The sequence below is a fragment of the Mytilus galloprovincialis genome, chromosome 13 (assembly GCF_965363235.1).
Source record: "Mytilus galloprovincialis chromosome 13, xbMytGall1.hap1.1, whole genome shotgun sequence".
NCBI classification, from domain to species: Eukaryota; Metazoa; Mollusca; class Bivalvia; order Mytilida; family Mytilidae; genus Mytilus; species Mytilus galloprovincialis.
This window is the reverse complement of record NC_134850.1, coordinates 11,055,949-11,344,306: the sequence shown is the minus strand read 5'-3', so window position 1 is coordinate 11,344,306 and position 288,358 is coordinate 11,055,949. Positions and strand designations below refer to the sequence as shown.

The following is a 288,358-nucleotide window of genomic DNA, read 5'->3' as shown; positions in this document are numbered from 1 at the left end:
TCTTCCACCCATTATACTGAGTGGCATGACATATCTAGGTGGATTTAACCCAAATCACTCACAAATGTTACTAATTTAAAGAATACAAACCGCAGGTTGTATACATGTGTACGTCATTGGGATACACACAAAAAAACAACAACAAAACCAACAATAACAAAAAACAAAAATAGACTGGACAACACGAACCGTACCAAAAATCAGCGTGATTTCCCAATGATGTTTACATCGTATATCAACATTATAATTAAACTAAAGTATTACTTGTTAAACCCCACTTTATTTTGTATGTGTGTGCGTGTCCCAAGTCAGGAGCCTGTAACAATTCAGTGGTTGCCTTTTTGTGATGTGTTACATATTTTTTTCCGTTTAATTTTGTACCTAAGTACCCCAATAATACCACCAGAGACATATAATACAATTATATATCTCTGATACCAGTCCTCGCAACATGGGTATTCCTGTTCATTTATGACTGGACTCGAACGCACCTGCATATTTATGATTTATGGGATTTAATTCCCTCTGGTATCTTTGGACTCTTTTTTTTTTAAGGAGGGAGGAAAATTTCACGCATAAGTTAGGATCAAACAAAAACGAATACCTATAATGTTAGGGTGCCCTGTTTCGAAAAATTATTGTTGGAAAATTATAATTATATTTTCCAATTATGAATGTCGTCGTAAGGTACCGTGGTCACGTTTTTCAAAATTTTGTGGTTTCTCAGGGTACCCAACGATACCGCACCAAACAGGTCATCTTCAATACGAAAAATAAAATTATTGCTCTCTGTGCGTTCTTTGTTAAAATGATACTTAGCATTCAGCTTAAAAATTAAATTAATCATATAACGAAAGATGAAAATATTCATATAAATTAAGTATTAGTATTTCATGATTTTAGTAGGACTATTTTTTATCTGAAATTTACCATATTTTGAACAAAAGAATATTCATTACGTGTTTCTTTCACGGCATTTTTACTCTGATTAAAGCAGTAAGACATGGTTCATGTGTGCAAAATATCTTTCGTGTAATGTTAATCGATGCGAAGAAAAAAGCAATCTAAAACATAAATTAATGCAAAATTTTGCCTCGATTCAAACACGCCTTATCTCGTGCCGTTTATCGTTTTGTGGCTTACACTATCAGGGGCCGGTAACAAGAAATTTTATTAAAAGAGGTCGTAAGTATTGAATTAAGGGGAAGATAAGATCATTCTAAGATCATTCAAAGAGTGTAAATCAAAGCTCCCTCGGGTTGTTCGTAGATCGGTCTTATTTCCCACTTAAGTTGCATCGTTATAGGTTTTCAAGTTACGAGTTCTTAATAATTTTCTGGTGTCTCCGTTTTTGGTTCCTCCTCGCAAAGAAATTAGAATCACCTTAAATGAATCATAAATACGTTTTAATGAACGATAAAATGCGCATAAAAATCAACTAGATATTGGAAGATGTGGTGTGAGTGCCAATGAGACAACTCTCCATACAAATAACAATTTAAAAAGTACTACCCATTTAACCTAAGGAAAACAATTCTGGCCTCAGACCACCATTATTCTTTCCCTTTGCTACAATGCTTTGTTTTATAAAACACAAATTAAAAGATTTGCACCGTTTCAAACATGAATTTAAATTAACTGCTTATAGACCATATTATTTTAATAAAAATATGCTTGTCTCGGGACAATCCATCAGTGCTTTTTCTTTTGAGTGCCCTATTTTTCACCAGGCCAATGGAAGAATTTGAATCTTGTATAAATGACGTTAGCTTATTTTTCTATCCTACTTTCTTTTCGGTCAAATCACTACTATAATGGTTTACTTTTATAAATTGTTATTTTGATGGAGAGCTGTTTCATTGGCACTCATACCACATCTTCCTATATCTTTTCACTTTAAACAATATTTTTTTCACATTTTGAAAGCCTTCTCACAAAAAATAAAATCACAAAAATACTAAACTTCGAGGAAAATTCAAAACGGAAAGTCCCTAACCAAATGGCAAAATCAAATAATAAAACACATCAAACGAATGTACGACACTTGTCATATTCCTGACTTGTTACAGGCATTTTCAAAGTGTAAAACATGATGGATTGAGCCTGGTTTAAAGAGCTGAACCTCTCACTTGTATGACAGTCTTATCAAATTCTATTATATTGATAACGATGCGTGAACAAAACAGACACAATAGGCAAAAATGTCAAAAATGGGTGTATAACAGCAAAACGAAACCCACTAAAAACTGGGGATGATTTCAGATGATCTGGAAGGGTAAGCAGATCCTGCACCACGTCGCCCATCGTGTTAACGTTGCTCATTATATTATGAAGCCGGTAAATAGTCTAATTGGTTAGGTCACATTCGTGAAAAAAGAATTAATGGGACTGTAGTTACGACATAATGAACATATCCGATAGCATCTGTATAACGGATATTCCAAAACGGTTAACCAACTCATGATGGCTTCTGTGAAATTTAAGAAATGAAGATTTAAATTTCACATTTTGAACTCTTGGTTTAAAATTGAAAAAGGTCACAAATTTAATATGGATAAATCACAATAATTTTGTTGCATTTTTTCATCATTATTTTGTGATTTATCCATATTATCATACTGAACATCATCTATATCATCTACTTTATTTCTATTATTTTCAACAACATTTCTTTGAATTTCAGGAAGATTCCTATAATTTCTTGGGTCAATATACGGTTTTATTCTATTTATGTGTATACGAGACTTAATTAACTTGTGATCTGAACATCGTCTTAATTTACATGTATTATTTTGTCCAACATTAATTACATAGAATGGACCATCCCACTTTGGGTGTAATTTGGGTGATAAACCTTTTGGTACTTCATGGATTGCAACATAACATAATCTCCAACTCTAAATTTCGGTGCTTCAGCTTTCTTATCATACCTATTTTTAGTTTCCTCTTGTGAATTTTCCACCGAAGTTTTTGCTATATCTTTTACAATTTTTAATCTATCAATAAGGGTTTCGAGATGACTCTTCGCAGTTTTACTCATACCATCTTTAGGTTGAACAGAAATATCAAATGGCAAGTTCATTTCTTTACCAAACAACATTTGAAAAGGAGAATAACCAGTTGATTCAGTATTTGTAGACATACGCAAAGCCATCATATCGCTAGGGATCAACTTGTGCCAATTTGACTGATCTTTAGCTACCAATATTGAAGGTCGATCAATGTACTGTAACCCTCAGCTTACTTTTAGGTATGGGTTTTGTCTCATTATTGAAGTTCGATCAATGTACTGTCACCCTTAGCTTACTTTGAGGTATGGGTTTTGTCTCATTATTGAAGGTCAATCAATGTACTGTGACTCTCAGTTTACTTTGGAGGTATGGGTTTTATCTCATTATTGAAGGTCGATCAATGTACTGTGACCCTCAGCTTACTTTGAGGTATGGGTTTTGTCTCATTATTGTAGGTCGATCATTGTACTGTGACCCTCAGTTTACTTTGAGGTATGGGTTTTACCTCATTATTGAAGGTCGATCAATGTACCGTGACCCTCGGTTTACTTTGAGGTATGGGTTTTGCCTCATTATTGAAGGTCGATCAATGTACTGTGACCCTCAGTTTACTTTGGAGGTATGGGTTTTGTCTCATTATTGAAGGTCGATCAATGTACTGTGACCCTCAGCTTACTCTGAGGTATGAATTATATCTCATCATTGAAGTTCGATCAATGTACTGTGACCCTCAGCTTTCTTGGAGGTATGGGTTTTGTCTCATTATTGAAGGTCGATCAATGTACTGTGACTCTCAGTTTACTTTGGAGGTATAGGTTTTGCCTCATTATTGAAGGTCGATCAATGTATTGTAACCCTCAGCTTACTTTGAGGTATGGGTTTTGTCTCATTATTGAAGGTCGATCAATGAACTGTAACTCTGAGCTTACTTGGAGGTATGGGTTTTGTCTCATTATTGAAGGTCGATCAATGTAGTGTAACCCTCAGTTTCCTTTGAGGTATGGGTTTTGTCTCATCATTGAAGTTCGATCAATGTACTGTGACCCTCAGCTTTCTTGGAGGTATGGGTTTTGTCTCATTATTGAAGGTCGATCAATGTACTGTCTCTCAGTTTACTTTGGAGGTATAGGTTTTGCCTCATTATTGAAGGTCAATCAATGTATTGTAACCCTCAGCTTACTTTGAGGTATGGGTTTTGTCTCATTATTGAAGGTCGATCAATGAACTGTAACTCTGAGCTTACTTGGAGGTATGGGTTTTGTCTCATTATTGAAGGTCGATCAATGTAGTGTAACCCTCAGTTTCCTTTGAGGTATGGGTTTTGTCTCATTATTGAAGGTCGATCAATGTACTGTAACCCTCATTAAAGGTCGATCAATGAACTGTGACCCTCAGCTTACTTTGGAGGTATGGGTTTTGCCTCATTTTTGAAGGTCGATCAATGTACTGTAACCCTCATTAAAGGTCGATCAATGAACTGTAACCCTCAGTTTACTTTGAGGTATGGGTTTTGCCTCATTACTAAAGGTCGATCAATATATTGTGACCCTCAGTTTACTTTGGAGGTGTGGGTTTTGATCATTATTGAAGGTCGATCCTTGTACTGTAACCCTCAGCTTACTTTGAGGTGTTGGTTTTGTCTCATTTTTGAAGGTCGACTGATCAATGTACTGTGACCCTTAGCTTACTTTGAGGTATGTGTTTTGCCTCATTATTGGAAGTCGATCAATGTACTTTAACCATCAGCTTACTTTGAGGTATGGGTTTTGCCTCATTAGTGAAGGTCGATCAATGAACTGTGACCCTCAGCTTACTTTGGAGGTATGAGTTTTGTCTCATTATTGAAGGTCGACTGATCAATGTACTGTAACCCTTAGTTGTTAACACTTCTATATAAACAGATATAAATTACAAGTTATTTAATGTCTGGCTCCCACAACTCGACAATCTTGCGTATCCTTTGACACCGTTTATCAATTCCTGAGGATTTTAATATTGACCAAGTTAAAATTTAGCATTAATAAGGCACGATTTGTCTAAAATGAATGAAGTAATATTAGAGCATGCATAGATCCTTTGAACAAGTTTAATCTGAGTCAGTTTGGATAAAATGCACATAAATTATGCTATATCATTTTGAAACCCTAATGCCTAGTTTGGTTCCAATTGGCCCAGTGGTTTCAGAGAAACATATTTTTGTAAAAGTAAACGGACGCCGACGACTAAGAACGACGGACGCAAAGTAATGAGAAAAGCTCAATTGGAGGTACCAGTTTGGCTAAAAATTACAATCATGGATGCAAGATGATAACTGCATATAATGCAATTGGTATCGATGAGCTAAAATGTACATGAATGCATATCTAACAATATTTATTTAACAAAAACATGAACAAGTTGTGTTCCTTTACCTTTATAGTATTGTTTCCAGTTTGTTGTTAAATATGGATACCGTATTTTGCCATAATAACGATGTGCATTAAATGCTATGTATTCGCCTTCATACTTATATTCAACACCTAATGTTAGGGATCCTTTCGGTTTTGTAACACACCAAGCTCTTGCTATTGCAATAATGTCTCCCCATGGATTGAGGGCGTCGCCGTATCTACCGAGGCCAGAATGTTCAACTGAACTAAATGTAACAACCGCATCAAATTCTCCCAATGTGTTATTGAGATACCGCATGCGAAAATCAAGCGGAACGATGGTTTTTACTTTAGGATGCGTAGAAATTATTTTTCCATACTCCAAAGTCAGTATTTCACGTGCTCCTGCTTCTAACACGCATGCTTCAGCCCAAGGCCGTTCAGAACCTATAACAAGAACTCGGCCATCTTGAATTCCAGGTGCATGCTTTAACCCATCCCGCAAAGCATTTATTTCGGCAAGACCGTACGGACTGAAAAGTGTTTGCGCTTTTGCTTGTATGATGTTTTTCTCTATCATTTCTTCCGTCCAAATTGGTGTGAACGCTTTTTTGCCTAGATACTGTTCATCAAAATACCATTTCTTTATACCAACTCTACCATTCATAGTGTATTCATCCATAAGTTCTTTTGGAATTTCCTTTGGCGCATGTGCCAATCCATGTCCACTGTCTATGTATTCGTTTCTGAATAGAGCTTCACAATTAATATTTGCCGTAACATGGTCAAAGTAAGGACCTGATTCACCTCTTCTAGATGTGTTGCAAAGTTCACCACAATCATTTCGAATCAAATCTATTGGTTTCAAGGAACCACGGGTACCATCAGGATTAACTATAACAGTTGACCTTTGAATATTGTTGTTTATACACGTGGTTGATTCAGCTGTTTGTGTCATTCTGTTTATTACAAATAAGCTTAACAGCAGAATTTGTAACATGAACATTTTTGTCAGAAAACTTTTATTACATATTCTTGATAACGCTCTCAGCATGACTGCAATATCCAATGAATTAGTCAATTAGTAAACCTGCAATAAAAAATAATGACCTTTAATAAAATCATGAAGTACATGTTATGTTTATAACCTAAAACCTAGTTGTATCTTAAAATAATAAGCAAATTACTGTTTATGAAAAAACAAAAACAATCGTTTAATAATTACACTTTACACTGACGCTGTAGATGCTATAAATGACCTTTCATGCATAATACCCAATAGTAAGCCTGCAAGATACATGTATAATGATAAATGATTAGGAGGCATTGTTTATGACGTTTACACGCGAAATTCGTTGGATGTGTACTGATTGATACTTTTTAAAGTAGGTTGATATACATGATTCATTTAATAGCTATTATTAGCTCGACCTATCTTTCAGAAACTTCGAGTACTCTTGCATCGAAACTTTGTTTATATATTAGTCGGCTTGTTGTTGCCTTATGTGTAGATTTTGTTTGGTTGATCATTTTTGCTGTTTTTCTGTCTCCTATTATAATTTCGAGTTAAAAACACCATTTAAAAAAATTGTATTAGACCCTGTTCACACTAGCATTTTTTTTTATCGATCTAATTTGAATCGATCTAAATAAAACCAGTTAGCGTTCACATTATCTTAAATCATGTAACGATCTCTATCGGTCTAATATGAACCACTGCGTTCACACTACAATTAAAAACGCAATCGATCTAACCTTTTTGCCCGTAAAACTTTAAACACTGTGTAACAATAGAACTGATTTATCAAATTCATGTGCTGATACACTGATACACACACTTGGAAAAAACAATTGGATAAAGTTATTGTTTCTCTTGAATCACAATTTGAAATTTTGATACTGGTGTTATTGCAGTTTTCTTTAATTTTGAAAAAAATAACTGTAGCAACGAAGTTACAACACGACGCCGGAAATACTGCGGTTCCTGCAAAGAAAAAAAATCAACATAAGAAAAGAAGACACAGATTTCGCAAATCTATGCAATGGCAAAGATAACATGTTTTCAGTTTGTTTTAAAGGTCTTTTAACAGAGAAATATGGGTTAAACAACGAACCTCTGAGATAGTTTTGCCGCTATACATGCGCATACGTTATTTTCGATTCAATCGTACTAGTTTAAACCGATCTCTGCGTTCACATCTAAAGTAAGATCGATTTATTTTAGATCGATTCAAACTAAACTACCTCTTTTGGTGTTTTAGTTTAGACCGATTGAAGATCGATTCAATTCGTTCACATTAGCCCTTAAACCGATCTAAACTGAAAGTGAACCGGTCTAGTTTAAATCGATAAAAATGTCCTAGTGTGAACGGGGTCTTATTCATAATTCGTATTTTTTTTAACTCTTTTGCCGCTGTTAGATTTTCTCTATGTATAGCGGTTTTCTATTTTGTATCCATGTTGGCCATTTTGGTTGTTGTTTTGAAACTTGTATACAATGGCCTCATTTTAAGTTATAAATGTATATATTACACACGAAGAATTTGGGCTTCATTGCTATATAATAAATTCTCGCGTTATTGGTTATGTACAGGCACCTACATCAGTTTGACGACAGTTGTTCCTTTCATATTTATGTAATAAATTTAGACAGTCACATGAATAGAAAGTAAGTCAAGAGTATGGACAGTCATAAGAATGCACACAATAAGCGATACATTTTTTTTTCAATAATAAAATGATATACTAGTAACGTGACGGTACCCAAATTGCACCTATTTTGACAGTTTTTTCATCTACGTTTTTTTATGATAAAGACAAAAATGTTCATTTTGTGTTTATTTTGTAGCCGTATCCTTCTTTATTATAAAGGTACACCAATTTGATTTTTATTCCATATGGAATCATAGAAAAATTGGTCTATACTGACCTCCAAACCATCAATGATTCTGAAATGAGGAGTACCCAAATTGCATCCATGCTTAAATTCACATCGTCAAAAGTCTAATAACAGAGCTTTTGTTTAATTTCTTCAAATATTTTGAACAATTGGATATTAGTCCATGCTTACTCTTCATTATTTTTTAAATGGATACTTGTAACATATTGTATTTGCTCATTTTAAAAAGATGACGTTTTGATGACGTCGCATGGCGACGTTTCAGTACATTTTTCTTTTTCAGTAAATACTTCATCTGTTGATAAATACTGTGAACGTTTTGTGCATATCTAAATAGTTTTACCTATGTTTAAAGATGTGCCTAGTATCAAATCATAAAAATACAAATTGTTTAGTCTCTATGAAATCTTGTAAGATTGTCGCTGCTAGATTTGCTAAATAGGTGCAATTTGGGTACCGTTACGTTATACTTTATAGTCAAAATGAACCAGAATGACTCTATGAATTAAAAGCCAACGTCCTAACAAATATGTTAGAAACATTAAAATTTGATATAACTATGATTGCGTATATAGTCAAAGCTAGCTGCGGAACTGTAGCTTATTTTTTGACTATTTGCGGACCATGCCATCGTTTCACAAAGAATCGTACGACAATCTTAGATCGTACGTCGGTCGTAAGTCAAATCGTAAGTTTTTGACCGTTTCATAAACAATCGTAAGTAGAATTTTATCGCAAGTTTGATCGTAAACTTACGAGTATTAACAGACAGTCGTAAGTCAAATCGTAGTGATTTAACCTGTCGACAATTTGTAAAAATCAACAACATTACATTATCTTAAAGAAAAATAAGTGTCATTGGATCATTAGAATACATGTATTTATGTTATATTGTCCCAATCATAAGTAACTGAAAATTTAAATTCCTGAAATAATCGTATTTTCCAGTACATTTGACTTTTTTTCCTTTAACTTAACTTTCAATAGTCCAAATATTTGACCATAAAAACATAGAAGTGAGTACGCTAGCACAGCACTATATATGAATATGTTCTGTTCTGTTCTATGGGCGTTTTTCAATAAAAGCGTAACTTTCAGACCTAAAAAAAATGGAAAATCAACTTGTCTAAAATTTAATTTCAAAAGTTATTTTGAATACCTCTATAACAGACCTGTTTGTAAACAAAAAGTGCAATCTTAAATATTCTTTAAAATGATATTATTTTCATAATTTGTGTACTGTTTCGTAGGGGACTTTTGTTCCCTACGAAACTTCTTATAAACACACACATATTTTTTGCAATTTTAAATGTTTCCTATAGACATTCCAGTTTGTTTACTTTAAATACTAGAAAAATTTCATTTTTTTCTGAATTAGAAAATCATTTTTATCGATACAGATTAGACAGTACTTCACATATGAAGGTTCAACTCATGTTACGTAGTGGACATTTTGATGCGTTTCGTAGTGGACAAAACCGTTTCGTAGTGGACAAAAAGTTTCGTAGTTGACATCAACCCTATTATATGTTAATAAAAACATAATAAAAATTACACGAAACTAACCCTTGTTATTTGTTTTGCATGAATATAATTGAAAAAAGATTAAAAAAAGACTCCATGGTAGTGGTAGTGTCCACTACGAAACGTTTTTCTCCCATACTTGTTTCGTAGGGGACCGTTTCGTAAGGGACGTATTCGCATGCTTTATTTTTTCCCCACAATCCCTATATTGCAATAGTAACAAGACTGATTGTATTCATCAAAGCATTTATCAAGCTGTACACTGATATTTTTTTCATAATTTTAAAACCAGATACTGAAGGAGATTTGACCCGTTTCGTAGGGGACATTATCAAAAATACGGTATCACTCTGGTCCATTTGATGTGCTCAATTTTTCTTACCAACAATTTAATTGCCGTTATAAAAGCATCACTTCTTTTGTAAGACCCTAATGTTTATATCTCTTGCAAACAAAAATTACATTGATTTTATAAAACTGTTTATTGGCAAATTTTAATGACTTCATTTCGTAGTGGACAATTTGTGAGGGACACACCTTCTGAAATTAAAAAAACCTATATTGAAAGCTGTTTATTAGAATATGTTGGCTCTGAACATACTTTTGAATTATTAAAGAACTTATGTAAAGTAAAAACCCCATTAATTTCTTCATTTTTTTACGATATTTTAGACTATGAATGTTGAACAGGAGGTCTAGGGACATGCCATTTTGGTTGTTTTGGACCATTCAGGAGTCAATATCTTATCAATCCCTCTAAAAAATAAACTGTTTCTTTGCTTCAAAATGTTTAATCTAATTCAATGTACTGACTGCACAAAAAATTACTTGCAAAGATCAAACACATTTTTTTTAACGTGGCTAGGACAAGAAAATACGTTTTTATTGAAAAACGCCCCTATACGGAGCCCGGATAGGGAGAGAGAGGGATCGGTACGTCGTGTCACGGTGCTTGTACTAACTGTGTACTAAATATTCAGCAAAAAACGAAAATTATAAAAGCTTATTTGCTAGTTCTACAACATTTATCACTCATGTTTTACACGGACTTTATGAAGATAACAATAAATACATAGATATGTCAAGTCACTTAGATATTAAATTACAATCCTAGTTATGACCCCTTCCCTCACCCCCTTTTTCCCATCTATCAATGCATGTACTGCGGTTATACACTACAGCGGAGGACGATGTTCTTTATTGATAGACATTTTTGAATATATATTACAATTATTTTAAAACAAATAACAGTCCAAAAATTGAGAAAACAATCATTTATAAGTACATGAATGTATTGGTTTCAATGTAATTTACTAATTACACAGTTGTCATGCCCTCTATCAAGTTCGCGTATTTTTAGGTATAAAATGTATGCTTCAACCCCGTACTCAATACCTGCTTGGATTTTTCTAATATATGTAGGTTTGAAAACTATCTTAATTCACTTTGCCATTATGGGATTGTTTATGTCTATAGATTTACTTATCAAATTTCATTTTCAAATTAAGAAAATTGTAAGAATCCTAAATTTTCCAATCCTAAATATGTTTAATTAATTCATTTTTAATTTTATTTTTTTTAGGTGACGAGATTTTTATTGTTAAGTATTCAAGTGGATGGAAGGAAACATTAGAATTTCTATGATTTTTCAAGTTCCCACCTTGATGAAAGAAAATAAATTCAACTATCTTTCAAATACAAACAAAAAATCCTTCACTCCATTTCAGCTTCAGATAAATATACTCTCCTCGAAGTCAAGATCTTGTTGAAAGTTAGAATTTGGGATCTTAAAGTCATAATAAACGAGTGAAAAATAATGTTATTCCAACTCTTGATCTAATGCATACAAACGTCATAAACTTACTAGTCTTCTGTGCACGATTTTATCATTTTTTTCGCATAAATTTCGTATAATCGTCATTTTTTTTTCAATCGGTCAGTGTTGTTGTGAAAATATGGCAGGTAATTAAAGTTCGTGTTTTGAAGCCGAAGTTTAAATATAAACGATTGTCACCTGTTTGTCAACAATCAACAAAAAGCATGAATATTGAGCATGTATTTAACATGTACAATCAGATAATAGTTTATTTTAAGGACATTCATGCGTATTTTTTACGAGATGGGTCACACTGCATGAGGTCACTTTGCATACGGAAAATATGTCGGGGAATTGCTTCCTGGAAGGAAGCAAAGAAAATAAAGTAAACTTCTTTTAAATATGAACAAATTAAAGAATTTTCTTAAGAAAAAAGTATATGCACATAATTAAAACTATCCATTCAGTTATTAAAAAAAAAGCATATGCATTATTTTTTTTAATTTGAGGTTTCTTAAGACTTTTTAAGAAATGAGCCCGAGCGAAATTATTTTCTCTGTGTCAAAATATTACAATTTTTTATTGTATAGGCAGCGCACGGTAGGTTGTCTCTTGAGTATGCATCTCCACGTAAAAAATAGTGTGTTCATTGTATACAGAATTGCTGAAATATTTTGAAAACATTTCATTGCCCCCCCCCCCCCCCTCCCGATTACAAGTGCAAACTTTTGGGCAATCGTTTTTATATTATAATTTGAGCATTTTCGAATTATACGGATGCTAGCAGATACATGTGGTAAATATACTAAACTAGAAGAAAAATGTCAAAGATAGAGAAACGTGGCGTTAAACATCAGCAATAAATCAAAATCAATACTATATCATAAAGAATATCGACAATCTTTTGTGGAATACGAGATATATCCTTTGTTGTATTGAGAACTATTTCCTCATTATATTTGTCTCAAAATCTCATACATCTTCGCCATATATTAATTCTTTTAAAAAATGATAACTACGCATTTTGTCTCGGTCAAGGATTTTTATAGTAAGTAAATCTTTATATAAAGGTGGAGACCGTCAAAGGTTTTGTTCATACATGAAGAGTGTACTTTTTTTTACGGAGATTGAGATATATAACTTAAAAACAGATGTACAAATTAATGTTTAATATGCCTACCAAAATAATCCCCCCTCCCAAAAAAAAAAGAAAACACAACAAAAAAAAAAAAAAACAAAAAAAAAAAAACATTGCACACAGGCTGAGACATGACTCGTAAATGTTTGTTTTGTTATTTAGTTCATCCACACAAATGATGGAAGGGGGGGGCGGGATCGGAACTCCGGGATCGGGTATTTTTAAATACGGGATTTCGGAATTCATCTTTTCGGGATCCGGGAATTCTTTTTTCGAATTTCGGGATGGCGTGATTTATTTTAAATTACTTTAAATTCGGGACCTCTGGATTTCATTTTTTAAAGTCCGGGATTTCGAAATCAGGACCCCTCCTATTTTTTTAGTAGGTATATAGTAGTAGTATGACATCGAGATGATCGATATAATCTCGTTCTCGACCTTCAAGTTTTATGGGTGAAATAGAATTGAGAACAGTTCTATTCTATATTTGAGATGCTACTTTCAGGGTACAGTTTTTTTTTATTCGGTTAATTTTTACCCATATATTATATATAATTTTTATATAGAACAATTTCCTTTGAGGAGACAACCATACGAATCAATACTAGTAAGACAATTCTTTTAAGGATCCACTGAATGTTCTTTTATTAGGATAATATTCCATGTATAACTCTTTAAACCATAAACTATTTATACATGTATCTATTAAAAAGATGTGTGTTCTATTTTTAACATCGAAACTTTCAACAAAATTGCGGACGTGAAAGAAAACACCATTAGAAAAAAACAAACACGTCAGAATACAAAATGTAGCGATGGATTAATGATCGTGAAACATCATTTTTGTTTATTTTTCATTTGTTATAGTCTAAAAACTGTTGTATGAATATTAAATTATTGTTCCGACCGTAAAGAAGGTTAAAAATTTAAATGTATTATAGTTTAGTGTCATCCATATGACTGACTGACAGCAGCGGATAATTTATGACCAGTATTAATTTATGTGGTTCCTTTCCTTTTTGATACTTTGAAAATATTTTTAATTGTTCCGAATGGTGTGATAATTTTTTTAAATAGGGGATATCTAGTCTTACCGTACAAGACTAAGTTTAGTAATTAATGTCCCAAACTTGCCCCCATTCTGCTTATTTCCTGCTACACGATGTCTTTTCCCAGTGAATATAGGCTTTTTGTATGGACAGTTTTGACATACTACATATAGAATACAGGGGCGGATCCAGGAATTTGCAAAGTGGGAAGAAGTTTTTTTAATTCGCCGAGCGGAGCGAGGCGAACAAATTTTGGGACTTTTTTTGGCTAAAAAACATAAAATAAGTGTAAAATGCACATTTTAAACGGTTCTTGACGTGGGGCATGTATATTTAATAGTTGCTGTTAAGTGTAAGAGTTGGACATTTTTGATGTTGTATTCTCCCTAAACATAAATTGTCTATGATCATAAAATTATAGTATGGGTCAAAAGCTATGAACTGATATATTTGATGTGGGACTTGTCAGTAAAAAATTGACATGGACAATTCTCGCTTGTTGTATGTTAAGTTAGCATAAACTCACAGATTTCTTGTTGTAAACAAGATACACGCCGCTATTCGATGAATTTTACAATACGAGCGACACGAGTTAAAAAAGACAAACAAGCAATTTTTATACAAATGTTTGGTTGATATGTTTTACCCAACACAATTGAAAATTAACCAAAGGCTATTAATGAGTCTGAAACGACAACGAATTTGTGAATGACGGTCGACAAATGGAGACATAAAGGCCACACCAGCAGGCAGGTTGCAGTCTGATCTTGATAAAAGTATTCGATATATCAGTTCATGCAAACCCCCGTCCCGAAAAAAGTACGCCCGTTTTTTATTTATTATGTTCATTTAATGCTATATTATTCTGTTGGAAATTTTCGTTTCTATTAGCCAAAAAGTGGACAAGATTATTGTTTTCAATCTAAATACGGCCAGACTCTCAGATCTCAGACTGCCTCCTCAAACAATGGCTCGAACCTTGCACTTTAAATCTATCCAGAGCTTATACTGACTGGGGATAATTCTTCAGCTATGTTATTTTAAGATAGGCGCGGGCGTTTGGGGTTAAACATAATTTCGTAGGTAAATAATATTAATGTGGAACTTTTTTCATGAGATTATAATAGAGTATAACTTTTTTTGGTTGAATTGTGAAATAGAAGTCAATACGTTCTTGCTCACTTCTTTGTCGCTTTGAAGGTGTCATGATTTTTCATGCTCAGAATTGCAAATGTGTTCCTGTAATTTGAATTTCAAAATGACTGAGTGACGTTTTTTCGACAAACTGGTCAGCTCAACCATACCGAATCACTCTACTGTGATGCGACTGCCATATAAGTTAGAGGTTTAGCACTATAAAACCAGGTTCAATCCATCATTTTCTACATTTGAAAATGCCTGTACCAAGTCGGGAATATGACAGTTGTTGTCCATTCGTTTGATGTGTTTTATCATTTGAATTTGCCATTTGATTAGGGACTTTCTGTTTTGAACTTTCCTCGGAGTTCAGTATTTTGTAGTTTTACTTTTGAAATAATCAGTATATACTGGCGAAAAAAAAAATCTGTATATGAAAAGAAATGTCTCATAAAAATTAAATACACGGGAAATGGCAAAGTTTACGAAGTCTAGTCTAAGTCCAAGTAAAAAGGGGGGGCGTACGCCCTCATGCCCCCTCTGTATCCGCCACTACACGCAGTTACTGACAGCTTGTTCAAAGCCAATAACAAATAATAAAAAAATCAAGCATCTAAGACTAAATTCTTACCAAGATTTCTGTAAATCAGTGTTGATTGAGACCCACTGGAAAGAAATGCACCACTATTATTCTGTGTAACAGATTGTCATTGTTGCGTCAACCAGATTGATTTCTTGTTTTACTTCATTTGAATTTTAAAAGTGTAAGAAAAATTGATTTCTTGTCCAAAAATACCATGTGTTGCACTTATAAACCTTTCTTTTTGTTTTTAAAACATGCTAAATGTTTATATTTACATGATTGTGTAAATTTACATTCAAACATTAGATGAATTGCATTTATTTCAAACGTTCCAGAAAACATGCTCTTATTCGAATAAGCTGACAATAATTCAAGTGAAACAGGGATGGGGATATACAAAGTACTGTAAAAGAAAAGTTAGAGTATCTATACTAATAAACGAGAAGACCTAATTTTGTGTGTCGCTTCTCTTCCTTCTACAATGAATTAATCATCATGCCTCTGTGTTCTATATAGGTATAGTCGCATTTGTCATCTTTTCTTATGATTATTCAGTTTGTGTTATTTTGGGAGGAAAACGAAAATAAAGGTGTCAAACCACCAATTAAAAATCCCTATCTGTTCAACCGAATCTTGCAATTTTCACAGCTATCTAAATATTTTACCTTAAGTTTAACTTCAAGGAAACCAGGTATATCCTGAATTGTACATGTATCACCTTTCTACATGTCAATTTTCAACCAATGTTTAAAGTCTTATATGAAATTTCTGATCTTGAAAACACAGGTACTACCAAAATAACTCCCTGTTTTCTGGAAATCTTAAATTAGTATACTATGAACCGCATTAATCCTGAATTTTTAACGCAAACTCATAGACAAGTGAATTTTGTCTCAAAATGGTCTAAATATATTTCCCTTTCACCAGAAGTTTCATTTCTGCATATTTGTTGGTTAGTTTAAGTAAACAATGACATAAAAAGTACTATTTTGTGTCAGAGTTCAATATACTGTCGAGACCGCACTGTTTTTCCTCATCACAATTATGTAGAAATAGTGGTGAGCAACAGTGATCAACAGTTTTCACACTTGTTTTAACTGGTCGGCAGATATCCAAACTCAGACACCTGATTTTCGTTTTGAAGGTCGTCTTCATGACTGTTTTCATATTCATTTTCAAAATCCTGTAGCATTTCTTCAATTTTAGCAAACAATTTCATTCTCCTAGAAGATACATACTTTCCGTCAGATTTACCGTTGTCCCATTGAAAAGTCGCCGGTTGAAATTTTAACATTGCAAAATCTGGTCAAAGGGACGTAATTCGTACAAAACGTCGCAATATTTCGCGGAATCCGCTAGACGGCGTTCATTTACTGTTACTTGACCTTAATAAAGGAATCCAAAGAGCAAAATATATATATATAGGTCATCGTGCTTGTTTTCGAGATATGAGCCATTTCAATTTTAGCGGGAAAATATTTTCTCTTGACTTTTCATAGCTTTAAACAAGTTAAAGTTCTCAAAAACTGTTAAAAAGTAATTAAAATTTTATAAGACTTTAATTTACAGATTATCGGTTTATCATTATACATGTTAAAGAATTTCAAAAAGAAAAATGGGGGTCACCAGGCAATTTTTTTCAAGGCATTCAAATGGATAAAACCAGAGGATTCTGAAAATCTGACAAAAATCCAAAACCTGACAAGCCAGCTTCCTTAACAGCTGTATCATGATACGTGATATATCTGTAATTTTCCGAATTTTTGATCGATAGTGAACCGTTTCAGTATTTTTCTTTAATTTTTTTTTTCGTGTAGCCGTCCGTCTCAGTGTTATTCAGTTTTTGTACGAGAACACATATAACAATATTCAAATTTATGTAGGGGCTCAATTAAGCAGAGGAAGTTCCCTTTTTTTGGGGAATCTTTTATGATATCGGAAATTCGTTACCGGCTGAATCAGCTGTTGGATCGTTTTTGTTATTGTCTCCCGATCTTACGAGAGTATTATGTTCAATACGTTAGTAGATAAACACTCCCATTCGTTGTAGCAAGAACTTTCTATACTAAGTATATACTATTATAGAAAGTCCCTGGTTGTAGTTATATACAAAATTTACATGTCTGTTCAGCTTTCAATAATATTGAAATTCAAGGTCCTCGATAAAAAAAAATCTTGCGTTCTATGATCTTGCTTTACGATATTTATTTTTTAACTTACCAGTTTGATTTCTAACCAAAAAAAAATTTAAATACAGATACTAATTGTTTGCATAAAAATTGCTTCCAGGATCCAGCAATACTGATATTTCTTTAAGTAAGGAAATCGAAGGAAAACGGGTAATTTTTAGCCACTGATTTTATTGAGAAAAAAATCAGCGGTCACTTTATTAAATGTATTTAATGTTAATAATTATAGGTCAAAGTACGGCCTTCAAGACGGAGACTTGGCTCACCCCGAACAGCAATCTCAGCTTAAGTTGTTCTTGCTTAAAAATAGCTTCCAGGCTCAAATAATACTACGTCCACGTCCACTTGTATTTTAGTCCATCTGATGAATTTTAGTCCATCTGATGAGTTAAGCCTTTTTCAACTGATTTTTATAGTTCGTTCATATGTTGTTATGTTTGACACTGTCCCAGGTTAAAAAGGGGGGATCCCGCTATCATGCTTAAACCCGCCAAATGTATGTATGTGCCTGTCCCATGTCGGCCTGTAATTGTCGTTGCATATTTGTTTTTTGTTCAATTTTTACATAAATCAGATCGTTAGTTTTCTCGTTTGAAATGTTTTACATTGTCATTTTGGGGCCTTTTATAGATGACTATGCGGTATGGGCTTTGCTTATTGCTGAAGGACGTACGGTGACCTATAACTGTTAATTTCTTTGTTATTTTTGGTCTCTTATGGAGAGTTGTCTCATTGGCAATCACACCACATCTTTTATCTATTTTATGCTTTCCTAATGTCCTGATGACTATTTTTTGGATGATACAATAACAAATGCACCGCATAGCGTTATAAAATATGAAATAAAAATATGCATATACTTTTTACATTTCCATAATTGATTGTTGTTTTGCCAGTGGGTTTCTCCTTGACAAAAAAACAACCTAGACACGCACAAGTAACTTTCACAATGCTTAACACATTTTATACCTGTTCATAAATAACATTCAAAGATACTTATAATTTCTAGTAAAAAAGTCCCAATGAATGTAACTGTTTTTTTTTTGTATGACTTCATCATTCTTCAACAATAGCAAAAACAGACCGTGCATGAAAAAAACAACCTCCGCCAGTCAATTTTCTAATAAAATCAAAGCAAAAAATTTCTTAAAACTAGATTGGACACTTATCATGCTTACCTCACTAAACCTCATTACTATACTAACAAAAAAACTGATAATTATTTCAAAATACGATGGTATGAATGTTCTTCCTGGTTTTGAAAGAACGATTCTTTTTATAGACATGAACGCGGCTGTCAAAGAGAGCACCCCTTTTCCATTATTATCGTAAGTCTACGTTACGTTTACGTTACGTTTGCGATCACCTTTGTGAAACACTCGCAGGTAAAATCTTACGCTTAACGTAAGTTTAATCGTAAACGTAAGTCGTACGAATCTTTGTGAAACGATAGCCATGTCCGCAAATAGTCAAAAACTAACATAAGGACCAAAGAGCTACGGTTCCGCAGCTAAGTCTAAGCGAGATTCAAACCTTACACAATCTCTGATTAGTAAATGTAGTTCTATGCTCTAGACTATTGATGAAGCCACGACGCTTGACTATAATGTCATGTAAATATTTTGACGATCTTTGACTAGGGAACGGGCTGAAAATTGGTAAGTTGAAGTTATTTATTGAACGAATCAAGATTTTGAAAATGAAATGACGACAATTTAATTAATGACGTCAATTTCATTGCATGGTACAAAAAATGATGTCGACATTCTTATTTGGAAGAACAAACATGTTTGTATAATATCTACCGCTCTGTGCAACAAACCTACCTTTTAGAAAACTTTGATACTGTTTTTATCTTCAAGACTACCAGGATATAGATAGTATTAATGTTGATACGGTTGGCACGTTGGCACGTTGGAGTTAAAATCACATAGTAGGCTGACGTTAAAAATACACTGAACTGGAGACGATCAATAATTCCGTGTTTAGTAAACAACGTTTCTGTATTAAGTAATCTTTATTTATTTGCAAAACAAACAAAAACCAATTTTGGTTATGGCAAATACATAGACAAAACAAACAATGAAAACTCGACAAAATTACAATAGATATGATAAAAACAGTTAGAATCTACTGTACTATGGGTCTCCTTTCCTCAGTTTTAATAACTCTTTAATAAAAGAAACAACTGCCTTTACATCATTTGGTGTTGATGGATTTTGTATAATCACGAATTTATCATTAAAATAAAGTGTATTAAAATTTACATATTTTCTTATATATAACATTAATGGTGTAGTCGTGTGAAGTGTGTCTCATTGGGGTTAAAGCGTGACGCGGGATTGACGTTTTATTTAAGTTTTATAATAAAAACTGGCCATTTAGTTATAAAAAACATATGCATATTATTTTTTTAGTTTGAAGTTGCATATGACTTTTAGTTCATATAATCCTTTAATTCAGAAGCTGTTTACTCCGCTAACATGTTTAACCCCGCCACATTATGCATATATGTATGCCGCCTGTCAGGAGCCTATTCGGTGGTTGTCGTTTGTTTATATGTTACATATTTGTTTTTCGTTCATTTTTTTTATATATAAATAAGACCCGCGTTAGTTTTCTCGTTTGAATTGTTTTACATTTTCATTTCGGGGCCTTTAAATTAATAGCTGATTATGCGGTATGGGCTTTGCCCATTGTTGAAGGCCGTACACGGTGACCTATAGTTGTTAATGTCTGTGTCATTTTGGTCTCTTGTGGACAGTTGTCTCATTGGCAATCATACCACATCTTCTTTTTTATAATTAAAAAAAAACATAGAGAAAGATCTAATCGTCTTTGTTCAAATTGCTCACTTGGTAAAGTTGAAGATGAGCTTAATTTTTTTTTAAATGTCCTCTTTATGATATTCAAAGGGAAGTTTTTTTTTTCAATACATTTCTAACAATTGTGATAATTTTATAAATTTAAATAAATCTTCTAAAAGTTTGCAAGAAAATGTAACTGTTATGGAAAAACTGGGCCTGTTATATTTGTGACTGTTTTAATTAAGGAGATCAGGTATGAATATTGACACCAAGTCAAGTAAATGATTTGAGAATAAATGCATATATAATGTAATTTTATTCTTTTATTTACAATATATATGTTGTTTTTGGCTCTGATTATGACCAATGCTTATATACTAAACATATTTTTATATGTCGCTATTGTTGTTGTTACCAATTATGTAAATCAATTGTATCTGATTTTATGCCCTTTATGGACCCTGTAAACTGGGAAATAAAAATATTCTATTCTATTCTATTCCATAGTCAGATTGGCTGTTTCGATTGTGTTTTTTTTTTTTAATTTTTTTAATAAAACAAAGTATGATGCGCTCTAAGGTTTTTGATATCCACAATGATGCTGTGTAAGAATGTGACTTACTGATTTAGTCTTGTCACCGGCTTTGTACTTGTATGATCAACACAAAACGGGTTAAGTTATGACTTTTCGTTCAAAAGTATTGTTACTTTCTTTAAAAGTCCTCAGTTATGAAAAACCAGGGATTTTCCTTCCAAATATGCAAATTTCGAACCAAATTATCTCAAAAAGTAAGTCATGAAGGTACTTTTTTCTTTGCATATTTGAAAAGTACACATTGAAATTGACCTCCTATCAAAATTTTAAGAAAAAAATCAACGAGGGATCTCTACTTTATCGTATGTCCTTAAGCCAAACAAGTACAAAGTTGTAGAGCATTGAGGATCCGAAATTCAAAAAAAGTTGTGCCAAATACTTCTAAGGTAATCTATTCCTGCAAGGGATAAGAAAATCATATCACACCTTCTTATTATATATTACTATTTTTTTAAATTGTTGGCCTTCGCTGAATAGTTTCGGAAGCTGCGCATATAATACATTTTCAAGATCGTAAATGTCGAACAAAGATAGTCAATGCAGTAATCAATAATTTTCTTTGTTTTAGCATTGACTATTTACCGATGAATAACTTTGATGTTTTTTTAGCAATGTACTAGTTTATGTTTTAAATTTCGTATAAAGTTGAAGTGTTGTGTGGAATAAAGATTAATTATTACGGCCAAAAGACCGCTGATATATATTAGAATGCAAATGTAAATTGGACAGCAAATCAACGACAGACATTGTGTCTATTGTGCAAGACCGTTTATGCATGATACAGTCTGAACCTGGTTTTGCTTATTCTGTTGTTTGTTTGCGGTCTAGTTTACACCAACCAAATCTATATTCAAAAGATGAAACAACAGTCTCAAGCACTTCTTTACAAAACTAAATATTGAGTAATACGAAGGTACATGTATATGGCGCCAGTAAATAATTTTGTGCCCGCCACATATCTGTCATATTTGTTTTCTTTGTTGAATTGTTTAACATTTTTATTCTGAAATGGTACACCGAGTCATTTAGCTTTACTTCAATATTTTATTGCAAAAAATATTTATATATACAAGTAATGAACTATATATAGTATTAAATAGCACCAATATTTTCTACGTTTGTGCTAAACTTACACGCAGCGTAACACTCAACGTTATGGTATTTCAGGTTAAGACGTTTTATTTAACCAATGTTTCACTGTAGATTAAACAATGTACTTTAACACTACAAGAACAGAATAAAACAGAACAAGTAGTGTTTGAGCGCGGCTACTATTTCCACCAGCTATCTGAGGTCCATTACAAAAATCTGTTTCACACACAGTAACGCAAGCTACTCTCTTGGAAAAGGCGTCGTAGATACATGATGTGTGGTTACGTGCAGGGTCTAAATCTAAAAACTTCGGGTCATAAAATGAATAGTTGTTAGCACTGTTGTGACAATCTCGTATATATGCGTGGACTTTTCCTGAAATAGAAATGTAAATAATGTGGAAGCAGACAACAGGATTCTATAAAATAAGATAACTTAAGAACTACCAGCCATTTATAGAGGTGGCAATACCTTTTTGTGTTAACCTGTTATGGCCCTTTTCAAGGTGTTGTTAACTGTTATCTGAGATCAATTTAAGCTGTTTTCAACCCTGTTTGTTAACTGATTTTATAGTTGTAGTTACTGAGAGAAAAAAGTTTAAGAAGCTTATATTGTGCATCAATGTAAAAAGGCTTAACTGGGATCTGGTGTCATAACTGCTCGTGGTGTCAAATTATTTATTTATGCATCATTGTCATTTTGCTTAGACATAAGTGTATTTTGTTACCTTTTTCTGGAATCGGACTCGAACTTCTTATAAAAAGAGTTTTACTGTGCGTATATCTGTGTGTTTCTTTATTGTATGGGGAGGGTTGAAATCTTAAAACATGTTTAACCCGTCCCAAGTCAGGAGCCTCTAACTTTTGTACTAAGTGGGTTTTTTTTAGCTTTAGTTAATTTATATGTTTTGGAGTTATATAAGTATTATGTCAATTTGCTCTAAACTAGTACAGATTTGTTTTTAAGGATCAGATGAGGCTCACCTCCGGGTGTAAGATTTCTCGCTGCGTTGAAGACACAATGCGATTGGTATCCTTCGGCTGTTATCTGCTCTGCGGCCAGGTTGTTGTGTCTTTGAAATATTCCCCATATTCTTTCTCAATTTTATTGGTAAACTTATGATTGTAAGACTAACTGTTGCAATGCTTTAAAAATACAAAATATATTTTCGAATTTTCGTTATTGTATCTTTTTTACCAATCTCTTTTTAAATATGAACTGAGTTAATACACTATCTTGTTCTTCTATCCTCTCGATGACACACCTATCAGAGTAAATACACTACTTTGTTCTTCTATCCTCTCAATGAAACACCTTTCATAGTAAATACACTGCCTCGTTCTTTTATCCTCTCAATGACACACCTATCATAGTAAATACACTGCCTTGTTCTTCTATCCTCTCAATGACACACCTTTCATAGTAAATACATTATCTTGTTCTTCTATCCTCCCAAGGACACATCTATCATAGTAAATACACTACCTTGTTCTTCTATCCTCTCAATGACACATCTATCAGAGTAAATACACTAACTTGTTCTTCTATCCTCTCAATGACACATCTATCATAGTAAATACACTACCTTGTTCTTCTATCCTCTCAATGAAACACCTGTCATAGTAAATACACTACCTTGTTCTTCTATCCTCTCAATGACACATCTATCATAGTTTGAGTTCTGACAATTCTTAAGATATTGGTATTTTTTCGTATTTGTGTCTTTATCAGTTGTTGGCTGATCTTGTTTCTCTGTCGAGTTTGTTTTATTGAACTCAATGTACTCTGCCTCCATGGCAGCTGTGTCTGTTATACACGGACCTGTGGCAGAACTATCACCACATTGGTAGCACCATAATGTATCTACAATAACATTAGTACAATTTAAGAATTATTTATGAATACAAAAAATAAAGAGCTGTGGTATGTGAGCCTATGAGACAACTATATATATGCATTTGGCTGTTGTCTGCTATATGGTCGGGTTGGTGTCGCTTTGACACGTTCTCCGTTTCTATTCTCAATTTTATGATCTACCAATTTTCAAATGAAGTGTATGTAAGCAATAATAGACACCGTTCGGCCTTCAACAATGACACAAACCAATACCGTTTAATCGGCTGTAAGAAGTACCGACATGAAACATATGATTACTTCTACAATAATTCAAATAGCTTCAATTAAAAGTCGCCAGACTATTCCCTACATATTGTCTTCAAGTATTGCTAATAATTTTTGCTATCTATCTTTATAATTTTTAAGATATAAGGTTTTGACTCAAAAATTTTGAAAAATCGTCATTAATGGGCAGTAACTCTTATAAGGAGTCGCCTGTAAGTTTCGAAAATCCATATTTATTTGTAGAAGTTATTTCAAGTTTTCAAGATAATAGGTAGAAATGAAAATAATGATAAATTTGTATTTTAAGGGTGATAACTCCTATGAGAAGTCGTCTGACAGTATTGACGCATATTCATAGAGCTGATAATTTATAACACATGTCCATGTATTTGTAACAGATTTTGAAATGATAGACCAAACTTGCCTTTTGCTTGTATTTTCTATTGGTAGCCACATTTTAAGCTAAGAGTGGTTAAATTTGTCCTAGTAGTTTCAGAGGAGAAGAATTTTGTAAAATTTAACAAACGGCGACGGACAACAAGTAACAAAAAACTCACTCGGCCCTTTGGGTAAGGTGACCTAAAAACGAGCTGATATATATACATAGGTAAAATGTTACTTATTTATGAAAAACAAGTTTTGTTAATATAAAGAGGAATAACAACAAAAAACTGGACAGTAAAAAATACCAATATAAAAAAGAAGATGTGGTATGATTGCCAATGAGACAACTGTCCACAAGAGACCAAAATGACACAGAAACTAACAATTATAAGTCACAAGTTAGTCATAAAAATCGAATTCCTCCGAAAATAGGACAACAAAAGACAAGAAATATCATTCAACACACGAGGGTTTTGAAAAGGGTCCAAAAGGGGAGCGGGGTCCTTTATTTCTTTTTTTCATGATTCTTTATGCCTTTTTTTGTCTAAGATTCTATTTACTTTTGCTCATAAATCTCTATTTTGTTTTTCAAAACACCCCGATATTTTCTATAATTCTAAGTTTTTTAAGGCCTATATTTCCCTATTCATTATATTAAGGGGCCTATTTTTTCTCTATTCTTTATATTTTGGGGTTCTTTTTCTGTATTTTCCCCCTTTATTCTGTCCTTTTTACCTTGTTTAAGTTCTGTAGACCACATCTAGACCCTAATACATGATTCAGATAGTCCACCAAGGTGCTGCATGGTCAGAAATTGGTTGGGTAATAAATGGTTTGCACTAACCTCGTCCTTAACCTCCTGATATAAGATATCTGTACAGTACAGAAAAAAACTAGAGGACAAACTACTTAAAGAACGGCAAAAAAGTGGAACCACAAACGGTCCATATGTATAAAAAAAATGTGAAACTTATACCTCATCAGTCTTATAATATTACTTTCAAGTATCCTAGTGTCGACTAACTCCTGTCGTGTACAATGAACTTACATTCTGTATGTATGTGCCTTTCACGAGTCAGTAGCCTGTAATTGATGCCGTGTACAATGAACTTACATTATGTATGTTTGTGCCTTTCACGAGTCAGTAGTCTGTAATTCCTGTCGTGTACAATGAACTTACATTCTGTATGTATGTACCTTGACGAGCCAGTAGCCTGTAATTCCTGTCGTGTACAATGAACTTACATTTTGTATGTATGTGCCTTTCACGAGTCAGTAGTCTGTAATTCCTGTCGTGTACAATGAACTTACATTTTGTATGTTTGTGCCTTGACGAGCCAGTAGCCTGTAATTCCTGTCGTGTATAAAGAACTTACATTCTGTATGTATGTGCCTTTCACGAGTCAGTAGCCTGTAATTGATGCCGTGTACAATGAACTTACATTACGTATGTTTGTGCCTTTCACGAGTCAGTAGTCTGTAATTCCTGTCGTGTACAATGAACTTACATTTTGTATGTATGTGCCTTTCACGAGTCAGTAGCCTGTAATTGATGCCGTGTACAATGAACTTACATTACGTATGTTTGTGCCTTTCACGAGTCAGTAGTCTGTAATTCCTGTCGTGTACAATGAACTTACATTTTGTATGTATGTGCCTTGACGAGCCAGTAGCCTGTAATTCCTGTCGTGTACAAAGAACTTACATTCTGTATGTATGTGCCTTTCACGAGTCAGTAGTCTACAGTTCCTGTCGTGTACAATGAACTTACATTTAGTATACATGTATTTGCTTTTCACGAGTCAAACGTCTGTAATTTCTGTCGTGAACAATGAACTTACATTCTGTATGTATATGCCTTTCACGATTCAGTAGTCTGTATTTTTATTTCTATTGTGTACAATGAACTTACATTTTGTATGTATGTGCTTTTCACGAGTCAGTAGTCTGTATTTTTATTTTTGTCGTGTACAATGAACTTACATTCTGTATGTATGTGCCTTTCACGAGTCAGTAGTCTGTAATTCATGTCGTGTACAATGAACTTACATTCTGTATGGATGTGCCTTGACGAGCCAGTAGCCTGTAATTCCTGTCGTGTACAAAGAACTTACATTCTGTATGTATGTGCCTTGCACGAGTCAGTAGACTGTAATTCCTGTCTTGTACAATGAACTTACATTTTGTATACATATATGTGCTTTTTACGCGCCAGTAGTCTGTAATTTTTGTCGTGAACAATGAACTTACATTCTGTGTGTATGTGCCTTTCACGAGTCAGTAGTCTGTATTTTTAATTTTGTCGTGTACAATGAACTTACATTCTGTATGTATGTGCCTTTCACGAGTCAGTAGTCTGTAATTCATGTCGTGTACAATGAACTTACATTCTGTATGTATGTGCCTTAATTAGCCAGTAGCCTGTAATTCCTGTCATGTATTATGAACTTACATTCTTCTGTATGCATGTGCCTTTCACGAGTCAGTAGTCTGTAATTCATGTCGTGCCCAATGAACTTACATACTGTATGGATGTGCCTTTCATGAATCAGTAGCTTGTAATTCTAGTCGTGTATAATGAACTTACATTCTGTATGTATGTGCCTTTCACGAGTCAGTAGTCTGTAATTCAGCTGTTGTCGTTTGTTGCTGTGTTACATAATTGTGTTTTGTACATTTTTTTGTACATTAACTAGGCTGTATGTTTTCTCGTTTAAATTGTTTTACACTTGTGATTTCGGTGTCATTTATAGCTTGCTATGCTGTTTGGTCTTTGCTCATTGTGGAAGGTCATACGGTTACCTATAATCGTTAATTTCCGTTTCATTTGGTCTATTGTGAAGAGTTGTCTCATTGGCAATCATACCACATCTTCATTTCTATATTGACTTATATTTGAACAAACATTTTTAACCAGTATGGTTAATTTTTGTAAATAGTTCTAATTATAACGCTGAACATTATTAAACCTTCATGTCTTTTAAAGGGAAAAAACGACATTCTTTAAAAATACTATGCTATTTATTTCAAACTGTAAGATAAAAATCAAACCGATATATTCAATTAGATTAGGTAGATAACAATTCGTGAGACTGACATTTACGTAATTATGCTATAGTTGTATTTATAAAAAAAAAACGTTGATTCAATACTCATCATGAAGATTTTATTTATTAAAGATGTCCACCACCTCCCCCCTCCCTTTTCCCTCCAAAAAATAACACAAAATCAAAGAAAAACGAAAAATGAAAACAAACAAATAAACAAATGAACAACCGTTATTCATTAAACAGTAACAAAATGCTCAAAAGACGTCCTTCATGCTACATGTCCTTCCTTGACGACGGCGCCATTTTGTCGACTGGCCTATTCTCCATCATAGAGTTTTACATGAAATACTCCGAGAGAAATAAGTATCCCTGTTTTTTTTGTTTTTTTTAGTTTTCGCAATATTCCCATAACGTAAGCATGGCAAGACGATTTGAATCTGCTTGTCTAAGGTCAGACGTTAGGAAATGAAAATTTACCCACATTAGAATTCAACTGCAGAATACTAGTATATATCATTATCTGTTTAACAAACCTGAATGATATACCAATCCTATGAAAATAAGGGAAAAAATCCACAACCGACAAAAGACCACCATTGTTTCCCTTCCTTCTAGATTAAGGTATGGGTGATCGATTTAAACAAAAATAAATAAGAGAGATACGAATGTTTATATAAAGATATCGCCTGTTTACCTTTTATTGCACTTACAAGTTTGTTACATGTAGATATTGAATTTTCGATTGGTTAATGTTGTAATAAAAATATAAATTTCTCTCCTCATGTATGTTCATTCTTTATACGACATTGTGACGAACTTGTGATCTGACGTACCAAGATGTACATGTATATATACAATATATATGATGTATTCGGATTTTATATGTACATGTAAATACAGTTATTCGTGTATACATTATTATCTTTAACTGTCCTCAATGTGTACGCTTTAAATCTTTTTAGACGGTTTCAATTTCTTTGTATGTTTTCTACGGTGGCAGAATGCGGCCATGAAAGAAAAAAAAATATGTTGTTCCCTCAAGATACTATGTCGTTCCCTCAAGATGCTATGTCTTTCCCACAAGATAGTTATCTCGTTCCCTCAAGATACTATGTCGTTCCCTCAAGATAGTTATCTCGTTCCCTCAAGATAGTTATCTCGTTCCCTCAAGATACTATGTCGTTCCCTCAAGATATTTATCTCGTTCCCTCAAGTTATTATCTCGTTCCCTCAAGATATTATGTCGTTCCCTCAAGATGTTATGTTGTTCCCTCAAGATACTATGTCGTTCTCTCAAGATGATATTTCGTTCCCACAAGATAGTTATCTCGTTCCCTCAAGATACTATGTCGTTCCCTCAAGATAGTTATCTCGTTCCCTCAAGATACTATGTCGTTCCCTCAAGATAGTTATCTCGTTCCCTCAACATAGCAATACAATTATATTGATTTATTCTTTATTTCCAACTTCGAAACGGTGGAGTAAAGACGTGGAGTTACTTCCAATTCACTTTTTAATCAAATGCGGAACAATGCAAGAACGAGAAATTAAGAGCACCGACACGAAACACGGAAAATAAATAAGGGGAAATACGAAGCACGCACATCGAACCAAACACGAGAAAACGAGAAATAAAACACCAAATCACGAAAACACGTAAAATGAAAAGGCCAAAAACGTTGCACGAAAATAACCCTTTACCACCCTCTTAGAAAATAAAATTAAAAATGAGCCACAAAATGTTTTATCATCTCCTATTCCTGGATTTCTAATACATTAACCTAACTGTTTGTGTTGTACATGTGCATATGTATGTAATCAGTATCTTCCTTAGATTTAATTTTCAAATGTTAAAAGGGTGAAAAATAATTCCATTTCTGTGTATCCATGGCATATTCTGCATTTATTTACCATAAAATATTGCAAAAAGGGGTAAACATGCATGTCACATATCCCCCCAAAATTTGGATCAAACTAGAATTTCAATGCTTTTTAGTGATACCTTTTTAGACACTGTTTTCATAAATCTTCCTAATGATTAAATAAAAAATGGGTGTCTTTCGCCTAATTTTTTCGTAAAATCTAATCACAAAGTTCGTGCGACAAAAAGTTGGAAAAAAACATTACAAAAATTATCTATATCAATATCAATATAAAAAATAATAAGTTCAAATGAAGCGGATTTTTTTCTTGTTTTTAGATTTTTTTTTATATAAACACTAAATAGTAATTGTTGGCCTTTAAATTTTGTCAGTTTCCGAAGAAAATCATATTTTGTTATCTTTAGAACTGAGTAATATTTGATCCGTTTTCCTATTTTCTGAGATTTGAAGATAAAAATCTTAGATGAACTTATTTGGATACAACGTGTGAATGTATAGATTTTTCACAGATCGTTATGACCAAATAAGTTTATGTGTAATCGAAACGAAAGGTCATGACTTCTGTTGATTGACAGGGAGGGAGGGGCATGACCATATTTATCCGTGCCAGCGTGCCTACCTTTTTTCGGTGGGAGGGGCATGACCATATTTATCCGTGCCAGCGTGCCTACCTTTTTTCCGTGTCTAAAACTGAACACTCTCTACTACTGTTGTAACATCAAAATACTAATTTATGGTCATGATATTTTTAGTTTCCGTATTAATCATATTTGTGATCTTAGATGGTCTCAATAGGGTTAACAGAAAAGAGAATAAAAGGCAAAAAGTGCCAACCTATGGGTATAAAATAAGATAAAAAAAAATAGGTTAAACAAAAATAGGTTAAACAAAAAAATTGAAGATAAAAATAACAGGGTTCTAAAATAGACAAAACAAAGAAAAATGCCCGAAGTAAATAATAATAGAAAATAATTTCCTGAAAAATTAAAGAATTTATAAATGAGGGACCCCAATACCACAATATAAATGAGGGACCCCAATACCACAAATTGGTTTATCAATTACGAACGAATTTCAAAATTTGTTCAATATTATAAAGAAAAAAAAAATTTCAACTGTGTTTTCAAACTCGGTGTGATTTAACGACACAATTGGTGTGCATAGGTATTTTGTACAGATTTTGTAAAATGTACTGAACATATTTACCTTTAATCTAGCCAAGCTATGCATTTGAATATTATATTTGTTATAAAGATTTATGGTATGATAAATCTCAGTCGTATTTGAAAATTAATGTCCACCCCTCTATACGTCATTCTATTAAGCAGTTGTTGATTCGTGTAGTCCACGCATTATCTTTGTAAACAGTGCATTGTAAGGTTAAGCCATAAACGGCTATTATACATGCCAGAAAACAATATTTCTGCGATCAAAAACTATTAAAAAATAACAAAGATTTTATAAGACTTTTACAGATGGCTTATAATTATACATGTGAAAGATTTATAAAAAGAAAAATGGGTGTCAACGGACAAAATTTTTCAAGGCATCCAAATGGATAAAACCATAGGATTCCGAAAATATGACAAGCTAACATCCTTAATTTAAGACGAAAAACAATGTTACGAGATTTTGTCTTAAAATCACTACAACAGCACATAAAACGTTTAGCCATATTCGTATCTGCAATATCGATCCTCCGTCAATCTGAGGTCCATTACAAAAGTCTGTATCGCAGATTGTTACACACACCAATCTTTTACTAGATCCCCTTTCATAGATGCACGTTGTGTGATTGAGACTAGGGTCAAGGTAATTAAATCTCGGATCTTGAATCGAGTATCTCCTTCCGGTATAGTGACAGTCACGTAGATATGCGTGCGTTTGTCCTGTAATATTATAATGATTAAAAATATACCACATAAATATAACGAATTATTAGAGAAAAAAACATTTACTAATACATGAGAGGTATAAAATATCGTCAGTTCGGGAGGAAGAGAATCGAATAAAAAAAAAATACAACAAATGCATTTTCAGGCATGATGTACTCATTACTTATGTCTAATGCTTTGATGATTTAAAATACTTCTGATAAGTCTTATCAAATTCAATTTCTAGTACTGGCATATATTTTATGCTGTGACTTCATAAACAAACTTGTTGTGAGGGCTTTCCATGAGGTGCAATATGCAAAAAAACTTCCGTATTAAACCTAGCCAATTTCCCGTAGAAGCCATGGTTTCCAAATTGGTGCGTTTTATTATTTCATTGTTCGTCATGTTGGTAGCTGAATTGTTCTTTATAAGGCATTTTTATGTTAAACGACATACGGTCTAGGGAAAGAGAAAGGTTTGTCCGTACAGAAAAAAGTAAAATCACAAAAATACTGAACTCCGAGGAAAATTCAATCGGAAAGTCCCTAATCACATGGCAAAATTAAATGACAAAACACATCAAACGAATGGACAACAATTGTCATATTATTGACTTGGTTCAGGCATTTTCAAATGTAGTTATAGAAAATGATGGATTGAACCTGGTTGTCTAGTGCTAAACCTTTCACTTGTATGACAGTCGTATCAAATTCTAGATTTTGTACTAAGTCGGTTTATCGTCACTTTGTGTTGTTCTTTTATCTTTGTTTGGTAGGTCTGTCTTTTGTTGGTGAAGTTTGTAGTATTTTTGTTCATATTGTTTCTGCATTTGCTGTGATTTTTTAAATTTATTATCGTGCATACCCATTTTGGACATATGCCGGTATCAAAACTCCACCTATCTATCTTTTTGTGGTTTTGTTAGATTATTTGTTCGGATGTTTGTTTTGATTTTTTTAGTCAGTGATGCTGTATGTAATTGATGTATTTTTACACAGTTTTGTCCGCTAGATCCCAATCATTGTCATATGAACCTTTAGTGTCTGTTTGGGTTGCAAAGCAATTATTGTCAAAATACTCGAAAATCAACAACTGCCACACAAGGGGAAAGTGTAGCTTATAATACCCCCCTCCCAAAAAAAGTTTATCCCACTACTTTCTTCTGCAAATGCTTGTTCTAAGTTAGAAATAGGACAGGTTTTTTTTTCAAATTCTTTTCGTTTTTAACATTAGAACGTCTATCATGATATATCTCACCCTGTTCTTCAATTCTTTCTATAATACAGATATCACTGGTGTTTACACAATCCTTAAGATATTTATATGGTTCTTCGTCCTCATCCGGCTTCGGCTCTTTTAGAAAATCATTCCGTCTGATGTACTCGGCTTTCATGCCGGCTGTGTCGGTTACACATGGTCCTTCGATCGAACTATCACCGCATTGGTAACACCATAACGCATCTGGATATATATTAATAAAGAATTAAATTTTCTTTTATCATTTAGCACGTACATGAGCTTTGTTTTGTAATAGACTAGGACGTTTGTTTTCTAGTTTGAATTGAGCTATTATTTTCATATCGGAGCCTTTCAAAGCCCGACTAAATGGTATTTTTTTTATCATTGTCGAAGGCTATTATAAATGATTACATCCACTTAATTTACGTTTTCGGATATGATATTATATTGCTAAAGTGACATATAGGTCCAATGGATCGGGTGTAAATATCAAATTGCTATGTATATAACTGTATAAATGTATGTTGTGATACACATGTCACTATGATAAATAATTACTTACTTACTTAATTTAATTGTTGGTTGAAATTCGTCTCAATGCATTCACATCATATCTTCCTATTTCATATTTATAAGGGTGGCCAGTTTTGTTTTGGGTTTTTTGTTGGTTTTTTTTTGTGGCAGAAAATGGAGTTATCCGAGTACACGAAGAGAACCACTGATCTAAGGAAACAAAAACTTGCCGTTCTGGTAATTTGGGACTCGAGTCAAACGTGTTTTTTTTAGCAATTTTCCCCTGGACTTCTATAGGAAACCCCTATGTTTTATTTTAAGCCATGACAGCCATGTTGGTTTGATGGCAGGGTCATCGGATACATGTTTCAATCAATGACACCCTACTAAAAATTGTGGCTAACTTTATTTCTGTTTGGCCTAGTAGATTTAGTGGAGATTTTTTTGTAAAATACCATGTTGGCCATGTTGACTTATTTGTAGATCTTACTCTGCTGAACATGTTTGCTGTTTACGGTTTATCTCTATCTATAATAATAATCGGATAATAACGAACAATTGTAAAAATTTCCTTAAATAACCAATTTAGGGACAGCAACCCAACAACAGGTTGTCTTATTCGTCTGATTTTTCAGTGCAGATAGATCTTAAGCTTATGGACATGTTTGTCAGAGGATTTTTGGTGTAAGATGACAAAATCTTACGAAAAAATGGTAAGAACTGACTTAAAATTACTAGTTCAGGGACAGTAACCCAACAACGGGTTGTCTGTTTCATTAGGGCAGATAGATAGATAGATATATAGATAGATACGTCAAATTTCCTCTAAATGCTTTAGTTTCAGAGATATAAGCCAAAAACTTCGTTTAACCTCTATGTTCTATTTTTAGCAATGACGGTCATGTTGTTTTGCAGCCGTGATCGTCGGACACATTTTTAAAACTTGATACCCCAATGATGAGACGTGTGGCCAAGTTTGCTTAAATTTGGCTCAGTAGTTTCAGAGAAGATTTTAGTGAAAGTTAACGGACGACGACGTAGGACGACGGACGCCAAGTGATGAGAAATGATCAGGTCAAAAGACGAACATTGACGATGTTTCATACATGGGACAGGAACATAAATATCTGGTTGAGTTGAACCAACTTACTGAGATATTTATAGCCAGATAATTGGTTGTTTTTTTCAAACAAACGAGTTTCTCAGTTAAAATTTCATTGAATGGCAACATACATCTTCCGAGTTTAAAAGACCCTTGATAATCTGTTTTGAGGATGTTAATTTGACATCGGCACGTACTTTATATAACGATATTTTTTTATTGTTAAATGTTTATTGTGCATCTTTCTTTTGGTCTTTTTTTTTTTAGCTATTTTTTACATCATGTTTCTCACTAGGTATCCCCAAAGTTATAATTATGACTATATCAATGTCTTTCTGATCATTTATGTAAACACTGAAGTGCTGACTACTGGGCTGGTGAGTTTATTTGAATTCTGACTCTTATTTTGAGTAAAGATTTCGAACTTCCTGTTTTGATGCGAAACTACACAAATGCCAAAAATTTTGAAAATGAAAAGAAAATAGCCAATGTCTCATTTAACACATATTTTCAATAAAAATATCTTTGTTTTAAACAACTACAACGACTTTGGCTAGGCTGAACTATTTATTGGCCATATATAGCTATCGCTGCTTTATTTTCCCATAAACTTGATCCAATTGACAGTTGTTTTGTCTTTATACAAGTATCTCAATTTCAGAATCTGTTCAAGGACAAGTGACACCTCAATTGACATTTCTGTACTATGTTTGAATTTCGGGTGGAATTGAAAGGTTGTTTTTTTTTTACCAAAAAGCAATTTCTGTTTTGTTACCATTTTTTTATTTTGTTTTTAGATTTTCTTTTGTTAACTATAGTTTTTGTTTGTTTTCAGCAGTTATATTGTCGAAAGTGTTTCATATTTGTCAACACGATTTTATTTTTGTTTGTTTATAAACATGCACATTTTTTTTCTGGTATACAGTGATAAAGTTGAGAATTGAAATGGGGAATGTGTCAAAGAGACAACAATCCGACCATAGAACAGACAACAGCCGAATGCTACCAATGGGTCTTCAATGCAGCGAGAAACTGCTACACCCGGAGGCATCCTTCAGCTAGCCCATAAACAAATACATGTATGTACTAGTTCAGTGATAATGGACGCCATACTAAGCTCCGATTTATACACAAGAAACTCAAATGAAAAATCGTACAAGACTAACAAAGGCCAGAGGCTCCTGACTTGGAACAGGCGCAAAATTGCGGCGGGGTTAAAAATGTTTTTTGAAATTTCAACCATCCCCTTATACCTCTAGCTAATGTAGAAATAAAAAACGCACAACAATACGCACAGTAAAACTCAGTTTAAGAGAAGTCCGAGTCGGATGTAAGAATATGAAAGAAAAAAAAAAGAAAAGAAAAATATGACAATAATACATAAATAACAACAGACTACTAACAGTTACTGATATGCCAGCTCCAGACCTCAATTAAACTGATTAAAAGATAATGTCCTCATCATATGAATATCAGACACAATCCCTCCTGTTAGGGGTTTAGTATTATACCATCATAAAATATATGAGAAGAAGTGATATTTGTTTGTTAACAGAGATGATTGTTTGCCTTATTGAAACAAACTTACATAATGGTTTACTTTTATAAATTGTTATTTGGATGGAGAGTTGTCTCATTGGCACTCACACCACATCTTCCTCTATCTATTTACAAATGAGCAAAGTATAAAACGAAATGAATTAATGTTTGCTAAGCGCCCAGTGGCAAATGTGGCATGAATGTTTGAAACGAGAACAAATTAAGGGTAAGGGTCCGAGATGAATATAATGGGACATTTCCACTACCTCTGAGAAATAAAGATATATAACATAGGAACACTTTTTGTCTTGTAACAGGCTACCGACGGATGTTACAAGGATAAGTAACGTACAGGGAGCTCATCATTCTCTTCACAGGAGGCACAGGATTTCACCTCCAAATTCGGTCAAAAATGATTTGCTTAGTAAAGAAATTAATTTGGAATTTGGAAGATCATAGTGATTGTTGTTAGCTTAATGTTTGGAACTTACATAACATCAGTATTCAGTATGAAAGAGGGCTTATTATAAAGGTCAGATTGCATAATGATTAGATGTAAGGACCATTAGGTTGTCAACGAAAGTAAGACACATATCAGGTCATTACTTAAAGAATTAATGATTGGTAAACAGATATTTGAACAATATAATGTCTGACTTACTTATGTGCTGTCTGTCAAAAACTCTATCCTTCATTTTGAGAACTGATTTGCGTTTCATACGTTCTAAACCAATTTTAAGAGACATAAATAAGAAGAAAACTGTACCTACTCAGTCTTTTTTAACTTTTTAGTTATATTAATCGGACAAGTCTGTATACTTTCTGGTGATGATTCAGAATTTTATTTAAGAGTTATTAAGTTTTTGTAAAAAAAAAAAAAAGGAAGGGGGTGGTTTCACATGTCGCGCTTTATCTCAGAAACTATTTATGATTGTTGAATAAAACTTCACACAATTGACTTGTACACATCTACAAACCTGAATATAATATGAGTGCAAAACAAAACACACAAATAATCCAACTTCTGATTAAGTACATCATACATGTACTTATACTTCCTTTCAGACAATTATACTATGTGAGCGTTATCAGACACACAATTATACATTCAAGATAATATTGTTTGAATTACGATATCGATTTGCAACTTTTTTGTACTTATCATTTTTAACAATAATTTATAACGCTATGAAGTATTCTGTACCTATTCACTGAAACTGAAACTCCGAATAGAAATTTAATAAAATATCCTTTTTCTACGAAATCCTCTATCTTTCTTTTTAGAAAGATTGCATGTCAATCATTGCATGTCTATTTTTAAAAGATTTTAAGATAAATCTTATTATACTTTCACATTCCGTAATTATCTATCAACCTACATTGTTCCTGTAAATATAATTCAACCAATCATATTGCGTTGTTTGCTTCCTTGTTGGGTCTACCTCTGACCAGCCATTTTCTTGGACAAATTGATATCAGCGATCATGATGACTATTAAACTCAATTAAATCTCAATTACATTAATCCAGCGGGTTATTTAACAGTGTGCACCACATTTTTTATGTTATTTCGAATAGACAGAAAAAATAGTACAGTCATTTCTTATAATTTAATTCTAAATTCCATTTTAAACCGTAGAAAACCTTGAAAAAACGTTGATGACGTCACGGTCACATGACTAGATTATGTCTATGGTCTGATAACAAAATAACGTCAGCCAATCAGAAGACGCGTTACATCCAAAATTAAATTATTCCAGAATAATGCCTGCCACAATTTAACGAGGAGAGCACAAACCTTGAAATTTCCACCTATTTAATTTTAAATTATAATATTTACGCTCTGGAAACGTTCTTTTAAGTTTAAACATTGTTTTTACCTTATAAATCTGTCATTAAGATACTGTTTTATTCCAAACTTAAATTGTCCTTGATAATAGCTATGTTTTTTGTAGTCAGCACTTCTGTGTTGACATGAATTATCATTGATATGGTCGTATTCATAATTTAACTGTTTACAAAACTTTTGAATTTACTAAGGCTTTTCTACCTCAGGAATATATTACCTTAGTTCTATTTGGCAAAACTTTTAGGAATTTTGGTCCTCAATGCTCTTCAACTTTGTACTTTATTTGGCCCTTTTTACTTTTTTGGATTCGAGCGTCACTGATGAGTCATGTTTTTATAGACGAAACTACAAAATTTAATCCTGGTATCTATAATGAGTTTATCTATATAGATGGATGTAGAATGAATCCCCTTTATCATGTCAGTTCTTAGACGTTAAGGGAATATAACTTTCTCACCTTTAAATAAAAGACCATTCTGTCGGATCAGTTCATCTCGAATTTCGAATTATATTGATACTCCCGATGGTACATTCCATTTATTAATCGGCCATCCTTCCTGGATAACTTCTTTCAGTTCATCCTTCCTGATTAACTTCTTTCAGTTCATCCTTCCTGAATAACTTCTTTCAGTTCTTGCATTTTTGCGCAATCCTAGTATGTTTTTGAAGTTCAGAAATTCGCTCTTCAGATATCATCAGATATGCTCTAAATATTTGATATAGCATAGGTTTGTGAAATGAATGAAGTCAAAGAACTAGAAAAATTGAATTTAGACATTTACCTATTATGGTTTAATATTCAAAATCTTAATTATGCTGTAAGAATTGCATATAGTTATCAACGGAACCAGGATTATAATTAAGTACGCCACGCGCGCGTTTTGTCAACAGAGAACCCCAAGATTTTTTTTTATGAAATATACATTTCTGTTGAAACGGAAATATCTCAAAATTGATATAATAAATGATAATAATAAACAACCAGTCATGACTTAATACTAAATACAATCACTAAAATATGGTTAGAATCAGCATATCAAAGAACCCAAGAATTCAATTGTTGATCAAACAAAAGTTTACTTTAGGGGCTTTAGGACCCTTTGCATCTCAATGTGATGATATCGAATTAATAATGAAAATATATACAGGTTTAGATTCACCATTTCAAAGAACCTTATATATTTTCAATTTATGTTTAAATAAAGCACAGTTTAATTTTGGACCCCATTTGGACCAAATTGAACCCTGACTTGGCCGAATCTAAATATAGGTTTATTGATAGACAATATAAGCTTAGTTTTTAATGGAGTTCACTTCATCAAAACAAATATATAAAGCATTCAGAAAATTAGATTTGACAGAATAACAAACATAATTACCACAACAATTTTCAAACAATCTAGCCAAGAAAGAAACAAGAGGCTCCCAAGAACCTGAATCGATCACCTGTACTTTTTTGCTAAAATCTTTGAATGATTGATTTTGCTTTTCAATAAGACTACTTATATGCTTATGGTGATTGGGGCGAAGGAAATTACTCAGAGTAGAAGCAGATAACATAGAAGACTGATAATTTAAACATTCCGTAATAGTGCTAGTTTGTAGGGTAAATACTTTTTTTTTCGAAAGGTGCGAGTCAAGTTTTGTCTCTGTGTTACGGGTGCTGCAAGAACGGAAGAAATAATGAATTTACTAAGAGACGAAGAAATCAATTTTATTATAAAACACATATCTGTTGTTTCATTTGTTTATTTTAAGTGGTGTGGGTTTTATTAAGTATTGTAATTTGTAATAATCAGTGACAGTTTTTGGGTGGTGCGAGTTGTCTCCAGACCGAGATGTCGGACTGTATATTGGCTAAGCACGCGCGAAAGCGTATGACACGGATCGATTACTTTTCTATAGACTGGGATGTTTCTAAAAATAATGGCGTGGTTTTTATTGGTTTTTTTTGTTTGTTTTTTTTAGACAAATTTAGGAAGTACAAAATAAAAGCAACAGTTGTATACTGCTCTTCTGAAGTCATAAATCGATTTAAAGAAAACAAATCCGGGTTACAACTATAAGGTGAAAACAACAAAAGAATAGGAACACTGAAGTGAACAAAAAACCAACGACAGTGCAACAAACACAGGAACGAACTATAAGATACCAGCTGCCATATTTCTGACTTGGTACAGGACAGTTTTTTAAATGTGGGTTGAACCTGGTTTTTTGTCTAGCCAAACCTCGTGCTTTTATGACAATGTTAAATAAAACACTAAAATGACAACAATACGGTACAAAAAAATGCAAGAACACTCAGGACAAAGAAATACACAAATGAACAATACAATCGAATGCGAACGACAGAATAAAACAAACACGTATAACAATCTAGGATAGCACACAAAAACCGCAAAACAGAACTACAAAACACTACATTTAAACGTCATACAACAATTATTTTTCCATTTGTATGGTCACACAGGAGTTGCGGCTCAATGAAATCAGTCTCTATTAGACGTGTTAGGAAAGTCGACACTACTGCTGGCGCTCGTGTTGAATGGAAGATGCATACAATATGATGTGGTGTTCATCTCAAAAAGTAATAATACCATATGATTTTTATTACCTGTATGACCACTGAAATACTTTATCAATAGTATGCAAAACAATCATTTTTAAAGACCCAACATTAATAACTAAAATTAATGTGAATTTTATAATAAATTACGTGGGATTCTAGACAATCGTTACAATAACCCTAGGCCTGCATGTAACTGTAATTATTTGATTCAAGAATGCAAAATATTATAAAACAATTAGGCAAATCTGTGCCTTCTGTCGGGGAAAAAAAGGGGGATGTTTTTATTTTAGTTTCAAAATCAACAAGTTCTTGCAAAAAATAAAGGAACAAGAGTGTTGTCCTGCCTTAGCTCCCAATGAAAAAAAAACATCGATTTACTATCATTTTGGAACGACTTAAAGATAAATATAAAGCAATTTTGGAAACTAAACAAAATCTCCCCTTTTACACAAGATGAATTCGCGATGATTTATTCTAAAATGTAAAATTGGGATTTTGTGGTCTATTGATACAAGCATTCAGTTTCATTGATTAAATATGACGAAAAAGTTCGGCACACACTTCAGCTATTAGATTAAGTTCGTTCCTTTGATGTCTCCGAAAAGTCCAAGACGACCCTGTTTATCTTTAAACTTCTCATAGCGTGTTCAACATACACACGATACTTTGATATTCTTCTATCTATTTTTTTACATTTCTGTTTTCGCTCGTTTTGCCTTAATTGATGATAAATTACAAGTCTAACAGTAGCCTTGACCTTTGACATTATAAATTTTAATGGATTCTAGATATTCATTAGGACTAAATATAACCAAGTTTGGTCAAAATCCTGGAACAATTGAATTTAAAGTGTTAACAAAGGAGTTACGGACGAAAGTTGACAAACGGACCGACAGATGGTATCCTTAGAAGATCCCCTCCAATTTTGTTAGCAAGAGGATAAAAACCATTTGAATCGGAAATGCAGACACATGTTATTCTAAATGATGGCAATGGGAGAGGAGGGTAGTGGGAAGGAGGAACGAATGGTTAATGTATTTACATTAATGAAAGTCCGTTATAGGGTATACGATTGTAGGTCCGGAAAACAATGGCAACTAAATCGAAAGTAATTTTTCTTCTTTTTTTAATTTCTTGATAACTTTTCATTTCTTAAGTCGACTCACAGTACTTGTATATCCGGAAATGGAAGTTGTATTACGTGTATCAAATGAAAAAAGATTTAATTGTCACACATGTAGTTTATTAGTTCAGGATTACCAATCCGAGATCACAGATTAGCAATTAATGAAAACAGATTAGCAATCCATGGAACACACATTAACAATCCGAGAACACCGATTAATAATCTGACATCACGGATTTCAATGCGAAGTCATGGAATTTCAATGTGATAATTACGGGTCAATTTGATTAGTGTTCCTTTATGACATTCGTAGTTATACGACTACACCCTTTTACCATTTGTTTTCAAAACATTAAATCAAGATAAATTATTTTTCAAGATTAATTTTAATTGATCTAAAAATGTAACTTCTAAGTCTTTACTGGTTCTTAAAATAAATAATTAATTTTTAATCTTCACCTGCGTACTTTAATAACTATAATTGTTTAAGATTAATCAAACACGCCTATCCATACAGGTAACACAACTATTTAGTTTTGTACTTTTTAAGATGGTCCCAACATCATATTGTATTCATCTTCCATCCAACACGAGCGCCAGTAGTAGTTTCGACTTTCCTAACACGTCTATTAGTATAGATGTTGACTGCTGTATCCCGATTTGTGACATCTTTACCTATTCTGTTAATTGTAATGCTTTAACATTATTGTCATTACAATATAATTCTATGCAACTGTTACATGTGAGAGGATTAAGGAAGTTCGCTTGTCATGTTTTGGGATTTTTGTCAGATTTTTGGAATCCTCTGATTTTACCCATTTGAATGCCTTTAAAAAATTGCCCATTGACCCCTAATTTTCTTTTCATAGATCTTTTACATTTATAATTATAAGCCATCTGTTAAAGTCATATAAAATTTTCATTATTTTCTAATAGTTTTTGAGAACTTAAACTTGTCAATGATAAAGCTACGAAAAGTCAATATTTAACCGCCAAAATTTCAATGGCTAATATCTCAAAAACAAGCACATTGACCTATATATTTTTTTTGCTCTTTTGATTCCTTTATTAATCCTATCAATATAAACTAGTGTTTTGAAAAAGCTAATTATTTTGAAACTGAGAAGCGAACTCCCTTAAGTAGCCATGACATCAAGGTTTACTAACGTAATCATACAAACCTCTGTATTGTGTACGTGTTTACCAATGAAATTAATATGGTAGATGAGATAATTGATAAATATAAAATCATATGCACGTTGTTGTTGCGGTCTTTATATGTCTACTATATTAACAATTTGTGTATGCATGTCATTAAATGGTTCTTGCATGACAAGGGGGCAATAGAACAATCCTTCGAAACACGTTATGTACAGTGTTTTAACATTAGATATATAACTGGTGTTGGTTAGAAATATTTACTGATAAGTCGTAATGCCGAAACGCGCGTCTGACGTACTAAATTATAATCCTGGTACCTTTGATAACCATAAACAAGATTTCTAAACTATACTGTTTTTATGTGATTTTCAAAAGTTTAAACGTTTGCTTATTACTCCGAATTCTTTATCCGCAAGTCTTTAATAATGTACACAGTACCAATTTACTATACCTAATGCACATTCTCTTCATTGATGATTGAAGAGAATTTTTTGAATTACCAAAAGTATATAGTTTTGTGAAACCAAAAAAGACCTTTAATAAACCCTAATCCGGACAAGCTTTTTGCACATGTTAGCTTTAGTATTTTAATATAGTATGATGTTTAATTGTTCTTTTCTTTGTCATAATTCGATTGCGACTATTCCATATTTGGTCTTGTTTAATTTGATTCATTATTTAAGATATCGTCAGTTGTCATAACTTAATACTTAAAAAAACAAAATGACGTCTGTAGTTATTTAGAAATAATGACTGAAAGACAGATTGACTAGTGATTTAAACAATGTCCACGAGGATTCATGCATAACACTATTATAAGTTTTCACAGTGATTCAGACACAGTGAATTTTCAAAGTGCCGTATACGGTACAGGAAATGCTTTCCCTTCCGGAGCACCTGATTTCACTCCCGGTTTTTAGTGGAGTTCGTGTTGTTTCTTATTTCTTATTTATAACTTTTGATGTAAATGTCCTTTGGTTTTTTGAGTCTTTGTTTACTCCTTGGTTTTGATCGTTATTGTCTTCGACCGTGATTAAACATTAAAAGAGGGACGAAAGATACCAAAGGAACAGTCAAACTCATAAATCTAAAACAAACTGACAACGCCATGGCTAAAAATGAAAAAGACAAACAGAAAAACAATAGTACACACGACACAACATAGAAAACTAAAGAATAAAAAACACGAACCCCACCAAAACTAGGGGTGATCTCAGGTGCTCCGGAAGGGTAAGCAGATCATGTTCCACATGTGGCACCCGTCGTGTTGCTTATGTGATTACAAATCCGGTAAATAGTCTAATTCGGTAGGTCATATTCATGAAAGGGAAGGGGATTGTAGTTACGACGTAAGGAACATATCCGATATCATTTGTGAAACGGTTATTCCATAACGGTCAACCAACTCGTGATATTCCTTCCATAAATTAATTTATCCCGTTTCTTGTCAGATATATAACGAAGGATAGAAAAAGGATATGACTAGAAAGCAAATGATTTGTGGCTTATTCTAATGAGTATAACCATTTGTAAATAGTTCTGAACACACATGCAACTTCTGTTAGAATATATCTTTTTTGTTTAATTCAACATGTCCATAGGTAGAAACATTCCTATCGTTAGTTTTAGCTTCATTCCTATCGTTAGTTTTAGCTTCTCGTTTTGCGATATGAAACGTAAGAATCACCATTAAGATTGTACATAAAAACATTATCACTCCGAACGCTAACGTCTGGTGCATGAACATCTCGTATCCGTAGTGTTCATAAAGATATCCCATCAACCAACCGTAAGCCATCGCTCCAATAGAACTTCCAATCAACAAAGCTGCAGTTGCTGTTCCTGTTATAGAGATAAAGAAGTTTCCCCAACCCATACCAGATGGATACAACGGAGAGACAAAGATTCCCATTGGTACTACCAATATCCACAATGACATTTTATTATCACGTGCAAATATTTCTAACAATATTGTCGTCAACAATAAACCGGACGATTCCAACACTAATAGAATACGGATAGGAATAATGCTACCGAAAAGTAATCCAGCCAACCTGGAGGCTGTGTAACTGATTGCAAATATGGTATTTAGAATGGACCCATCATCTCCGGAATATTTTAGATTATCAATCGAGTAACTCCGGAGAAATGTTTTAAACATGACTTCTCCTCCAACTGCATTGAAGAAATAAAAGATAAGTATTCCTATAATCTCTGCTCCAAACAAACGATTTCCATTTGCGCATGTGCCTGTGTCAATCAGTTTTAACAATTTTTTAAGTTTATTTTCTGTCTTAATTGTGTTCAAAGAAAATTGTGGTATTTTGCGATAACAAAATTGGTAAAACAAAAATACAAAAGAGACAGATGCAACAGTTAGGCTAGTTATTAAATAAGCTGTTTTTATTCTTGATTCTTTTGTATATTGAGTTGAAGCATTAAAGTCAAGTTTCGGGTAAGTCAAACATGTCGTTGTTATATTCCTGGACAAACTAATGGAATCGTTTACATGAGATGGTTTTAAAACAGCCAAGAATGGATTGGCTATTAATGGAATGATGAATGCTCCAATACCATATCCACAATGAAGAACATGCATTGGACCAGTTGATTTTTCCTTCCATAAATTAAAGATAATGATTTGTCCAGCTGTGAAATTAGAAATAAAATAAATGTTTACGAAAGTGCTTACCGGTATTGTTATACACTTTCCTAGTTCAGTAGTCAATTATAAATATACAATATTAGGTCAATGTCAGGAAAACATAAACTATTTTATATGAGGCTGAGAAACTGGGAAAGAACCTCGCCCTTTCTCAGTTTTAGGCCTAGTACAAAAAAGTTCATGTTTTTATGACATTGACCTAATATTGTTTTTAAACTGCAACTTAAACATGTTAAAGTAATACATTGATAGCTTTTTAAATCGTAACATAAATGTCAAATTTCCATTCCTTAATGGACCCCTGATTATGGAGAAAGTGTTCCATGAAGAAATTGGCATTATACAAAATATAGCTATGTTTCTATATTTAGGAAATGAACACTGAAGGTGGTAGCAGTATTAAGTTCAGTCTTTTCCTGTGTCGTATGTTTGGGTTTTTTTTGGTTTAAGCTACTAATATGCTATTGGTCTTTATGGCAAGCAGTGCAGGGACTTCGTTACTGACTTTCATATTTGATCAAGTGCTCATTTCGGATCTTTGGTTATAACTGTTTGCAACTATAAATTGATTTAAAACTTGTATAGATTAAATGGTATTTAAGAGATTGTTCTTTCGTGTTCAGTTGTGGTGTCATTGATGTATACATTTTGTTTTCTATACAATTGTTTTAGTCCATTTAATATCTAAGTAGACCCTAGTCCAAATGATTATAACGTCTGGCAAGGATGTCTTCTGGGACAAATACGGAAGGCGTCCCAGAAAAAAATTAAGATAGCCTTGCCAGAAGTCATAATTATTGGAACTAAGTAGACCCTAAATATTTAATTCATATATCATATCTGTGTATAAACATAGAGGTCTATATACGTTATTACTTATGACAGACGTAACACGTGATCTGTAAAGGATAATATCTACATGTCAAAATACATTAAATTGACCAGATTAAGCAACCGGCTATCGTGAAAAATGTATTTGCCAAATGCTCATACATTCACTCCTGCCAAGTCACTCACTGAATATAAAGTCATCCTGACGAACACATTCATTGAAGAAAAGGAAAAGAGATTGCAATATAGCCCCCCTTCCGCGACCCACTCCTAAAATGAAGGTATAGTTTGTTTTTAAGCATTACCAATGATAACATACTCACCTACGTTTTGTAATCCTGCACACATACCTCGAACAAAAAACAAACCCCATAAAATTATAAAGTACGACGAATAAGGTGTAAGGAATGTTGCTAGTGCAGACACAAGCAAACACAAAGCTATCATCAAGTCATTGAAATGTTTAAACATGTCCACCAATGGCCCACCTATGACTGCTGAGACTATATAACCAACTCCAACACCCAATATTGCTCTGGAGATAACTTCATAATTAGAGTTTGTTAGAATAATTAGGTCATTTAATGTTGTATTTGTTATCTCTTGTTGCAGTCCCTACAATTATAAATATAAGTAGTATATAGAATATATAAGTTATTCAGTATGCACCACATCTTTTCTGTTATTTCGTCATAGACAGAAAACAAATGTTAAATCTCAATTAATGTGCTTTTACGTCTAAATCAACTACTAGTATTCCAAAACAACCTGGAACTAGCGTATTTGCCTAACTATATCGGGATATAGGTAGTCCGATCTTAACATGTTCTTGTGATTTGTTTGCAAACCGGTATTGATAAAAATAAACAAAACATGTCGTTCAAGACTTATTTAAATCTGTATTTGGATAAGTTGACGCAAGCGTACGATTTGTATTGCGTCTTACACTTTTAGAAGCAAATAATCTTTAACTACTTTATTAAAATATTGTGTAAACACGTTAATATGAGCTATGAAAGTCAAGTGGCTCGAGCATTTTTCTGAGTAAATTTTAAAAAAAATTCAAAGAAACATTTTTTACAGTGGTTTAGCTTTCATTAGTCTTCACTATACTATAGATTAACAACGTTTGGTTATTTATTATTTAATCAGAATATTAACTGAAGGTGGAGCACGAATGCACAGTTAATTTATTATATTGATGTGTCGTTTGTATGCAAGAGTGACATTCCTTTGTATTATGTGTCGATTCGAAAAAGTCAATCTAAGTTATGCGAGTATTGTCTCCCTTTAACAGGTTCATTATTTTATAATTAAATATAGGTTTAAAATGATTACATACCAATATAAAGAACCGTTCATCGTTTTTGAAAAAGACTACAAATTAAAGCCGCATTATTTAACTTCCCTTCATGATTGTATGATTAGGAAATTAACCAGAGTTATCTAATATCAATCACAGAGAGGGACAAGCAAGCAGTTTTTAATTGTAGCTTATTTAACGTTTAAACAATTTTCCACTATAAACGAATGTTACTTTATACAAATATAAGGACTTTGTTAGCTAAATCTACAACTTTTACTAGATATTATGAATTTTTATTACAATAGATTAACATACTGCTTGAACGACGTGTAACAGTATGTTTGCGTTCATTGGAGTGACGCATCGCAAGTACTGCACTTTTGAAATTGTCCAAGTTATTCAAAAGGGATAAACTATTCTTTATATTTGTGACGTACAAGGAATTTAAAAATATGTTATAACAAGTAAAATATGCCCTTTCACAATTGCATGTTAAGGATGCAAAAACCAGGCAGTTTTTAAAGTATATTAAACGAAACATTATTGACAGTGTTGGAAAAAATAATATTCCAGGCCTGTTCGTAATGGAAAGATCATATCGGTCCTTTACAGATTTTCTTTATTGCAAAACACATTTAGTACTGTTTATAATATTGCTATGAAGTATATGTCAATCGAAAACAGTTAACTCAAACAAATTGCTCACCATTACTTCGGGAACCTTCGGTTAGGACGGGAGTACAGTTTGTTTCCATAGAATTCCCAAAGGTCAATCTATATTTTTAAACCTTCTGATATAATGTTTTAAATTATTTTGTTCTAAACGCATCACAAACACTCATTCATTCTCAATGCTCACATTTGATTTTATTATGCCATGAGACATGCTCCGTTATGTTATAGTTGACAAAGTGTCATAATTTGAAAATAGACTTATCATTATAAATGCTCACCAGTGCAGTCCAAGATATTACCAGGAAAAACGATTTCAAAACTTTTTCTGTGATTGTATAATCCGAAGATAAAAATCTGTTTTCTGTCGATTTGCCTTCGATGTGTGACATCTGTATCATAGGAAAGGGAAGTAGTTTTAATCTCCAGTATAATTTACTATAACAAAACAGTAACCTGGCAATCATAACAGCTATAAGTCACAATAATTTTATGAAAACTCACCACAGATATTAGATTTTTAGTTTTGTATGAAACACATTTGTATCGTCTACATAAGACTCAGAAAATAATGCGTGTATCAAGCATTTAATATGCCAAATCAAGTACAACATCAAAGAATTTATAGTTATTGTGTTTCCCTTGGTTTAAGTTTGTAACCAAGATTTTGCTTTCTCTCATTTGATTTATGACTTTTAAACAGCTATATACTACTTTAATAAAAAACTGAAAAATCGTTTTGGTATTTCAGAATCAACAAATTTTTGAATGAAAAGATTTAAGAATCAATAGATGTTATAGCCTTGTACATGCACGCTTTATCGTTTCATTTAAAAGGCAATTGACATTGATGAAGTAAGCTAATAATAATGACTGATTATTCAACCAAGCAGAAAAAAAGGGGACGAAAAATGGATGACCCGAGAGCCATATCTCTTGCACGTAAAAAGCACCCTTGTAGATTTCGAAAAAGAGTAGGTAAATACGGCTACAAGGCAGCACTCGCACCTGCAAAGTGGAAAGGGATTAATATAAGTTGCAATAGCTTGTTTCCCAATCCACTATAAATAAATATGTTTAGATTAGAACCAATTTAAATCCAATGTCAACTAAATTTGCAGTAAAGTCAAGTCAGTCTAGTAAATTCACTCCAGCCTTTCTTTACATAGACATCCCCTAAATACCTATTAGGGAATAATGTAGAATTTTAATTTGAAACTACTTTTCTTGTAGATCTACCACATATCACTAACACCTTTGACATACAGAATGTGGTCGACTTCCGTTGTTTCCAGATCTTCTTCGGTTTAAAATCTTCTTTCCAGTTTCTTCCTCTCATTTTTAACAAAGCCATTTAAGGCATCGGTGGCCGTATGGACCAAGTAGTCTAGTTACTGTATCAGTAGCCTTTCTAACAAAGGCATCGGTGGCCGTGTGGACCAAGACGTCTAGTTACTGTATCAGTAGCCTTTCTAACAAAGGCATCGGTTGCGGTGTGGACCAAGTAGTGTAGTTACTGTATCAGTAGCCTTTCTAACAAAGGCATCGGTGGCCGTGTGGACCACGGAGTCTAGTTTCTGTATTAGTAGCTTTTCTAACAAAGTCATCGGTGGCCGTGTGGACCAAGGAGTCTATTTACTGTATCAGTAGTCTTTCTAACAAAGGCATCCGTAGTCGTGTTGACCAAGTAGTCTATTAACTGTATCAGCCTTTCAACACTGAAGTTGTGATCCCGCACGTGGCTGGTGCACGCGTCTCCAATCTCAAAATGCATCATTAACGTTAGCAAAAAAGGAAATCTATACAAAATTAAGAGTAATAATACACAAACAAACCTTTGAATCTTCTTATTTACAAAATGCATATGACGAATAAGATAAAAACCTATATACAATGTAGGTAAGATAAATAAAAAAAAATATATAAAGAAAATTTTATCAATTCATACACACGTATAAGGAGTTGTCGTATAAGCTTAAATCGTTTTAAAAAATAGATCAAGAAAACTTAATCAATTCATACACACGTATAAGAAGATGTCATCTTAGTTGAAATCGTTATCTGTCTGTACTGACCATATTAACTTCCACATAGATCGAAAACAGTACAAAACATTGATAACAAACACTAGTATATCACACTCCAGGGAATCACATAATCTAATGAATAAGTCGACTGGGTAGGCGTTTCCATGTTTGCATGAATCACCAACCACAAAAATCATCCGCCCTTTCTGATATTATATTGACCCGGGACCAACTCGAAACATGGTTATATTAGTATATATACTAGTATATTTTTAGTATTGCCGCGCTTTGAGTTCATGCATATCTCATGTCATTTGAATATAAATATATATCTTTTAAATAATAATAAAGAATCGCATTAACTTTCTATCGTTCTAATTTATATCTTCATATGTAAACCCAAAGATAGCGTACAAAGCTATAGCTTGTTTCAAAAGAGGGACGAAAGATACCAGAGTTTATAGTTTATAATAAGATAGGAACATGATCGAGGTCGTAATATGTTATTTGCTATTACATCCATCTCAAGTTCAAACCCTCAGTGTAGTGAGAACTCACGACGTAGGATAAATGTAGAATATATAAAATCATAGTCAAAATCATAAATCGAAAATAAACTGAAAACGCCATGGTTAAAAGTGAAAAAGATAAACAGACTAACAATAGTACACAGGACACAACATAGAAAAAAAAGAATAAACAACAAAGTAATGAAATGCCGCTGACAAACGATCAATCCCAAATCTTGCTTAATCAAATGTAGGATGTACCCCATCTAGTAATCTGTTAAACAAATATTTAAATTTCCCACTCTTATATTTATATACAGGAGAATGAAAAAAATCGCTTGACAACATGAATTGTATGATAAAATTCTGTAATAAAATTATTCACATCATGTAGAATAGAGTTAAGATCTAGCTGTATCTCATCGTATGCATTCTCATACTTCAAATTACTTGTTTTTTCAATTGACAATCTATGTAAATTCAAAAGACAGAAGCTATTATTCATGTGTTTCTTTGTCTAATATGTTCTCCTGTTTATTTGTATTGTAGTCCTGTAATGTTATGTTGTCATTTTAATGTTATATTTAACATTGCCATTACAGTGCGCGGTTTGGTATGCCACAAAACCAGGTTCAACCCATCATTTTTTTCTTTAAAAATATCCTGTACGAAGTCAGGAATAGGGCCATTGTTATATTATAGTTCGTTTCTGTGTGTGTTACATTTTATCGTTGTGTTTCCGTTGTGTCGTTTGTTTTCTCTTATATTTAAGTGTGAAAAAACTCTTCATCTGAATCTGAATCAGAGTTCTCAGATGAAGCAATGGAAACAACTTGGTCATCAGTAGTGATTTCGTTTACTGTTTTATAAGAGTATTAAACCTTATATATTTTAATACTGAAGGACAATCGTTCTACATTTATCCTACGTTGTGAGTTCTCACTACACTGAGGGTTTGAACTTGAGATGGATGTAATAGCAAATAACATATTACGACCTCGATCATGTTCCTATCTTATTATAAACTAGTAAACTGGAATATCGGAGTCGGGTTTTGAAACAATAACATGAGGTTGTTTACCCCACTTGTTTTCTAATTTATGCTGCCCTCTAAACGATACATTTTTAAGTAGCACTATATTACCAGGCCCCAGTACTGACTGTCTGACTTTCAGATCATATCGCATTTTATGACGTCTTCAAGTCCTTTCGGCTGATTTTTCATCTGTCTTTAGGCAAACTGCAGTGGGTTTTTTCAAATCACTCTCATATGCAGTATGATCTTATGTAACAGACTGGTTTGGGGTGCCTATAAAAGCGTCAATGACAAGCCACGGGTGCCAACCAAACATCAGATAATGTGGGCTGTATCAAGCTGTATCGTGTTTTTTAGCATTATAGGCATATACTAACGGCGCAACATACACTTTCCAATTAGATTTCTTTTCGTCACCATTCCCTTGTGGGTGATACGGCTTAGTGCGATATTATTTTTTATACCTGCTAGTCTACACAGTTCTTGGATAACCTTACTCTAAAAAAAATCCCCTGTTCACTGTGGACTAAAGATGGGAAAGAATAGTGCTGACTAAAATTCTCCCATAATGCTTTAGCTGTAGTTTAAGCGGATTGGTTTTTCTTTGTTTTAGCTTGAGAGTACCTCGTAAAATGATCCGTACTGACCAAAATATTCTCATATCCTCCCGTTGATTGCTGAAGAGTTAGAAAATCAATACAAATGATGTCCAAAGGGTAAGAGTAACATATATTAACCAATGATGTTGAAATCCTGCACTTCGACTTTCTGAGTATGCAATTCTGACAGTTCGAAACTTTCCTCTCTACGTCTCTATCAATACCTGGCCAATAATATCGTGATAAAGTACAATCGCTTCCCTGATGACCTAAATCGTCATGAAGAGCAGTAAGTACTAGCTCAAGGTAAATAGAAGGTAATACTAGTTGAAACATAACTTTATGATTAATGAAGCTTTTCCTATATAAAACACAGTTTGTTTCCCCATTCTAGTAGTAATTTTCGCATCCGTTTCATGAGACATCTGACGCTTAGTGAGTCTATGATCAGTTATAACTAAATCAATAACTCTACTTATGCATGGATCTTGTCTCTGCTCATACATCCGATCTATATCAGCGAATTTGGATGTATCGGTCAATATCTCCCTATCGCTGTCTATAACCTGAATATCATGAGACAAACATATAGTTTCGATAGCAGGATTTGTATCTGGTGCTAATACTATAGATTTACAAATAGTCTTAACAACGTTACTAAAAACTTCTTTACAATCGGACGGAATTCTAGAAAAAGCGTCAGCGTCAATATTTGACTTGTCTGTTATATACACAATGCTGAAATCATAGTTTGACAGAGCAGCAACCCACCTATGGTAGGTAGCCTCATACTTAGCTTTACCGAGAACGTATGTAAATGGATCATTTTCCGTTCTAACAGTAAATTTGCTACCAAAGAGATAATCATGAAACTAATCAGTTACAGCCCATATAAGCGCCAAAAAATCTCTTTTATGGCCTTGATTTAATTTCTCTGGGCCAGGTAGGCTACTATAAACGTATGTTATCACTCGTTCTCTACCCTCCTGTTCTTGGTACAAGACGGTACCTAAACCGGTACCACTTGCATCAACGTTTACTAGGAAAGGTAATGAGAAATCTGCATAAAATTATGCAAGAACTGGTGGGTTTGTCAACTTTTCTATATTAAGATCAACAGCCTTCAATTCCTCGGTACCCCATTTTCATGGACTAGGCTTTCTAGACTTATTCCGTTCAGACCCGAGATTTTTCTAGTAACTATGGTATCCAAGAAATAGGTCATTTAGAAGCTTTTCAATTTTAGTGTAGTCTCTAATGAACTTCCGGTAATAGGAAGTGAAACCTATAAACCTACGAAGATCTTTAATGTTCTTTATAACAGGACAATTTTGGACTGCTAAAACTTTCTCTGGGTCGGTTTTGATACCGTCTGTGGACACTATAACACCAAGATATCTAATCTCCTTCTTAAAAAAAATAACATTTCATACAAGAAGGTCTCTAAGTTTTAAGCCGTGGTGTATTTGACGACTACAAAAAGACTCGATCTATCAAAGTGATCATCTATGTTACGTGAAAACAACACAATGTCATCCGTAAATACCAAGCATTCGCTTAAATGCGCTTCTCCCATGCATCTTGTCATCAACCTCTGAAACGACGCTTCTGCGTTTGTCAAAGGTTAAGAATGTACGGATCCCACAATTCACTTCCATAAAGAAGGACTGGTTTAACACAGGAGTCAAAAAGTTTTAATGGCAAGTTCTATTATTATGTGTACAATGAAATTTACGTTTAATCATGAAAATTACCTTTGTGGGAAATTAACTGTAAAAGGCAATAACTACTTTTTGTAGATCTAGTTTTGCCGAAAAAGTTTGCTGTCAACAGTTTTTCTTCATGCATGGTAATATTCAGGATGATAGCCAAAAACTGCAAAATTTTCTTTCAACTGGTGCTTTCATTACAATACCTAGGTATTAATACTCTTGAACACTTGAGAAGATTTTGCTCAAAATAAAAATCACATTCTTCCAATAATTTACCTGATTTATTAAATACTGTTATTTGAGTTTGTTCTATATTTAATGATAATTGACATTTTCACAATAAAGTTCCAATGAGGATAAACAGTTTTGTAGCCCTTCTTTGGTTTGAGACATTAAAATTATGTCATCTGCATACATTAAACAATTTACGCTTGTATTCCCTATGCCTACTGGATCAAATTTCTTATCAAGATATCCTGGACAGACATCCATCATGTTCATAAATAAATTGAAAAGAAAGGGAATCAGTATACACCCTTGTTTTACACCAACATTTGAGAGTATGGAATCAGTTAGTCCAGAATCTAGTTTAACTTAATAGTTAACACATGTTAATATATCTTTGATTAAATGGTAAATCTTACCCTAATACCTTGCTCATAAAGTTTAGAAAAGGGAAAAATCCTCCGAACTGTGTCAAAGGCTTTTCTAAAATCAACAAAACAACAATATAGATATTTGTGTGCACTAAACATGTTATCCACAATAGATTTTAATGGATAAACATGATCAATTGTTCTGTTAGCTTTTCTAAAGCCTACTAAGTATTTAATTTTTACATTTTAGAATGTTGTTCTCAGTTACAAAAAAAAAATCTACTCTGTTGCATAAGATCTTTACCAACAACTTACTTAGACAACTAGATATTGCTATACCTCTCTAGTTACTTGGATCTCTAACGTCTCCTGCTTAAAACAGAGGTCTATTCATACTTTCTGTCCAACTACTAGGTAATAAAGATGATTTCAAAATATTGAAAAGTTTGTAAATACAAATCAACACATTCACACTAGAATGTTTAAGCATCTATTTACTTTATATACTATTACGGTCAAAACCTACACTTGTGTTATTCTTTAAAAAAGTTTATAGCTTTCAACACTTCCTGCATATTTATAGCATAATCAAGTAAAACATTATACTTTGAAGTAAATCCTCATGTTCATTACTACTATCTACATTTAAAGGTTTATCAAAATAATTATGCCATTCATCAGAGGGAATATTGGAACTCTGATCACTGATGTCCTTGATGATCAACTGTGGACACATTCTTGTTTTGATTATGCATTTTAAAGTGTAAGTTTTCCGTCCTCAGTTCGGTTCTTTATTTTATAACTCAAGATTTGAACTATTGTCGTACCACTCTCAGAATTAAGTGATCGTAAATTGCAATTTGAAACAAGAATTTTTTTAAGTTATAAAAGTATTGAAGCAATTTCTAGTGAAAATGAGCGAACAAAATTTACTGATTTTGAAAATAATTTTTTATCTGAAAATCAAAAAGATTTTTTTTTTTTAAATCGAAGCGACAGCAGATCTAAATTCATTGTTTTGTGATATAGCGGACGAGTAAAATGACAAGACCTGAAATGAATAAAAACATACAAGAAAAAAAGAAGTAAATCAAAAAAGGGTAATTTATGCTATTTATGAACAAAGAAAAAATTGTCAACTCACTTTCAAGCAAAGTAGGAAAAGATCCATTTGATAGTAATCTAAAACAGAGATACTTTTAAACTAAATCTTTAAAAAAAAATGTTGAACAAAAAAGTGTGTATGTATAGAAAAGTTGTATTTTAAACTTTCAAATACCCTAAAGAGCAATTCCTCAGACTTTCGGAACATTTTAGGATCAGTTCAAGATAACGATGAATACCAAAAGGGCGATATGAATGAATAACGTAAATAAATTTATAAAAACTATAAAACCTGTTCAAGATAAAAAAAAAAAAAAAAAGTGTTGATGAAATAAAAATAAAATAATATAACTATAAATCATGTAAAAGGTAAAATCACAAAAATACCGAACTCCAAGGAAAATTCAAAACGGAAAGTCCCTAATAAAATAGCAAAATCAAATGATAAAACACATCAAACGAATGGACAACACTTGTCATATACCTGACAGGCATTTACAAATGTAGAAAATGGTTGATTGAGCCTGGTTTTATAGCGTTAAACCCCTCACTTGTATGACTGTCGCATAAAATTATATCATATTTACAACGATCCGTAAATAATACAGATATAAAAGGTAAAATTTACAATAGGGGTACAGAAGTCACCACCGTGTCACAATCTCAATCAGAAAAAAAACCTAATATTTAACAAAGAAGCATATATCAAATTTAACAACCACGTTCATTTTTACTTATTTTCTATTTTAAATCAACCCATAAAGGATTGATAAATTTGAAGTCCTGTGACTGAATGGCTAGGATAACATCAACTCTACTGCAGAATCGCGTGTTTGACGTCTGAATGTAAACATCACACAGATAGAGATATAAAATAATTTTGTCGTTCAAAGTATTTTCAAGATTATAATAGAACAATAAAATAACGGCATTATAATAGAACAATAACATAATGACGGGATGTTCAAAATTACAGAACCACGTCATATGTACCAAAGAAACACAAAAGGTCACACGTACAAAGCACATCAGCAAAAATTAAAGATAATACAAACAACACATTGACGGGATGCATAAGTACCGAGCCACATTAAATGGATATCACAAAAAACAGACCAAACAGAAAAAGTAATATTAACAATAGAACAAAGATAAATAAATGATAGTTAACAAAAGAGTCCAGTCTCGTACAATTCTTCGATGGAGAAACCTATACCAATAAAGATATTTAACTTCATATTGGAAACTAAAATTCATCCAGCACAGTGGCACAAATCTTATTTAACTATTCTTCATAACTCTGGGAGTATCTCTTGTCCATCTTATTATAATGGATTAAATAAAATGTATTATAAAAAAATTTAGTACTGTCCTAAATTATTTAAAAGAGAAGCTTTAAGTTATATCTTTAATGAAAGGTAAATATTCAACGCTAAGATTGGATTCAGAATAGATCACAGAACCTTAGACAGTATATTTATTTAAAAACTGTTAGTTAGCATTCGGTGTTGACATAAATATCAATTATATGGTCAATATTTATAAACTTCCTGTTTAAAAATTATGAATTTTTCAAAAAACTAAGGATTTCTTATCCCAGGCATAGATTACCTTAGCCGTATTTGGCATAACTTTTTGGAATTGGTGGTCCTCAATGCTCTTCAACTTTGTACTTGTTTGGCTTTATAACACTTTTGAACTGAACGTCATTAATGATTCCTATGTAGACGAAACGCGCGCCTGGCGTATTTAAGACATAATTAATGCAAGCTATACTTTAGTGTGTTTATTTTTTAGTTTTCTATGTTGTGTCATGTGTACTATTGTTTGTCTGTTTGTCCTACTCATTTTTAACCATGGTGTTGTCAGTATATTTTCGATTTATGAGTTTGACTATCCCTCAGGTATCATTCGTCCCTCTTTTATTGTAGTTTTAACATGGGTATGCATTATAATCGTGATTATTTTTGCCCGAGAGATAGTGAGGTCTAAAATAACACGAATATAATACCTACTTATGTTAAAACTACAAAAAAGTATAACTTGCATCAATCATTTCGATTTTGATTAGGTCAATTAAAGTCATAAGAAACCTCAAATTAAAAAAAAATATGCACATGTTTTTTATAACTAAATGGATAGTTTTCACTATACAACGTATGTACATATACTTTTTTCTGAGGAATATTCTTCAATTTGTCCACATTTAGAAGAAGTTTACTTATTTTTAATTGCTGGCTTCCAGGAAGCAATTCGCCGACATATTTTCCGTATGCATAGTGACCTCAGCGTAAACGTCCTTTTGTTTGTAAACAAGCAAACGGCTGGCAATGTGATTTTTCAGGGGAAGTAATTTTGAACAGCCAGCAATGAACGGTTGTCGTATCTAGGTCAAATATGTCAATGTCGAATTGCAGCACATTACAGCCATAATAATTGAATTAATAACAACATGTTCATCATTTTAGAGTTTGGAAGTGTTTTAAGTCAGTGAAATATATTAAATGCATGATAATTCGATGAATTTAATTATTCTACAGAAGTCAATATACGCACTTTTGATATGCTTTATACATTTATATTATGTAGGGGAGAAATGGAATGCTTTTTTAAATTGACATAAAATTGAGTAGAGAAAATTTTCTTTAATAAAATCAAAATAATCAATTTCCTTAAACTGAAACTGATCAATCTTTGTTCAATCTTATTTTTATAACTACAAATAAAGAGTCCAATATAAGTTGGTTCAAAAAATTCCTTTCATTTGCTGTTTATTTAATTAAATACACTCAGAGAGTAAAGACGGTCTTCAAAACATTGTAAATAATCCGAGTATTTATAAAGGCAACACTGAGTAATATACCGATGTTCAAAAGTCATAAATCGATTGAGGAAAACTAATCCGGGTCACATACTAAAACCGTGGAAAACACATCAACTTCAAGAGGAAAACAAAGAAACAACAGAAACACCGAAGTGCAACAAAAACCAAAACAACAATGCAACACATACAGAAATGAACTATAAGATAATAACTGCCTTTTCCTGACTTGGCACAGGACATTTTAAGAAAAAAAATGGTGGTTTGAACCTGGTTCTGTGGCTAGCCGAACCTCGCGCTTTTATGGCAATGTCTAATATAACACTAAATGACAACTTTACATGACAGGACTACAGTATCAAAACAAAAATCAGGACAGAGATACATAAAATAAAATTGAGAAAGGAAATGGTGAATATGTCAAAGCGACAACCACCCGACCATAGAGCAAACAACAGCCGAAGGCAACCAATGGGTCTTCAATGTAGCGAGAATTCCCGCACCCGTAGGTGTCCTTCAGCTGGCCCCTAAAATATGCATAATAGTACAGTGATAATGGACGTCATACTAAACTCCGAATTATACACAAGAAACTAAAATTTAAAATCATACAAGACTAACAAAGGCCAGAGGCTCCTGACTTGGGACAGGCGCAAAATTGCGGCGGGGTTAAACATGTTTATGAGATCTCAACCCTCCCCCTATACCTCTAGCCAATGTAGAAAAGTAAAAGAATAACAAAGTCCGAGTCTGATGTCAAAAGATGTAACAAAAGAAAATAAATAAAATGACAATAATACATAAATAACAACAGACTACTAGCAGTTAACTGACATGCCAGCTCCAGACCTCAATTAAACTGATTGAAAGATTATGTCTTCATCATATGAATATCAGGTACAATCCCTCCCGTTAGGGGTTTAGTATCATACTATCATAAAATATATGAGAAGAACATAACCCGTGTCATGCCAACAACTGTTTTTTTAGAAATAAATGTGTTTAGTTCCGATGCAAAGACCCTATCAGTGAATCAATGTTAAAGCCAAAATATGCAATCTTTAATGACCTGACAACAGTATCGTAACCATATCCCCTTTTAATAAGTCTATTTAAAGGTTTTGTTAGTTTCTGAGGAGAATACTGACATTTTTGTGCTTTATAAAGAATATTTCCATAAAATTTTGGATGTGAAATACCTGAACGTATAAGATGTCTGCATGTTGAGTTATATTTACGAATTATTTCCTTATACCGGTGATGAAATTTAGTAAATGTTTTGACCAGTTTGTGATATCGAAAACCCTGGTGTAATAATTTTTCAGTAATACATAAATTTCTCTCGCTAAAATCTAATACATTGTTACATACACGAGCGAATCGTACAAGTTGAGATATATAAACACCATAAGATGGTGACAAGGGAACGTCACCATCTAAAAATGGATAATTAACAATAGGAAATGAAAAATCATCTCTTTTATCATAAATTTTTGTATTAAGCTTCCCGTTTATGATATAGATATCAAGATCGAGGAAAGGGCAGTGGTCATTGTTATCATTAGCTTTATTTAAAGTAAGTTCTACAGGATAAATTTCTTTAGTATACATACTGAAGTCGTCATTATTTAGAGCCAATATATCATCCAAATATCTAAAAGTATTGTTAAATTTTTGTATCAAATGTTGTTTTGATGGGTCTTTGCTAATTTTAGTCATAAATTGTAACTCATAACAATACAAAAACAGGTCCGCAATAAGTGGTGCACAGTTAGTCCCCATTGGAATTCCAATAACTTGACGATATACGGAATCTCCAAAGCGAACAAAAATGTTATCAAGTAAAAATTCAAGTGCATAAATAGTATACATAAATAAACATTACAATAGGACATTTCGGTATGCTAATAGTTATCAAAGGTACCAGGCTTATAATTCAATACACCATACAAAGAACGACAAACAAGTACAAAGTTGAAGAGCATTGGTGACCCAAAATTCTAAAAAGTGGTGCCAAATACGGCTAAGGTTATCTTTGCCTGGGATAAGAAAATTATTAGTATTTAGAATAATTCTTACTTTTGCAAACAGTAAATTTATAAAAATGCCATATAACCATAGAATAAAAACATACACGTAAAATAAAAAAGGGGGAAAAGCTGATAAACAGCTTAAAATAACCATGCATTGTCACTGACTGGATAACGCTACAAAATTACGTCACAGGTAAGGTGACGTCCCAGGTAAATTTCTAACAGTATGTTTGTGATAACTGGCAGTTCGCTGCTTATATTGAAAAAAAAAGTATGGTTAATCAAAATTACAGTAATAGTATTGTACGTGGAATCATTTATTAATTACAGAAAATATCTATTAGACGATCTTGCTAGAAAGGCTAGAAAAGTGGTGTTTTTTATAACCACTTTGTCGATGCCACTGCTGGTGGTGATTTATTTTCCCGAGGGTATCAAAAGCCCAGTAGTCAGCACTTTTTGTGCTGACATGAATTGTCATTGATATGGTTATATTTATAAATTTACTGTTTAATTTTTTGAAATACTAAGGCTTTTCTACCTCAGGCATAGATTACCTTAGCTGTATTTGGCAATGAAAATAAACAATGATCCTTTGATATTGTCAAAATGTAATAATTATAGAATAACGGAATTAAAAACACAATGATGGTATTTAAAAAAAGGCACCAATTGAATTACTATAAAGTAGAAAATATATCAAGAACATATTCACACCGCTTTACTATTATCAGGTTTATACACCATGATTTACATGTATCACATATCTTAGTCATAACTTATTATAGGATTAAACACATTTTTTCTAGAGGTTATTGATGTGTAAACCGGGGCGATTGACTCACAAACTGAATAAAAGTCCGAGGACTTTTATGTTGAGTTTGTGAGTAAGAGCCCCGGTTTACACATCAATAACCTCTAGAAAAAATGTGTTTAATCCTTATAATTCTTCAGCCAAACATTTTTTTGTTGATGGCTACTATATATATACTGATCAAAAGCACAATGGCAAGTCGTAACTAAGGAGTACGCCGCCATCTTGACTTTCTAAAAACCATAAATGTCCGATAAATACAACGGAATCTTAAATGAAAAAGCACCTACCTCAAAAACTTCATTTTAATTAAATTTTATCCGAATTTGAAGCGTACACGTAACGAAATAATCTTTCCCTTGAAAAATTCCATTCGTATGACGTCGTGTTTTGCCATGACGTAAATTCGCCAAATCCTTCATGAAATTTCGCGGAATTTTATTAAATTTAATTTTTGTACATTTTCGAAGCTTTAGTGCAATAAATTTATTTCTTTTTTTGTTATATATGCACTAGAATAGTCACAACTGTTATGCAATTGTTTTTTAATCTCAATTTGCTGAAAATCCCGGGATCACTGCAAGCTTGTGTATCGCGCACGAATAGATTACAAAAGTAGTTTCGGAAACATGGTTTATCGAAGTGTAAACTTAGAGAAAAATTGTAATTGACCAATCCCATTCAAGTATTTATTGATATGCAAATCATATAAGAATTATTATTATTTATCCTGCATTTGGGTGTCCTACTATACAGATACAGCCCTACAGATATCGCTATGCTGTATCTGTATACTATACAGATATCGCTTTAAGCTCCGCCCACTGCCGGACTGAGTATTGTTTGAACCTGTGTGACCTCAGAATGTGTATTCCAGTTGCATTCCAATGACGATGACAACTGTCGATTTCAAAACCTGAATGTGTATGATTGTGTTACAAAATCAACCATGTCAATTTCAGCATGCATGTTAAGTGAATGTCAAGTTTGAAGCGTAGGACAAGTCGTACACTTCTGTTTCAAATTTGACAATGTTTTGTTATTTGTTTTTACTGTTGAAATTAGTTGTTATGTTAAAATAGATAATTATTCACCTTAAGCGATGTATTATTGTTGACCATTCGAGATTCTTTTTGCGAACCCGTCTTCAGCGTAATGTGATTTTGATATTACTACGCGGGCCTCAAGGGATTACAAATCGAAAATAAATGCTAAATATGTTAGTTTTTTGTGTCTTTCAAAACACAAACCATATACAGAATTAATTGCAGGATAAATACAATAACTGTTTAGTGTCTTTAAATATCACCTGTATTTGTACTCGGCTCGAAACAGGTGTAGTAGCTCGCTAAAAGCTCGCATACACCTTGTTTCCTAGCCTCGTACAAATACAGCTGATATTTAAAGACACTAAACAGTTATTGTCTTTATCCTGCAATTAATTCTGTATATGGTTTGTGTTTTGAAAGACACAAAAAACTAACATATTTAGCATTTATTTTCGATTTGTAATCAGTAAAAAAGGACGATCATTTGATATTCGGGGGTGGGGGGTTGATCATCATCCTCTCAAGAAATGAATCTTTTGAATTCCCAACTGCATACCCATGTATTGCATACATACACAGTATTAAAGTTTGGTTGTAACTAGCATCTTTTAAAAGTAATGCCAAACATTTTCGCCAAAATTTTTTTGAAGGGTTTTGGAGCCGCTGAAGGCCCAAGAAGCTATAGAACAAATGCAAAATCATGCTTTCTGGGTGTTTCCCAGACCCTTTCTTAATATGAAAATGCAAGTTCTGATTAAATATTTTTTTGACAATATTTTTGTCTCAAAGCAAAATGTATGGATTAAGTGTCAAGTTTCTAGGGATAACAACAAGAGACCAATATGCATGATAAAGCAAAAAATGTAATTCACATAGGTAAGTCTGTGGCTTCTGGTTTTTTTTAAACTCATATGCATGATCAAGTTAATAACAAAATTACTACATTACAAAGGGAATGCAACACTAACAGAATACAGGTGGGCAATCAATGAATAAAAGACAAATAAATAAGAAACACTGATCCCGAAAAAAACAAGGTCTACGTCTTAGAAATTGCTTTTTTCAAGGCACTCGCCGTGAACACAATTTGATATGGAGACAAGCGTTTGGTTTTGAAATTTCCTACATGAGGCAATTGCCTGAATGTAGTTACGGCCCTGTTAAATAAAAGTGACTGGTAAGTGTTCCTGAGACAATATACCTCAAGTTAAATGAACCCTATTTTTAGAGTTTCAAGTATATTTAAATAATATTTATACTTTTATTAACCGGATTTTTGTGACAAAAATGTCGGTTATTGATTTGGGGATGTACGGCGGGCGGCCGGGCGGCCGGGCGGGCGGGCGGGCGGGCGGGCGGCAATCAAATGTTGTCCGTGCATTAACTCATGAACCGTTCAACCAAAGCTTTTAAAATTTTAATATGTTATTCCTGACAACTATACGAAGGTCACGTTCAATAATGGCGATTTTGACTTTTACTGTTCAGGAGTTATGGTTCTTGAAAGATTGAAAAATTGAGTTGTCCAGGCATTTACGCATGAACTGTTCTACCAAAGCTTCCCAAATTTTAATATGTTGTTACTAATGAAAGAATGGAGGTCAAGTTCAATAATGACGTATTTGACTTTTACCGTTCAGGAGTTATGGTTCTTGAAAGATTGAAAAATGGAGTTTCCAGTCGTGTCCGTGCATTTATGCATGAACTGTTCTACCAAAGCTTCCGAAATTTTAATATGCTGTTACTGATGACAAAATGGAGGTCAAGTTCAATAATGACGATTTTGACTTTTACCGTTCAGGAGTTATGGTTCTTGAAAGATTGAAAAATGGTTTTTCCCGTCGTGTCCGTGCATTTTCTCATGAACCATTCAACCAAAGCTTTTGAAATTTTAATATGTTGTTACTGATGACAAAATAGAGGTCAAGTTCAATAATGACGATTTTGACTTTTACCGTTCAGGAGTTATGGTTCTTGAAAGATCCTAAAATGGCGTTTCCATTCAGGTTGTTGCATTTACTCATGAACCATTCAATCTAAGCTTTTCAAATTTTAATATGTTGATACTGATGACAAAATGGAGGTCAAATTTGATATTGACGATTTTCACTTTCACCATTCATCAGTAATGGTTCTTGTGATATTGCCAGGACACAAATAAATGTTAATAAATCCGGTTTGCTGTCGTTGTGACAGCCTCTTGTTACTAAAAGATTTGGAAAGGGTTTCCCGATTTGTTTTGGGAATAAAAAGAATTGTATGAAGAATCTGGTGCCATCTCATACTTTCGATTAGACCTGCTCGGAGTTATTTATCTTAAATACATTGTAAGTCAGGTAATTTATTTTCAAACTACCACAGAACAACCATTTATTTTTCTGATTATCAAGGCTGAGTTATTTATTTGCAAAATCAAAAACTTCCTTTCTAGACGGCATAATTATTTGGACATGGTCATCCCCTTATTAGGACACATGGACCCGATATCTCATATAAATTTTCAAAATATATCAGGTTTGGGATAAACAAATATTATTTAATTTTAAAGTATCAGAGTTGTATTATATAAACAGTCTATACTCTCCTAAATTTAATTCATAAATTAATTATTGTCTATCTGTTAACCACAAAACTGATCTCATCCATGGAAAAAATTGAAAAGAGTGTAAATCATTTATCACTCCCATCTTATCAATCATATTTCAAACATCACTGAACTCTGGAAAGATCCCAGACGACTTGCGTCTCGCAAGTGTATGTCCAGCATTCAAAAATGGCGTCAAACAGGATCCCTTAAACTTTCGCCCAATTTCATTGACCTGTGTCTGCTGCAAACTATAAGAACATGTTAAAACATTTGACTTTTCTACACTTTATACAAGTATTCCAAATTCCAAACTAAAAGACAAATTGAAAGAGTTGGTACTGTTTTGTTTAATAAAAAAGTATGGCCAACGATGAAACAAGTATCTTGTCTTAGGAAGGGATAAATCCTACTTTGTAAAGGATCACTCAGATTCAAACAAAAAATTCTCTTAAACTGACATTATCAAGATGCTTGATTTCTTGATTGACAACATATTTGTTAGGTTCGGAGGACGTGTTTTTCAACAGACTATCGGCATTCCAATGGGAACGAATTGTGCCCTCTTCTTGCCGACTTGATTCTTTATTATTATGAGGCTGACTTCATACAGGAACTTCTTAGGAAGAAAAATAAGAAGTTAGCAATATCCTTTAACTCTACTTTCCGCTATATAGATGATGTTCTTTCACTAAATAATTCAAAATTTGGTGACTATGTCGAACGCATCAATCCCATTGAACTAGAGATAAAGGATACAACAGATACAGTTACGTCGGCCTCATATCTTGACTTACATCTAGAAATTGACAATGAGGGTCGATTGAAAACAAAACTTTACGACAAAAGAGATGATGTCAGCTTTCCAATTGTGAACTTTCCATTTCTAAGAAGCAACATTCCAGCAGCACCTGCATCTCCCAATTGATACGATATTCCCGTGCTTGCATTTCCTATCATGATTTTTTTGATAGAGGGTTGTTGCTCACAAGGAAGCTATTAAATCAAGAGTTTCAAATGGTGAAGTTGAAATCATCTCTTCGTAAATTTTACGGACGCCATCACGAGTTGGTTGACCGTTATGGAATAACCGTTTCCCAAATGATATCGGATATTTTCCTTACGTCGTAACTACAATCCCCTTCCCTTTCATAAATGTGACCTACCGAATTAGACTGTTTACCGCATGTGTTTTCTCACAAGCAACACGACGGGTGCCACATGTGAAGCAGGATCTGATTACCCTTCCGGAGCACCTGAAATCACCCCTAGTTTTTGGTGGAGTTCGTGTTGTTTATTCTTTAGTTTTCTATGTTGTGTCGTGTGTACTATTGTTTGTCTGTTTGTCCTTTTCATTTTTAGCCATGGCGTTGTCAGTTTTTTTTCAATTTATGAGTTTGACTGTCCCTCTGTTATCTTTCGTCCCTGTTTTGTAGCTAGTAGCATAATGAAACATCTGGGAAAATATTAAATACTATATGACTTACAACATGGTTTTCGATCCTCCCGCTCCTGTAAAACTCAGCTAATATCATTTATTTAAGATCTTGCAAATTCAAATAATAAAAAAAATTCAAATATAGACATCTACAATGGATTTTGCAAAAGGATTTGATAAAGTTTCCGACACCACCACCTCAGGTATAAAATTGGTTTCTACGGTATAAAATGCAATGCATATCATTGGATTCAACATTTCTTATCAAACAGGAAAAAAAACAGTAGTCCTTGAAGGTGAAACATCAAATAAAATTTCTGTAACATCTGGGGTCACATAGTACCTCAAGCCACAGTACTTGGTCCAATTTATTCTTAATCTTTGTCGATGATTTGGCAGAATATATTGAACATAGTACATTAAGCTTCTTTGCAGACGATAGTATTATTTATAGGGAAGTTAAAAAAAACAAGACGACGCATATAAATTACAGTCTGATTTAGAAGCGGCCGGTGTTGGGAGCAGGACCAGCTCATGCATTTTCATCCTGATAAGTGCAATATTCTCAGTGTAACTCAAAAACGCAAACCTTTAGACTTCACTTATAAATTACACAATCACTCTCTTGAAAAGGTCGACTACAAAATATTTAGGCCTAACTCTTCAATCAAATTTAAAATGGGACAAACATATCGATAACATGACATCAAAAGCAAATCAGTCCCTTGAATATTTTCTTAAAAACCTAAAAATAGCCTCACCAAAATTTAAAGCTCATGCATATAGAGCTCTTGTCCGACCAAAATTAGAATACTGTTCAACTATTTGTGCATTGTTGGGATCCACATCAAAAAAGGAAATCATGGCACAAATCGAAAAAGTCCAGAGAAGAGCAGCACGCTTCTCATGCAACCGCTTCCATAACACCAGCTCAGTTACTGATATGATGACAGACCTAAATTGGTACCCACTCGAAATTAGGCGTTTATGATACAGATTTGTTTTCTTTTACAAAATTGATCATGAAATTGTTGCAGTCCCTATGCCGTGACTTAACATTTTGATCCCACTAGACAATAGAACCAGACATGGCAATCCACACTCATTTAGGCAAATACAAACATCTAAAGACAGTTATAAATATCCATTTTATCCACGGAACAGTTATAAATTGGAATCACCTGCAGTGGCGTAGCTTGGTCATTTTTGACGTGTACGCCCGAACCTTGGCGAGGGATATGAGGGGTTCCAACCGCTCAATGTTAAAGCACCTGCTGGTAGTGAGTTCGAAAGGGAAAGCTATCGAGAATGAGATACCATAATGATTCCTGTCAGTAAAAAAATCATTGATAGCAACATACTTTTGAATCTAAATGGTTTATTTGTTTTGGTTACATTTTGTAATGTGTTAACTTATTCATCGTGTTTAACTGAAAGCTAGCCTAATGGTCATTGGTTTTAGAGAAAACGTCCAAACTAATATTACTTTTAAATAAGTTTAAAGGGTGCCGTGAGGCATACAATCGACAAAAGCACCTTTTAATGAACACGAAAAAAAATATTTCTAAGAGGTGCAATATAAAAAAAGTTCTGGAACACCTAGGATTTCTTCCCACAAAAAGTGAATCAATTTATCATTCCTTTAAAGGGATTAAAAAAAATCTTTTAATATTTTTTTCTTGATCTGGAATATTTCACGACAATCTATGAAGGTTTATAAATTGAGCATGTAAAACAATTAATTGCGTAAAGAAAAGTCCGGCTATCTGTCTAATATCAGAAAGAACAGAAAAATGAACGAAAACAAATGCTTCAAGTTCAAAATTTTAGCTTTAGACATTAGTCATAGAAAAAGCTTCTTCGGCATTTTCATAATATTCGATGAAGGTTCGACAAGTAGTTAATGTAATTGAGAAATAACAAAATGTAAGCCCAAACTGCGATCACTTATTAATTGCAGAAAGAAATACATTTTGTCCTTGCATTATTATATTGCTCTGAATACTCTTTTGATCATTTTTGACAGTTTCTGTCCAACTTTCGTAAAATTTCACGGAGAGTCATTCATTACAAAAGACTTCATCCATTGACGCCGCTTTGTCTCTCTTATGGGACATAAATCACAGGCTCGACAAAAATACAAACAGCATATCGTATCTGAGCAGACAGTGAATTGCTTTAAATATAAGAAAAGTACGTAGAATTCATAGTAGATTCAGACTTTTACAAAAGATTCGAACAAATACTAGTATATTAAATGATCTATTTGAGTAAATTTAGTCCCTTTTTATTCAAAATTACTATCCATTGAAAAAAGAAGCACAAGGCTGACGAGCTTTTGACCAATTTTTCTTATTCTATCTCGATTATTTGTTTTATTTGCAAAATTCAAGTGTACGCCCGGACGTTTTGACGAAACGTAGCTACGCGCATGACCTGCCACAACAAATAGTATCATGTAGTACAGTAGAGGGATTCAAGAGTATCAATGTATATTATCAGATTATTACATGGCATTTTTCATATCGCATGTATTATCAGCCCTAGGTTCAATATCAGCCCAAGAGCCGCATGGCTCGAGGGCTGATATTGACCGAGGGCTGATAATACATGCGATATGAAAAATGACATGTTATGATCTTTTTATCATATGCTTCAACAATGGAGAAAAATAACCGATTCATATAGTGAATACAGATCCGTTCATGTGGTTCCCAAATAGAAGTTAAAGAGTTAACATTCACGAACGTCGGACCTCAAATTTAGTACATTGGATATGAAATATTTCTATCATATGCATCAAAAGAGAAGAAAAACATTTTAATATGGACGAATCGACAAAAAAAAAAAATTTAACAATCTACATAATGAACACTGTTTGGAAAAGTCAAATTTTATAAAAATTACTTTCTAAATTATGTTTGAAACTTTTAAAAATGCATTTATTTTGGGTTTTTTTTACACAATATACTTTCCACTATCCAAATAATTGTTTTGTACACTACTTTGTGATGTTTTTCACTGAAAACGTAGCATTGAGGTGTATTTTCCGGAATTTGCCGAGTATCACCGGAATGCCATGCGATAACGTTACGGAAAGGCATGTGATAACATTCGAAGCATGTGATAAACTTTTCATATCAGCCCGCTAAGCACCAATTCGAAAAATATGAAATTTACGTTAATTTTATGCTATTATCATACAGTAAAAATCATATGTTATTTAGTCTAAGTATATGATAAATAGTTTTATCAAAATTTTTCAAATGTACAATCGTCATTTTGATTTCTTGATTTTTTATTTTTCTTGCTACTGTGTAAATTACAAATTTTATAGTCGACGGCTCACGCCCGGCAAATAATCTTCAATAATTGAAGCGGGATCGCTAGAAACTTCAGAAACTGGTAAACTTGCGATTGCTTTGCAATCTCAAAACACCAAAAGGAAGTGACGTCACAAGCACTTGTCGACTTCCTTTTTAGGAAAACAACAGGATTTGAAGTGATTCACTCCTTAAAACGAATTTCTGAGATTGGTGACGATTTGACCAGAAGGAAACCGCTAGATATTTTATTCACTTAATTTTTTCAGCTGTTGGTAAGTTTAAGAATGGGTAAATGATAAAGTTTGTTACGGTTTAAAAGGGGGAGGTGTGTTTACCTGTCAGTGAGTGTCTAGCCAAATTTTAAAAAATATTGATATTTTATACCGTCAAAGCACAGGCACTTTTTCATCAAAGTCTTAAATGAGCAGATTTCGGAGTAAGTGATACAGGTAGGGAGATTCTTTAATTAAGAATATACTCTAGCATGGAACCTGAGACTACTATTATAACACATAGTATACTGATTTGAGGGGGGATAGGAACTTTTATTGGGACTCAGGGATCGGGTGTTTTTAAGCTTGGGATTTCAGGATCCGGGAATTCTTTTTTTCAAATTTCGGGACCTCGGGATTTTATGAGTGCCCCGTGTGTAAGGGTTAGGGTGCAAATAAGAAGTACGCTATAGAAGCAAAGCTCCTGCTAGAGGAGGAAGATAAAGACTAGGTAACAGGTAACAGTAGTCTCAGATGGGACGAAAGTTGTAGGAATTTTTAAATATGTCTTATAGCTATAGGGATGATTTGATTATATTATATGTACATGTACATTTATGTATACCAGGGTTTCCCCTGGGTCAATTATTTTTTTCGCCACCTCTTTCGCCAAAACAATATATTTTTCGCACTTTATTTTTTTTTTCGGAAAGTAACATAAATATATTTATGTTTTAAAATTTACCTTTTTTCTACCCCTCCCCCTCCCTTAAATAAGATGATTTTGCCCCATTGTGTCTATGATTATTCCTTCAAACTTATTTTAGAGTCTACATGTTAATGAATAAACACTTAACATTTGCTTAAAAACAACAGATTTTTTTTTTTACTTAAAAGGGAAAAATATTCAATGTATCTTAACCCTTTAACCCCCAATCCCGCCTGTAGGCGTGATGGCGACAACCATTCTTTGATGGCCCGTATGACCCTCCATACTTTTTTTGAACTGCCCCAGCTGAACTGTCATGATAGCAGGGACTTCAACCAAGTAGTTCATGGTCCATCAACTCTTCTCAGATGTCTGTTCATGAAAATATGGCACTTTGAAAGCCGTTTAAGAGTTCAAAATCGGAAAAACATGAAAAGTAGCCAAAATCCGGTGGGGGTGGGCATCTTTTGATGGCCACTAAGTAACTGGAAGTGACTGTTGGCAAAAACTATTATCATATATGCATGCATAGGTGGTATAGGAACACGACGAGGTATACTATGGCCAATAGGAATCTAGTCTGTAAAATCTAGGTCACCGTTTTGTCAAAAATCCATAAAAACGGACATTTAGGCAGACCTGACTTGACAATAATAATTCCCAAGCAAGACACTGAAGTCCAATATACTCCCAGCTAGCATAAATGGACTACTGTAACTATAGGGTAATACTTGAATGACAAAAAAACACAGTCGTGTCAGTGTTCACCTCTCAAGGTCGTTTTGAAATGGGAAAATTGACGGAAAATCACCATTTTTCACTGGGGGTGGGTTCAAACCCACGAGAAAATATTGCACCTCCCACCCCACCCCCCACCCATGCCATCCGCCCCCAAATCCCAATAAGTAGTTTAATAGATGAGCATCAGTTACAGCATCAGGAGTTTGCTCATTTGCATATAATTTGCATATGTTTGCAAATTTTAGAAAATGCCTGATTTTCCAAAAATGTCTTGGGGGCGAATGAGTTAAACAACTGTTCTAAATGAGGGGGCCACTATACCTTTAACAATAAAGAAGATATAAGTCCTGGAATATAACAAAATTAATGGACATGTTTTGATCATATAATACCAGTAAAGTTCGTAGGGAAAGTTTCTTCAAAAAAATATACAGATGTGCCCTTTTGTACTAAGAAGTGGTTTTTACAACAAAACAAAAGCTTGTATCACATGAAATTGATCCCTCATTGCATGTGCAGTCATTACATTGAAGGGTTATTCTCATTCGAGGGGTTGTTCACAACCTTTTGGATAGTTTTCTTTTCCTGACCATCTAGGCTAAATGAAAAAGTTGAGACGTAAAACTATGCTTGAAACATGTGTGTCACTCAAATGACTTTAAAGTAGTCTCCCTAATCAATTACCTATATTAAAGTCAAAGGATAATTAAAGTTTTAAATCGGATATTTTTCTTTCTTTTGAACAATTTTCTTCACAACAACAGCTTTCTTTTCTAAACTATCTTTAAAAGGAGAGGAGACGTCAAAAGTTTTCTTCAAACATGTGCGTTGCAGAGTTCGCGAAATATTTTTTCCCCTGGTGGTCCTTGAAGAAAATCTGCTGGTCCTCACTATTAACTGTATTGAAAAATACTAAAATTGTGTCAGTCCTATGCAACATTTTGGTGGTGAAATCCTGAGGACTGACACTTTTCGCGAACTCTGGCGTCATAAAGTGGGAAATAAATTCTATATGTGACATTTAGCGGAAGCCATTTAACCATATCATTTTGTCAAACAATTCAATCAACACCTTTATTAATTAGTCCTTTGTTGTCGATAGCTATAAAATGCAATCAGCTGATTATTGATTTTCTGTCCAAATCTTAATGAGGTCAAGGTGAATTTCGAGTATTGTCTGATCGGGTAAAGTCCATGAAACTCGAAAAAAAAGTAAATAAAAAAGATGGAGGAAAATAAATTGTTATATTTATTTCTTTCGCCAAATTCTTTCGGAAACCCTGATGTATACTATAGACACTGAGACAGTGGTGAGTCATTAGTGTACATGTGCAAAAGAATGACATTCTTTGAAGTATGATCATGTACCAATATTTAGTGACAGAATTGGACCTTTTAAATTTTATTACATGTACCTTTGAAAGTGTTTTAACTGTTTTATATAACAGATAATACATGATGTTGTTACACTTGTTTGATTTACAAAGACATGTCATGCAGCATGATATTATGTCACTGTGAGTGAGCTACATCATGAACATACACATGATACATGTATGTATAAATTAAGAGGCTAATCTACTGAAGACAATTTCACTTGACTGCACATTACATTCATTTCATTGCAAATAAAGCACACATGTAACTCGTGATGCCTTTAACATGTTTAATATTATAGCTAATAGTTAGTTGGTCTGAATTTTCTTTTAAACTGTTGTTGTTTGCATAAAAATGTAGTAGATATATCAATACACATAATTAACATGATTAACAGCAACGGGTGATGTTTCATAGCCTGACCTTTTTCAGTCCATAACAGACCTTCATTAGACATGTTAGAGGCAGAATTGTGGATTAATTTTTGCACCCTATTTATATAGATAACCATGGTAACCGTTGGTTAGAGTTAACAGGAGATTCATTTGACCATCGGTTCAGTTATCTGGTGTATCAGACATATCCAGTGAATAAATATGTATCTTGTTGATATATCTAAATTATGGTTCAATTATCCTGCCAGTGAAAAATCCGAGTGGGGTCACAGCAATCTTTATTAAGTAATGTGCATGTAACAGTTAACAGTTTATTATTATTACTGTAACATTTTTAGGTTTGATACTTCTTCTCAGCCAGAATGTCTTTAGATGGACAGTTTATTATTATTACTTTAACATTTTTCAGGTTTGATACATTTTTTACATCTTCTCAGCCAGAATGTCTTTAGACGGCCAGTTTCGTCAGCTGATTATCTCAGACCCTCAAAAGAAGGCACCCCCAGCTGTGGCACCCAAACCAAAAGTACAAAACTCATCACCCAAGCCATTTAGACCAGGTAATATAAAAATAAGGAAATGTGGTATGATTATCCCCAATTCTGACAAGACCAAAGGATTAGGGTGCTAACAACTGTAGATAATTGTATAAGTAAAACCTTAAACAATGTGTAATATATGTGGTGGTGTTTAACGACCTTGACTGGCTATAAACAACAAATATCTCCTTTTATACAGGATTGTGTACAAATTTAGACAAAATTGCTCAATCAAAGGAGTTACGTTCGGTAAGGGCCATATTTGGCCTGATTATAAAGTTCAATGTTACAAGATAAAAAATGTGTTAAGTTGATTTAAAGACATGTGAGAAAGTTATATAAAACTATTTCTGTCATAGTTTTATTCTAAAGCGTTGATTTTACAATGTGAAATCCCAGTTAGGTCAAAATAAGCAATTATGGTGAAAGGAGTAGGTCCAGTAAGGGCTGATTTTGGCCTCAAATTTCATGTTCATCTAACGAAATATTTTTCTACACTTTTTAAACACTTGAGTGTCTATTTCAATTGATTCAATTTGTTTATGTGAAAGATTTTAACTGATTAAGTCATTAAAAACGCCCCAATTCAAGCTTAAATATGAAAAATCTATCAAATATGCAAAAAATCGTCACTTTTCAGATGGTTTTTGTCAAGAATGAAAGTCGCCGCAGCCATGTTCATCCTCAAACTTTATATATGTTATATATTATCATCAAATACAACTTACATTTCAATTTTATGAATTAACACAAATGCGGCCACTTTCATTTAAGACAGAAACCTTCTAAAATTTAACTAAAATGTTAAAATTGTGAAGATTTCAGTAATTAGCATGACTTAATGATGTTAGTACCGATATATATGTACATTGTAAAGTCATAAACAGCCCATATTTGTGTAGCAGAAGCATTCTACTTTCCAATAAATAGCTAAATTATTACATTTTCACAATTTTGTAAAACTGCTATATTTTGGGGCCAAAAAGGGGTCTTACTGAACCTACTCCTTTGACAAAATTGGAATGGATTTTAGCCAAATTTAAGACCAGGAAACATAGAACCCAGCCGTGGACATCCTAAATATTCAAGTTAGACATGTAAAATGTCATTACAAACATTATTGTTAAAGGTCTTTTTTGTTGACGTATGGGCTCTATGTTTCCTGTCCAAATATTCAATGGAAAAATAACCATTTTCATGATTTTCATTGTTTTTTTCGTGGGAAATTAAAATGAGTACTACTTGTAACGTCATGAATAAAATGCAGGAACATAAATTTTCAACAAAAAGACTTATTTCCTATCTAGTCATTGTATTAGCTATGATTCATATTGATAATGGCCAATAAATCCCAAATTGAAATTTCGGCTGAAAAAAGAGGACATTTTTTGGCCTTATTGAAACCTACTCCTTTCCTGAAAATTTTAAGTTTTCTTCAATTAATGAAGATTGACACCCACAAATATGATAAAATACAAAGTCAGTTCTGTTCTTCACTAAAAAGCTTAATCGTTATTTGTCAATCTTAATTTTGTAATTCATATACTGGAGTAATTGAGGTAAGATAAATAATTCATACTTTCACATTCATCTTGATTAACAGAAATTGTTTTGTGGTCGTACACGTACAAGTATATTGGTGAAATATCCTCTTGACATTTTCCAGGAGGCAGTTCCTACAGACAGTTCCAGAGAACTGAAGATTTTCCTCCTCCTCCACCTCAGACAGCATATGTAGAAGAACAAAACTTCCCACCTCCACCCCCTGATACTGGGCGGGGTTATGGATACCAGGAAGTACATGACGAGTTCCCTCCCCCTCCCGAAGCATCCACAGGATATAGAGGGCGAGATGTCACGTCACCAATCCACGTTGCAACCGACTACAATCAGCAGTCCACATACAACTCACAAAGTGGATCGTATGGAGGGAACCAGTATTCTCCGTCTTCTGGAGGGTACCAGTCTAAACCAAGAACAGAAGTTGTTTACAGAACAGAATCTCCTGTAATCAGTCCCTACCAAGTGGACGAAAGGCAGAGAAATTATTCAGAAAATTCCTCAACAGTCTATCAACCGAAAAGCAATTATGCTAACATAGAATCAATTCAATCTGCTTATAGCGATTCTTCTCCTGTTCCACAGGAACAACCAATTTATGCTAAACCAAATATACGAGGGTCATCATCAGATATGTACAATAGACCTTCCAGCAATTCTCCATCTTACATGACTGGTTCCCCAGATCAGTATCAGTACCAGAGCGAGCCTTCTCCACCTGTACATGGAGGTTCTCCTAATCAGTTCTACGGCAGACAAAATAGTGGAGAAAGATCACCCATTATTTACACTCAGCAGAACAGTGGTGGTGAAAGAACACGCCAGCTCAGCGGGGGATCAGGTGGATTCTCACCAAGATTTGTAAGTACAAGCAAACTTGCTTTATGTATCACTGAAATATTCTATTTAGCAAAAACGTATTCACACCAAACTCCAAGGTATATATACAAAAGTAAGACGTTCTAAAAAACTGACAAAATCAAACGCTCAGCATCAATCAATGGAAAGAATGGAATGCAATTGTCATATTACTGACTTGGGCATTTTGCAAAGAAAATTATGGGTTTAATTAAAAGGTACATGTACATTACTTAAACCTGGTTTTATAACTACATGTAGCTAAACCTAGCAACTATTTTGATAAATTTAGCCCTACACATTTTGTCTTGATATATACATTGTATTTACAGATTAAGGTATATAATTATTTACACTCTTTGGGACAGAGTAAATACACGATATACATGATATATAGATAGATTGACCACTGGAAGCGTTTTATCCTCTTTTTCTTGAATGATGTACGTGTACATTTTATGAATATTTCATTCTCCTTTGGTGTCTTATATGTTGTTTTAAAAATACTATAATTCTAGCACCTATATTCCTGCTAACTTTTCAAAGCTAATATGTTTAATATTACTATTGTTCAGGATGAAGGTACCAGACCTGTTCCTGGGCCGCAGGTACCGGCTGTCAGTATGCAGGGGACCAGTAAGAACAAAGAAGCAGAGGTTGATGCCCTGACAAGCCTGTTAATGGAAAATATGTCATCGTCAGCAGATCCAGAATTTATGGGTTTGTACACCAGAAAACTTATATTTTCTTTTTTTTTTTCATACTGCTTGTAATGCGCATTATGATTTATAAGGAATAACTAGTTTAACGGGCGTATGTGTTTTTGCAATAATGTTTTCCCTGTAAACATAAAAAACAAAACAATTTGAATGAAAAAAAAGGAATTTGCATATTTTGTATTTGCCTACAAATTTAAATAAAAAAAAGTGTAGAGGAAGATATCAACCTAACCCTATTAAGCCCAAGTCACACTGTCACGTTTCAAGAGCTATACATTCAACTACGTTTTGAAAGTGTAGCGAAACAGGAATATATGTAATGAAAAGTATCGAAAGGTAGTGATCCTTTGTTCAAAATGGGACCTGCCTCTTATGTTTTGAAAATTCAACAACAAATGTAGTGAAAATTGAAACGAAAGTAGAAACCTAGTAAATACGTGTCAAAGCTTAGCAAAACATGCTTACTAGGTATCAAAACAAATTAATGCTTGGTGGAAACGTGGGTCTACATGTACTTATACGTAGCAAAACGTAATAAGAATGTATCACAAACCTAGTAATACCTAACTTTCAAAGTAAGGGACATTTTTATTCAAAACGTAGTTGAAACGTAGCATTTTAAAACGTAGTAAAACGTGACAGTATGATTGGGGCTTTATGGATGCAAATGTTAATTAGACAGCAACCATTCAACTTAAAAAACAAAAGACATCTTTAGTTCAACATAGCATGATATTTCTAAAGGAAAGAATGTTTTTATTGCTGGATATTTGCAGTGGGATTGGTTCACTAAACAATAACTCACATTTCAAATATTAAAAGCTTATGTATGCAAAAAATTTCTGAAATCCTATTAACCAATCAATCTGACATTTTTTTTAATTTGTTAAATTAAAAAATAAAATGCACATTAGTTTCTAAACTTGCAGCTTTGATATATACATGTATATGTAAAAAAAATATTTAAAAACATGCTTTATTTTCATTTGCTAGAAGTGCTTTTTTTATTTACCTTCATCAGGAATGTTCAATACCGGTACCAACTATTTGAAAGCCTAGCATGTAGTTAAACAATTTAAATAAAGTTACTTCCCTTACATTGTTACATCAAAATACATGCCATGTATGGTATTGACAACCTAGCTCAATAAACTACGTCCTTTAAAAAAAAGCAATATCTTTACATGATCAAAGGTTATTAAATAAAAGTCTACAGTTTGACCTTCAAAAATCCCTGTTCAAGTATCTGTTTCTATTTCAGGAATTTGTTGTCGATGCAATAGGAAAGTAATTGGTGAAACGAATGGCTGTACAGCACAGGATCAAGTTTATCATGTATCCTGTTTTACTTGTATGGAATGTGGTAAGGGTTGTTACACTTGTATGGGATGTGGTAAGAGTTGTTTTACTTGTATGGAATGTGGTAAGGGTTGTTATACTTGTATGGGATGTGGTAAGGGTTGTTACCCTTTTATGGGATGTGGCAAGAGTTCTTTTACTTGTATGGAATGTGCTAAGGGTTGTTTTACTTATATGGAATGTGGTAATGTTTTTTTTATTTGTATGGAATGCGGTAAGGGTTGTTACACTTGTATAGAATGTGGTAAGGGTTATTTTAGTTGTATGAAATGTGGTAAGGGTTGTTTTACTTGTATGGAATGTGGTAAAGGTTGTTACACTTGTATGGAATGTGGTAAGTATAAAAAAGAAGATGTGGTACGATTGCTAATGAGACAACTCTCCACAAAACACCAAAATGACACAAAAATTAACTACTATAGGTCACTGTACGGCCTTCAACAATGAGCAAAGATGTTTTACTTGTATGGAATGTGGTAAGGGTTGAATTACACTTGTCTTACAAATATTGAGTCCAGACAGGTTTTCATGTGTCCAGGACTCATGGACTTGCCACCATAAAAAGCAGCCTACCCAGAAAAAAATATGATACAAATTCAAATTTTTTAGACATTTTTTCCTTCTCTCACGTTATTTACTTATCTAAAATTAAACATGTTACTTATATGTTGTTGGTTAAAATAAAATCCATACGAAGTTATCCAACACAATACATTGGTAGGCACCATCAAAAAAAGATTTTCTTAAGGGTGGCCTAGTGAGAATCCTAATTGTCTTTCCTTTGATTTCTAGAGGTTTATAATTTCAAAGTGTCACTAGAATAATGCTATTGTATGCTATGTTATGAACGAATTAGTTGTCTTATTGTTTTCATTTAAGTCTTTATGAATGATTGAATACTTTGATTTACAATTTTCATTTGTAGGAACCATGCTAACAGGGAAACAGTTTTACTCAATGGATACAAAACCTTACTGTGAAGCTTGTTATGTTGTAAGTTAATTTCTAAAGAATTTTATATGAACTGAACACTTGTGCCAAACACTAAGACAATATGAAGAATTTTATATGAACTGAACACTTGTGCCAAACACTAAGACGATATAAACAATTTTATGGTCAAAAGAGTTAAATTAGGGTAGCTGCAATCCAAAAGTATGTTTTATTTGACATTGATATCACTAGACAGAACTACAGCTTATCTTTTTTTATGCCACTGCCTGAGGGGGAATTAAGTGTAACCCTTGTCCGTCTGTACATAAGTATGAATGTCCCGAAAGTGATTTTCGTTCTCTAACTTTGTATCTCAACCAAATGTTATGAAAGTTATACACAATGCTTATTACAACAAAACTCATATCAAGTACAAATTTAGGTAATGTCACTTTTACCTTTCTTGAGTTATATCCCTTTATAACTATATGCAAGCAGAGGCATCATCTGTGTACCATGGACTCGTATCCCATTTATATATTGGTAGGTAACCAATTTTTGTTTGATTTCAGGGGTAAAGCTAAATAATAAATTTATATTTTCTACAAACTTTTTAATGGCATAATAGACAACTTTCCAGTTCGATGCATTTCTGTAAAAAATTTCTGTTTTAGTGAACATCACTCGTGCGTTTAGGTGCGTCGTGACTTCCGATTCAATGTTGAGCGAGTGGTTGAAAAACTATAAAGTTATATTGCACGAATTATTCGGCAAGTTAAATTCTCATAATTCAGAATCTGCACCACTGTCATTAGGGAATTGTGATTAAGTACCTACTGAACAAACTTTACTTCTAGTTTAACCTGCACAATGACGATCACGAAAACGCTTGATGATACAGGGATACAGGCGAGCCCCTCTATCTGGTAAATGACGTCACAAAGGCGCATATAATTGATGAGTTTTTTCCTGTGACGGATGAACTCGAAAGTGGTCTATTGGCTTGTATTAAAGTGGTACATAACACTTGAGGGAGATAACTCTGTAAAAATCAGAAGAAAGTTTTAATCATGTTGTATTGTTAAGGAAATATAAAGCTTCACATTAATCAAAATAAAAGTTTGTCAAACTGCTATATCCAATGAAATTTCTTCTGATATAGTGTGTGTTTCAATTTTTTTTCAATTTTAAAATTTTTGTCAAAAGGTCAAGGTTAATATTTTGTAAAAATTTTATGAAAATTAAACTAGCCAAATTTATTTGAGCAAGGTGTGTAAAACCACCTTAAACAATGACAAAACCATCACTTCAAATATCCCTGAAAATAGTGTTTTCCTCAGTCCACCAAAACTGATACCAATGAAAATAAATGAATTGACAGTTTACTCACAGACTAATGTTTGCTAAAGTCTTCCCTTAGAAGGTCACAACTTACAAGAAGACTTGATCAGACTTTATCAGGTTTAAGATGCACAATTGAAACACACAGTGCACAGCTAAAATTTGAAAAAAGTAAATTAAAACTATCGAACTCAAAGAAAAATTCAAAACAAAAAAGTCCTTTATCAAATGGCAAAACCAAAAGCTAGAACACATGTAACAGTCATATTTCTGATTTGGTACAGGTATTCCCTTATGTAGAAAATGGTAAATTAAACCTAGTTTTATAGCAAGCTAAACCTCTTACTTGAATGACAGTCGCATAGAATTTTATTTTATTAACAGTGATGTGCGAGCAAAGAAAAACAGACAATATAGGTAAAAAGGTCAAATATTGATACAGCAGTATTCTGACCATTGCTTATAGATAATCCAGAGGACTATAGTTGTATTTAACAGCAATCATAACCATATAATCATCCTTTTGACCTTTTCTGTTTTCAGAATACTCTAGAGAGATGTTCAGTGTGTTCTAAACCAGTGACAGACAGGGTAGGTACCAAGATCGGTTTAGTTTTATTGAGTTGCAACTTTGTGCTGCTATGGTACAAGCCTGTGCGGTAATGCCTGAGTGCCAATGAGACAACTCTCCATCCAAGACACACTGTGTGAAAGTAAAAAATTAAAGATCAAAGTACAACCTTCAACACTGAGCCTTGGCTCACACCGAACAGCTAGCTATAAAAGGCCTAAAAATGACCAGTGTTAAGCAAATGAAAACGAAAAATAATGTGAGGTCCATTTACTGGACGAATTATGGTATACCATTGTCCGTCTGTCAGTCCGTCATCAACATGTTGGACAATAACTCAAAAACACTTAAACCGATTGGCATGAAACTTTAGTGAGTTGTTAATATCTATCAATATGAGCTGCCTTTGTTTTTTTATACATCTTAATTTTCTGATTCTTAAGGGATTTATTTTAACTCTAAAAAAGAGAAATTTTCCCGTTTTCGTAAAAAGAACTCAAAAACTTTCATAAATTTGCAAGAAACTTTTATGAATAGTAGGATTTTTATAAATTTTTTGATTTTACGTTTCTCAATTATTAGGTTTTTTTCATTAAAAAAAAGTGTGATTTACCAATTTTCAGACAATAACTGAAAAATGCTTTCAGCAGTGCTCATGAAATTTTTGTGAATTGTTTATATATATTGATGTAAGCTCCCTTTTGAAATTTACAAATTTTAGATTCTACATTTTGGAATTTTGTGATTTTATTCATAAAAAAGGGTGTTTTTTCCAGTTTTCAATCAATGCTTTGAGCAGATATCATGAAAATTTGGTAACTGGTGTATGTTTATTAAGATAACCTCCTTTAGTTTTTCATGAGTTTCTGATATGACATTGAGAAGAAATTGAGCTTTATTCTTTGAAAAATCGACAGGTGCATCATTTAAATATGGCACAGTCGTTAATTATTAATGTATACAATGCCACTTCTTTTCCCATTCGATAAGTCTTAAATAACGCAATGATAAATGCATGCAATAATTTCGCAATATGCATTAAATTGTTGCTATTATCATTTCAGCTTCTACATGCCACAGGGAAACCGTACCATCCTGACTGTTTTGTTTGTGTGGTCTGTGGTAAAAGTCTTGACAACATTCTCTTTATCTTTTCAGCTTCTACGTGCCACAGGGAAACCGTACCATCCTGACTGTTTTGTTTGTGTGGTCTGTGGTAAAAGTCTTGATGGCATTCTCTTTATCATTTCAGCTTCTACGTGCCACAGGGAAACCGTACCATCCTGACTGTTTTGTTTGTGTGGTCTGTGGTAAAAGTCTTGACAACATTCTCTTTATCTTTTCAGCTTCTACGTGCCACAGGGAAACCGTACCATCCTGACTGTTTTGTTTGTGTGGTCTGTGGTAAAAGTCTTGATGACATTCTCTTTATCATTTCAGCTTCTACGTGCCACAGGGAAACCGTACCATCCTGACTGTTTTGTTTGTGTGGTCTGTGGTAAAAGTCTTGATGGCATTCTCTTTATCATTTCAGCTTCTACGTGCCACAGGGAAACCGTACCATCCTGACTGTTTTGTTTGTGTGGTCTGTGGTAAAAGTCTTGACAACATTCTCTTTATCTTTTCAGCTTCTACGTGCCACAGGGAAACCGTACCATCCTGACTGTTTTGTTTGTGTGGTCAGTGGTAAAAGTCTTGATGGCATTCTCTTTATCATTTCAGCTTCTACGTGCCACAGGGAAACCGTACCATCCTGACTGTTTTGTTTGTGTGGTCTGTGGTAAAAGTCTTGACAACATTCTCTTTATCTTTTCAGCTTCTACGTGCCACAGGGAAACCGTACCATCCTGACTGTTTTGTTTGTGTGGTCTGTGGTAAAAGTCTTGATGGCATTCTCTTTATCATTTCAGCTTCTACGTGCCACAGGGAAACCGTACCATCCTGACTGTTTTGTTTGTGTGGTCTGTGGTAAAAGTCTTTACGACATTCTCTTTATCATTTCAGCTTCTACGTGCCACAGGGAAACCGTACCATCCTGACTGTTTTGTTTGTGTGGTCTGTGGTAAAAGTCTTGATGGCATTCTCTTTATCATTTCAGCTTCTACGTGCCACAGGGAAACCGTACCATCCTGACTGTTTTGTTTGTGTGGTCTGTGGTAAAAGTCTTGACGACATTCTCTTTATCATTTCAGCTTCTACGTGCCACAGGGAAACCGTACCATCCTGACTGTTTTGTTTGTGTGGTCTGTGGTAAAAGTCTTGATGGCATTCCTTTCACTGTTGATGCTACTAGTCAGATTCATTGCATTGAAGACTTTCACAAGTATGATTATTGTTTCTGAATAATGTTATTGATATTTGTCAGTGAGGGATCCAGAAATTTTCATAAGTGGGGGCCCACTGACTGACCTAAGACAGGGGCCCGCTCCAGTCACGCTTCAGTGATTCCCTATATAAGCAACCAAATTTTTTCCCAAAAAGGGGGGGCCCCCCTCTAAATCCGCCTCTGTTTGTGTGTGCTTTAATTTTCATTTTTGTTTTGGGGTTATAAAAAAGTGTGCCCACTTCAAATGAATTTGTACATTTCACATGGTCAGAGAAGAAGTGAATTTAAACTGGATGACAAATTTTGACTTTTACATTTCTTGTAAATAATCAACAAACCCTTAGACAAACTCTCATTTTAGAACTGAAGATTTTCTCTATAAAAATGTTTAGGTAAAACACAAAAATTTTCATTTAATATTTACTTCCCAATTAATGAACTACTTAAATGTTTTCCTAATTTTTGTCTGTTAATCAAAGAATCAAAATATCAGATTCCCAAAAAATATACAACATGATATAATGTTACAGTAAAATTTTCATTATTTATTAAGAAAAGGGTGATTTTTCCAGTTTTCGGAAAAAGAATTCAAAAATACTTTCAGAAGTTTTCTTGAAACTTGGGTGAGATGTCTATTGATGATGACTTCCTTTCACTTTTTATACGTTTCAGGGTTATGTGATTTTTTTCATAGAAAAGGGGCGATTTGCTTAGAGCAGTTATCATGAAACTTTGGTGACTGATTTATATCTATTAAAAAGTAAAATCATAAAAATACTGAACTTCCAGAAAAATTCAATCGTAAAGTCCCTAATCAAATGGCAAAATCAAATGACAAAACACATCAAACAAATGGACAACAACTGTCATATTCCTGACTTGGTACAAGCATTTTCTAATGTAGAAAATGGTGGATTGAACCTGGTTTTTTAGCGCTAAACCTCACTTACATGACAGTCGTATCAAATTCTGTAATATTTACAACAATGCGTGAACAAAACAGACATAATAAATAAAAGTCAAAATATGGGTACATCAGTCATCACTGTGTTACAATTTCAAAACAAACAGATAACTACCCTTTAGATTTTCATGAATACAGGCATATCATGCGCTCAGGAGCAGCTGTTTATTTTAGTTGATGTAATTTCATGATTATTTTTCAGAAAATTTGCACCAAGATGCTGTGTGTGTCATCAGCCGATTATGCCAAAGAAAGGTCAGGAAGAAACTGTTAGGGTCGTTGCTATGGATAAAAGTTTTCATGTTGAGTGCTATAGATGTGAGGTAAGAAAAGGATAAAGTTTGAATGTTCTATGATATCATTCTTTATTGTCCTAATTCAGATACTCTTGCATTTTTATTCCCCATTTATGGGCATTATGCTTGCTTGTCTGTGTGTCTGTCCGTTCATTTGTCCGTTCGTCCATTCATTGGTAGGTCCCACTTCAGGTTAAAGTTTTTTGTCGAGGTAGTTTTTGAGGAAGTTAAAGGCCAATCAACTTGAAACTTAGTACACATGTTCCATATGATATGATCTTTCTAATTTTAATGCTAATTTCAAGATTTTTTCTCTTTTTCATGGTCCATTGAACATCGAAAATGAAAGTGTGGGTGGGGCATCTGTGTACTATGAACACATTCTTGTTGGTTCCTCATTCTGCATAATCCCTCTCTATGCGATTTGGTGATAATTCATAAAAAAGACAAAAGAAAATGCCAAATTATAGATAAATTTGTTTGTGGTTTGTTGTATTTGTTTTTGACATTCTTGACTAGGTTTTGGGGAATTTATCATAACAAGCCTAAAATAATGGTGAAAAATCTTTACCTCTTTCTTTGTTAACTTGACCTTATATATTTATGGTCATCCTTATTATTGTGATACTCACCTTGATAAATTTATTGCATAAATCAAAACCTCATGATAATTTCTGAACTTACTTGCTGGATTTTCTAGTTGCGTTGAAGACCCATTGGTGGCTGGATGTTTTCTGCTCTTTGGTCCAGTTGTTGTCTCTTTAACATATTCCCCATTTCTATATTCAAATTTATTATTACCAATGTTATTTCAACTAATCGAGCAGAGCTTATGTTTTAATTTGCATAAGGACAGTCTATTTGAAGATGTGTGTGATAATGATGATTGTCGTTATAAATATTATTGAATTCTAATCACCTATCAGTGTCACCAAATGCATGTACAAAAGAACTGAGACTGAGTGTATGATACGGGATGAAAAACTGGACACTGCATGGATGAATTTATCCTAAAACTTCAGTCTGTAGATGGACTGGTCTTAAATAAGCGAACTTCTTAAACCCGGCCCAATCAATTGAAATAAATCTAGTATATAACTAGCATTTTGGTTTGTTAGTTTGTTTGTTTGTGTGTATTGGGTTATTTGTTTATGTTTCCATTAGATTCCAAATTTAATTTACAGTACTGTAAATTCATTTTTTTTTCGTGGGTACCAATTTTCATGGATAAAGGAAAACTTGCATGTTTGTGGATATTTAATTTTGTGGTTTTGCCAAGGTCTGCATACCAGCCTGTAGAAAATATATCATTGGTTGAACATTTAATTTCGTGGTTCACCTGTACCCATGCAATCCACGAAAATTGGTACCAATTATGAATCCACAGTAACTAAAATGATTTTTTGCAGGACTGTGGATTACAGCTTTCATCTGATGCAGAAGGACGTGGATGCTATCCACTGGATGAACATATTCTCTGTAAAAATTGTAATGCCAGAAGAATACAGGCAATGACCACAAAGATGACCACAGAACTATAATGTACCAACTAAGGATACTGATAACAACCAAATATTATAGTTCAGAATGAAAAGTGCAATGTACCAGAATTCAGATCTGCTTTATTTTATGTTCAATTGACTTTTTTTTAAATGATCTGACGACATCTGATAAATAAAATTGATTTTTTTTTCATCAATATTTCTTGATCAAATTTTTTTAAGTAATATATGTGCTACAGCAAACCATTGTCATGTTATAAATGTCAGATGCAATTTTAGGTGAAGTGGTCTTTTGACCCTTGAACTGGAAGAGTTCAAATGCAATCAATCCATTTAAAATTCATAGCATCTTTGTAAATATTTCACTGCACTGTACTAGTATTTATTTATGTATCTCATACTTCAAACTTTTTTTTTAATTTAAGCTTGAGCAAAGATATATAATTTTGTCATATACAATATTTTTGATGTGACACTTGCTTTATTCATTAATACAATTTATTCCACTATTTTATTTCTTTGGACAACGATGGACCACTGGTCTAAAACAACCCCTTGTTCTTATATATATATTGCAGTAGCTACTTGTGCAATACTGTCATTTTTAAATGTATTAGCTTATTAATTGTACCTACTGATATTATGTACATGTAAAGGTTTAATATAAATATGTAATGATTTTTTGTACAAAAATCTGAGGTTTTTATGCCTCACCTACAATAGTCAAGGGACATTATGTTTTCTGGACTGAGCGTCCGTTTCATCAGTACTGCTTTAGGTTAAAGTTTTTGGTCAAGGTAGTTTTTGATGATATTGAAGTCCAATCAACTTGAATCTTAGTAGACATGATTCCTAGGATATGATCTTTCTAATTTAAGTGACAAATTAGATTTTTGACCCCAATTTCATGGTCCACTGGACATAGAAAATAATAGTGCAAGTGGGGCATCCGTGTACTATAGACACATTCTTTTTTTTTTAAGTTTTAGAATTTTGCTTTGACAGACATTTTTTTTTATACCTAAATACTTTTGATATATAGAATTTTTAGGTTTGATTTGATGCAGTTAAGCATGAATTGACATTCTATTTTGTATAATACTAAAATGGTGCTTTTTACTGTAGTGAAGTTATGGAAATAAATGTTTACAAAATATAAAAGGACTCAAAATAATGTATTGTTGTTAAACTAATATAATCTGTACTAGATTGCTATTGACCAAAATAATGACTGCTTGATCACAAGTTAGACATACATGTCTATTAAATCAATTTGTAGTTGTCTCCTATGAATGTCACATGGACTGTTTAGAGACTAAGGCACTCATTTATGGACTGTCAAAGAATTTTCAATGAATACTTGAAAAAAAACAGGTAATCAATAGTTTAGGTAATCGGAGGAAAATGTATGGACTGAATTGCTCTTAAAAGGCATTGCTTTGCAAAATCTGTTCTAGGACAGAAAATATTCATTATAAATGTGACCGAGAGCCATTGTTTTTAGTTCATTGTACACATTTTATTAATTTATTCTACAATATAAACATGAAATATTTCACTTTTACAATAGAAGTGTATTATATTTATTTTTACCAAAGAAATTGTAAGATACTTTATGTTACAATGTAATATATTATATTTGTTACAATAAGAATGGAATGTATTTTATTTGATTGCTATAAACATGTACTGTGTTTCATTTTTTTAGCTAAAAATGTGATATACAATGTAATCTATATTATTTGTTGTGTAGACTTAAATATCATTTTGTAAAATGTATTTGTATTTTTTTATATTGTAAAAACAGAACATTTTGTAGACATTTTGTTATCAAAATATTGTAAACAGTTTATAAATAGATTGTGATGTTCCTGGTGGCATTTGTTTTTTTTTTATTTTGCGTGATTTTCAAATTATGCAAAGAACTAATTATATTTTGTTTATTTTTATTAAGTTAAGTACATTTTTAATGCATTGATTTCAACTCTCTAAATTGGTTAAATTTAAATAGACGTTTGCTTTAATATTTGTAATGGGAGTAAATCTAGTTCTAATGCCTTTCTGTAAACTTATATCTCATCAGTGAAAAAAAAAACTAAAATTTTATACAGCAGTTCTTCCTAACCTAATATTGAAGAATTTTTAACAACAGAGGTCAATAATTGGAACACAACAGGCTATTGTAACATTTTAACCATGGTTGGTAAAGGGGGAAATCTGTGTTGCATTGCAAATGAATGTGCTCAAAATATGCCGTTCATTTTAACCTCATTCATGCCATTTGATTATGTACATATGCCTCTTAAAAATTATTTGCTGAAATTAAAATTAGCACTGCTGCTGAAAGAAAATTACAAGGGTTATGTCCCTTTACTCTATATTTTGCTATTGCAAGTAGTTGTATGTCTCAAACTGCTTTTGATTCATTCCTTAGAATACTCAATTTGTTTGGGTAATGTTGAATATATTTTTGTTGAATGATATTTTAAAGAAAGATAATTTTTCCTGTGAAAACTAAAAAAATACTGATATTATGAAAATAATCACAGTTATAAAATACAGTCTTTTTTGAGTATTTTTTGTTATGAATTGATTGTACAAAAAACAATCAATCCATAAAATTTCATATAATGTGGATTCATTGGATACCAGTTTTCCAAGACTTGGTGGGTACCAGTAAACCACAATTATTTTTTAAAGATTTGCCTGTATTCTAGGATTTTTTTTAGGATTGTATGCAGATTTTGGCAAAATCATGATATAAATAATCCTCTTAAATGCAGTTTTTTTAAGTCCAAGAAATTGGTACCCACGAAAATAAATGAATCCACGGTAAATTTTAAAAAGAGTGTCCAATTTTTAACAGAAAAAGGAAATAAGGTTCTTCAAATAAGTAAATAGGTAAAATATATGATAAGTGATTGACATTCTGTGACTTAGCTTTTAAAAAACTTTCAATAAGGTTTAAAATGAAAAGTTTAATTAAATGTAATTTGAATTAATTAATTCTTTTTAAAAACAAGAACCAGATACATTGTATGTTTAAAACCACTTGATGCATTCCTTTATATCTTTTTATCACAGAATATTTCCTACAAAAAGTATGATATCAAATAGATAGATATTATATATTTTGCTATGTTACTTTTACAATCTAGTTATCTTCTCTGATGCAGTGTTTTAGCTACCTCCTATGATATAGCCACTTTTGAAAAACAGTCACCAATGCTAACAAAAATCTGTATATAGAAAAAAAAACTGGTCATGACTTTTGAGTTTGTTAACTTGAAAAAAACATCTTCAAAATAAAATTGTTAACGACTTTTGATTAGGGAAAACAGGGTTTCAAATAGATTATTATTGGGTTTGTTTCATCAAATTCTAAATGACAATCTATTCAGTTAACAGATGGTTAATAACCCAAAAAAATTAGAAATTTAACCTCAGCCTTCAATGATGGTAGATATACTGTATACCACACAAAGGGCGAGAGTTTTTTGCATGTCGAATATTTATACTATAAATGTCAGACATGTCAAACTTGTATCTTCTCTTATATGAATATACAAACAAACAAAAATAAGATCATGAAAAAAATCCCCATAAAACTATCTAAAAGGCCAAATGCGAAAAAAAAAGTGCTAAACTAAGTTGCTTTACTGTAAAATTGTTAGGGCAATATTCTGTGTATCATTTGACTTTTTCCCCTAACTTTTAACAATCAGTGAATCTGTTTATCAGCATCAATGAAACTGAATAGAACTGTTTATGGTAATTTTGTGTTGTTTGTTTTATATATTATTTACATCTATTTAAATTGATTTTGTGATAATGGTGCTTAGTGTTAGATCAGATCATCAAAAAATTGTGCTACACATTTTTGTTTTGAATTTTTATTAGCTTTTTTGTTAGATTGCACGTTTTGTTTAAGATGAAATGACATACATGTATAGGGTGTGGTTAGAACTATTGCACAAGCTTTTTCGTTTACTTTTAGAATTGAATTACAGGGTGGAATTTTACTTTTAGAATTCAATTACTGGGTGGAATTTTACCTTAGAATTCAATTACGGGGTGGAATTTTACTTTTAGAATTCAATTACTACTTGGAATTTTACTTTTAGAAATCAATTACAGGGTGGAATTTTACTTTCTGCAGAAATGACATGCAGTCTATTTATAATGTACATTTTTTATTGAAAATTTTGATGAAGGCTAAAATAAAATGAAAATCTGACAATGAATTGAGAGTATTGATAAGGAAAGCTTATGAAAAGCTGCTCTGTACAAAATATATTGCAATAATAAACAGGGTTTTAAAGATATATTAAATATTACCAATACAATGTATAACCATTTTGTACCTGCCAAATTCTTAAAATCTCTTGGGGCATTTGAAGCACAAAAGGCATCATGTATCTCAGAGCATGGTTTTCATGTGTAACATCTAATTCTCCATAGTTTTGCATATGTAGACTTTTTAAGCCTTTGAATGATAGTTTTTAGATATAAAGTTTATACAGTGGGGGTATTAAAAGAGGAAAAACATCCCTCTTTTGGGAAAAATCAACTAATAATAATAATATACCTCGAGAATGTTGACAGGTCTGTGTTTTATTACGTATATTTATATGTAGAGGGTGATAAAGTCAACAATGATATAACCTATAATCAGAATAGATAGACAATTTACCTACAGTATTTAGAAAAATTTGTGCCAGTCAAATATTGATCATCTTAGGTACAACATCAAAAGATCAATGTCGGATAAAAAACGTAATTCAAATAGTTTGGGGATGGGGTTAAAATTGCTGCAAGTTTTGTTTATCAAAAATCGGTTTTACATATATCCATATTGGTCAATCAATTTTCCCCAAATTAAGGTTAAGGAGGGGGAAGGGGAGTCAGCGAAAAAACTATGTGAATTAAGTTTTTTTATCCTACATTGAACTTTTGATGTTGTCCCTTAAACATGGATATTTTGTTTTCCTCCCCTTTTCCAAGTGCAGTTGTCTCCCATGTATGGAAGAGTTGTCTGCCTTGGATAGGGATCAACTACATATTTTCTACTGTTATTCAGAAAATATTGCAAGATATTTAATAATGCAAATACTACATTTGGGTGAAAACTATCATTCTAATAACTGAACCATAGATCAAATTGCAATAATGTACTGGCTTTTTTGTAAATTCTTGAAAAATCACAATAATTTCTTAAATTACAGTATAAAATCAATATGTATTTTTGCAAGTTTAATCAAAGGTTTTTCAAAAATCAAATGTGATATATATATATAAACATGAAGTTCACAGACTTCATAGGGAAGATAGAATTTTAAAGGAAAAAATTATAACAATATTGAAACTACCTTCAAAAAAGGAATAAGTAATATAAAACGTGTTGTGTTTCTACTGTTTGAGCATTCATTTAAACCAGAGGCTGTGTTGACATTTAGACCCATCTTTAACATTATTTATTGCATATTACACATTAAAGAACGTAATGCCTATAGATATAAAAGATGTATCTTTTATTGCCAATATTACAGTCATCATTTTATATAATTTATTCAGTATAGTCCTTCAATATTCAGAAATAATACCGGTTATATTTATCATTGCTTACTTTATTAATTATGTAAATTGCTACAATTAAAGTCATATGATTACAAACTGCAAGTGCATATCAATATCAGACAAAATTATTTATATTTTGAAATTATTTCCATATTTAATATATATGTTGTTATGTTGTGTGTTGAGCTTATCATTGATCAAAGCGTTACGTTGATTTATTAGCCACTTAAAAGTTTCATGCATCACCGAACATGCACTTTTAATGGTCTGCCTCTTATGTTATACAAATGTTAAATTGGAATTTTCCAAAATTTTTACTGTACGGTCAGAATATGTAGGTGACTTAGGAAAGAAAGCAACAAGGAGGGTAGTAAGGGGTCTAGTCTCATTTCCAAAATATTTTTTATGAAAACACCAATTGATAAAAAGAAAGGTGCTTTGAAACACTCAAGATATTTGTTTATGACTTTTTTATATGTCTTTTTGAAGGGTTATTGTTTAAATAATTGACAATTCAACGGAATACTTTTGTACATGTTTATGACCTTTTCATATGTTGGGTTTTTTTTGTAATTTTGTCGACCCTTTTTGGAATGAACTGAATCCGGACGTACCCCGTTGTGGTGGTATTACACCTTGTGGATCTGACATTTTAGTGGTACTACACCTTGTGGGCATGCCTTTAGTCTGTTAGTGGGTCAAGTGTGGTACGGTCATTTGTGGGGGGTCAGTGGACCATGTGTGGTACGGTCATTTGTGGAGGGTCAGTGGTTTTAATGGATACTCAGTTTTCTCCCACCGATAAAACCGCCTGCTGTGATATTATTTGAAAGTATTAAATTTAATCAAAACTTTTTATCTCGGTGGATTACTCTAATTTTAAAGGCTGGAGACCAATTTCTAGATTCAGATTACCCATATAGTGCTCACTATCGATAAAATTAACCTATTTGGTAATTTTAAACTGACACACTGTAGTACCTTGCTGATTTTATAAACTTTTGGGTTTTCGTTTATACCCTTTTGTCCTCATCTTTTGACTATTATTTTTTTTTCTTATCCTGTTTGATATCAAGCTGTGATGATGTAACAGGATAGATCTTTTTTAATGATATTTTAACAACATGTGGGAAATTTTATTCATATTTTATAATCCCAAATAGTAATAAATTATATTTTTCTAAATGGAAGATGTTTTATATCTTATTTGATATTATAATGAGGTGCATCGAGGGATGAAATTAGCATGGATCAAAATTAGAATGACTTCACCAAATTTGAATTATCATATTTTTATAAAGCAGTCATGCTTTTAAATTGCATAATCATGAATTGAATCTGTATTTGTACAGCCAAAAATAACTTTTTCTGCATACAATTTACTTTTTGCAACATTTTTACATCAGGTAAGGGTGATTTGATCTTCTTTTTTTTTTTGAGAAGTCAAATATTTGACTTATGAGGGAAACTTTGATAAGTGCTATTAGTTTTGTATTTGTTTGCAAATTTCAATAATGCATATGTGTGATCTCAGGTGCTTCACATGTGGCACCCATCATGTTGCTCATGTGACAAGTTGAAAGTGATATATCAGTGTTTTTAACAAATTGAAGTTAAAAAAAAAGAATTTAACTAAAAGATTTGAAAAACTTAAAGGTTACACAAATTATGCACAGATAAATTTGCTCTTTGTGATGGCTCTCCATTGTCAATAAAAATAATGTCCCTCCTCACAGGGTCAATAATGGGAATTCGCAAACAGACTATTGGCACATACTAGAAGATTATATTTAAAATGTTATAGGGAAAGAAGGTATCATAATCTGTTCTTCTTGTTTTAAGGAATCAAATGATTTACAAATTTATAATTTTAGTCCTGAATAAAACCAAAAAATGATAAAGCATTCTCAATGGTGTTTCATCCTACCGTATCAAAATAATCTGTTTTTAAAAAAATCCTGCTGTGAAGACTTTTAAACTTGTGTTACCTTTTTTGCTTTAGCAGACCATAGATTGATAAAAAAAATATTATACCAAAAATTTTTGAAAGCTTAAGATTTTCTGAAATAACTTTTATCAAGTCTTTAATTTTAGATATCAAACTCATAAACGGTTAGTGACCATCATATCAAATTCAGCTTAAACTGTCTTTTATAAACTGTGCATTAGGAAATTGAATTGTGCCCAGTTTAAACTTAATCAGGTTACTGTTAAGAAATAGCATTGTTTTTTCCTTCAGTAAAGTATTGTGAAAATACATTTCAAGTTATTGTATATTGTTTCTGAGTATAAGATTGTGAAAATCAGCTTTTTGTTTGAGTAAAATATCGTAAATATACATTTTCAAGATATCATATATTGATACTGAATTTTTAGACTGGCTTGTTAAGTTCTTATATTATATTTGTTACAGATATATTATTTATTTTATAAACCAATTTATGTAGTGAACAGGGCTCTTATTTATTCAGTTTTATTTTTGTTTTGCTTTTTGCTTTACACTAGTATTGTATATTTCATGTTCCACAGGTAAAGGCATTAAAGCATTACATATCACTTATACAAGTTTCTCTTTTTATTTTGATAGATATAGGAAAATGTAGTATGAGTGCCAATGAGACAACTCTCCATCCAAGTAACAATTTATAAAAGTAAACAATTATAGGTCAAGATGCAACCTTCAACACAGAGCCTTGGCTCACACCGAACTGCAAGCCATAAATGGCCCCAAAACTTACTAGACTGAGTGTAAAACCATTCAAACAGGAAAACCAAGGGTCTAATCTACATGTATATCAAAACGAGAAACATGTATGAACTACATAAACAGACGTTTATTGTGATTGAATAATACGTCCAATGTGAGGACCAGATTTAGTATGTCATGACTGGTTCCTTGTGATATATAGAAATAGGAAGATGTGGTATGAGTGCTAATGAAAAAGATCTCCATCCAAATAACAATTTATAAAAGTTAACCATTATAGGTCAAGGTACAGCCTTCAACATGAAGCCTTGGTTCTCACCCAACAGCAAGCTATAAAGGGCCCCAAAAATTACTAGTGTAAAACCATTCTAAGGTGAAAACCAACGGTCTAATCTATATAAAAGCTACTGTACATCAGATCCCTGACAGGACATTTGCAGTGGGATTAAACGTTTATAATGGTACCAAACCTTCTCCCTTTTCTGAAACAATAGTATAACATCATAACATAGAAGAACACACTATAAAATATCAATAAGAAGGCTGAACTCAATTAAAAAAACGCAAGTTAACACACAATGAAGGAATAAATTTTATCTGCAATACCTGAATGCAAATACATAGTTAATAAACATTATAAGGGATAAATAATTAAGGTCAAAAGTAAATAAACAGGTTTAAACCAAAGTTAAGTAAGATACCACTGTGAAATATTAAACAATTTTGCAAACATGTTAAAATCAATCTAGTACAAAGGACAGTTCATATTCATATCACGTAAATGTATGAAATAAGGAAGAGGATTGACAATGAGAAAACTAGCCAACAGAGACCAAATCAAACAGAAATCAACAACTAAAGGTCACAGTATTATCTCCAAAAATGAGTCAACCTAAACTGCAGCACATTATAAATCGTTCCAACATAACAAACGAGTAAATGTCATGATAGAGACATCATTTTGCATCAATTTTCAGAATTTTGCATTTTTACATGATTACGTATCTAACAGATATGAAAAATGCAGTTTAAAGCATTTCATTTTAGATGTTTAACATAACATTACTTATTCCAAATTTTTTACAAGCTTTTTAGCACGTCAAGCAGTTTTTCTTCTAAATATGAGCAGTAGCCTTATATAAAAATATAAACTTTCATAAGAAAAATTTACCCTTTCAAGACCCAGTTTAACATTTTCATTTATAATTATCATCTCTTCGAGAGATTGAGGGAGTGGATAAAACGTTCACTACGTTTGTTAGTCAGTCTGTCAGGCATGGTTAATATATAAAGTGGTATGCTTAATGGGTATGCTTGCCAATGAAACAAATCTCCACAAGAGACCAAATGACACAGAAATTAGCAACTATACAGCCTTCAACAATGAGCAAAGTCCATACCGCATAGGCAGCTATAGAAGGCCCCGAAATGACAAACATTAAACATTTTAAACAAGAAAACTAACGGCTTAATTTATGTACAAACAAATGAACGAAAAACAAACATGGAACCCATCAACAAACGACAACCACTGAAATACAGGCTCCTGACTTGGGACAGACACATACATACATAATATGGCATTTTTTTTAGCGGTATCCCAACCCTCCCCTAACCTAGAACAGTGATATAACAGTACATCTAAGAACGAACTATAAAAAATCAGTTGAAAAAGGCTTAACTCATCAGATAGACAAAAAAGCACAGTTCATATGCATATCAAGTTAACATATAGATGTGGTTTCATTACCAAAGAGAAAAAGTTATTCGGCGGGAGAAAACTGTTCAGTCGCATATATTACATGCATATCAGGAAAACTTGATACGAATATAAACAAATCACCAGCAACACGAGCCCCAAGTTTTTGTTGAGTTCGAACTACTCAGTCTTTAGTTGTCTGTATTGTGTTTTGTGAACTATTGTTTTCTGTTGGTTGTTTTATTTTTTTAGCCATGGCGTTGTCATTGTATTTTCGACTTATCAGTTTGATCATTTGACTCTCTAAAAGGCCTAGACTAACAGATGAAACAACAGCCAAATACGAATACAAAAACCCTTAAGATTGATTAACACGCCAAATTCTTTAGGAGCTAGTAGTACAGCTATCTAGTTTGTTTTTCACTAATTTGTTTTGTTATACCGTGATAATTAGGCAGTTAGTTTGCTCGTTTGAATTGTTTCATAGTTTCTCGAGTCGAGGCCATTCATGATCTTTTATTACAGACTATACAGTATGGGGGTTTCTCATTGTTAAAGGTCATACTGTAGCTAGCCAATAACTGCTTACTGCCACTTTAGTTTAACTCCGGTGGATAGTTGTCTAGGTGGCAATCATACCACTTCTTCTAATTTTTATATTTTATGAAGTACGTTCTAATCTTATTTGACTGTTGTTTGATGACACATATTAAATGTTTGATTCAAGACCGAAACATTTACTTACAACGACATGTCACCTTTTCGGACCTTCGAAGAGTTGTTTCAATGGTGTAGAAAGAGTTAAACATAACACAGGACATTGTAATGTAACAGTACACCATAAGAACGAACTAAACATCAGTCGAATAAGGCTTAACTCATCAGATGGATACAAATAGAAAAACATCTAATAAAAATACACGGTGGACGGGGCTCGGTATTTGTACATCCCAACAACAAAGGACACAAGTACAGATTAGAGAGTACTACTATTTACTCTCATTATTTGCTATTCTGTAAACTCAATCCATACCCTTTTACATTTGACGATTTATATATATTATACCTCCCTTCATATCACAAAGATCGAAATATGCATAGTTCATAAACTAAAATTTTCACATGGTTTTACGAAAGTCAAACCATTTCACAACTCCTCGTTTACATTAAAGATCATTAAATACTGAAAGTTCAATCATATACATTATCATTAAGGGTAAAAATAAATTACCAAACATAATTTAATTCAAACAAATTATATTTCATGGTAATTTTATTTGAAAGTAAAATGTATTAAATTACTAGATTATTTTGCAATTTTATGATTCACTGGACCGTGATGCAGCTAAGCAAACATTGGCTCCTACGCAACAAGTCAACCTCGACACACAGCGTTAAGCAAAAAACAAGCTTGTCTGCTGAAACAAAAATCTATTTGGTTGCTATGGCAGGTACATAAATATTGTTTATCAGTTTTATTGAATGCTGTTTTGTTTATAGTTGTTTATTCGATATGATAGTTCCTTGACGCTAAAGAGGTTCATTGCATGGAAACAGCAAAGACCATCACGTGCAGTGGAATCATTAAGGAATGACTAAAGACCCAATAGAATTATGTATACTAACGAAACAAACCTTTTGATGGCTTGGACAAGATATATTTTAAACAAGTATTTTATGTCCTTGTTGGATCATTTGACAATTGTCTTTAATCATTGATTTGACAGTCGTTGATCAATATAAAAAATAAGATGTGGTATGATTGCCAATTAGACAACTTGACTCTCCACACGAGCCGACAAAATGACACAGAAATTAACAACTATAGGTCACTGTAAGGCCTTCAACAATGAGCAAAATTCATACCGCATAGTCAGCTAAATGACAATGTAAAACCGTTCAAACGAGATAACTAACGGCCTTATTTATATAAAAAAAAATGAACGAAAAACAAATATGCAACACATAAACAAACGACAACAACTGAATTGCAGGCTCCTGACTTGGGACAGGCACATGCATAAATGATGTGGTGGGGTTAAACATGTTAGCGGGATCCAAACCCTCCCCTAACCTGGGACAGTGGTATAACAGTTCATGAAACATAAGAACGAACTATTGAAGTTTAATATTAACTGCAAACTTCTTCAAGTAATAAACAAATATATAATTTCAAGTTGAACAAAAATCTCTTCCCTTGAAAAGATCGAGACATAATTACGATATTAAAATATAAAAAAGACAAGAGAGAGAAGATATATACTATGAAACTATGAGCAAGGGCAATTTGAATCATTAGTTGAAAAAATACAGTAAACTACAAGGCCGAGATGAAAAACGACCTACATACGTGTAGTGAAAGCGAGGTGCTTTATATATTGGGATATCGCGAGCTATAGGCACTTCGCTCCATCATTATCGTAACAGTGGGCCCCGACTCCACGTTAAGTATTTCGGGCTTCTTTGACTTCTTCCTTTATTTTATGAGTCTGATTTTATACAGGAACGTCTTAGATAATTCAAAATTTAGTGACGACTATGTTGAACGCATATTTCCAATCGAATTACTGATAAAGGATACAACAGATACAGTTAAGTCTGCCTAATATCTTGCCTTACATCTAGAAATTTTCAATGAGGGTTAGTTGAAAACAAAACTTTACGACAAAAGAGATGATTTTAGCTTCCCAATTGTGAACTTTCTATTTCTATGTAGCAACATTCCAGTATAAGTAGCGCCTGCATACGGAGTATATATTTCCCAATTGATACGATATTGCCGGACTTGTATTTTCTATCAATATATTTCTTGGTAGAGGGGTTGCTGCTTACAAAGAAGCTTCCAAACCAAATATTTCTAAAGGTGAATTTGAAATCATTCCTTCGTAAATATTACGGACGCTGTCAAGAGTTGTTTGACCGTTATGATATCCGTTTCACGTATGATAGCGGATATTTTTTAGCCCAGAGACATAGGCGGATTCAGGGGGGGGGGGCCCTGGGGGACCCGGGCCCCCCCTTTCGTGGGAAAAATTTGGTTGATTATATAGGGAATCACTGAAGCATGACTGGAGCGGGCCCCCTCTAAGGTCAGTCAGCCCCCCCCCCCCCTTAGGCAAAGTTCTGAATCCGCCACTGAGAGATCACCGCCAGATTTTGGTGGGGTTCGTGTTGCTTAGTCTTTAGTTTTCTATGTTGTGTCTTCTGTACTATTATTTGTCTTTTTGTCTTTTTATGTTTAGCCATGGCGTTGTCAGTTCTATGAGTTTGGCTCTCCCTCTTGTATCTTTCGTCCCTCTTTTCTTATATTTTAATCAAAATCCCATCCCTTTTCACGAATGCGAACTACCAAATAAGACTTCTACCGGGTTTGTACTAACATGAGCAACACGGCGGGTGCCACATGTGGAGCAGAAACTGATTACCCGTCTGACACTCATGAGATCACCGCCAGTTTTTGGTGGAGTTCGTGTCGTCTTTAGTTTTCTATCTTGTGTTTTGAGTACTGTTGTTTGTTTGGCTATTTCTATTTTTAGCAATGACGTTGTTAGTTTGTATCGATTTATTAGTTTTAGTGCCCCTCTGGTATCTTTTGTACAGTAAATCTCAGTCTAAAAGAAGTCCGAGTCCGATATCAGAATAGGTACATTTGTAACAAAAGAAAGCTAGTAACAAAAATTAAGGAGGTGTGATATGAGTGCCAATTAGACAACTCTCCATCAAAGTCACAATTTGTAAAAGTAAACTATTATAGGTCTATTTTTGCTTGCTTTTTGTATATTTTTTCCTACAAAAGTTCACCTTTAAACAACTGATTCTCTAAAATAATATTGATACATTTCTTCTATGTAGGTGCCAACTATGATGTCTTTAAAACATGTTAAAGTTTATAGGCGTGAATTTATTTGTTTGTATGTTTTCATCTTCGATAGTAGTTAGGTGTTCAACTGGAAATTGGAGAACAAATAACATGCACTGCCTATGCTAGACACCAAGTCCAAATTGCGCCCCAATTTGAAGTAAAATAGTAGGGCGTATTTTTTTCGAAGAATAACAACCTCTTTAAATACATGCATGCTCATTGAGACCACTTATAAGATTTGCCCATCATTAAAAGTATTTCCGAAAACTTCACACCCCCGCAAAATCTTATTATAACTTCAAGATGACTTCGTATTTAAAATTTAATCAATTTCATACAAACAAGTCCTTGAAATGTATATCAATTTCATATGGCGACACGTCCTGTTCAAACAAATATATTGAAAGTTGTCAAAGCATACAAAAAACTATGCCCAAATTCCTTTCATGCCCTTAATGAGTTACTTGCATGTTTCGATCAATATTTTTTGTATGCATCAACATACAAAATGTCATGGTTACAAAATATATAAAGATACACAGTTCCCGCCTTTCCACGGCTGCTGAGAATCCGGTGCAGCAGACCTTGTAGAAAAGTATCGTCTGCCGATGAAAAAAATATTTTAAAAAAATACATAAAAAGAACTCCCGCCGAACGAACGTTCCGTTTGGATGAAATTTCAAAATGCAATAAAGTTATTCCTAATGTGTTTGAATTTAAATGGATTGTGAATGTCGCGTCATGGTAAAAAATGATATGTACATATTCAGACCTTTATTGCTTACATCGGTGCAAATCAATCCGCTCCACATTTTATTTTTGATCAATATCTCTCCATTTAAATATATATTTTCTTATACATAAATAAGAACTTGGTCAATATACTACTAAAATGAATACAATCCGACTTGACGTATTGTTTTGAAATAAAATGCAATATATTTATATTATTCCAAAGATTTCAGGTATATTTTAATTGTGTGAGTTAATTTTTGATGATATTTGAATTGCTATTTTGTGTATTGGATACGAGATTGATACACGATCTTACATTTACGCCCCATCATAGATATAGGGTTTCGAATGTAAACAAACGAACATGATATACTGACAACATTTCACACCTGAAATTGTAAGGTAAGCTAAGTTAGGCTATTTTAATTCCTGTTTTAACTGAAAAACAAATGCATCATATTGTATTAAGTCAATCATGTAAAAATGTCATATGAATATAAATATCTGTGTAAAATTAACGTTATTGTTTGGATGGAAAGTATATATTTAGGTTCGATTTCTTATTCTTTTCGTCTTCCCAAATACCCTCAATGTCAAAATTCATTCGGGACGTGATACGCCGGGGTCTAATTACCATGCAGGGTATCAAATTGTGATACCGGACCCAGGGTCAAAAGCTATTCTTGATGTTGTTTATTCATAGCTATTTCGTCAGGGGAAGGATTCTAGCCCTGCAAAGGATTCTTTTCATAGTAACTACAGTTAAGTAAAAGGAAGAATCAATAATGAAATGCATAATTAAGATAAGACGAGAAAAGGGGGTGGAGTGGCGGCATTGCCATCTAAATCAGCCATAGTTACTGTTGTACAGGGGATGGAGACCAGTTTTGAATCATGATTTAGGGAACGACTTTTTGATCTGTTGTTGCGTATGCTTATTTTTTTTCAGCGGCATTTTTCATTTTTGTATACATATTTATTCCGATCAGAGTTGATACATATTTAAGTTGGAAGTCAGCCACACTTTTTAATGGAAAATAAATTTTATCATTATATTTGTCATTTTTTGCGTAAAATTGTCAAAAAGTCGCCTTGATGCGTTTGATGCCATATGTTTTCATCGTTTCGACAAGAAAGCTCCCTTTTAATTCTCGAACATTAGCACTGCATGGTTATTTTAGTTTTTTGGAAGGATACTAGAATGATTTTTTTTTATTTTTACCATTTACTTGGGAAGGAAACATGTTGCAACTTTACAAGGTCACACTTTCTCAATCACATGGAACAAATACATTGAAATTGGTATTTGCTGCTTCTCCGTTAAGCACGCACCAAGGAGTACGTGCAAAGACATGTCTGCTTGTGGACTGTAGCCTTTAATTGGGAACTAGAACGTGAAAAATACAGCCCAGTGTGTTGGTCCAGTTCAAAGCAGGGTAAATTTTCCTGTTTCATTAACATGTTCTGGTCCTGAAGATGCATACTACAGTGAAACCTGGCTATACGGAATCCTGCAAAAACAGAAAACCTGTATGAACAAAACATATTCTTAAGCCCCGTCATATCAAATTGTATTCGTTGTGGACCTGATAAAACCGAACATCGGCCTAAACTTGACAAAATCTGTTAAGTCCCGAAAAGGTTCGGTTTAAATAGGTTTTACTGTAGTTTGCCACTGGACGTTAAGCGGCCAACTATCCATTATCAAAAATATAGTACGGTTAAAATGTGTACGATAAATATAACAGAACAAGTTTGAATAATGTAATTATTCCTAGCTTTAAATTAAAGAACGGTCAATACTTCTAAAAAGGGGGGTTCATTACTTCACTTGTTGCAAGTTTATAAAAGTACTGACAAACTCGGGTTATGCAGAATGGTTTGTAATTTCTGTTCCACGCGTTACATCCGCAATGCAAAAATTTGAACAATCTTGAAAACCTTTTTTTTTTATGTAACGCAACAATATGTTAATAAACCTGTCCTTAGTAATTTGTAATTTCAATTGTCGGTCATTTTGCACTAGTTTTTAGTTTAAATCTGATTGTATAAGAGCCTGGATAGGAATATGAAAAATAAAGAACAATGGGCTAAAACATGTAAAATTGGCGAACAATGGGCCAAAACATGTAAAGAATAGCGAACAATGGGACAAAACATGTAGAAATTAGAGAACAATGGAACAAAAAATATAAGGAATAGCGAACAATGGGACAAAACATGTAAAGGATTAAGAACAATGGAACAAAACATGTAAAAATTAGTCAACGACGGGCCAAAACATATATGGAATTGCGAACAATGAGCCAAAACATGTAAAGAATAAAAAAAACAATGGAACAAAACATGTAAAAATTAGAGAACAATCGGTCAAAACATGAAAGGATAGAGAACAATTGGCCAAAACAAGTAAAGAATAAAGAACAATGGAACAAAACATGTAAAAATTAGAGAACAATGGGCCAAAACATATATGGAATTGCGAACAATGGGCCAAAACATGTAAAGAATAAAAAAAACAATGGAACAAAACATGTAAAAATTAGAGAACAATCGGCCAAAACATGTAAGGAATAGCGAACAATGGGCCAAAAATATAAGAATAGAGAACAATTATTGGAACAAAACATATAAAGAAAAGAAAACAATGGGCCAAAACATATAAAAAATAGCGAACAATGGAACAAAACATGTAAAGAATGAAGAAAATGGGCCAAAACTTGTAAAGAATAAAAAACAATGAAACAAAACTTATTAAGAATAAAGAACAATGGTTAGAGAAAATAGGCTTTCATATTTAACACTTTTTTTAAAAGGGGTTGGTGGCTTTTTCCTGTTCTCAATATTCTGGCTGTATTAAACTAATCCAACATAATTGCACACAATTTCCAAGTAAGTTAATTATAGCTTTTTTGGGGTATTAAAACATGTGATATTGTAAATTTTGGTCTGATCGATTTTTTTAAAAATCATTTCAAATATATTTTTTGTAGACAACCAATTATGAATTAAAGATTTATCAAATTTCATCACTTTTCATGTTGCATTTTTTATTAGTTTTTCCCTTTCTTTTTGTGTATCTGATATTTCATCCTCCTACGCTAATATTTATTAAGTTTTTATTTCATCACATTAAAGTACTTTATCATTTTTTGAAAAAATTTGAAAGTCCTTATTTCTTTCATGTGTTATTATGATAAAGTCGAGAAACACATGGTTAGATTTGCGATTTTATCAGTCATTAATGTTTCAGAATTTTTTTCATTCTCATTAAGTTTGTTTTTGGACTTTAACTTGTGAAAAAGCAGAAAAGCGGGTCTTCGCCAATATCTCTGCAATCAGGAAACTGTACACAATATACTCTTTTTTTTCAGAGCATACACATAACTAGAGTATCAACATAATTTTATGTATATATGCAAACCGTATAGAGGCGGATTTAAGGCTGGGAAAAATAGTCTGGGTCCTCCGTTAAAGAGCTAAATATATTTTTAATGCCATGACTTTTGCAAGTCCCACTTCTAACGTTGTCGCCTCTCCCTCTCTTATTTGTGTTGATGACAACAACATCTTATACAGTAAATATATGCCTATAATGATGTCTAGTAGTTTTCTGGATATGCTTATCATCAGATACTATTAACTCACAAATGTAAGCTGGAGACCAAAAATCGTGAAAGCAAAACCTAAAAAACATTTGTGAATCTTAGAAACAAAAAGACGAAAGCATTACCGGAATATTTTATACTTGCATTTTGGGATTTATCAGCTTCTCGCGTAATCATGAAATTAGTCATACGTCATTGGCTTTCAAAATGTTTGGTTAGAGCGTTACAGATGAATTTTAATCTAGAAAAGCTTCTCGAACGTCAACGGTCCATATTTTAAAATTGCATGACAGAGTTTCATTGTTAATCTGAGTGCAAACACCAAATGAATATATCTATAAACATATATGTTACACTACTATAGTATTATAAGAGAGTATTGTTTAAGCATGCAGGTACGGGGCGCCGAATGGGACTCTTGTGGTTTTGTACAAAATTCAATTCTGTCATAACAAAATCATTTTTGTCTTACAAAACTATGTGCTACAGACTTGTTTTGTGAGAACTTCAATTTTGTGATGACAAAATTCATTTGTGTAGACAAAATTCATTTTTGTCATGACAAAATTCATTTTTGTAGACAAAATTCATATTTGTCATGACAAAAGTCAATTTTGTCTAAAAGGTATGCAAATATAAACATATTTGCATACAAAATTGACTTTTGTTACCTGATATGGAAATTAAATCACAAAAGTCAATTGTGTGAGGTAAGATTCAATTTTGTGAGACAAAATTAACTTTTGTGAGACAAAATTGACTTTTGCGAGACAAAATTGACTTTTGTGAGACAAAATTCAATTTTGTGAGACAAAATTCAATTTTGTCAATTTTGTTGAGACAAAAGTCAATTTTGTCAATTTTGTTGAGACAAAAGTCAATTTTGTTAATTTTGTTGAGACAAAAGTCAATTCTGTCAATTTTGTTGAGACAAAAATCAATTTTGTTGAGACAAAAGTCAATTTTGTTAATTTTGTTGAGACAAAAGTCAATTTTGTTAATTTTGTTGAGACAAAAGTCAATTTTGTCAATTTTGTTGAGACAAAAGTCAATTTTGTGACGACAAAATTCATTTTTGTGACGACAAAATTCAATTTTGTAACAACAAAATTGACTTTTATGTGACAAAATTGACTTTCGTGAGACAAAAATCAATTTTGTTGAGACAAAATTCAATTTTGTCAATTTTGTCAATTTTGTTGACACAAAAGTCAATTTTGTCTCACAAAAGTCAATTTTGTCTCACAAAAGTCAATTTTGTCAATCTTGTTGAGACAAAAGTCAATTTTGTCAATTTTGTTGAGGCAAAAGTCAATTTTGTCAATTTTGTTGAGACAAAATTCATTTTTGTCAATTTTGTGTAACAAAAGTCGATTTTGTATGCAAATTAGTTCACAGAAACCAAACTAAACTAATTTGAATACAAAATTGACTTTTGTCGCCCAATTTTCAAATTAGGTAACAAAATTCAAGTTTGTGTAACAAAAATGAATTTTGTCATGACAAAAGTGACTTTTGTCCGCTGATAGATAATTTTGTATGACAAAATTTTAAATTTGTAGTATGATACAAATTTTGTTAAACTGAACTTATTTTTGTTGAACAAAAGTCACTTTTGTCCGTACAAAATTGAATTTTGAGTACAAAACCACAAGAGTCCCATTCGGCGCCCCGTAGCAGGTGTTTAAAAATAATGGCTAGTACTGGGCGGATACAAATACGTCAGGAATTAATAAGACCATCATTTCTGTATTTCTTTATTTTTGGGCCATTTTCTCTATTCTTTATACTTTTTGCTAATAAATCTTTATATTTTAGCACCCCATAATTCTCATTCTTTTTCCCCCTTTTTTCTATATTCTTTATATTTTCTATTGTATCCTTTATTCTGCACGGTTTGTCCATTATTCTGTAAACCCCACTCCAAACCCTCATTTAAACTGATGAAAATTTCAAATGTATCTTGACCCGCTTATTGTTGAAAAAGGCCCTTTAAACCTGACAAAACAAAACGTTCGACCAACAAACGGCACGGCGACTGCATTTATAACAGCTGTAATATCCCAAACTGTGTACAGACATTTTCTGAAGAAAATGGTAAGCTGGTTTTAAAGCTAGATAAACCTCACACTTGCAGTATGACAGTTGTTTGCAGTTCCGTTATGTTGACAAAATTGCGCAGAACCTCAGCAAAGTACGAAGAGCTGACAACATTGCTTCGGAAGTTGGTATCACGTGCAACAAAATCAGTATTGTATAGTTGGTCCTGAAATCCGAAACTATGAAGTTATTCATACGTAACTAATGTATAAGAAATTGTCAATAAAACAATTAAGTATCAATGAATAGTATTGTCAATCGTTACTTTAAATAAATTAGTATTGCTCAGCAGAATAGCTGATCACACATCCAAGAATGGAAGGTAAAAGGGATACATTCAATATATATTTTTTTTTTCGGCATGAATGAAGGTAACCTCAGTACCAGTAATTGAGGTCCAGCAACTAAAATGTATCGACAATACCTAGCTAACAATTAAAACAAATAAACTCAGCATAGATACTATTAGCATTTTTAAAATATTGTACACAAAGAAAAATGGGGTACTGAAATATAAAGAATAGGTCAACATCTTAAAAAAAAGAGAAAAAGACTTTAAAATTTAAAGAATACAGAATCTAAGGTCCCCAATCCAGACATAAAAGATAGAATACAAACTTTTTTGTACATGCATAATAACACAGAATAATTTAAATGGGAAAATTTCAGCTTCATTTATCTAAAGAAAATATCCATAGAAAGTTTCCGATCATCCATGACGTTCAAAAGTAAGGTTATTAAACATGTAAATTTCAATATAGAAATTAAGTTAACCTAGCCATCTGTACGAAAAAAATTCTATAAATAATGAATTAACGCAATGTTCCTTAGATAATAGCCTCTTGATTTATTAATAGGCGTGGTCGATTCCAACGCTACCATGGGATCCAACTCATCGAAAAAAGTTAACATCATTCAAGTTTCTGAAGCAGGAGTAAATGAGAGAAATAACCAAGCGTCAGATGACGATCTAGATATCATCGACGACGATGCTGGCGATGATGATGACGATGGCGATGAACTAAGTCTAAACAGCGATAACACGATCTATTTGACCGGTCTTTTAGAAGACTACTCCAAACTTGTAACGGATGCATCTTTACAAGAAATCAAGAAATTTATGAAAGGTTATGTAGGCTTTGCTAGAATGAGCATGCCTACAATATCGAGTAAGATTAAATCGGGTGAAATGAGTCTGCAGCGGTCTCCTAAGGCTTGGCAATCTTCCAAAACTTCAACTAGACACATGCAGAGAGCTTCTCGGATATATAGTGCCGGTCCTGGTTCGGCGCGTCGACGAAGGTCAATTCCAAAGGTCAACTTAAACGTAAATGGTAAGTATATATACATATTTTTTTAACATCTCTTGTGTAATAAATGGTTTCATATGAAATATATTGCCTTCATATGTCCCATGGCAACTGTTGTAAAATTGCACTATATTGTCAAAATTAGAAAAGTTAGTACTTTTATGGTTTGATCACTTCCAATTGTAAATATACCTATGAAACGAGCCGCTGTTAAATGTACTTAAGGACAGAACAATTTATTTTGGTCCTGCTCCTTTTTTTCCTCCCAAATCCGTTATCTTTTTTATTTTATTTTTATGTTAACTATTCGCTTGATTCCTGTGTTATAATATATTAGAAATGCCTTTTATATTCTTCTTCTTATTAATTGCCTGTTTGCTACCCTCATGCAGCGGTCATATATATTATCAGTGACCGGTTCCAACATACCCTCGTTTTAATTTACTGTGGCCCTTACAAATGTCCGTCCCTTCATCCAAGTCAACATACCTTGTAGAATCTGTCTTTTAAATTAGATATGTATTTGTTCTCATTTTGCATATTCCTGAAATATTCGCCACTGGTTTCTAAGCAAGAACCAGTCAATCGATCGATCTATCTGAACACGAATTCGATATGAATTAATAAAAAAATACTCAGAATTTAATCTTATTATACATAGCAAATAGGACGTACTGTGCAAATTGTTGTGTATTTGTTTTTTCTACATTGGCTAGAGGTATAGGGGAGGATTGAGATCTCAAAAAATATGTTTAACCCCGCCGCATTTTTGCGCCTGCCCCAAGTCAGGAACCCCCTGGTCTCTGTTAGTCTTGTATGATTTAAATTTCGGTTTCTTTTATATATTTTTGAGTTTATTATGTTTCCGGATTACATTGCATGAATAGAAGCGTGATAGAAATATGATATTTTATGTGTATGGTGTTTTTTTTTAATAGTCACAAAAACTTGATATTTGCGACTAATACAAATAATAACAACCACAAAAAATAAACTGATTTGAATAAATACCCGGAGTTTCGAATCTGCAATGCTGTTCTATTTCATTCTTTATATGGTCTATTAAACCTTTTTGATTCGAGCGTAACTGATGATACTTTTGAAACGCACGTCTGGCGTACAACATTTTTTTATAATGTTATCTATGATGAGTTTATTCTCTTATTCCAGGCATGTGTATCACGCATCAATAATTAATGGTACGTCAGTGTCCCAGTTTAGGGTGGGGGTCCATTAACACGATTAAACCCGCCACATTCTGTATATGTGCCTGCCCCAAGCCAGGAGCCTGTAATTCAGGGGTTGTGTTGTTTGTTGCTGTGTTACATGTTTGTTTTTCGCTCACCTTTTTGCACTTCAATGAGCCGTTATTTTTCTCGTTTGAATTGTTTTACATTTGTCATTTCGGGGCCTTTCATAGCTGACTATGAAGTCATGCTAAGCTTCGCGCATTGTTGAAGGCCATACGTTTACCTATAGTTGTTCATATATGTGTCATTTAGTCTTTAGTGAAGAGTTGTCTCATTGGCAATAATACCACATCTTCTTTTTTTTTATATAGAACATGCAATTTGATTTCAACTACCGTCCATATATATATATGTGGAAAATCACATATATTGCTTTACAGACTAATAGATTGATTGTATGGTGTTTGCTGAATGTCTATTCCAAATACTTATGACGTCTGGCAAGGCTATTTTAAATTTTTTTTCTGGGACGCTTCCTACGAAGCCATTTTTTACTTCTGGACTTTGAAAGCAAATTTGGGGGGAACTTTGCGACCTAATTTTGACATGAAATTTTTCCAAAAATATCCAAGGCGTCCCAGAAAAAAATTAAAATAGCCTTGCCAGACGTCTTTTAAATTATTTAGACTACTGAATGTCCAGTGGCAGATATATTCTCATTTTTATTAAGAAAGCTACATACATGGATCTGCTATTAACTATACTATACTTATATCGTATTGTATTCTTTGAAGTTCTTATCGTGTCAAAAACAGTAATTAATCCTGGTAGATTTTTAAATTATTTAAATAAGCATGGACTGTCTGTTGATAGTTGGATAATTGTATTAGAAACACAACGGAATGGGCATCATCTAACTATATCCTGACCATGCAATTCTCATCTACATGTATGTTTAATAATTTATTTTCTTTGATCTTTTAGCCTTATTTATATCTGTTATCAAAAGGTCAGAATCACAGTTAACCACATTAAATTCATGTTTAAACCAGCCACTACTAAGCAATGTCAGTCTCAAATGACTTGTTTGTATCAACATATACCAAACCATTAACAGTTTATGAATTATAAAGGTTGTTTTTTGTGCATGCTGTCTTTTTTTTTGGTGTTATGGTAACTTCGCTGTGATTTTTCCATCATAATCATTGATCGTTGATTGGAAACAGGGGCGGATCCAGCCATTTTAAAAAGGGGGGTTTCCAACCCAGATTTCCCCATTCAAATGCATTGATCGTCTAATCAAAAGGGGGCTACAACCACCCCACCCGCCATCCCCTGGATCCGCCACTGGCTGGGATAGTGAAATTGTAACATCGGTTTAGTAGTCACTGCATAACTACTGGTGTTATTGTTTAATGCAAAACCTTTCGGAATGTTAATTCCTTAATGTAGTCAATTTGGTTCCGTATTGGGGCTTTTAGGTTTTTTTTTATATAAGCACCACTGATGAGTTTTGATGTGGGAGGAACGCGCGTCTGGTGTACACAATTATTAAATTTTAATGAGTTTTTTGACTGATTATATGATAAGATTCATGATAAAATATTTTGTAAATTGTAAAATTGTAATATTGTAAAATTGTAAATTGTAAACACTACTTCTTTACTGTCGTTATTCCAAACAAAACAATATAATTATCAAGTTTGCTTCGGTGTTAACACTTTTCTTAAATTCTGCATTTATAAATTTACAAATTATGGAGTTCTTACTAACTGAGGCAAAAATGGCCTTTGTAGATGAATATTGATGATTATTGATAAGGTCGTATTTATAAATTAACTGTTTACAAAACTTTTGAATTTTTGAAATACTAAGGCTTTTCTACCATTCTACCCCAGGAATAGATTACCTTAGCTGCACTGAACTCCGAGGGAAAAGTTAAATCTACAGCCAGAGTGAGACTTAATCACTTGAGTGCGTCGTTTATATAATATTCCATATATAAAGTAATTATGAAAAACTATTTAATAGAATTTAGAATGGAAACGGTTGATGTGTCAAATAGACAACTACCCGACCCAAAGCATAAAACAGTCAAAAACCATCAATACATCGAGAAAATCCCGCACCCAGAGTCTGGCTTCAGCTGGCCCTTTAACAAGAATGTGTACTTGTTCAGCAAAAAAGGACGTCATACTAAACTCCGAAACATATAAATGAAACATGATTAAAAAAAATACATACGAAACTAACTAAAGGCCAACATCTCCTTACTCTAAACAGACGCAATAGACAGCAAAAATCTAATGTTTTGTGATCTGAGTCCTCCCCCATACCTCTAGCCAATGAAGAATAAACAAAAATACAGAAATAAGCACAGTAAAACTCAGTCTAAAAGAAGACCGGGCTCAATGTTAGAATAGGTAAATGAAGAAACTTTATCAATACTACAGGAGAAACACAACCGAAGTTATTAGATATATGAAGATGTAGTTTGAGTGTCAATAAGGCAACTCTCCATCCAAGTCACAATTTATAATTAAAAAGTAAACAATTATAGGTCAAGGTACGGTCTTCAACATTATAAGTTATAACATAAGCAACACGACGGGTTCAACATGTGGAGCAGGATCTGCTTATTCTTCCGAAGCACCTGAGATCACCCTAAGTTTTTGGTGGGGTTCGTGTTGCTTAGTCTTTAGTTTTCTATGTTTAGTCTTCTGTACTATTATTTGTCTTTTTATTTTAAGCCATGACGTTGTCAGTTTATTTTCTATCTATGAGTTTGACTCTCCCTCTGGTATCTATCGTCCCTCTTTTAGAACTAATTCATTTTCATGTACATTTTAGAATTGCCATTTGATCAGATACTTCCCGTAGAAGGGTTCAAAAGACGATCTAATATACGTAATGGTAAATTGTGTTAACTAAATATGCACGGTTTGGATATGTGTGTTTGTTTCTAGCATAAATGGTGTTAATGTGTGTTTTTATCAATTACTAGTAGTCCGTTTCAATGTTTGTTGCAGTTCATTGTTTCTGTTGTTCTGTTGTTTTCCTCTTATAGTTGATGTGTTTCCCTCAGTTTTAGATTGTAACCCGGAGTCCCCAACGAACCCCACCCATGCACAGCTTAATCGATCTATGACTATTGGTATATATACTACTTTTGTCTTTATTTATGGGTATTTCGGGGGGCTTTCCCATTACACTGGAAGGTGACAACGTGTTGCTATAAAGATAAAAGTTTTCTTGGTCTTCAATAATAGTTATATTTATCTTATTTACACCATACTAATTAATTGTAGTTGCATGGTATTTTCCAGATACAGAATAAGTCTGATTGGGATTAAGCATGTATACTAATACACATATCATATTTCTCTGTCTTGAGTGTTCTACTGTATTCATGTCACGTAATATTTTCATTTTAGCGGGTTGTTTTAACATTGCCGTACAAGCGGGAGGTTTGGCTAGCCATAAAACTAAGTTTATCCCATCACCATCATGTTTTCTTTTAAAAAAAAATGTCATGTACCAAGTCTGGAATATGACAGTTGTTATCAAACACTCCGTTTCTATATATGTTGGCGTTTGTTTTTGTAGCAGTTCAGTGTTTCTGTTGTTCCATGGTTTTCTTCTTATAGTTGATGTGTTCCCCTGGTTTTGGTTTGTGACCAGGATTGTTTCAGATAAAACAATTTATGACTATTGAACAGCGGCAATCTACTTTCGCCTTCATTTATTATTTTTGGGCGATTCTGGATTTTCCTCAATCATAAAACTCAAATCAAAGGAATTTTAAAGCTCGGTATACATACAAGCTCGAGGATTATTAATAAACTAATCATATGTATACCAGGTTTTAAATTTTGTACTCCAAACGTGTGTTTTGTCTTTGCAAAACCCAATGACGCTCGAACCTGAAAGTTTTAAAGACCCCAGAAAGTATGAAATTGATTCGCAATGACGACCCAATATCTGCAACAGAATCTTAAATGGATAGTAAAAATCATCTTTGCCTAATCGACTTGAATCTTGATTCCTTGGTAGTATCAAAATATATGTATCGACAGAGCAAAAATACCAGACTCCAAATGGAAAGTCAATAAAACACTGACAAAATATCTGACTCCAAATGGAAAGTTCATAAACACTGACAAAATACTAAACTCCAAATGGAAAGTCCATAAACACTGACATAATATCTGACTCCAAATGGAAAGTCCATAAACACTGACAAAATACCGGACTCCAAATGGAAAGTCCATAAACACTGACAAAATACTAAACTCCAAATGGAAAGTCCATAAACACTGACAAAATACTAAACTCCAAATGGAAAGTCCATAAACACTGACAAAATATCTGACTCCAAATGGAAAGTCCATAAACACTGACAAAATACTAAACTCCAAATGGAAAGTCCATAAACACTGTCCATAAACACTGACAAAATATCTGACTCCAAATGGAAAGTCCATAAACACTGACAAAATATCTGACTCCAAATGGAAAGTTCATAAACACTGACAAAATATCTGACTCCAAATTGAAAGTCCATAAACACTGACAAAATATCTGACTCCAAATGGAAAGTCCATAAACACTAACAAAATCAAACGCTATATCAATCAACGGTTAAATTGAAATAGAACTGGCATATTCCTGACGTTTCACAGGCATTCTCCCACAATCAGGTGGTTTAAAACCCTTTATACCTAGGTATGCATAAATGTTGATACTAGCAGATGGCGAAGTTGGTAGGGATATAATCTTATGGTCAAAAGGGAATGGTGTCATTTATAGAAATTACTATGGGGAAATGGGTATTGCTGCGTTATAACTGTACAATGTAACTAGTTATTTCTGTATCAGTTGGAATCCAATTCTTACTTAAACTTGGTAGCCTGACAAATCCTCGACAAATCAGTGAAACATACAATACAATCCCCTTTCAATTCTAAAAAGGCCACACTATTTTAGAAATATATATCTAGGAATTGTATATGAATGTTTTAGATATATTGTACTAAACTTATGGAACGATTTAATTTTAAAGGATCTAACTCCATTTTAGGCCCTATTTATGGACATTATGTTTTCTAGTCTGTGCGTCCGTTCGTTCGTTCGTCCGTCCCGCTACAGGTTAAAGTGTTTGGTCAATTAAGGTAGTTTTTGATACCTTCGACGTCCAATCAACTTGAAACTTAGTGCAAATGTTCCTTATGATATGATTTTTCTAATGTTAATGCCAAATTAGAGATTTTACCCCATTTTCACGGTCCACTGAACATAGAAAATGATAGTGTGGATGGGGCATCCGGTTTTTTTTATAAATTCGAGCGTCAGTGGTGAGCATTTTGTAGACGAAACGAACATCTGACGTACACAGGTCGTATCCTGGTATCTATGATTAGTTTATTTACATTGATTACAAGTCCTTTTTACTATACTCTTGAGGAAATTAGCTTCATCATGCTCAGCATTTACGGATAGGGTGGTTCTGTCGATTAATCGTATATCAGACTAGTATTATCCCACGCCCAGACACCCACATCTACCACAAGGTAATGACCGAGAACCAGGGGCGGATGCAGGAATTTTCGAAAGGGGGGTGCTAACCCAGGGCAAAAGAGGGGGGGGTGCAGGGGGGTGCAAAACATATGTCCCGATACAAATGCATTGATCGGCAAAAATAAAGCGGGGTGCGCACCCCCGGACCAACCCCCCCCCCCCCCCCCACCCCCCACCCCTGGATCCGCCACTGGAGAACTAACCATCTAAGCCAGTGTGGTTTTCTTCTTATAATATATCTTTCACAGTTGATGTGTTACAAAAGTTTTCTTTCAAAATTTAATGAAATTATTCGAGTGTGCTATAGTGTTGACTTAGGACAATTCAAGCATGAAGATCCGTTGACCCTAAACTTTAGGACAATGTCCGTTCATGGGCAGGTATTTTCAAGGAATATTGCATTAGAAATCCTAAAGTCTAATTGACTTCGTAAGATAGCATCAAAATAACTCAGCTCTCAAAGGTGAAACTGTCTAATTAATGAATGTTTGATAGATCTTGTTGCCATGCAATTACAAACAAATGTATATATTAGCCTAGCAACTACAATTTCCAGACTATGACACGTTAAACATTCAAACTTTTTTTTTCTAAAATATTAAATTTTAATAATTGCACTTTCATTTTTATACTTTTTTCTGTTCATTAATGGGCAAATTTCGTCACGTTGGTTTGAACGCTTACAACAAAGATTTCCATACAAGTGTCCGGGTAGTTATGTGCAGCAATAAAAATGGATGAATCGAGACTGGTCTCGCATGACCCATCACGTAGATCTATTACTTTTTTTCAAATCAAAGTGAATATTTAATGCTCTTTTTAAGCATTTCTCGATAAAACATTTCTATACTTTATATGAAAACGTAAGCAGAAGACACGCACCGTTACGCGCGGGAAGTCTCGCGTGAATTTTTCTATCAATAATTGATACCAATTACTCTTTAGAAAGAGGAAACATATCGATCGCCTACTTGTCTTTGTAATTTTCCTTTTTCCAAACCCGAACTTGTTTAGTACATTGTAACAGTTGGTTCACCATGCAGTATGATATAGTAGCGAGGTGTGCGGAACGTACAAGAACAAGCTGGCAAAAACATCCACCGCATTTCATTTTCGTCTTTGCAACAACAAGGAAGCACGGTTTTTACGTCAGACAACTTTTCAAAAAGAAGATGCAGACAGTGTGGTTTGTTAGTTATCTAGAAGTTCTATAAATCATTAAGTTAATTTGCATTGAATTTTTGCCTAAAACGAACAACGTTGCAAGTTGAGTTGGAATGAATGCAGTGTTGGAACAAATATTGGCTCAGCCTTTGGAACAATTGTGCTGCTACATGACTACTGTTTTACCAAATTGTTATATTTTTCATTTCGTTTTTTCCTGAACGGAACGGACTGACATCATTCATAATTATGAGAAAAAGACTACTTCCGGTCAGAGGTCATAAGAGGTAAGTATTCTGTTTTATGTGTTTGTATAAATTTTCCGTAACTTTTACTATACATCACATTTTGAATCAATTTTTCATGACGATAGTACAGTGGTTTAGTTGGGTCCGTTTAGTTGACTTGAAGATGGTGAGAGATGCGCATAAAAACTTGTGCAAAAAATGAAGCACTTTTGAAATGTGTATTCTTAAGTCAAGTCTCCATATACAGTCTGAATATTACATTTTATGACCACTATTTCATTGCTTTTTTTTTTTATATCTATTAAATTACTTGGGCATGTCACATCTGTTTCGCTATAGCGCCATCTATATATATAGATAGACATAAGTGTGTAAACTATTCAATTTTATTTTCTCTCATACAAGGAAACCACGAAATACTTTATTATCGGAAATTGTATTTAAAATACAAATCTTTTAATTAAAAGCGTTGTTTTTAAAGGTACATGGCAGTGCTGTATGGCAGCAAAAGATTCAACCCATTCGTCCATCGGCCTAGGGTCACGTCCGGAGCCATGAAAATAAGGAGACTCGTAGAAGAGAACAACCCATGGATATGAGACATGGTAGTTGGGATGCGTAGGAACGATGAAAGATGTCTTTACTGGAAAGAAGGACCATAACTCAGTCGGTAAGTTTTTTGCACCACAAACATATATACTTATAAGAGAGCATTATACAACAAAAGAATTGCTGGATGCTAGCATGTATTTGACATAATCTAAAGACTTGATTTTATAATAGCAACAAGCCTCTTTTAGGGCGCGAAGATAATCTAGTCTAAATAGGTTTCTTGACTTTCTGCAAATCCGGAGCACATGCGATCACACACGGTGTTTTAAGGTGGGGTTCGAGTTGCCCAGTCTTTACTTGTCTATGTAGTGTTTTTGTGTACGTTTGCTTGTCTTCTGGTCTATTTCTCAATGGCGTTTTAAGTTTATTTTCGACTTGTGAGTTTGAATGCCCCTTTGGTGTCATTCGCCTCTGTTTCAAGTCTTCTTTAATGTTATGCTTGGACGGGTTTATATATTTTCACCATGATGTGTGTAATTTGAAATCACCCTTTTATGGAGTGCGTGCGTTCGAAGCGATTTCTGGATTGACCTTCATCTGGAACACTATTATTGGATGAAGTCAGGCAATTCTATAAGATAACAAATTGATATTGTATTGATCTCGGTAAGTTTGAATCAAATTATTTATATACCAAATATTTGTTAACTCTTCTTTGGTCACAGAGCTGTCGCATTTCATCTATAAAGATTCGTTTAAGAAGTCAGGAAATCACGAAAAAGATTATTTACACAAAACAGCTCACAGTATATAATGGAAGCATCCTCTGAGTCCAGTTATGTAACTTTTACAATTGACATGCTGGCGAAAATGTGATTGCTAAGAACTATCTTTTTAAACAGGATTATACGAAATTCTCAAGAGTCAGTTTTATACGAACAATTAGGAGGATGCCACCAGTGTAACAGGGAGGGATTGTTAACCCTTACCGTGCATTTTCTCTCTCTCGCAAAATATGTGCTAAACCTCACAGTGTTCTGAACTGTTATTTTGCTTTTCGTCTTGTACTTTTGGTCATGGTATTTATGAGTTTTCATTGACTTTTTGCTGATTTCAAGACTAGTAAGTTACGCAGATCCCCGAACTAGTGTTTATCTTCAGAGGTATGTTTTAATGATTTACTGAAACACATCGTCTTAATACCAGACTACGAGTGTAACGACTACATGTTACGAAAAATACAGAACTCTTCCGAAATTTTCTTTTTTTCCTATTCATGTTCAAATGGAATAATTCATATGATTATTTAAATTTATCTTGGAAATCAAGAGGCGAGACTTTTTTAAATGCTTGTTCATGCATCAGTTATCACATTTGAAACCTGTTCAGGCGTCAGTGTGCCACATCTGCTATAAAATTCATACATGGTTGAATGTGAAAAGTATAGTAAAGATGGAGATAATATGTATCTAGTCTCTTTCATTAGCAAAACCTTTCGGATTTTTTTGAGTTATCAATACTCTCCCAAATTGGTACTTGATTTTACCTGACGATCTTTTTGATTCAGGCATCAATTGTGAGTCTTTTTTAGACCGTCGAAGCGAACATCCGGTGAACTAAATTTTTATAAGCCTGGTATTTTTTATGATTTATGTTTGTGGTAATTTTCGTGTCGATGTTCGAGGAAAAAAAGCTAAGAGTTTGGATAGCCTTAATTTTGGTATTAGTTTCTATTCTACTATTCATCTTTTAAGTTCTGTGATAATTTCATAACTTATTTTAAACTTAGTTTGACCATTTGTTTCCATGTCGATTTTTCTACATTTCGTTGTTTTCTTGAATCTCTGCATTTTCTGTTCATTGTGCATGTTGCGTGCTAAACTTTTCTTTGAGAATGTAGTAAATAACATGAATTAATAATAAAAAAAAAAAACGATTACGAGTAGCTGAATCGTTTCGTTAAACCTAATTTCACTGAGGTTTAAACCGGCTCAAAGAGTAGTTGGTCGTTGTTAAGTTTTGCCGTTTATTTTCGGTCATATTTCAGTGTATTGATGAATGGATGATGTTTAAATGTATTCTATCGCAACCATCGGAAACACGTGTTTAATGCACGTGTTGGTACATCTGTTGTACGCTGCAAGCCGTGGCATCATGTATCCAGATTAAGTATCATGTTGACTTATCTCTCGCCCCCTTTTCCAGACTCTTGTCGATTCTCGCCCCCTTATCAGACGCTTGCTTCAGTGTTATAAATTGTATCGGTCTTTAGATTATGTCTCGCCATGATTTTCTTCAGACGATTCAGTTGTGTAATGCTCTCTACCAAAAATGCACTCATAAAACCCTTGATATGTGGGATGTAGACCCCACCTATAGACTTTAATATTTCTTTACAGGTTGGTGCAAATGGATGATTTATATATAGTTTATTGAAAACTATTGTTATTCTTCAATCCCTGCAAGGACATATTACGTGCATATATACAAATATACCAATTAGTATACAAGTATATACATTTCTATCCATGCAGATATTTCAATTTTATAAAATAAGAAATTATTTGATATCAATATAATGGGCTGAGTAACTTTCACGGGCTACCGGCTTTGCCTTTTTTAGCCACAAAGAATATGATATTTTGAAATGTAAGTGAATTAGGGAGGCGTGAAAAATGGATGTATAGCTAAATTTAACAGATATGAGAAAATTATTCTACATATAAATGTGATTAATGACTATCGGGGGTGTATTATTAAAAAGATGAAATGAAGTATTAGGTGGTTTTGTTGAGAAAATAATTGAGCGACATATAAAGACTTAGAAATGTACAAGTATATCTTTCATAACGAAAAAACTACATATATTAGGACAGAAAATTAGGAGAAGACTATGGCAAGCCGTTCTCTTCAAAACTATGTTTAAACCATATTTCGAAAAATTTACACACTGAGAATTACAACAAAGCACACTGAGATTTAAAAACTTCAAAACACACACTGAGAATTAAAAATTACACACTGAGAATTAAAAATTACACACTGAGATTTCATAAAGACGCACTGAGATTACAAAAATGAAAAACACACACTGAAAATTGAAAATTACACACTGAGAATTGAAAATTACACACTGAGATTTCAAAAACACACACTGAGAATAAATAAACTGAAAACACACACTGAGAATTTGAAATTACACACTGAGATTTGTGCGCACTTTTTATGCGCACATATATCTAATTAGCATACTTAATCTGAATCTATTACAAGCTTAAAACAACTAGGGGACAGAACTCGTTAGTCCTTCGATTTGGTTCCAAATTATTTATAAAAAAAACTTTAGAAATACAAGAACAAGAAAAATACCCACTTACTCTTATTACAAAATATAACCAAATGGTAAAAAACTTTATTAAAATTATAAGAAAACATTGGAACAATCTGCAAAAAAAAAAAAAAAAATGCAGTGAAATTTTTACCCAAGTGTCTATTATAGCATATAAACGTAACACAAATATAAAAGATTACCTTGCGAAATCAGGGTAACAGTTGGAAGACTTTTGAAAAGGGACCCATGCTTAAACGGTTTTAAGTAAAAAAAAAAATCCCGACACACTAGTAGTAATGATCTCAATTTTAGGCAACAAACTTATAAATATGAGCGATTTTTAAGTATTGAAATTTATTACGAATGTTGGTTGAAGGAATCGCATTTCATTACATAATGACAAGAGTTCTTGAGATCAAGATATTAATCTGTTGAATTATTCATCTCATGAATATTCATTAGTAATTTGCATATTAATCTCAGTGTGTATTTTTGAAATCTCAGTGTGTAATTAACAATTCTCAGTGTGTGTTTTTCAATTTATTTCATTTCAGTGTGTCTTTTTAAAATCTCAGTGTGTAACTTTGAATTCTCAGTGTGTGTTTAATTTTTTTTAAATCTCAGTGTGTTATTTTAAGTTTTTAAATCTCAGTGTGTATTTTTTTCGAAAAAAGGGTTTAAACATAGTTTTGACGAGAACGGCTTGCCATAGAAGACGCTCTATGTTGGACTAACTCGTGTCTAATCCTTTTTGCGATATTTTGCACAAAAAAATGTAAGCTATTGGAATTGAACATTGAATTATAAGTGTAGACAGATTGGTTTATCCAAACGTCTTCATTTGCTTCTAACTTGTCCCTTGAATTCGGACCGGTGTAGAACCCATTTTTTGGAGCATGCCAATTCTGAATTCTCTGTTATTTTTATAACCTGAGAAAAAAGAATAGTCGATTGAATAGAAAAAATAAATTCTTTGGGACTAATCGGATAGAAACCATTGTTTGGGGTTGATTATGATAAGTGTCTTAAAATGAACAGTTTGACGATGTGACCGTCTATGTTTAAACAGACAACTCAATTATACCAGTACGGTTAATAGTCCCGACTTAACACATTAATTGGATGTTTGTGAACTGTATCATTCAACTGAAACAGACTTTATAGTTTCACATTCATTTTGTGTTTTTTTTATTTACCCAATTCTATCCGAAGGGCGATAACTGTGTGTTTGTGGTGGTAACTTATTTTCTGATCGATTACAACATGAGCATGATTGCATAGCCAGAAATTAGTAGTGGTTTTGCTAATTAATATTCATAATATGTAAATGAGAATTGTACCACGTGATAGTACTTTGAACTGGACTGGCTTGATAGGCTTGATATCATTAAAATCTTTAAAACACGGATATTATAAGTTGCCCGTCACAGAGTCCTTATTTACAATCACTTTGATATTTCCGTAAAGTTGTCAGGCGGTCAAAATCAAAACAATGAACGCGAATTTAGTGAATTTTTCGTGCTTTCGTGAGTTTATTCTTCTTGAAATAGTGACATTTTAATTTAACGTGGGAAACTAGAGTTCAACGACTACACATACAAGGTTTGGACTTGCTTATTCTTTGGAAATTCAAGTTCATATTTCACCCCGGCAACCTGTTTTTGTAATGACCTTGTAAGCCAATTTTCAACACAAAGTTTGCAAATTTGACGTTTCAGCCATTTTAGCCTGTATTTTACACTGCAATGTTAAAAGCCTCTCGCTTCGATTTTTAAAATAGCTCAGGAACCTGTATTTTTGCAACAACAGTCATTATGTTTCGTTTAAATGGTGTATATTGTTGTGTATATTCATTTTCTGCCCCGGCAACCTGTCTATCACTTAAATTAAAATTAAAACAGACATTTTTTCAAAATTCCCTAACATTTTAATGTAATTTCCGTGACCCGCATCCGATTTCTTTAGTATAATATTCAAATAAGCAAAGTGGCGTTGATTTCTGGATATGGAATACATGTATAAGAATTTAGTTGTATTTTTACTGAAATATAATGATTCCATGATATATGTGAATGACGTTAGTTTTTTTTTTAATTTGTCCACGATCTGCTATATACATATAAAAGTTACATATACCCATCATTTTATTACCCTTTAACTCTCACATAATTTATTCATGGTTGTCATAAATCAGGTATATGACGGGTTACACTCATTTTTTTAAGATAAAATGTTAAAAAAAAAATTAATAACAAAAACACCATCCTTCCGCATCCCTTTAAAAAAACGTTATAAAAGAAATACACACACCAAAAATTAGCTTTTGTATTTGAAAAGCAAACACTTCATTTAAAAAACAAAAACAAAAAACAAAAACACCCATAAGAAAAAAAAAGTCTACTAAACACATCACAGAAAAGACTGCAATTTTACAATTTTCTATGTATATAAACTAGCCGTAAATCTAATGTACATTTTTATGGATATATACCGCATCTCTCTTTAAACATGTAATTTTATACATGTCACGTATTTTTTTTAAACGTAAGATAGATTTTGAAACGTCATTGATAAGACGGTACTGATATTAACATATTTTCATTTTTCATCTTTTAATGCTGATGCTTTGTTTATATCACATTCATAATAATTTGCCAGTATAGTTTTTAACTATTTGAATTCTTTTGATTCGTTTGTGAACTTTACAATAATGTGGGCTTTCTCAGTTTCATAGTATTCGAATAAAGACATTTTTTTTATATTGAAATATAAAAACTATAAATTTTAATATTCTTGATAAATTTAAATATATCGGAAAAAAATGGTATTTATAAATTTCCTAAATTTTTACGAATTCTAAAAACACTGTAGCATTATCCTGTTCTGAACCTCTGAAAAATTTACCGCGGCAAACAAATGTAACAGAATATTTGATTGGGTAAACCAACTGACTGTAACCAACCGACGCACCGGTAACTTCCTCTTTAGAAACAGGTGTTTTGAAATCGTCAAGGCGCTGTCTGAAAACAATGATGAAAACACGTTTTGTTGTTAAAACCGGTGACGTAAAATTTGCATGTAAAGCACCGTGACACGTGAATACCCTTTGAGGCCTGAGACATTCCAAAATTTAAAAACGCTTGATTCCAAATATTCAGAACATTCCTTTGGCAAAATGGCTGACAATGTCATTGACTCGAACAAACAACAGAACGCACATGGCATTAAGAAATCACAACGGAAAGAAGCATATACCATAGATTTTGGAAATGATACCAAGTCAAGCTTACAAGATTCGTTCCTTAAATTTAAAAAGGCAAAACAGGTAGGGACTTTTACTTTGCATAAATGATACAAACTTGGCACACTTGAAGTCGCTTCCTTCAAAACTTGCTGAATAAAATGTTATCCAGCTGAAATTATATACTATTTTTTTTTATAAATTTTAATTAAAAGTGCTAAGAGTTACTTTCGGTCAATAATGTGTTAGGCAATGTCTAAATAGGGGTTGATTGATCATTCAATGTATACATGTACATGTATGTCAACCCCAAAAAAGTAAAATTGTCATGTGAATGTACACAATTTGAGGGTAATATTTATTTATTTAAATCAAATAATTTATGATGGATAAGCAGCAAAAACTCAAAATAAATTCTCTAGCAATCATGCACTTTTGATATTGCCTAAGTCACATAATAATTTTTTATTCATTAAAACAGGCATTTGATTTGACATTTAGCGATAGCTTAGGGGTATTTGTTACTTACAATGTAAGTTGCAGGTTTATTTATACCTTTTTTAAGTTTTAAAAGGTTAACTGAATTATTCAATATACATGTAAAATACAAATAATGACATTATTAATGTAAGGTGAGCATATAAATTGTACAAATGTATCTCCAGTTTAAATTGAACATTCTTGAAAGTTGAACTGTTGAAGTAGTTTTTTTAAGCATCGTTGCTTACATTTGTTGTAACTGTTTCCTCTACCTCATATACATGTACATAGGTTTAGTAAAAATAATAATTTTATTTGCAAAATACACCCATATGAGTTGGAACAAACACAAAGGAGTAGGTTCAGTAAGACCCCTTTTTTGCCCCAAAATATAGCAGTTTTACAAAATTGTTAAAACGTAAACCTTTAGTTATTTATTGGACAGATGAATGCTTCTGCTACATAAATATGGGCTGTTTTTGACAATACAATGCATATATATCCGGTACTAGCACCATTAAGTCATGCTAAATTACTGAAATCCTCACAATTCTATAGCATTTTAGTTTAATTTTAGACAGTTTTCGTGTAAAACGAAAGTGGCCGCATTCGTGTTCATCCTTAATATTGAAATGTAAGTTGTATTTTATGATAATACATAACATACAATGAATATAAAGGTTGAGGATGAACACAGATTCGGCCACTTTCATTTTTACCAAAAACCATCTGAAAAGTGACATTTTTTGGCATATTAGGTAGATTTTTCATATTTGAGCTTGAATCGGGTTGTTTTTAATGACTAAATCTGTTAAAATCTTTCACATAAACTAATTAATTCAAATAAAATAGACACTTAAGTGTTTAAAAAGTGGTCAAAATCTTTCGTCAGCTGAACCTGAAATTTGAGGCCAAAATCGGTCCTTACCGGACCTACTCCTTTACACAAACATATATAATACAGAAAGTGAAGAACTACAAATATATTAAATCATAAAAAAACAACAACATAGTTATTAATATAAATTGTTATATAAGTTAACCTTTGGGGTCAATGACTTCTTTTCGCAATTCTAAAGATAGCTTTATAAAGTCACCAAATTCTTTCAAAAGCACAGATTAAGAGAGGACTCTGATGTTCAATGGCTGTTTTCCCATTCTGAAAAGGTTTTGTAGCAGACTGTGGAGCATGTTCTAGAAACATGATACATTGATAGTACATTTATAAAAAAAATGTCAGTCCCTGTCCACCAGGATGCTACATACATGTTCAAAAAATAACATGTATTTTATGCAAAAATATTTGTATCAATGACAGTGTTCCAGCTAGCATGAAATGGAGGGGCGCCGCGCCCCGCCCCCGAAATTTTGTGCCCCTCTGCCTATGTTAAATACATGTATGTGTCTGAGTGATGAAATACAGTTGTAAAAGTTTATAGTTGTAAAATAAAGTCTGTAAAAGTTGTAAAGTTGTAAAATAAAGTCTGTAAAAGTTGCATAAGCTACATTAATCTTGACAAAGTAGGTAAATAAACATTTCCCATAACATTGTTCATGAATATTTGTTTAATGTGTGAAATAGGGACTAATAGACCTTTCATTTAAAACTTCAGACACCTGGTTTTAGCTAGACTCCTTTGTGATGTAATCATTATTATCAGGCAATCAATAATGGTTTTAATTTTGTCCCATTGGATTGTTAAAATGTTTGCACACATTATGTAAGAAGGGCTATTGTCCATGACATTGATTTAGCTATATTTACATCCATATTTTGATTAGAGATAAATTTTCATTTATTGGTATAATTTAAATATAAATTGTGTGAAACTTAGCAACCCATACAAGTTAATTACGAATTTGAGAACTTCATTTTCATAAGATGAATATTAAACAAAGAAATTTATGAAGATATTTATACTGACCAAGAATGGCATACAAATCAATTTCTGACAGTAAGTCAAAAATACTTATTCACATTATTATCATTTAATTTTTACAAAAAAATGTTATAAATAGAGTAATAATGAAATATGCCCAAACTTTGTATATTTTGGATAGCAAAAACTTGCATATAATTATGATTAATTCTGCATTTTAAATTTAATTACAATGTTTACATTGAGAAAGTAAGGAAGAGCTTGATTTGATTTGATTCCTTGATCCAACAAATGAGTCTAAAATGCTGTCATTCAAAAGAGATGTCAGATGATTTATTTCTTTAAAAAAATTACATGCAGAGTAATAGAGTTATTCCCCTTATTCCATTCTCTGACAATTTTAATAAACTTTTTGAAAGACATTTTGATAAATGGATTAATACAGGACTATTGATATGAGTTAACCTCTTCCTTTGATCTAATATTTCACCTTTATTGAACTCTGGCTCAAATCTGATATATACAATATATATACATATATCAAAGGTTCCTACCTATAAAGGTACATAAATAAATAATGCAAATTTCATTGTCTGAAAATGGGAGGTCAGTGAACTCCCGATCTATTCTGGGCCATGTAAGGTCATCTGGTCAGTTAATTATAGTTCTATAAAGTCACCTGGTCTAAAGAATGACCAACATTGTGAAAGGTGAACCATAAAGCTAACAAAAGTCTCATTTTTATTGTGTTTATGATCTTCATGTCTGAGTAAATTTGGAGAATTTTGTTATCACTATTTCTTTGGTACGCTAAATATTTTGAACAACATTAGTCTCTTATGGATAGTTGTTGGAGTGGTTAGTATACAAATTTTAGTAGACAAAAATATGGGCTTTTGTCATTTATTAGAAACCCTGTTTGTGTACTGGTACAAAAAAATTGATAAACGTTTTCATTAATGTAAAAGTAAAGAAAAATTCAAATGCTTCCAAAAGTTGTAAATTTGTAATTTTCAAGTAAACTTTTCTGTTTTATATGTTAAAATTAAAAAGATAAACTAGCTATACATTGTTTAATAGCAACAGCAAAAATAAAAAAAGCAGTTCAGATTTAGATACCAAAGCAATTGTATACAAGCATTGTTCGTGTACTTCTAGATATTTAAAAAAAAAAATGTTTCAACATTGAATTTAATGGGAATTATTATTACATTGTACATTTGTAAGTTTTATGCAAACTCAATATGGTGGCTTTTTTTTTCTTTTTTAAAAAGAAAACCAATTTCCTAAAATTTTGTTTAATACAAATGACATCATTGCATTTTTAAAGATATCATTTAGCTTCAAATATACCTTTATATATATATATTTTTATAAAGTAAATCGATTGTTAACCATTCATTACACAAGATGTTGCATGGCCAGGAACATATTTTTTCACACTTTAAGATACAAGGCCTGTATTCTTTAAAAAACGACCTGTATTACAAAGGTCAATTCAATAAAAAAGTTGTATTCACATATGTCATAAAATATATTTGATTTTAGTGATCGTGTCGGCAGTGAATCCATTAGCTATACAATTTTTTTCACAATAGACAATCGAACAAGATAAACATTGTAAATTGCCCTAAAGTTCTCTTGATATTATGTAGTGATAAGGGTTTGATTGACTTTGTGTATTTTTGTTTGGTTTTTCATCTGATAAGTCATTTGCAAGTATTAATAGTTGATTTTACCAAATTCTGTAAAAGGTATAATTATCATTTGTTCATATTGAACTTTAAAAAAAATTGAGCTGAAAAAAGTTACAACGTCGTGAATTCTAAAGAGTATGATTAACTTCGTGGCTTCCTGTTTGATTTTTAGTCGTTAAGCAAAATGTTAAGAAAATACCAATAATGGTTGTTTTTATTAACTCATAAAACATTATTTTGAAAAGAAAAACAGATTTTAAAATATATACATGTACATGTTATGTTTATTTATACTAAAAAACATTGGTAGAAATAAATAAGGAAAGAACATTTAAATCTTTTTACATTCCTCAAATTTTGTAAATGCAATGTACAATTTAGTGACTGGGTACACGTATGAAGAGTTCATTGTAAAAATTGAATACTTGGAAGAAAAAATTTGAATTTTAAATGCTGAATTCCTTTGTGTTTAGGAAATCAATTGATGTACAAATGTACATTACACATGTTACCAGTATTTCAATGGCAAATACAAAATGTTATAAATATACAGATGGATTGAAATGTACAAATTGAAAGCTTGAACATTATGAAGTATAAAAAGCTCATTTTGTAATTAGCAATATTATCATATATTTCTGCATAATTTATAAATAAATGAAAATTGTTCCTTTAACATGTTTAAACTTTTTATATTCACACCTGTCTTTCTCGATCATGCTATTTATAGAATTCTTGTAAGAAAAGAAATAAAATTTGTAAACAAAGACATACATTTACATGTATAAGTAGCACAGGTACACATTAAATTCTATTATTGTAGTAATAAAGGTAAAGTTTTTGAGAAATATGAACCAAAGTAGCATGAAATTTATTCCCCTCCAGGTGGCACCTTGTCATAAAAGTCTCGACCCATCAATGGCTAGAAGATTACTACTCATCCAGCCCATTTTAATAATGGCCTATCATAGCAACTAGGTAGTGTATTTGTTGACATTAGGCTTAAGGTCTCCGCTGTTTCTATTGAATCATTCCTCGTTTTTACCTTTAAACACTCGATCTAATATATAACCTTACACAGCCCAGAGCACGACAGGATAAAAACGTTTGTAAAACAACAGGGATATTTATAACGTGGTCTTTGGTACCTGGGGTCACATTTATGGAGATAAGATGAGACGATTTGAAAGTTTTACCTCAGGAAAACGTCGGGTGTTTTAAAGGCGTGGTTGAAATATCACAAAGAGTTGAAACGATGGCCTTTGTTAGTAAATGCAGAGTGATTTAACATATGGAAAAGGCTGTGTCACACACTGTTGACTTTAATGAACAACGTGGCATGCCTGCGAGTGAAAATACGTGTTTGATATTAATGTAGCCTGCCTCGTAACAATGTGGATCTGATAAAAAAATCTGTCATTAACATTTTTTACCTATTGGGCATAATGAGATGAAAAGCTAGAGTTACTTTTATGTATAAAACGGACGACATTATTGTTTCTGATTACAACACGATTCAACTCGGTTTGTAATGATTGGGAGAAAAAATGTTCATATACAATATTATGATAGCGTTTGATGGAACTGAAATGATTGGATAGCTGTTAATATGTTGTCGGGATTGTTTCTGTCTCGTATAGATTGTCTTGTTAGAGCTTGAGAACACCGGTATTATGTTGTGTTAATGTCTGTTGTTTTTTTTACCTGGTTAGTTATATGTATAGCTAGGTGATCAATCGTCCAGGTACCTGACAGTATTTGAAAATAGAAAGGATTTTTAGAATTTACTCGTAGGTCAAGTGTTCCGAATGTTTGACTTAGAGATTGTGTAATACAATCAAGTGACACAAAAATGTTTGTTTATTTTGGTTATAACAAAGTTAATTTCGTTTGCGGTGAGGAAATTTTATTCTTTTGAAAAACACGTGGGTGTGTGTTGTGTTAATGCCACACCTAAAAAAGAAGCAAATCTTTGAATTAATCGTTAACGGATGTAAGAAAGAATTTAAATGACTAAATCTCTGATTTGTTCCTTCTTCATTCATGAAAGGGACTAATTACTTGCATAATATATTTTTCTTAGAATGTTGAAATGGGCGATAAACATTGATATGAAATTTCCATTAAAAGTGTTCTGCATGAGTTACTTAACAATTTTATCATGCGTCAGCTATGAGGGCAGGAGGTTGTGCGACATGTTTCATAGTTACTGTATACAAAATCGTAAAACAACATACATGTAAATGATGTGGAAATTATGTACACTTTTTTAATCCGAGTTATATTTCAACGAAAACCAATTTGTACATCTTGGTGATATTATCATTATTTGTAATTGACGAGAATCAAATTTGAAAATGCGGCAGCTGTTGTAGATAATTTACATATTATGTGGAACATTTGAACTTACTACTAGCCTGTACTTCATGATATTATGCTTTTTTTTCCATTATGGATTTTTACACTTCACCTTTGCACTCTCTACAGACACTTGGGGATATTTTTTTCGATGTGACATTATTGACGTGGATTCTGGTGCCATCTTACCTAGCAGCATTAGATGTGGATATGTTTTAATACTGTCAGGTAAAGATGTCGACAGATCTACCCTTCTTCATGTCAGAGTCCAAATTCTCACAACCAGAGGTCAAATTCTCCTAACGTGTTCTGTAGATTTTATATTTCTGCACTCATATATAGTATATACATGTTTTTCTCGAGATTTTAGCAGTCTCTCCAGCTGGATTAGTCTATCATTGTCTATGTTATGGATGGTACATGAGTATCATTTTCAAGGTAAGATCAAGTGAGAGAAGTAGCAGACGAGAAGGAAAATATCAGGTTGTGTTCTGGAGAGAAACGGTACATTGTACATGCATGTAATTAAAACTTCAGGTACATGTATTAGTGTTTACAGAACTTCTTGAATGTTCATCAACAGATTGCTGAGTGAGAAAGATTGATTTGAATAGTTGAAAGAAAAGAATAATTTTGTTACTAGAAATATCTGTATTCTTTTGTAGTGTCTTTGAGTGTTCATATTTTCAATAGATCTGTTTTTCGAAGGTTTGAAAATATGACATAAAATAAAAATATAAAACAACCTTGAAAAGATATATATTTATAAGTTTCCTGCTTCTTACTTTTGTACTACAAAAATTTTTTTGTTTGTATGCTTAGGTCAGATTAAAAAAAAAAGATACCAATAAATATTTTTTCTAAAGTGTTCCTCTAAGAAAATGGGCCATTATTTTTTGCAAAATACTAAGTCCTTTAAATTTTCAAAATTAAAAAGTTTTCATGCAAATATTAAGTCTGAATAAAATACATGCAATATGTGCTTCAGTTTTGACAAAATATGAAGTTAGGTAATATAAGTACATGTACACAAAAAAGTAGATAATTTTGTAATGTTCAATTTAATTTTGATAAATTGTTTGATATAATACAGGGGACACATTGTGATTTAATTGATCTCATTGAAAACGGACAAGAAATTTTGAGAGTTGGTCCCAAAATTAGGGTAAGTAGGGAAGCCATATTTATTTATTTTGGCCTTATCAATTCAAATGAAATGGATAATGATCAAGATTAGATGTACAATATGTATGAAGATCAGGATCATTATGAATAAGGAAGTAAGATAAGATTTGAAATGGTTTGACTATAAGCCATGATTGTGGATTAATCAGTTATAATCTTATCAAATTGTTAAGAAATTTAAGAGTCTCACTTTCAATATTAAAATCCATAGATAAGTTTATCAGATTAGGAACAAATAACTTCCATTAAGATAGGTCCAAACTGAGGGAAAATGATCCATTGGTGGGCCCAATTAGTCTGTTGGCCTCGATAGGCTTTAGTATGACAGGGTATATTGTACAGATCTAATCATACACGAACATCCACTGATCCTGTTTTGTCATTGTATTTATACTATCTGACCTTCATTCAACTGTGCCAACAATTATCTTTAAATCTTTTAAACCTGTCCTTGTGATTGAGAAGTTAAAATGACGACATGATCTTATTATAAAATTTTTGTTGTCACCAGACACCCAAGTCCTGAGTAGTAAAACTGCAGTCCATAAAACTTGGGTATTCTTTGTCAATATTTTTTCATTTGTATCATTTTAGAGTAGGTAAAAATTTTACCAGATAGATAATTAAAAAGACCTTTGGGTGGAATCAGAAAAAATGAAGCAAAAGTGTGACATGGGGGGTCCAATTTCAAACTTAATATTTTGTATTTCTTTTTGTCTTGCCCTATTACCAATACTTTCAATTTTATAATTCCAAAGTTTCAGGCCGAACGAAACAGACACATTGAATAATCTTAAATTTTAATAGCATACATCTCAAAAATATTTAACAGAAACCATACTACTTAAAAACAAGATTGGTAATAAAACAGTCAAGAAAACATTGCTCAGACCTTTTCCAAATGAAAGTCAATATAAAAAGGAAAATTTTAAAACCAAAATTTCCATCTTTTCTGCTAAATCATATAATAACAATCAAATTGAATAGCTTAATTTGAAAAAAATAATAGTAACTAGTGATTGAAGTTTTTGCCAATAAAAAGAATCTTAATATATTTCAGTTACAATAGTAAACTTTGAAAGCCCTGAGATTTTGTGATCATTTGCAAAAAACAAAATGTCATTTCATTGTACCGTTTTAATGTAATTGTATGTAGAAAAAGCCTTCTATTTTCAGTATTTTGTCACACTCCTGACATATTTTATAAAGATTGAAAAATGCTTTAAACTTTCACAAAAAATCACTAAACACATTGCTATATCATTGATTTCAATTTCTGATATCTTTACCCATAGAACAGGACTTTCTTTTTAGGACCATTTAAAAAAAAACACAAAGAGAGGCACCCCAAAATGTCAGGAGTGTGACAACTGTCTTTAAACATCTACCAAAGAATACAAAGGGCTTAAATGTTTTATTTTTTTTATTTTTCAGAAGTGGCTATTCCAAAGAGAAGAAAAAAAAATCATTACCACTGTGATATGTTTATATCATAGATGTGGGAGTGCATTATATATGTCAGGAGTGTGACGCTTTTTTAAGGCATTTTCTGTCAATTCATAATTTCACAAGAACAAGTTCCACAAGTTTCTTTGTGTAAGAAATGTTAAAACCAAGTAATATTCATATCATTTACCTCTTAAATGTGTTATTTATCATGATTGTTTTGGCACAATCAGTTTTAATTAGTCATTTTTCAATTTTTTGTGCACTGAGTAATGCAAATTTATCAAAGGAAATAAGTGTGTACAACTATAATATCATATAGGAAAGTGAGGAAATGAATTTTGTACAAAATAGAACAATTATTTTGATTTAAAATGGTATATTTAAAGATGTTTCAAGGATTAACCATTCAGATGTAATTCGTCACACTCCTGACATGAATTTAACAATTTAAGAAAAATATGAAAATTAGCTTTATTTTTAGGACAGATAATTGAAAGACAGCTAGTAAAATGAAGAAACTTTTGGTAAACCTTCCATTCCTTAAAACATCTACCAGATTTGCTGAAATAAGCAGGGCAAAATTTTCTAGAAGAAATGATTCAAAGAAAGAGACTTCGAATGAGAGAACTCGCAAATACTGGCTGAATCTGAAATTAAAAATTGATCAGCGGAAGTTGAACCATCTTAAAATAAAAACCTATAAAACCAAGCTAACAAAAAAAAGCTTAAAGAAAGAAGAACTTCAAATTCCAAATTTTATAAACAATATAAAGAAAAACAAAGGCAGTGGCAGAGAAACAGTAGAAAAAAAGGAAGAAAGATAAAAAAGAAGTTGGGTTGAATAAGGACTTAGAATAAAAAAAAAACAGCTCAAAAATTAAAATGAGAACAGATCTGTGACTGTGTCAGATTCCAAATCTACAGTGAGAAAACCTGCACAACAAACAAGAAAACAATTGCCACAAAACAAAAATGCTTATAAATGATCCCTTCTAGAAGGCCCTTCTGGGTGTAGCATTTTTTATGATGTGTTTCAAAGAACTCGTCCAAGCATTTGGGTTTTGTGGCAGTTGTTTTCTTGTGTGTTGTGCAGGTTTTCTCACTGTAGATCTGGAATCTGACACAGTTACAGATCTGTTCTCATTTGAATTTTTGAGCTGTTTTTGTTCGATTCTAAGTCCTTATTCAACCCAACTTCTTTTTTATCTTTCTTCCTTTTTTTCTACTGTTTTTCTGCTACTGCCTTTGTTTTTCTTTATATTGTTTATCAAATTTGGAATTCAAAGTTCTTCTTTCTTTAAGCCTTTTTTTGTTAGCATGGTTTTGTAGTTTTTTATTTTGTTTAAGATTGTCCAACTTCCTCTGATAATTTTTTAATTTTATATTCAGCCAATATTTGCGGGTTTTCTCTTTCCAAGTCTCTTTCTTTGAATCATTTCTTCCAGATAATTTTGCCTGGCTTATGTCAGCAAGTCTAGTGGATGTTTTAAGGAATGGAAGATTTACCAAAAGTTTCTAAATTACTAGCTGTCTTTCAACTATCTGTCCTAAAAATAAAGCTAATTTTCATATTTTTCTTAAATTGTTAAATTCATGTCAGGAGTGTGACGAATTACATCTGAATGGTTAATCCTTGAAACATCTTTAAATATACCATTTAAATTCAAAATGATTGTTCTATTTTGTACAAAATTCATTTCCTCACTTTCCTATATGATTTTATAGTTGTACACACTTATTTCCTTTGATAAATTTGCATTACTGTGCACAAAAAATAGAAAAATGACTAATTAAAACTTATTGTGTCAAAACAATCATGATAAATAACACATTTAAGAGGTAAATGATAGGAATATAACTTTGTTTTAACATTTCTAACACAAAGAAACCTGTTGAACTTGTCCTTGTGAAATTATGAATTGACAGAAAATGCCTTAAAAAAAGCGTCACACTCCTGACATATATAATGCACTCCCACATCTATGATATAAATATATCACAGTTGTAATAAATTTTTTTCTTCTCTTTGGAATAGCCACTACTGAAAAATAAAGAAGAAGAACATATTTAAGTCCTATGTATTCTTTGGTACATGTTTAAAGACCGTTGTCACACTCCTGACATTTTTGGGTGCTTGTAGAGAAGTTAATCCAATATGTGAATTATGCACCTCAGGATGTCTGTATAGCCTTTTATGGATAGCTTATACATGTATACAATAAATACTTACCAGTTTTACACACAAATACTCCCTTAAAATACAACCATAACACTTTAATTTAGAAATTATCAAATTTTGCCAATATTAATTTTTGGTACATACCTTTTCACAATGTATATTTATTTACATAATATTTGTGCAATGATAACACCAATCTATAATCTACAAAACCTAGTATTGAAGAATGATTATAAACCATCTTCATATACATGCATTCATCATAATAATTTTTACTCAACATGTAAATTATTAAAAAAAAATCCTGTCACACAAAAAGCGTCACACTCCTGACAAATTTGACATGTTTTTTTATTAAAACTTTTGGCTGGTACAAGATATCTAAATGAAATTTGGCTGCAAGTTAGCTGGTATTGAACTTGTTGGTTTGACATTTAATTTACTTTCCTAAATATAATGGGGGAAACAATATGCCCCAATATGTTAAAATCTTCATTTTTTCTGATTCCACCCCTTTGAACTAAGGAAAGGAACACCATTTCATCTTTTTGGGTAGATATGTAGATAATTGAAAAATTCTTGTGAACTAAGAAAATGATCACTTTGTCATGGACTGTTAATTTGAAAATGTATATACGTGTATTTCAAAATGCAAAGTTTTCATTGGTTGTACGTTTTGGGTCAGCTTAAATTGTGTCCTTCGATTCAATATTCCTGCTATTAGTTCAGAATTTATTATTCTTGAATTATTTTTTTTATAGGATTTTATTTTTGTGGTTTGATTCACTAAAACCTTTACATGGAAGTTAAGTGCCCTTCAGGAAAATTTACAATTAGATTTTATTTTGATTATGATTTAGATTTCGCTTGACACGTTGCAGATATTCATTGGAGTACGTTTTTTTTTTAATAATATCTACACATGGATGACGTGCAACATGTTGTTTAAGTTATTATTGGAAAGTGATAACATCAGATATTTTATCTTTTTATTTAAAAGAGTTGATCAAAGTGAAAATAATTTCAAAAATTTATTGATTCATTTAATAATGAGATATACATAAACACATCCATGAAATAAAGGGATATTTTAATTCTTGAAAAGGGCCAGTGTTGATCATTTGAATGATACAAATTTAAAATCTTAACATACATGTATGTTGTTAAAATGTCAGGAGGGAAGCATTTACAGAACAATGTCAGCCAAAATTTAAAAAAAAAAAAGTCCTCAAAAAAGAAAACACAAGAAAGCCAGGGATAGCTAGTATAATGGCGATTATAAATGGCTAAAAAAAAACCCAGGCTTAGCTTTGCAGTCATAAACATTCAGAATAAGGATTTCGAACTCAGAACCAGAACTAATCCAGTTAAAAACTGGATTTGATGTTTCGAGTACAAATTTTTTAGTCCCAAGTTTTATGATTGTAGGCAGCTAGGTGGGCATGTGCTCCCAAGGAGCCGTTCATCTTTACCTGACAGTATTCAGTATTATAGTGTAATAGTGAACAGTACCAGACAAAAATGAAATGTAGGCTGTAAGCTTCTTTTTAGTAAAGATTAGTTTTAAAAGTAAAAGCTTGTTTAGTTCAACATTTTCATTGAAATTTACTTTCAAAATTCTTTAAAGTTTAAAATTTTTAAGATGTGAAATGACTGGATGTATACATCAAATGTTTATAAGTGTACATTAGTGAAAGATACAATGTAAGCATGTTCGTTTGTGGAAATGAAATTGATACCAAAAATGTATTGTTAAAGGTCCTTGATAAAGTCGTGGTTGCAATAGGGTAATTTTTTTGTTGGAAAAAGTATAAAATTTGGTGTTTTATTTGATAAGATTAAGATGTTAATAACTTCATTTCGAGGCCTGTTATAGCTGACTTTGCGGTATGGGCTTTGCTCATTGTTGAAGGCCGTACGGTGACCTATAGTTGTTAATTTCTGTGCTATTTTGGTCTCTTGTAGAGAGATGTCTCATTTGCAATCATACCACATCTTCTTTTTTTATATTAGTTAAATATTTTTGAAATGTTGCCTGAAAAATTACATTAATTTCTTTAAGCACATATAATGGTCAATGTCCTAGATCCTTGAAGTGACCCTTTTCCATTTAACTGTAAATCTAGGTAAAATGGGGTGTTTTGTTTAGCACTCAGTATTAGCAGTGCATGAGCAACCATCTGATTGGTCTGTAGGTGACGTTCAAGTGTTGCAAAGCAAATTATCCAGTATATATCATGAACCTTCATTTTACAGCCGTGGTCAATATTACATGTCCTTTATCACAGATGTTATACATTGCAGAATCTATGTTTTTTCCCCTGAATAAGCATGAAATATTTGCAACAGGATAATAACAATTTTAACCAGAAGCAGGGGTGGATCCAGCCATTTTGAAAAGAGGGGTTTCTAACACAGGACACAGAGGGGTTCCAACTACATGTCCCCATTCAAATGCATTGATTGTCCAAAAAAAAGGGGAGGTTCCAACCCCCGAAACCCTCCCCCACCCCCCTTTTGGATCCTTACAGTCCTGATCCTGAGAAATTAATTACATTATCAACTTTTTTAAGGATTCAAATTTGAAAATATTGGGGACAGGTTTCTTTTCAAGTACAAGATATGTTGTTTTGTTACTTTTAGGATTATGATAATAGTACAGCAAAAATGATGAAAAAGGTATGGTAACATTTCTGGTTTGATTCTCTGAATGTACATGCTTATCTTGTATTCTGGCTAACGGGTATAATTGTGTGAATGCTACTATTTTTGTTGGTGTGTGTGTGTGCTGTTTATACACAGAACTTTTTTGGTGTCTGTTTATTCACATAATAAATTTTTATTTAGAGTTCATAGAAATAAACTCCTCCTAGAATAGGTGTGGCTAGTTAACTTGTTCTGTAGAGACTAATTGGGGTATTTTGTTTTACACACTGTTAAAGTTAAATGTTGATCTTTAAGTTTGTGTGCTAGAAAATATGTAGACAAAAGTATAAGCATGTGATATATATAGTGGAGAGAAAATATGAATGTGATCTAGTGGAATGAAAAAGGAAATAAATATTATACCTTCTTTCTTAAATTTGAGATCAAAGGTTAGTATGTATTGACCTTGAACTTAAAAGAAACTCAGAGTGTTTGGTGTGTATGAGGGGCTGAGAAGTCTAGAATAAAATATGAAATAAATATTAGTTTCAAGCTTAAGGGAATCCTTTGTTGTACATCTTATGCAAAGCATACATTGTAAATTTGAGGTTAAAGGTTAGTGTGTATATTGAACTTGAACTTGAGAGAGTGTATTGAACAATAGTTTTTATTTCTGGGCAAAGAAGTTTATAATAGTATGTTTTCTATTAGAAGGAAATCCATTTGTTGTATATATTTTATGTCACACTTAAAATCTTAAAATTTGAAGTAAAAGGTTAGTATGGATATGACCTTGAGCTTGATGATAGTGTATGTAGCAATAGTTGTTAATTTCTGGACAAAGAAGTCTTATAGTAGACTGCTGCATATACCAGTTACAAGTCAATATTTGTCGTACGTCTTATGTCGGATTCAAATTTGAGGTAAAACTAAAAGGTTAGTAGAGTGACCTTGAACTTGAGAGTGCATGATTGTTCGTTGAGGCAAAACTTAAAGGTGAGTATAGAGTGATCTTGAATTTGAGAGAGTGCACAATTATTCGATTTCTGGGCAAAAAGTTCTGGCTACAATTTACAGGAACAAGGTAAGCTATTTGTTGTTTATCTTTTGCACCTCTCTGCTTATCAGCACCATGTGGAAATAAGACTCACAGAAGATGTATAGCTACTCTCGTGTACTGTTATGACATTCTATCAGTATACATTGTTAATGTACATCTTAACAAGAGAGAATCTCACCACAACCAACCAATGTATCTACACCATACCTATCCTGTCTATCTCTACCTGTAGTGTGTTGTTATCATATCTGCAAAGCTTTTCTAGCTCAGGGCTTTAAGAATTCAATTTTACTTTGGCAAGTAAGCTGCTCATGCAATTTTTAATTTTTGAAAAAAAAAATTATGTCCAAAATGATTTTTATACTTTTTTTGAATCTTTTAAATATTTAAAAAAATCATTTTTTAATTTTAATGAAAAGTGAAACACATGCTTATAAATAGATATTCCCCAAGAAGGAAACAAAATATCACTCAAATTTATTGTAGATATTTTTGTTTGAAATAATAATCCATATAATATATAAATTTGAAATTTAAATTTTAAATGTACAAAACTTTCACAGAATATTAAAACCTTTGCAAAATTTGATGTCTGATTGAAAGAAAAGTTTCACTCTTTTAAAGCCTTGATAGCTGGTAATTATCTCTTTTGAAGTAGTTCTTTATTTATTAGTACAATGTAGTCTTTTCTATCATTTAGCTGCTTACGACTTCTGACTTTCCAATTTTTTGGTTATTTATACATGTAATTTTTAGTGAATAGCAGATGATTGCTGACAAGTTTCAGGATTGTGTAATTGCTAAGGTGCTGGTAGATGTTATTTGTATGCCCAACCTAGGGGCATTATGTATTCCATTCTGTGCTTATGTTCTTCGGTCTGTCCCTTTGTTAAATAAATTTCACCTTGTGGAATTTTTGAAGCATTGAGTGATTATATTTATGTAGCTAAAAAAAAAGAAACATGAATTTGAATGATGGAAAAATATAAAAACCTTACTTTTATGGAAAAACACTAGTTGGATTTTGTTAACCACTGCTTCAGAAATTGTACAGTTTAAAATTGAGAATGGAAATGGGGAATGTGTCAAAGAGACAACAACCTGACCATAGAACAGACAACAGCAGAAGATCACCAATAGGTCTTCAATGCAACGAGAAATTCCTGCACCCGGAGGTGTCCTTCATCTGGCCCCTAAATAAATATATATATATATATATACTAGTTCAGTGATAATGAACGCCATACTAAACTCTAAATTGTACACAAGTTTGCATGGACTTTGTTTGATGTGTATAATTTGATATAGAATCAGACAGTTTTATTCCATTTGAAGAATGCAATTTGATCATAAGTTCTCAAGTTTTGCAAATTTTCCACCTGGTGAACAGTTAAAAAATGAATATATAATGCAATTTAAAAAAGTTGTTGTGGAAAAAAGTAAGACTAAAGCACTAATTTTATACCTGTATTTTATCTTTATATAAGAATAAATATTTTGCATACCATTTGGCCAAAAAAAATAATATGTCTGTTTCCTGTTCCCAACTGACACTGGATTTGTTCTTTAAATTCTGGAAAAAATCATTTCCGGTCGGGGGGAAAAGTCGTTTCCAATCCAATCCTGGTCTGTATCTTACTGTGCCCAAACAATAAAAATGACTGCTCCCAGCAAAAATGTGCTAAAATCATGACAATAAAGGTTTATAAAATGTCGGCAATTATAGCTTCTTTAAAGAGATTGAAACATGACATTGAACTGACTGCAAATCTGACAGGGAGTGCAAAAAACCCCTATCAAATGGATTGATGATCACAAATTTTTATATGTATTCAACTTTCCAAATTGCTACAACATTATACCTGATGATTGCAATTCTTTCTCAAATATATGATTATAAATGATTGACTTTGCCTACTTTGTTTTCATGAAAAAAAATCTGATCTTGGCTATAAAGCTACAAGTACAAAATGTATTCAAGTTTACTCATGAAGTTAGAAAATAAAATCTTCTTTAAATTTAAAACATAATCTAAAGAAATTTGTAGTCAAGTCGGACAGTAGAAATATTGAATTGGAGCTTAAAATTATTCCTTATGGAAAGTTATAATTGCTTACATCCACTTATTTGAACTTTTGTTGATAGTTGATTCATTGGCTATCATAAGACATCTCCTTATTTATATATTGAGGGAAATCGTGAGCCCAATGATAATGGGCTTAGGTCTTGAGATTTCCCTGACAAATTGGAAATGCATTCGGTATCAATATGTTGTCCCTTTAATAATTTAGTTTTGGATGTAACACGTCTTATGATTGGCTGACGTTGTTTTGTTTATCAACTCATAGACATTATTTTGTCGTGTGATTGGATGTCATCAATGTTTTTTCATGATTTACTCCGGTTTAAAATGGAATTAAGACTTAAATAAGAAGAAATGACTGTAATGTTTTTTTTGCCTTTTTAAAATAACATAAAAAAATGGGGTGCACACTTTAAAATAACGTGCTATGCAGGTTATTTAGTTTGCACCAAATTTTTGATGTTATTTTTTCCAAGACCCAAAACATATTAGTAATTCCTGTAGTAGATAAAACAGGGATAATATTTTATGAAAAAAATGCATCCAAATTTGTGACATTTATTTCTAAAATGTTGTGTTTGTAAGTTACATGATAAACGAGGAACACATGTTAAGCAGAGGTAATGGATTGGATATCTAGGAACATTGACAGAACTTTGGAATTTATTTCCGAGGTGAAAAAACATATCCTTCATTTTGTGACACTATCATGCGTCATCGTATTTATGATGATATTTTATAGTCCTTTGTTAAGAATCGCCCAAGTAGCTTTCCAGGTTTTCTGTCATTCCCTATTATGGTTATATATCTTCTTTTGTCTTCTTAAACAGTTTATAATTGATTGATTGATTGATGATGTTAAGAGCCACTTTCAGTCACACTCACAGTAGAACATGTACAAGGCCACTGTAGCAGTTGAAATTACATGTACCTTCAAATTTTACAAATCTTGGCTGAGACTCAGTCCATCTGAAACGAATACAATATTTGCTGCAATAAGTTAGGCATAAAACAAGATTCATTTTGTCAGGATATTAGGTATAGTTTTGAACTACTTGAACTTACACATGGAAGACAAAATAGCTTTGAATGCTTGAAATTGATGATTCAATAAACATGTGGAAACAAAAACAACGAATAATTAGTGGTGTTATTCCTTTAGCCCTTCATCTTTTAGAGATTCAACATACATGTAGAAACAACGAAGCTAAGAATTCGTGGTGTTATTCCTCTAAATAGCTCGCCATCTTTGAGAGATGCACTTTTATATTTCACATTTTTCGTAGCTCTATTAAAAAGAGGTGACATTATAAAAGGAGGAATGTTGTCTTTTATGTTTGTAAGGATTACATACTTGACATATTCATTGTACACCTGAGTTCACGGTTTTCTAGTGCTATGTACCTGAACAGGTGACACTGCTTATGTTTTGGTGCAGCAGCTGGTATAGGCTGTACAGCTGAGTTTTTTTCCATTGTCATAAGGGGTTGTATAACTTAATTTTTAACCATTGTCTTAAAGGGCTGTAGAACTTAACTTTTTCCATTGTTATACAGAGCTATAGAGTTGAACAAAGGAATGAAATATTGTCATAATTTTTGAAAATTACAGGTGTAGTTTTCATTGTCAGCTGTGCATGATGGGTCATAAAGGGCATTTAGTTCAGTTGAGATTATTACAGCTACAATCACGGTTCATATGACTTGCAGCTGCTTGAAGACAGTGCTTGGTCAGTGAAGGAAAGCACGAAATTAGGCATTGTCAGCTTTTTTGAAAAACACTGGTTCTGCATAACCCACTAACAGTGATATGACCAGGGTAGTCAATTAAAATAAGGTAATTGGGCATTGTCAGCTTTTTCTTGAAAAACACTGAGTCTGCAAACACAACTAAGATTGATCACCAGGGTAGGCAATTAAAATAAGGTCAAGTTAAAGAAAACACACTGTGCAGGTGTCACATGTTTATGTTTAAGTCCTTACTTGATAGCAATATCACAATAAGACAGCATTCCAACAACAAAAGGGGTGTAGTGGTCAAGATAGATTCTTTAACAATAATCAAATGATGGTCTGTTCATACCACAAGTTGAGCTTTTAATTGCCAAAAGCCCACAGAGAATTGAATTTCTATAAAATATAAAAGCATTGACAAAATATGAACTCCCAAGTTGTATTAAAACAAAAAAGGGGGGATAAAACATGACTGAATCAAAAGTGTCTGGCTAGTGAATGGTTATGACAAAGTCGGACATCTTTTAAATGTGGGGTTTTTTCATGATAGTTGTTGACTTGACAATTGTAATATTACAAACAAATAGTCTGTCAATTGCTCCTTCACATAGAGGAATGTAATCAATGGGAAGAGAATTTATCCCTTGTTGCTGGATATTTGTTATCGATTTAACATTTCTGCACTTGTAAACTACATTGTAATGTCAAATAAGTGTATAAAGGTCACCCCTCTGGACTAGAGAGAACAAACCTTATAGGACAGGTGACCTTATGAATGGTCAAGTCTAAACTATATAGGTATATTACTAAAGGGCCTCTCAGTGGTCAGTATCAGGACAAGAATAAGCTGACCAGTCTTCTGACAAAACAGCTTACATTAATAGAGATGAATTTATATTCCGCTGGTGCGTTCCTGATGAAGGTAAATCCAGAAAAGCGTGGTGAACGTATGAAATTTATAAAAGTGCTGTTTTTATTTTCATAGCTAAGGTTTGACTATATGATGTTTATGAATATTTGTATACAAGAAATATATTAGGCAGCAGATTGCATGCACATATGACAACTGCTTTTTTAAAACCAAAATAAGAAAATGAGCAATAATAAGAAAAGTAGTATTTTTCATTATGTTCAAATAAATCTATGTATTGTATTAGAAGAAATTTTGAACAAAAAAAAAATGTCCAATAATTATACCTACATAGATTAGACTAGGTTTTCCTGTTTGAAGGGTTTTTCATTAGTAATTTTTGGGGCCCTTTATAGCTTGCTGTTCGGTGTGAGCCAAGGCTCCATGTTGAAGGCCATTATTATACCTTGACCTATAATGGTTTTCTTTTATATATTGTTATTTGGATGGAGAGTTGTCTCATTGGCACTCATACCACATGTTCTATACCTACATGTACAAATATACATTTATGACATATGTAAATGTGTAACAAAATTTCAATGAACTGTATGTTTTTCTCCTTGTGAGACAGTGTCACATCTGTGTGTGACTTTCATTACTGTGTGTATGCTGTTCTCCTTGTGAGACAGTGTCACTTCTGTGTGTGACTTTCATTACCGTGTGTATGTTTGTTCTCCTTGTGAGACAGTGTCACTTCTGTGTGTGACTTTCATTACCGTGTGTATGTTGTTCTCCTTGTGAGACAGTGTCACTTCTGTGTGTGACTTTCATTACCGTGTGTATGTTGTTCTCCTTGTAAGACAGTGTCACTTCTGTGTGTGACTTTCATTACCATGTGTATGCTGTTCTCCTTGTGAGATGGTGTCACTTCTGTGTGTGACTTTTATTACTGTGTGTATGTTGTTCTTCTTGTGAGACATTGTCACTTCTGTGTGTGACTTACTTACTGTCTGTATGTTGTTCACCTTGTGAGACAGTGTCACTTTTGTGTGTGACTTTCATTACCATGTGTATGTTGTTCTTCTTGTGAGACATTGTCACTTCAATGTGTGACTTTCATTACCGTGTGCATGTTGTTTTCCATGTGAGACTGTGTCACTTCTGTGTGTGACTTTCATTACTGTGTGTATGTTGTTCTCCTTGTGAGACAGTGTCACTTCAATGTGTGACTTTCATTACCGTGTGCATGTTGTCCTCCTTGTGAGACATTGTCACTTCTGTGTGTGACTTTCATTACCGTGTGTATGTTTTTCTCCTTGTGAGACAGTGTCACATCTGTGTGTGACTTTCATTACTGTGTGTATGCTGTTCTCCTTGTGAGATGGTGTCACTTCTGTGTGTGACTTTCATTACCATGTGTATGTTGTTCTTCTTGTGAGACATTGTCACTTCAATGTGTGACTTTCATTACCGTGTGCATGTTGTTCTCCATGCGAGACGGTGTCACTTCTGTGTGTGACTTTCATTACCGTGTGTATGTTGTTTTCCATGCGAGACGGTGTCACTTCTGTGTGTGACTTTCATTTCCGTGTGTATGTTGTTCACCTTGTGAGACAGTGTCACTTCTGTGTGTGACTTTAATTACCATTTAGCTTTAATTTATAATTAATTATTAATAGCAGGTAAATTTTACATTCAGTTAATAGTGACCTTCATATGTGTGGTTTACCACAAGAAAAATTTATTCACAAGCTTAAGAAATACATTAAAATTTTAAAAGTGCAAGCATCTGCTTGTATTATATCAAAACGTCATAACATCAGAATGCAAACAATTGAAATGGTGGCACCTACATTTGTACAATGACAATGTAAAGTTTGCAGTGCAATTTAGGAACTATTCGAATCTTTTATTTTTTTCAGCATGGTTTTAAATTTAAAACAAAAAGTAAGGTTAAAATTGGTTCAATACATGAACATTAATATTGATTGATTTTGATTGCTTGATTACTGTGGTCCTGTAGTAGCCTGGTCCCCCAGGGGTCATGGATTGGAACCCTGGCTGGGTCAAACCAAGACTTCCCTTGATTATACGTATGAGTACCTGTATTAAACAACAGAAAAGAATATTTCCCTCGATGACTGGTACCTGCATTGAACAACAGCAAAGAATGTTACCATTGATAACTGGTACCTGCATCAAACAACAGCAAAGAATATTACCCTTGATAACTGGTACACATCTATCAATCAACAGCAAAGAATATTACCCTTCAGAGAATATTACCCTTGATAAGTGGTACCTCTATCAATCAACAGCAAAGAATATTACCCTTCAAAGAATATTACCCTTGATAACTGGTACCTCTATCAATCAACAGCAAAGAATATTACCCTTGATAACTGGTACCTCTATCAATCAACAGCAAAGAATATTTCCCTTCAAAGAATATTACCCTTGATAACTGGTACCTCTATCAATCAACAGCAAAGAATATTACCCTTGATAACTGGTACCTCTATCAATCAACAGCAAAGAATATTACCCTTGATAACTGGTACCTCTATCAATCAACAGCAAAGAATATTACCCTTGATAACTGGTACCTCTATCAATCAACAGCAAAGAATATTACCCTTGATAACTGGTACCTCTATCAATCAACAGCAAAGAATATTACCCTTGATAACTGGTACCTCTATCAATCAACAGCAAAGAATATTACCCTTCAATGAATATTACCCTTGATAACTGGTACCTCTATCAATCAACAGCAAAGATTGTGCCCTTGTATCATAAAACAACAGATATTTGTATCCTTTATTAGTTTATTGTTGATACCAGTAGTGAGACAAAGGAACACTCAAAATTTTACACATGTTATTTTTAATATAAATCTTCATTATGATTCTGCAAGTGTTTTAAGCTTTGTCCCAGAATAATTAGATATTCAGAATATTAAATCAAATTCATGTCTGATCTTGATCTCTTCCAGCTGCTCATGAGCCACGTGACCTTGATTTGATGTTGGTCTGTTGATTTGACAAATTTGACAAACAAATGAAGGGGTTTCCCCATCCTCATTCAACAGCAAGTAGCAGCTTGATAAAAATGCTTAAGTAAGCAATGGATGTCAAAACTAGGTGAAGTCATCTGATATGAACAGCTTTTTATAAAAGCTACAGCTAAAACTATTGGGGGGGGGGGGGGGGGGGGGCTCTTTTTCGTTGTTGTTAAATCATGAAAAAAAACGTGAACCACTAATTCAATTGTTTTGAATGAAATACAAATTTCCTGTTGTCTTTGAAGTTACATATGCAGACTTTGGGGCCAAACCAAATCCACTTAAAATAGTATCTATGTATCAACATTTCTCCTCAAATCCACAAAAAATGTTAGACAAAAAAAAAAAAAAAATTCATTGGAAATTAAAATAAATCACAATATATTTTCTTTACCAGCTAAAATTACTTTTATGGAAGACTCCCAAAGCCCAGAAAATAGATGAATCCATGTATATAATACAATTATAACACAAAGTGCTTTTACAAGCTGAAAATCATTTAAATTGTGACAAAAATCATTAAGTCATAAAACAATTATAAAATTTTGAAAAAAATGTTTTATTGAGGGTTAATTTAAACATTGTTGAACAGAAGAATTTATATAAAAAATGCATACTGGGTACCATAAAATGAAATATAAGATGTTGGTAAACAATTAAACCTTTTAAGGAAGACCTTTAGCTAGCCTGTCTAGACGGTCAATAAAATTACATAAGTCAATCAGAAATCATTTATTCTCTTTGTCTGGAGAACACAGACATTGATATAGGGATCTGAAATAAGGTAACCTTTGTTGCTTGGTGATAAAGTAAAACAAAGGAATCGTTAAAACTTCAAAAACTTATCATCATTAATTTTTCAAGAGCTATCGATCTTCATTAAAGAAGATATTCTACTTCAAGACAATTTTATTCCTTGCATTTTTTATTTCCTTATGCGGCATAGCGTTGCATGAAGTAATGGTAATTTTTGTTTGTCATTTATTGAAAATGATCAGGGCCAATAGACATTGTTTTTGTGTAATAAATGTCTTGAGTTTTTTCCTGATGGTGAATATCATTTATGCAAGACATTAATTTTATGATAGATGTGTCCTTGTATGACATTTCGATCTATTTTTACTATTTATATGTATGTAAGTTAGGTTGATTCTAACATTTGTGTTGGCAAAAAAAAGCGAAAAAATTGTTAAAGTATTGGCCCATTTATTAATGCTGCAGAAAAATGCCAACATTGCAGTTTTTACCAGAACTTATATCAGTTAAATTGTGACAAAATTGTAGGTCTTCCTTTATATTCAGGCTGAAAGAAATTAAAAGGATTTCCAACCTTTTATAGCTAACTATGCGGTATGGGCTTTGGTCATTGTTGAAGGCCGTACAGTAACCTGTAGTTGTTCATTTGTGTGTCATTTTGGTATCTTATGGAGAGTTGTCTCATTTGCAATCATACCACATCTTCCTTTTTTATATTAGACCAATCCTAGTTTTCATATCAAGCCAGGAAGCATCTGTAACTGCATACATTTATGTTTGGTTTGATGGAATATCTCCCTTCTTTCTTTTCCTCATATGTGACTTATCACCATGTCTGTCCTTGTGTGAACATCACAACAAGTGCCATAATGTGGAGCAGAATCTGTTTACCCTACTCGAGCACCTGAAATCACTCTTTTTGGTGGGGTTATTTTTGCTCAATGTTTTGTTTTCTTTGTTTAAGTGTCTTTTCATTGTTTGCCCATGGTCTTGTCAGTTTTGTTTTTTCGACTTGGGAGTTTGAATGTTCCTTTGTATGGTGGTACATGTACTGAAAGGGAAATTATAGTTCAAGAATTTAGTTAAATGAAGACCTAGAACTGATAATTTAGATTTTGCCAAATACAAAAAGGGAGGGAACTGATAATTTAGATTTTGACAAATACAAAAAGGGAGGGAACTGATAATTTAGGTTGTGCCAATTAAAAAAGGGAAGGAACTGATAATTTAGGTTGTGCCAAATAAAAAGGGAGAGAACTGATATTTTAGATTTTGTCAAATAAAAAGGGAGAGAACTGATAATTGAGATTTTGCCAAATAAAAAGGGAGAGAACTGATAACTGAGATTTTGCCAAATAAAAAGGGAGGGAACTGATAATTTTGATTGTCACAGGTAAAAAAGGTAGAGAACTGATGATTTAGATTGTCAGAAATAAAAAGAGAGAGAACTGATAATTTAGATTGTCACAAGTAAAAAAGGGAGGGAAATTATAATTTAGTATTTGCCAAATAAAAAGGGAGAGAACTGATAATTGAGATTTTGCCAAGTAAAAAGGGAGGGAATTTAGATTGTCACACGTAAAAAAGTATTAGAACTGATAATTTTGAGACAGAAATAAAAAGTGAGAGAACTAATAATTTAGATTGTCACAAGTAAAAAGGGAGGGGGTGGATAATTTAGATCTCAAGTGCCAAATAAAAAGGGAGATAATTGATAATTTGGATTGTCACAGTGCCAATTAAGTTAGAGATGACATATTGATTCTATAGAGGAAAATTTAGAGAAAATAACAAATTTATTCTTTCCTAAAATGTCTTTTTATCTTTTATTTGGCCTTCTTTTACTTATCCAATTCATCATTGATGAGTCTTTTGTACACAAAATTCGTGTCTGTGTATAAAAAATTGTAAACCTTAGGTATCTATGATAAATTTATTCATCTCTGATGAGGATAGGGTTTGTTTTACCAAATAAGAACAGTCACCTTTAAAAGAGAACTTAGAGTGGTGCCGCTGTTTATATTGCACACGAATTGAAAGCTAGTCTGCAGGTACCTGTTTGCCTAGTTCAAACAGTCAATATGAGTTTTGGTGAAGTTATTTGATAATTTAAATTCCTGATCTTCAATATATATGTAAACTAAAAATATTTCATTTGAATATATATAAATTGTAATTTTAGGTTCTCAAATCAAATTGTTCCCTATAGCCTAGAACATAATAAAATTGATATTTCATTTTGGCGAAATTGGCTTTATTGTACCGAATTACTATTGAAATTGACAAGATGAAATAAAATAGTAATAAATACTTCCAATTCATATTTCATTGTAAGGAAATTGACAAAGTTGTACTGAAATTTATTTGAATTAACTGAAATATAGAGATGGAATAAACCGGTCATGAAATACTTCAAATTCATATTTCATTGTGAAGAAATTGACAAAGTAGTCCTGAAATTTTATTGGAATTGACGTGAAATATAGAGCTGAAATATATGAGTATAATAAAATACTTCTAATTCATATTTCATCTTGAAAAAATTGATAAAATTGCACTGAAATTTTATTGTTATTGACGTGAAATATATGTGTAATATAATACTCGTACTTCAATTCATTTTTCATTTGGAAGAAATGGACAAACATTTTATTGAAATTGACGTGAAATATACGTGTAATATAATACTTATTGGTAGAAAGCTGTCCTTTGATTTACAATATGAAAAAACACGCTGATAAGTCCATTATCAGATTAACGTTTTTCTATTCCACCCACCGAGTACTTTATTAAAAATATTGCTTCTTCAAGAGAATTAAATTGCTTTTCGATTGTTTGACACTTTCATTTAATTTGGACACTGCCGCTTGTTTGATGTTACAGAACACAAATTTCAAATGTTGATTGATGAATCTATTTCTCTGCTAAAATAGTTGTAGACTGTTGGACTAGAACTGAATCAGAGTTTTTATTGACTAGTTGTGCAATAGATTTCTATCAATATTCAAATTAGTATATGTTTTAAATTAAGGCTAGTCTATCAAAAAATAAAACTGGTTTGATGGCTATGTTCTGGACCATATGAGTATTTGGACCATACGCGTATGGTCATGACCATATGGGTATATACTCATATGGTCGGGGTAATTAAGGGTTACATTTATGCTTACCTCTTTATATAACCCTTCTAGTTGTCACGTCATTACAAAGACACTACCAAAGGTCATTTTTTCATTAAAAATTAGTAATAACAAGATTAACAAAATAAAATAAGCAGTTTCACACAGTAAATTTCATCACTAGTCAAAACTATAGTAAACACATTTTTTTTCATTACCGATATGTTATTACGAGTGAATGGCAAAATTTCGACCTGGGAAGATAACTTCCAAAAATATCTGAATGAACTGATACACAAGAAGTCAACTGTAACCTGACATAAAAGTCGACAGGATAAAGAGTCTAATAAATTGCTTACTTTTGAAACTTAATATAATTAGCATTAGCAGTGCAATATCATAATTTTTTATACTTAGACGTGTTTTGTTTTAAAAAAAAATGAATGACGTCCCGGCAAGGACACTAGGAGCTTTTTCACCGTAGACACATCGGAATGACCCAGGACCCAAGAAAAGCTATGGTACCGTGTGGACGTAAATGTCACCCTACGCATCCATGCAAGAATACATTTAGCGATGAAAACTAATTTTGGCATCAATATTTAATGTTATTTGAATTGTAAATAATACAATTGCATGTAGCAATCATTGTTATTTTATAAAGTTATCTCATGCATATTATTGAAAAAAATACCTATATGGTCCAAATACTCATATGGTCCGGCCCGTTTATAACCAAACGAGTATATACTCATATGGTCCTACCATACGCGTACGGTCGGACCATACGCGTATGGTCGGACCATATGAGTATACGCATATGGTCATGACCATACGCGTATGGTCCAAATACTCATATGGTCCGGAACAGCTATTTGAAATCCCAATTAACTATTCAGAATAAAATATTTTGACCTAGTCAATAATCGTGTGAAAATTTGCATAACATTATTTTTTTTTAATCGTAAAGATCAGAATACAATAATATTTATTATCATTCAAAAATTATACTTATTTTTCAACATAAGAAATGTCAATATTAACGCTATAATTTTTACTGCCTGTTTTTTCGTTCATTGTCTCTTAAAAAAAACTAACAATGGACAAATCGTCTGATTGTGTTGTGTTTTTTTCATTCTGTGAATAATTTTTTACATTATATACAGGTTTAATATGTGCATGTGACAAAAGAATGATGTATAATTATTGACTAACTTGCTTTCATGTTATATAAAATTTTACGTTTTTATTGTCGCTTAATGATGAATGGAAATTTCATGACGATTTTTACAACTATGTCATTGGCGTAAGAAAACATGTTAATTTTAAATATGTGTCACAATAGTATTGAGGCATTTATAGAAATTTTTGGTTGTAATGAGATTTGTTTGTACCTTAATGTTACACATTTGTCATTTGAAGGCCACTAGTTTACATAGCTGTGGTAGATTGGACTGTTTTCGGCATACATCTAATGAAGTTTGGAAACTTAAATCGAAATCCATTTAGAAGTGTTTTGATAACCTAGATGCAAGTTGACTGGTTTTCAATAAAATATTAATGGTTTAAAAAAAAAAAAAATTGTTGACTGATGAAAACATAAAAAAGGGGGGGATTTGCCTGTTTGCTTGATTTAGAGATATGAATATTAAAATTTAGAATGGAAAGAAAATATTGTTATACTATATTAAGACTTTATTATGATTTCCAACTCCTAGAATTTGGGCTGAATTGCAAGCTCCCTCATCCTCTTGTTATTGTGATCCTGCATTGAATATTTCTGTGACTTTTTCTGGTAGTTTGAATTTGCTTTATGATCCATCAGATGGCAGAGTGGTCTGAGTCTACTATATCACTAGCCAGTCAAAACTGAGGTTGAGTTTGAATCCTGCACCTGGTAGGTGCACTTGACTCCAATCTTAATTGATTGTTAGATTTCCTACCAAAGGTCATTGGTTCTCTCTGGGCTACCCCAACCTATAAAAAATAGACCTGGACTTTGTCTAGAATGCTCCAACCTAAATATATGAAAGTCAGGGATGCTCAACTTAAATATTAGGGACCATATGACCAACAGGGATATAAGAATAATTTTAAAAAGCAAATGCATAGTTAAAGGGGGTTAAAAGGAATGACTTGCCTATCCAAATTCATCTGAGGTCAACTTTGCCTGAGGGAGTAGGAACCCTTGTTTTTTAATAATTTCTTTAAATTGATGATAGCTGGAATTTTGGAAAATAATGTTATAATCATGTCAATAATTAAGTACTTTAAACAGATTTAAATTGTCAAATTAAGAAATGCACTTGTTTAACTCCCACATAAAGGTTTTTTTTCGGAATAGTTGGACAAAGTTTATCTACCTTTTGACATGACAGAGTCGCCAAAATTGTCTGTATGTCAAATGTCAATTTGATATGACTGAAAAAATACATACTTAAATAGACATCCTGTTTTCAGAATAGGATTAAAGATAAATGACTTAAGTTGGACTACATGATAAAATTTGATCCCTAAATTTATGAAATTTTGACAGCTCAATTAAGAAAAAATGCAGGGTTTTTGGAAATTGAGTATTTAACATGTTTAAAGGACTAATGAATAAAGAGAGATTTTGATTTGATATGATTTTGATGATACCGAAACCCAACATTATGGATGGAAAGATGGAAAAGAATAGCATTCAGCTACTGTATGCTAATTGTCTTTATACACAATTGACAATGTCCCTGATAAAATTGTAGAAGATATCAAAGTTATTATTTTTAGAGCATATAAAAGGAACACTGGGAACACCAAGCCCAAAGAAAAAAGATAGAAGATAAGAAGATAAACAAAAGACCTGGTCTCACGGTCATAAAACTTTGAGCATGATTTTTGTACTCAGACTCGAAAATCAACCAATCAAATTGCTGGATTTCATGTTTCGAGCATGATTTTTGTGCTCGGAGCACTAAGCAAAGTTTTATGCCTTCAAGGCCAGGAGACAAGTTGTGAGTGTGTGAATGCTAAAGATATCATGCCTGTTTGTTTGGACTCTGCAAGGTTTATGAGTTTGAATATCCCTTTGCTATCTTTTACCTCTCTTTTACATATTGTCAGATTTAGTATAAATTTGTTTTCTCACTCTTTAAATAAAAATTGGGAGCTACATGTAAGAATTGATTAGTTTGTCTGATCTGCTCAAAGTAAAAGAAATGGAATTACATTTTATTTAAACTACAAGTCCAGTAGCTCCAAGTGCCTTTCAAAATTGATTTTTATTATAACCATCTTTGCACTTGCAGGCCAATTTTTGTAAAGTTGGACTCCTGAGACCAGTAGATTTGAAAGTATGTCATGAAGATTGCAAGGCTTATGGTGTAACATGTACACCACTAATTAAGGCCCCGGCCAGAAAGCACATACCAGAAAGTAGTACATATTTAACACAAAATAGTTCCTACGCATGAGTGTAACTTCCAAAATATGTAGAATATTTAGGTGTTTTTGGTATGAAATGAAAGCTGAAGGACTGGTGATCATTGTAGAACACTTTTGGACTTTTAATTATGAATATTAAAAAAAACTGCATCATATTTTAAAAAGAGGGTTCATTTTGTCTGTTTGTCAGATTTGAAGTACCTGTTTTGGTACATCCGAAGTTCCGGGAACCAGTTCTTTCTTATATGCCATGTAAGGTATGTTGATTTTTTCAGTAGAAGACACCATAAAGTGTTGCTTTGAAATGCAATGATTGCCACTTTATTTGAACTTAAAACAAAAGAGGTGCTCCTTCTTGAAACGGAGGAATTTAACATAGAAAGCAATGGGACCATGAATTAGTGGTGTACTTCCTATTACAGAGAATCATCAGAAATCCATTTTTTAGAAGTTGTACCTATTTCAATGAAAATAAGTCAAATTTGATGTTAGTAATCATGTTTAATCATCTTTTTTTGGTGAACCATCCTGTTTATGGGAAATTTAAGCTCTTTTATTGGCATACTCAAGTATTTTAGCCTTTTATGGTCATACAACATGCATGCAGTTAAGACTTGACTCAAAATTCTTATTTTTGCAGCTTTTGTGATTGAAATCAATAAAACATGCCTTTTATGACTTGTGTATGGTACAAAATAGCTCTTGGTCAAAATAATCATATGTTTTTTCAAGTTTTATTGTTTTTCTTATGGTAGCCTTTTACAATCTTGGAATATGGTATATACTCATATAAGAATTCTAAAATCTCAATGTACATGCAATTTTGAACCAGTTTAGCAAGTTATCTAGCTGAGGGATATATAAATTGCTCTTAATAATCTATGTTTAACCACAGAATTATGGTTTATACAAAACAAAAGCAATTTTCCAATTTAAAGAAAAAAGGGGGGACAATTTTCTCATTTATGTCTTAAGTTTGGACTAATATATTTTTATTTAATGAAGAACCTCTGATAAAAAAATGACTATTGGTAAGCACATATCTTTCCTAATAGAAATTAATAAATAAAACAATGATATTGAGAATAAAAAAAGTATATTGGCCATTGGTAATATCCATATGCAGTTTTCTTTGAATAACCCATATGTTACTACCAGTCCAATTTGAGCTTAAAATTAGTAAAATAGTATTTGGACTAAAGCTTTATATGTTTTTTATTGCTTGAAATAGATCATAGAATGAAATAAAGTAATGCTCAAGTCAATATAGCAAGTTAGGTTCTGTTATAGGTGTAACACCACTAATTAAGGCCCGGCCAGAAAGCACATACCAGAAAGTAGTACATATTTAACACAAAATAGTTCCTACGCATGAGTGTAACTTCCAAAATATGTAGAATATTTAGGTGTTTTTGGTATGAAATGAAAGCTGAAGGACTGGTGATCATTTTAGAACACTTTTGGACTTTTAATTATGAATATTAAAAAAACTGCATCAAATTTTAAAAAGAGGGTTCATTTTGTCTGTTTGTCAGATTTGAAGTACCTGTTTTGGTACATCCGAAGTTCCGGGAACCAGTTCTTTCTTATATGCCATGTAAGGTATGTTGATTTTTTCAGTAGAAGACACCATAAAGTGTTGCTTTGAAATGCAATGATTGCCACTTTATTTGAACTTAAAACAAAAGAGGTGCTCCTTCTTGAAACGGAGGAATTTAACATAGAAAGCAATGGGACCATGAATTAGTGGTGTACTTCCTTATGATTTTGATTATTTTTGTGGTATATAATTCGTCTCTATTCTACATATTGTTAGATTTAGCATAGATTTAAAGTCTGAATTTGTTTTATGAAGTTTGCAGAACTGCTATAAATCACATACCATTTGGTCTACATGATTTGAAAGTGAATTTAATTTTTTTCATTTTCTCGCTCAATAAAACAGTCATTTTGTTGGGATATCACACATAGAATCTTGTATTTCGTTCCGTTTGCATGACTTCTATTCACAATTTACACCATTAATGCAATAAAATATCCGATATGTACTTAAAGAAAAAGTTCTGAAAGAAGTGATAAGAATTTATATTCTGTAGGTGTCAAAACCTTGTTCAATGTATCTTAAAATTGAATCGACTTAACGTATGAAATGTGCAGATTTTTTTTTAAGTCATCAGCTTTCTTGATGATTTTCAATGACCGGTTTGAACTTTTGATCCTCTTTTAATGGGATTTAATTTTAGATCCAATCGGATCAGAGCATTACCCACCCTGTGATGTATCCATGGCAACCTTTAATAAATGAATTCAGGTAAATTGATTTTTTGCACAGTTCGCCAGAGCAGAAAATAAAAGCCATTGATACAGAGATGTTTAAGTCTACCCTGTGTTATTATATCTCAGGTCCTTGATTAGAAAATATATGGTTAGTAAACCAAGCACATCATTTAATCTGATGAGCACTTGCAAGGGTCTGGATGGTGTTCAGAGAATAGAAAACAAATGGGGTATTATTCTGAAGAAAAATCGACCAAAAAAAAAAAAAGAATAATAATTAATAGGTACTAATAAAAAATAAATTAGTGATTCATAAAATAAAAAGTAGAAATAACTCAAAAAATTAGAGGATAATAGACAAAAGAGGTCATACAATAACTTATAGTTGTTTAAAAACTTCTGTGTTATTTTGTACAAAGTTTTATTGTTGGCATCCATACCACATCTTATTTTCATGGCACAATTTATGGGCATTATGATTTTCGTTCTGGGCGTCCATTTGTTCATTCATTCTTTCATCAGTTTGTTCAGAATACATAGATAAAAGACTTCTCTTACAGACCCTCACTTATAAATCATCTGAGAGATAATTCATACTTCAAGTGATATTTATCCATAAAAGGCCTGGCTGATTAATCACTGGGATTCACTTTATGAAAATAACCACATGAAAGATACATCTGAATACATTTCATCTAAAAATAACTCCAGGGGGACATAACTCCAGGGGGACATAACATTACCATCTGATTAATTGCATCCTATATAAGTTTCACATGATGTACTGAAATAAATGACATAGGTCTTGTAAATATATATGTAGTAGATCCATTTGAAGGTCCTTGGCCTCCCCGTTCATATTTTTAGGCCTTTGCAGGTGCATAAAAGGTTACAGTGGAAAATGTGTATGAATTAAACCTTAAACTATAGAGTACAAAAAAAATGTACATGTATCTATTTATATGGACCAATAAGTACAAATAATTTCAAGTAGGCAGTTATAGTTATATTTTCTCTCTTTTATCTGTCCATATCACGAATAATAGATATAAGTTGATGTGGTAAATTGAGACAACTCTACATCCAAGTCACAATTTGTGAAAACAAACCATCAAAAGTTGAAACAGAGCCTAAATTAAAAAATTGGCTCACACCAAACCGCAACCTATAAAAGGCCCAAAAAACGACTAGTGTTAAATTAAAAATGCAAAAACCAATGTTCTAATCTACAGGAAAAACGAGAAACACTGAACAGGTTCCTGTCACTTGTATATATATGATGGCATGTTTTTAAACTTGATTTTTTTGCATACACATGTGTTTCAATTATTAGAATGTTATTTGTGATTCAATTTGCAGGGATGCATGTGGCATTCAACTTTTTCAATTTAGCACTTTGCAATCCTTACTGTTGTAAACCAGGGATGAACTTTTAGCATTCCTCAGACTGGAAAACACATTTAGCAAATTAGTAAATCTAATTTATAACACAAAAATTGGTGTAGACTTTTTCAGAAGCTTTTTTAGACCTGAAAGGCAAAAATGCATTCTGCATTCATTGCATCATCAATCTTCTTAGAAATTTGCACGAACATTTTTATCCATACATTCTTTTAGGGAAATATTACATTTTGCCATCCATAACAGTTTTTTTTAACACTTTCTAGATTGGTTTCTTACAATCATTGAAAGGTCTGTTGGTTCATATTTTGTAAGTTAATGAACTTATATAGAAAAACTTAATTAGAAGTCTTAAGAAACCCAAGTACAGAGTCTAATAGACTGTACAGTGCAAGTTTATTGAATAAGGTTACATATTATCTAGAAGCTTTAATTAGGGTGTGCTAAGCTTCTTATCAAAATTGTTAATTTAATTTTGCCAGGTTTTTGAAAATCAAGCAAAATTTAAGTATCAGTTTGTATTAAATCTTAGGTTTTCTATTGACAAACATTTAGATTTTTTTTTTTCACTGTTTAGTTTGACCTCAATAAAAGCATTAGCTGTTTCTGTTTGTCTTTAATACTGCTGTTAAAAAATGACAATGAAATCTTGAGTGTTGGCAATAAAAATTAGGGCAGTGTGGAATCATTATTATTTGTGCAATACCAATTTTTATGGATTTCATTGGCAAAGCCACACCACAAATTCAAATGTTCTGTACTAGCCATATCTCTTGCAGGTTAAAGACACCCTTGTAGATTTCGAAAAAGAGTAGGCTAATGCCGCTACAAGGCAGCACTCGCACCCGCAAAGTGGAAAGGGATTAATATAAGTTGCAAAACTTGTTTCCCAATCCACTATAAATAAATATGTTTAAACTAAGCTTGCATGAAGACTTTGGCAAAACAAAGAAATCAACTATCCACAAACAATGTAATGTTTCCTAAATCAAGGAAAATTGATACCCATGAAAATACATGAATCTGAGGTATATAAGGTTACACCAAATTTAATAAACCAACAGTAGCTGCAACATAAACAATTTTTTTTCTGTTACTGGTAAAATATACACATGTCAATTGACAATTCTGTGAGTTGAAAAGTTAAAATTTCAAAGTTTATTTGAGTGAGAGTATTTGAATATCTGTTGCAGTGCAATTGAATGTTTTTTTTATCAACATACTCAGGTACTCATGTCCGTACACGGAAACCACTGTCATGATTATTGACATTTATGGAAAGCCATGAAATATATGTGGAAAGTGACCGGAGATAGAACACACCGAGTTGTTTGATTTACGTTCAGTCCAGATATTGGTGATCTCGAGTGCCCCAATATTTACTAAATCATCGTCCGATTGGATGTGTAAACAAACATTGTAGTGCCATGGTTGTTCCATGTTGTCAAATGAGGGTCTTTATAGGGGGTATACAGAATAGAGAAGAGTGGGCCATATTTACAGAAAATTGGCCTAAAGTAGTAAAGAATATAGAAAAATTAGGCAAAAATAAGAAAGAATAGAGAATAAAGGGTGCTAAAATATAAAAAATGGAGAAAAATGACCACAAAAAAATAAGGAATACAGAAATGAAGAACCCCCAATCCAGACCCTCTAATATCAAATTTGTTTGGAAATAATCTCCATGTCTCTTGTGTCAACATTAAAATCTCCACATATGTTAATATTCTAGTAATTACACAAAGTTGTTTGTTTGGACATTGTTTGACCAGTGTTCTCAAGTAGCTTCCATATTACTTCAACATTGATTATAATCTTAATGAATAGAAGAAAGAGTTTAATTTGTAGTTAAAGTTGAAAACTTGATATTTCTTGTTTCAAAATTTCAAATGTGAGAAGTGTAACATTTAAATTGAGAATATAAGTAGGGGTATGCAATTTGTATTGCTACAGTTGAGTTGAAGAAATTGATGCTGTTATTGATTAATTGATTAATCCTGATTTACAAACAAAATGAGAAAGCTGTAACTTGTTATGGCATTAGAAATAAACTGCTTCACTCGGAGCACAGCTGGATATGCCCGCAGAGGTCCTTTAGAAGAGTTACAGGAATTACTAATTTCACAAATTGTTTAAAAAAAGTAACATGCCCTTAGCTTAGATTAATATATTGTTTGTTTCCCCAATCCCGGCCCTGCCGAGCCAGGTGTGAGTAGGTAGGTAGGGAAATAATTTTATTTTTCCAAAAAGCTTGAATATTATCTGACGATCCAGCAAGCCTGAAAATCCAAAATGAATAAAATAATATTTGACTTGGTTTTGACAATAAAATTTTATGAGTAGCACCATTTTTGCAGGGTCGGTCGGGATTGGGGATATATTATTTTATTTTAGACCTTACTTTAAAAAATAAAAAAGATAACCCTTTTAATTTGTTAAAAACTAAGAGGGATGTCATTTTATGTGTCATAGTTTTGGAGGTGTCCTTCATAGTCAAAGGAACAATTTGCTCTTTACATTTATTCTCAACAAATGAATGCCAAATTTTGTCCAGATGAAATTAAATGTCCTAGCCTAAAAATGAAATTCTAATTGTTTGATGTTGACACAGCCTAATTAAAAGGCTCTTAGAGTTTTATGACATGAATTGTTAAATTATTTTTTTTGTAAAGGAATTTTCCTGCTCTTATTCAAATTTTCTTGTGCAGTAGAATTGTTATTGCCCAGAAAACAAAAGTAGAATCACTACCTTCCTATCCAACCCTGCAACAGAATGATTTTAAAGGTGGCCCTAGCAGAATCTCTATAAAGTCTGGACCATGAAACTTATACCAATTTATAACCCTTGCTTAATTTTGAAAAGGATTGTCTCAGCACTAGGTCACTATCAGATGGCCAAGGATGTCATGACTAAGCATGTCCGTTCATAAACAGGATTAATGATTTAATATCCAAAATAAATAATTGTTATTGTGACCCTTGTTTGCTTAAATATAATTAAATTAGACTGAAGTTTGATAACTATTTGTGTACAAACTTTATCAATGAGTTTATTTACAGTTCTATACAGTTGAGTAGATTGATCATGCCATTTCTGTAAAAAATCAGGAATTTGAAGTGGAGCTATGTTTGAATAACTTTGGTGGTGGTATTCGACCTTTTCCAACCAAAAGTAAACATGTGTTACTCCTTCTACTACTGCAGTCATACATTTGTCAATGAATATTCATGCTTTTGTTTTGCATACCCTAGTCTTTGGGTTTTTTTTAAAACTTTTTTCAGTTGTAAGCATTGCTGTTTTAGTGATGTAAAAATTTTAACCCCCCAAAAATCTTTTATTGTTGTAAGAACTGTAAGTTTGATATTGAAGTTTAACATTACTGTCATGAATCAGACTATACTGGTTTAATATTTAACCAAGTTCCAATGCACCAAGTTTGCTCAAAACAGCTTTAATAAAAAACCCACACAACTATTTGATACAAATGCAATAGCCTCCGAATTGTATCAAGAACATTTGAATAAAACTGTCTTGAAGTTCTGGTGGTTCTTTGCAGACATAACATTTAAAGCTTGCTTTGCAGTTTTGGGTTTGCTCATTATTGAAGGCCGTACAGTTACCTATTGTTGATTACTTGTATGTCATTTGGTGTCTGGTAGGTAGATTTTTAGCAAGTAGTTTTTAATTTGTCTATATATGCATTCTGGTCAATGTTTATTTTAGAAAGAGATTGCAAAACAGAAAAGAGTACGAAGAGCAAGGCGAAGAAGACAGAAAAATCCAAAGTTTCAAGAAGAACTACGACAAAAATTCATCAACCAAGCAAAGAAATACTTTGGCATTCCTTATGCTAGAAGATATTGGTCTAAAGATAGTAAGTTGATATGCTTAAGAAGTAATCTAATAGAAAAATAGAGATATAAGTTATCCATCTGCAATGACGCAAAATCAGTACATTCACAGCAAAAAAAACAACACAAAAAAGCACACTTTTATTGCTGTTTTTCATCTGAAAGTCACGGGGCTTCAACACAGAACAAAAGATAACCACTACCCTTCTTTGCAAAAAGTTTAGGATAGACTTAGTAAGCTGTAGTTCCACCAAATTAGCCTCGGTCAATTTAAAAGAGCATACCAGGAAAGTAGTACAAATTTTGGTCTGGTTTTATTGTTGTTTCTCAAATGGATTTGTTATGGTTGCTTATTTGTTCAAAAGTCTTCTATAATTTTTCAATTTTGAGGTAATAAGAATCTCTATTAATTTCAAACAAAAAAGGAGTGAGCACTTTTTATTTTGGTAAACTTTGAAAAAAAAGTAAGTAAAAACCCACAGATAAACACCATTAAATTTTAATGACTTTTATTTTAAAACATAAAAATTCTTTATAAATTTCTTCCATTATTAGGAAATGGGTTTAGAAGATGATATAAACTAAGTACAGAAAAACTTCAAAGACAGATAACAAGACTTCCTCGTAAGGGATTTCAACTACAAAATTGGCAACGTGTGAAACTTACAAGATTTCGCAATTAACAATTAGGATTAATTTGGATTTATTGAAGGTTTTTAAAGTATTTATGTCAATATATCTCAATATATCTCAATTAGTTGACATTTTTGATCATTAATAATGATATATATTAGAAAACGTGTGGTAAACAATTAACTGGGATCAAATTTATTTGAGGATAGATTAAGTAGTGGTTATTTATTTGTGAAATTCACAAATATTTTTTTTATCTAATGAAGTTATCTCAGCAGTTCATCAGTTCTTGATCATTGAGCAATGATTAAAACTTTTTACTTTATAACCTTTTAAAAGGAATATACTCAGCTTGTGAAAATTTAAAACTTGAAACCTACTTATTATTTGACCCCCAAGGTACAATATACAATTATGGCCCGTTGAAAAGGTGAATATCCAAAATTGTCAACACGAGAAGGTTATTTCACTGAGGGCGCAGCCCGAAGTGAAATAACTTTTAAGGGTTGACAATTTTAGATATTCACCTTTTCAACGGGCCACAATTGTTTTATTATACCGAACTAACAGTGGAATGGCCTTTCGAAAACTTTCAATATATTTTTTACATAACAAAATCAAAGACAAGCTGACGTTTGAAAATACATTTGTTTTCTAGAATTTCTAGAATGTACAACAAAGGTAGAATCTTTTTGTAAAATATTGATGGCCCTAAAAAGGACCGTTACTCTATAAGAGCTATCATCAGCTGCTGGCACTCTATTCATGTCCAATCCTTATTTCCACGTCCCTCTGTGAGCTTCCAGTGTAACGTGAACGCTGCCATTTTGTTTATTTACGTTTATGACGTCATTTTCATGGGAGATAACTCAAGTACAAATCAACAGACTCAAAAGGTTATTCGCCGGTGAATAATAGGGTTATTCACCGCTGGTGGAAATTTTTAGGGTTATTCATCCTTCCTTGCAATTAAATGAAAAACAACCGAATTATTCCATGTCACGTGATAACGTTTCACCCAATAGAATTGTTTAAAATATATGAAAGGTATAATAATATTATATGTCCTATTAACCAAAATGAAATAGCTATATATGTTAAATGCACGAATTAACCAGATATATAAAATAAGATGTGGTATGATTGTTAATGACACAACTCTCCTCCAGAGACCAAAAGATTTAGAAGTTAAATACCAAAAACAGCTCTTAATTTTGAATATCTTGGCCCCTTTTGACAAAAAATAAGATTAAAATTGATTGTAAGTTGTGCGGAAATATTCATGACTAAGTTTTTTTTACTCATATGAATTTTTTATGAATTGAGTCACAGTGTGAGTCAGGCTCTGAATCAGACAATCTATAGTTGAAATAGTAATTTTCCACATCCAATTTTTCACATGTTCTGCCTTTTCAGAAAAGAATGTTAAAAGTTAAACAAAAGTTGGATCCCACCTTCAATTTACACATTAGTATGAAAATAATCCATAATTTCACATGTGTGAGAAAATTAACAACATCATGAGAAGTTATGATCAAATTGGCCAGTAAATAAGGTGATATGTGTCAAAATTTAAACTCTTGCCTATGGAAAATATTTACATGAGAACTAATCTTTACAAATTTATTGAATTATTTACCACATCTACATTAGAAGAGAAGCATTTTCTTCCCTGGTCTGTCTTTACATCACATTTCAAGTTGAAGTTTTGTTTTAACTTCATATGATTGTGGCTGATAATTAGACATAGGAAGATGTGGTGTGAGTACAAATGAGACAACTCTCTATTCAAATAACAATTTATAAAAGTAAACCATTATAGGTCAATGTACGCCCCTTCAACATGGAGCCTTGGCTCACACCTAACAACAAGCTATAAAGGGCCTCAAAATTTACTAGTGTAAAACCATTCAAATGGGAAAACCAACAGTCTAATCTATATAAAAAAATGAGAAACGAGAAACACGTATAAATTACATAAACAAATGACAACTACTGTACTTCAGATTCCTGGCTTAGGACAGGTGCATAAACATTTGCAGCGGGAAGTCAATTTATTTGAAAGAGAGGCAAAAAGTACCAAAGGGATATTAAAACTCATAAGTAAAAAATAAACGGACAATGCCATGGCTAGAAAAGAAAAAGACAAACAACAGTACACAAAACACAACATAGAAAACTGAAGACTGAGCCATACAAACCCCTACAAAAAATGGGGGTGATCTCATGTGCTTCAGAAGGGTAAACAGATCCTCAGCAGATGTGGCACCTGTCAAACAAAATGCATGGGACTTATCTGACAAACCAAATTTGATAAATTATACCAGAAAGTTATAAGCAAAAAATAAAAGAAAGGAAAAATGAATTAAAAAATTATATTTTCAGCGGATGAGTACAGTTCAAAACTATTTCTTGACTGCTGTGGTCTGGTTAGACAAGTGGTACGAGACTTAGCCAAAGACTTTGGCTTTGTTATAGGACCATGGAACCAGGCCTACATGTTCGACACACTGCCACATATAATAGAATCAGAGAAAGATATGAAGCCAGGAGACCTTGTGTTCATGTCTGGGACCTATGTTAATCCTAAATGTAAGTATGTGTTATGGTGATTTCCTTTGGTAAGTGGAAAGGGTGACAGACAAAACTGCATATATATATATAGGAAGATGTGGTATGAGTGCCAATGTGATAACTCTCCATCCAAATAACAATTTATAAAAGTAAACCATTATAGGTCAATGTACAGCCTTCAACATGGAGCCTTGGCTCACACCGAACAACAAGCTATAAAGTGCCCCAAAATTACTAGTGTAAAACCATTCAAACAGGAAAACCAACAGTCTAATCTATTAAAAAAACCCGAGTGTGTCCAGTTTGGATCCCATGTGGTAAAGAGGGAAGGGGAAAGAAGGGCTTGGACATATAAATGTAAAGTATGAATAATTTTATGCTATGTTGGGACCCGATTGTAACCCTAAAGTTATCAAGGGGTCTTGTGGAAAATGTTGTGGAAACAAAATATTGTAGAGTTGAGGAAAGATGTGAAAACAGGATATCTTGTATCATTTTCTTGTGATACTTCTAATGTATGTCAAACTAATCTTTAAAATGAGAATCTCCAAGGTATGGAGGATGGGGACATAAAACTGTAGAGTTTGAAAAGGTCACAAGGGGTGTTTACTTTGTCAGTTGCAAAATCTTGACCTTGATATCTTTGAAACAATTGTTCTTCATCTTTGAAGATTTAATTATGGGGTGTTATTAGACCTGGTTATTATCTATCTTGATTTTTTCTCTCATTTTCACTTTTTGGAATTGCTAGTTATTAAATGTCATATGTTAAGCCTTAAAATAAAACTAAATGAATTGCAAAATTTGAATGATCTATGCGACAGCTTATGAGGATTATTAATAATTGTCAAAAATACAATTTGAATATTTCATCATTTTAGCTGTCAAAATGGCAGAAATCTGTGATACAAGACATGGTTTATTCGCTGTAGCTGAATTGTTTATTACGCTGTATCTTGCCCTACGGAGCGCAATGTAATTCAACACGGAAGAAATGGGGTCAAACATGCATGTGTTTCAATGGGTTAAATTCAGCGAAAGAGAATTTTAAACCTAATTATATAAGCATTTATTTAATGTTACCACACACAAACAACCAAGGGATTATTAAGTTAAAAAGTCACCAAAAGTTCTTTGTACAGCGGTATATGTAAACACATATGAACAAATTTGAATTTAAAAATTTCAATGGTGGTTAAAATACAATTGGATTGAAATAAGTCAAGTAGAGATTATTTTTCTATTTTTAAGACAAACATTTTTTAGAAATAAAATGAATTATTTTTTAGGCTTATATCATTTGTGACATGTATATGAAGCATCTGATACATAAATAAGTGATGCATAATGATAAATTTAGATTTACTCAAACAATTGAAGTTTTGAAAATTGACACCCTCACAGGGCTATTATAGGGTAACTGGATCCTATGCTTCAGTATTACTTTAGTTTTGTATGTAGAACTGATGTTTTTTTTTTCAAATAGATCTCTGGTATCTTTGAAAATAGCTTCCACAAAAATTTATTTTCAAAAATTCAAAAAAAAAAATGAATTTGATGTATTGTTTTATCTAAATTTAAAGATTAGAAACATTCTCAGAACAAATTAAAGATCAGCCCTGGTTTTTGGTTGGGTTTCTGTAGTTCAGTCTTGTGTTTTCTATGTTGTGTATTGTATGCTGTTAAAAGGTATTTGTGTTTTGATTTATTTATTTTATATTTCCCATAATGCATTGTCAGTTTGTTTTCAACTTGTTAGTTTGAACATCCCTTTGATATCTTTCCTTTTTCTTTTAAAACCTTTAAAACAATAAATGGTTCACAACGACTTTTTTATTGACTATACTTATATAATTATCTTTGTTGACTTCTTTGTCTAACTATGTCATTCATAACTTTAAACATTCAAATGACATCCAGATTACAGGATTAGAACTAACCCAAAACAAACCTATTATGTTTATACATTAAATTAATTTTCGGAAACATCACCTCTATTCTTAGTGCATATTTATTTTGGATTGTCATACTTATAATTAATGTTGTTCATATTTAGGTTCATGGAAACTCATTTGTTTTATGAACACATGTCTTGACCCGTAACTTGTGACAAATTTATATGTTGTTATGATATGAAAGTTATGAAGGATAAAAGGAAGATGGTGTGGAAGGAGTAGGAGAAATGATAAAATAAAGATTATTTATAAGGTGAATGGGAAATAATAGAGAGAAGAGGATTATATTTTATGGGAGATTTTAATGAAGGGTCTCAGTGTCTTTTTTTTATGCCCTTGCTTTGATCAATGAGGGCATCAAGTATAGTCCTAATTCAGTCTGTTCACACTTTAACTATTGTATGTTTTGTGCAAATTTTAAGAAATTTAAAAAAATTCACACACATTGAAAGAAAGAAAACTTGCAGACCAAGTTTGAATTAAGGCAGTGAGTCAATACCTGTTCTAGAGTTATGCCTTATTTTACTTGGAGAATTGCAAAGTAGGAGCGTGGGCTATCATGTCCTTGGATCTTTATTTTTAATTTGCTTCACTTTTCCTTAGCCTCCATGTATATTTGATGAACTAACCTTAAAAATGAACAGCATATAAACCTCCGGGCTTAAAATTACAAATTTTGTTTCATTCGAAGGCTAAAGTATAAAATATGTAAGTTTTCTGATGATAAACCATTTGATACTCAATTAAAGACCACCTTATAGCCTTCAACAATGAGAAAACAATGAAGATATTTAAGAATAGACCACCTTACCGTGTTCAACAATGAAAAAAAAAAACCCTTAACATAAAGTTGTCTATTAAAGGCACTGACAAACTTTATAGAGAAAACCAAAAGTACAGTTGTTAATTTCATGTTCTACATGGGAATTTCGCCCACCTGTAAATCAAGTAAATAGGAAATATTACATGTAACATACGATAATGATAAAACAAATGATTTTGTCATCTAACATACAAATATGTAACACCTGCATGTATAACCATTAAAACAAGATATTTGTTCAAGCTGCTTCATACAATTATGATTTATCAAGCAACTTCAAAAGCCATGATAACCTTAGGCCAAAAAAAGTAATATATATGTTTGGGTCTAAGCTTATTAAGTTCAAAATAGAGGGGTACAGCTCGTTCTCTTGTGAGTATTAAGAAAGTCTCAATACCATAAGCCAATTGAGAAAACCAATACTGTAGTAGTAAAATTCATATCCTACTTGTTCAGGCTGTTTTATACATCAATGACTTATCAAGCTTCTTTAAAAGTGAGGATAATTGTAGGCCCAAAAAGGGATGATAATTGTAGACCAAAAAAGGGATTATAATATGTTAGTGTCCTTGCTTAAGTGCAAAATAGAGGGGCACAGCTCGTACTCAGAATTCAGCCAGTACTGGATTTGTTGTTTCAAGCACACAGTTTGTACTCTTTGAGTACTAAGAAAATGAACAATACCTTCGGCCAATTAAGAAAACCAAAAGTAGTTAATTTCATATCCTACTTGTTAATTTCGCCCATCTATAAAGAGGTAATATTACATGTAACATGTACATGTTCTTGGGAATTTTGTCCACCTGCTAATAGAAAATATTACATGTAACGTACACGTGTAATGGCCATTTTATAAAACAAATGATTTTGTCATCTAACATATAAATATGATGTAACACCTGCATATATAACCATTAAAACAAGATATTTGTTCAAGCTGTTTCGTACAACAATGATTTATCAAGCAACTTCAAAAGCAATGATAAGTTAGGCCTAAAAAGGGTATGTGTATTAGTGTCATGGCTGTTAGTCCAAAATAAAAAGCTCAGCTCCTATCTGCTCTTTCTGTGCTCCTCTCTGCCGTTAAAGTTCTATTCGAGGCAATTTTGTGTTTTATGAAGGAGAATGACTTCTGTAAATACATTAGTATCTGATTGAACAACACACCTGTGCCACATTCGAACAACACTACTGGTGCCACATTCGACCAACACTACTGGTGCCATATTTGACCAACACTACTAGTGCCACATTTGAAAATTGCAGCCAGATCTGATTTAATACCATTCCAGTGCACCTGAGATTACCCCAGGTTTTTACTGGGGTTTGTGTATATTTTTTTATGTTGTGTTTTGTGTAATGTTGTTTGTCTGTTGTTAGTATTAATTTTCCCCATGACATCGTCTGTTTGTTTAGAATTATGAGTATGAGTATATGATGTAAAAGTTAGCACCTGTATTATTATAAAGACACTTTTATATTTTTTCAGCCACAAACCAGAAGCATTTCATGACCCATGTAGAAATCTGGCTAGGACATGGACCCAAGACTATTGGTGCTAGATGGAATAATGGCAAGGTTCAGATCTGGGACCATTATAAATTTGAGGCTAAAAGTTTCAGCAATACAGTTTACCACTTCAGGTCTATAGACACATGGTTAAAAGGAATCTGTAAAAGGTGGGTACATTGATGATGGAGAACAGTTTGGGGGAATAGAAGTCAATTACCAAAGATTTTTGTGAAAATTTCTCTTTACCTTGCATGGCTCTTCACTTTTTGACAGACACATGAATGGGCTTGCCTGGCAATTCTGTTCTAAATTATCTGCAGGAGAACCATAGTTCTTATGAAATATTTTGAATTTTAAGGGGGGAACCTCAAAAAATAAATAAAAGTCATACAGATCATAAGAGCTAATGTTCCACAGCTAGTTTTAAATTTAATATTTTATACCATTATGATGGAGTTTGTGTTGAAATAAATTACTGAAAATTACTTTGAACAAAAGAAAGTTGTTGTAACTTCAATTAATTAGATTGTATATATTAGTCAGTCTTTGTCAGCATCCTTTGTTTTCATTAAGACATTGAATTGTATGGAACATGACTATAGTTGTCTTGTCATAACTTCCTGACTCTAAGACAATTAATGGCAATAGATATTTGTCTCTTCATCATAATTCATAACCGTTAATCAAATATCAACCACAGACTTCAGTGGCCTAGTCTGTATTAAAATGTTAACACACTGTAAGATGTTATGTGTCTGATGCTGATGATATTGTAAAAGAAATTTATTTATGATCGTTTATGTATATGATGCATAGCTAATGAAGATTTGGTATTGATTATAAAAGATCAAAGGGATGGTGCGTTTGATTAAATTAAAGGTCCGTTTGATTTCTCACTATATCTTAATGAAGCCTTACCTTTTGAACTTGCAGTCGTGATGTGGAGTATTAGTTTTCTTTTATTAGTGATTAGAATGGACAATTTTGTTAAACCTCTTTTGAATATTATTTCCTGCCTTTATTCTTTGGTTAACTTTTTCTTTGATGAAATTTAAGATGAAGGTAGATTCTGTTCTATGAAATCTCAATTTAAATTCAATGGACAGATGAGATATAAGGCCTTTTTTATCTAGAAAATATAAGGACATAATTTTTCTTACATTTGTACAAGAGGATTGTATTTTGATTTACATAGAAGAATTTTGTTTTACACGTAAGAGCCACCATTTTTTATACCGTGCTTGCAATACACAGTAATGTTTTAGATTTCTTTTTTGTAAATCTCTATTGAAAAAAATATACTGCCTTTAGTATATTCTTTGGCTTTTTTTCTTTGTTAAAATTTTATACTGTAGATTTTAATTTTTGAAATCTGAATTTGAATTCAATTGAAATTATAAGGAAATGATTTTTGTTGACGTATGGAATAAGAGAAATAGTATTTGAATTACATAAAAGATCTTTGCATTCGTACATCTTTTTGTGTGTGTCTGAACTAGTGATTTTCCTGGTTTTTCTTATACCATAAACTATCAGGTAGTTCTGGAATTAACATTATTTTGGATCTTGTATTTTATTTTTTCAAAATATTTCGAATACAATACGCCTATCTATATTTTGAAGCAAAATAAACAAATCAGTTCATTTCATTTATTATGCTTTAGCTCCAGATAAAATAATTGAATACAAATGCCCAACCCATGGTTAATTAAAAACAAATCTACTACTGCTATCAATAGCTTCTGAATTGACAATACCTTGCCAAAAAACAAAAAACAAAAACAATAGTAAACAAAACAAAAGATTGAGCAGCATGAACCCAACCAAATTGTACTTTTGAATTGATTTTCGTGGATATGTTTCTTAATATTTTTTTCTCGTTTTGTAAAATCTGAATTAGAGGAGACATAAAGAGTACTTCCCTTTATCAAAGGACATTTTTATAGTATATGATCCTCATTCCTCAAAGGTGATTTTTATAGTAGATGATCCTCAAAGGTGTTTTTTGTCAAACATGATCCTCTTAAAAGTACTTGGGGTTTTGTTTCAAGGATGAAAAATGTTTGCTGATTCTGACGCATTGATCCTATTATAAAAGACTAATTAATCAGTGGATGGCAAAATATAATTACCTAGTCGTGAGATAAAGATAAGTTTGATAAATGTCCAAATGTCATTTTTGATAGCAGAAAAAGCATCTTTCCATTGGAAAAATTATGATAAATTACCAGGATTTATAGGCTCTCTATCTTTGATTAAAAAAAAAATCCACAACTATAAGATGGTTTGTATTTGTACTTTATCATATGGTTTCTACTTTTGATCTTGCAATGTCTCTGACAGAAGAGTGGAAAGTATTTTTACTGTAAATTCAGAAATGTTTGTTTTAATTGCGAAAATTGACAAAGGATAGATCTCATGATCAATAAAAGATCACATTTTAAGTTTTGATATCATTTATTGTAAACAGCATTCCACGAAATCAGAATTAAAAACCCCTAAACTATTGACTTGTTCATATTTTACCACGGGTGTGTACTCAAAGCGTTTGAAGGATGTCATGTTAGAATTAAGAAATAATTCATGGGGGCTTGAATATATCGTGATTTTACCACGGGTTGGCCCTTTATGACAAATATTTTACCCCTGAGCGATAGCGAGGGGTAAAATATCGGCATAAAGGGACAACCCGTGGTAAAATCTAGATATATTCAAGCCCCCATGAATTATTTCGATTCTGATAGGACACATACGGCAATTCTTTTGGATCGAAGCGCTCTAGGTGTAGGCAAATATTTGCCGTTCCCATAAATAAACGCACTAATAAACTAGCGTAAAAGAACGGAGCAAACTGCATTAGTGACATGCTTAAACTATTTAAAATAATGTATTTAGGCAGTTTTGGATGAATTTGAATGATAATTTATTTATATGTCTTATATGATGTACAATAAAGGGCTTTTGCCACATTTTAGCATCATTTGTGTATGTTTCCTTGTGATGATTTTCGGATTCACAAGCGTGTATTTTCCCGTAAAATGCTTACATTCTAACGTCATTGTTCTATGACGTCGGGTATCTCATTCATAAAAAAGCATATGACGTGGGAGTACAATCGGAACAGCACTGGCAATATATTCATATTTTACCACGGGTGTGTACTCAAAGCGTTTAAAGGACGTCATGTTAGAATTAAGAAATAATTCATGGGGGCTTGAATATATCGTGATTTTACCACGGGTTGGCCCTTTATGACAAATATTTTACCCCTGAGCGATAGCGAGGGGTAAAATATCGGCATAAAGGGACAACCCGTGGTAAAATCTAGATATATTCAAGCCCCCATTAATTATTTCGATTCTGATAGGACACATACGGCAATTCTTTTGGATCGAAGCGCTCTAGGTGTAGGCAAATATTTGCCGTTCCCATAAATAAACGCACTAATAAACTAGCGTAAAAGAACGGAGCAAACTGCATTAGTGACATGCTTAAACTATTTAAAATAATGTATTTAGACAGTTTTGGATGAATTTGAATGATAATTTATTTATATGTCTTATATGATGTACAATAAAGGGCTTTTGCCACATTTTAGCATCATTTGTGTATGTTTCCTTGTGATGATTTTCGGATTCACAAGCGTGTATTTTCCCGTAAAATGCTTACATTCATTGTTCTATGACGTCGGGTGTCTCATTCATAAAAAAGCATATGACTTGGGAGTACAATCGGAACAGCACTGGCAATATATTCATATTTTACCACGGGTGTGTACTCAAAGCGTTTGAAGGACGTCATGTTAGAATGGTCAATAATTTATGAATTTACAGATAAACTAAAGCATTATTATTTGAATGATCAGCAATTCAAAAAATTGTTTCAGTTATTTGTGAAAAAAAGGAGGAGTGAGTATGGTATGCATAAATGAGACAACAACCTTTTTCAACATTTGGTTAACGGGAGGGGTGTGGATACATGAATAAGACAGCAACCCAAAACTGTTTCAACATTTGGATAACACAAGGGGTGTGGATACATGAATAAGACAGCAACCCAAAACTGTTTCAACATTTGGATAACGGGAGGGGTGTGGATACATGAATAAGACAGCAACCCAAAACTGTTTCAACATTTGGATAACACAAGGGGTGTGAATACATGAATAAGACAGCAACCCAAAACTGTTTCAACATTTAGATAACAGGAGGGGTGTGGATACATGAATAAGACAGCAACCCAAAACTGTTTCAACATTTGGATAACACAAGGGGTGTGGATACATGAATAAGACAGCAACCCAAAACTGTTTCAACATTTAGATAACGGGAGGGGTGTGGATACATGAATAAGACAGCAACCCAAAACTGTTTCAACATTTAGATAACGGGAGGGGTGTGGATACATGAATAAGACAGCAACCCAAAACCGTTTCAACATTTAGATAACAGGAGGGGTGTGGATACATGAATAAGACAGCAACCCAAAACTGTTTCAACATTTGGATAACACAAGGGGTGTGGATACATGAATAAGACAGCAACCCAAAACTGTTTCAACATTTAGATAACGGGAGGGGTGTGGATACATGAATAAGACAGCAACCCAAAACTGTTTCAACAGTTGGATAACGGGAGGGGTGTGAATACATGAATAAGACAGCAACCCAAAACTGTTTCAACATTTAGATAACGGGAGGGGTGTGGATACATGAATAAGACAGCAACCCAAAACTGTTTCAACATATGGATAACGGGAGGGGTGTGGATACATGAATAAGACAGCAACCCAAAACGGTTTCAACATTTGGATAACGGGAGGGGTGTGGATACATGAATAAGACAGCAACCCAAAACTGTTTCAACATATGGATAACGGGAGGGGTGTGGATACATGAATAAGACAGCAACCCAAAACGGTTTCAACATTTGGATAACAGGAGGGGTGTGGATACATGAATAAGACAGCAACCCAAAACTGTTTTAACATTTAGATAACGCGAGGGGTGTGGATACATGAATAAGACAGCAACCCAAAACTGTTTCAACATTTAGATAACACAAGGGGTGTGGATACATGAATAAGACAGCAACCCAAAACTGTTTCAACATTTATATAACGGGAGGGGTGTGGATACATGAATAAGACAGCAACCCAAAACTGTTTCAACATTTATATAACGGGAGGGGTGTGGATACATGAATAAGACAGCAACCCAAAACTGTTTCAACATTTGGATAACGGGAGGGGTGTGGATACATGAATAAGACAGCAACCCAAAACTGTTTCAACATTTAGATAACGGGAGGGGTGTGGATACATGAATAACACAGCAACCCAAAACTGTTTCAACATTTAGATAACGGGAGGGGTGTGGATACATGAATAAGACAGCAACCCAAAACTGTTTCAACATTTGGATAACGGGAGGGGTGTGGATTCATGAATAAGACAGCAACGCAAAACTGTTTCAGCATTTGGATAATGGGAGGGGTGTGGATACATGAATAAGACAGCAACCCAAAACTGTTTCCACATATGGATAACGGGAGGGGTGTGGATACATGAATAAGACAGCAACCCAAAACTGTTTCAACATTTGGATAACGGGAGGGGTGTGGATACATGAATAAGACAGCAACCCATAACTGTTTCAACATTTGGATAACGGGAGGGGTGTGGATACATGAATAAGACAGCAACCCAAAACTGTTTCAACATTTGGATAACGGGAGGGGTGTGGATACATGAATAAGACAGCAACCCAAAACTGTTTCAACATTTGGATAACGGGAGGGGTGTGGATACATGAATAAGACAGCAACCCAAAACTGTTTCAACATTTAGATAACGGGAGGGGTGTGGATACATGAATAAGACAGCAACTCAAAACTGTTTCAACATTTGGATAACGGGAGGGGTGTGGATACATGAATAAGACAGCAACCCAAAACTGTTTCAACATTTGGATAACGGGAGGGGTGTGGATTCATGAATAAGACAGCAACGCAAAACTGTTTCGACATTTGGATAACGGGAGGGGTGTGGATACATGAATAAGACAGCAACCCAAAACTGTTTCAACATATGGATAACGGGAGGGGTGTGGATACATGAATAAGACAGCAACCCAAAACTGTTTCGACATATGGATAACGGGAGGGGTGTGGATACATGAATAAGACAGCAACCCAAAACTGTTTCGACATATGGATAACGGGAGGGGTGTGGATACATGAATAAGACAGCAACCCAAAACTGTTTCGACATATGGATAACGGGAGGGGTGTGGATACATGAATAAGACAGCAACCCAAAACTGTTTCGACATATGGATAACGGGAGGGGTGTGGATACATGAATAAGACAGCAACCCAAAACTGTTTCGACATATGGATAGCGGGAGGGGTGTGGATACATGAATAAGACAGCAACCCAAAACTGTTTCGACATATGGATAACGGGAGGGGTGTGGATACATGAATAAGACAGCAACCCAAAACTGTTTTAACATTTGGATAACGGGAGGGGTGTGGATACATGAATAAGACAGCAACCCAAAACTGTTTTAACATTTAGATAACGGGAGGGGTGTGGATACATGAATAAGACAGCAACCCAAAACTGTTTCCACATATGGATAACGGGAGGGGTGTGGATACATGAATAAGACAGCAACCCAAAACTGTTTCGACATATGGATAACGGGAGGGGTGTGGATACATGAATAAGACAGCAACCCAAAACTGTTTCAACATATGGATAACGGGAGGGGTGTGGATACATGAATAAGACAGCAACCCAAAACTGTTTCAACATTTGGATAACGGGAGGGGTGTGGATACATGAATAAGACAGCAACCCAAAACTGTTTTAACATTTAGATAACAGGAGGGGTGTGGATACATGAATAAGACAGCAACCCAAAACTGTTTCAACATATGGATAACGGGAGGGGTGTGGATACATGAATAAGACAGCAACCCAAAACTGTTTCAACATATGGATAAATGGAAGGGTGTGGAAAACAAAACAAGTTTTTAAAAAAGATAGATGATTATTTGATTATATCTAGGTTTAAGATCAATGGGCAAGTGCTAAAATTGTATGTCATCTCAAAACTCAAAATTGTATGTCAACTCAAAATTGTGTGTCAACTCAAAATTGTGTGTCAACTCAAAATTGTATGTCTACTCAAAATTGTATGTCAACTCAAAATTATATGTCAACTCAAAATTGCCTGTCAACTCAAAATTGTATGTCAACTCAAAATTGTATGTCAACTCAAAATTTCCTCTTTTTATTTGATTGGTAAGTCGTGATTAATTTGCTTTGATACATTGACTAGTAGACTTGTTTATAATGTTCATCAGTTTCTAAAGAGAATATGCATGTCATCGCTATAATGAAGTGAAATTCCCTAGTTAACTCAGGATTATTGAAACAGAACCAATTTATTTTGATAGATTTTTCTCCATTAAAGGTTGCAAAGGTATATATATGTTATTTCTGATCAATAACTCTAATCAAAGCTGGAGCTTCATTAGAATTCTAGGACTGATCGGAGATTGGTCACGGTTCACCAATCATGGTCTTTATCTACTTTATCTTTGTTCTTGATTTTCGAGGTTGATTAAGTTTATCGGGGATAATGCACGTTTGGTATTCACAAATTACGATTTTATTTGTCTTCCGATGATGTTTCATTTATATACCTTGGTTACGACCTTTACTGTTTATCTTCTTTTCCTTTGATCTGGTTTATCTAATTATCAGTGAGAGAATAAAAAATGGGTTCTGTAATCTTTTTTTAGAACGTGTCAAAAGTGACAATGAATACATCAATTATTAAAAAACGCCTGTGTTTGTAATGTTGACTTTTCATCTTTATAATCTGCTGATTTTATGAAAAAGGGGGAAAGGGGGGGGGGGGGGGGGGGGGGGAGGGAGTGAAAACATTGATTTCATTATCTTTTTTTAAGACCATGTTTGTGGGCACTTGAATCAATTATTAAAACACCTCTGTATTATTGATTATAGTATGAATTTTTTTTTTTGTGATCTATTTTTAGCCTGTGTTTGTTGTGACAATGGTTAAAGAAAGCCCATTCTTGATTGGTTGCTTTTGACTGTTTCAACAAAATCTGTTCAGTGAGGGTAAAAAAAAACAGCACTATCTGTAGAATCATATCCGTTTTTGAGACCCTTCAGTTTGTTGTGACAATGATTTACATAAATAAGCAATCATTGAAAAGTGACCCTGCTTTTCTGACTACTGTTTTCTTTTTTCCTCTTTGATCTTTTGATTTTATCAGTGATAGTACTATGAACAAGATTTTTAAATTTCTTTCTTTTCCATGTTTGTTGTGACAATTAATAAATATTAGAAATAACGAATTTATTTCAACAGTTATTTAAAAAAATACTCTGTTGTACATGTACTGGTACTTTTCCCGCCTTTTGATCAGCTTATCTCATCAGAGAAATGTTGTTTATTTTTAGACCGTTTGTTGTGACAATAAAAAAGATAAATAAGGAACGTTAATTACATCAATTACCCTATTTGTACTGACTACTATTGATAGTGCCAAGAAATGGATCTCTTTATCTATTTTTAGACCGAAGTTTGTTTGTTGTGACTTGTGTTAACTATTAACAGGGGGGGAAAGGGGGGGGGGGGGGGCAGTGAAAAAACTATGTGAATTAAGTTTTTTATCCTACATCACTTTTGATGTTCTCCTTTAATGTGAAAGTGAGAAAAGTGATATTGTTTTGGCCTGCATCAATTGTTAAAAAACACCTGTCTGTATTGACTCAAGTTTTAACTCTTTCTTTTGATCTGTTAATCTAATATTTATCATCGAGTGTATGAAAAAATGTATTTTGTAAACTATTATTTTTTGTGACAATGAATTACTTGAAAAAGGAACTTGCATAAAAAAGCCTATGCTGTATATATGACGTACTGACTACTATTGACTTTTTCATCTTTTTGATCTAATCTTATCCTTTATTATATGCCCAAAGAATTGTTGATTTAGTTTTTAATAGACATGTTTTTTTGTGACATACATGAATAAGAAACGTAATTTCATCAATTATTAAAAAGTGACTGTTGTACTGGATACTATGAACTTTTTTCTCCCTTTTAATAAAACATCAGGCGAGATAGCAAAAATTTCATTATTCATTTTTGTTGCCGTGTTTGTTATGACAATTGTATCAATTATTAAAAAACAACTATGAATCGTACGATTGACTTTTAATTGAATTATAATCCTGGTACCTTTGATAACTATTTTAAACCTTTTGATCAACTGATTTTATCCAGTGTGAGAGTACAAAGAAATTGAATTTATTATCTATTTTTAGACTGTTTGTTGTGACAATGAATGAGGAACTTGCATCAATAATTTAAAAACGCCCCTGCTGAATAACTAAAATATCTCTGAGTACTATAAATAAGATAAAGAAATGTTTTATGTTATCTTGGCAACTAACCACAAAACATCATCATTTAGACAGTACATTATAAATGGCATGTTTTCTTTTATGAGTGGGACTTTTTATAGCATTCTTGGTTGAATTTAGTAACTTTGAAATTAATAAACAACGGGATCAATACTTTAGGGACGACATCGAAAGATTGATGTAGGATAAAAAAACTTAAATCAAATAGTTTGGGGATGGGGGTGGGGGTGGGGGTCAACATTGCTGCAAGTTTTGTTAATCCCAAATCGATTTTACATATATCCATATAGGTCAATCAATTTTTCCCAAATTAAGTTAAGGGGGGGGGGGGGGTGTCAGTGAAAAAACTATGTGAATTAAGTTTTTTATCCTACATTGAACTTTTGATGTCGTCCCTTAAACATTATTAAAGATATAAGAAATTAACTACTCATTGTTGAAGGCCCTATAGTTGCCTATATATGCTAACGTCCACTTCATTGGAACTTTGATGGATCATAGGCTGTTTCATTGGCAATCATAGAAATAAGAAGATGTGGTATGAGTGCCAATGAGACAACTCTCTATCCATGTCACAATTTGTAAAAGTACACCATTATAGGTCAAAGTATGGCCTTCAACATAGAGCCATGGCTCACACCGAACAGCATGCTTCAAAGGGCCCCAAAAAGGACTAGTGAAAAACCATTAAAACAGGAAAACAAACTGTCTAAAATATTATTGTGTATTTTTTTCTTCCTTCCATTTAGAAGATTAAAAGAATTCTCAGACAATTTTTTCTGTCCCTTAATTGAGTTTATAAAATATATTTTGAATTCTAAGCTTGCATTTATAGAGCCATCTTTTGTTTTCAAGTTTATCAGAAGATTGATAGAATGGTATTGATATAATTCTGACCTGAATCCAGTGAAGAAAATAAGAAAGAATTTGCAGACAATTTTTTTCAATCTCAAGATTTATATTAAAAAAAAAATTCTCTGAATTTAATCATTATTAATGAAATCGCAGTCAAAAATGCATACAAAAGTTTCTAATTTCAAATGAGCACAAGCAAGAAAATTAGACACTATAATTTAGATTCATTGCCAAAGTCGGAAATGACACTACCAGCAAATTGAATGAAAGTTGATATTAGTGACTTCAAGAAAATATTGATATTTGAATTGTTGACATAGTATTAAAGGAAATCTACATGTTTTTATAAGAAATCACTTTTAAAAGAATTGACTTTAGAAATTCGATGGATCTGATGTTTTAAAAAATCAATCTTAACCCGACTTACTTCAAACATTTTTCTTTGAAATTTGTAACAATTGAACAACAGCTTGCTATTGAAATATTTTGATATTTAAAGCTTTGAGAAGTATGTAGGTTTAAACCGTTTTTAGAAGGTCCAAATAAAATCTTACAATCAAAATCAATCATAAGTTATACATAAATTAGAATTTTATTGTTTCATTCATTCAAAGAATTGTTCCTTGAATGAAGAAATAATACAGAGGTATAAAAAAATGGTCGAAAAACTTGAGCATTTTACCATGATGAAGCATTTTGAAACTCTTTAATTTTTTTTTTATATTAAGCTACTGTATTTTGTATGGTGAAGACTAAAGAGACTAAAGACATTTAAATATTAGATAAATTATAAATTTTTCGAAAGTTTTTCATATGCAGACTTTGGCAAAACCATGAAATGAAATATCCAAGAAAATTTGATTTTTCATGAATTCATGAAAAAACGATACAGCGTAAATTAAATTGATCTACAATATTTGAATTGGCATACAATTTAGATGACTTGCATTACAATTTTGACAGTAATATGTGGTACAGGTTGAATAAATGTTGATGAAAATGATTCATTACATGCTAAATTGTTCTTTTTTGAGAAACAATTGAGAAAAAAATTAATAATTCCTAACATATTAAGGGAATTATGTTTGCTGAAATAAAATCTTCCCCTCAGGATAGTTGATACTTTTTCAACTCGATATGAATCTATTTCCAGTAAAAAATAATATTATTGAGGAAAGACAATAGAATTGACATTTTCTTAATTTCTCTTGATACAATAATTCAATAATTTGCAGTCTTTACACAGTAAAAATTGTCAATTATTCATACTTTACTGTCCTATAACTTATCAAACGATGCGACAATTGCCTTGACAACCAATCAAATGATGCGACAACTGCCTTGGCAATAAGCTGAACGACAAAAAATGATAAGATTTAACATATAATTTGATACAAGATGTCTGAGTTTAATAATTATCTCTATGAAATATTGTTTTATCTTTCTTGACTTTATATTATTAACGATTGGGTACACTTTGCAATTGTCTGGAAACTTTATTTGATGTTTTCAGTGCTGCTAGGTTTAATTTGTAAGACAGTATGCATGCACCCAATAACAAGGGAGAACAAATAAGTACTTTTAATGTCTAACCAACAATACAATATAAATTTGTTGGGGGGTAAAATTGTGCTTTAGGCCTTTGTATTCAATAGTTGATATAAGCCAATTCTAATCTTTGTCAGAGGGAAAATGCCAATTTCTTTTTATAAAGTTTCAATTTTAGAAAGGTTTGTTATAAATCATGCCAGTACCGTAGCACTCATAAACTACTGAGCAGATGATGGTTGGGAACTGATAGTCCACCAGCAGTGGTGTCCACCCTGAGGGCAGTATAATATAAACAAAACTTTATAAATCATGCCAGTACCGTAGCACTCAAACTACTGAGCAGATGATGGCTTGGGGAACTGTTAGTCCACCAGCAGTGGTGTCCACCCTGAGGGCAGTATAATATAAACAAAACTTTATAAATCCAGCCAGTACCGTAGCACTCAAACTACTGAGCAGATGATGGCTTGGGGAACTGTTAGTCCACCAGCAGTGGTATCCACTCTGAGTGGTGTATAATATAAACAAAACTTTATAAATCATGCCAGCACTGTAGCACTCAAACTACTGAGCAGATGATGGCTTGGGGAACTGATAGTCCACCAGCAGTGGTATCCACTCTGAGTGGTGTATAATATAAACAAAACTTTATAAATAATGCCAGAACCGTAGCACTCAAACTACTGAGCAGATGATGGCTTGGGGACCAGCAGTGGTATCCACCCTGACAGCTGTATAAAATAAACATTACTTTATATTTTCATGCCTTCAAAACACTTTTCTGAATTAAGTAACCTTCATTGACTCACTGTTAGGGGTTTGTCAATATTTAAGATGGTTAAAATTTGCTGCATCATTCTTGATTCAAAGTTATTTAAATTTATAGTTGACATGATGGTTTTATTGTCATTTCTGTTTGGAAGGGAACAACAAAACATTAAATAATTTAAATATTGCTAAGGTGAGAATACGATTCCTGACAGATTTAACAGCGGTATTAATGTTTTGTAGTAAATTTAATTTTCACTAATAATTCTGGTCATAAAAAGCAATTCAAATTTGTGTCATGGTTAATATTACTTTTAATTTTTTATAAATCAATTATTTTTATCACTGATCCGATGTTAGATTATACATTAATAAGTTTTATCACTTTCATTAAGTTTTTTTTATTTGTCGTCTCATGAATATGCATGACTTGTAACCATCAGGGTACTTTGAGAATCAGGTCTTATATATTGATCTGGACCTGTTTTTTACAAATGAGCTGGATTGGTTTACTCTAGGGCAATGGGGTGTAATAGAAAAACAAAGAATATGGGGTATACATCTACTGACACAAAATCAGTTAATGCACAACAAAAAAACACATAGATGTTAGCAAAGGAACAGTGCTTTAATTGCATCTCAAAGTCACAGTGAGGCATTCAACACAGAGCTAAACAAAAATACTCTAACCTCACTGCAAGTTTAATACGGCCCCTAGCAAAGGTTTGATTACCTAATCAGAAACAGTAGAATCTTGGTGTGATGTGAGAACAATTTGTGACAAGGAAATGTACAGGGAAAGTGATACTGAATTCCAATGTCTTCTTACTAGGTATTATGCATTGTTATGGTACTTTGAGAATATTTGCCACTTGCTGTTGGGCAAACAATTATTCATTTGTTCTTCAGTTGTTTTTATACGACCGCAAACATTTTTTGGGGATTGTATAATGGTATGATGTCGTTGTCTGCATCTGCGTCATCGTCAAAAGACGAATTGGTTTACAGACAATAACTTAAGTTTAAGTGAAAGGATCTCTATGGAATTGTTAAAGAATGTTCAATACCATAAAAAGAATGTTGGGATTGTTTATGGGGATGATGGTTCCAACCTTTGAGGAAAAAGGGCCATAAACAAGCATTTTTCTAGTTGCAGGATAATAACATGTGTATAAGTATTTCGATTGCTCTAAAATTGTACCACAATGTTTAATACCACAAATAGAAGATTGGGGTTATGGGGCCAATAGTTTAGGAATTAAGGGCCAAAAAGGGGCTAAAAACAGCATTTTTCTTGTTTCCAGACAATAACTTAAGTGTAAGTGTATGGATGACTCTGACATTGTACCAAAAGGTTCTATATAACAAAGAGAAGGCTGGGATTGAGTTGGGGGGTTAATTGCCTAAAGGTCTGTGGTTCCCTGTAGGCATACTGCTTCCTCCACCAATAAACACTGAGCACCATGAAATAGCACAGTCGTACTGGAAGTGGCATTTAACACCAATCAATCAATCAGTAGTATTGCATGCTATTACAACAATTTCTTTTTCTTTGTCTGATTTTGAATTGGTAGATGATAACAGACTTTTACATAGACCATGCAGTTTGACTGTTATTTAAGTTTGAAGTCCATGTTAAGCATAATGTTTATGTGTTCACATGTTACATGGAGTTTGTATAAATAAAGGCTGATATTGCTTTTAACCCTAGGGTTTATTATAACATTTGGTTTACACAATAAATAAGTGTATCAGATATATTGACTTTGTGGATTATACATTTTGTGTGTTAATGTTTGTTTTATTGAAAATATTTTCTTAAAAGGTTGTTTATAGATCCAAAAGCCTCTGAAGTCTAAGTCAAGAACATATTTTTATATTAAGAACTTTATAGATCCAAAAATCCCTGAAGAGAAGAAATTTGTGGGATATTCAATGTTACAACGTTAACTGACATCTGGCTTTCTAATTAAATTTTATATTTTAGTCTTTCTCTAACTTTAGGTCTTTTTCGTTTTTGGTGTCATTTTCAATTTTCACATGTGCTTTCTTGTAGGGCTTTTTTGATGGTAAAAAAAATAAACACCAAAAATTATCTTTTTTTGCTCACTGTGGCCCATTCTGGAAATGTTGACAATATATTGACGAATAACAAATTAAAAACAGACAATAGTTTGGTATCTCTTTGACAAATACTGTAGATTCATTATTAATTGCATACAAATTTTCATAGATTAAGGGGGAATAAGTTAACCAGGAAATTAAATGCTCAACTAAGAATAAATTTTCTATTTGGATTTATACAGACTTTGGCAAAACCATGAAGTCAAATATCCATGCAATTTTCCCTCAAAAATTGGTATCCATGAAAATGAATAATTCCACAGTACTGGGTACCCTACACATTTATTGATAACATCAGGATATTTGCAGACTGACAATTTAAGTACTCTGACTACCATTATTTATTTAATTGATCCGAGTGAGATATGAAATATTCTTCCCATCAAGTCATGATAGGAATCAGTTTATCAAATATATGAAAATTAAAATGATCAATTTATTCGAAATATCTGTAGGATATTAATATTTATCAGTAAATAAAAGTCATACCCATGACATTTAATCATCTCTCTTTGAAGGTTACTCTAGTTTATGGGTTGAAGTCACCAAAATATATGGCAAGTCATTTACCAATCTTTATCTGTCATGAAGGTGGGAAGAGATTTGTTCCAACATACTATAGATTCGTTCATTGTGCAAAACTTGCTTTTCATGGATATTTGATTTGCGGGTTTGCCGAAGTCTGTATATACTCAGGTAGAAAATTTGCAATGCATTAAATTGAACATATGAGTTTGTGATTCAACTGTACCTGCGAAAAACCCCAAAATTGGTATCCTACGAATAATGAATTGACAGTATATATATTAAAAGTATCATTGAGATCCAGTGAGATTTATATTCCCTTTTGGTAGGCCACAAGTGATAGTGGTTCAACATTGGTATATCAGTGTTCTCCCCAGATATTTCATTTAGCATTCTGGTAAACAGGGGTAATTGAAATACCATCTTGTTTCTAAAAATTATAGCATCACATCCATAACATAATCTATAAGAAACCGGTGCCACTTCAGATAGCATCACATTTAAGATTATAGCTTTCAGATAGCATCACATTTAAGTTTATAGCATCACATTACCATAATGCTTAAAAAGGCCATGTGGAGAATACTGGTATAGTTGTGATGATTTAGTATAGAAATTGTATCTTGAATGCCCTCTTCAAAACCAGTGACATCCATATCCCCAGGACTTTTCTTTATTAGAAATCATGAGTGATTTTGATAAATCTTTTTAATTTATCTTCAAAATCATCTTGATACTCAGTGAGTTCTATGGCTGCATGAATTTATTGTAATACAAATCATGCGTGTAATTTTTGTCCAGAATGTTTGCAGTGCAGGGTCCTGGATGTATGCAGTGCAGGGTCCTAGATCTATGCAATGCAGAGTCCTGGATGTATGCAGTGCAGAGTCCTAGATCTATGCAGTGAAGGGTCCTGGATGTATGCAGTGCAGGGTCCTAGATCTATGCAGTGCAGAGTCCTGGATGTATGCAGTGCAGGGTCCTAGATCTATGCAGTGAAGGGTCCTGGATGTATGCAGTGCAGGGTCCTAGATCTATGCACTGTAGGGTCCTGGAAAACTAGTTAGGCACTGATGTCCCACTTTAGTACATGCAGTCAAAATTTAGAATGTATGTGAAATGTTGTGTTGTTCATAATCAGGTCTTAATTTTCTTGTTTAAAATGTTTTACATTTGCCATTTCAGGGTCTTTTATAGACTGCAATGAGGTATGAGTTTTGCCCATTATTAAAGGCTGTACTGTGAGTGACCTAAAGTTGTTAACTTCAATGTCATTAGTTCTCTGTTTGAGTCTCAGTTGTCTCTATGGCAATCAATCATACAACATCTAATAAATTTGTATTCCCCACCTATGCATGGACATTATGTTTTTTTGGTATGTGCATCCTTTTGTTCCGTCCGTCAAGATTCAGGTTAATTAGTTTTTGGTTAAGGTAGTTTTGATGACGTTGAAGTCCAATCAACTTGAAACTTAGTACATGTACCCATGTTCCCAGCTATGCTATGATCTGCTGATTTTAATGCCAAATTAGAGTTTTGAACCCAATTTCACGATCCAGTGAATATGTAAAAATGTAAAATGATAGTGAGAGTGAGGCTTCGTGTACATTGGACATATTCTTGTTTTATCTGATTAGTCATAACCATAATGCAGTTGTCCAGACACAAGTCCATTTATAGTACAAATGTATTAAGATCTCTAGAATTGATAATGGTTTTTCTCCAGACATATTGAATTTCCCAGACTCCGGCTGGATAGATAGAGTGTCAAGACAAGTAACTATCTATTGGTTTACAAATTTCCAAGATTTATTTTCATACAGCTGCAAATGCTTGTTAGTTAAACAAAGATAAAAACAAGAAGATGATTGTCAATGAGATAAAAGAGGGACGAAAGATACCAGTGGGACATTAAAACTCATAAATCAAAATAAAGTGACAATTAAAGCCCTGGCTAAAAAAGAAAAAGACATTATTAACAATGGTACTCAAAACACAACATAGAAATATAAAGACAATAAAGACCACCCTTAAACAACCTGAACCCCCACCAGAAACTGGGGGAGATCTCATGTGCTCTGGAAGGGTAAGCAGATCCTGCTCCACAACTAGAGAACAAATGACATTAAAGTTGCATTACTATCTGTCACTTTTCAAGGACAGCTAATGTTTGGTATTTTGTACAAATTATATAACAAATAAGCTAGTAATACTAATTGTTTCAATAATATTTTGACTACTGCGATTAATTGGCCATGAAAACTCTAGCCTATAGGTAAAAGATAATTATTTTTGACCAGTCAGATTAAATTGACTGTAAAATGTTTTGCCTGCAGGTGAAAAGTAGTGGGTCATCCTTATTATCATAGTGACCATCGTTTGCACCTGTCCTCAGGTAGACACTGGACATTTGACAGATAACAGCCTCGCCTTCATAAGGGAATAAGTTTGACCATGATGGGTTTGTTAATGAAATTGTCAGATTTAACTGATTTATAATGGATTAGACATAGTGTGTTGTCAATGACTGAACAAAAGATGACCTGCGGATAAGGCCGATAAGGCCGTGTTTCTATTAAAGTAAATGGATTGTCATGATAAAGGGACTTTGTCCTTCGATTAGTTGGGGACGTGATTATTAAGTATTAACTGGCCTGGGATAGAATTTAATGGAAAATAAATAGGTCTTAATTAATTTCTTGCTAAAGAAGGATTAAAAATTCCTTTGATTTTTGATATGTTTAGTCAATAAAGTCTAAAGGGAGATATAAGAAATGATCTTTCTTCCTAGAACTAAAAATGGAAAAATGAAAATTATCACAATTTGTTAAAAAAAAACCAATTGTCTTTATATATTATAGATGTTTGCCTTTTTAAACATATATTTAACTTTAATTTGATTAAGTTTAGTTTCAGGCCTTAGGGAGCATAATACAAACAGACAATATGAGGACTTTTTATGAAAGAACCCAACAATACAACAACAAAAAACATTAGATTTTGATTTGTTTCAAAAATTACTTTTACAAAAAAATTCTGGAGAAAAAAGGGTGGCCTAAATGTTTATTGATATTTGGTGAAGTCTGCTACGCTTTTAAAATTCAAAGCAGTTTGGTAGTTAAAAAGATGGCCTGAGTTGTTAACTGTTAATTTGTCACATCTGCTTTTACAGAAGGTAACAGCTAATTACCTACAATAAGAAGGGGTTTTAACTTTGCTGTGGTCATTTTCAAATATGACAAATAACCAACATCTGTCACTTTCTTATTAGAAATGTTACTAATCTGGTTATTGGACCCTGGTTTCCTAAACTATGAACTGGTGAAATTTGAAATTTTATAAATAAGTTGGTGCATGGTTAATTAACTCTTCAAAGCTCCTTTCAGTACAAGGAAACATATATTAGTTCAATTTGGTAACCTGATGAAGAATAATGCCAAAGAAAAATACGTTAAATTTTTTGCATGAAAAAATTGGAACAGTAAATTTTATTCAGGTTAATTTAAATTCTTAAAATATTGATATGTGATGGTGTTACCAAGTTTAATTTGTTTCATCGTGTAATGAACTTTGTATTTACAGAAAATGATCAAGTGTTGAAATGTTTGTTTTTAATTGTTGAAATACAATATTATATGATATTTATCATGTTTGATAATATTTGAAAATTGTTTCTCCTCCAAATGAAAATATTTAATTCCTAACGGAGCAATGAACTCACGGCAGTAGTTTTTGATATAAAATTGAAAGACCGTGGTCGTTTGATCTCATTGATTAGTGTTTTCGTATTTCATTATAGTTAAGTGGTCTCTTCGGTTTTCTGCAAAGCCTAAGGTGGCTTCTGGGTAAAAAGCAACGATTTTAATATTTACAAAACTTACTATATTTATAAAAATCACAAATCCATATGGGATTGTTCGCAAATACCTGTCATTTGAACCGTGCCCCCTGGTGTCACAATACAAAGATGAGAAAACAATGATGCTATCATCTTTATAATATTGTGGTCATATGGGGTTTGGAGAGATGACTTTGAAATGAGGCCCTAGAGGGTCTATTTGATAATGGGAAAATGTCATCCAGGATGGAAATAATATTTTTAGATTTCAAAGTTAATGATTAATAAGCAAAATAAGCAAAGCAGAATTGGCTGTAATTTGATATGAGACTGCATAAATTTACTATCTTTAATTATGTGTATATATACTGGACGCCTGTGGGTGCGGGAATTTCTCGCTGCATTGAAGACCTGTTGTGACCTTCTGCTGTTGTCTGTTCTATGGTCGGGTCGTTGTCTCTTTGACACATTCCCCATTTCCATTCTCAATTTTATTTATAAATATGTTAAAGGAGAATAATTATTTGTTTTCTTTTGAGAACACATTGTTGAATCTGAGACTGTAATGTTTTAAATATTTGAATTATGGTTAGAATTGAGATGGGATATGTTTGGCAAGAAAACGAATGAATTTGAAAATATGAAAACATCATATATGTATCAAGCATTTAATTATTCAGCTATCATATACAATGATTTAGGTGCAGACATAAAAAAAATCTGAATTTGGACAGTTGATTCAGAATTTTAAATATTAAACCAAATACAGGCAATATTGCACTGAACCAAGTTATTGCAATATTTTGCCCATTTACACTGCATGAGTACAATGGGATTGAACACTTGCTTACATGGCCTGAGTAGGACAATACATTATAATTCTACAAATTTATTTGAAGTTGGCCTAGTTATGGACCCTCAGTACAATTTTTAGTAGGAATTCAGTCCCCTCGTAACAATTTTTATAAGGTGTTGACAAAAACCGGCCCTATTTTCACCATGTAGAACTTAAAAATGACCTCTTATAGACCCTCTTTATAATTTATGAATGAATTTAGTCGCCTTATACGACCTCAAAGGGTGCATTAGTGGGTTTGTTAACTTTTATGGTTGTAGATTTGAAATTGATGATTAATTCTATTTCATGTGTGAATTGGGACTTTGAAGTGTACCTTCTATTCATGTACTATCTAGAGAGAAACAGAATGGTATTGAAGTCTCCACAAAAGGAGAAAATAAAAGTCCTTTAGAGTTATAATTCACCCATAAATCTCTTTTAGTGTTAAATTCTTTGATCGCTCAAGTTCAACACGAAAGGTATTAAGGAAACAAGAATTAAAAAATACTTTTATGGACGATTTGGGATAAATAGTGATAGTAATTTTATGGAAGATAGTAAAATTAAAAATGGAATTTTGTGGTTTTATAATTTATGTAAAAAACTTAAGATGACGAGCAAACAAAAAGTTTTTGAAGTCTATTTATGATGCAGTAAGGCTTTTAATACCCTTTTGAAAGTTTGTAAGGAGTGTTTAAAAATAGAAGAGCAGGGCCTTTTGCAGAAATTCACGATTACATGCAGATTATAGTGATTCAATTTATTCATTGGTTGGAAATGATTTTTCATTCACTATCTATGAGATCTTATGGGTGGCCAGATTGAAATTTTTTCTCAAATGATAATGGGTTTTGATAAAGTGCATTAACATGCAGTAAATTTTAAACTTTTTATTTGCATGCATTTATTTGCTTTTATCATTTATGGCAGATCTATATTCACAAGGGCTTAAAGTGGTCTCGCAATTATGTATAAAATAATAAGATGTGGTGTGATTCGGTTGCCAATGAGATACCAATCTACCAAAGTTCACATGAAGTAGATATAAGCAATTATATGCAACTGTACTGCATTCAACAAGGAGAAAAAAAATTATACAGTATAAATCAGAGCTATAAAAGAAATGACTCGAAAAATGAGTTTTTGGTCTAAGTAATTCATCGTAACAGGGAGCACTAGCCGGTCAACTCTGAGGTGGGGTGTTTGAAATCTTCTTGTGGTGAGGTCCATGCTGTTTACAGCTAGGTATTGCCTGTTCTGAAGGTTGTAAAGTTGCCTCTGAGTACTCATGAGCTTGCTCTACCAATAGAAATTGTCTGCCATGATATTGTTGACAGCTTCTGTAGGGATTGCCTCTTCTGAAGGTTGTAAAGTTCCCTCTGAGTACTCATGGGCTTCCTCGATCTACCAATAAAAAATGGCTGCCTTGATATTGGAAAGATTTGATAAACATTTTTATGAATAGAATTTACTGAGGCTAGCTGAAGTTCACCACAATTAGTTTAGTTATGGTATAGTTTTACAAATAGATCTTTTCCATCTGATCCATCTCATGGAAGATAAAAAAAAATATAATTCACTCAGACAAATTAAAAGCTGGAATAAGATCCTTGTCAAGCACTTAAATCTAGGATTTCTTATAATGAATTGTAATTTTCTTCAGGTCTTTTAGCTCAAGTATCATATTTTTTAAGGAAATTTGTATAAAACTGATCATTAACTATGTTTCCTTGTATCAGATATATCTAAAAGATCAAATGAATTGTGCTGAGGTAACAGTTTGTATCAGTCAAACTTAAAGTCTGAAAATTTCACTGGTTCAGGATTTTCAATCTCTGGTTTATGATTTTCAATTTGAGGTTCTGGACTTTCAATCTCTGTTTATAAGGTTAAATAAGTTCACTTGCTTATTATTTGATCGCTGTTAGTAAAAGAAAAAAAATTAGAAAGAGAGGAAAAGGAAACACTCTTACATATCCTCAATCAATAGATATAGGAAGATGTGGTGTGAGTGCCAATGAGACAACTCTCCATTAAAAAAATTTGTTCTTAAAAAGTATATTTTTTCTTTTGTTTAGTTGCTTGCTGTATGAAAGAAACTGAACTTTTCATCCTAAAAAGAAAAAGAAAACTTCTTTATTCAAATCATATTCTATTCTAATGTTTGTATTATTCTTTCAGTTACTGCCCAGAACACAAGTGGAAAAGATCAAAGTTTAAACCAGGGAAGAAATCCATTTTCAAAGAGGCTCAGAAAAAAGAAAAAGAAGGCACCGATCAACAACAGGCAAGTGATCAGGCTGGGCAACAGGTAGACCAAGGTGCAGATGAAGTGGTCAATGAACCTGACGATGATCCTGATGATGGGGATGACGAAGGGGAAGAGGATCAAATTGAAGATGATGACGATGGAGATGTAGACGATGGAGATGAAGACGATTTAGATGAAGGAGAAGACAATGATGAGGAAATTACTGAAGATGATGAAGCAGCCGACGCCATTGACCACGAGCAGACAACTCAAGTGTCTACAGTGGCTTCGCAAAGTACTCAGGAAAAAGACTACTCTCAGAACAGTATTGAATCGTGTAAAAAGAGTCCTGCTAGAAAAAGTCCCCAAGGAGTTGATAAAAGTAAAAGTCAAGGTTTAGATCTGCAACAGAGTGAGACAAGTTTGCTGAATGAATTTCAGGTTGAAAAGCAAAATGAAGAAAAGAAAGATTTTATCATCGAACAGAAAAATGTTGATGGAAAGAAAGATTTCAGTAATGATCTGAAAAATGGTGAAGGAAAGAAAGATTTCAGTCCTGAACTGAAAAATGATGACTCAATGAAAGCTGGCTGTGATAACAAGGATTCCCCTCATATAGAGAAAAAAAATGATGGAAAGAAACATTTCAGTAATGGACTACAACATGGTGGTTGTGATAAACAAAAATCGCCTCATATAGAAAAATATAATAGTAGAAATAATGACAGTCTAGAAGTAGCGAGTCGATTAAGTGATTCTTGTATAGGATCTGCCTCCAATTCGTCTAAAGGTGGGGAATGAAGTTGTTTATTGTTACTTGTAATTTTAGTAACAGAAATGAAATCTTGCCATTATTCATCCATTAGTATTCATGGTCAATTTTATGAACTGATGCTCAATTTTGCATCAGAATTCTAATTTGGAGACTTGAAATAAATTTTTCAATTTTAAAGTTTCAGACTTTGGGCAATTAAAAGCATTTTAGTTTAAAATGGTTCTTTTCATATTTTAAAAGTACTTGAACTGCATTTGCATACCACTTCTTAATTAAAAAAAGAAAACAGATTTGTTTCTTTAGTGGGAGGATAGAGTAATTTTAAACTGAGTCCAAAATAATTGACAGGAAATCTGATTTCTTGAATGAAAATATTAATTTGCAAAGAAAAAAATTAAATGGTCACTTGATTTACTGGATGAAAACGGGTCAAGGATCATCAGTTTATATTTTCAATTGCAGTTAAATTCAATATAAACATCACCAATTTGTAGCACTTAAAAAAGCTGTTGACTTTTTTTTTTTTTTATTGTTGGCCAAATTCTATAGGGATATATATATGCGTTTGAAAAACTTAAGGACTAAAGATTTAATATCAGATTATACTTTAAACATTTCCAATTTAAGTTGAACTTTGTGGTTGATTCCCTTTAAAACTTTCACCTAAAGAAGTATACACTTCCATAAAATCCTTAGATTGGACCTTTGTACAATTATTGCGATTGATTCCTACCCCCTTGAATTAGAAAAATTCATATCCAAAAAGTCTGGAGTCTGTTTCACTAAAAAACTTATGACTAAGATTGATCTTAAGTCATGAACAATTCAGTATACTAACGACTGATCATAGTCCTAAGTTTTTTCGTGAAACCGACTCCTGGGTACTAAGCTGTAGTATCATAACATAAAAAAGAATTGATCTATAAGGGCTGGTATAATATAAAGTTTTCATTTCTGGTACAGAATGATCTGAATCTTGTTATATTACTGCATGTGTTACATTACTGTTGGAATAAATGTTGATGACTGCATGCTCCCTTTTATTAGCTCACCTGGCCCGAAGGGCCAAGTGAGCTTTTCTCACCACTTGGCGTCCGTCGTCCGTCGTCGTCGTCCGTCGTCGTCGTCGTTAACAATTTACATTTTGAACTTCTTCTAGAGAACCACTGATTGGAATGGAACCAAACATGGCATGAATGTTCCTTATGAGGTGCTGACCAAGTGTTGTTACTTTGTAGCCGATCCATCATCCAAGATGGCCGCCAGCGGGGGACTTAGTTTAACATAGGACCCTATGGGAAATGCATACAAATGACTTCTTTTAGAGAACCACTGAATGGAATGAAACCAAACATGGCATGAATGTTCCTTATGAGGTACTGACCAAGTGTTGTTACTTTGTTGCGGATCCATCATCCAAGATGGCTGCTAGCCGGGGACTTAGTTTAACATAGGACCCTATGGGAAATGCATACAAATGACTTCTTTTAGAGAACCACTGAATGGAATAAAACCAAACATAGCATGAATGTTCCTTATGGGGTGCTGACCAAGTGTTGTTACTTTGTAGCCGATCCATCATCCAAGATGGCCGCCAGCAGGGGACTTAGTTTAACATAGGACCCTATGGGAAATGCATACAAATGACTTCTTTTAGAGAACCACTGAATTGAATGAAACCAAACATGGCATGAATGTTCCTTTTGAGGTGCTGACCAAGTGTTGTTACTTTGTTGCCGATCCATCATCCAAGATGGCCGCCAGCAGGGGACTTAGTTTAACATAGGACCCTATGGGAAATGCATACAAATGACTTCTTCTAGAGAACCACTAAATGGAATGAAACCAAACATAGCATGAATGTTCCTTATGGGGTGCTGACCAAGTGTTGTTACTTTGTAGCTGATCCATCATCCAAGATGGCCGCTAGCGGGGGACTTAGTTTAACATAGGACCCTATGGGAAATGCATACAAATGACTTCTTCTAGAGAACCACTAAATGGAATGAAACCAAACATAGCATGAATGTTCCTTATGCCGTGCTGACCATGTGTTGTTTCTTTGTAGCCAATCCAACATCCAAGATGGCTGCCAGCATGGGACTTAGTTTAACATAGGACCCTATGGGAAATGCATACAAATGACTTCTTTTAGAGAACCACTGAATGGAATGAAATCAAACATGGCATGAATGTTCCTAATGTGGTGCTGACCAAGTGTTGTTACTTTGTAGCCGATACATTATCCAAGATGGCCGCCAGCAGGGACTTAGTTTAACATAGGACCCTATGGGAAATGCATACAAATGACTTCTTTTAGAGAACCACTGAATGGAATAAAACTAAACATTGCATGAATGTTCCTTATGAGGTGCTGACCAAGTGTTGTTACTTTGTAGCAGATCCATCATCCAAGATGGCCGCCAGCAGGGGACTTAGTTTAACATAGGACCCTATGGGAAATGCATACAAATGACTTCTTTTAGAGAACCACTGAATGGAATAAAACCAAACATGGCATGAATGTTCCTTATGAGGTGCTGACCAAGTGTTGTTACTTTGTAGCCGATCCGCCATCCAAGATGGCCGCCAGTGGGGGACTTTTGAATGAAATTAAACATGTTCCTTTCCTTATCAATGAGGTTGTGTTGTCACTTTTAGCCAAATTTTATATTTTTTCATATGATTTCAAAAACCCAAGTAGAATCAGGTGAGCGATACAGGCTCTTGAGAGCCTCTAGTTCTATTTTTAGTCCAATAAATGTTGATGACTGCATGCTTCCTTTTATTCTAAACCATTGTTTGCAAGGTTGGCTGTGAACTGACTGGAAAGTAAATGTTGATGCTGAAATTGAAAACATTTAGTTATATAGCAATGAAAAATAGTTACAGAAAAAGTAAAACACAAACAAGGCAGACACACAAACATGAGGGCCTGGACTGGGTAACCCCCCCCCCCCCCCCCCCCCCCCCAGTTTACAAAATAGAGAATGATGGTTCAGAAAATGGCATAAAATATAAATAGAGAAATAACATGCCAAATAAATAAAGAATAACAAATAATTTGGTGCTAAAATATAAGTCATTTTAAGAATAATACCAAACTCCAAAGAAAATTACAAAAGGAAAGTCTGTTATCAGATCACAAAATCAAAAGAATGGAAACAAATGGCATATTCCTGACTTGGTACAGGCATTTCTTTATGAAGAAAATAGATTTATCCTGGTTTTATAGCTAATACAAAACTTATACACAATAGAGTAAAATGGCTTTAAAATAAAAGAAAAAAGAATTGAAGGACCCTCCCCCTTTTCTAGACCCTGACACACGTGCAGCAGCATCACACCACATATGTGTAGAACATCACACCACATACAATGACATATGTGTAGAAAAAAGCATGTTTCCTTGACAGTGTAAAATAAAAATGTATTATCATATATATTAAAAATTATACCAAGTCCTGTGATCAATTTCTGCATGTGGTTGCCAGCGTATGGAACAAATTAGTAATAAAAGTAATAAAAAAAATGGCTACCAGAACGAATGATATGAATACATTATGTATGTATTGTTCATTTAAGTTTTATAGCTGCACAAAATGTATTCCGCTTTGATCTATACAAAGTTATTCAGCTCCTGATGGAGATCTATCATGCAATAAATTAAAAATTTACAAATGATGATGTACATAGTCAATCAAAGTATGAAAGGATTTGGAATAGATGATACATAAAACAATAGGCCAAGCAAAATAATGGGTATAATTTTATCAAGGAATAGATGATACATAAAACAATAGGCCAACCAAAATTATGGGTATAATTTTATCAAGATAGTACACTATGGATTCAAACTGCTTAGGTCTACACTGTCAGTCACTAGGCCAGTTAATAATGACTTAGTCCAGTAGTAAAATTCTAATTCAGGCACTTTGATAGGGACAATTTTTTATATTTAGTAAAAAGGGACTATATCATTATATTATCATCATTATATATTAGTTGATGATTTCATTTTTTTGTGTATACTATTTAAGGGTTAATATACAGGATATGACCTTGTTAAGGTCAAAGAATAAGCATCAAATACTGATGAATTTATAGTCGATCAAACTATTACCCTGTTCACACCATGCCTTTTTATACGACTGCAAAAAAAGTTTAGGGATCGTATAATGGTATGGTGTCGTCTGTTACTGCGTCATCGTCGCCCGAAGACACATTGGTTTCTGGACAATAACTTTAATTTAAGTGAAAGGATCTCTATGAAATATTTTAAGAAGGTTCAATACCACAAAAGGCAGATTGGGATTGATTATGGGGATGATGGTCCCAACAGTTTAGGAATTATGGGCCCAAAAGGGACTAAAAACAAGCATTTTCTAGTTTCCAGACAATAACCAGTCGGAGAGCTGACCCCGGTTTGACCCCATTTCTTAAAGCAACAATGGACGTCATGTGATTACCATATATGGGCATTTTTTTACCAAAAAAAGTGAAGCTCGTTTTTTGGAATTTGCAGTTTTTTGCATGAATTAAAACTAATTTCCTTTTAAGTGAACATTCTTGAGTATATAAGAAATATATTACTCAACTCAATTATGGATTAAACTCATTTTTTTCTCTCAAAATGTGTCTTCAAAGTCAAGGTGTTGACGAAAAAAATTGGTCACAGAAAATTAAAATCGTAATTTTCTTTCTTAACTTCTCGGGAAGCTATGCTGAATTTAAAATATGTTATGTAACATAACTTGGACTATGATGTGTCAAATTTGTGCCAGTTGATATGCTAAGATACGCAAATGTGCCAGTTAGTTGTGTCGATATTTCTGACGAAGCGGGGCCGACGGTAATTCACGAGTTACGTCCCTTTGTTTGACACTATCATGAACAAACTATGCTGTTATTTACATGTGGATATTATTAAAAATTATCTTATTAAATATATTTTGATACTGTAAACATGTGCCAAAAAATAGAGAAACACATTTTATCACTTTTCAGAACTCAGTCCCTGTGAAATAGGCCCTATGTATCCCTATGTGCCATAATAGGGTTAATAATTTAATATTAATTTAATATTCCAAGAGTTAATTTAATATTCATGTTTTGGTAAGTATTTTTACTGCTGCAACCAAATTATTTTAACACAGAAATAAATGTCTACTCAATTTATACAAGGGGTAGTCTAAATATTCATGAATAATGGATCAAGACAGTATTAAAATGATAAAAACAGGAATTCCTTTTCATTACTGACACTTGCAAGTTGGTCCTACCTTTTTCATTTAAACATAAAAGAGATCATAATGAAAGTATTCTGGATGTAAAATCTTCATTATTTTAAATTTATAAAAGGAAAATTAGTTTGCAATCCTTGTATGAACAAACTAAATATAACCATATTGTCTCATTGATTTCATGTTATAGTTCTAATGAATGGACTCAAATTATAAAAATAACACACTAAACCAATAAATAAATGGTGCTGATCATGAACTTGAAAATAAATAAGAACAAAATAGACTCAGTAATATTTTTCTTTTTCTATTTGAAAAAAAAAAATAATAACATTAAAAAAACTATGCATTTTTAGCTCACCTGGCCCGAAGGGCCAAGTGAGCTTTTCTCATCACTTGGCGTCCGGCGTCCGTCGTCCGTCGTCGTCCGTCGTCCGTCGTCCGTCGTCGTCGTCCGTCGTCGTTAACTTTTACAAAAATCTTCTCCTCTGAAACTACTGGCCCAAATTAAACTAAACTTGGCCACAATCATCATTGGGGTATCTAGTTTAAAAAATGTGTGGCGTGACCCGGCCAACCAACCAAGATGGCCGCCATGGCTAAAAATAGAACATAGGGGTAAAATGCAGTTTTTGGCTTATAACTCAAAAACCAAAGCATTTAGAGCAAATCTGACATGGGGTAAAATTGTTTATCAGGTGAAGATCTATCTGCCCTCAAATTTTCAGATGAATTCAACAACCCGTTGTTGGGTTGCTGCCCCTGAATTGGTAATTTTAGGGAATTTTTGCTGTTTTTGGTTATTATCTTGAATATTATTATAGATAGAGATAAACTGTAAACAGCAATAATGTTCAGCAAAGTAAGATTTACAAATAAGTCAATGTGACCAAAATGGTCAGTTGACCCCTTTAGGAGGTATTGACCTTTATAGTCAATTTTTAACCATTTTTCGTAAATCTTAGTAATCTTTTACAAAAATCTTCTTCTCTGAAACTACTGGGCCAAAATAATCCAAACTTGGCCACAATCATCTTTGGGGTATTTAGTTTAAAAAATGTGTGGCGTGACCTGGCCAACCTACCAAGATGGCCGCCATGGCTAAAAATAGAACATGGGGGTAAAATGCAGTTTTTGGCTTATAACTCAAAAACCAAAGCATTTAGAGCAAATCTGACATGGGTTAAAAGTGTTTATCAGGTCAAAATCTATCTGCCCTGAAATTTTCAAATGAATCAGACAACTGGTTGTTGGGTTGCTGCCCCTGAATTGGTAATTTTAAGGAAATTTTGCCGTTTTTGGTTATTATCTTGAATATTATTATAGATAGAGATAAACTGTAAACAGCAATAATGTTCAACAAAGTAAGATCTACAAATAAGTCAACATGACCAAAATGGTCAATTGACCTTTTGAGGAGTCATTGCCCTTTATAGTCATTTTTTACAAATTTTTCGTAAATTTTTGTAATCTTTTACAAAAATCTTCTCTTCTGAAACTATTGTGTCAAATTTAACCAATCTTAGCTACAATCATCATTAGGGTATCTTGTTTAAAAAATGTGTGCTGTGACCAAGCCAACCAATCAAGATGGCTGCCATGGCTTAAAATAGAACATAGGGGTTAAATGTAAATTTTGGCTTATAACTCTGAAACCAAAGCATTTAGAACAAATCTGACTGCTTTTAAATTGTTTATCAGGTTAAGATCTATCTGCCCTGGAATTTTTAGATGTATCGAACAACCTGTTGTTAGGTTGCTGCCCCAAAATTGGTAATTTTTAGAGAAATTTTGCTGTTTTTGGTTATTATATTGAATATTTATATTATAGATAGAGATAAACTGTAAACAGCAATAATGTTCAGCGTAATAAGATCTAAATATAAGTCAACATGACCAAAATGGTCAGTTGACCCCTTAAGGGGTTATTGCCCATTAAAGTCAATTTTCAACAATTTTCCTCTGTATCTAAAGGGCCAAGTTTAGAAAATTGTAAGTTTTTTAAATATTATTATAGATAGAGATAAAATTTAAACAGCAATAATGTAAGTATTTTGGTTTCTTGTTCAACAGATTCTGAAGTTTGAATGTCAATTTCGAATTGCAAAAATTATTTATATATACTTTGTCCCCTTTCACAAGTAATAATTATATGCATGTGTCAGGGGCAGATCCAGACATTTAAAAAAGGTGTGTGTGTGTGTTCCAACTTTAAGTCCTGATTCAAATGCATTGATCATTAAAAAAAGGGGGTGTTCCAACCCCTGGAACCCTCCCCTGGAACCCTCCCCTGGAATCACCACTGTGTGTGCCTCATATTATTGTTTAAAACTTTAATAGAATAACAGAAATTTTGAAAGCTAGATTTTTCAACAACACAGGATCTTAAAATTAATTTATATTGTTGAAAATATCAATTTACTATTAAAAGACATTTTTTCTCATAAAAATAAAAGAAAGAATATAGTTCTTCATTTTATATTTTATTGCAAGTTTATGGTATTTTTTATAAATAAATATAATTGTGTCCATTGTTCTCATTTCATAGGATAAATCCAATATAAAGTATTGGTATTGAATTGATATTTAAGAAATGATTATACTTAATATAAAAATATAACTTTACAAGAAAATCATACATGTGAAAAGTAAAATCACAAAAATACTGAACTCAGAGGAAAATCATTTCGGAAAGTCCATAATCACATGGCAAAATAAAATAACAAAACGCATCAAAAACGAATGGACAAGAACTGTCATATTCCTGACTTGGTACAGGCATTTTCAAATGTAGAAAATGGTGGATTGAACCTGGTTTTATAGCTAGCTAAACCTCTCACTTGTATGACAGTCACATCAAATTCCATTATATTGTCACCGATGCGTGAACAAAACAAACAGACATAATAGGTAAAAATGTCAAAAATAGGGGTACAGCAGTCAACATTGTGTTATCATCTTAATCACTATAAAAACAACAAATGTAACGAAGAAGCACAAATGGACTGTGAAACTCAGATCAGGAGATTGGGGAATTTTGGTCAGGAGATAAGGAGGTTTTTTATCAAGATAATTTTGTCTTAAATGTATACCGTGGGATGTAGATTGTCTTTAATAAAAGTGATTTGTTTTTCAAATTTCCAGTTTATAGTACCCTTGTTGCCTTTCTATTTGAATGATATCACTTTTAATCATTAAGTAAATAATATTCAGTTTCTATAAGTGTAAAATATTTTGTTAAATATAATAATATTCTATAAGGATTAATATGAATATAACAATATTCTTAAAAATCTAATTCAAGGCTATGCTCCTTGAAGAATATAACACAATTAATACTCTAAAGAAATCAGATTTTGAATATAATTTTCAATTTAATCCTTGAAAAGAAGTCTAGATTCCTAAAATAACTTATAAATTTATGTTTTTTTATTTGTCCCAAAACATTTAAATTCATTTAATTACCACCCTTTTATGATTATTTTATTAAAATATAACTAATTTATATTCTTTTTACAATTTACATTTTTAGAGAAAAATAACTTAAAAAAGGATAATTCAAAGGGAAGTAACACTTTTTTCAATACACAAAAGTTTTTATTACACATGATACACAACGGCAGTTAGCCAGAGGTAAACATTGTTGACTACCAGTATGTTCGACACCCAAGCTGTCAAGTGAAGCCATATAATCATACATCTTCTTTGATTTACAGGTAAAATTTAATACCCTACTGTAGTCATAAAAGTAAGAAATTATCAAAAATGGCAGCTGAAAATGTTCATTCATGAAATATTTCATACAGAGGATTTTTTTTCTCCTTAACAGGAGGAGACCCTTAAAAATGAGATTATTGTACTCTCGTTGGGAGGTTCACATTCTTAGAATAAAGACCCATGTTTTCAGTGTCATTGGTTTCAGTCATCATATTTATTGGACTTTGTTGTTTATGTTTTTTTTGTGGTATTAAGATATAGGCAAAAAGAAACTCTTCAATGAAAAGTCAGAATTCTTCCATGGTCAACTTCTTGAAGGTACAGTAATGGAACAGTTTGCTCAAGTTTTAAACTATAATAGGGGCACATAAACTGCTTTGTTTTTTCGGATATAAAATAGATGAATTTGATCAACATAGTTAAATGAAAAATTTGATTAGCTAGCATTCTAAATTTAGAATGAAAGAAGCTAGTTAACGATGAACAGGTTGGGAACACATGATCACAAATCCTCTATATGGTGATTATTCCTTAGCTAAACAATAGATTGCATGTTTTGTCACTTTTTGCATATTATGCTAGAGATTGTAGCCAATAAAACTAGAAAATGACATTCTGCCCTAATTTGTTTTAAATCCAATCTGAACAAAAATACCCCTCCATAGATGGATAATACACCTTATCGCTAATCCCGGCTGACCCGTCCGCTTGAACTTTTGACGTCAACAACAATCACTTTTCCATTGTTGCGTCAGATGTTTTGTTTTATGACGTCAAAATTTTACGGGAACCTGTGTGATTTCCAGCAATGGCGGACAAATAGCGATAAGGTGTATTGTATGCCTCTTTAAAACAAGTACCTCTATACAGGTATAATCGCTATATAGAGGGTTTGTTCCCAACCTGATGAAAGGGAAGAAATTATACAGATTTATAAATGACAGCAAATAATATTACCTGATGAAAATAGTTTACACATTATTTTGCTGTTAATATTTATTTTACTGCGTTGTGCAGTTGAAAATATAGTAGCATACAACTAAATGTATCTAATTTGCAAACCCTTATACATATTCTCAAATTATGATGTTGTCGTGAAAACATATTCTGGTTAAAGACTTAAAAGAGAAGGATGAAGCTAAAAACAAGTTTTCAATGGAAATATTAAATTCATTAAAAATATTTTAACCATTTGAGTTTTGTTTGTTGGAACTTGTGTACTGATATACTTTATTTGTAATTCTACATAATAACAATTGAAACATCTGTTATCAGACTTGCCAACTATCCTGATTTTTGCCGTATCATCCTGATTTTCATACCTTTACCCGAATCCTGATATCAGGATCATAAATCAGGTCAAAATCCCAATTATTGGTTTCCAATTTTATTTTTTTCTGGTCCATACAAATGAATGTTTAATTTAATATAATGACAAGTTTAAGACCCTACGCTAATCAACAGTCACAACAGGTGTCATAATTTGTTGTTGCATGTAATTAGATTACCTGATGGGTCAACAATCCTCACTAATTAATATTTGCTTGGACTATTATACTTTCCTTTAGTATAATATATACCCGGTGCCCACCCGGCCAGATATTTGTAAACAGAAATTTGTTCATACAGCCTTTCATATTAAATCAATTTATCATATGAGCACAATTTGCACCGTTTACCGTATGTGTAAGCCTACTCTGGTAAGAGCACCTCTGAATACAACATACTTTTTATGCCCCACCTACGATAGTAGAGAGGCATTAAGTTTTCTGGTCTGTCCATCCGTTTGTCTTATTTCAGGTTAATTTTTTTGGTCAAGGTAGTTTTTGATGAAGTTGAAGTCCAATCCACTTGAAACATAGTACACATGTTCCCCATGATATGATCTCTCTAATTGTAATGCCAAATTATAGTTTTGAGCCCAATTTCATGGTCCACTGATCATGAACATAGAAAATGAAAGTGCAAAATTCAGCTTAAAGTTTTTGGTCAAGGTAGTTTTTGATGAAGTTAAAGTACGGCACATTTACTTGAAACTTAGTACACATGTTCCCTATGATATGATCTTTCTAATTTTAAATCCAAATTAAAGTTTTGACTCCAATTTCACGATCCAGTGAACATAAAAAATTATAGTGCGAGTGGGGCATCCATGTACTATGAACACATTCTTGTTTTCTAAATGCCTTCAGATGTTGGCCTGATTTTTAGTATGTGAGTTAACCGTGATGAGTTAAGTTTAACTTTTGTTCCGCCCTGCTAATTATTGCAGAAATTATGTACTTTGGACCTTGATAAATTGTTGAAAATAACAGTTGTACAGACTTTTTATACGACCACAAAAATTGAAAATTTTTTGGTCGTATATTGGTATAACGTTGGCGTCGTCGTCGTACGAATACTTTTAGTTTTCGCACTCTAACTTTAGTACAAGTGAATAGAAATCTATGAAATTTTAACACAAGGTTTATGACCACAAAAGGAAAGTTGGGATTGATTTTGGGAGTTTTGGTCCCAACATTTTAGGAATTGGGGGCCAAAAAGAACCAAAATAAGCATTTTCTTGGTTTTCGCACTATAACTTTAGTTTAGGTAAATAGGAATCTATGAAATTTTGACACAAGGTTTATGACCACAAAAGGAAGGTTGGGATTGATTTTGGGAGTTTTGGTTCCAACAGTTTAGGAATTAGGGGCCAAAAAAGGGCCCAGATAAGCATTATTCTTGGTTTTTCGTACAATAACTTTAGTATAAGTAAATAGAAATCAATGAAATTAAAACACAAGGTTAATGACCTCAAAAGGAAGGTTGGGATAGATTTTGGGAGTTGAGGTCCCAACAGTTTAGGAATTAGGGGCCAAAAAGGGGCCCAAATAAGCATTATTCTTGGTTTTCGCACCATAACTTTAGTATAAGTAAATAGAAATCTATGAAATTTAAACACAAGGTTTATGACCATCAAGGTTGGGTTTGATTTTGGGAGTTCTGGTCCCAACAGTTTAGGAATAAGGGGCCCAAAGGGTCCAAAATTGAACTTTGTTTGATTTCATCAAAAATTGAATAATTGGGGTTCTTTGATATGGCGAATCTAACTGTGTATGTAGATTCTTAATTTTTGGTCCCGTTTTCAAATTGGTCTACATTAAGGTCCAAAGGGTCCAAAATTAAACTTAATTTGATTTTAACAAAAATTGAATCCTTGGGGTTCTTTGATATGCTGAATCTAAAAATATACTTAGATTTTTGATTATTGACCCAGTTTTCAAGTTGGTCCAAATCGGGGTCCAAAATTAAACTTTGTTTGATTTCATCAAAAATTGAATAATTGGGGTTCTTTGATATGCCAAATCTAACTGTGTATGTAGATTCTTAATTTTTGGTCCCGTTTTTTAGTTTTTTGGTCTACATTAAAGTCCAAAGGGTCCAAAATTAAACTAAGTTTGATTTTAACAAAATTGAATTCTTGTTCTATTTTAGTTTAAACATATTTATTTATAGTGGATTAGGAAACAAGTTTTGCAACTTATATTAATCCCTTTCCACTTTGCGGGTGTGAGTGCTGCCTTGTAGCGGCATTAGCCTGCTCTTTTTCGAAATCTACCAGGGTGTCTTTAACATGCAAGAGATATGGCTTTCTCTTAACACTGGTCAGCCATTTATCGTCCCCTTCTGACGGACTATCATCGTTTCCTCGAGACCATACTCGCAAATGGCGTCAAGGGAGAGCCAAAAATTCAGTTCCTGAAATTTTTATCCCAGACGGGAATCGAACCAGGAACCTTTGTGTTAGTAGTCCGATGCACTAACTACTACACCACAGCTCTCTTAATATTGGGCTATTTTGATATGCTGAATCTAAACATGTACTTAGATTTTTGATTATGGGCCCAGTTTTCAAGTTGGTTCAAATCAGGATCCAAAATTATTATATTAAGTATTGTGCAATAGCAAGAAATTTTCAATTGCACAGTATTCAGCAATAGCAAGAAATCTTCAATTGCACAGTATTGCGCAATAGCAAGAAATCTTCAATTGCACAGTATTGTGCAATAGCAAATATTTTCAATTGCACAGTATTGCGCAATAGCAAGAAATATCTAATTGCACAATATTGTGCAATAGCAAGAAATTTTCAATTGGAGTTATCTTTCTTTGTCCAGAATAGTAGTTGAATCAACTTAAATCATTGTTTTATACAACATACAATGTATATTCACTTTTACTACCAACTGATAAATTAAAACAGTCTTTACCATTCAGTGATAACAAGGGCTTTATTTTATATTTTAATATTTTATTATGTATTTAAATGAGTAGTTATTGTTGCAAACTCCATTAGAAATTTGAATTAAGATCAGTTTTGGAAAAGGGAAAGGGGGATGTGAAAAAAAAATGAGGGGGGGGGGGGTTAAATTTTTCTCATTTCAGATTTCATAAAAAAAAAGAAAATTTCTTCAAACATTTTTTTTGAGAGAGGATAAATATTCAACAGCAAAGTGAATTGCTCAAAGGCAAAAAAAAAATATTTTAAGTTCACTAGACCACATTCATTCTGTGTCAGAAACCTATTCTGTGTCAACAGTTTAATCACAATCCAAATTTAGAGCTGAATCCAGCTTGAAAGTTGTGTCATACTTGCCCCAACCGTTCAGGGTTCAACCTCTGCGGTTGTATAAAGCTGCGCCATGCACTAGCAATACCAATTTCTAAAATGGTCATTTTTTTACATGCAAAAAAAGGACATAATATTAATCATGATAAAAAGGACATAATATTAATCATGACAAAAAGGACATAACATAACTTTTCCTTATTTAACCGAAGGCTACATGTTTAGAAACTATAATTGCACTTTTATAAATTATTTATTCAAATACATGAAGCATAAAATATTCTAGACACATATATAGATATAGCTATAAATATGTCTGAACAAGTGACCACTCTATGGCAGAAAACACATATTATAATCATGATATATATAAAGGTACTATGACTACCCCAATCATATTAGCTCTCATTATGTAATTGTTCATCTAGCCTTTCTCTGCATTTATAACATTTTGTCCTCATTATTGTACATTGTTTGCATATATATGTATTTTTAGATTTTTAAAGATGCCAAGAAGAAAAAATTGGAGGGCAGCTGAGGCTAAACGTGGTGGGAAAAACCCAAAGAAACAGAGACTGACGGACTTGACTAGGGATACTGGCCCCATTAACAGTACAGAGTTCGACCTTGACATAGGTGATACTGACACCCTCAACAACAGTAACTCAAATAATATGGGGGATACTGACCTCCACACAAATATAAACAACAGTAACTCAAATAACATGGGGGATACTGACCTCCACACAAATATAAACAACAGTAACTCAAATAATATGGGGGATACTGACCTCCACTCAAATGCAAACAACAGTAACTTGAAACTACTTGAACAATCTGAATTGAAAACACTTGAAATATCTGAACTGAATATACTTGAAAACTCTGAATTGAAAACACTTGAAATATCTGAACTGAATATACTTGAAAACTCTGAATTGAAAACACTTGAAATATCTGAACTGAATATACTTGAAAAATCTAAATTGAATAAACTTGAAATATCTGAACTGAATATACTTGAAAAATCTGAATTGAATAAACTTGAAATATCTGAACTGAATATACTTGAAATATCTGAATTGAATGAACATGAACTATCTGATTTGAATCAAAACAGTAACAATAACTGTGCAAAAGAATTGAATCAAAACAGTAACAATTGCTGTGCAAAAGAAACTTGTCAAATACAAACAGATATTCTGTCAAATGAATCAAACAATAGTTATGCAAGAAAAGATTCTCATAGTAATATCCAAACTGATCTGTTGCAAGACCAAAATGAACAATCTAAAAATAATTTAGAAGAGATATCTGATTATTCCAATTCTTTTAATGCAAAATTTCTGAAATTTGGAACTTTTGACCAATATGCCACAAAATTTGCTGATCAAAGCAGGGGAAACCAATGTACTTGTAATTGCTTAGTTTTCTTGTCACTTTCTACATCAAATTTTGATTCAAACACACTGAACCTGGATTACATTTTGAATAAAGGTGATGAAATTTACAGGAAGCATGTTCAAGAATTAACAACACAGGGATTATTTAAAAATATGCTTTTAAATTTTGATGAAATTCCCATCAAAATAGAAATTCCTGAAGGGACTTTTATAATTAACAAACAAAATATTCTGTTTGGTCTAGCTTTACAGTACCAAGAGTTGACTGGATTTCTAACATTACAAGAAGCAATTCAAAGTTGTATAAAGCAGTCTAACAAATTTCTTATATTGATTGGAGCCATATGTTCGGCAGTTTATTATTTTAATCATACATACTATTTTTTTGACACTCATTCTCATTCAGAATGTACACTGAATAATCCATTAGATTCCTCTGGCAAAAGTATTTTGATTGGATTTGCTGACTTGCATGACCTCCTCAGTTACTTATATGCTTTTTACGCAAGTTTACAAATTGATTTAGACTCTCAATTTGAAATTTTACCTGTATGTATCAGTAGTAAAGATACTGACAAAGATGTGACCAAGCAGATTAAGAATTATTTCGATGATCAGAAACTAAGGAACACAAAACAAAAAAAAGTTTCCTACCAGTATATGAAGGTACCCAAATTTGTATATATGAAAAACTACATGCAAAATAGAAGAAAAAATAAAACATTCAAGGAAAAAGAATTAAATGCAAAAAGATATTCCAGAAAAGATAAAAATTATAGAAAAACTGAAGCAGATAAAAAAAAGTCTCAGAGAGATGATTCTGATATAAGGCAGATAGAGAGACAAAGAGAACTTTCTTCTAAAAGAGAGGCTAGAAAGAATGAAGATTTCAAAAAAACAGAACTGGCTGCTAAAAGAGAGGGTAGAAAAAATGAAGATTTCAATAAAAGAGAACTTGCTGCGAAAAGAAAAGTTAGAAAGGATGAAAATTATAGAAGGGCTGAAGCGGAAAGTAAGAAGTCTCAAAGAGATAATTCTGATATAAGACAGATGGAAAGACAAAGAGAACTTGCTTCTAAAAGAGAGGCTAGAAAGGATAAAAATTATAGAAGGGCTGAAGCAGAAAGTAAGAAGTCTCAAAGAGATAATTCTGATATAAGACAGATGGAAAGACAAAGAGAACTTGCTTCTAAAAGAAAGGCTAGAAAGGATGAAAATTATAGAAGGGCTGAAGCAGAAAGTAAGCAGTCTCAAAGAGATAATTCTGATATAAGACAGATGGAAAGACAAAGAGAACTTGTTTCTAAAAGAGAGGCTAGAAAAAATGAAGATTTCAATAAAAGAGAACTTGCTGCTAAAAGAAAAGTTAGAAAGGATGAAAATTATAGAAGGGCTGAAGCGGAAAGTAAGAAGTCTCAAAGAGATAATTCTGATATAAGACAGATGGAAAGACAAAGAGAACTTGCTTCTAAAAGAGAGGCTAGAAAGAGTGAAGATTTCAAAAGAAACGAAACAGAAAAGAAAAAAATTGCCAGACAAGATGAAGACTACAGAAAACATGAGTCTGAACGAGACTTCCACAGAAAAAAAGAATATAGGTCAAATCCAGAAAATTTAGAAAATGAGCGTTTGAAGAAACAAAGTTCTAGACAGAAAAACCTAGATATAGACAGATGTTATGAAAAGACAGCCAAAAGTACTAAAAGAAAAAACATTGATTTTACAGATCATGAAAAAGACCTAAAAAAGAAAAGAACTCAGGGTATAACCCTTGATGCTTGCATAAGAAATTTTAAAACAAAAATAAATCAAGGTCCTACATATATATGTACTTCATGTCATCAAACTTGGTTCTGTGATTCTGTAGTAAATTCTAAAACTGTCAAAACAAACACTCCTGCTAACATGACTCATTGTTTTACTAATTTTAAATCTGTACAGCACATAGAATGGATATGCCACACTTGTCTAAATGCAATTAAAAGAGGAAAAATACCTCGTTTTGCAATAGTAAATAAAATGGGATTTCCTCAAAAACCAAAAGAATTAAATTTGTATCCTTTAGAAGAGAGACTATTATCATTAAGAATTCCTTTTATGCAGATTCGACAGTTGCCTAGAGGTGGACAGTTATCAGTTAAAGGCAATGTTGTAAATGTACCTGTTGAAGTTCAACCTACAATAAATTCTCTTCCACATACAATAGAGAAATCAGGTACAATATCAGTCAAATTGAAGAAAAAGCTTGAATTCAAAAAATGTGATTTTAGTGAAAATGTCAGACCATTTGCTGTCGTTTGTGCATTACATTATTTAATGAGAACAAGTGACTTGTACAAGTCTTCTGGGATTGAAATAAATGATAATTGGATTACAGAAATAGCAAAAATAAATGAAGAAGAAACACAAAATGGAAACAATAGTACAGAACAAGAAAATGACCAAGATGAAAATGATTCAGACGATGACTCCGATCATTTCAGTGAAGTAGATGAAAGTGAAACGCATGTTGGAAACACAGATACACTGTTAGATCACATTCCAGACGACAATCCACTATGTGATACAGGTTTAACTTTTGCTCCTGGTGAAGGTCAACGACCAATTAGTCTCTACAGTGATCCTGATGCAGAGTACTTATCTTTTCCAACTATATTTTGTGGTCAAAGAAGGCCAGATAACAAAGACAGGTCTGTTTCTGTTCACTATACTGATATTGTTAAATGGGAACTAAGGTCCATGGATAGGAGAGTAGCACAGTCTGTACCAAACATTTTTTTTAAGTTAAAGAAAATTCAGTTAAAAAACATAAGTGATAAGGTCAATCTTGCTCTGAGAAGGTGTCAATCAGAAGGAAAACAATGGACAGCAAAAGATGTACTGAATCCTAACACTGTGAATGATCTTGTAAGATTGGATGAAGGTTATTATATCTTTAGAAGTTTAAGAAACTCTCCAGTATACCTTGAAAAGAGGAAAAAAGATTTGTTTGCAATGATTAGACAGTTGGGTCTTCCAACATGGTTTGGCTCTCTTTCATCTGCAGACACTAACTGGAAAGATTTGTTACGAATTCTTGGCAAATTAAATGATGGCAAAGAGTATACTGACAAGGAATTGGAAGAAATGGATTGGAATCAGAAATCTAAACTTGTTCAGAAAGACCCTGTGACATGCTCTAGATATTTTGATTATCGTGTCCAACAGTTTATCAACTTGGTGTTGAAAAGTGATCATGATCCTATTGGAAAATTGACAGATTTTTTTTATAGGGTTGAATTTCAACAGAGAGGTTCACCACATATTCATATCTTAATTTGGATTGAAAATGCACCAGTGTATGAAAGTGATTCAAATGAAGATGTTGTAGCATTTATTGATAAATATGTCTCCTGTTCACTTGTAGAAAATGACAGTTTAGTCAATTTGCAAGTTCATAAACATTCAAAAACGTGCAGAAAAAAAGGTCACCCAATTTGTCGTTTTGGTTTTCCCCTTCCACCTATGAAAGCAACAGTAATTTTAGAACCTTTGGGAGAAAATGATGACATAGAAAAATACAAGGCTATATATAAAGAAATACAAAACGAAATTAATACACTTCACAATTTTGAAGATATAGACCAGATGACATATGACATGTTTTTAGATGACGTGTTACAAATGAATGATGAAAATTACATTAAAGCCATTAGAAGCAACTTGAATGGTCCAAAAGTTTTTCTCAAACGAAAACCATCTGAAGTCCGTGTTAATGGTTACATGAAAACTGTGTTGATAGCCTGGCAAGCCAATCATGATTTACAGTTTGTTTTAGATGCATTTGCATGTGCAGTGTATATTGTTTCATACATAAGTAAGTCACAAAAAGGTATGAGTGCATTACTAGACCAAGCAGCAAAAGAAGCACGACAGGGAAATTTAGACTTGAAGCATCAAGTAAGACACATTGGGAATTACTTTTCAAATTCTGTTGAAACAAGCGCACAAGAAGCAACCTACTTAACACTACAGATGCCTTTAACAAAAGCTACAAGACAAGTTGTATTCATTAACACATCTCCACGTCACAAAAGAACTTTCCTCCTAAAGCAATCATCAGCCCTAGAAAAACTAGGCCCAGACTCTACTGAAATAGAATCAGACAATGATATTAAAAGATACTCGCGTAGACCAAAACAACTGGAGAACTGGTGTCTAGCAGACTATGTATCTGAACTTGAATTGCAGTATCCTAAAACTTCAGAGTCCTCAGATCATGAAACAGAACAGCAGGACAATGGATCTGAAAGTGAAAATGAAGAGGCAAATACAGATGTTATAGAAGAAAACAATAACAAAATTGACTTAACTCTGAAGAATGGTATTAGAATATACCAAAGAAAAACACCTAAGGTTATAAGATATGTTAAATACAATTACAAGACTGACTCTGAAAACTTCTACAGAGAACGCTTAATGTTATTTTATCCATGGAGAAATGAACTTTCAGATTTGCAATGTGGACATGAAACATTTGAAAAAATGTACTTGACTGTTGCAAGACTATTAGAAAAAAAAGCCAAGCAATATGAGGGTAAAGTAATAGATCTAGAGAAAGCTATAGAAGAGGCAGAAAATGAATGTAATGAGAATGATCAAATAGCACCTGCCACACAGCAAGTAGAAATGGAAGATGCTGAAATAGGCCCAACAGAATCTGAACAGTATGTTCATTTCAATCCAGATAGACCAACAGAACATAGACTGTATGATATGTCCCGTGAAGTTGGAATAGAAGCAAGAACAGTAGAATTGACAAATCATGCCAACAGAATAAGTGAGAGTGATTATTTTGCATTGATAAGATCCTTGAATAAAAAGCAGTGGGAATTTTTCCAACATGTTGTCACATGGGTTAAAACAAAACATGAACCATTTTATACATTTTTGACAGGTGGAGCAGGGTGCGGAAAATCTGTAGTTGTCAGAGCAATATTTCAAGCTTTACATAGACACTTATGTTCTATTGAAGGTGAGGACCCTGACGATATAAGAATTCTTCTTTGTGCTCCTACTGGAAAGGCAGCTTACAATATAAATGGTCTGACTATTCACAATGCTTTCCAGATACAACCAAATAAAGGACTTGACCAGTCACTGTCATGTGATGTTCTCAATACACTCAGAATGAAATACAGAAATTTGTCTCTGATTTTGATTGATGAAATTTCAATGGTTGGAAACAAAATGTTCTCTTTACTGGAGAGAAGGCTGAAAAAAATCAAGGGAAGCAACTGTTCATTTGGTGGCGTCAGTATCATAGCTATTGGTGACTTTTTCCAACTCCAGCCTGTATTTGACAGCTGGATTTTCAATGATCTTAGCAAAGGATTAACAGCATTAGCCCCTAATTACTGGAAATTATTATTTTCTTTTCATGAACTTACTGAAATAATGAGACAAAAAGATGATTTAGAATTTGCTCTTCTACTAAATAGGTTGAGACAAAATCAGCTGACTGAAAATGATTTTGCAGTTTTAAGTACAAGAACTGTTTCAATCAGTGATCCAACATACAGAACTAATGCTACACATTTGTTTGTTGAAAATGCTTTAGTGGATAATTTTAATTTGCAATACATATCTAAATTATGCTCACCAAAAGTTAAAGTTAAAGCAGTTGACACAGTTTGTGGGGATTTACCAACATCTGTAAAAACAAAATTACTTAGTTCTTTACCAGAAAAACAGTCTGATACAGCCAATCTTGCAAAAGAAGTAGTACTAGCAATTGGGATGAAATATGATCTTACAGCTAATATTGAAGTCACTGATGGTCTCACAAATGGTTCAACATGTGAACTTAAATTGATTGAGTGCAAAACTACATCTTTAAGACCAAGTATCATATGGGTTAAGTTTGAAGATGCCAGAATAGGTGCTAACAATAGAAAAAAATATTCACACTTGTACGGAAAAGATGTTGAAAAAACATGGACTCCAATGTTTGACATTAAAAGATCATTTACTTATAAATATAAGACCTTTGAAAGAATTCAGTTTCCTCTTCGCCCAGCAGCCGGAAAAACAATACATAAATCGCAAGGAGATACATTACACGAGGTTGTTGTTAGTCTGAAATCAAAACGTAAAGGGAAAATACCACATATTCACTATGTTGCACTAAGCAGAGTAACATCTTTAACTGGATTACAGATATTAGATCTTAATCAAGAAGCAATAGCTGTAGCAGATTGTGTTCGACAAGAATTACACAGACTAAGGACAGATGCAACTCTACAGTTGTGCTTTAAGCCATTGTATAACTTATCAAGTAACTATTTTAAAGTAGTTTTTCATAACTCAAGGTCATTGCATGCTCACTTTAATGATCTTAAATCAGACCCTAACATCTTGGATGCTGATGTTATTGGTATTGCTGAATCAAGACTTATTTCAACAGATGAAAATGATGATTTTCATGTACCTGGTTTTGAACCACCAGTTCGATTAGACCAAAAGCAAACAAACTTTAATACAAGACCACCTCATGGATTGGTATTATATTATCGAAATAATTGTATTCTTCACAATACAGTCACTTTCTCAACTCCATCTTTAGAGTTTGTTATAGCAGACATAATATCACCCAGCAAAGGTCTTTTTCAGGTTGTCTTTGTTTACAAAGCACCAAACTGCAAATTGCAACAACTTAAAGATACTTTCCTTGCAAGCCTTCTTCCTGACGTGTATTTAAGACATCCAAAAATTATCATAATGGGAGACTTTAATATTGATTTAAACACTGGGAACACTTCTTTTTTAAAGTTCATGAGAGATTCATTTTGCTGTTCACAAATTGTGTCTAAACCTACTACATCTTATGGTACATTGTTGGACTTAATTTTCCTAAATTTTGATAGTAAGGTAAATTTTGAAACAGAAGTTCTTGATTCCTATTGGTCAGATCATAAAGTTATATATGTAGCCATTGAAACTCAATGATTCAGTGTAATAATTATTTTATATGCCGAAACCAGCTTTGTTTGAAACAATGAAAATTAAACCCGCTGAAAAACATGACACATTTGCGGTTGCTGAAAATGCAACCTCAAATGTGCAGGAGTGGTTTTAAAGGAAAATGGGTTTCCACTCCAACAGATTTGCCTTTTTATAAGTAGGAATAGAAATGAGTTGGCTTCAAGGCTCCTGATATCCAGTTTTACCTGTTTAGAAGAAAGCTTCTTTACAAAGCTTTCTTCTTTATAGGTACACTGGATTAAAGGTAGCAGAGGTAAAGAAATTTGAAACTGTGTTGCTTTGACTTCCATAAAGCAGAAAGACCATTGGTGATTAGTCAACTATTTTGCTATGGAAGAAAAGTAGAATTCCATTCATTTCAAGTCAGTAATGATTGGAGACATCAAATTTTACTACCTGAATGCTCATTGTATCAGTGGAGAGTTGTGTGCACTTCGCATGTGAACACTCCTGATATTTACTTGTTATAAATGTATATATATATAATTCTTGAAATATTTGTTTTTGAATACAATCAAAAGCCATTGCTTTAATATAGATGTAAAAAGGGAGTTTTGAAGACCACAAGTTCCATGCCTCATTTCTCTTCCTACAAAATTATTAAATTTAACTGGCTGTTTGATGTACTATGATTAAATAATCAAAATGTTTATGAATGTTGAAATCCTTGCTGTTATGTACATATATTCATTGTAATTTTTCATATAGATAACTTGATACAATTTACAATACTTTTGTTCACTATATATATATATGATATACTAAACATTTATCATGATTAAGTATGTACAGTTTACTTTTTGTATTAATCTGTATATTTATCTCATCCAATATTCATTGACTTTTCTGTTTAAAAAATGCTCTGATGTTCATGTCAGACATAATAAATCAGTTTCTGTACAAATACCACATATTTTATTATAATATAATTACTTGGAGTTCTCCAAATTGAAAAACAATCCATAAATCCAACATTTTTGATTTCTTATGATTTCAATTATGTCTCATTCTAAGTACAGGTTTATCAAAATGTGTAAATCATTAATTTATGCAAAGGGTTAAATGTTGAGAAAAAAAATCAAATATTGCATTAATTTGTCATTCTGCTCAACTATGTGGTTGCATTTTTGCTTATACATTTGATAAATATGTAGAAGTCATTTATAAAACAGAAACTAATGAACAATTCATGTAAACATTTGCTTCATAGAGAAAAAAATTGTGAACATTTGCTTAATAGAGAAGAAATTTGTGACATTTGCCTATTAAAGAAGAATTTGTGAACATTTGCTTTCATAGAGCAGAAATTTGTGACATTTGCCTATTAGAAAAGAATTTGTGAACATTTGCTTAATAGAGCAGAAATTTGTGAACATTTGCTTAATAGAGCAGAAATTTGTGAACATATTTGCTTAAAGAGCAGAAATTTGTGAACATTTGCTTAATAGAGCAGAAATTTGTGAACATTTGCTTAATAGAGCAGAAATTTGTGAACATTTGCTTAATAGAGAAGAAATTTGAGAACATTTAATGACTGTTTTATAATAAGCCAATGTAAAGTCAATAGTAAACTAATTGCTGAAGAAAATAAGAATTATATAGATTGTTTCAGTAACATCATACAACAATTAATAAACGTATGGAGTAAACTCTTGAATCTTGCATTAAAGCAAATCCACCAGAACTGATATGAATAAAGTTTAATACAGAGATACTATGATATAACTCAGTATACCAGGATTAGAAATGAAACAACAATGACAATTACTTTGACAGATAGTTGTTAAATGTTCAAGAGAAAATAAATTATATATAGAATCTAAACTCTTTAAGTTGTAAAAAACTGTTAAATATTCTTCTCAACAAGTCCTTACAAATTACCTTCAAGAAATTTTGAAGGTCAAGTTATGGAAACAATAATCATATCATAAAATAATCTCTGTGTTGCTTTTTATATATACTGTTTTTACTGTCATATTTTGACTTTGAATATGTGTTGTTATAGAATGTAAATATTGTTCTATAAGTGAACTGTTTTAATGCACATATATAAAAAAAAAATGTATAAGACAATGAATATTATAATGCATTATTTGAAGTATTTGATGTGTTCAAATTTTTCATAATAAACAATTAAATTTGATGTCTTTTATTATTTTTCACACCCCTTGAAATTGATAAGAACAAAACTTCCAGTCAAGAAGAGAAATAAAAATGAGTCACAACCCAAAAATGACAAACAAATAGCAGCTTCACACATGTTAGAACTACTATAAAGGTCGTCTCTATTTAAGCTAGCAAAAACTTAGTTCTCTGTGTCTACCTTGTTCAATTCAAGTAATACCTATTCACTTTGAATCTTAATTTAAAGGTCAGGTCACCACTCATAAAAGATGATAATCTTGGGTCCAGTAAAAAGATTGATACAGTTGATCTGTTGCCATTCTCCATAATGATCAGTTACTTTGCTATCATAACTAATTGAACAACTTATATATATTGAACAAATCAATTAAAGTTTCCTTAATGATCCTTGACCAGTAATGATAACGTCTGGCGTATATACAAAATGTAGTCTTGGTATCGATGATGAGTTTATATAGAACAAATATATAGACATGTATGTTCATGAGAGAACAACACAATACTTGAAAAGTGTGTTTTATACCTCAAAACTGAAAATAATAAACTTGTTGAAAGTGGTTCAATCACAAGAAAGATTAGATTTTGGTTCACAAAGTTTCCTTTAACAAAAAGTATTACTGTTATTTCATGCATCAAATGTCAACAAAAATCTAAGGTGAGCGACACAGGGTCCTTGGACCCTCTAGTTACATTTATATAAAAGTATTTCAGAGCAGTTTCTGGGGGCTAAGTCAACAATTATGTTTTAGATCACAAGTCAAAATTAAGTCACACTTCATGTCAGTATGATAATGCTTTGAATAAGATTGATTAAAATGATACTCTGAAAGAGACTGTTTGAAGGCAGCAACCATTTGTTAACTATGGATTTTTTTCCAGACAAGTTGAAAACAATTCTTCTCTTTCAATTTTAGCATTTCATTTAATGGCAGCTGAGGGTAAAACAAACATTTTTTTTTTCTCAGAGTTAAAAACAAATTATTTTTTATCCAAAAATTGGAAACAAACTTTTTTTCTTCAAAACAATCAAAAGCCACCACCCCCTACCCCCTACAGAAAATTAAATGGTTGTTGGCTGCCTAAGTTGAAATTTAGGACAATACTTTCTTATTTACTTTTGCAGGATTCCTTTATCACAAAACAACGAATGTGTTTTATGTCAGTCATCTAAAGCAGTTAAGGTTGTGCAAAGACAGTATAAGATTTCCTTACCTTGGTTAAGTTAAGTCATACATTTCACTGACTTAACGAGAATAATTAATCCAGTCAAATATTCACAGCTGATCTCGCCATTACTTTTTCAAACAAACATACTAAATGTGTGTACATTGACTGTGTTCAGATGCCAGGTGACATCGATGTGTAAGACCGAAAAACTACAATGTCAAAAAATGTCTTTCTTTTGGAATTTAGTTCAAACGGGGTTTCCCGAGGGGTAATAGAACGTTATACTTTATGATTTTTTTAAATTTTGAGATACGTATTATAAATTGTTTGTATATAGTCTTTGTTAATCTGTGAAAAATAGAAGAAAATAATTAACGACGACCAACGGCATTACGGGATCGTTAAAACACGGCCAATTTGACATGTTTGAGATTTTTTTTCCTTTTGATAATAAACTCTATGCTCAACAAATCGAAATAAATCTATTTCAGACCCTAATGGCAAGTAGGAAACTGAAAAAAAGATAAACTTCCAAATTGGCGCCAAAAAAAAAAATCCGCGAAATTAACGCAATTTCAGAATGGCGGGTTTTAATATCAGTCCCATTGTTGTCTTAAGAAAGTAGCAACAACGGTCGTTTCTAAGGGCTTGCTTTCCGACTGAACTTGTGTTTCAGTGTATGGATCTCTCTGAAATTGTACTACAAGGTTCCATACCAGAAAGGAAAGGCTGGGATTGAGTTTTTGGGTTATTGTTCCAAGGGAGGGGTTTCGAAAAGTGGGTGAGGGGGGGGGGGGGTTCCAATTTTTCTTTAGGGATTCATAATTTTTTTTTCACAATCCAAATTTAGACAGTTTAAATATTGTCCAAATTTGCCCCAACTGTTCAGGGTTCTACCTCTGCGGTGGTATCAGGCTGCGCTAATGGAAGCATTTATTAAACAGGGTTGGAACATTGATGTTGTGTCTAATTTCAGCTATCTTGGCTATATCATATCAATGCCTTTAAAAAATACAAAATAAAAAAATGTAATTTCCTAAATTTATATGTAACTTATCCATACAGCTGTCATTTGACACAGATAAGTTTTCCATTGAATAATCTCATTGCTACATAATTAATGTATAGGTATTGTTGAGACATATTGTTACGCCATCTTGCTATAGTATGTAATTTCCCAATGGGCGAAAAAAAGGTGTTGTCATATAATTAATAATGTAAGGATTGCATCATGTTACGTAAAATTACTCACTGTTATTCTGTTGTCATAAGTTATTTATATTTTTTACAAGGATGAACAAACTGTTTTGTATTTTTTTTGTAGGTATTATGTTTTCATTTTGAATTGAATTGGTCGATGGATCAATTGATTGATTGAATGTCATTGATTGATTTTTGTTTGCTAAGTCCAGAATATTTTATGTTTAGATTAGGAAGAAATGAAGAGCTTGACCAATAGTCTAGTACAAAAAATTGTAAGGAGATATGGTTTGAGGGCCAATGAGAAAACTTAATAATCCACCAGTGACCAAATGATGTGCATGTAAATAGCGACTACACCATAATTTATTGACAGTCTTTAATAATGAGCAAAACCCATGAAGTATAGTCCGCTATAAAAGGCCCTAAAAATTTTCTTTTTTTTTAGGTTTTAAATAAAAAAAAGTCTATTATGTTCGATATTTTATACTGTTTTCTTCATTCATAAGAGTAATGAAATGTCCATTAAAATAAACCAAAATTCTATCACGAGAATAGTCGAGATATTTTGTAAAAGTTTACAATTTATATTGAGTTCATTGCAAAAAGAAATGAATTTGGCTGGTTAATTCAATGAACTAATGAAATATTTTGTATATGTTACAAATTCATATTAAATTTAGTGCTTATCTTTCTGATATTCCTAATAAAGCCTGCCTTAATCGGAGGATTTTGTCAAATACTGGGTTTCTGATCATCACAAGGGGTTAAAACATTGGTACACACTAAAAATCAATTTGTTCACGATTATCTTTAAGTATGATAAGCCATCAATTCATTACTTGGACTGTTTATCTGTCTTTTATTTTTAATATTTTCATGTCTATCTTTGTAGAAACTCGATTTTTCAATCTCTTAATAGATGGAGAGATCGATAATGTTTAAAGTAAGCCTGACAATAGGTGTACGTGGGTTTGTATTGAAAGGGGTGGGGTTAGGTCAATAATAAAGAAGACCAATGTGAGATTGGGTTACGATCTTTATTGTGTTTGAATCAATGGATATTTACCCTTAATAATAGATGATTTCTCCAGGGAGATACCATCTTTAGAAATCGATCATCAAAACTAAGGATATTTTCCCAGCGTCTTTGTTTCTGTACACCATTAAAAATTGATGTTTTGGGGTGAGGTTTCCGACTTCGGATATTTGAGAGAAACCCATTATAATCATACACAAAAGAATAATGTAATTTTCAAATAGTTGCATGAATTTGAATAATTTAAAGCTGATTTTTAAATTCCAATTGCAATTTAATGATGAACTTAAGAAGCACAGTTATTGGTGTTCTATAGGTTTACAGTTTACAGACAACGGCCCGTTAACATTTTATAGCATAGTAAAATGTGAAGAAAAATATCTTTTAAAATTTTTAGACTAGATAAAATTCATAGTTAGAATTGTCTCTTATAAAATTGAATTCATATTTTATAAAAAGTATGGCAGCAATCATTAACTTATCAGTGGCGGATCCAGAAATTTTATAAGAGGGGGCACTGATGGTTGACTGCCTAAGAACGGGGCCTGCTCCAATTATGCTCCAGTGATCCCTATATAATCAACCAATTTTTTCCCACAAAAGGGGGGTCCCGGCCCCCATGAAAAACCTTGTAAATCCGCCTCTGCTTATATATGAATCATAATTATAAAAATAAAAATAAAATGATTTTAATAAAATAATTTTTACATCATTCCCAAATTGTATTAATTTTTATTGCATATATATATAGTGCAAATCTGGATGTGTTTTGGTTGTTTCTGTTACTAGTTTGCTGTCTCATTTGATAAATCCAATATTTGGTCTCTGCTGTTTGTCTCTTGTTGTTGGTTGCTGTCTATATGGAAACTAATTCAGGTTCTATGATTGCTAGTGAGACGAGAGTTCAAATGACATGGATATAACGAACTATAGTTTACCATACAGACTTCAACAAAACCCATAGGCTATATTTTATTCAGCTAATATAAAAGGCCTCATGAAAAATATGAAACAATTAAAAGTTCACATATCCAATTTTTCGGTAAGATAGATACAAGAAGATGTGGTATGAGTGCCAATGAGAACTAGACTTCATCCAAGTTATAATTTGTCATTATAGATCAAAGTACGGCCTTTAAGATCATAATAATTGTTGCCCATGTAGAAATTGTAAGTTCCACATTTAAAGTGTAAAATATGTTATCTTTATCTTGTTATTTAAAGTTCACTCAAACAATAATCCAAAACAAACAGTGTTTATCAAAGAGGATTCCCCTATTAAATCCAGATCTCGTGTTAAGACAAGATCTGTGGTAAAATTTGCTTTGAATCGATATATCGTAAATATGTGTTAAATTCCTTGATTATTTCTTAAAGTAAGTAAAGCCAGTTCAGTTGTATCCAGGGTTTGAGTATATACATGATATAGGTTTAAATTATGCTTGATTAAGAAGGGAGTTTTTCTCAGATCAAATTGGCAGATCTTAATTTTTTGTATTTATAGAATTAACCCAATTGGAATTTTGTTACGTTTTCAATAGTACCATCAAAACATTTAAAAATAAAACATGACGTGAATGGTCCCAATTGAGTCTCCAGAGTTGAAAAAAGTTTTGACCTAAATGTTGATTATAGCTAGGTCTTTCTTAAGTACCTCCTATCGTTATTCCTGAATTTTCATTTCTACCCTTGAACATTTCATGGACATTTTTGATTGTCATCAATTATTATAAGCCCCTAGACATTATTGGTTCTATGCGAAAGTCCATAGCATGATCCCTATAAATGTGTAGTCCAAGGTAATCATCTTGGCTACCTAGATTGTCTATCTACCAGGTGGAAGGAAACAAGCCTAGGCAACCAACATGGCAACTTGGCAGGACATTTAATTGAAGACCTTTTGTGAAATAAATATATATAAAAAAAAGCCTACTTTGTAAACCAGGTGAATGTCTAATTGACCTTTACCCCCCACAACTCTTTTATTAATACCTATAAGATATTAGGATTTAAAGTATTTCATTCTAGTTTCATGTTATCAAACCAGATTTTTGTAGCTAATGCTATTGGTTGATAAAAACATTTCAAATATTTGTATAATTAAGTTATCAAGAAATTAGAAGATCTTGTAAAATTTGGAGTTACTGCCCTTTGATATCATACAGTGTAATTTAATAAGTTGATGTTAATGCCCTATGAAGGTCAATGTAATTAATTGGATTGTAGTTTGAGTTGTCTATTAGTTTGATGGGTTTTGGCTTCTGTTTTTGCTGTTTGGGTCTTTCAGTTTTAATTTTTTCTCTGAGGTCCGTATTTTTGTTATTTTACTTTTTATTGACATTGGTCCATAACACTTGAAACCAGTTAAATGCTTGTTGAGCTGGTTTTGTTAACAAAGTTTACTGGAAATTTTTGAGTGGGAACCCAGAAAAAAAGTATTAATTAACTTAAATAATGGCCAACTTCACATTTATAAAACAAATTGTTGTTTAAAATAGGTAATTGAACAGGAAAGGGGATGAGCTGTAAGTTTGGTGTTCAATTATACTGTGGATTCATTTGTTTTCGTGGGTTCAATTTTTGTGCCAAATTGTGGATTGCTGAAAACTTTCATAATCGTCGATATTTAATTTCGTGATTTTGCCAATCTCTGTGAAACACAGCCTTTTGAAAATATGTTATTTGTTGAACATTTGAATTCATGGCTCACCTGTATCAACAAAACCCACGAAAATTGGTATCGGACGAATAATAACGAATCCACAATAGTTGATCAATTGATTTTCAGTCAAAATCATCCTCAGGTATTCTTAAAATAGTCTTTTTGAACTTAAGTGCCAGTCTTTGTAAAAATCAGGCAATTTAGGTTAAAATCAAAACATGATCAGAAAAAACCCACCGAGCTAATCATGCTATTTAATACTAACCATCACCCTGATTTAAACATTATTAGTCTTTTTTTTGTGTGTGTCTGGTAATATCAAATAACTTGGTTAGAAAATTGGTTAGAATGATAGAAAGTTATCTCCCCTTATTTGTTAATTTCTAGTGCATTTCAACCAAATTGTATCTTCTATTACCAGAACAGAAAACAGAAATGAATGTTATTTTTGTGCATAACTACAATGAACTATAACTAATGTCAAATTGGGTGGGGTTTTTTGGTCATGTTTTCTTCACTGTCTGATTCTTAGGCAGACTGGCACTAAAAAATTGAAAAAAAAAATAAACAGATGTCATTTTTTTATGAATATCAAACTATCAAGATTAGACTAGGGTATGGAAAAGGTTTATTAAGAGTTAATTTTTTTTTATCTCCGGCTATTCTGATCAGCAATATTTAAATTCACATTTAATTCATATACTCTAAGAGAAAAATGTTTTTATCATTCATGTAACAATGAGTCATGTCACCTACTCTTTTCCACCAGAGACTGAATGAAGAAGTCTCAGTCCTAGGTTAACACAACAGTGGGCAAAATGCAAAAAATAAGGTATGCATGTGATCATGCAGCTATTGATTAGATTTTGTTTCCCCTGCAATCTTTCAATACCCCTTCTCCATGGGAGGGGTTGAAATCTGCTTTAATTGTTTGTATATTATATTCATCCAATGAATTTTGTGTCGCAATTTTCTCAGGACAAATCAGAACTTCCTCAAATTTAATTTCAAGCTTTATGTGCATGAGTATGATGTAAACCCTTATCGAGGTTCTTTATACCCATTAAGCATATAAAATAAAATAATATACCTGAACATAATGACCATGATGGGACTTGTTCAGTTATTCTAAAGCATAATGATTTAGAGCCTTTTCAAATTTTGTCTTCCTGAGGACTAAATTATTCTCCTAAGTGCCTTGATCAATTTTCGTGGGTTTTGTTGATACAGGTAAGCCACGAAATTCAAATGCTCAACGAATAAGAAAACAAAGCATGTAATTTTTATATGACTGCAAAAATTCAAGTTTTTTTTGTCATATTATTATAATTGGTATCACCTCGTCTACGTCATCGTCAGAAGACAGATTGTTTCCGGATAATAACTTTTGAATAAGTAAAAAGAAATCCATAAAATTTTAACACAATGTTTATAACCACAAAAGGAAGCTTGGGATTGATTTTGGGGGTTGTGGTCCCAAAGGTTTAGGAAAAAGGGACCCAAAGGGGCCAAAAACAGCATTCATCTAGTTTTAGGACTAAAAGTTGTGTGTTAGTATTTTAATTGTTCTGAAATTGTACCACAATGTTTAATACCATAATAAAAGGTTGGGATTTATTTTAAGTGGTTATTGGGCAAACAGTCTAGGAAATTAGGGCAAAAAAGGGGCCAAAAATAAGCATTTTTCTAGTTTCAAGACAATAACTTTTGTGTAACTGTATGAATCTCTCTGACATTGTACCACAAGTTTCCATTTTACACAGGGAAAGCTTGGATTCAGTTTGTGGTTCATTTTCCGGAATATGTAGGAATAAGGGGGCCAAAAAAGGGCCAAAAAGAAGCATTTTTCTAGTTTACATACAATAACTTGTGTTTAAGTGTATGGATTTCTATAAATTTCTATAAGAAGGTTCAATACCACTAAAGGAAGGTTGGGGTTGATTTTTTGGGTTATGGTCCCAATAGTTTAGGAATTAGGGGCCAAAAAGGGGGCCCAAAATAATCATTTTTGTAGTTTTCATACAATAACTTATGTTTAAGTGTATGAATCTCTCTGAAATTAAGCCACAAGTTTCCATACCATTAAAGGTTGGTTAGTAATACCTTTGGGGGGGGGGGTTATGGCTCAAAATGTTTTGGAATTAGGGGAAAAACTAGGCATTTCTGGTCAATGGACAATTAAGACAATTTAGAAGCAGTGTAAGGGAGGTAATTCTAATATATAATGTATAATGTTGGGTAAGTTCAGATTTACCTCCCTTACACTACTTGTATATTATGTATAAAGAAATGTCAGGTTTTGTACTAATTGCTAAAAAAAGGGGGGTGGTAGTTGTTTTCAATTTTTTTTCTTCATATTTCTCAAAATCCAAATTTTTGAAAAGTTAAAAGAAGAAATCTTTAATTGCACAATATTGCGCAATAGATTTGTAAGATCTTGACATTTGTTTTGTGTCATAATAAACTCATATTATGTCAAAAATTTGATCGCAATCCAAATTCAGAGCTCCCAAGCTTGAATGTTGTGTCCATATTTGCCCCAGCTGTTCAGGGTTCGACTTCTGCGGTTGTATAAAGCTGCACCCTGCGGAGCACCTGGTTGTGAATATGATTTGATACTTTCTGATGGATGCATCTAGCTAGCATTCATGATCTTCCCAACCCTCTTTCACCTTTCCTCTTTTCCTGTGTACAATTTGACAGGGTTTTTTGCGCTTAAAGTTTTATGGTTGTAGAATCGTCCCTTTGATAACTTTACAGTAACGAATGGTTAAACTAGCAATTGAACTGCAATCTCCTGGCTTACATTGTTACTAATCATGAAAAATCATTTCGCACTTTGTAACATGGATACTTATTTTCACTGTTCAGTATTTGACTTGATTTGGGTCAATCAGTTCAAAAACAGCATGAGACCATAGGGTAACAAGTTCTTAACGGTATGACAAATTATCTTAATTTGTGCAATTTTTATTTTTTGTCCAGAAAAACAAAAGAGTATTGAATCCTGCTTAAGTTCTTTATTTCAGCGTTGAAAAGATGCTATTTAGATTAGAATAATCCAAAAGTTTTTATTCAGTTAGACATTTCCGGCCCAAACATCTGGGAGTAAGATTGAAAACTAATTGAGTCGTTAAATTCTATTTTGACAGCGACTGACTTTGAAAGAATGTCATAAAAAATGTATGTAAGCAAAAAATTTACATTTTTTAACTGAAAATTAGTCGAGAATCACATCAGTAAATGATTGAAACACTGCTGGGTAGCTAATTTTTTAAGTCACTAATTAGTCAGCATAATATTGTGGTAGTAGATGATAGATGTTATAAGAAGATGTGGTTTGTGGGCCAATGAGATGAGACAATATGTAAAAAGCAAAACGTTATAGGTAAAATAATACCCAAAATTGACAACAACACTTCGAATGGTCTGCAATTTTATTTGCTATGGTCTACATGTTTCGCCTGCAAGGACAATTTTTATACAGAAATTAATCCATGAAGTACTCAAAGTGGTGCATTGAATTTGACGTCGTCATGGACTCTAACGAAATGATTCACACAGGCGTTGGTTCACCACATGGAGTTTAATTTGTTATAGGTAAAAGTACGGTCTTCAACTCAGAGCCTTGGCTTACACAGAATAGCAAGCATATAAAGGGTCCTGAGTGTGGTGGCTAGTGTTAATTCAAACAGGAAGACCAAGTATAACATTTTCTTTAGGTTTTTTTGCTCATTATTGAAGAATATGTCACATCAAAGATGTTAAAAAAAAATCATTGGGAGCAAATAAAACATTCATTATAAAAAATAGATTAAAGATAAGGAGATGTGGTATGATTTTTCCAATGAGACGTACAACTATCCGCAAAAGTTCAAATGAAGTGGATGCAAGCAATTTAATAAGGAATCATATTACCTTCAACAATGAGAAAAATCCATACCTAGTGGAAAGGCCCCTACATGAAAAATATGAAGCAATTTAATTTAGAATTAATACAGTCTAATTTAGGACAAAACAAATATGATAGACATGAACCAACAACAATCATTGAACTACAGGATTCTGAATTCCTGATACATATATCCAAGTGAATTTCACAGATGCCTGAAATGGAGTGGAAACTATAGTTACATAATAATGTTTTTGTAAGGGAAAATCAGTCTCCTGATTATAAGTAATTATTTTGAGGCAAAATGCAGTAAAAATCATTAAAAATCCAGATACGAATCTTTTGGGAAATTTGACATTGACATATAATTCAAGGGCCATTAACCAGGAAAAGCTTTTTGGAATTTTGTTATATTAGTTGCAAGTTAACTTAAAATGCTTTGAAAAAAAATAATCAGAAAGCAAAAAAAATTATTTAAAATGTTTACAATTACTTGAATGCATTAACTGATATTTTAACTTTTTCTATGCAAACTTTAATTATATAAACATGCAGTCTTTGAAGTATCGATTTTAAAATTACATAATTACAAGTTTTTTGCCCAAAGGAGGAAGGACATTGATTAGGCTGATATATGAATACCCAAAGTACATATTAGATCAAAGTCTTTTTATGCAACCGACATATTGTTTGATAGTACATGTAGTACATTTGTACTATTAAATGAATTTTGATTAATATTCAAAGATTTTGATTGGTCAAAAGAAAAAAGGAACAAATTTCAGAATTAAGTATTAATTGTCTTTTAAGGGTCGAGATTTAAATATGAGAAATATTGTGTATATACATGCCTTACTCAGCTGCCAAACATATGGATGCTTATCTGGTGTCTGTTCTGACTTGACCTTATTATTCTCATAGTTGATTGGTCAATTTTAAGTCTTCATTATTAAGTGCATTTCTCAAATACAATTAATAATAGGACAACTGTAATGAAATGATTGTAATGTGTATGTCTGACCTTGACCTCATTTTCAAGGTTCATTGGTCCACATTAAGTTTTCATAGTAAGTTTTGTTACTCAATTACTGCATTTTATAGATCAGCCATATTAGTCCATAAGATGATTGTAAGGTGAAGTGTTCTAGGGTATTTGTCTGTCTGACAGGTTAGTCTGACCTTGACCTCTTTTTCATGGTCATTTTGCAATGAGTCAACTATTTAAGATGGTGTATAGAATGCCATGTGTAATTAAGGCACATTTTTCTCTCATAATAATCATGGTTCATCCAACCTTTACCTTATTTTTATGAATTAAGTTTCTGTACCAGTTATTGATGCTTAATGAGCTTAAGTAGATTAGAGAAGCCCTCAGACCTTAGTAATTCTGTCACGACTTTTACCTTTTACATGAATATAAAAAAATATTTGTCTATTTCTCATAATTTCCACTGGACTGACTTCCTTTCCTAAAAGTTAAAACTATGAAAAATGTGAATTGGTGTTAATAAATGAAAAGTGAAGTTAAAACTTTGACCCCTACAAAGTCGGAATGCAATTTAAATCACACCAGGATTGAAAACTTTGATACAATAATACTCTGTAAGTTCATTAAATTGTCAGTTTAGAAGGGAGGTTGTTTAAACTGACTACACCTGTGATGATTTTAAATATAATTGCACAAAATCTTGTCACTGATGTGCAACTTTTTGTAATTTGTAAAGAAATGTTGAGACATTTAACTTGTGATTGAGTGGGAGAGTTAACATGTTTGTGCATATTTGAGGGGTAAGATAAGGGGTACTTCATTTCTGTAAGGCAGAAAATTGAGGCTATTTTTTTTCCTTAATTCTATAGAAATCAAAAGAGGTGGTATGTAAGTGCCGATGAGACAACTCTCTATCCAAGTCACAATTTGTAAAAAGTAAACAAATATAGGTCAAAGAAAGGCCTTCATCACTGAGCCCTGGCTCACACCGAACAGCAATCTATAAAGGTTCATGGAAATGACTAGTGTAAACAGGAAAACTCAAAATCTAATTTATACAAAAAAACCACGAAACTTAAGAAACACTTATAAACCACATCAACAAACGACAAGCACTGAACAAGTTCCTGACATAGGACAAAAGCAGCCAGATGTGTATTTTTGCTCAATACACTTTATTCCTTATGTTTTAAAACCTAATTATTCTTTATTCTTGCATTTTTTTGGTTCAATTTTCTCTTCAATTTTTTTACCCTCTATTCTGAACTTTTTGTCCATTCTTCTATATTCTGTAAACTCCATCCAGACCCTTATAATTACAAGTTACCTTGTTGCTAAAAGCCAAAAAATAGAAACCAATTAAACACTGTGTCATGAATGTATTTATGAACCGTTTTTCAAAAGTCTTTAATTCATTTCAAAGCTTTTACTAGGAAGAAAAATATTACGTAACATCCCATTAGAATACAAATACAACTTTTTAGAAAATTACCCTTTTTATTTTCAATGACTTAACAAAACTGATCATCTTGGTAATTTATGCTTTTCATATTTTAATATGCAAACGATAATAACTATAGTATTTACAAAAATCATAAAAGTTAAAAAAAAATATGATGTATAATAAATATATAAAACCATTGAAGTATTGAGCTCTTGTAGCATGGGACTGAATCAACAAAGGTACTTAATTTTCGAATCGTGTGATCTCGAAAAATCAAATTGAGAAAGAATGTTCGCTTGAGATAAAAAATACTAAATTGATGTTTGAGTAATGACCAAGAAAATCAATACCTGTAAATTGATAGTTATCATTAAAGGATGATTCAAGGTTGAATATTAATGTGGGGTATAATTTATAAAAAGAATTGTAAATGCCTGCAGAGGGTTTTAGGTCTACAATTTTGAAGAATATTACGAGTTAGATATCGATTATTAGAAAAAATTGTGATAAATTGTAATGCTTCTTTTTTGCAAAAGATTAAAGTTAAAATTAAAGGTTAATGTTTCTATATTTTTGTTATTGTCATCTTTATTGTGGACTCCTCTAATCAAAAATGTCAGAAATGGATGAAAAATGAGATGCGGCCACGAACCCCCCCACCCACCCCAAAAAAAAAATTACAGAAACAAAAATGGAAACTGTTACATAATAAAAAAGGTATCTTTCTTGGGGATATAAAAGTGAAGAAAAATGTGGTACTTTATTTATTGATTATGAAAACAAAATTGCATGGATATCAGCTAGATTATCCATGGGAAATGACTGAATGATAGCCCCTTATACATGTTATTTTCCCCATTTCATTCTCAATTTTATACTATGGGGTCATTTTGTTTCACTGAAATGTTCAATGAAATTACTTCTGGCAACCAAAATTTTACTTGCTAATGAAAAATAATATACTTATAAACTCTCAAAAATTTTATTGGACATATTTGGGTAACTAATTTCAATAATTTTTTTACTGGACTTTAATTGTCAAAACAGTTGTCTTAATTGTAGACCATTCTGTACAGGAATTTGTACCCTACATTCAATGAATACAAAAGGTATTGTCACTGGAATGAAATTGATTACGTGTAACTTACACAGGTGTCCATCATCAGGTGATATTGACGAGGCTGGGACCGATGTACCCCAGATGATTGCGATAGAATTTTAAGGCTTATTATATGTTCATCATAAAATGATATGAAATGCATTGCATCTTTGAGGGTCTATATGTATTTCACCTACAAGGGGAAAAATAACCCCTTTACATTTCTGTTGGTGTTAAAAAAATTTAACGCCAGCAGAAATGTAAAGGGGTTATTTTTCCACTTGTAGGTGAAATACATTCCTTAGACCCTCGAAGATGCAATGCAGTTCATATCATTTTATGATGAACATAACAATATGTAAAAAAATCTTTTATTTGAATTAAAGTGTGAACATTCATGATATGACATTTTGATATCTCTGTAATTTGATATATCTTTTCTTTCATGAAAAATCTAATTTCCATTTGAACAATGTAACATGAGTGGGAACATAGTTTTATTTTTTGTATTTGTGCAGAGTTACAAGGTTTTCTACTAGATGTTTTCTTTATAAGTTCTGATTTATTATGAAAGCTTTCTAAATATTATGTGTCTTGTATGTTTTACATTTAAATTATATGTGTAATAGATGATAACAAATTAAATTTGAAAAGACATGCAATCATTAAAAATAAAAAATTTACATACAAAATAGGTTGGATTTTATTTTGATATTATTAAAATTATCTCACATCTAATATACAAATAAATAACAAATTTTAGGATTTCATAATTTTGAAAAGTGACAAGTCTGAGACTCAATCATTATGACATAAAAACAATTGTTGTTTTGGAGAGACAGATTTATTACACCTGTCAAAATTGTTCTTATTTTTCAAAATCCATTGTTTTAATTGGTAAAGACAATATTGTATGAAAAATGGAAAAATAGAATTTGTTCTGTTTTATTCAAAGGAAGATAACTCTTGTTAATTTGAGGTTGGATTATAGAGTAAGGGGAATTAACCCTGTTGTTCTTCAAATGAAAGTGAAATGTTTTATGATCTTAATTATTGTGCACATACAAAGACAAGATATATAATATAAACAACTTCATCATATAGTATTTTCTTCAACAAATGATTAAGATGCAGTCTGATTAAATAACTTTGTTAAAAGTTAGATAACTCTTGCAAATTTGAGGTTGGATTGTGGAGTAAGGGGAATTAACTCTGTTTTAAATCAAAGTGGAATTTAGTATGATCTTTATGGTTACAAGAGTGCAATTATTTTTTTACATTTTACCGGCAAGATGGTACTCAGAATAGAATCCTATACAGCTTCTGATTAGATGAAACAGGATCATCTAGTCGCTACACACGTTATTCAGTGTGCACCACATTTTTTATGTTATTTTTCATAGACAGAAAAAATATTACAGTCATTCCTTAAATAAAAACAAAAGCTTTGTCTGGGAATGAAACAAAATAAAATAAACTGAAAAAGAGAGGGAATACTTTTTAAAAAAAAATTCTTGTGCAGAGTAACAAACTGTTTATTTTTTAAAGTTATGATTTATTACAGATTCTTTAAAAAAATTCTATTCGTCTTTTACATTTTATGTATGTATACATATATATTTTAAATTTCATTTTGAATTATGTGCATGTCATTGTGTAAAAGGACCATTAAGAATTGAATTTGAAAAGATATGCATAATTTAAAATTCAAAAATTTACATTAAGGTTGGATTTCATTTTAATGTATTAAATTAAAACATCTGATGCGAATCAAAAAGAGAAAAACATTGAAATAGCAGGATTTATTGTTTTTGAAAAATGTCAGTTTAACCACTATGAAAAGAACCTTTTTTTTAGTACACATACAGATAAATTCCTTTAAATTAATTATTCTAATATTTCAAAATTTTGATTTTTAATGAAGGAAATCAATGTCTTGTAAAAGGATGCAAATGAAAAAAAAATCATTTAAAAAATCATTTTGAGAATTTGAATTCAAAGGTAGACTACTCTTGTTGATTTGAGGTTGGATTGTAGAGTAAGGGGAATTAACTCTGTTGTCCTTCTAATCCATGTAAGTATAGTAAAAGAAGATACTATGAAAACTTCATTTTATGGTATTTTCAAGCAATCTAATGAGATAAAATTGAGAACGGAGATGGGGAAAGCATTAAAGAGACAACAATTAACCCGCCCAAAGAGCAAAATGCAACTGATGGCCACAAAAGGGTCTTCAACACAGTCAGAAAATCCCACACCTGAAGGCGTGTTTCAGCTGGCCCTTAACAAATATGTGTACTAGTTCAGTGATAATTAATGGAGGCCATACTAAACTCAAAAAGATATAATAACAAGATTTATAAATCATACAAGTATAACAAGCCTGCTGAGAGACGATCGTCATGACTTGGGACAGGTGCAAAAATGCATCGCAGTTGCAATTTGGATATGGATGGATATCATAATAGACAAAATAGATTATTTAATGTTATTACACTGTATCTGATGCTTGGTCCGTTTCTCTGTGTGTTGCATTGTAGTGTTGTGTCGACTTGTTCTCCTCTTGTGTTTAATGTGTTTCCCTCAGTTTTGGTTTGTTACCCTGATTTTGTTTTTTGTCCATGGATTTGTGAGTTTGAACAGCGGTATATTACTGTTGCCTTTATTTATTGTGAGTTATAATATATATAGTTATCAAAGGTAACTTAAGAAAGGGTCTGAATACAACTAATAATTTTATTTATGTAACTGGTGAGGTATCAGTTTAACACCTATAGAAATATGTCGGAGAAATAAAATTGAAAATGGAGATGGAGAATGTGTAAATGAGACAACAACCAGACCAAAGTTTTTGATTTGATTTGATAATATTTGATGATATGACAATTTAAGATATATAACAGTCCAGTGGCGGATCCAGAACTTTTCCTAAGAGGGGAGCCCGCTCCAGTCATGCTTCAATAATTCCCTATATAATCAATCACATTTTCCCCACGAAAGGCCCCCCCCCCCCCCCCTTCAAATTTTACACACATTTATCCTATAAGTATAAAGCCATTTTGTATTTTGTTTTACTATTAAATTCAAGGTCTATTTTTACCAACTAAACCCACATCTATCAGTTACCCACAAATAATAATGAATCCACAAAAACAGATGGATATCTGATTAAAAATAAAAGAATTTCTTAAACATGGATAAAAATTAAGACACTTTTTTCACTGTGTCCAAGTTACTCAGGTTGTAACCTATTCTGACCTTGACACACTTTAACGTAATTTACTTAAAGAAAAGTGTATTACGTTTTTTCAACCACTTATCATGACAGAATCAATACAAAGGATTTATAAACAGCTCAATTGATATTCATATGTAATACTGATTAGGTGACATTTAAATTTTGATTGAATATTTTACACTTAAACTATGATATATTTGTTGTAAATGAAATTTTGATATTTTTATTATCAAACTGTTTTATTGCGATCATCATGAATTATCTGTTTTCAATTTATATTAATTGAGTGGTCAAAGGTAAATGTTTTTTTCACTTTCTTGGGTCCCCTACTTTTGAAACGGTTTCTTCCCCTTGCTTCTTGCCTTTGATCTAGAAAATTTATGGAGAGTTGTCTCCCATCTGAATAGCAGAGTTATCTGTCATCTGGACATTGCTGCAGGAGACAATATAAATACCAAGTTCCCTTGTGTATTTTTATCTCTAACAATTAAGTTCTATTCTTGCATATTTGATGAAATTTAATCAAAGGTTTATAACTGCATTTTTGTCGAGCCTGTAACTTTTGTCCCATAAAGCTCGTCATAGGGATAGTGATCTGACGGCTACTGAGTCAGCGGCGTTAGCTAACTTCTTAAAAGCTTTATATTTTAGAAGGTGGAAGATGTGCATGCATATAACTATATTTGGTATGTGCATACCTTGCAAGGTCCTCATGCCCGTCAGACAGTTTTCACTTGACCTTGACCTCATTTCATGGATCAGTGTGTTTAATGACTAATATTTGGCTTCAACTAAAAGTCTAATGTCTAATCTAATGTCTTAACTAATCTATAAACAAAACCCACCAGTAACATGTACCTGAAAATAATATAAACAAAATTATAGAAAACCCAATAGTGTACAATTGAACAAGGTTAAGTTTTGGTGGTCAAGTCCATATCTCAGATACTATAAGCAATAGGTCTAGTATATTTGGTGTATGGAAGGACTAAGGTGTACATGTCCAACTGGCAGGTGTCATCTGACCTTGACCTCATTTTCATGGTTCAGTGGTTATAGTTAAGTTTTTGTGTTTTTTTTCTGTTTTTCTTGTACTGTATACAATAGGTCTACTATATTTGGTGTATGGAATGATTGTAAGGTGTACATGTCTAACCGACAGGTGTCATCTGACCTTGACCTCATTTTCATGGTTCAGTGGTCAAAGTTAAGTTTTTGAGTTTTAGTCTTTTTTTCTAATACTATATATGCAATTGGTCAGCTATATTTGGTGTATGGAAATATTGTATGATCTATATGTTAGTTGCGCAGGTTTTATTTGACCTTGACCTCAATTTCGTGGTTTATTGCTTAGTGTTAAATTTTTGTGTTTTGGTCGATTTTTCTTAAACTATAAGCAATTGGTTAAGCAATTGGTCAACTAATTATTTGTTGTATGGAAGAATTGTTAGCTGTACATGCCTGCTTGGCATGTTTCATCTGACTTTGACCTCATTTGCATGGTCCATTGGTCAATGATTGGTTTTCTTGGTTAATGTTAAGTTTATGTGACAGTTGTAATAAAGCTTTTTAATTTGGACTATCAACATAATATTAATGATTAGTAAAGAAGGTGAGACATTTCAGTGTGTGCACTGTTGTCTTTGAAGAGTTCAGAAATCAGTTACGATCAACTCATACCTGCCAACATTTCAAAATGACCCTTGGGGTTTTATGTACTAGATGGCTTTCATAGTCCTACAAAAGCTTAAAAGGGCCTTCAAATTTATTTATATGTTGTTTATTTGCTTCTTCATACTTTTACAATCCATATTTTATTATTTTTTTTTTGATTGTTGACAAATTTCCATTTTGAAATTCCCTTCAAATAGTGACAGTTGGCAGGTATGTCAACTATTTATAAAGATTAGTCTGTTCAGTTTGGCAATTAATTAATCATATGGATAATTGAATTGTAAGCAGATTAAGTGTTAATTAACTATCTAACTTTTGAGTATATAATTCAAACTCCATTATTTATATGTATCCAATACCTCGAAAACCATGTATTTGATGCTGATTCTGAATTAATTCAGCAATTTCAGACCAGTTGCTATGGCTTTTTTTGGTTGCTATGGTCTTTCAGCCACTTAAATTAAAGCTTATATTTTTTTTTTATCATTTTCAAACAAATTATAAGTTTTATTGTCTGTTCAATTACATTAATATAAAAAAAAAATAGCAAAAATTTTGATAATGAACAAGTATTGTGTTTTGTCATTTTTATGAATTTTACCAATTTTTGTTGCCATGGTAACAAAAAATTTCAAAAAAACCCAGATGTTTTTTTCCTGTTTTTTTATAACTCAATGTATGAACTTTAAGATGCAATCATAGTTTATAATGAACTTGTCTGCCCAATGTCAATTTTTCTTGATTTAAAATATGATATTTAAGCTATTTTCAGAAAATGTCAAAATACAGATTTTTGCACCTTTTTAAATACCATTTTAGCCTGATATCAAAAAAAATTTCACAACCTCAACATCAAAATATAAACTTCAAATAATGCCTAATTATATGTTGAAATTATTTTTTTTCTTGAAATTGCCATTATCATAAAATTGCTGCAACCAAAAAGTAGACATTTTCCAATTTTCATGTCTGATTTCATCATAAATTCCTCAAAAAAAATGGCTGCATGTTTCCATAGCAACCGTTCAACAAAATTAAAAAAAAACAACTTGCAAACTTTATTTCAATCTTAGCTGCCTATTGTATAAAAGAATAAAGCAGTTCTGAGACATACATGAATCACCCCCTGCATGGATCTTACAAGTAGCTGTTAACTTAAACACTCTAAAACCAACATTTCTTAAAATTGAGAATGGGTCATCAATGCAGCACAACATTTTTTGTCACAGCAAGAAAACTGATAAACATGTAGAAAAGATATTTTCAAAATAATTGGTCATTGTAATATTGCAATTGGTTAATTAGCATTAAATAATTATTTTACATCTTTATTTTCATTGGGTAGCTGAAAATAGAATATGATTTTATCTTTGTTTTAATTTAAGATAACTATTTAATGAACTTGAATTAAACTGGTAAGTATTTTTTTTTCAGACAATTTTGTTGCAATTCTTTTCCTTTATAATTTTAAATAAAATATTATATGATATGAGATGAAATAGATAAAATTATGATTTTATATCTTCCCTTTAAAATTTAGAATGATGAATGTTTTATAATTAACCATTTATTAATTAGTCATGGCCTGAACAGGATTAGTAGGTAGTTTAATTTCATTACCGATTATTAGCAGTTACTAAGTTGTGATGTTTAAGTAGCGAGGCCAACCAGTGGGGTAAATCATGTTTCATTTTAAATCTGTTGGATTTAAAACCATGATCCTTTAATTGTTAAGTGTTTTCTTTCAGATCTATTATTAGCTCACCTTAAAACCAGGTGAAATTGATAATATCGGAATCCCTTTGGTATTTAACTAAATAGATCTAGGTTTTTAAAACGTCTTGGAACACAATAAGTTCAACTTTGACATGTAACGACTCGTATCCAATGGCAGTATGGTTCCCAAACAAATAGTATTCTAAAGCTTGAAATTGACAATCTATTAAAGAAATGGAGATCGTCAATTTCCAAATATGGAAACCAACATGATTTTAAGATGTAAACATTGGGATGTACTGTTATGATTTTACTAAGTTTGAGGATAAACTTCCATGAACAATGCAAACATCAAATGGTAAGAAATTATAGGAAAATATATTTTTAAAGGTCATCTTTATATATTTGGTTGATTAATGAATGGGTTTACCTTACATATCCAGGTGTGTCTAATTTCCACCTGGTAATTTCCTCCTTTGATGTTTGGAGTAAAAATGTTGTAAACAAATAGATATAAACAAATTGGTTGTTATAGATATGTTTATTGATCTTTTGGGAAACTTTCTTTGTTGTTTACAAATGTATAAACTTGTATGATATTCAGTTAGGAAGGAGTTAGACATGTTTTGTGAATTTGAACAGATTAAATGACAGTTTTACTTTGAAGATAGAATGATGTAAAGAAATAAGGAAACCACTCTACTTTTGTTCTAAAAAAATTTAAAATGCTGAACAATTTGAAAAAAGGGGGGGGGGGATGTAGCATACAACACACTTCTTAGGTATACTCTATTTTCCATCAACCATTTCTTTTTTCCATATTAATTGAAACCCTTATGTATTTAGCTGTAGTTTATTTTTAGCAGGAATTTGTTGAAAATGGCTTAAATTATAAAGTTATTTAGAAAATAGCTTAAATGAATATAAAAATAAGAAAATGTGGTATGATTAATTGCCAATAAGAAAACTCTCCATAAGGGATTAAATGACAGAAATTAACAACCAAAGGTCCTTGTACAGCCTTCAACAATGAGAAAAGCCATAATAATGTATCATTCATCTTTAAAAGAAGCTGTTGATAAAGCTTAGAGACGCAGCATTTCTGATATTGTTATGATACATTATGTTTACAGTTGACTGAGACCTGTCACCATCTTGTAAAAGGTACTGTCAAGTGATAATGAAGACCCCCCCTTCCCCCTCCTCCTCCTCCTCCCCCTCAACATCTTCCGGTTTACCAAGCACTAATGTATCATTTTACACATCAAAGCCAAGTTGAAAAGTTTTGTCACATTATTCTTATGAACTACAAAACTAGGATTTCTGAAATTTGGTTTCAGGGGTTGTATTAAAGTACATGTTTTGAATTAAGGAAATGAGAGTCTAGATTGTGTTTACAAACTAGAGAATAATGAGGCAATACCACAGAAAAAATATCCAAAAAGTTTAAAAGATCAAATTTAAGAAATTGGCCGAAAAAAATTAAGAATAGAGCAAAAAAGGCTGCATAAATATAAAGAACGGAGAAAAATAATCCGAATATATAATAAATAGAAAAATATAGGCCAAAAAAGTAAAGAATAGTGAAAAATGTGGTTGCTAAGTAATAAGAAATAGAGAAAAATTAAAAATTAAAGAATCAAGAATAAAAAAATGAAGGACCCATGACCATAGTACATTAATATATGTACAGTCTTTTCAAATACTTTTTTCCAGTATTATTCAAATGACAATTTTTGTCATACCTATAAGTACTACATGTGTATATATTTATTTAATTGTTTAAAAAAAATAGGTGACAAATGTTATGGTGATCAATCTGTATTTAATTTAAATCCTGATATTGTACTTTAATTCACCTTAACAAGAGGCCCTTGATGGATATTATTTATTAATTTTTAACTTTTTTTTCTCTATTCTTTATTTATTTGGCTCATAACTTCCCTGTCTTCTATTTTTTATGCTTCGTTTTCACTTATTTACTTTTTTTGCCTGATTTTCTCTATTATCTATTTTTATTACCTTAGTATCCTTAATCTTTATTCTTAATTATTTTTATGCCCCACCTACGATAGTAGAGGGGCATTATGTTTTCTGGTCTGTTCGTCCGTCTGTCTGTCTGTCTGTCTGTCTGTCCGTTCGTCCGTCTGTCCCGCTCCAGGTTAAAGTTTTTGGTCAAGGTAGTTTTTGATGAAGTTGAAGTCCAATCGACTTCAAACTTAGTACACATGTTCCCTATGATATGATCTTTCTAATTCTAATGCCAAATTAGAGTTTTTACCCCAATTTCACGGTCCACTGAACATGGAAAATGATAGTGCGAGTGGGGCATTCGTGTACTGAGGACACATTCTTGTTTTGCCTTATTTTCTCTTATCCCCCCCCCCCCCCTCTTGTTTTCTCTTTTTGTTATTTTTTTGCCTTATTTTCTTTTCTTTTTTTATTTATTTAATTGGCTTTATTGTCTCTTCTTTATTCCTGTTGTCTTATTTTCTCTATTCTTAATTATTTGTCCTTATTTTCTCTATTCTTTTTTCTTTTGCCATATATTCTTTATTTTTTATACCCCTGCTTTTAAAAAAGTGGGGAATACTGTTTTTACCTTTGTCTGTCTGTCTGTCTGTCTGTCTGTCCATCCATTTATTTGTCCATTCCATCCGTCCGTCCTTCCATTCTATGAATATTTTACGTCCCAATTTTCTCAGGAACTTTATTACAAGGATGTCTAAAAGTTGGTTTCAGGATTTATTTAAGTTAGCTTAATAATACCGTGTGATGCGTATTCCGATTCATTATTCAGCAGCTTCCTGTTTACTAAACACTTAAATATCATTTTACACATGACATCCAAGTTGAAAATGTTCGTCACATTGTTTCTCAGGAACTGCATTACAAGGATTTCTGAAATTTAGTTTCAGGGTTTATATATAAGATAGTTATACCTTGTAATGCATTTTCAGATTTATTATTCAGCAACTTCCTGTTTTAACCATCAAGTACTAATTGCAAGGGGTATCATCAGTGAGCATTTTAGCTCACAGTTTCACTTGTTTAACTATATTTTCTCTATCCTTTTTTTTGGCCTTATTTTCTCTGTTCGTTATTCACCTTTTTTTCATAATTTATGCCCATTATATTCTAGTCATTCTGTAAACCCCATTCAGACCCTCTCAACAGGGCTCTTAAGTACTAAATATATAATCTGACAGTTTAAAATTTTAATATGTTCCAACTGCTATTGAAATATGCCTTACAGCAAATAAACGCATGTAAATTGCAGTTTATTAAAAATGGTGTAAATTTCATTGTCATTTAAATGGAACTAATTGAATTTTCATTATTAAGAAATTCAATATACTTAATTATAAGGGTTATTAAGTTTTTAAGAGTAATTTAAAAAGTAGACAAAATGAAATTTTATATTTCTTTTTATTTATGTCTGCTCTTTTCATCAAAAGTACATTTTGTTATATGTCTGCCACATGAGGCCCAAAAAAAAAATGTGTGTTTACTGTACCCCTACCTACCCTAATTTTTATCCCCTCTCCTAAATTTTTTTGGCCATTTTTGATTAAGCACTGTTAAAGTCACAATGTTGCTCCCATAGACTCGATGTAAAAAAATAAAAAAATAAAAAAAAATCCCTGCCGTAACATATCCTTTTTTTTCAGCATGTAACATGTTGTTTGGCCTGAACAAAACATCATGTGGGTACTGTCTTCAGGAGCCTGTAATTCAGTGGTTATTGTTTGTTGCTGTATATTATATTTGTTTTTTATATAATAAGTTGTACATGAATCAAACTGTTTGTTTTCTTGTTTGAATAGTTATACATGTGTCATTTCATGGTATTGTATATAGCTTACTTAATTAATTTAGTATGGGTTTTGATCATTGTTGAAGGTTGTCAAAACATTTTTCTTTGTTTACAAAGCATATTTTTAATTGCCTCTGTTGTTCACAAAAACATGAATAATATTTTTTCTGCAGTTTTGACAAAAAGAATGGGTCAATCATCTTAAAATTTGTTTTGTTCCAAAAAAATTGTAACAATAAGAAGCTATGCAGTTTAAAAAAAAAGACCTCTTTAAGATTGAGCGAGTGATTCATCATTTATGGGTGAAAAAAAAGCCAGATATGTCTGTATGTTTTTGAGATATTTTAGAATTGACGTATCAAATATATGAGATGAAATAAATGTCTGTTTAACTGTTTGAAAAATGTTAAAGACTATAACAGCTTAGAATTTGAAAATGTTTTTCCCCGGAACTGTTTGAGATGTACATGTATTTGAAAAAACATATAGGAAGGTCTTAAATTGAGGGGAGGGGAGGGGGGGGGGGGGTGTTCATTTGTTCATTCCGTAATTTTATGGTAATTATTCTTTATATCCTTCATTTTTCTCTCCTATTTTCTTTTCTCTTTTTTTGGGTGGGTGGAGACCAGGGGTCTATTTTTTTTGACTCTTACTTTTTAAGACCAATTTTTCTCCTAATCTTATCTTTAAATGTCTCAATTCCTTGAACTCCATCATTACCCACATGTTTTGACAATCACAGTTGTTGAGGATACATTTTTTCAGACTTTCAAGATTTAAATAGGGGATTTCCACCATGATCAGACTCTTGAAAATCTCTATTATATTAACTGAATACCTTTCACAGACATTCAAAAGAAATATAAATGGGATTTACCAGTAAGCACATATTTACTCTTTCAAACCATTAGTATATAAGGTAAAAATCACTTTTGACATGTTAAAGAGATGCATTACATTGTCTTGTGCTTAAAATCCCCCATGGAGATTTTGAGAAGTTGACTGGCAATGTTTTATTGCATTGCAAAGGTAACAACTAAATAAATTATGAAATAAATAAAAGTTTGAAGTATAAGCAACAAAATTAAAACAGAATATCTTTTAACAATGTATACAAAGTTATGCTTTTACTTTTCTACATTGGCTAGAGGTATAGGGGGAGGGTTGAGATCTCATAAACATGTGAACCCCGCCGCATTTTTGCGTCTGTCCTAAATCAGGAGCGACTAGCCTTTGTTGAGTCTTGTATTATTTTTGATTTTAGTTTCTTGTGTATACAATTTGGAGTTTAGTATGGTGTTCATTATCACTGAGCTAGTATATATTTTTGTTTAGGGCCCAGCTGAAGGACGCCTCCGGGTGCAGGAATTTCTCGCTGCATTGAAGACCTGTTGGTGACCTTCTGCTGTTGTCTGTTCTATGGTCGGGTTGTAACGTCTCTTTGACACATTCCCCTATTTCCATTCTCAATTTATATAAACATTAAACTGGGGCTAACAGTGAGTGTACCTAAAGGTCTGGATTGAAAGGGGTGGAGACTTCAATTCAGTATTTTTTAATTCTTAAGGCTATTTTTCTCTTTTCTATATATTTTTATTGCACCCCAATCAATTGTCTCTATTTTCATGGTGCATTTTCTCTAAAAAATTTTATTCTCATTTTTTTCTAATTTATTTTTTGGTCCATTTAATACTCCTAATTCTGTTACACACCATTTAGACCTCAGGTATGTTAAATTCTTTGTTGACTATAAATTGTTCTTGGTCACTTATTGAAGATTGGTTAGCCAGTCAACATTTTCCTTTCCATTTTTTTATCCCTTTGTGTGGCCCCAATTTTTCAGATTCAATAGAATTAATTAGTTATAGAATCAGTATTAAGTAATATCCTTAGAAATTTTTATTCTTTTTTATAGATAGATCCATATTTAATCAGTTATTCATTCCTCCAGCATACTTTGACATTTAAAAATTGACACACTTTTCTTTGATTATGATGACAGTTTTAGCAACGGAAAATAGCAACCATGAAATTGAAATTGAAAAAAATATGGGGATATCTCTATTTGTATTTACTTCCTTAAATAGAATAAAAGATGAATGAGAAAAATGGGATTATTGTGATGTGATATTTGAAATATTTGCCAATATAATTAGAGTTTTAAGTGAATTTATTAATATTGCCGGTATATATGTGGGACGCTACATGTTTATTCAGAGGCCACACAAAAAGGTTCTGTGTTGTGCTTTTTGTTTTTAAAGATATTAATGTACATGGGATAATTTTTTTAATTTTTCTGCTCTCCTTGAAAATGTTTTATCGTGTCATGTTTTGAACAAATACAACAGTTTTCCCTATTTGAAAAGGAATATGTGTGTTTAATTTATACCATTAATTATGTGATGGCAGCATTTTAAAGTTCAAAATATATAGATAGATTTAGGTAAACAAATTCGGAAATGCATGTTTTTATTTTTAGCCATGTAAATTAGATATATGAAATATGTATTGGAAAATTGAAAATAAATTTTAGTCTTTCCGGGGCCTTTTATAGCTGACTTTGTGGTAAAGGCTCATCTCATTGCTCATTGTTGAAGACTGTACAGTGACCTATATAGTTGTTAATTTTTGTGTCATTTTCAACATGGTCTGTCATGGAGAGTTGTCTCATTGGCAATCATACCACATCTTCTTTTTTTTTTTATATTGTATGAGACTATTGATGTAACTTATTTTACAGAATAGAATTGATTAATGTTCTCTGGAAATTTTTAATGATCTCCTTTTGAAAGAGGAAATGATATTAAAGAATGCTAAAATGTGACATTAGGCACAAATGAACTATGTGAACTTATACATACTCTGTACAGGTCACTAGGAGAACAGTTAAAAGGTGACCTGATAATTCTCTGTACAGGTCACTAGGTGTACAGTTAAAAAGGTGACCTGATAATTCTCTGTACAGGTCACTAGGAGAACAGTTAAAAAGGTGACCTGATAATTCTCTGTACAGGTCACTAGGTGTACAGTTAAACAAGGTGACCTGATAACTCTTTGTACAGGTCACTTAATTAGCTTGGTGTACAGTTAAACAAGATGACCTGATAACTTTTTGTATAGGTCACTTGGTGAAAATAAACTCATTTGCGCCAATACTACTTCTGCGCCACTAAATTTTAAAAACTATGGATGTGATGTGCGCGAATTAAAAAATCATCTAATTGTGCCAATTTTATGAACCTTTTTTGCATTTAGTTATAAATATATATCAACTAAATGATTGACTTCCCTCCTTTATCCAGGCTTGAGTCCGGCAGTATTCTGACTGGTGGATAATTAAGGGTCATTTGATGCCTCGTTCACATGGACATTTAATTCGAATTGAATTCGAAACAAATGTGAATCGAATTCGCCTATTGCGTTCACACACTCTTCTTTTTTAATTCGAATTGATTCGAAATCGGCTAATTCGAATTATCGAATTCGCATTAGAAATACGCTTTTGTGAATATGAATTAAAAGTTAACGTCGTTTGGACGGTAAAGAGAATTTAACGCGCATTGTAATTCGAATTAGAATTGACATTAGGACGTAAAACATTTCGAATGCGAATTAAACTAATTCGAATTAGTTAATGCGAATCGAATTTCGAATTACCTGTGAACTCAGCATTAAATAGATAAAAATGTGCTGAATTTAAATGCTCACTCATATATATACAGTTTAAACTATAAAATGTTTCTGTTCAACTTTAAACAAAGGGCTGGTATATATATAACTTAAAATAGAAACATATTCCTTTCTGATCTCCATCGATCTGATATCTTCATTTTCTCAATAATTAAATCCCTAACTGAATTTGTTATCTTCAACATGATCATAGGTTTCTTCTGTATTCTTAAATGTCAGATATACTAGCAAATATTGATTCAAACTAGTGAAAATTCAAAAAAAATATATATATATAGTCATATATAGGGACAAGTTTTGATATTTAGTTTCCAGACTAGTAGATGAAAAAGTGTTTGGCGCAGACTGCTTTATGAAACATCATGACATTTTTACATATACTACTAAAGATTATACTATATATACAAATAGATAAATGTAAAAGACTACATTACTGGTGTCTCCAACAAGGTCAAATCTGGCCTATGACTTTGGAGGGCTACCTGACGTCTCATTCTAAGGGACCTCGAAAAATGTTGCATTAAAATTGTTCTGTACATCTCTGTGTCGTAATACATGGTTGCTTAAAAGTAACCAGTGGAGCTGAGGGGATTTTGAAAAGAGGGACAGGGGTACACTCACAGATCCCTCTACATGTATACTGTCACATGAAAAATTCAATTTTATATTTTTACATTTCCAGAGACCAATGAGCCAGCAACAGAGAGCAATGTGAAAGAAGCAGAAGAAAAGGCACACATAAAACGTGGAAAAAAATCACCTGGCACACGACAAACTAAACTCCCACAATGCAGTTTACCATCCAACATGCAGCCAACATTTTACATTGGTGGGGGAAATGGAGTGTCCTTGTAAGTCAAACTACAGTAAAACAGGCCTAAATGGTCACCTTGTTTCAGGGGTCACCTGCCTCTATTGGTCACTTTCAGATATTCCCAAATGTTAATATAATTAAACTCAAATTAGCGGTCACCTGGCTAAGAAGGTCAGTGGTCAGATTGTTTTTGCATGAAATCTTCCATGATTAACTTTTACATTATGGTTATTTTAAGATTTTTGATTGCCTGATTAATCATGATAAAAAATATGTGTTCAGTATGGAAGTCAAAAAGAACATCAAAACCAGTTTGAAAAGGAGTTTGCCATATAGGAGGTCAATTTAGGAATTCCTCATGTTCCACTCCTTTCCATTTCCATTGAAAACAAAATCTTATAATTGACGTATTTCTTCTAAGTTATCATTATAATTGTCCCCCCCCCCGCACAGAACACCTTGCAGGGGACACAGAAATACCCGGTGTCCTTCTGGTCTTGTTAGTAATTGATCCTAACTTTACAGAACAGATAAAATATGTGCAACTTGGGGGGGGGGGGGGGGGACTTTAGAACTCTCAGAATCTAAGATTTTTTTTAAAAATATTTAAATGATTTACTCAAATTTACAGAACTGGAATTTGCCATATTTTATTTCATTCACTCTAGAATTATAACTCTAACGATTGAAAACACTTGAAACAATGTCCTTGATCCTGGCCCCAGGCAATGTCGGAATTATAATAATTTTTTTCAGAACTTCATTTTAAATAAAAGGTCACCTCATTTTGGGGGTCAAAGAGAGTGACTGCTTGATACAGGTTTGACTGTATTTATAATATAACAATATTTATATTCAACTGGACATTAAACAAAAAGAAATAAATAAATGGAATAAAAATTAGGGCTCTAAGTCATAAAACTTGACTTAATTAACTTGTTCCTCGTCGCACAAAACTTGTGCTTGAATCACCAAATTCCACATTTTGATTTGATGAATATTGTGTCCGAGTATGTTTAAAAAGGGGTAAAAGATACCAGAGGAAATTCAAACTCATAGATCGAAAACACACTGACAACACCATGGCTAAAAAAGAAAAAAGACAAACAGACAAATAATAGAACAGAAGACACAACATAAAAAAACTAAAGACTATATTAATAAAGCAACACGAACCCCACCAAAAGGGTAAGCAGAACCTGTTCCACATTTGGCACCTGTCATGTTGCTCATGTTATTGCAAACCCAGTAAATAGTCTAATTCAGTAGGTCACATTTATGAAAAGGGAAGAATTGTAGTTACGACATAAGGAACCAACTCGTGATGGCGTCCGTAATATTTTAGAAGGGAAGATTAAAGTCCACCATTTGGAACTCTTGGTTTAATAGCTTCCATCTGCGCAGCAACCCTCTATCAAGGAAATCATGATAGGAAATAAAAGCCTGGAAATATTGTATCAACTGGGAGATATATACCCTGTATGCAGGTGCTTATGAAATGTGCTACATAGAAATGAAAAGTTCACAATTGGGAAGCTGAAATAATCTCTTCTGTCGTAAAGTTTTGTTTTCAATCGACCCTCATTGTCAATTTCAAGATGAAAGTCAAGATATGAGGCAGACTTATCTGTTTCTGTTGTTTACTTTATCTCTCTTTTGATGGGATAAATGCATTCAAAATAGTCACCAAATTTTGAATTATTTAGTGAGAGAACATTTTATGACTGTAATTATAAATCAGAAGCTGTACGTGGTATGAGTGTCAATTAAACAATTCTCCATCCAAGTCGTAATGTGTAAGAGTAAATATAGGCAACAGTAGTATACCGCTGGTTGAAATTTATAGTAAATCATTATAGGTCAAATTTAAAGTAAACCATTATAGGTCAAAAATACAGCCTTCAACACAGATCCTCAGCTCAAACTGAACAGCAAGCTATAAAGGGCCCAAAAACAGGAAAACCAGCATTCTAATCTATATAAAAAACATGAAATGAGAAACACTTATGAACCACACCAACAAAAGGTTAAACTTTTACTCATGTAGTCTGAAGAAAAAATACAGTGAAACCTTGCTAAAACCAAATCCTGCATACACCTAAAACTGTATTAACCAAACATATTTTTTAGCCCTGTCTATCAAATTGTATGCATTGTGAACCTGATAAAACCGTTCATAGGCCAAAACCAAACAAAATCTTAAGTTCGGTTTAAACAGGTTTCACTGTATTATATAAAAAAAATATATGTTTACTTTGCTTACAGGGTGGAAGGACCTTTGGTGGCTTTAGGATGGAAAAGGACAACAGATAAATATGATGAGAAATACCGTCTAAAATGGGTAGAGTGTAAAACCCGCATAAACTATGGTGGGTTTAAAGAAGGTAAATGAAGCTCTTTCCTTGTGGCAGTCGGTTGGTTTGTAAATGACTCTCGCTAGCTTTAAAATTTTCACCCACCATCAATGTATAGTTAACCCCTGTCACTAGCCTAGTTTACATCAGTATCTTACTTGTTGCATTCTTTGCTTAATGTAAATTTCACCTGTCTGGTTTGCTAATGGCACCTTAATATGGTATTTTGTTTGTAGTGATAGCGTAGCCTAGAAGTTTGCATGAAATGTTGATTATGTTTTTTTTTTGGTTTTTATCATCTTGCTCTAGCCATGAGCATGCATAGAATACAGTTTAAACCTCCATTGAAAGTTCATTTTCTACTTTATATAACAACAGACTTTCTTGATTTTTTTTTTGGGGGGGGGGGGGGCATTATCTACATAAAAGATTATATGCTTCAACTGTTTAAATCCTTAAATGTATTTTCTCTGAATATAGGTATACAATAAGAGTGAATTTATTTTTCTAAAAGATACTTGACTTGTCGCTGGGCTTCCAAAATGTTGTATATAACTTTTTCGCCTTAAATTACTTTTTGACACAAAACAGTGACAGATCCAGGAAGGTTCTGGGGGTTGGAACCCCCACTTTTTTTGGACGATCAATGCATTTGAATTGGGACATATAGATGGAACCCCACCTTTGTCCGGGGTTGGCACCATTCCCCCCCCCCCCCCCCCCCCCCCCTTATAAAATAGCTGGATCCGCCCCTGCAAATCATTTTTGCGGAAAGAAATCTTTGATATAAAACATGTTACAAAATTGCTTAAGCCTCTATTGTTTTTAAAGTTGCTTCCAAAATGTGTGTAAACTTGAAAATTGTTGTATAATGGCTTTGGGAATCTAATACTTTTTCATTTATTTTGGGGTAATCCAGATCGATAGAAATATCAAAGTTTTTATTTCACCGCCATTTACAAAAATTTCAAGTTCATATGCGAGAATTTGAGAGCATGCATTTTGGTAAAATTTTCAAGGCCTGTTTGTGAGAAAAAAAAATGTTGAAAAATTAGTAATTAATAACATTTTAGAAGCGACAGACAGACATACAGACAGACAGACACAGCTGCAAGAAATTTACACACTGATCGTTGATGAAAATTTCTGATGATAGTTTCTTGTCCATTCTAACCAAATTACACAAGTTTAACCACACTCATTGGCCTTAATTTTGATTAACAAATTTCCATGGTATTATAAAACTTGGTACATAATTATAAGTAGACATAGGGTTAATTTAGATTAATAGAATACTGTATGACTAGAGTGTAGAAATTTCATACTGAAATTTGGAACCAATCTTGATTTTGAATTATAGAGAAAAGATGGATTAGGGGGGATTTAGTAGTGTTAAATTATTTTGATCTAATAATCTTTATGGATTAAAAGAGGGATGAAAAATGTGTGGATTAGGACATTGTAATGTTTTATTAAGAGGTTTAGTGTGTTTACACATCATGATACAATGGTTTAGTGTGCTTACACATCATGATACATTGAAAAATCAATTGTAAAGAGTGAAAAGTCCGTCTTAACATAGGTCTTTTACCTTTTTTGTTTTTTTATACAACCGTATATATTGTTGATATGGTCATTGTGATTAATTGACTGTTCACAAAACTTTGAAATTCTTAAAATTCTAATAATTTTCTAGCCTAGGTCTAGTTTGCCAAAGCTGTATTTTCAAAATCTTCAAAATTTTGAGTCCTCTGTGCTTTTCATCAGAGAACTTTACTTGCTTTTTTAACGTTTTTGATTCCAGTGTCACTGATTAGTCTTTTGCAGACAAAACTTGCATCAGGTGTAAAAAAAGATTTTATTCTCAAACATTTGGAAGGATACAGTGAAATTTTTATAGGTCATATATTTGAGACTAGAGTTACCAGTATGGTGAATAGCTTGTAATGATTTGTTAATGTTATTTGTCTGCCAGTCATTTTTATACGACCGCAAAATTTGAAAAATTTTTCGTCGTATATTGCTATCACGTTGGCGTCGGCGTCGTCGTCGTCGTCGTCGTCGTCGTCCGGCGTCCGAATACTTTTAGTTTTCGCACTCTAACTTTAGTAAAAGTGAATGGAAATCTATGAAATTTTAACACAAGGTTTATGACCACAAAAGGAAGGTTGGTATTGATTTTGGGAGTTTTGGTCCCAACATTTTAGGAATTAGGGGCCAAAAAGGGCCCAAATAAGCATTTTCTTGGTTTTCGCACTATAACTTTAGTTTAAGTTAATAGAAATCTATGAAATTTTGACACAAGGTTTATGACCACAAAAGAACGGTTGGGATTGATTTTGGGAGTTTAGGTTTCAACAGTTTAGGAATTAGGGGCCAAAAAAGGGCCCAAATAAGCATTATTCTTGGTTTTCGCACAATAACTTTAGTTTAAGTAAATAAAAATCAATGAAATTTAAACACAATGTTAATGACTACAAAAGGAAGGTTGGTATTGATTTTGGGAGTTTAGGTCCCAACAGTTTAGGAATTAGGGGCCAAAAAGGGACCCAAATAAGCATTTTTCTTGGTTTTCGCACCATAACGTTAGTATAAGTAAATAGAAATCTATGAAATTTAAACACAAGGTTTATGACCATAAAAGGAAGGTTGGTATTGATTTTGGGAGTTTTGGTCCCAACAGAATAAGGGGCCCAAAGGGTCCAAAATTAAACTTTGTTTGATTTCATCAAAATTGAATAATTGGGGTTGTTTGATATGCCGAATCTAACTGTCATGACTGTGTATGTAGATTCTTAACTTTTGGTCCCGTTTTCAAATTGGTCTACATTAAGGTCCAAAGGGTCCAAAATTAAACTTAGTTTGATTTTGACAAAAAATGAATCAGTTAGGTTCTTTGATATGCTGAATCTAAAAATGTACTTAATTTTCAATTGGAGTTATCTTTCTTTGTATAGAATAGTAGTTGATAATATATGTTGGAAATTTGCCAGACATGACTATGATGTCATTTTCTATTTTTATTTGCCAATAACTTTATGTAAATAACTTCATTGGAAATTTGCCAATATAAAATGTTGCTGATGAAGTTTTTTTTATTGTTTTATACAATAAACAATGTATATTCACTTTTACTACCAACCAATCTTTACCATTCAGTGATAACAAGCACTTTATTTTACATTTTAATATTTTATGATGTATTTAAAAGAGTAGTTATTGTTGCAAACTCCATTAGAAATTTGAATTGATATCAGTTTTGGAGAAAGGAAACGGGGATGTGAAAAAAAAGGGGGGGGGGTTAAATTTTTCTCATTTCAGATTTCATAAATAAAAAGAAAATTTCTTCAAACATTTTTTTGAGAGGATTAATATTCAACAGCATAGTGAATTGCTCAAAGGCAAAAAAAAACTTTTAAGTTCATTAGACCACATTCATTCTGTGTCAGAAACCTATGCTGTGTCAACTATTTAATTTTAGATTTAAAAAGTTTGAAGAAGAAATCTTTAATTGATTTGTAAAATCTTGACATTTGTTTTGTGTAAAAAAAACCCATGTAATGTCAAAAATTTGATCACAATCCAAATTCAGAGCTGTATCACGCTTGAATGTTTTGTCCATACTTGCCCCAACTGTTCAGGGTTCGACCTCTGCGGTCGTATAAAGCTGCGCCCTGCGGAGCACCTGGTTTTTATTCTTGTACATAGGTTGTCTGTTTTTATGTCCCCCCTGTCACTGTAGGGGGCATTTAGTGTTACCCTTGTCAGATGTCCCTACGTCCCAAAATTGGTATCTGTTCTCCAAATTTAGTTTGCCTCAACCAAATGTCATGAAACTTATGCACAATGATAATTACCACAAAACATAGATCAAGTTCAAATTTAGATGGCATTCATTTTCTTGTTCTTGAGTTTTGCCCCTTTATAACTTTATATGGAAGTTGGGGTATCATGTGGGTTCGACAGACTCATTTTCCATTTATTTATTGGACTTTTGATTTTCGAATGACCTTTCATTGTATGGTCTTTTTTTTACTTTGCAGGTTTATCCATATATTCAAAGAAAATCTTAAGTTGACAAAAAATTGTAAAAAATAATTCTGAAAAATACGGTTATATATATGTGATTAACAGTGATTTAATGAATAAGGAATCTTAGTTTTCCTTGATCATAATTTTTATCATATTATGGTAAATTTATTAAGCTATAAACTTTTATAACTAAGCAAGAAATAAAAGATTTAGATAAATATTTTGCATTTTCAAAAGTTTTAATATCTGAGCATGTAAAATCAACAGTAGATTTAATAATTCAACTTTTCATTTTAAAGTTCCTATGAAAAGATTTGTTAGTTAAAAACCTGTCTGTAAACAAATATTGTATTATCTTTTTGATATTTATAGCTCAGTGTTAAAATTGAATTATGTGCAAAACATTATCAGCGGTCACACCTCTTGCTTGTGAAAAGTTCGACTTTTGGCAGTTTTACAAACTTGAAAAAATAAATTGCCAAAACTATAATATATCTATTACATTATATATTTGCAGAGTAAATAGTATTCATTAGTTAAATTGTGTGTTGTATTACATGTTTGGTGTAATAATTTAGTCACCCGTATTTGCTCTTCATGTTTTTGCTAAGTAAGAGTACATAGTAGTCCTTGAAAGGTTCTGAGGATTCATACATTTTCGAGGGTACCAATTTTAGCAGATTGAGGAAAAATGGTATTTTTGGTGAATATTTTATTTCATGGTTTTGTCAAAGTTTGCATACAGTTTTCACTATGTAACTACAGCTATTTGACAAACCACACCTCTTTTGGGGAGATATGTAATATTCATAGATAGTTTTGTTTTGTTTACATACTGGTTCCCAGATATTATTTTATGTTTTATCTCATAGAGACAATACTTGGAAATGTTTACAGCATTAAAAACTTCCATCTTCATCATTGACAGCACTATCTTTTGACCATTGAAAAAAAATGTAGTTCATATGAGCTTTCAAAATTCTAGAATATTATTTTTTAAGAAACTTCATAGTAAAAGTGATACAGTTTAAGCTGTAAAAAAAATTGCATCGTCTTTATTAAGTGTATAGAAATGCAACCTATAAACCTATTGAAAATGTGTACCTAGCACTTTTTATATACCCAGCAATTGCAAGAAAATTAATATTCCACAAATAAATGGGTATATAAAATCTACATTACTGGAAATTAATAATTTGACAAGGAACCTGTCTATGTGTTCAGAATTATAATACGTAACTGGCATATCCTTAAAAGAAAAGTCTGTAAAATTATAGTAGTGTGCAATTTGAATAGATAGAAATGTTATGATTATCTCCCATTAAAGTAGAAATATTTAGATTATCTCCCTTTAAAGTAGTAAACTATAGTTGTCTGATAGAACTGTTGTTCATTGTTTCTCTTGATGAAATTTGTTGTTTAATGTCAATAATTGTAGATTTTTTTCCACTCCTCTACCAATTAGACTTCTCTGGTTATATATACTTCCAAGACTTCTCTTATTATTATTTTTAACTTTTTTTCCCTTAGACCAATTGTGACTCTGATTTCTAAACTTTAGTATCTAATTACAAATAGCGGAGAGTCAGATTAGTTGTAGTTTTTTTAACTGCTGAGAAAGGAAAGAGTTCCATGAACAAAATCTTTTGTTTATTTGAATAAACATAGAATTTAAAAATGGGTAATGATATATAAAATACTTTTTACCAAAATAGAATGATATGCCTAACATTAATTATGTAACGGTACTAATATTTTCAAGTATTTAATGCAGACCAAAATCTAGAGATCTCAATAAACTAATTCATATACTAATTTGTATATACAAAGTGTACATATTTTGAAGATTGCTTTATGTTTATATATTCATAAATTTCAATTTTTTATCTGAAATTAACTAGCGCCTTTAACTTTGTACTATATTTGGCCTAACAAATTTTATCCCGTGCCACAGTTTTACCCTTATCTATCTGTATGTCCCAAAATAAGTGTCCATTCTGTAACTTTAGTTTACCTTCACCAAATTTAATGAAACTTTCTGAACAATGCTTCTTACATTATAAAACACAGATCTAGTTTAAAATTGGGTGACATAGTTATTTTTCTTTATATCCTTATATGCATGCATCATCTGCGTCCTAGGCAAATATTCTCCATTTATTTTATTTTTTCAGTTTCACTGATAAGTCTATGTAGACGAAACACATGTATGAGTTCAAAATTATAAGCCTGATATCTTTGAATAAACTCATCATAGATGTAAAGGTTGTTTTAGATGTTTTCATAAAAGAAAAGAAAAAATGATGAGTGTGCATATAAAGATTTGAAAGGGAAATAATTCTTAATCTGTCAACAGAACATGTGAAATTAAAGCAGCTGGTTAACACAGACTTATCAAAGCAGACTATTAATTTTGCTACTTGAATTTTTTTATGGAATTATAGAGCCTCAGTTTGAATAAATGTAAAACTTGTTATGCTAAAAAAATATCTCCAAATGAATATTGGGTAAATTCATACACAAATTTTGTTGTTGATGAAATCATATTTTGTCAAACAAGGACCATCAGGTGTAATATATTATAGTAATGGTATTATACAAATTAACAGATACAACTTATGTCAATAAATAATATAAGAGTCACACAATATATATCGTATTTGAGGTTGTGGATGGGGTTTATATATTAGAGAAAAATATAAAGATTTAGAGAATAATGGGCTAAAAAATAAAGACTAGAGAATGGTGGATGGGGGTTTACAGAAAAGAGAATAAAAGTAAACAAATATAAAGAAAAGAGAAAAATGATCCCAAAAAATGAGGAATAGACCGTAATGAGATGAAATACAAAGAAAAGAGAATAATGGTCAAAAATATAAAAGATACAGAAATGAAGCCCCCCCCCCCCCCCCCTCAGAGAGTAATGAGATGGAATTAGAGAATAATAGTAAAAAATATAAAAGATACAGAAATGAAGGCCCCCCTCTTTCCTCATTCAGACCCTCATATTTGTTGGAATGTATTCAAGTCATCGTTTCGACTAATTAAATATTTACAATAGCCAATTGTCAGACAGTTAGATGATTAAAGTAGTAATCAGAAATATTGTCACAATGTGATACAAATATCAAATAACAGTGGACGTTTTCATCAACGGAATTTATTTTTACAAGACCTTTGACAAATTTAAACCTAAATTCAGGCTTGATCAATATTTATTTCACTTTTAAAATTGATTATATTTAGTTTGGAGTTCATATGTTTGAACTCTTTCCAAGTTGGTTGACCTTTGGAGATTTATTATACACATTAATATTCCTAAGTTTTGTTGAAGTTCGGAACGTCTCTTTTCTGGACATATTTTAGTAGGAAGTTTACGTTTCGAGTTAACACGATAAATTTTATTGATTCTGTTAGTAACAAAATACGATACTTTTGTATAACTGTTTAAATATTAAAATTGTGTCGAAACATTGATCAATGGATATTTATCTATTTACAATTCAACCACTGTTCTGTAAAATTTAGAATTGAAAATTGTTTTAATTATTTATTCATGTTATAAAGCACATATCATCTACAAATTTCTGATTCAATGCCTGTTAATGTTTGTATTTACCATTCAGCCACTTTTCTGTATGAATAGTTAGTTACAAATGCATTTTCTGTTTGTTATAATTAATTATTCAGGTAAAAACTTCAAAATTCAAATTTAATACTGTTTAATGTTTGAATTTAGTATTGACACCAATATTTCTGTTAAAAGGATTTAAATGCAGTTTTGCTGTTTGTTGTAATTATTTATGCATGCTAACACTTCATGTGAATAATTTCAAATTCAGTACAAGTAAATGTTTTGATTAACATACATACTGAAAGTGTTAACCAATGAAGTATCTCCTCATGCAAACAGGGATACAGTTTCGTTAACCAAATTTTCAAAAGAAAAAATCAAGTATTCTCCCTTGCAGTGTCTATTCAATAACATGAAAAAAAATGAACAAAAATTGCTTATTTATAGTTAACAGTAACTTAAGTATGAAGCCAATTTAGTGGAAAGATTAGACTATAGGAGTTTGAATTAAAATTAAGTCCAAAATGAGGAAATTGAGAAGCATTTTGCATAAATTTTAATGAAAAACAAACAGTATATATATAAACATATAGACATCATAATCCACTTCATTCTTGCCAACCTTTATTTTATTGCTGCTGTCGATTGTATAAAGTTTTACAACCATTATAAAAGGTCTTAAAATCCCTATAAAAAGTATTATGCAGTAGATATCACTCCTTAAGTTATAAAGATATTATTCAACAACAGTTTCGCTGCATAATAAGTCCTTATTTATATATTGAGAAGTCAATAGTACCGGGAAACTTGTGACTTATAATTGTGATGACTGCAAGTCAACTTAGTAATGCAAACACTTGTGTCCTCTTTAGCTCACCTGGCCTGAATCTTTTCCCATCACTTTGCGTCCGTCGTCCGTCGTCGTTAACTTTTACTAAAATCTTCTCTGAAACTACTGGACCAAATTAAACCTAACTTGGCCACAATCATCATTGGGGTATGTAGTTTAAAAAATGTGTCCGGTGACCCTGCCAACCAACTAGATGGTCACCATGGCTAAAAATAGAACATAGGGGTAAAATGTAGTTTTTGGCTTATAACTCAAAAACCAAAGCATTTAGAGCAAATCTGAGAGGGGTAAAATTGTTTATCAGGACAAGATCTGTCTGCCCTGAAATTTTCTGAAATTTTCAGATGAATCTGACAATGTTGGGTTGCTGCCCCTGAATTGGTAATTTTAAGGAAATTTTGCTGTTTTTGGTTATTATCTTGAATATTATTATAGATAGAGATAAACTGTAAACAGCAATAATGTTCAGCAAAGTAAGATTTACAAATAAGTCAGCGTGACCGAAATGGTCAGTTGACCCCTTTAGGAGTTATTGCCCTTTATAGTCAATTTTTAACCATTTTTCGTAAATCTAAGTTATCTTTTACAAAAATCTTCTCCTCTGAAACTTCTTGGCCAAATTTAACCAAACTTGGCCAAAATCATCTTTTGGGTATTTAGTTTAAAAAATGTGTCCGGTGACCCGGCCATCAAATAAAGATGGCCGCCAGGGCTAAGAATAGAACATAGGGGGTAAAATGCAGTTTTTGGCTTATAACTCAAAAACCAAAGCATTTAGAGCAAGTCTGACAAGGGGTAAAATTGTTTTTCAGGTCAAGATCTATCTGCCCTGAAATTTGGCTAAATTTTTTTTAACATTTTCCACTGAAACTACTGGGCCAAGTTCATTATAGATAGAGATAATTGTAAGCAGCAAGACTGTTTAGTAAAGTAAGATGTACAAACACATCACCATCACCAAAACACAATTTTGTCATGAATCCATCTGCTTCCTCTGTTGAATATTTACATAGACCAAGGTGAGCGACACAGGCTCTTTAGAGCCTCTAGTTTTGTTTTGCCCTTGCTAGCATATTTCAGGGTTATATTTTCATGTGTTTTCTAACATTTAGTGTTGTTTATAAATTTATTTTATAATTTTGTTAGTATATATATATTCACATAAAATAAGATTTTAGCAAGCGATTTATTTATGCAACTTTTTTCAGTTGAAAATTTCACAAAACAAAGCTTCCATTATATATAATATAACATTAACAAATTTTAAAATATTGAAAAAGAATAATTACTAAGTAGATTCTAATAAAAGTATTCACAAAAAAAATGTTTGTTTACAGTGTACAGTATACAGGATAATCATTTCTAATGTTTTCTTAAATCTTGTATAACCTATTTTATCATTATTTTCCGTATCATCGCTTCAAAATAATATTTGTAATGAAAATGTATTATATAAACATTTTTATTTCACCTTACAAAAAAAAAAACAAGACTACATCATGGAGATATTTTTCATATTTTTATTTTCAGGTGACCAGTTAGTCAACCATATCCCTAATGGTCAGCTGTTGACCAACAAGCTAGGTCTACTGAACAGTTTACAGGAATATGAACGTGTTACCTTGTCAACTAAGGGGAGACCACCCAGATTGAAATTTAATGATTTCTTCCCAGAGACTTACAGACTTGATGAAAAAAATAACAAAGATATATTTCTGGAAGTTTATCAAGGTAAAAATACAAATTTATGGTTAATTGGTAGTGTATTGAGGACATTTAATGACCTTGAGTGGATCCAGAATCTAATGACCTTGAGTGGATCCATATTACATGTGAAAAAATTGCAGTGAGACCTAGATAAGAAATGTATTTTTGTAATGGGATCTTCAGATTTTAAGTTATGCTCATGAACAATCAGAACAGAACAAAAAATCTATGGGAATTAAAGGGAGAAAAGCACCCAGGGAATTAAAGTTAACATCTATCATTTATATTAGTGTTTGTCAAATCAATATTATTTTTGCAGGACCAGTTGATGTGGAGCTGGACCAGTAGATTTTTCAGTCCACTTGTCTGGCTTGCCTGAGTACACAAAAAACCCTTAAATTAGACCCAGTTATATTATAATTTTTTTGTCTTTTGTAAAAGGAAATGAATTTTAGGCCAAATATGGCCTTGCATTTTAAACTTTATCATAAAATTACAATTTTATTGGTCATTGTATTAATTTGGTTCTTACAGTAAATAGAATATTTCAAAAGTCTTACTTCTTGGTTGAAAATCGCTTCATTAAAGTACAGTGTTAGGCTTTAAATTTAAGATATTGTGGATTGTCAAAATACCATGTTTTTGTGACTTTCAGACATAAAAGCTTGAGGAAATATGCAATCTAGCATCCAAAAGTTTGTAATTACAGCAAAAATTAATAACTAATGTCAATTCAGAAATTATTGCGATATTTTTGTTATTGCGAAAAATGCGACAGGGTAAATATTGCAATAATTTAAACTCGCATTTTGAGATTTTTTATATGACTTGTAAGGATTTTTTTTCAATATCACAAAAAAATAAATCGCATTTTAGTCTTAATTGACAAAATTGCAATAATAAATGCACACAATAATTTCTAAATTTTCAGTATTATTATTTATAATTTTTTCAGATGGAGAAATGTGGATCTGTAAGCCTACAGGTTTGAACCAAGGGAAGGGAATCTTCATTATCCGATCTCGTGATGAAATCAATAAAACATTAGAAGAAAGGGAGCAGAAAAAGGAACAATTGTCACGCTCTACTAAACCTCTCATGAGTAGGATTGTTCAAAGGTACATAACTCATTAATGTTATACTCCTATACCTGCCTATAACCACCCATGGGGGTTTTACGTGCACGATGACTCTCATAGTCCTACAAAACCTTGAAGGGGGCCTTCAAATGTATTGTAATGATGTTTTTTGGCATCTTCATACTTTCACAAGCCTTAAGCTATTGTAAAATCAGTCATTTTGTTTAAAATTGTGAACAAAATTGCTTTTTCAAAATTTCCATTTGGGAGCCTCCATGGGGGAAGATATCCCCCCGCAAATGGTGACAGTTTGCAGGTATCATGTGATAACTCCCATGAAATCTTGATATTTTCATGTCCTTGTCATATCGAGGCCGGCATTTAGATTTACCCTTGTCCATCTGTACATCTGTATGTATGCCTTGGAAATTGGTTTCCATTATCCAACTTTAGTTTGCCTCAACCAAATGTTTTAAAACTTACACACAGTGTTTATAGCCACAAAAGGCAGACCAAGTTGTAATTTGGGTGGTTTCAGTTATCAAACAGATTTTCCCGTTTTGAATGGTTTTACACTAGTAATTTTTGGGGGACTTTATATCTTGCTGTTTGGTGTGAGCCAAGGCTCGGTGTTGAAGGCTGTACTTTGACCTTTAATAGTTAACTTTTATAGATTGTTAGTCCAAATAATCCTACGAATGCGTGCCTCATAGGCACTCGTACCACATCTTCCTATATCTATTAAACAAGAATTAAAGAATATAGTAAAAAAAATTCTCAAGAATGAATAAATCATAACTAAAAAAATTAAATACAAAAGTTTGACTAATGTTTTTGATCAACTTCTTTGATGGTATCTTAGTACATAGTTCAAAACTGATTTAAGTTATTACCTTGAAGTTGTGGTCTCATCAACTTGAAACTGGTTTATTATGATGTGAATTATTTCAAAATGTGTAATTTTAGGCTTTTGAAAATATATCTTTCATGGTTCACTGTACAGGAAAGGGATGCTGCAATCATGTTGTCCTATGGACTTACATTCATGACATTCTTGTTGTAAAAAAAGAGGTGAAAGATACGAAAGGGACATTCAAGCTCAAGTAGAAAATAAACCTGGCTAAAAACAAGAAGAACAACGAACATCACTCAAAGCACAGTGTATAAAACTAAAAACTAGGGGTGATCTCAGGTGCTATGGAAGGGTAAGCAGATCCTGCTCCATATGTGGCACCTGTCGTGTTGCTTATGTTAGTACAAACCAGTAACAAGTCTTTTAAAATTCGGTAGAAATTTGGGGTTACTGTTTTATCCACTGATCAAACCTGACATATTTGTCACTGGACATTCAGCCACCAATAATCAATTCTCCTCTCTTCCAGGTACATTATGAACCCATTGTTACTAGCTGCTAGGAAGTTTGATGTCAGAGCCTATATGTTGGTTGCATCCACAGTACCATTCTTAGTCTTGTACCACAAAGGATATGTACGACTTTGTTGTGCCAAATACGATAATGATGACTCAAACCTGAGCATTCATCTCACAAATCAGGTAACTATCTCTGTTATAATATTTAGTTTTATCTACATTCGCTATAGAGGTAAAAGTATACGGGGAGGGTTGAGATCTCATAAACAAGTTTAAAGCTGCAGCATTTTTGCGACTGTCCCAATTAGGTCATGAGCCTCTGGCCTTTGTTAGTCTTGTTTGATTTTTAATTTTAGTTTCATGTGTTTAATTTTGAGTTTAATATGACATCCATTATCACTTAACTAGTAACATATTCGGTAATCAACTCCTACAGTACTCATCCCAGATCCCTCACCTTTCAAAGGAAGATTACATACAGTTTATTCTATTTTTTTTACAGTTTGTTCAGAAGAAGGATCCAAACTTTAAGGATATCAAAGAAGATACAGTCTGGTCAATGGAAAAGTTCAATGATTATTTCAACGAGAAAATAGCTGCAAAATCTGGTGTGGAACAAGACTGGGTTAAAAATATCCTAACGGTTGGTTAATCATCTTTTTATGATTATTTACAATAAAGAGGATGAAGTTACAAAGAGCAAAATTAAGAACTAAAAGACAAACAAGCTGAACAAAAAGAATGAAAAGGCTTGTTGTGCCATTACCGTAATATCTTTTATAATCCTTGCTTGTCAATAAACATGAGAGTGTTTCAGAGTGTCATATGGACACATTTTCTTGTTTAAATACATTAGAGATTGTGAATGGAAACATGCGGAAGAAGAAATGTAGTTTACAGACTGATTGGCCCAGAATAAGAACAAATAGGATTGTCCTAATGTCAACTGTTACTTTGTGGGCGTGCTCATTCAAAATCTTGACTTTGCATATTTATTAATATGTTATTTAGTCCTCAACATGCATGTACAAAAAATAACAAAAAATACAAACTTCAAGGAAAACTCAAATCAGAAAGTTCCTTAACAAGTGGCAAATATAAAAGCTGAAATACATCAAACTAATGGTTCCTGACCTGGTATAGACATTTCCTTATGTAGAAAAATGGTTTATTAAACCTGGTTTGATAGCTATCTAAACCTCTCACAAAGAAGCCATTTTGTCTTGTCTTTTTATGCCCCACCTACGATAGTAGAGGGGCATTATGTTTTCTGGTCTGTGCGTCCGTCTGTGGGTTCGTCCGTTTGTTTGTCCGTCTGTCCCGCTTCAGGTTAAAGTTTTTGGTCAAGGTAGTTTTTGATGAAGTTGAAGTCCAATCAACTTGAAACTTAGTATACATGTGCCCTATGATATGATCTTTCTAATTTAAATGCCAAATTATAGTTTTGACCCCAATTTTACGGTTCACTGAACATAGAAAATGATAATGCAAATTTCAGGTTAAAGTTTTTGGTCAAGGTAGTTTTTGATGAAGTTGAAGTCCAATCAACTTGAAACTTAGTATACATGTGCCCTATGATATGATATTTCTAATTTAAATGCCAAATTATAGTTTTGACCCCAATTTTACGGTTCACTGAACATAGAAAATGATAGTGCAAATTTCAGGTTAAAGTTTTTGGTCAAGGTAGTTTTTGATAAAGTAGAAGTCCAATCAACTTGAAACTTAGTATACATGTTCCCTTTGATAAGATCATTCTAATTTTAATGCCAAATTAGAGAATTTATTCCAATTTCACGGTCCACTAAACATAGAAAATGATAGTGCGAGTGGGGCATCCGTGTACTGTGGACACATTCTTGTTGTAGATCTGTCCTATATAGGGCCACCTCCAGAGTCATTCAACCTTTTTATAATTTATTTCAAATATTTTTTTCAGAAACAAATGCAGAAGATAATGATTCATTGTTTTAACAGTGTGAAACATAAATTAAACCAGAGAATTGGATACTTTGATCTGTTTGGCCTGGATTTTATGGTGGATGCAGACCTCAAGGTATGAAAGAGAAACTATATGTAAATTCATCATAGATACAAAAGTTATCTTTTTTCTTTTTATCAGTAAAGTTTAATTTTAAAAATGTTTAAAAAAAAAGTCCAAATAAAGTATGAAGTAAAAGATGCTCTTAGGTGAAATTAAAAAAATCTAGAATCTAGAATCAGAATTGAAAATAAATACAATAAATAAGAATAGCATTAGTAAAGGAACAAAAAAAGCTAAAAAAATTGATAGGTTATGGAAATTTTTTTATTTTTATAAATGGTGGGAAAATGCTGACTCAGACTTTTACCTTATATTTGCAATGGTAATATTCGGGTCTCAAATTGAAAGAAAAGAAAACTAGAATCTGCTTGAATATTAGCAACTCACCTTTTTTATGATCAATTAATTGGTGTCTTATATGAAAACAAAAATGTGTGTTATGGGGCAATATAGTTTACCCTGTATTGTAGGAAAAAAAACTAAGGACTCTGTGTATCTGACAAAATTCTAAAACTGACCCAAGTACATCCTTAAAATGCAATAAGCTGTATTTGGCAAAACTTTTAGAAATTTTCGGTCCTCAATGCTCTTCAACTTCATACTTTATTTGGCCTTTTTGACATTTTTTGATTCAAGCGTCACTGATGAGTCTTTTGTAGACGAAAGACGTATATATAAAATTTTAATCCTGGTATCTATGATGAGTTTATCAGAACCATAAATTCCAAAAGGTTTTGCAAAAAAAAAGCAATAGTACCGGTAATATTCCAATATAGCACAGTGAAACAAATTTAACTAGAAAATTAAAGGCTTTGATCAAGCATAAAATTTTAAAAGTTGCCAATGAAACAAATACCATTTAAGTTACTATAGTTAGAATTCCAGAAATAGGATATTTTGATCTGTTTTGCCTGTGTTTTATGGTGGACACAGATATATGGGGTATGAGAAAGTACATACAAGAAAGTATAAACACACTAAATTATTAAATTTTTACATGGGATTTATTTTGTGTGACTTTCCCGTACTATTAGGGAAAAATTGTTGTGAATATGCAACAATTGGACCTTTCCCTTATATATTTACATCATAAAATTTAGAAGATTTTTGAAACATATCTATAGCTGTGAAGTGGGTTAGAAAGAGCTAGACTAAAAACTATTTTGGTGTACAATAATTGACCAAACAAGGGATACATGTAAAAAGAAAATATGTAATTAGCTATAGGTCACTCACTATGCAGCTTTCAGTATTGAACAAAAGCCATACCATATTGTAAGCTGGCATAATTGAATATGAAACAATTCAATTAAGAAAAAGAATGGCTAAAACTATAAACAGAAAAAAAATATGGCAGTCGGCAAACAAAAACAACTACTGAATTTTAGGCTCCTGACTTTAGAACAGAGATATTTAATAAAGAATGTGAGCAATCAAAACCTCTCTTAAATTTCATTTATCAAAAAAACAAGAAGAGTAAAGGCTTTTATCATCTTGCATTTCATAACCTGTATACTATTTAGACGTCGGGAACCTCTATTTACCCTTACCATGCTGTGACCATCAAATGAAGGGCCTACTCAAACCACTGTTTGGCTTCAATGGCTCTCTATACTTTTACAGGTCAACTTTACAATACTTATTTCGAAATTAATGAATGTTCTTTCAACCTGAAGCTATCTTTTGTCATGCTTCTCTTGTTTAAAATGCTTTTTGAGCTTAAATACCAACATTGAAAATTGAAATTGAATAAAATTGTAAATTAATTTATTGTAGGTCTGGTTGATTGAAATAAATGTGAATCCATCCTTAGCTGTAACATGTGGTGCCCAGAAGGAGGTTGTACCCGGAGTAGTTGAGGAATCTCTGTGTAAGTACAGTGTGTTAAAATAAGAAAAAAGGGGGGACCATACTGTTACATGTGGTGCCCAGAAGGAGGTTGTACCAGGAGTAGTAGAGGAGTCTCTGTGTAAGTACAGTGTGTCAAAATAAGAAAAAAGGAGGGGAATGACTTTTAGATAAAAAAAAATATGAAAAAAAATAAATGGACTGATATGTCTTTTATCTAAAGTATGGTAAATGATAGTTTTATTAACACCAAAAATGGTTGCTTGTTTTAGTTATTTCTTGACCAAAACAAAATAGTGAGAAGTAAGTGAATGACTTAATTTTGTGGTGTACTAAAAATATAATGTGTTTTTCGGAATCAAAATACTTAGAAACAGGCTACACATTTAAGATGTGCAAAAGATTTATAGTAATCTGTTTGGTTTTTATATATTGTTATCACGTTGTCGTCATGTTGTCAGCGTCCTCCAAAGACAGATGGTTTCAGGATAATAACTTCAGTATAACTAAAAAGAAATCGATATTTTTTTAACACAAGGTTTATAACCAATAAAAGAAGGTTGGGATTGATTTTGGGGGTTATGGTCCAAACTGGAATTAGGGGCCAAAAAAAGGGCCCAAATACATGTAAGCATTTTTGTAGTTTCTATTCAATAACTTGTGTTTAAGTGTATGAAACTCTCTGAAATTATACCATAAGTTTCTATACGACAAAGGGATGTTTAGGATTGACTTAGGCGGGTTATGGCTCAATATGCAACGGCATAGTGTTTTGCAAAAAAGCAAAAAATTGAATATAAATTCAAATCATATAACCAATTCTTAATTCTTTGACTACAGTTATTCCTTGTCAGAAATCTATTATGTGTCAAATATTTAATTACAATCCAAAGTCCGACCTTTGTCAAGTGTGAATATTGTGTCCATTTTTTGCCCAAACTGCTCAGGGTATGACCTCTGCAGATGTATCCAGCTGTGCTCAGGGAAACAATTTATTAAAATATCTAACACCTGTAAAAAGATAAAAGAACAAGATATTGTATCTTATAGAAATGCCTGATGAGATTTAAATTTGCTTAAACAAATTATTTTGGTTATTTATTTGTAGCTATTTTATTTTTTCAGATCTTGCAATAGAATGTTTTGAGAAAACAAAGAAAAACCAACCGTTACTGCCACTTAACACATTGAAGAATTTTTCTGTTTTGTATTGTGGAACAAGAGCAAACACAATCCCCCCTAGGGCAACAAGAAGCGTGTCCCCAGTGACAAATGAAAGGTTAAAGGTTACTGCTTCAAGTGCTACCACTGCCACATCTAAAACTAATCGTCATGCTAACGAGACCAGTCGGTCTGGACATAGATTGTCTGTTAGTAGCACGCCTTTAGCATCAACAAGTGGTAAAAAATTGGAGGACTCTTCAAGCAATGCTGTATCAAAATCTGTAGAAAATTCTTCGAAGGGGATGACCTCTGAACAGCCTCTGGCTGAGCCTGAAACAGTGCCATTAAAAATGACTCATGTGTCGTCTGCTGAGGCGATTGGTGCTAAAAATGGGAATCAAGTCAATGACTCAGATGGGAGTAAAGAGCCAAAGAGTGTGTGGACTTTAAATAGTGATGGTGTTTTGACACTTCAAGCACCCAAACCTGTTATTCAACCTGTAAGTACAGCACCAAATCTGGATCAAATTAAATCAATATTAGCTCAAGTAGGTACTACAAGTACTGCATCTACTACGACTGGGACCAATACATCTACTGTTGGATCTGCAGCTAATGTTAAGTCGGATAAACGTAACGTCAGTGTTTTGTCTCCTTTGAATGATAAAAGTGCTGTGAATGCAAGTATTGCAAGCTCAAATGAAACCGCTACAAAATCAGCAGATACATCCTCTGAAAAATCAAACATAGCGCCGCCAAGGTCAGAATTTCCATCATTACTAGCTAAAGTTGACAACGTTAAATCAAGCACTGTGACCATGGGACTATCAAGTCCAGCAAAAGTGGCATCTGCCGTACCATTGTCTTCTGGGGTGTCCTCTACCGCTAACTCCTCCAATGCACCTCGTTCTGTGCCAATAACAACCTTCTCAATGTCTAGTGTTGTCTCCGGTCACACCAGTGTCCAACACGAGCGAGACCGAGCAGAAACAATGGCAGCCTATACCACTCTAACTAAACTAAACAACACCTCAAATCTGCCTTCAATTTCACATACAAATTCTGTAGTTAAATCTACATCGAGCTCAGGAAATCAGAATGTAAGATTGTCGAACGTTTATAAAACTACAACAAATTATGATGCTCCGAGCTTGAAATTTACATCTGTGGGACAAAGTAAACAGTCCAACGATTCCCAAATAGAGGTTGTACCTCATAGACAAAGTAAACAGTCAGGTGAGACACACGTAGAAGTCATACCACATCGGAAACATAAGGACTTTTTTGACAGAGGCAGTTGATACGATTTTAATGTCTTGTAGTTCTGATATTTATATGACAATTTGTAATCTCAGAAGTTATTTCTTAGGTCAGTCAGGCATTGGTTAAAATAAATTATCTATGTTTTTGAAAACAAGAGGGCTTTCTCTGCCTCAATCACATTGCAGGGTGATAGCCATGAGATGACATGTAGTAAAGAAACTTCCTTTTGTTTGAAAGATCATAGATTATATTTTATAGTTATTTTCCCTTAGGCAATATCAATAATTTAAGTTTTTTATTACTTAGTCCATTCTAACAGCTTATTACCTACAATGTAGTCCATTCTCACTCCACTGAACTGAGAAAAACCCATCTCAGTCAAGAAGCCTGGGGTCGGCATACAATCGCACAGGATCTTTTTTGTAAATGCAATAAAAGTAAAAAAAGATTTCTTACAAAAATTTATATATTATTTGCAACTGGTCAGAAAATCTAAGACTTAAAAATGCCAATTAACAACTTTTAAGACCTTGTAATGATTGAACATTTGCAAGACTAATTTGTACTTTATGCAGTCTTTTTTAAAGTCAAATGTAGAATTGATAAATGTCCAGAATAGTCTGCTTTTGTGAAGTAAAAATTGACATAAAGAAATCAGAAAATTCTAGAAGACTTGACAAATTTGAATCAACATTCTTAGGTCAACGATATTAATGCTTTTGTTGTACAATTATCAATCCAAAGTTCCATTAAAGTTCAGTTTATTTATTTAGATAGTGTTGAATATTTCCATTCAATGAAAATGTTTTTGCATATTACATGTCAATTTTTATTCCAATTATTGCATTTCATTTTAGTAAAATGTAACTTTTTTGCGAGTGATATATTGAAGAAAGAAGAAGTGGAATAAACTATGTGGTACTTTATTTTGTATGAAGCAGAAATGAAAAAAAGTCTTGAAAATACTGTGGATTCATTAATATATTTAAAAAATTAAATTTTTACACTGGTATTTGTTAAGTTCCAATTTAAAACTTTATCCCAGCCTAAAAGTATTATCTTCATTGGGTTGCATCTCATAGCATTAATTTAAGTAGTATTTTAAAGTACTTACATTGAAAATTAGATTTTTTTAAAGTTTTTTTTTTTGGGGGGGGGGGGGAGGGTATGTGAAGAAGTGTATTTAGATGCAACTTCTTGAAAGTATTCAGAAAGTTAGGGAAACGTGGTCAAGTTATAGATTTGAATAAATCGTAGGTGTTTCAAAATATAAAAAAAGTTGAAAAATCATAATACCAATATTTTGAACCATGAAATGTCATTGGGTGCTTTTTCAGCATATGAATAATGTTACCTCAATTAGGTCTGCATTTGCTTCTCATTTTATCTTAAAATTAAAAATGCAGCTCAATTTGATACGGAGATGTGGTATTGACATTAGCAAGTAGTGTGGAATAGTTTCTGTAGCATTAGAGATGTTTCACAGGTTTATTAAGATGTTTATAAAAGTATCATTTTTTAACTGTATCCCTTCAATGTACCACCACTATTTTTTGTTCATTAATGTACAATTGTATTTATTGTGGTGGCCATTTCTAATCCAAAGCCTACCATAGTTAATAAGCATTATTTTTTCCAGTCAGAGCTTCCTTCTTTATGCCAGTAAACTAATAAATTTTAATGTAGATAAAGTCTAGCATAAATAATTTTGTCAGTGGACATTTGTCTGACATACTAAATTATATCCTGGTACCTTTGATAACTATTTATTATGAAGTTATGGTCACATTGACATAACACTTAATAGACATGCTCATTATAATTGGAAGATTTTTAAATGTGTGCGAAATACAGATTTCAACCCAGATTTCACAAATCCTGATACATGATAATGTAATTCTGTGATTTGGGATCCATTTGTCCTAAAGACACCTGATACATTCATGCAGAATACATGTTTGGTTTTTTTAAATTTAATTACATGTTTATGAACAGAAAATACATAAAAAAAAATTTATAAATAATATATAATATATTATATGAATAGATTCATGAAGTTTTGAAATAAGAAAATCACCTAATGAAGCTATTTTATATACAAAAGTCACATTTTATGTTAAAATAATATTCTAAGGAATTCACAAAAAATATGCCTTTTACAGAAATAAGCACAATATATATGTATTTAGAATGTAGTTTGATTCACCTCAAAATTCTTTTAGCTTTTAAAATTTCTAGTCTATGTTTTTTTTAGATAGAATATAATGTTTAACACATAAGCAATAGTGTAGAAAGTAGAAAGAAACTAGTTATAGGTTTATAATTAGGTAAAAAATAGGAATGTTAAGATTACCTATTATAATAAAAAATTGATCTACTGTTGAATATTTATTCCATTTATTAATTCATAATAGAGAAATGAAATCACACCCTCAACTTGATGCGTAAGAGACAGTCGAAATTTGCACACAACTTCTAGCTTAAAACAAGGTAGTTGAGATAATTATATATTCATGACTTATTTTTAACAGCATATGATTCGCTTTGCTTTGCTCAATTATTGTTATGAGCCATATTTTTATTATTCTTTATTTTCATCTATATGTAATAGATAGCTTATTATTTTTATTCTATATATAAATTAATCTGAACATTGTTTCCATTTGTTGCTACTTTGAATGTGTACAAATGGGTTATTTCACTAGGTGTTATAACAAACTATTTAACTTGTCTTTCTGTATTATTTAGCCAAATGCAAACTGTGATATATATTTAATGTGATTGTAGATTATTACTTTGTTTGATGTCTGTCATATTGACTGTAGCATTATGGGATATATTATTAGGTGTCTGCCATATTGACTGTGGACACCTGGGATATATTATTAGGTGTCTGCCATATTGACTGTGGACACCTGGGATATATTAATAGGTGTCTGCCATATTGACTGTGGACACCTGGGATATATTATTAGGTGTCTGCCATATTGACTGTGGACACCTGGGATATATTAATAGGTGTCTGCCATTTTGAGTGTGGACACCTGGGATATTCTGACTATGATATATAATGTGTGGATGTAGAAAATACTTGTTTGTTAATGTTGTTTACTGTATAATTTGTATTTCAGTACAATAAATTGTTAAAACAATTATTTGTGTTTCTCCTTGAATATGTGGCATGCAGAGAACTATAAGGAAACCAATTAAACCATTTAGTTGTCGGACCCTTGTATATTCAGTGATTGCTTTGAAATGTGCTAAAATATTATTTTACTGTTGTTGGTTTCATGATGACTAGACTGCTTTGAGTGCATTATGTTGTGGCCAAGATAATTGAAAGAGTTTAACTAATATTTTTTTTTATATGTCAAGTTATACTGTGGCATTTTAGAAAAACAAATGGCAAAGATAGGTCAGCTTAGTGTGGGGATTTTGCTAGATCTGTTGTCTTGTGTTTGTAGTACACCCAAGCAGTGTATATTCACCTTGTCAACATTTTTTCTTCTTATGAATGAAGGACATAATATTAAGAACTCGTAAGGACAAACAATATGCTTGCATGTATTTTGCCACTGTGCGAAACAAAAAGGTCAGGTAGGTAAAATTATCTCATTTTTTGCTCACATGGCCCAAAGGACTTTTCCTTATATATTGGCTCTGGACGTCTGTTGTGCATCGGAGTTTGTTGTGGTATCTTGTTCACCGAATGTTTTGGATAACCCCGCCTGTCTTATAACCAGATAGCAGATAACCTTGAAAGTATGAAGTAGGTCAGCACATTGACTTGCTCCGTCCAATATAGAAATGAGAAGGGATCAAGGTAATGTACGATAGAGCCCTCAGATTGTCTCATACCCAAACGAAGAAAGGACACAAACTCTTATAATAAAGCACCACTAATTGAAGCACTGAAAGGGAGAAAAATTATCGAAATAAAAATCTTGATTTACATTAGAACCAAGAAAGATCAAAAGCAATCTGCGAAAGCTGATTGAACCTCGGATTGACTAGCTTATGTTATAGTTCCATACACTTTGATAACTCAACATCATCGTCAATATTCGAGTGAACAAATGAATATGTCTGGATCATTGACATTATGTCTGGATGTCTTTTCAGGATAAGATCAAGGATGAATTACACTAAATTAACCGTCCTCCTTCTTTTGGAGATTCAGTAAGCTGGCAGCGACCTAAATAAAAAGGACTAGCAACATCTATTTCTTTTTGAATTTTTGAAGAACATTTCGGCAGCTATAAGAGTACATAAAGGCCCGAATAACGATAAAGAAAACCCTCAATTGAAACCAATATATGAATGCTCTGCATTAACGGTGGAAAAGGTGTCGCTATGTTTTGCCATTCCACAGGTTACAACTTACCTAATATGTGATACGCATCACATGTTCTAGCTTGCTAAACATTTTGCTGACCTGACGGCTGACAAAAGTAATAAAGGGGCTCCGTTTGGGTTGTTATACCCACTTTCTTATCATTATTTTGACTTTGATCTCGCATAGCTGTGCAATGATGATTGATGATTCGTCGTTCCAGATTTAAGCACACCATTTATGTAATATTGCAACGAATTCTACCTTTATCAACAATAACACAATTAGAACACCCAGAAATGACCAAATAGTAAGATGACTATTTACATATGTTAATGAAGTTGACGATGAGACTGAAATAGTGAAAATCCTCAGTGACTTGTTTCAAGAAGCACCTGGTAAGCAAACAAAGATATAAAAAGCAAATTGACATTTAATCTTTTCCAATCCGACATGACAACTGAATAAAATCGTATACTATGCTAAAATAAATTGCTCAGGGAAAATAAAGAATACAGAATATTGTAATGGTAAATTCTGGAAGACGGAAACAAACAAAACTAAAAATACAGAAATGAGGATTCCAAGACCCTTATGAGTAATAAGAGTAGCATACTATATTAGTTAAATTGTTCTCACAATATTCGTTCTATTCACAGTCTGGACACATATTTACTACAGTTTCGGCCACTCATATCGTTTACTTTTTTTTTACGACAATTGTCAGGTATGATATTTTTTGCCGTCGTCATCAAAATATTATTTTTAAAATAAATCAATATCCCCTAAAAATCGAAACTAGCACTACTTTGTGGTGTGTTCTCTTTTATTCAATTATCATAGATTTTTTTTCAGAAAATCTTATTTCATAAAGAATTAGCGTGGGGAATTACATAATAAAATATCCATATAAAGAATCACTGATACTTAAAGAAAACATACGGTTTCATTATGAACTAGCATGGAGAATTACATAGTAAAATATCCATATCAAGTAACACTGATACTTAAAGAAAACAGACAAAGTCACGAGATGCTAAACAAAAGTGAACAGGGAAATTTTTTTTTTAAATCCTCAAAATGATTTTTATTATTTCCTTTCCAATCGTTGCTCTTTTTCAATATATTCAATATTCTTAGTGGCATATAATTGTCATATAAATTTTATTTTGTATACATTTTGTTCATAATGATACTTAATCCCCGACTAAACATAAACGCAGCAGTATAAAATGTTTCTTTTAATTTCCCTGTTTCAATGTTACTATAAATATCAGTTACTTTTATCAAATTTTGAATCAAGGGTTCAACTATTACAGAAAGTCGGTTGGTCAGAAAAAAGACAATGCAAATAAATAATCAATTACAGTATAATAGAAATAAAAGGTAAGAATTTTTAACTACTCAAAATTAGTTTTTTCTGTTAGTTTGTACATTAACATAAACATTATGATAATTGTATTTGTGTTAAGCTAACTTTCAAGTTAGATAGTCATTTTTAATTTCTGTAAACTTGAATCATGTGTACGGTTAATATAAATTTTCAGCAAACCGTAATACAAACAACAAATCTGATGCATAAAATAAAAATGTCATCAGTAGCCGCCATTGATTTACTCATTATATACATTTTTTGTACTGATAAGGAAGTTTTGTTATCAGTCTGAAAACTCTGTTGTTTCTTAGCAAGCACAATGTGATACACGAAGCTTTAACCAGATGTATCGGCAGGATACAAACAATTTTACTTTAAATACAAACTTGATCTTAATAATTGAATCATCGGTTTACATTCGGATACATTATATGGATTGTTGAAGTTGGCTTCTTTCTTTTATGTTAACAAAAATTACGTAGACGCATTAACTATGATAAGATATGCATTGCCAAAATGTATAAACGAGAACATTGATACTGGAGTATAAGTTCTTAAAAAGACATGTATTATAGGCAAAAAAATAAGTCGAATCTAAGAAAAAAAGAAAAACTTCGTGCAAAGATAACATCATTACGAGGTCATCCTTTTAGCTTTGGAGTGAATTCTTCATTAGTTCCACAAGAACTACGACCAGATGTTACAAGCACACCTACACAATTATTCTTTGTGGCATAGCTGACCAGTTAATGGGAGACACAGACTCTGCTAGAACTGCTTTCACAGAAGCTGCTAGACATGATAAGTATAATGTAAGCAGTGCAGCAGCAAGGCTTTCTAGTCTCATGTAATTATATCAAACATTTGAATTGACATGTAACTAACCTGTACTAAACAAGTACAGTTTTGTCTTAAAACATAAAATAAACCCCAAAAAACCTTGTTTTCCTGTGTTGACAAATGTAAAGGATACAATACAACTTGTAATGTTTCAAGTTTTATGAAACTAAATGACAAATTGAATTGTTGTTTTTAAGAAAATTAAGATGGTCATTGGCGGAGTCACAATTTGTATAAACAGATATTTGAAATAAATTGTTTTTTTTTGAAAACTTATTGCATATGTTTATGTATGAAAGTGTGTCTAGTCTGGTAACTGAGATATTTTGTTGGCGTATACAGTTAAATTAAAACAAGTATATTATATGTAAAACGAGTTTCGATCTCTTATTAACAACAAGGGAAAGTCCAGATTTCTAATTATAAAAAAGGGTATTTTGTCACGTGACAGTATACGTTTTAGTGTCGTCAGATGCACTTCTTTTATAGTTTTCATGTGAAGAAGCCATGGACAGGAGAGGGGAAAGAAACAGGAATCCCACCAAAACATAGGAGAATATTGTGATCCCGAAGGGTTAGCAACAATGGATCACAGGTGACAACTGTCGTGTTACTTTTCCCTGAAAAAGTACACTAGAAGGGCACACACAGATTGGAGCCCTTCAATGGTGTACTTTTTATTATTATTATTATTATTATTACAAGGCATTTTTATAGCGCATTATATAAAAATACAATTACTCTAAGCGCTTTACATGTTAAAACAAAAATACACAAGTTCGTACATACACGAAATTACAAAGTTAAAAATATACCGAAATATGTATAAAGCATACATCAAATCAACTATAAAAAGTTAAGACTACAGCAACTTGGTAAAAAATTACTTAAAAGAATTATTAATGAATAAGTAAAAATTTTAATAACTAAATATTTCTAAAACTTGCTGAATTTTGTATTTAAAAATAAGTTACTAAAATATTCCGGCTTGTAAACATGCCATATAATACATTTAAGGTAGTTGACAATAAACGGGTGTTGATATATACGGAAAAAAGTAAAATAACAAAAATACCGAAAACAAAGGAAATTTCAAGAAGGCAAAATCTAAAGGAAAACAACTGTCAATATCACATATTGTATTGTCAAAGAAACAATTATAAAACAATGTTGATTATTTTCAAACACTTTTCGTTTCTAATTGCTTTTAAGATTCTAAATTTATTGACACATTGCAACCGCTGATTTATCATGTTTATTCTGAGAGGTTTAAGATTCTGAATAATGAGAGGTTTCATTTTTACTGTACCATCGTTTCCAATGACAGTTTTATGAAGGGTATTGTTGTTTTCCTCGGTCTGTTGGATGTATGGTTAAGTTTTATAAAATTCTTGAATTTTAACACACCTTGTCCAACATTCTATTTGTTCCTTTGCATCGATCAAACGGTAATTTACATTCAAATAATGAGAATGAAATCTGGATATTTCTGTGATTTCTAGGACAGGAAAAGAAGGTAGAATGTTTACTTTTTTCAATTCATTTTTAAAGTCCAATTATAATTATAATAATCCAGCTAATATGTAAGGGAAATCTATGATACACGTATAACTGATCAATTTGGACAGCCATTTTGCTGAACTAGTTGTAATATAGTACATATAGACGTATATGTTTCTTGGACGCATTTTCAGCAATGAATGCCTCACCCACTTACTGGTAAGCTAAACAAATGTATACCACAGATAAGAGTAATTTAAGTGTATACTGGGAACCAAGATAAAAAGCTCTTTCGTAACATAGTCTGAAAATGTCCTTTCAAAATTTATAAGTTGTTGTAAATACATAATGTACTAAAGAAATGTAATTTGCATATGATGACGGAAGAAGAAAATTACCCTTGCTTGTGCATCTAGTTAAAATGAAAAAGGATGATATGCTAATGAATTAAGGTGGATAGACTTTTCTCATACTTTGCTAAAATGAAAATTTTACCATGGTTTTTAAAATAATATAATTAAAAGTATTGGTCACCAACATTGCCCAAATTTACATAGATAATTCATGAAAAAAACATCAAAAAAGAAATTTATGTGATAGAATTTCTAAAGAGAAAAAGAGAAAACAGGGGATTTTGTCTGATGCTTGGTCCGTTTCTGTGTGTGTTACATTTTAGTGTTGTGTCGTTGTTCTCCTCTTATAGATAATGCGTTTCCCTCGGTTTTAGTTTGTTACCCCGATTTTGTTTTTTGTCCATGGATTTATGAGTTTTGAACAGCGGTATACTACTGTTGCCTTTATGGATAACATGATTTAAGAAAATAAAAATAAAAAATGATGTCATCAAAGTTATTTTCTTTATCAATCTTTTATTTAATTTTACTATTTGAGTTAACCCCCCTTCACCTGGTAAACGTCAATCGTACTTTTTTTTGTTAAACGATGTCAAAGAGAGTAGGAGTTGGTAACTGTTTAATGACACTACGAAGCAGAGATAGCCTCGGGATACTAGCAATGTAGAAGTCTAGATGAGAAAAAAATTAATAGAAAGGTCATGAAATAAAGGTCGGGACATTTGGTGTGTCGCTGGAAATGAGAATTTATTGAATAGAGGCAGATAGTTTGCCTTGCTAGATAGAGGCTTCAAATGGAGTCCCTTATACATTATTGCAATAGTTCTAAACGTACAGAAAGCATGGCACTATCTTTACAACAGACATTAGACTGAACGTACCCATTATCTCCGGGTTTGACTGCGTACTTGTACATTCACTAAAGCGACCAGTCACCCTTTGTTTTCAAATAAGTATATATTATGATCAAATATGTCTTACGACAAACAATAGTTACAGCTATCAGCTGTTAAGCTTTCATAGCAACGGTTTCCTAGTGGATTCCTCCACCACATGGCATGGTCACGTTTATAATTTGTGTTACAATTGTAAACACTTGAAAACTCCTGCTAAAACAATCAAGCAAGACCGCAAGATATGACAACTACATGTGATGGCAAATAATTTTTTCAAAGTTTTATAGCTTTCTAGCGAATGATCACATTGGAGTTTTTTTTTGAAAGCCCCATATACCTCACTATACTCCTCAGTCTTGGAGATACCAACAAACTTCTTCGGATACTATTTCATTGGCTGCTAAAGAGACTTTATACAAATGACCTTTGATCTGTTTACAACAGTTACTGTGCATTTCATATTTCTTTAACTAACCTTCATATGTGTCCCAAGCTGTTAGACAAGATAAATGAGTTTTGCTTATTGATGATATAGAATTGGAATGTTTTCATTGTTTATCAAATAATCAATATTTTGGCCAATCGATTTCATTAAAAATTTCGGTAATCATTTAAAGATTGTACATTGTTATTTATGATTTATTACACATCCGTTCGGTATCTTCCGCCTCCAATCTATATCAAATCAATTCAATTTAACCAAAAAAGTTCCGATTAACCGGTAACCATTTCTGGTATTCTATATCGGTCCTAGCCCGGTTAACCGTTGATACCACTTGTAGTTTGAAAACTGTCGATCTAGCAATGTTTAAAATAGTAACAACGCTGTTTGACCTCTTCTTATATGGAGAAGATGACCGAAAATGTATATGATGAATAATATTTTTTGTTGAATAGTTTCAAACCTGATCAAATAACTTTAAAAAAGGGCAATGCCGTCATGTATCAGTGAAGCAACGTCACGTGTTCATATACATCCGGGTAAATTCATCAAGGACGTTTGTTCGCCTAAACAACTATCACAACGATTTGTACGGGCAAACATAGTTTCATTTTTTATTTTATAGTAATAAAAACACACAGTTACGATCAATTGGCGAAAAACGAATAACGGCATTTTATCAATTGATACTAACGGGCTTGTTTGTTATTCTTACTGACAAAAAGTATAAAATAATAAATTTTTCTATATAATTTTTAGGATAGTTGTTTAGTACTGATTTACTGCTTTAAGATAAAATAACTAATGTTTAAAATATATTCTGACCTAACAATATCACAAATGAAACAAAAGGATTTTTGTAGAGTGTGCACTATATTCAAATATCTGATGATTGTTAAAGGAAGTTTTCAAGTTATTAAGAGTCAGCAAAGGGAATTACAGTATAAAATATTCATATCAAGTAACTATGTTATTTAAAGAAAACATACAAAGTCACGAAATGGTAATTGAACACCTTATGTATTTCATTTTTCATTGTTGCTTTTTTCACGGTATATTCCTTATTCCTTATTCTAAGTTTCATATACTTGTCACGTAAATTTTACATCGCTTTTAAATTGTCTTATGAGGAATATCCACAAAAGCATTTCGAACGCTATTCGCTATATGAATCAATCATTAATTTAGAAAATAAACTTTATTATATAATTAAAACAGATAAAGGTCGGAAGTTCAATAAAAAATCAAATAAGACGATTAAATAAAAAAAATAAGGAACTTCAATGTAAAAGAAAAACTAACATTTTAAAGATTTCTGTTTTATAATAACAAATTTTTAAAGATATATTTTTTTGTTTATCAAATAAATGCAACAGTGCTTAAACCAAGAGGAACACATAGACTATAGAGGATAACAACGGAACAACAAAAGCATTAAAGTACAACAAAATCAAACACTAACAAACATAGAAACGAAATATTTGATAACAACTGCTATATTCCTGACTTGATTGAACCCGGGTTTATGACACTCAAAACCTCCCGCTTATATGGCAATGTTAAAAAATGTCACCCAAATGACAACACTATGTGACAGGAATAAAGCATAAACAAACGAAAGAATAATCAGAACAGAGATACGCAAAAATTAATAATATATTATTAAAATATGTCCGCTCATGCTTTTTTAGGGAGAGGGAGAAAAGCAATTCCAATCAAAATTGTCTATGTTGCTGGCATGGAGTAACATAAGTTGGATACGTTCAAACTAAAAAAACAAACAACTGATACTTGAAATAGGTTGTATAGTGTGCACTGTATTCAATTATCTTTTTGTAAACTTTATTCAATGAACTGACTATCACTGTGTCACCACTATTCTTTACTATTTATGGTTGTCTGTTATAATATTTTAAAACAAACAGCTTTCCTAAGCATAATAGCATGTTTCAAATGAATCTTGACACCCATAAAACAAAAACTTAAACTGAAAATATTTTGAAGAGTGTGCACTATATTCAATGACCTGAGAACTTTTTCAAAGGAAGATTTCAAGTCATCAAGAATTAGCAAAGGGAAATATAGCATGCAATGTCCATATCAAATCACATTGATTTTTTTAAGAAAACATTCAAACTTCTCGGGACGATTTATTTATTTCCTTTTCCATTTTTGCACTTTAACAATATATTCGATATTTGTTGTTTCATGTATTTTTTATTTAGATTTTCAATTGATTTAAAATTGTCACTATTAAAACAGAATCCCCGAAAAAAAACGCACCGGACGCAACACATTCATATGTTCGCCAAAGGAGTAGGTCCAGTAAGACCCCATTTTGGCCCCAAAATATAGCAGTTTTACAAAATTGTTAAAATGTAAACTTTTAGTCATTTATTGGATAGTAGAAAGGTTCTGCTACATAAATATGGGCTCTTTTTGACAATACAATGCACATATATTGAGAACTAGCACCCTTAAGGGAATACGATACAGTAGCAGGGGCAGATAATAACGTTTTCAAAACTGTTCATGTTGTTTTCGCGACGTTGGTAACCAGAACGTTGTAATTTCGCGATGTTTCTAATCAGAACGTTAACATTTCGCGACTTTGCTTGAAAAGAAGTCATATTTCGCGGAATATTCACTGACGTCATAAATTTCGATTGCGCGAATTTCAAAAAAGTACCTGCTGAAAAAGTGGTCATGCCGTTTCTAAAAGGCGGAGAAATCCGCCGAAACGCAGTGAGATTAAAGGAAATAAAATAAATCAAATACAATTTTGCATGACGAAATTGAAGAAATGGTGATAGACACAGAAGAGAGTACTGACAGTATAACATGGAAAGACGGAAGAAGAATTGTGGAGCTTTTTAGTCTGGCTCTGAATAACTGCCAAAACAGCACGGCCCAGCGGAATCTGCTTAACGTAGAGAAAGAAAAATTTCAAGGAATTGGGGTCTATCTTACTATTCGTTGCTTAAACTGTAACATGCTGAAAAACATTTTACCAATAACACAATTCGGAACAAAACGACCTGCAATATTTAATAATGAGTATTGGTAGCTGCTTAACATCCAGCGGCAAATATATAATTGCATATTTATGACATTCAAATGTTATTTTAATGAAACTTAAAGAATGAGAAAACTTAACGTATGAACCCGTGATTAATGAGAAAAATTTAACAAAATGTATGGCGCGTAGGGTGACCGAATCGGGTTTGGTGTTGAAATCCATACACAAAAGGCATAACTACGGCGTGTTGTACAGCTGTGCAATATTTTTCATGACGAGAACAGTTATTTTCAATTATTGATAATGAATTCGAAGTAAACAATACTATCTTGAATTGAAAAACATCAGAATCAAAATAGTTAAGTTTGTGTCTTTTTTTCTTTTCTTGTTTAGCATTTGGCAGCCTCCAAATTTTACGGAGAATTGTCATTGTAAGGCCAAATTTAACAGACTATCAATGAAATAACAAAACCGACTGCATGTGCGAAACCCTCATTGGTGGACAAGGTCGCATAACACCCCTATTCGTAAATAAAATAATAAATAAAGAGAGTGTCTCATCCTGTTCTAGACTTGAAATTGGTACATAAAAAAAAATAGCCGATTTTAATTCGGATATTTTAAAAACATATAATATTGTATGTGTATGTAGAAAAACTGTCAATAAAAGTCCGTTAAAAAGATTTAAAAAAAAATATATTTGTGTCGTTTTTGGTTTGAATTTAAGCAAAATATTACCAATAGATGCAGAATTGTCACACGTTAGTTTGTTTGTAATTAGTTGTATTCTTTTTGTATATGACACTAGATGTAATAGACCAAAACAAGAAAACGCCCGTTCAAATGCTGTTAAAAGGGCTTGTAATTAAATGGTGTCTTTTGGTATCATGTTCATCATATTTGTATTTTGTTCATTGTTTTGTACTTAACTCAGGCCGTTAGTTTCCCGTTTGAGTTGTTTTGCATTTGTCATGTAGGGGCCTTTCATAGCTTACTATGCAGTATGGGTTTTACTCATTGTTGAAGGCCGTCCGATGTACTATAGTCGTTTAGCCATTTGGTTTCTGATTGAGATTTGCCTCATTGGTAATCATACCACGTCTACTTATTTGTATAAGCATGTCCCTATTGTACTTCAATGTATTGAGAGATAAAAATTGAAGTATCGGCAAATGTATACTAATAGCAGACAGACAGATAAGAAAGTGTACACACGTTAAAACTCGTCGTATAGTTAGACGATCGGACAGACGAACAAAGTGTAACTTTTCAATATAGCTCTACTTCTAGACAAACAAATACGCCAATATTCATACGTATACGCCGTAAAAAAGGTTATGTAACTTATCTATTGATAAAGACATCGTTCAATATTATTCTCTTATACCGGCTACTGTACTTCCTATGAAATAGTATATTACAACTTCATTTTCGGTCGATTTAGGCAATAATGGCATGATTTAAATTGCACAAAACAGCTCTTATTATAAAACAAGAAGTACTGATTATAATTCAAATTTGAAAGATGACTATCTTTCGAATGTAAAAAAAAGAAAATCAAAGTACGTCGGAACCTTTTAAAGTTGAAGATACGGTATCGGTTTTGTCATTGTTGAAGGTTGTACTGTTGTCAATTTATGGTATCGCCTCACTTAATGTATAGTTGGTTCACATTTTGTCATGTCAATAATGTTATCTATCCCCTTACAGTACATGAAGCAATTTAGAACTAATGTCGGACGGAGATGCACCTTTATACTTCTATCAGATTTTCTTTTTTGCCGTATATCTGATAAAGCAATCTGCTAGAATCATTTTTATAGTCTTTTTTTTATATTATGAAAAGGTTCCTGTCCAAATTTCGTTTCGTAAATGTTTAGCAAAAATATTTTTCCATTTTATGATTAACCATCTTATAAATTTTTGTATGAACGCTTTGAAAAACACCTGCATATACTTGACATCGAACTCGTGTACGGCGGGAATGATTACACGACGTTGTTGCGATTAAAACTTAATTTAACGTAATATAGCGCCATACTGACAGACGTCGTAAAAAATTAAGGTATATGGCTTTTATTGAAAAAACAAGCGCATGGACCCCAATTTTTTTCTTTTGCAATCAATCAAGTACTGTATCAAGAACACTCCGCCAAAATTTCAGGAAAAAATCAATGATCAAATTTTTTCTGCACTTCCGAAAAGACACAAAAATATGGTCAATTTCTTTATTTCGGATATAGCAATCAAAATCCGGAACATGATGATTTGATTTAACCTTATACTTGTTTCAGTATGTTGATGCCATGAATCAAGGGAATATTTTACAAAAAACCCGGTTAAGTTATGACTTTTCGTTCAAAAGTATTGTTACTTTCTTTAAGAGTCATTATTAATGAAATTTCAGGGATTTTCTTCCAAATAGGCAAATTTCGAACCAAATTATCTCAAAAAGTAAGTCATGAAGGTACTTTTTTCTTTGCATATTTGAAAAGTACACATTGAAATTGACCTTCTATCAAAATTTTAAGAAAAAATCAACGAGGGATCTCTACTGTATCGTATGCCCTTAATTCATGCTAAATTACTGAAATCTTCACAATTCCAGCATTTTAGTTAAATTTTAGACAGTTTCCGTGTAAAACGAAAGTGGCCGCAATCGTGTTCATCCAAAATAGTGAAATGGAAGTTGTATTTGATGATAATACATAACATGCATAACATATATAAAGATTGAGGATGAACACGGATGCGGCCACTTTCGTTTTTGACAAAAACCATCTGAAAAGTGACATTTTTTCGCATATTTGGTAGATTTCTCATATTTGATAAAATTGAGAAAGGAAATGGTGAATATTTGAGCCTGAATCGGATCGTTTTTAATGACTAAATAAGTTAAAATCTTTCACATAAATTAATTGCATCATATGAAATAGACACTTAAGTGTTTTAAAAGTGGTCAAAATCTTTCGTCAGATGAAACTGAAATTTGAGGCCAAAATCGGTCCTTACCGGACCTACTCCTTTGCCGAAATACAATACTTAATTTCGGAATCAAAATCAAACACGCATATTTAATGTTTGAGGGAAACATTTTTGTCAAATAGTGTCAAAAATAAAGAGATCAATATTCTAGGGTAGAATTTAAATAGAAAAGACAGAATTGATAAATCTGGGGGTGGGCTTTTACTTTATACTTCAAAACAAATAAATACGCTTAGAAGGGACAATTTTGAAATGCAAAAAATTGAGAAGTTATTAATGCTCATCAAAAGCCTATTTTACTAGGTTATGTATATAGACCACCTTACAGTAATGCTGACTGGGTTACTAAGTTTGAAACCATGATGTTAAAAGTTGACACTGAAGATAAGGAAACTATTATTATGGAAGATTTTAATATTGATATAATGTCTAGTAAAAAACATTCTAAGTGGTCACTCATCAAACATATTATCAACATGAGTCAAATGGTTACAGAACCTACCAGAGTAACTAAAACTTCGTCTTTTTTAATTGACCATGTGTATTGTAATCTGCCAGAAAATATTAATTATACTGCAGTTCCAAAATATTCAATCAGTGATTACTATCCATTATGTATTTCTCATAAAAGAGGGTTCAAAACGAAAAAGCAAATATATGATTATATAACTAAAGATCTTCAAAATATTTCAACAAGACTAATTTTATTCACCATTTATCTCAGTGTCCGTTTGACAGTATACTAGAAAATGATGATCCTGATGAAGCGCTACTAAGTTTTATAAATATTTTTACTGAAGTGTTAAATCATCATGCTCCTCTCATTAAAAAGCGAGTTAAACATGTTTATTAAAATCAGTGGATAAATGGTGAAAATAAGAAGGGCATGAAAAAACGTGATTATTATCATCAGAAAAAAGACACATATAACAATGTATAACTTTAAATTTTTGAGAAACAAGGTTAAATACCTGATAGAAAATTCTAAACAAAATTTTTATACTGAAGTATTAGAACAAAAAAAAAAACGGAAACACTTGCATAATGTAAATGGCAGTGAAAATCATCATGACCATGCAATCTTAAATGACTGTTACTGTAGCAATAAACCAATTACAGACCCTAAAAGCATTGCTGATACTTTCAATAATTATTTTACAAATATTACTAAAAATGTTAATTTTAATTCAAACTCAAGCACCAGTTGTTCTGGAAAACTTGATAATTATATTTCATGTTGTGTATCAGAAAATGTTTTTTTTACCATACCACAAATAACTATTAATGAATTTGTTCTCCATCAATTAATCACACTTGATGAGAAAAAAGCAACAGGTCTTGATAATATCAGTGCAAAGTTTTTAAAAATGTCATCACACCTAATTTCAGTTCCAATATGCCACATTTTTCATTTAAGCATCAGAAAATCAGTATACCCATCGTTATTCAAACTGGCTAAAGTTCTACCAGTATTTAAAAATAAAGGTTAAAAAAATGATGTTTTTAACTACAGACCTATTGCGATTTTACCATTACTATCTAAGATCCTTGAGCGACACGTAAAACTCATTTGATGAATTTTCTAAACAAATATAATCTGTTGTATGTCATGCAATCAGGCTTTCGTGCAAACCATTCCTGTCAAACTGCTATGACTTCTTTGTAAGATAAATGGTTAAAAGCCGTTGATAAAGGAAATTTAGTAGGGGCAGTATTTTTAGATCTGTGTAAAGCTTTTGATCTTCTAAATCACAAACTGCTCCTTCAAAAATTACAAAAATATAAATGTTCCTATAATTCAATTCATTGGTTTATTTCGTATTTATCTGATAGACATCAAGTCGTATCAATTTCAAATACTTTTTCAGATGTATCTACATTAAAAGCAGGTGTACCTCAAGGGTCCGTTTTAGGTCCTATATTATTCTTAATATTTATAAATGATTTGCCTTTGTGTAATCCTAATAATAATCTTGATCTTTTTGCTGATGATAGCACTATTTCTGTAATTGGAAAAGACAAAATGTATATAAGTCAGACACTCAATGTTGTATTAGAAAATTTTTGTCAATGGGTTGATGAAAACAAAATGTTAGTTAATGTGTCAAAATCTAAGACAATGTGTATAGGTTCAAAACAAAAACCGTCTGTGATGTGTAATGACACATTAAATGTATCCATTAATGGCCAAAAGATTAATGAAAGTCACTGTGAAAAAGTCCTGGGTATTTTTGTTGACAAAACTCTTTCTTGGTATGATCAAATTAATCTTATAATCAAAAAAGTTAATTCTTTATTAGCTTTATTAAAAAGAATCAAGAAATACTTGAATCACAATGCACGAATTCTATTTTACAATGCGTATATTCTTTATTATTATTATTATTCATAAAGTTTAATTTTCATTTTCTTTGTCTCAAAATCACTTTATAAATCAGCTGTTTTTCATAAAACTGAATCAAGCATTACAGAGAAAGGTAAAAAGTTAAATGACAATAGAACAACAGCACAAAAATCAAATAAGACAATAACATCTAATTAATAAACTACACTGTATAACAACAAACTCGTCAAAGATACCAGTCCTATATTTGTGAACCACAGGAGCATGTTTCGTCTAAAAAAAACCTCACCAGTTACGTTCGAATGGGAAAAGTTAATGTATTTTAAATAAAGTACGAAGTTGAAGAGCATTGAAAGGCAAGAAGTTTTCACGTTCAATGTTTTGGTCTCACTACAAACTCCTCAGAGTCTGAATTGACCAGTTTTTGTGCTCGACCAGTAAAATCGAGCACACATTTTACTCGACTAGTCTCGACATTGTCTCGACTGTACTTAACTGTACTTAAGTGTACTCGACTAGGTCTCGACTTTACTTAATTAGTCTGATTCAGTACTTGATGATCTTTGTGTAGTCTGAAATGGTCTTGACCCAGGCTCGACCTGTCTCGACCTGTCTTGACTAGTCTCGACCTGTCTCGACTAGTCTCGACTCAGTCTCAACCAGTCTCGACCTGTCTCGACTAGTCTTGACCTTCAAATTTAGTTTTGACTGGTGTAAATCAGCCCATCTAACTAAATTAAATATTGATCTTACAAAATTCAAGCTTATTAGGTAGTTTGATTTATTGCTGTGAAATGAAAGAATTTAATTTTACAATATGTAAAAAAAAAAATTATTATATAAAAATTCAGATAGGCATCTTTAATTTTTTTTATAACTTTTTCAAATCAACTTGGATTTTCATCAAACTATGCAGATATCTTAGATATATATCAAGCTTATTGAATCTCATTTCATTTAGTTTTTTGTTGTATTGCTGTAAAATTTAAGAATTAAAGTAATTTGGGTAAAAAAAGGCTAGGATTTGCAATTCGGACAAAATAGAGATAGTACACTTTAATTTTTTTAATAACTTTATCAAATCAACTTGGATTTGCATCAAACTATGCAGTTATCTTACATATATATCAAGCTTACTGAATCCCATTTCATTTAGTTTTTTGTTGTATTGCTGTAAAATTTAAGAATTAAAGTAATCTTGGTATAAAAAGCTAGGATTTGCAATTCGGACAAAATAGAGATAGTACACTTTAATTTTTTTAATAACTTTTTCAAATCAACTTGGATTTGCATCAAACTATGCAGTTATCTTACATATATATCAAGCTTACTGAATCCCATTTCATTTAGTTTTTTGTTGTATTGCTGTAAAATTTAAGAACTAAAGTCATCTTGGTATAAAAAGCTAGAATTTGCAATTCGGACAAAATAGAGATAGTACACTTTAATTTTGTTAATAACTTTTTCAAATCAACTTGGATTTGCATCAAACTATGCAGTTATCTTACATATATATCAAGCTTACTGAATCCCATTTCATTTAGTTTTTTGTTGTATTGCTCTAAAATTTAAGAATTAAAGTAATCTTGGTATAAAAAGCTAGGATTTGCAATTCGGACAAAATAGAGATAGTACACTTTAATTTTTTTAATAACTTTTTCAAATCAACTTGGATTTGCATCAAACTATGCAGTTATCTTACATATATATCCAGCTTACTGAATCCCATTTCATTTAGTTTTTTGTTGTATTGCTGTAAAATTTAAGAATTAAAGTAATCTTGGTATAAAAAGCTAGGATTTGCAATTCGGACAAAATAGAGATAGTACACTTTAATTTTTTTAATAACTTTTTCAAATCAACTTGGATTTGCATCAAACTATGCAGCTATCTTACATATATATCAAGCTTACTGAATCCCATTTCATTTAGTTTTTTGTTGTATTGCTGTAAAATTTAAGAATTAAAGTAATCTTGGTATAAAAAGCTAGAATTTGCAATTCGGACAAAATAGAGATAGTACACTTTAATTTTTTTAATAACTTTTTCAAATCAACTTGGATTTTATTAAAACTATTTGTTATTTTGTTTGGTGTATTTCTGTCAAATTTAAGAATTTAATTAACCTAGGTCAAAAAGCTACGATATTAGACATATATCTTTTCTCATAATTTGGGAAAAAGTATATATAAAATATTAATATAATTCCTTTAATGTTTTATTCCTTTTGATATACACTATATAAATATATCAAAAAGGGATGAAACATTAGAAATTATTAAAATAGTTCTTCTGATTTGTGGTGATTTATAAAGCAATACCTTCTGCTTGGGGCAAACTTATCCTTCGTAAATTTTACGGACGCCATCACGAGTTGGTTGACCGTTATGAAATAACCATTTCACAAATGATATCGGATATGTTCCTTACGTCGTAACTACAATCCCCTTCCCTTTCATGAATGTGACCTACCGAATTAGACTATTTACCGGATTTGTAATCACATAAACAACACGACGGGTGCCACATGTGGAGCAGGATCTGCTTACCCTTCCGGAGCACCTGAGATCACCCCTAGTTTTTGGTGGGGTTCGTGTTGTTTATTTTTTAGTTTTCTATGTTGTGTCATGTATACAATTGTTTTTTTTGTTTGTCTTTTTCATTTTTAGCCATGGCGTTGTCAGTTTGTTTTAGATTTATGAGTTTGACTGTCCCTTTGGTATCTTTCGTCCCTCTTTTATTAAAAAGATCACATCTACCAGAGAGTTTTAAATTCTAAATAACATTTATTCAAAGTTGCAACATCCTGTTAAATCTAAATCGCAGGGCTTTTAATTCACTAGATAAGTAATACACGAGTTTAAGAAAAGTAGGGCTTTCTTTTTACCTGTAAAACTCACGTGTACTGATGTAATTAAATCATGTATAGTGTCATGTCATTAAATTTGACAAAAAAATATTTTAAAACTTCATAACAACCTGGGATTTAGTAAGATCACCAAGGTAGCTAAATAGTTTTAATAAATCCAAGTTGATTTGAAAAAGTTATTAAAAAGCTTAAAGTGTACTATCTCTATTTTGTTCGAATTGCAAATTCTAGCTTTTTTGACCTAGATTAATTTAATTCTTAAATTTGACAGCAATACAACAAAAAACTAAATGAAATGGGATTCAGTAAGCTTGATATATATGTAAAATAGCTGCATAGTTTGATGCAAATCCAAGTTGATTTGAAAAAGTTATTAAAAAAATTAAAGTGTACTATCTCTATTTTGTCCGAATTGCAAATTCTAGCTTTTTATACCAAGATGACTTTAATTCTTAAATTTTACAGCAATACAACAAAAAACTAAATGAAATGGGATTCAGTAAGCTTGATATAAATGTAAGATAACTGCATAGTTTGATGCAAATCCAAGTTGATTTGAAAAAGTTATTAAAAAAATTAAAGTGTACTATCTCTATTTTGTCCGAATTGCAAATCCTAGCTTTTTATACCAAGATTACTTTAATTCTTAAATTTTACAGCAATACAACAAAAAACTAAATGAAAAGGGATTCAGTAAGCTTGATATATATGTAAGATAACTGCATAGTTTGATGCAAATCCAAGTTGATTTGAAAAAGTTATTAAAAAAATTAAAGTGTACTATCCTCTATTTTGTCCAAATTGCAAATTCTAGCTTTTTATACCAAGATTACTTTAATTCTTAAATTTTACAGCAATACAACAAAAAACTAAATGAAATGGGATTCAGTAAGCTTGATATATATGTAAGATAACTGCATAGTTTGATGCAAATCCAAGTTGATTTGATAAAGTTATTAAAAAAATTAAAGTGTACTATCTCTATTTTGTCCGAATTGCAAATTCTAGCTTTTTATACCAAGATTACTTTAATTCTTAAATTTTACAGCAATACAACAAAAAACTAAATGAAATGAGATTCAGTAAGCTTGATATATATGTAAGATAACTGCATAGTTTGATGCAAATCCAAGTTGATTTGATAAAGTTATTAAAAAATTTAAAGTGTACTATCTCTATTTTGTCCGAATTGCAAATCCTAGCCTTTTTTTACCCAAATTACTTTAATTCTTAAATTTTTCAGCAATACAACAAAAAACTAAATGAAATGAGATTCAATAAGCTTGATATATATCTAAGATATCTGCATAGTTTGATGAAAATCCAAGTTGATTTGAAAAAGTTATAAAAAAAATTAAAGATGCCTATCTGAATTTTTATATAATAATTTTTTTTTTACATATTGTAAAATTAAATTCTTTCATTTCACAGCAATAAATCAAACTACCTAATAAGCTTGAATTTTGTAAGATCAATATTTAATTTAGTTAGATGGGCTGATTTACACCAGTCAAAACTAAATTTGAAGGTCAAGACTAGTCGAGACAGGTCGAGACTGGTTGAGACTGAGTCGAGACTAGTCGAGACAGGTTGAGACTAGTCAAGACAGGTCGAGACAGGTCGAGCCTTGGTCAAGACCATTTCAGACTACACAAAGATCATCAAGTACTGAATCAGACTAATTAAGTAAAGTCGAGACCTAGTCGAGTACACTTAAGTACAGTTAAGTACAGTCGAGACAATGTCGAGACTAGTCGAGTAAAATGTGTGCTCGATTTTACTGGTCGAGCACAAAAACTGGTCAATTCAGACTCTGAGGAGTTTGTAGTGTCTGTTGGTTTCATCTTGATCAATTTTCAAAAGATACTTTCTATTAAAATATTTCCTTGTATCTTGTATGCTTCTTTAGTAAAACGGAAAAAGAGGCTCTACACATCATGTGTCGCTCACATTTATTTAGGTCAACATTAGTTGACCTCTTTCCAACTCCATCTACCATTTAAATCTTCTAACAATCAAAAGTGTTTTTGAGTTATTCCCATATTGAAGAATACGCTTATGAGCAGCGGACTTTCTTTTGAAAAAAACATCACGTTCAAATATAATGAATTCTAACTAAATTTACGTACTATTAAAAGTGCTGGACTTGATGAGAGATAAATAAATAGTAAGTCAGACCATTGTACGTAGTCCAATTACACCCATAGGATAAGCTATATATATCAAAATTATAGCGGCATGTCTGACATATCTTCATTAAAATCTTCCAAGCCTTCGTTATTCTTCAGCTGAATATCTTGAACAAAGGTTAAACTTATACTGTTGATGTTCGATCACTGAGTCGGTGACTTTTTGTAATTTTTGTTGGGTTTTGATTCTGTATCCAATTAATACAGAAAGGTCTAGATTGAATGACTCATTTCTATATTCTTTAATAATTTGGGACCATTTTGCTCTTTTCTTTACTTGTTTGTCCTTTATTCATGTTATACTCTTTTT

General features: G+C 32.3%; 2 protein-coding genes and 4 long non-coding RNA genes across 10 annotated transcripts; 2 read left to right on the top strand and 4 right to left on the bottom strand.

Moving 5' to 3' along the window:
* Positions 1-5,370: 5,370 nt before the first annotated feature.
* LOC143057132 (uncharacterized) lies at positions 5,371-19,635 on the bottom strand. Its single transcript, XR_012972645.1, has 2 exons — positions 19,542-19,635; positions 5,371-6,470 (listed from the first exon to the last, which is right to left on the bottom strand). It is a non-coding gene; the product is annotated as an uncharacterized LOC143057132 (long non-coding RNA).
* A 2,512-nt stretch (positions 19,636-22,147) lies between these two features.
* On the bottom strand, positions 22,148-28,430 carry LOC143055984 (uncharacterized). The gene is made up of 3 exons (XR_012972192.1): positions 28,298-28,430; positions 23,845-24,072; positions 22,148-22,584 (listed from the first exon to the last, which is right to left on the bottom strand). It is a non-coding gene; the product is annotated as an uncharacterized LOC143055984 (long non-coding RNA).
* Positions 28,431-31,103: 2,673 nt separating this feature from the next.
* Positions 31,104-37,079, bottom strand: LOC143055983 (uncharacterized). The gene is made up of 3 exons (XR_012972191.1): positions 36,895-37,079; positions 32,782-32,985; positions 31,104-31,536 (listed from the first exon to the last, which is right to left on the bottom strand). It is a non-coding gene; the product is annotated as an uncharacterized LOC143055983 (long non-coding RNA).
* A 7,186-nt stretch (positions 37,080-44,265) lies between these two features.
* On the bottom strand, positions 44,266-48,566 carry LOC143056836 (uncharacterized). Its single transcript, XR_012972532.1, has 3 exons — positions 48,377-48,566; positions 46,441-46,732; positions 44,266-45,270 (listed from the first exon to the last, which is right to left on the bottom strand). It is a non-coding gene; the product is annotated as an uncharacterized LOC143056836 (long non-coding RNA).
* A 21,307-nt stretch (positions 48,567-69,873) lies between these two features.
* Positions 69,874-86,873, top strand: LOC143056717 (lipoma-preferred partner-like). Its single transcript, XM_076229867.1, has 10 exons — positions 69,874-70,015; positions 73,587-73,737; positions 75,383-76,137; positions 76,710-76,854; positions 78,115-78,216; positions 79,138-79,205; positions 81,030-81,077; positions 83,250-83,380; positions 84,550-84,670; positions 86,053-86,873. The coding sequence occupies exons 2-10, from the start codon at positions 73,620-73,622 to the stop codon at positions 86,182-86,184; spliced, it is 1,620 nt and encodes a 539-aa protein (XP_076085982.1). The 5' UTR covers positions 69,874-70,015; positions 73,587-73,619; the 3' UTR covers positions 86,185-86,873.
* Positions 86,874-122,762: 35,889 nt separating this feature from the next.
* LOC143056711 (uncharacterized) lies at positions 122,763-268,053 on the top strand. 5 transcript variants are annotated; one of them, XM_076229854.1, is made up of 16 exons: positions 122,763-123,130; positions 136,918-136,953; positions 160,414-160,564; positions 163,560-163,766; positions 168,016-168,205; positions 190,190-191,049; positions 243,486-243,654; positions 245,883-246,001; positions 255,958-256,158; positions 257,090-257,252; positions 258,596-258,767; positions 259,087-259,227; positions 260,524-260,640; positions 262,405-262,467; positions 262,567-262,597; positions 263,602-268,053. In XM_076229854.1, the coding sequence occupies exons 1-16, from the start codon at positions 122,981-122,983 to the stop codon at positions 264,939-264,941; spliced, it is 4,110 nt and encodes a 1,369-aa protein (XP_076085969.1). In that variant the 5' UTR covers positions 122,763-122,980; the 3' UTR covers positions 264,942-268,053. The 5 variants fall into 5 exon arrangements, with proteins under 5 accessions (XP_076085969.1, XP_076085971.1, XP_076085968.1 ...); XM_076229856.1 differs by lacking the exon at positions 262,567-262,597 and having other exon boundaries at positions 245,883-245,986; positions 262,405-262,498; XM_076229853.1 differs by lacking the exon at positions 262,567-262,597 and having other exon boundaries at positions 262,405-262,498.
* The last annotated feature ends 20,305 nt before the right edge of the window (positions 268,054-288,358 follow it).

What these genes read in the sequence shown, in the direction of transcription:
- LOC143056717 (XM_076229867.1), top strand. Translation starts at nt 73,620, where the DNA reads ATGTCTTTAGACGGCCAGTTTCGTCAGCTGATTATCTCAGACCCTCAA. An exon ending in ACTGTGAAGCTTGTTATGTT is followed by an intron (nt 79,206 to 81,029) that starts GTAAGTTAATTT and finishes TTCTGTTTTCAG; the next exon opens with AATACTCTAGAGAGATGTTC. An exon ending in TTGAGTGCTATAGATGTGAG is followed by an intron (nt 84,671 to 86,052) that starts GTAAGAAAAGGA and finishes GATTTTTTGCAG; the next exon opens with GACTGTGGATTACAGCTTTC.
- LOC143056711 (XM_076229854.1), top strand. Translation starts at nt 122,981, where the DNA reads ATGGCTGACAATGTCATTGACTCGAACAAACAACAGAACGCACATGGC. An exon ending in AAGATATTGGTCTAAAGATA is followed by an intron (nt 160,565 to 163,559) that starts GTAAGTTGATAT and finishes TTATATTTTCAG; the next exon opens with CGGATGAGTACAGTTCAAAA. An exon ending in GGGTTAAAAATATCCTAACG is followed by an intron (nt 259,228 to 260,523) that starts GTTGGTTAATCA and finishes TATTTTTTTCAG; the next exon opens with AAACAAATGCAGAAGATAAT.